General features: G+C 41.4%; 1 protein-coding gene and 4 long non-coding RNA genes across 13 annotated transcripts; 4 read left to right on the forward strand and 1 right to left on the reverse strand.

Annotated features, from left to right (window-relative positions):
- Nucleotides 1-7154: 7154 nt before the first annotated feature.
- Nucleotides 7155-19127, forward strand: LOC310766868. The gene is made up of 3 exons (XR_014550480.1): nucleotides 7155-7432; nucleotides 7785-7941; nucleotides 18853-19127. It is a non-coding gene; the product is annotated as an uncharacterized lncRNA (long non-coding RNA).
- On the reverse strand, nucleotides 16749-36806 carry PEX2 (peroxisomal biogenesis factor 2). Of its 6 annotated transcripts, none has more exons than XM_083623281.1 (3): nucleotides 36478-36806; nucleotides 25107-27338; nucleotides 17793-17931 (listed from the first exon to the last, which is right to left on the reverse strand). In XM_083623281.1, exon 2 carries the CDS (start codon nucleotides 27247-27249, stop codon nucleotides 25117-25119), a length of 2133 nt encoding a protein of 710 aa, XP_083479407.1. In that variant the 5' UTR covers nucleotides 27250-27338; nucleotides 36478-36806; the 3' UTR covers nucleotides 17793-17931; nucleotides 25107-25116. The 6 variants fall into 6 exon arrangements, 5 of the variants coding, with proteins under 5 accessions (XP_083479409.1, XP_083479410.1, XP_083479411.1 ...); XM_083623282.1 differs by lacking the exon at nucleotides 36478-36806 and adding an exon at nucleotides 27540-27860; XM_083623283.1 differs by lacking the exon at nucleotides 25107-27338 and having other exon boundaries at nucleotides 16749-17931; nucleotides 36478-36741.
- On the forward strand, nucleotides 27971-215857 carry LOC310766873. Its single transcript, XR_014550486.1, has 3 exons — nucleotides 27971-28042; nucleotides 28106-35011; nucleotides 215781-215857. It is a non-coding gene; the product is annotated as an uncharacterized lncRNA (long non-coding RNA).
- Nucleotides 52897-135662, forward strand: LOC310766874. Of its 2 annotated transcripts, none has more exons than XR_014550487.1 (3): nucleotides 52897-52926; nucleotides 132247-132369; nucleotides 135615-135662. It is a non-coding gene; the product is annotated as an uncharacterized lncRNA (long non-coding RNA). The 2 variants fall into 2 exon arrangements; XR_014550488.1 differs by lacking the exon at nucleotides 52897-52926 and adding an exon at nucleotides 131055-131148.
- Nucleotides 189787-213721, forward strand: LOC310766846. Of its 3 annotated transcripts, none has more exons than XR_014550451.1 (5): nucleotides 189787-189900; nucleotides 192874-193053; nucleotides 196541-196723; nucleotides 206518-206572; nucleotides 210785-213721. It is a non-coding gene; the product is annotated as an uncharacterized lncRNA (long non-coding RNA). The 3 variants fall into 3 exon arrangements; XR_014550452.1 differs by lacking the exon at nucleotides 189787-189900 and adding an exon at nucleotides 190340-190683; XR_014550453.1 differs by lacking the exon at nucleotides 189787-189900 and adding an exon at nucleotides 190700-190858.
- Nucleotides 215858-288358: the final 72501 nt, after the last annotated feature.

Genomic DNA, 288358 nt, shown 5'->3' on the forward strand with positions numbered 1-288358 from the left:
AGAATGTCCACACACAGCATAAACGTTAAGACGTAAATTGTCAGTACACAGAAATGGCCGTGTGCTGTTGCTAAGAAGAGGCAAATAGAAGTGATGAGAGCTGAGTTTCTGGTGTGTTTTCTGCTTCCTTGGGAGCACTCACTTCTTGGTACCTGGCCTTATTAGGGAATAACCAAACAGTGTTCCATTTAGGAAAGGCTTTCAATATATATGCATTTGTGACTTAGCTGCTAAGGGTATGGAGAAGTGTGGAAGCTGAATATGAAATAAACCTTTCTGAAAAGGTTGGCTAGCTTTTGCTTCTTATTTATTACTTTCATTACACTGCACCTGGAAGTATACTTGGTACTTTACAATAACAACGGGGGGGGGGGGGGAATGTCAGCCTCTGCCCAAAATAGCTTACAGTCTACAAATAAACAAGTAAAGTAATTGGAAAAGAATTAGCAACTAAGTATATACTCAAAATATGGAAATAGGAACCAATTCAACTGTATTTAATTAAATTGTGGATACAGATTTCAGGTGGAGATTGTACCATCTCAGTTTTCACACGAGGTGTCCACATTAAAATGGCAGCAGCCCCATGAAAATCTTAGCATGTTTGTGGGAAAGCCTTCTGCATATCCACATGCACCTACTTTTAAACAAGCAGGTCTGCATATCATAATTGAGTAACCGTTCAAACATTTAAAACCCTCTAGCATAGAAATTGCTGGACAACATTTCTGTATAACAATGTATTACATTTGGGTTCTATAAACTTAATAGCTGCTTACTATTACTATGTGGGTTGCCCATTTGAGAGGGAAGTCTGCAAACCAGGGGTGCACATTTCTGGTCCTGAAAGTGGCAAGGAGATGCTTCACACAATTAGGCCAATTTGTGCAGTAAACACTGATGGCAGTGTTCACTGATGGCATCCTCTAAGCAGGCCCATCAAAAACAATGAAGTTGGTCATGATTAAGCCCATTTACGTCAATGGTTTTACTGAGACTTAGGCCACGCTCACACCATGCATTTAAAGGCATTGTGATGCCACTTTAAACAGCCATGAATTCTGGGAGCTGTAGCTCATTCAGAGTTAGGAGATCCCTAGTCCCCTCCCAGAGACACAATTCCCAGAGTGGTTTAACCATCAACCGCTCTTCACATGGAACTCTGGTAAAGTGGTGAGATGTAGAATGAAAGAAGAGACACTCACAAACTTCCCACAGCCACCTCAAAAGTAAGAAGATTGAATTTAAAAACAAAGCAAAACAAACACACTGCACCCCTTCCATGAGAATTTTACAGAATTTTATCATTTTTGAATGAAATTTCTATTCTCATTAATTTAATGAGAATGGTAGATATAATGCATGAGACTAATGCAGAGTTCACAAAATTCTGCTTACCAGGCTTTACATGACCTGAAGTTTCCAAAACAGGTGCTGAGTGTAGCACTGATAACCCTGTCGCTAGCTAGTGCCCTTCTTCCCACATATTCACTGAATGAGGATATCTACCATAGATTCAGACACTGTAGCAAAACCTTTCAACATGCTGCTTGTAACATTTGCAAGTAGCAATTGCTGCATACAAAAATTGGATAGACAAAATTCCATACAAAAGTATGGAGAAATTTGCACTAAAATTGTGATAAATTTCCGAGAGGATTTCTCTCTCATACATATCTATCTATCTATCTATCTATCTATCTATCTGAAATGTGCAGAACTGACATTAAGATTAGAAAACTGAGAAACTCAGAAAAAACAAAATTAACAGATTCATACAACCCCAAGGCAGACATAGTTTGGAAAACACAATTGTACCATGGATTCCAGTTTGTGACTACATGTATGTAATGGAGTCACACTGGTTTCAGTGGAAGCAGCAGACCTGTGTGTACAAATGAGAGGCTGGCATAAGAGTCTGAATGCACATCAGAGTTCTGCACCTACAACATAACAGGATGATGGTGCATGTTTGGGAGACAGTCTGGATTACCTTCAGGACACCTTTGCAAGGACCATGGGTACTGCTTAAAATCCATTTTCACTTATTTATCTTCATCTACATATATCCAAAAGCAAAATGTTTTAAAAGAAAACAAACTATGGTTTGGCTATATTTATCTTTTTTACATTGCTTTCTTGATAAATGCCGTTTTAAGTGGTTACAAAAAATAAATAAAATAAAATATTTATCTATTGAACGCATAAGAGGAAAGATCAAGTACTTCTGCTCTAAGCAAAAGTAATTTGCAACAGTGAATTAATGAATTTTTTTATTGGTATTTGAAGTGAAGTTTGTTTTGTTTATTGTTTCAGGGGTATTTATTTATTTATTATCCCTGATTTTCTCATCCCTTGTGTCTTTTTCCAGCTGCCATTTTTCCTTCTTAATAAAGCTGAAAACAAATTTGCTTAAGAGACAGTACTGTGCTTTTGTGTGCTGCACAAATACAAGATGGGGAACACAAGGTTTGCCTGTAGTACATGTGAAAAGGATCTAGGGGTCTTAGTAGACCAGAAGCTTAACATGAGTCAGCAGGGTGATGCAGCAGCAAAAAAAGGCTCATGCTATTCTAGGCTGCATCAACAGAAGTATAGTGTCCAGAACAAGGGAAGTAATAGTGCCGCTCTATTCTGCCTTGGTCAGGCCACACCTGGAGTCCTGTGTCCAGTTATGGGCACCACAATTTAAAAAGGATTTTGGCGAACTGGAATATATGCAGAGGAGGGCAACCAAGATGATTGAGGATCTGTAAATAAAGCCTTATTAGACAAGGCTGAGGGAGCTGAGTTTGCTTAGCCTGAATAAGAACAGACTGAGAAATGATAGCCATCTTTAAATATCTAAAGGGTTGTCACATGGAAGATGGAACAAGCTTGTTTTCTCCTGCTCTGGAGGGTAGGAGCCAAACCAATAACTTCAAGTTACAAGAAAGGAGACTCCAACTAAACACCAGGAACAACTTTCTGACAGAGCCTCTCCTCCTCACAGAGGGGAGGTATTGTGAGCGGGAACCGTTCCCGCGGCTGCAGGGGGCGTGTTTGGCCCCCTGCGTCATCTCTCGGCTGCCACGTCACCCCCTTGGCTGGCCAGCCAATAGGGCTGGTCTGGGGGAGGGGCTTAGCCGCATTCAAGCAACTGTGGCAGCCTCTGCACCTCATTCAGCCCTTGGAAGACGACGGATCATCCGCCCACCCGCCCTTTAGGCTAGCTTCATGTTTTTGACCTTGCTATGGACTTTGGTTGGTCGCCCTGATTGCCCAGGGGGCCTGGTAGGAGCTTGTATCCATTTGGCTAATTGGCACCAGCCTCTTGGTTTTTCGCCAACTCGTAGCAATTCGTCACAACTTTTTCCGGTATTGGCTGTTAGGCATTGGAATACGTGTTGTGCACTGGTGGGTGGGGTTTGGCTACCACCTACCCCGCCCCTTGTAGGGTATTCCGTTAAAGGAATCTGGCAGTCATGGATCCTTCCCGATGCCCTGCTGGTGGCTAGGGCCATGGCACGACCCCCGGTGACATCAGGGGAAGCTTCCAGTTGTATTTGCATCAACAAGCTCCTCCCACTGTTTGTTAACCTTCAAAAGACCCCCTGCTGCCCGGGTGGGGTCATGTATAGGTTGTTTTATCCAATGCCTAAGCCAATACCACTCACATGCTGTAACCAATAAAAGTTGTGGCCTTTTTCAGCCCATTAACCTAAAATTCTTGCATCCTTGTTTCTTATTTACCATCATGCGGGTTCAGTTCCTCGACTCACAATAAGAGCTGTTGGACAGTGGCACAGACTCCCTCGGGAGGTTGTGGACTAACCTTCAATGGAGGATTTGAAGCAGATGTTGCGTGGCCATCTGCCATGGATGCTTTAGTTGTGATTCCTGCATTGCAGGGGGTTAGGACTAAATGACCCTTGGGGTCCCTTCCAACTCTACAATCCTATGATGCTACGATTATAGGAAGCACAAAAGGATTGGGAACTAATAGAGGAAAACAATGGAAGCAGGAGTGCTTGTCTGATGGTTAGGAGACCTGGGTAGAATCAAACATTTTAGTGTGGCTGACTGAAGCAGATTTTGTAAGCCAGGATTGCTGATGCTGCATTTCAGAACCAGCACTGCTTATTTATTTTATTTATTATTAGTACTCAAGAGCCTGTCCCCTCCTCCAAATGACTGCAGGGTGTGGGTTTCAGAAACACCATAATTAAAGTACATTGTGCATAAAACAAAACCGCAAGAACAACCCATTGAGTGCCTGCTTTTGTACGTTCCTGTGTCTGCAGCTCTGTAATATGTGCTCTGCAACCTGCCTGTATGTTGCACAAGCTGCGCAGGCTTGGATACTAAGATCTGTGCATGGAAGGAAACTGATTAAAATGTAAGTTTCCTGTGCCCCTTTTCCCTTAGACCCTCCCCACCCCTGAAAAGCCTCTCTGTAGGAACATTCCTGAACAATGTGGGATGGGGACTGGGGGAGCGGAGAGGGTTACTGCTAGGGGTTGATGAAATTACCCAAATCCAGATGAAGCTCTTTTCTGTGAGTAATGACTCTGCCAGATTTCAGGCAGTCCTCTTCTCTCCCAGCAGCCCTCCAGAGCCCTATCCCACTTTGTTCAGGAGTGCCCACTGCCTCCCCGCAAACAGAACCCCGTCAATTTTGATCACTCTGTTAAGGATAATCTAAGGGGGGATGGGGAGGAATTTTTTAAAAAAGTGTTTTCTTCCTATCACAGATTGCTGGCACTTCTACCACTAGAGGTTAACATATTGCCTGCCTGCTTTTAATAGAAACATTCTTCATGCATTCTAACAAATCACGTATCTCTGAATTCTGCATATAAAGTTGTAATTCCGTCAAGGGCTTGTAATGACATTGATAAATGATGTCACCAAAAACCCCTTGCTTGAAATACAGCTTTAATTATGGACACCTGGGTCCTTATTATTCCTTATATTATTTCTGTCATAGCACTATCTTGTCTTAGTAGCTGGGCCTCCATAGCAATTTGCTTTATCAGCAGCTCAAGTAATGCAGTGGAGCAGTGCAGCCCCTCTCCGTGTTAATACACTGTGCTCGGGGTAATATAGATTGGTAGGATTTTTAAAATAATGCAGAGCTGCAACAGTAAATATCACGTTTAAGTTATTCTAAGGGTGAAACGACACCTGATGATCCGTGGTGCTGTGCTTTCCCTTTGTGGTTTGCGCTTTGTTTTGTTTTTAAATGCAAAGCAGCCCTAGAGCGGAAACAGGGAAGAGGGGCAAAAGGCTGCTTAAAAGTTTCCCTTCCTGCCTTTTGCCTGCTCACAATCAACCCCCAAAGGTGTTTTACCACTGGGGGGGGGGGAGCTACACTCATCCAATAGCCTTACTTCCGTTCCTCAGAAAGCAGCTGGAGGCCGCAATTAGTTTTGCGCAAACAAAGGGTGGGAGGGAAAGGGCTAAGTAGCTTCTCCCCATGCCCTCCACTCAAGACTGCAGCCTTGACCACAGCAGCTTTTCATTTAAGGATAAAATAAAATAAAACAAAATGCAACAGTCACCCAACTGGCAACGTGGGTGCCAACTTGAATAAAATATTGAAGGACCCAAGCAAGTCCCACCCCACATAACTGATCGCAAGATGTGGTGCATGCATACCATTTGAATGGCAATGCCCATCAACTTGGAGGGCAACCCCCTCAAATATTTTATTGGGGGAAGTGAAGGGACCTCAGCCCTTGGGAGTTGGCTCCTCTGCTGAGCATTGCCTGTACACTGGCCCTGAATCTCAGATGGTTCAGGGTGCTGCAACAAGCTTCCATAGTGAAAGACCATAAATGACAGAAATCTTGTGGCTAGTGCAGCTTCAGACAAGCTCACCCAAGGACAGGGAACATTCAAGTTTGCAGTGGCCCTGAAGTTCCCTTTTCCTAATACTAAAATAAAGATATTCACTCCCCCCAGCACCACTAATCTGTAAAACGGGGAAGAGTGTAGTGGTAGGTCCAGGTTTCCTTCCAGGTAAAGAGGAGTGCGCTAGTCTTGCAAATGGACTGGGCTTGCATAAATCCACCACTTATATCAACCAGCATCTCCTTAATGTTGTGCACACCACAGCTTCCAAGCAGGGGAGGGATTTCAGAGATGCCTGCGCCTATCCAGAGTTTAGTTTCCTTGGAGTGAAGGTCAATGGATACTGAAGAGTCTTTAAGATATATGGTTTTATTTACACATATATACAACCTGATGGATGGGTTCACAGCATTAACAGGCCACAGATCCTGCCTCCCTATTTGGTTCCCAGAGAGATCCTCAAGCCATAGCACTGGGTTCAGGGCCGGATTTTGGTTTGATGAGGCTGTAAGCTACTGGAGGTAATGGGGCCCTTTATATGTCCAGCTGTCCTTTGTCAACAACAAATTGTCACTGTTTTTAGTGTTGAATATATGCTACATGGTAATTTATGGACCTAATAGGTATCTAAAGCCATTTGCACATAAAAAATAAGTATTTTATCAAAGTAATTGTTGAACTGAAATACAATTAAGAAGTATATTAATAGTGAAATAATTATTAAGCTCTAACTTAAAATGAGTTTTTATTCATAACAAACTTAATAATGCAAACACATTGGCATTTGGCAATAACAAAAGTTCCTTTAGAAGTGAGCAAACCAGTGATATTTTAGGGAGCAGGCTAGCAGGCGGGGCCTATTACTTACATCATAGCTGCCTACACAACACAAAACACTGTTGCTGTATGCAGGTTTTATTTGCTTTTTATCTTATATTTTGGAAATGTACATCCAGTTTTTTTTCTTTTAAATTTTTTGGGGGCCCGGCAAGAGAGTGGAGCCGTAAGCTATAGCTTGTTTAGCTTATACGTAAATCCGGCACTGACTGGGTTCAGCACAGAGCAAGACATGCCTCTGTGTCTCCAGCTTCCAGGCCTATTATTCTCCTTGTTGGGATGATGTGGCATCCAGCCAGGTGAGAAGTGGTGAGATAATGCCTATCCCACCACCTAAAAGTATGGCAATACACCTTTGCTTAGTGTTGTCACAATGGCAACACATCTCTTCTTAGCTAAGCCTTTATGATGCTGATGATAGTGACCAATGCCATTAGCTTACCAAAGGAACTGATTTGACCAGTTCACCAGGTATCCTCTTGCAGGTTCTAACTTCACAGACACAGAATCACAGGCATGGAAGGGACCCATGGAGCTAATTCAGACTGATCCCATCCCACCCCCATAACAAGATTTGTGCAGCTGCTCTGGTTTCAGCGATGGCAGCATCACATACCTGTATTGAGACTCCAGTCAAATGACTTTGATTAAACTAGAGTTGTGTGTGTGCATGTCTCTCTGAATTCAGTAAGGTTTCCTTCCTGATACATCTGTTCAGCATTGCGGAGTAAATAATTTCTAGGTGCTATTGGAGAAAATGGTAAGAAGAGAATACAGTATTTAACTGTGTATGCAAGAACTTCTGGCTGGCCGATAATTTCCTAATGGGAAATGACAGCTTAAATAGTTTATGAAAACAGCATTCCTCTAAAAGTTGCAGGCAGTAATTTGTATATGTAACGTGAAGAACAGAGGACAGTATTTTAAAGGAACGTTTCACAGGCTTCTTAGAACTATGAGAGCTATTTATTTAAAATTGCTTCAATTTTTTCTTGAAGAAGGAAACAGTTTGGAGATCAAAGTGAGCAGTACTGTTATTTCTGTCACTAAAATTGCAGATTAGGGTCTTTGTCAGTGTTGCTCTTTGGGTGGCCATGTGTCCTATTTTACAGAGGACAGCCCTCTACGTGAAGAGGGCTTGAAGAACTCATCTACTTGAAGTGCTGCCCAGACCAAGCCCAGCTCAAAGGCTAAGAACCACAAGACAGGAAAAGTTAGCACCTGAGCAGGCATCTGAATCAACCTGCTCACAGTCTCTTCCCTGCCGCGGTGAGTTGTCATTATTTCTAAATGTGAATCTATACAAGTAGCACACTTATGCAAATATATATCCTCCTTTTTGGTGGTGCAGTTCCTCTTTGGGTGATATTAAATCTTCATTCTCTAGGGCAGGGTCTGGATCTGGTGGCCTTCTAGATTTTGCTGGACTGCTACGGCTCCCTGAGCAGTGGTCATTTGGGCTGTGGCTAATGCTTCTAACTCTCCATGGTCTTAAGCGCAAGCTGTCCTGAGATTCCTCTGCATATAGCATCAGCATCTGAGGAACGTTCGCCTTGAATTAACATCATGATTAATTATTTCTGTCCCATTACCTTTGCGATTTCAAATATTTGTTGGAAGTATGGTTGGTGAGTGAGCCAGAAAGCTGACATGTTATTTGCTTATCAAACCGAGGTACAAACTCAAGGCTAAATATCAATGGGATCATGAAGGTTCCTATAGACTGTGGATTTATGGCCTTCCTCCAAAAATATCTTTGAGAAAGCACAATGCTTTTCTGAATACAAGTTGGGGCTGGCAGGAATGTCAGGTTTCCTCCACATGTCTAGAATGGGCGAGATGCCAATACCAGTTTCTACACTAGAGGTTACACTGCAAAATTATGCTCCACAGTTTTGTCACCCAAGATTAAAGATCTGGGAACTTGCTTCAGTTTCTGATTTGTTTGTGTGCTTAAAGGGTGGATGAGAGGTTGAAGCAAGCTGAGAAAGAAAAAGAGACTCCAGCATAGAACAGGGACTGTTGGCTGACCAATCCAGGGACAAGTGATCACATAAGCAATACTTGAGTTGCTAGCTTGGAAGGGCAAAATACACAGGGAAAGAGTCACTGGTGAGAAAGAGAGAGAGAGAGAGAGAGAGAGAGAGAGAGAGAGAGAGAGTGTCTCAGTGTGAAATGCCCCAGAAATCTCTATTTATTAATGTAGATGGGAGGGGTGGGTAGATTTATATGTGTGTGTAGAAAAACAACTCTGGGAGAACCCCTTCAATTCTACAGATGGGTTTCAACCTTCTGCAAGTCTTCAAAATATATGAAGTCAGTTTGATCAAAGACATTGGTGGAATTTTTCCAAAAAGGAGCATGTGTAACTTTAGGGGAGGCTGCAGACAGAAGGTGCATGTGGATCTGTTGTGTGAAGGGAGTCAGAGCGGGCTACGATGTGGCCAGAAGTTGTGCACCACAGAGGTGAGCCTGAATGTGCACAGAATATTGCTTTATAAGGATTGGGTTGGCAGCCTTGTCTGTGGGCAATTACAGCCTCCTTCAAACATCTGCAAAGCTGTTGCCTGTACACAGCTTAAGTTGTGCTAAGGATGCTCGGGTCACATTCAGGTCAAAGCTGGAATGGGAGTAGAGGAAGAGAAAGAGAGGGGAGCTTCAGAAAGATGGCTAGGCTGCATTCCCATGTGGGTAGGAGGCTTTGTGGGATATTTGAAAGTGTGCAAGTGCAACATAACTAGAAAAAAATGGGCAGAGTGAGATCACGTGAAATGTCTGGTGATTCTTCTAAAGTTCCCTCTCCCCTCAGGTAGGAATCTGAGGGGTGTCAAGCTAAAGCTTTCTTGTGCCTCCAGTAGTTCACTCAACTGCTGGCCTGAACAAATGGAGCTCGATTGCCACTTGCACGCCTGCAGAGACTAAAGGCAGAGTTTTTGCCCGACATAAAAAATGGCAGAGCAAGGCCATCAGGTAATTATTCAGCACTGCAATGAATCTGAAGAGATGTTAGGGAAAGTAGATAAATGCATTTAGATAAGGGTAATTAGTAAGATGTTCCAAACTCTGATTCAAAGCAAGCCTTAAAATTACTTAGGGGTTATCCTTGCACTTCTAGGTCACCAGTTCAAGTGTATATGGGGCGGGGGGGGGGGGACAGGAATGGAAAAGTGCCAGCTGTCACTCTACCATCAGAATAGCTTCCATTCCACATGTTTGCAGACATTTGCATACAACCAAAGCACATTGCAAAGAGTTCAACAGGCAGTTCCTTGCTGTAAAATGTGAGCAATGGTATGTTGAAGGACAATCCACTCCCACCAGTCTCAACCAGGCTGGATAAGGGGGGGGGGGCAACGTTTAAGCCTCGATTCCTCTTATGCAGTAGCAGTCATTTTTTTAAAAAAAGTTTATGCAATTGTCATCGAACCACGAGAATAATATGAAACAGAGTTGATAGTGAAAACTGTCAGAATGAACAACAGTAATAACGAATAACAATCGGAACATAACAGCCCGTTTTAATTCTGGATGAGATCACATGAAATGCCTGTTAATAAACGTAAAACTAAAAATCCATCCTTAAAATAAGTGAGAAGTCCAGAAGCAAAGCATGATGGCAACATGAAGGCAGTTGTTTTTCTGCAAGCAATTGGTATTCAAAGATAGTCTGCTTCTGAACGTGGAAGCTCCTCTTCAGATGGCTAATGGCTAGTGATAGCTTTATAATCTTCCATAAATTTGTCTAATCCTTTTTTACAGCTCATTGCCATCTTTAAACCTTGTGGCATGGAGTTACATAAAGATGTTACTTATAGATTTATTGAAATACTGACACGCCATGTACCTCCCTTCTGACAGTTCTGAACCTACCACCAATACATTTCAGTGGGTCAGCCAGACTTCTAGCATTATATGAGGAGATCTCTCTGTTTCCGATTCATAATTTTATCAGTCTCTGTTGTGTCCCTCCTTATTTATCCTTTTTCCATGATGCAAAATGCACGAAGCCAACAGAAAAGACTGAAAGGGAGTAATAAAAATCAAAACATAGGGGAGGGTGGGTCTTGGACGACAACCACAGTAATAGATATAGTATTATGGGCGAGGAAAAGAGAACTTATTTCCAGCTAAAATGGAAACACACACAACCACTAGATTTTTTTTTAGGGGAGGGAATACGCTGCTCTGTATTATTAGTATTATTAATCTGATTAATTAGAAGAATATTATGCTACCTCTATGTCATAAAAAGTGAGAGGTGCCCTGCCTGCTTTTCACCAGAAGTTCTGCCCCTTTCCCCAGATGTCTTGACTTTTAATATGAACTTTGTATCACTTGATGTAAAATTAATATGATTTTTTGGGGGGGGGATTGTTTTAGGGTTGTATGTGACCTATGTACATGACATCATCTCATTGCTGGCAATCTGACGGAGCAGTTTTCTAGTCCCCCTGACCTAAAGGTTTGGGGTGTTAACTCCTGTTATGTGGATGTACAGAGAGTTCCTTTGTAGGTGTAGTCCCTGTGACATCTGGGTTATTGGGTTCCATGCTCTTTGTCTGGAATAAAGCTGCGTGCAATTTTTATTTTAGCATTTTGCCAAATGTTCACACTGGTAAAAATGTGTCGGCTTTCAGTGTGTTCTTTTTTTTTTATTGATCTCTGTGTGTGGTGTGTGTGTTTTATAAAAATTGATTTTTGAAATTTCCTGGATGAGGAGCATGGCGTAAGCAAGCAAGCAAATAAATAAAGTACTTTATATGATATGTCATTAGACACCATACCTGCTGCCTCACACCCCATCTTCCTCAATCCCTTCTTGACTGGCTGCTGTTTTGAATCCTAATTGTCCTGCACCAAATTTGCACATTCAATCTCAGTTGGTCTAGTCCTCAAGGCATTCAATAAAGTCACATTTAGGCTAATGAATTTCCATTAACATCTGCAAGTAAAAATTAATGTTTTAAAGTGCAAATTAAATCCAGGCTCTTCTCATAAGGGTATGTTCAGCAGAAATGGCTGTGATCCAGCTGTGCAGACTGTGGAAGAATAAATTTACTCTCAACACACAAAGGAAGTGCAATGGATACTAAGAACTGAGCCTTCAAGGACCAAGCCCTCACTCACCTCCTTGCACACTCAGTCGCTAATTTTCAAGGGATTAGAACACCACCACCTCAACCTATCTTTCAGTTTCATTTCCCTGAATATCACCTGCACCTTGCACCAGTATGTCAAACCTGTCAAGATGAAGGTCAACAAGGAATCTTCTCTGTGGTGGGACAGGGATCAATGCAGTACAGTTGCACCTTGGTTTTCAAACAGCTTAGTTCCTGAATGTTTTGGCTCCTGAACGCCGCAAACCTGGAAGCAACTGTACCGGTTTGTGAACTATTTTTGGAAGCCGAACTCCTGACAGGGCTTCCGATTGGCTGCAGGAGCTTCCCGCAACCAATCAGAATCCACACTTTGGTTTCCAAACGTTTTGGAAGTCGAAAGGACTTCCGGAATGGATTCCGTTTGACTTCCAAGGTACGACTGTATCTATTTCATGCAGGGAAGTATGTATTTGGTCCAGCCCTTCATCATACATAGAAGATTCCTAGTTTGGCAACAATGGGGAACAGCTGTAAGAACTGGTATACACGAAAATCAATGGGTTGTATCCAACTAAGTCATAGAATCATAGAATTTTAATTGGAAAGGACCACAAGAGTAATTGGAAAGAAAATTGGAAATTTTAGTTGGAAAGGACCACAAGAGTCATCTAGTCCAACCTCCTGCAATGCAGAATCTTTTGCCCAACGTGGGGCTTGAATTTAAGAGTCTCATGCTTTACCGACTGAGCATAAGGACTTCCATCCACACAATGAAACTTCAACTCCCTCTCCTCTCCCTGCATGCCTCTTCCTGCACCCCTCAAAACCTGTTCTGGGATTTCCCCCAATCCTCTGGAGCAGACTTGTAGAGGGCATGGGGACAGGTTCCTGGGTGTAAGAGAGAAAGTTCTGTTGCGTAGGTGAAGGTCCTTCCACTAATGGGATGACTTTGCTGCCTACTACCCAAGACACTCACGACACTATCCCTGTATAGTTTCACTCTCTAGAAAAAGGGTTGCATGTGCAAATCTTGGCACAAGTCCTTTAGGCTGTGGTATGAAAGCATCCAGATTAATATCAACTGGTTGTGTTTTGCCTACTGCACAATTAAGTCACTTTCTGGGGCAGGAGTCAGATGTGGACACAGAACCTTTGTCACCAGGCTGGCTTGGGCTGGCAAAAGCTGTTGTCCAAATCATCTGGAGACAGGGCCGTGTTACCCATTAGGGTTAGTGGCGCCCTGCGCCACGGCGCGCGCCCAGTAGTGGGAGTCCGGGACCAACCGGGAACAGCTGCGAAGGCATGCTGGGTGGTGGCGGTGGCTCTTCCTATGGCCAGCTGCGCTCTCTCGTTTCCTGCCTGGGAGAGGAGGCAGTGGCGGTGGCGTACAAAGCTACGCGGCACCTTTCTCCCTCCTGCCCACCCCGTGGCAGTAGCGAGACTGCTGAGGAAGCCCACGCGGCAAGCGAGCCTTGAGCTGCCCAGTGCAGGGGGCAGGGAAGGGTGCCGAGAACGTTGCCCCCTGCCCCTTCTGTCGAGGAAAAAAGGTGGAGGAGAGATTCATTCAGAAGGATGTTTTAAGCACAGTGTGTGGACCCCAATTCCTTTGCTTTTCTGCCAGTTATTAACTGCACTCTTTCAACAGGGCAGAGCACAGAGGAAAATGATAGCCTGTATCCCAAAGGAAAGAATGGCAGACTGATTACTTTATGGTTATTTTGAAAAACTGATGAGACAGCAAATGATAGTCAATCCTATTAAAAAGATTAAGCGTACACACACACACACACACACACACACACACTCCTTCAAACACTCTATATAGCCTACATTGGGATTGGTTGATATGATTCTACAACTCAAGAAGAGTGGAAATTACAGAACATCTGCAATGAAATTGGTTTTCTGTGGAAAACTGATGAATCACTTACTGCCAATGACTGGAAGGAAAAATACTTGTTTATGCCCTTATGTAATGAATTTTTATGAGGTGAAGTTTGGTGTTTATTAAAAAAAGAAAAAAGAAAAAAAAAACCACTTTAAACCGCCAGAGATGTAAAATAATAGAATTCCAAATTCAAAGCAATGAATTACTGCAAAGACAATCACAAGTAGAATACTATCTGCTACCAAACACCCAAACAGACCCATTACTCTTATAATGACATTAAAATTTTTCATCCATCCAGTTAAGTGGGGCGGAAGGGGGGGTGGCATGAAAGGGGGCAGGCGTAGCAGTTCCAGTTCAAAGCAGAAAACACATCTGCATTCCTATTTTGAGTTCCAGAATGTTTTCTTTTTACTCCTCCTGGAAAAGGAGATGGGGGGAGGGGGAAGCGAAAGCATTTCTCAAGGATAAAATTACATTTCTCAGCGAGTCTTCAAAGAAACAAATCAAAGGTCCAAAAGCTTCCTGCAGTCCCAGGAATACAGATTGGAGACAGACTCCTCCCCCGTCCTATTTCCCAAAGTTCACACGGACTTCTTCAAAGTCCGGAACCGCATACATTGGTGCATAGGAGACGCTCTTACCCAAAACCTCCACTGAAGTCAATGGGGCTTGGCTGTAGAATAGGCATGGCTACAGGCTGGCCGTGTTAGCGGAAATCTACAAATATTTCCTCCTCGTAGCTAAGAAATTGCCTCACAGTATCAAAACTCTTTTAAGAGTTAAAACAACTGCATTCCCTCTGAAGACAACGGAACAACTTTTAAATAGGAGCGGAAATTAGCTGATCTTGCTTGTGGCTAAGGTGGGGAGACCGTAGCCCTGTGCCAAACTGACTGCTAAACTAATGATTACAACAACTTAATTACCCTCGGTGTGCTTAATATCAACCCCCCATGGATTCCTGTCAGCATGCAAACTGTAACTCTAGCCCTCATTTGGCAATTGCTTTGGGGGAAATTAGCTTGGCTTCAGTTGCAAGGCGTGTGTACAAGTGCAGAGTTCTGAGGCGATAGTTATCTTTCTAATAATCCTTTTTCTTCTTGCACTTTGGAATTATGCTTTTACATGGTTCTCCCACCCCCACACAGAAAACCACATTGGCGATAACAGCGAGGGAAAGAGCCAGGAGCAATATATCCACTTCCTAGCCTTTCTGCTCCAGTGCACAAGTATCAACCGAGTGGCCGGCAGTTAGCCACTCTCTTCAGAAATATGGCAAGTGTCACTTTGCGGGATTGGCCTGGTACAAAGGAACGCAGGGAGCTGCCTTCTATGGAGCCAAGCCATTGGCGCATCTAGCTCAGGGCATATCTAGCATCACTGACTGGCATCAGCTCTGACACTCCCAGCCCTTTTTGGAGATGGGACAATACCAGATGCACCACCACTGAGCTACGGCCCATGTCATGAACAGGAAGGAGGAAGAGGAATCTGGTGTGGGGTGTTGCTGTTACTGGGACACAGCAAGCTGGGGATGGAAGAGGAGAGGTTGGCACAGAAAGTACTCACGGGGTGATGAAGAATGGTGGTCAGTGTGCAGGAACCAGAGCAGCAGGGCCCATGACCAGAGTCAGAGGGAGCTCTGTCTCCCAAAATACAGCAGGCTGAGGCCTAAGGAGCAGTGGGAGGAATGTTCTAGGAGGCTGAGGCAGGTGAGGGCCCACAGCCCAACTCACTGGCTGGCCAGGTGGTGCTTGTTAGCTGGAGGAGCTGAGTGATTCCTCAGCTGGAAGAGGCTGGAAACAGGTGAGGGTCACCTGCCTCATCAAGCCCAATTGGCAGGCAAACCACAGTTTGGGTGTTCCAAGGAGCTCTCAGAAAGCTCAGTAAAGCCTCTGAACCTACTGGAGGCCAAACAGCACTGGAGGATGCAACCACAATAAGGTTTGTGGATTGGCCCTCAAGTATTTGCAAGTCAAGCCTAATTTGGTTGATTCGATTTACATCCTATGCCCTTTAAAAATGTTTTTTTTTTGGGGGGGCTACTGGGTTGTTGTTTTTTATTAGGTATTTTGTGGTCTCTTCTTCTTCTTCTGCAATCACTCGTAGCTGAGTAACATTGTCTTCCATAAACACGGTTTTAACAATGAGTCTGTAAGTGACTGTGGAGGCCAATTCTGGATCCACACGTCCTTCCACAGTGGGGACATTGGTTTCTGGGTGGGAGTTGGTCACGGTGTGGATTTGCCAAGCATGCCTTCCTCTCAGAATGTTTCTCCCTTGCGTCCTGAGTTCGAGTGTCTTCAAAGCCCATGACACCTTTGGTGAAGGCTGTTCTCCAATTGGAGTGCTTGCAGGCATGATTTTATTCTGTGAACCATCCTGAAACCCCTGGGTATAGGGTGGCATATAAATAATAAAATAATAATAATAATAGTAATAATTTGCAGGTGCAATTATCTCTATGCAACTAAATAATACTCAGGGTAGACTCACTGAAATTAATAAAACTGTTACACCTTTTTAAATATTATTACTTTTATTGGTCTACTCCCATACCATCCACAGAATACAACCCAGTGTGGTTCAACTGTATATAAAACTGAATGGGTCCAGCACAACTTGAGAAACAATAGTGTGAAATGGCTTCCCAGTTTGTGGCAGCTTTTAATGATGCCATCTCTTCTCTCCTTTTCTTGGCACCCATGTGATTATATTACATGTAACCTATTACAAGTGGCTGCACTTATGTTAAGGTTACCAGGTTTTTTCCAATGAATCTGGGGACACTTTTCAACTTCAATGGATTTTGTGTGGGGACTGATCTGTAAATCCAGGGACTGTCCCCGGGAAACGAGGACGTCTGGTAACCTTAACTTATTGATCATAGAATTGCAGAGCTGGAGGGACCACGAGGGTCATCTAGTCCAACCCCCTGCAATGCAGGAATCTTTTGCCCAATGTGGGGCTTCAACCAATGACCCTGAGATTAAGAGGCTAATGCTCTACCGACTGATTCAGTTACCTTAAAAAAAGGTTTTCTTTGAATACACTGACTTATGATGATATAAATAAAATGGACAGAGTTTAATCACTATTTTGTTCTTTATTTACAGTTCTACTGAGATTGCAATTCTTTGAAAACCACAATCTTTTTATAGCTGTTGTTTTACAATTAAGTAACAAAACCTACAAAGTAGCACAGAATAAGAGAATTCCAGTATTACAGAAAGGTTAAAATTACTGTAGGCTAAATTTAACTATCAGGATAGAATAGTCCCATAGAATCCACAAGTTATACATAATTATGGATTTGAGGAAAGCCTAAACAAGCTTAATGTGTATCTACCTCTTTCATTTCTAACTTATACTTTAATGGCTGCAGATCTTGCACCTCTGTGCCACATTTAGGACAAGTAAAATACAAATCAAATAAGTAGTTGCTTTTAATACAATAGTAACAAAAAACATGTGAACAGCCAATGGTGTGAGGCAGAGTGGGCCATTCTCCACACAGAGAACATTCCTTGCAACATGTTGCTGAACTATTTTCATTTCTGGTACCCCCTGAAATAGGTAGTGACCAAGAAGAGACTTTGAGTTTGAGCTTTTGCATGTTAATAAGTGGTAAAAGAAAAATAAGAAATTCAGCAAACCCATGCCACAGGAGTTCCCTGTTTGTGTATTCAAATCCAATCTGGCGGACACTCTGTGGCTGGCAGAACACTGACCTGATTCGTAAAATACGTTCAGTGAGTGTAGCAAACTTTCCCTTCTGAAGAAAAGCGAGGAAGTTCAGCAATTCACAAAACCTGATGAGCCCAAACACTATGTTAATAAAGTACTTTGTTTTCCGGAATGACTCCAATGGATGATTGCTAAATAAACCATAACACCTTTCTTCCAGCCATTTGCCACCGACGGTGCAAATAAGGTACCAATATTTCTGTTGTTTGCTCAACGCCTGGTATTTCTGCATCTGGGATAAGTCATTCTTGTACTGAATGTTCAGAATAGCTTGCCCCACGGTTGCATTCTTGGAGTAAACAGTGAATCTCCACAAAAAAAGCCACAAGGAGGCTTTAAGCTCTGGTTCAAAGCGAGCCAACAGTCCAGGTTTAAATCCCTGAAAACAGCGAGTAAACTGGGACCAAACCAGCTGTTCCAAGGCTTTGTTCAGTTCGAGGGCATCAAGCTGACTTATTCTGAGCACAGGAGTCACTTTCTTGCCATTGTCATCGCCAGATGCCATTGTCAACACGTGGCTTTCTATGATAAAAAAAGAGATTTAAAAATATATATTATTATGATCATCATCATATTAATTTAAATTACAATTTATTAGGCTTTAGAGGAAGTATTTCATGTTGATAACAACTTTGTGAGCTAGATCACCCAAGAAGTCAAAGCTGGGAAAGTGCAACTTACCCCAAGGTCATTCAATGGCAAGCAGAGGTTTGAAACCTGCGTTTGCTACCCTCTCCTATTAGTTCTCCAAGAACAAACACTGTATATACATACTCAGCGACAGTAATGCTCACATAATTTTCACCCTATATGGTTGGTATTAATCTTTCAACTGAAGCTTAGAATGTGCAATCAACAATTAAATTTATAATTAAATGTGAAGCATGGTGCAATAGGCTGAACACACAAACACCAATTACTTTTTTATTTTTAAATATTTTTCTCTCAACCCTCCATTCTTCCCCAGAAAGATAAGTATTTGGTTTTAGGAAAAAGGCAAAAGCTTATTCCAAACTCTCTTTTTTAAAGGCTATTTCATAGGTGCAAGTGTTCCCTAAGAAAATCACAGCACTTCCTATGGCTGAAGTTAATATCAAATATGAAAATTAAGAGGAACTTCTTAGGGGAGGAATTTTATTGCAGTTAAAATAGTTAACATGCCTTAAATGTGGAAGTTGGGTATATTAAGTAGACATATGGGTAAAATAATGAAGAAATCGTTGCTGTATAAGCACTTGCCATACAAAATGATATGGAAGAATATGAATGAAAAGCATGCATGAGAGAAGGTAAGCGTATCAAATTAATATGCATAACAGTGTAGCAGAGACTGTGACAAACTTTAGGTACTTAGAGAATTTTAGCTTCCTTTAAACTAAAACCAACATTCAGACGAAAGCTGCTTCCTTGCAAACATCAGGTGTTGCTTGTGGTTTTTTGCAGGGAGCATGCAGAGCACTGGCCAGATCTGCTGGATGCCACCATCAGCCAGCATGACCTGTGTACACGCTCCAAGATCCCTTGCAGCTAAGCACTGCAAGGGACAATGGGGTAATGATGGGAATGTCCTTTTGCAAGTGAGATGGAGGAATGCTTGCTGGTGCTGTTGGGATTCCCAGGGTTTTCTGCAACATACAATGAGGACCAAGGGATCTATAGCAGAAGAACTGCTAGGCTGTATTGTGCTAAACACTGGAATAGATTCTTTGAAATCTGGACAGTGTTCTGCACTCTACTGATTTCATGATGGTTCAAGCCTGTCAGTTGAGGTGGTATATTTATTTTTCATCTGGTGATGGGCAGCTGGTGACCTTGAAATACCTTGGTCTCAGGCTTTCAGCACTGTCTAGAGCAGGCGTCTCCAAACTCGACCCTCCAGATGTTTGGGGGGCTTCAATTCCCATCATCCCCGACCATTGGTCCTGTTAGCTAGGGATGATGGAAGTTGTAGTCCCAAAACACCTGGAGGGCTGAGTTTGGGGATGCCTAGACTAGAGGCTGTACATTTTAGGCAGTTGCCTTCTATTTTTCCATTCTATACAAGCACAACTTCCTGCTGTCAGTCGGCAATCAGTCTCATTAATTCCCTCGTGGTCTTAAATGGAACTGAACCAGTCAATTGCTTTTATGAAATGTGAAGATGGCTCAGAGATTCAAGACTTCTCCCAGAAACGGTGCTAGGTCCACATGTGGCAGATCAGTGTGCTTAACTTATATAAATTTTTGAACTGGTATGATTAAATTTTCTGCTCCAATTATTCACAGAGCACCATCACTATGCACAGCATGTTGCAGAGTACAAGAGAGGAAGTCCCTGCCTTGAGGAGGTTACAGTCTAAAATCTGGCAATGGGGAAACAATGAATCTATTCATGAGGAATTCCCTGGGTTCACTTCAATCTCAGACCAGCAGGCATAGCCAACACAATTTTATCTGCTTATTTTAATTTTGGACTAGATTGCTATAAATTACTTGGAGAAGGATACAAGGGCAGGAAAAGAAGGTGGAGTTCAAGCAGGGCAAGTTATCCTTAGGCAACCCTTGTCCACTGCACATCCCATAGAGTCCATCTATAGAGTCCAATAATCTAAACAGTGTTAAGTTATGTGTGTAATACAGCGCGCACAATTGAAGCCAACCTTTTTTCTGTGAGAGCATCCAAAGACAAAATCTAATACCCAACATACCAATGTTGTGTGAAGCATGATGGACTCCAAAATACAAGTGTGTATCTGCAGAAACTTACACAAGTATGGTCCCGCAACTCACAACATCATGTAACACCAAGACAACTTCATTCCAGTTGCTGTGTGGATCACAAACACAGACTTTTATTTTCAGTCTTGTGATCATAAACGAACATTCTTTCATTTATTCTTTCATACAGACAGTTCCCCGAGCTCTATAAAGATAGATGTAATGGAAATGAAAGCATATATACAAGCGTTGCTGGAAACACAAGGAAGCTTTAGCACAACAATAGAGAAGTGCAAGAAACTTGCAGATGAAGTTGATATAGAACTTAAAACACCTAGAGAAGCAACACAACAGCAAAACTGTGCCAATCAACCCAACCAATCCACAGAAGAGTTCTACCACTGGTCCATCTATATTCCCTACCTGGATTCACTTATTACCTGAGATATTGGGACACTTTTCTGTCACTAGGTTGCACTGCATAACCCATCATGAATAGCTTCACCAATAACCATGAACTAACCTGCTTAGAGTTTGCTAAAACAACTATGATCGCAGGTGTACAGCATTTGGGGGGGAAATGCTTTAGAACTCATGTCAGTTTCCTTCAGGATCTTTACAAACTGAAACTGTTGGGGATGAATCATTGTGTGAAATATGCAACATGAGTCTTTAAACTACTGAACCATACTAAACCATTCCTTGCTATTTTAATGGCCATCCATACAGCACTTTCCCTTCCAGTTATTACATGCAGTTATGACTGATCCTTTAGCACTCTGTGCAGGGTGAAGAAATGGCGATGTACGACAATGAGTGAAGATCGATCGTCTGGCTTGTGTTTGTAGAGTGACCATGGAGAAAAGTTGAAGACCTATCCCAAGGAGAAATTTATAAAAGAAATGATTGATTGTTTTGGCCAAGACTCTCAGAGGCTCCAGTTTTTGTTTGAACGATGATCCACTTTGTATTATATTTTCCTTTATGTTATGGACAGGCAAGCATTAACAACAACAAAAAAATTCTGACTAGTTTCAGACCTTATGTCTGTTGTTCACTACAGCCAAGGCAGATTCTGTGTAAAAGGTGTGAAATTCAGCCTTAGGGGTTTTTAATTTGGTTTAGAATCCTACAGTATTGTTGTTCAATGGAAAATTTGAAGCTGTGTGTCTTTCTCCTGCCTTAACTCTGTTATTGTTAAATGGACAAATAAAGCAGTTTGTTAGCAGTTAGTTTTGAAATGTGTAATCCCAAACAATACAGTACACCACCATGGTTTCTTGTTGCTTCTCTTCAGCACCATATAATGATGTGTGGTGTTCAGTCATATGAAGATTGATAATATTCCATTCAACAATTTGTAGTTACAAGTCATAGACCTTGCGCCTCTACATTTATTTCTGTGGATGCCCATGAAACAATGGCTGCCAATATATGTGACAAGGCTGCAGATTATTAAAAATGGTATACAGATGTGAAAGTTGTGACGTATCTATATCCCTAACTCAAACAACACATTGCATATCTTTTCTGACACTAACATGCCTTATGGTTATACAATTGCTTTTGCTATAAATATGCTATAGTTCTCTACGTGTGGCTAATTTTCCAGAAAAAAATGGAGTCTGTGCAACCTCTCAAAGTAAAGATTATGTAATAAAATAGGTTTTAAAGAGGGAGGGGAAATATAGTAAAAGGGGAATGTGACCAGAGAAAAAAAAGCAACCCATAACTCAATTCTAAGATTTCCTAGAGGAAGCATGATGGAAACATTTTGTCTATGCAGACATACCTCCCTGGTTCTGTTTATCAAAATTATTTATGTAATCTTTAAGTGAGTTGCTACTGTGAAGTATACAGAGACTATACACAATAAGCCCACAACTTGTGTGCATTCATCTTCACGCGCATGGCAATTTTCTTAAAAGAAGGGTGCAGAAAAGGGGTGGAGTTCCAGGAAAAACAATTGTGGCAATCCTACCTGCCACTGAACCCAATGGGTTGTGACTACAGTAGAACCTCTACTTACAACCGCCTCCACTTGCAGATGTTCCAAGTTGCGAACACAGCAAACCTGGAAGTAACAGGCGGGTTTGTGCCTGTGCAGGAGTGGCGATTGCCGTTTGCGCCTGTGCAGAAGCGGCAATCGCCTTTCGTGCCTGCGCAAAAGCAGGCAATCGCTACCCACTCCTGCGCACAACGGTGCCTCTCCCAGTGACCCATTTCACCATAAGAATGGTCCTCTAGAACGGATTTTGGTTGTGAGTAGAGGTTCCAATGTAAACACAATGTTGGCTTTAGCTGCGATCCCTAGAATGTAACCCCCACCTATGTTGCAGGCCTACTGTACTGAATTCTGATCAAAATGCTTCTAGAAAGGGGCTTGTCTATGTTCCAGGCATCCTCCCAGACAAGATCAGTTAAGATAGATAAATTTCGCTTAAAATCAGTTGGTCAACCATCACTAGACTTTTTAACAAGCTGAAGAGTTTTAGTGCCCTTAAAAAAACCCCACAACACTTATGTAATTGTATTTTTTTTAAAACTGTCTTGGAAGCTTTTTGGATGAAAAGTGGCATAAACATGCTTTAAATAAGATAAACAAATTGGCTGGCACTCCAAAGAACGGAGCGTAAGACTTGGAACCTTCCCCCAAATCTGCCCTGTAATACATTCCTTGGCAGGAATGTACATTCCTGGGTGAAGCAAGTTTAGAAACTCATTGTCCTAGAACATCTCAGGGCTTAAAGAGGAGATAGCAAAAAGTTAGATACAGTCAGTATATCTCCTCCACTGCCATGGGCTTGAGGCTAAGATAATAGAGAGGCTTGCTTAAGGTCAGCTAGTCCCAGAGTGTTTGTGGCAGAGATGAGATCTGAATCAGCAACTTCCTGACCCACAACTCACACTCTTACAAACAGCACCACACCAATTTTAATTATATTTTGCCCTATGAAGCTGAGAGATATTCTATGAAAGTACAAAGCCTCTAGAAACTCCTTTCCACCGTCTTAGTCAAATCACTGATAACTATAAGGCTCCAAATGGAAACCTTTAAGAATATTATCAATAGCAATGTTCTGTGAAGAGTGTGATCAAGCAAAGCAAATAAGAATTCTTGAGGGGGGAGAAATATTGCCAAATATCAGTGTATATACTTTTAAATGTATTTGAGATGTTTCTGACCAGCTTTTCCTTGTAACGTCACAAGGCTTTCCTTTCCAAAAGTAAACCGCATGTCATGTTTCTATATCTGTCCAGCAGCTCTTTTAAATAACGTAATATATTGCTCGTTTTTATTTAACTAAATTCAGGAATCCCTCTTGCAAAACATGCACTGTAAGAAAACAATTTGCTGTATATCACCAATAAAATAGGTATTTCTCCTGATATACTTTAGCATTGCTTACTGAGTATTGTACAAATTATGAATGAATATATTTTATTTAGAAATGCATTATTGACAGAAATCTATCAATAGTAAAGTGGGTATTGTCAAGGGCCTGTCAATATTAATGTAATTATGATTAAGGGGATAACATGGATTTTAGCTTTAATACCAAATAACATCTCCTACATTGCTGCTATCAATATAAGCATTATTATTGACCTGTTCTGAGGCTCAGAACTAGATGTATTACCATTAGGCATATTTGTCAATGCATTCTGCCTACAAAAATTCTACATTTAAATTTACAGGCCTGTAAACTTTGGCAGCAGAAATGTATGAGTTCAAGTAATCTCTAGGGTGCCATTCCCCCCTTCGCCCACTATTCTACTGTAATAAACTAATTTATGCCAATCCAATGTCACTGCCATCTCACTCCCACTCTATCTCATTTTTTAAGCATAATTAGCAGAAAACAAACAGCATTTTCATAATGGAAGGTCACACACATTCTGTTGCTTAATGTATGCTGGCCTTGCATATCTTCAGGATCCAAAGCTTAGGCAGAAAAGGAAAATAATGGGCTAAAACTCCTATTGTAAGAAGTTTGACTACTGAAATCCCTTAATTGTGTTGGCTGTGAATGCAGCAGCTTATTAGTGAACCTCTCAGTAAGTAATATTCCAATTGATTCAAACATCTTATTATCCAAGTGCCTTAGTTCCCAAGGCCATTTACATCAGTGAGGCATGCTGATAATCTGTTAGGCACTCATCACAGTGTAAAATGCATCTCCAGCTGCCAATCAATACCACATCTCTTGTGGGCTACATTGTCTTGCTGAAACATTTTGTGGGGTCTGGGCACAGTGCTTGGAGGGGTAAGGGAAAGGGCTGTAGTGACAGAGCATCTGCTTTGCATGCAGAAGGTCACAGCTTCAATTCCCCAACATCTCCAGGTAGCGCTGGGAATGTTCCCTGTCTAGAACCCTGGAAAGCTGCTGCCAGTCAGTGTAGGCAATGGTAAGTTAGATGGACCACTGATCTGACAATATAAGCTAGCTTCCTTTCTTCCTAAGGAGCAAAGTTACACAGGGATAGAAAACCTCTGCCCCTCCAAATGCTGGACGACTTCAGCCAAGCTGGCTAGGACTCAGAAATCGGAGTCCACCAACTCAGGAGGTCCACAGGTTTCATATCCCTGGTTTCCATCACGACCTATTCCTATGTCAACTCTGCTGGCATTAGTTGAAGACTTCATTTTGAAAGCTTTTTAAAAAGGTCACCATAAATTTAATATATGGAGTGTAACTCTAAAACATTTCCAAGCAGGACCCACCTCTGTAATGAACATTGCTACTGTTTCTGATGACAGAAAGGCAAACGGGACTTAAATAAAAAGAGGGAGAGGAAATCTGAAGTGTCGATTTTCCAGCAGAAGTGCATTTTGTGGAATAAGTTGTAAAATGTATGAATTGTTACAGGTGATGAAATTGAACTAAATCATGTCACCAAACTAGAACAAAAGCAGGCACAGAAAATCACGTGCAGTGTTCATCAGTGTGTTTTTTTTCCTTTTCTTTTTTTGGAGAAAAAACGATGCCGGTACTCACCATGAAGTTGTTAGAGTAAGTGCCACACTTTTGATACATCCTCCGATGTACCCTCATCTTCTCTAGATCGTTTCCTGCTTTTTGTATCAACTGCATGATGATGTCCTTGTAGCAGCCATGATTCAACATATTTCGTAGGATTGAACTGAGTAAGAGGTGGTCCTACCATCCTGATGAACATCAGAGAAGAAACTGTCCGAATAACCAGAGATGATCTTGATGAAGTTACTGTAAGATTCATCTGAGATAATCCTCTTTCACATTCAGCTGAAGATATTGCAATTGTGCTTAAAGCGTGCATTAGAGGAAGTAATTTGTCAGGGACTTCATTTTCTTCAAGATATTCATGAAAGCCAAGAATTGTTTCCTTTTCATTTAAGCAAAACTTTTGTGCTAGTTTTCTAATTTCAGTTTCACCAAAGGTTAATTGCTTTCCAGGATTTTCTGGCCAGTATTTGGAATCTAAGACCTTGGCACATTCAGGCAAATCAGCATCATCTCCTTCAAGTATACATTTTCTAACAGTTTCTTTCAGACTTTCATAGAAAGCAGATGAACTTATTGTAGGGGTAAGTTTTTCATTTTTGTGGAGCTCACTCCCTTTGAACTTCATAGTCTTCTGACTTTGAAGAGCAATATTATAGTATGGACCAGGATTTTCAATTCGTTCTTCAAAAAGTTGCACTGTGTTCTTTATCTTCCTGTCTGCTGTAAACAAATCAATATTTCGCTCTTGTAAATCCAAGCTTAGTTCACTGAGAACTTGGAGAGCATCACACATAAGACCCAAATCGAGAACAAATTCACATGATGTTATTGTCTGTAAAAGACCCTCATAAAGACAGCGATCTGTTTTGCTTCTTCTCCTGTCTTCTTTTGCCTCCTGAAAGTGATAAACCAGTGCTTCATAATCTTGCCAAACTGCAAAAACTGTGCAAAAGCTAGAAGCAACCCAGCGAGTGCTTAAAATCCTTCCAATTTTCAGAAGCTGAAGTTCTAGAGTTGCTGCACATTCCTCCAATTCCCTAGCATTCTCGGGTGAAGCGTGGTAAGTCACATAGAGTTTGTCCATAAAATTCTTAAAGTGATTAACTCCAACCACTTTGTTCACTGTGTCACTGACAGACAATTCCAGACGATGGTTAGCACAACGCCAGAAGATAACACTCGGAAATTTTTCTTTTATTAATCTTTTTACACCACCATGTGCACCAAACAACACTGCAGCACCATCACAAGTGACAGACAATAAATACTCCTTTAAATAATCTTCTGAGATTCCTAGGGACTCAAGATGACTGATTAATGAGCTTAAAATTCCTCTTGCTGTTGTATCTTGTAACTCAATCAAATCTAGGAAAAGACTTACTGGAGTCGAATGTTTGGGAAGAACTACGCGAATAACAACAATCAAAGTTATTTTGTTATTCACTGTTGTCGATTCATCAATAATTAAGGACATTTTGTTCTTAGAGTTCACTATGTTGCTTATTAATGTTTTTCTCATTTCATCTGCAGTATGGTTTAAAATATTAATGCAGGCATTTGTAGAGTGAAAGGTATATCCCATGTCTAGGCCATTAAGTTCCTGTAAATTTATTTCATCTTCAAAGTTGTTAAATGCTTGATTTTTCTTTGCAACTTTGTAAGCGGTTCGAAACACTTTTGTTGTGTTTAAGACGACTTTATCTAACTTTTCATTTTTAGACTCAGATTTTATCCTTTCTGCTGCTTTGTGAGCTCCACTTTCCTTGTGTTCAAAAATCTTCTTCCTTAAAGACATTAACTGCTGTTTTCGAGACTCTCCAAAATGACTAATTTTACAATTGGCCCACTCTACTGAAATTTTCATTCCCATCCGTTTTTCGACAGGAAGACTTCCGACATCTCGGCACACTTTGCAGCCCAACCTTTTATTGTTGACAAAGAGCCACTCATTTCTCTGACAGAAGTCATTTTTCTGCAATAGTGTCCAACATTCGGGCCAATCTTTGCCTGAACTTCCATCCTCTTGACCACATATATCTTCGGTGTTAGTTTTGCAATGTTTGAAAGGATCAGAAGTTGATTCAACAATTTCTACTGCTTCTTCAGCCTTCCTTTTTTGACTCAGTGGCACAAAGTAACTACTTAAGGTACTCATTATGAAAAATGATTGCACTGATTTAACTTGGATCACATGTACAACTGCCTCATCGTGCCTTCTGCAAAGTGGCTATACTGAGCATAGGTCTGAAAAAGAGAGAGAGGCTGGCGTTAGAGGAATTCCAGAGCAAAACTGGGAAAGACAATGGAGGGGGTCCCACAAGGAGGGCTTGTTTTAGCGCTGGCCATGGCACCAACTTCCCCGGCCTCACTGCAGGGAATTGGACTAGATGACCACTAGGGTCCCTTAAAGCCAGATGGCCTCCCTCCCTCCCATTCTCATATTACCTGGGACTCTTGCCGCACTGGCTCCGATGACTTTGGCGGCTCCGGCGCCCACCCTGCCACGATCATCGTGAATGCTGCCAGTGAGGCGACCAAGCCGCACATGGCCAACAGCAGAGTGCAGTGCGTTGCAGGGGAAGCACATCACACACTGTGCTGCCTGCTCTTGCGCTCCACAGGGAGCGGGACTCATGCACTCTGGAAAGCCACGCTGCTGCTGACAGGAAGCAGCAGCTGTTATCGGGCCCAGGAACAGCCCCCGGGGGGCAGCGGCAGCCGGGCCCTGGAGTGGCACTGCCCATGCCATGTCTCCTCATGCGGCCAAGCATCTCCAGGAAAAAGAAAGTGCTGGTATTAAGGATCACTGGGTACCGCCAGAAAAATAAGCACTGGTTTTCATCCAAGACCCAGTTTCTGGCTATAAGACCCTTTACCAACCTAGTACTCCCCATATGTTGTTGGGCTATAACTCTGACAATGTGCTGGCTGCAGCTGCTTGGCAGGGGGTTGGACTCGATGGCCCTTGTGGTCTCTTCCAACTCTATGATTCTATTCTATGAGAGTTATAGTCCTACAGCATCTGGAGCCTACCAGGTTGGCCTTGACCTTGAACATGGCCTGAAGGTATACAATGCAACACCCCTGCAGAAGCAGCAGGTTAAATTCTGGTCAGTGGCTGGACAGCAGATTACCTGGGAACCCTGTGTGCTGCAAGTTCCATCATGGAAGAGAGATGTCAATGTAATAAAGATAGACTATTTAACAACATGATAATTTCTTAGAGTAATTCCTACTGTGCGTGCTATTAAAAGACTTCTCAAAATCATTTGTATTGAGTCCATGCCAAGGAGCCTGAGGAGTATTGAGGAATACAGTTGCATGAGAATTCAGCTGCCAAGTAAGAAGACTTCTATCAAAGCTACAGTGTGCAAGACAAACTCATCGGTCTTTGTTTAAAAGGGACCACATTGGCTGTCTGTAGGCTGCCTCCACTCTACGGGTTTCCAACCCAAACCACAATAGAGAATCTCCTTAGAGATGCATACTGTACAATGTATTTTTCTATCTTCAGTCTCATCAAAGATAGGTACGTTACCTCAACAAAAGCCTCACTAGAAGCCCCGAGTATATTATCTCTTAATCACTGTAAAATTAGTTTGCCATTACTATGCCATTAGCTTAAATAACCTTAGAAAAGATTAATTTCATATTACATTTTAAATTTCTATACTCTTCAATTAAGTGCCTACTATCGTTTGAAAGAATAATAGAGACTTAGGTTCTCTAACCATTCTGCATAGCTAATAATACTTAACGTTTATATAACTTTCCATGTTTGAATCCCTGAAAATGTTAACTGATTATTTTCATGGTATTCCTGTGAGGCATTGAAGAATTATCTCTATTTTACATGTGGAAAAGAGGACTTCAGAACATATTGCATCAAAATTTGGGGGAAAGACTAGAAGGAGAAATCACATGATTTCCATGACTATATTCCTTTTCTTAAGTCACATAATCTTTTACTTAGAATTTTAGTCATTTAATTTATGGTTCTTTACTGGATATTGTAAAAAGGATAAATAACTATGGGAAATAGAAGGGAAATATCTAGGTTTGGGAATTTTATCTGCCTTGATACAGAGGACTGGACTGATAATACCCCTTTTAATTTTTCATGAAAATGCATTATGTTGCCTGGAGATACTCAACTTTCTGTACCATGCAAGAAGTATCTTACTATGCTAGACATCATTGATGGCTATGTCCACAATAATGCTTAGGCTGGAAATGGTAGTTTGGCAAAAATACTGAATTTGTAACACATTTCATTTTACTTATAGCTGAAAAGAAGCTATTATCGCTGCTACTACTACTGTTACTATGATTTTGCTCAATGGCAGTAGCATTGATACCTGTAAGACCAACAACTCAAGTAGTAAGATCTTGAGGAGGGGTCAGCAACCTTTTTCAGCCGTGGGCCGGTCCACCATCCCTCAGACCATGTGGTGGGCCGGACTATATTTTGAAAAAAGAAAATGAACGAATTCCTATGCCCCACAAATAACTCAGAGATGCATTTTAAATAAAAGCACACATTCTACTTACTCATGTAAAAACACACTGATTCCTGAGCCGTCTGCGGGCTGGATTTAGGTGATTGGGCCTCATCCAGCCTCCAGGCCTTAGGTTGCCTACCCCTGATCGTGAGTTTTACATAACTTTTATTCTGGCTAAATGTCCTTTCCTGCCTTACCCTACACCATCCTGTTGCCCCAAGAGAACTGGTAGCTTTGGTATATCAACTCAAGTCCTCTCTACTGGGCACAAAGTTACTTAAGGCAAATATTTTTTTTGAAATAGGTAAATGTAAGACAGTTGGGTGTCTGTTCTGCCTTTTACCAACAATCTTCATCTCTTCAACCCCGTCTTCTGATTAATATCTAGCGGGGTGCACCGTTCTGGGAAACATCAAAAGCGGCTTGGTCCTAACAAGGGTATTACATTGCTAATAGAAAGATGCACAGATAGTTGATCTAAACCAGGAGTTGGCAAGGTTTACCGGCCATGGGCCGGTTCACTCCCATGGAGATCACTCGTGGGCTGGACTGGAATAGCGCGATGCCGGATAGCGCATCTGCGCATGTCCACAGCGCCAGAAATTGCTTCTGCGCATGCCTAGACACCGAAAATCCCGTCTGCACAGAAGCGATTTTCGGCATCTGGACATGTGCAGACACGATTTCCAGTATCTGCGCATGCGCAGATGCAATTTCTGGCACCACTTGGCGAGTCCCCGCGTCGCGCTGGTTTAGCGCAGCACGCGGGGAACTTGCCCAGTAAAATGGTCTTCGTGGGCCGCACGTTGCCGACCCCTGATCTAATCAGAAATAGAAAACTCTTTCCTGTACACACACACACACACACACACACACACACACATAATGGAACCTCGAATTTCGAACATAATCCATTCCAGAAGACTGTTCGACTTCCAAAACGTTCAAAAACTCAATACGGAAGCCTCAATATCATAGGGAAACTCAAAACGGAAGCCGCATGGCACGTTTGGCTTCCGAAAATCGTCTGAGAACTGGAGGTTACTTCTGGGTTTTCGGCGTTTGAAAGACGAAATGTTCCGACTTCCGAGATTATCAAAAACTGAGGTTCCATTGTATATATCATTGTAATTTATGGGTGTGTATGATACAAGTAACCATTTGACATTCTTGGTCACTGAAACCTCCTGTGTTGGTTTTTTAAAAAATCAATTTTAAGTACATTTTTCTCCCAGAGTTTTAGTCGGTGGTCTTTGTACCGTGATACACAAACACACTGACTAAACCACTGTTTTCCAAGTACTTTTAAGACACAATCAGCCCTCCATTTGCGGGACGGCAGCAATGGCAGGACACAGAAGACGGTAAGAACACACAGTGGCACCTGGGCTAAAGCTAAAGAAGGTTGCACTTCTTATTCCCATAGATCTTCACAGCACTGATCTGCTGTAGTTCTCATTTCAGAACAAAGGCAAGGCTGACCTGACCATTGTTTAAAGCATCCACCACTGAAAGTAGGTTTTATGCGGGCATTTGAAATACATAGTCCAGACTGAATGATTCTAAACAAAGCACTGCTTTTGGCTCAGCTGTATCAAATGGTCGTATTCGTTTTGTTTTAAGGAGGTTTAATAACGTATCTGTGAGACCAAATTTTCATCTTGTGTTTTGGAATGAGTCTCTTAAGGGTGGTTGGAATTCACTTTTCAGATAACTGCTTTCTTCTTATTGCCAAATGTAATTAGTGTGTTATGACAGTATAATACTGACTATGGTTGGTTGTTTTGTTTTTTAAATTCCTAAACATGCCAATGAAGTACTGTTTAATTTATTTCACATTTTTCTCAGTATTCTCATAATTTCCATCTCACTGTCTCTTGGCAGTAAGATGGAGCAGTTTTCTGCTTCCTGCTTAGTTTGTTATCAATAAGAGATTATTTGGGGTGGATAAAAAAATTGTTACATTACATAATATTTATTAAATTGTGTTTAATACAAACATTCATAACTTGATTCTTTTTCAAATCTCAGGTCAGACCTGTTTTCAAACATACTATACTAAATCCTGTGGGGTTTTTTACATAAAAGATAAAATAGGGAAAATGTTTTGACTTCAATAGCCGAGCATTAAGAACATGATACAATAAATCATGCACTGTGTTCATACTTTCCTACAATCATAAATATTTATGACTATCAACCAAACAGCAAGGACATTTACTTTTTATCACATAGAAAAACACTGTTTTGCCCATTAATTGGAAGCCTGGCCTCTGAAAGTTCTAGATGCTGAGCTACAAGCTCTGCTGAGCCAACTCTACAATGGATTGTGGCCTTGTCTCCAAGTATATGATTTTGCTCAGTGTGCAAGGCAGATATAATTGTGTGGTGCAAATGGCACGTGGGTCTGCATCACCAATTATTTTATATTATGTTGCAAGGTTAGTACACAAGCTTTATTTAGTTGCAATCCAATACGCTGTAACTTGCAGTAGCTCTTGCACAGAAAATATATGAATTTTTAAAACCGCATTATTTAAATTGATCCACACGGTAAACTATTTAAAACAAAATATGGGGGACAAAGTGCTTTTCTTAATTTACAACAGATAAGTGATCATAACTTAGAACAGAGGGATATTTGAAAGGACTTCCACCATGTTATATACAGAAGTTCTTGAATGAATTATTATGGTGTTCAATAGGAAGACTTCTGAACATGCATTAACAGGATGCTGAAGTAGCTTTAGATATCTACAGCATTTCTATCTCAGGAAGTCCTGAATTATCACTGATAAATGTCTCAATAAACTTCCAAAGAAGTTCAGAACCTACTGCACCAAAAGTTAAATCTGAGTCTTCTGCTGTGAAAATCCACACAGATCTCACCAAGCTCAAGAACAAAGGATTTTTTATATATTAAAAAATAGCATTCTATGTTATATTCTAGTTAGCATCAATGGTAAAATCGCATTGTAGAAGACAGTAACCTGATGTTCCTGGTTCCTTCTATTAGTAATCTCACGAAATTCTGAAGTCTGATTAACCCCCACATAAAAATTTGTCTGCACAAAGCTAAATGGTAAATGCAGAAGGAATAAGCATTCATTAAACATATTTGCCCCAATCTGGGGGCCTCAGTGTGCACATTGAGTTATGTGCTCATTGAGACTTCAGTGATGGAGAATGCTATATAATCCCCCATCCCTTTCTTCACCATTTAAGTTAATGGGAGAGCTCCTGCTGACAGTGAATTCCACGTCCATATCAGCAGACCTGCAACTCCCATGAAATTTACTGCCTCTGAAAACCTAACGCTCTAATATTCTGTTTCCCGTATAAACAAACAATCCTATATTCCTAAGCAATCCAAATGAAAATCATCTTGGAAAGTAACTGATCACAGCAACAAATAATATAAATTGCTTAACCACCATCTTAAAAAAATAAAATTATGCATGCTTAGATTTGCACAAAATGAGTCAATTTCCATCAATGACAAAATGATAAGAATGATGTGCTTCTCCCCCCACCCCACCCCACTTTTTAATAAGGATAGCAAGGCTTAGAAGGGAGCTTATACGGTGCACTTTTTAGCTCACTCAAATCTTTATCTTAAGGAAATAATTTAAGGGAGGTACCATGGGCTTTGAAAGGAAATTAAAATGTGCCTGCTAATGTAGCATTAATTTCCTTATAGCAATTTTGCTTGGATCAAGTCTGTGCACTGTGCATGCTTTGAATATGTGATTTCAAACTGATATTTCCTTTCTCGCATATGTTACCACATTTAAGAGGTCTGAGATATTCCTTCCAAGGAATACATGACATGTGTGTGTAACATACACACATACGATATGAAAATTGACTCTTTGGGTACCATCAAGATTTTTTTTTTTTAGAGCACATCTTCATAATTGTTTCCACTCCTGTGCCAACGGTTTTAACACTGCCTTCAAAACCTTGAGTGGTAGTATTCACCACCTTGTTTTTCTCCGTGTTAGCTGAGCTGTGCAGCATGCATAGTAAATTCAGATTTTGAATAAGGTCATTGAAGGAAATAAGGTCAGCAAAGGCAATCTTGCTCCTGGTGGGACTGCTGCTCGCATGTTATTAAAAAGAAAGAAAAAATGGAATCCCACCTGAAAAATTTAATTAATCGTTTCAAAATTCCTCTAACTCTCCTGAACAAGATCCTCCAGATTCACTTTGATTTTGCTTTAGGCAAATTTCAGTGACAAGTCTATTTGAGAGCTCTTCCACAGGACTAATGAATACATGCATAGATACACACACTTATGCTCTTCCTCCCAACCCTGGATTCATTTGCTGGAAGGAAGTGGGTCGTGAAAGAAGTTCCTTAGATGGTCACACCATTGTTCAACCTACTTGTAGAATATTTGCTAAGGCACTCCCAAACCTGAAGTGGGCCTGTAAGGAGAATTCACACACACAAGACTTTGTTATGAGGTAACTGTGATTCTGTGTCTATTTTGGTGCCACCTGTGAATAAAAGGAGTGTGAGTGTGTTTGTATGTAGGGCACTGTAATTCTCTACAGTCTGGTACCTAAAACCTAGATACTGACTTGTATAGATGTGCAATTTTCTATTCTTGGTGTAATTACATAACTGTTAAAAGCACGTTTGTCTCAAGAGATATTATTTAGGTAACTAAACACTACACGCCAGATTTGTTCAAATTAACACACCTCTTCGCAAATGATTATGAATCGCTGAATGCAGAATAATTTGGGATTTGCAATATGCCAACTCTGGAATACTAGGGGTATGCAAGGAAGACACCTCAACAAGGTTACCTTAGGGTTTTTTCTCATTCTTTAATGTGTGAAGGAGGAAGCAAAGCATCTAAAAACAATGTTCACAGGAAAGGATCAATGGCATGGATTTCTCAATAGCACTCCACTGGACTCTTGCATCTTGAACAGCTGTTCAACTTCAAATACGGGCAACAAGTGGGAAGTGCAACTAAATGTTGGGGCAGGGAATGCTCTTTCTCATGACTGGTTGGCTGCTATCCAGCATTCTTCTGGAATGCCCCATTCCATTCCTACCCTCCTCCAATTACTTGGGCATACTCAGTGCTCAGAGGGCTGTTTTGCAGTCACTCCAGTGTGTGTGTGTGTGTGTGTGTGTGTGCGTGTTTACTTTTGCAAACTCTGGGATCCTTGCAATGCTGCTGCTACTTTCCAGGGCATGGCTGTTCCATCTATGTAAAGACCAACACAACAGATATTTATGTTCACTATTATTACAGCAGCCTTGGTGCCCTCCAGATGATGTTGGACTCCCATCATTTCCAACCAGCATGAACAGGAATGATGTGTGTTTCAGCCCACGACATCTGGAGGTCACCAGGCTGGATAAAGCTGATACACTGTACAGTGGAACCTCGAGTTAGACGCTTCAGGTTACAGACTCCACTAACCCAGAAATAGTATCTCAGGTTAAGAACTTTGCTTCAGTAGGAGAACAGAAATTGTGTGGCGGCGGCGCGAGGCTCCATTAGCTAAAGTGGTATCTCAGGTTAAGAACGGACCTCCAGAACGAATTAAGTTCTTAACCCAAGGTACCACTGTATATGATGGCAGGTGCTGATTTCTGTGTTTTTCATTCGTTTTCACTCATCATTACTTTAGGGACATGAAAAATGTAGGAGCAGGGCTTTGAAACTAACTGTAAATTAGTTTCAATTAGAGGTTTGTGGTTATTCATCAGTTGTTGTTTTAAAGCCACATGTAGCATGGCTAAGTCCCTCCCTCACCCACCCCCAGGAATCCGTCACAGGAATGTCAGTATGGTACAGTAGTGTTAAGACTACAATTGGCTGGATCCAGGTTCAAAACATCACTCAGCTGCGAAGAAGCTCACTGGGTGACTTTGGATTAGGCATTCTCTCATAGGAACATTAAGGAAAAACCTCTTGCTGAATCAGAACAAATCCAGCACTATGTTCCCACAAAGATGCCTCTAGGGAAGGCCACAAGCAGAACCCTAGGAACTAGCATTCAAGTCAAACCTAACTTGAATGCATGTTGCAAGGATAAAAAGTGGTGTTAGGAAGAAGGATCATCCATACAACCCTGGAAGGGCCACAGCTCAGTGGCAGAGCATCTGCACTTGCAAGCAAATTCAATCCCCGGCATCTCCAGGTAGAGTTGGGGGAGACCCCCTGCCTGAAATCCTGCAGAGTCACTGCCAGTCAGCATGTAGACAATACTGAGCAAGATGGGCCAATCGTCTGACTCTGTATATGACATCTTCCTATGTTCCTTGAGAAAAGGGGACAAAGAAATGTAAACAAGCAGATTCATGGCAGGCAGAAATTCAACTGGTAACTCTTTTTACAAAGCAGGCAGGGCTATATATATTTATATATAACAAAGAAACCTGGTTTAGGGATGCGTGCAGAGGGAGGTAACCCAACTTCCAAGGATTTTGCTCCCTTATTTATTTCATTAAGATTGTGAAGGGGGGCGGGGAACCAACCTCAAAGCGGTTTACAAAAATCCACAAAATTCAGTTTCAAACATACAAAAGTCAAAGCACTAAAACAGATTAAAAGTACCTCAAGTTTCTAAGCATCTGGGTTAGGCTTGCGAGAACACGAAGGCTTTCAGCAGGAGCTGGAAAAAGCGTACGGTGAGGCGGAGCCTGCTTGACGTCAATAGGCAGGGAGTTCCAGAGAACAGGCCTCTTCAGGCCTCTTGTGTCCCAGAATTAAGGATGGTCCTGAGCTCGCATTAAGCCCCATTTTGGGACCCCCACCCCACCTTGACGCCACGCAGCCCCTCTCCCCTCCCTCCTCACCGACTGCCAGTCTCCCCCCCCATCCATTCCCCCCCCTCCGTTACGGACTGACCTCTCTTTTCCTGAGGGAGGGGCTACTCCGCGAGACCCCGCCGCCCCGTTTCCCGCGCCGACCGAGGGGAAGAGACCATGCAGTTCGGTGACCCGGATTTCACTTCGGGCGTCGAGTTCTCCTTCGGGGATTCCTAGAGCAGCCGAGCTTGTTTCCACCACGCCGCCGCCTTTCCGCTCTCCTCATCTCTATGGTGCTCCTCCCGTCCTTTGCTTTCCTCAGCGTTGTAGGTAACGGCCGACGACAAAGCGCAGAGCGTCTCCCGAGCCGAAGCAAGAAATACTAATGAGACGCCCTTTACGTCTTTCCTAGAGCGGCTCCCCTCCCCCCCCCCCCGCAGCTTCGCGGTTCTTGTTCTCTGCTTTTGCCCATAGAGATATTAAAACAAAAAATAAATATAAGAGTGACACGTCGTCCAAATCTCTGGTTTGAAAAGACCTTTCTTTGAGAGCTCTCCGTACAAAAGAACACAGGAAAGAAACACAGGATTTTGTAATACGGGTGCGATTGGGCAATAGGCACACCTCGCCCCCGCCCTCAAAGTAATCTGTAGGAAATGCTGAACTCCATGCTCCAAGTAACGTCTTTCTTCGTATGAAGAATGTGGTCTTAGGGTTTGTTTTTCTTCTTCTAAGGATTTGTTGTCACGGATCTGCATGCAAGTCAGCAGAGCACAGGACTTCTGCATACAGCTGAGTGCTAGGTTGGGACTAGAAAGGGTCGGGGTGGAAATCGGTTGACTTTTGGTTAAACCAAACCAATTTTAAAATGAAAACCAAACCAGTCAACCTCAGCCCCACCAGCAACATAAATAGCTGACTACGGTGCTATTCTCTCAGCGTTTGCTCAACCTACATTCAGTGTCACTGGACTACGTTGCAGGGCTGTTGTAAACTTAAGCCTCAGGATGATCTCCAAAAAGCAGTGCAATTAACAATGTACTGTTGTAGTCACTCTCTTTCAACTGCCTACCCGCCCCCAAGCCAAGATATGGGGGATAGGAAGGCCTGGGTTAAAAAAAGAGAGAGTATGGATTCAGGCCTTTGCTACTCCCTTTTTGGGGTGGACATTCTGATGCCCAGGCACAGATTTGGTAAAAATGTAAATAAAATATAAAACACTTTGGTTCCCCCGTTATTTTCTCTCACTTCCGGAGAGGGAAAGGTTTAAAAATGGCTTCCAGAGTAAACCCAGAAGTTCGCTATCCAGATGGTGAGCTACTCTAACCTTAACTCTGTGGGCTCGCCAAGCTTCTCCGCGGAGAGCTCAGCCGATTACGGCGAAGAGGCCAGGCGGGTTCAGCTGCCTGATGGGCGGCCCTTGCATCCAATCACATGGAAGGAAAAGCCGCGGACGACGTGCTGCCCAATGAGAGATGATTGGAGAAATGGCATTCGGAATCATTGTGCTGTTTAAGGAGTCGAGGGATGGGCAACTCTTAAGAATTAAATAGCCTAGCACCCTGCTTGCAGCAGAGAGTAGCTTAATGCTCCACAAGCAAAGATTCCGTTTTGTTTGTATTGTAGCTGGTATTCAGAGGTATACTGCTTCTGAAACTGGAAGGTCTGTTTTAACAATATTTACTAATCTCTAGAAACCTGCCCAATATTTAATTTTTATTTAAAAGGCATCTAAGCCAGTGTTGGTTACTACGTCTGGCAGTGAGACCCACACACCAATTATTTCTATTGGCATTCAATTTGTCAGAGGGTAACCTCAAATAGAATGGGGAAGGGGGCAGTAGCCGTTCATAAATTGATAAAGCTCCTGTCATATTCCCCCATCCTCTTCATAAGAGGGCAGGGGTGTGTCATTTCTCTGGAACCTTGAAATTTACCCTTAAAAAGGAAAACAGCAAATTGGAAAGGATGTTTGGAGTTTCTTGTTATGCTCTCCTCTCTGCTTTTTTTCTTCCTTACAATGTGTGTGTGTGTTTTAAATCACATGGACAGGAAAAGTCCTACGCCATTTGGCACATTTCCCATTTGTTCATCTTTTTAATACCTTGTTTTTTTCCCTTTTAAAAATCTGTAGCCCATTTAAAAATGCACAATTAGCTGAGTTGGTAGAGCATGACACTCTTGGTCTCAGGGTTGTGGGTCTGAGCCCCATGTTGGGCAAAAGATTCCTGCATTGCAGGGGGTTGGACTAGATGACCCTTGTGGTTCCTTCCAACTCTACAATTCTATGATTCTATGAATTTGCATGTATTATTTATCCCTGTCATTTAAAACAAATCTAAGGATACTCTCTGTCACACACACACACACACACACACACACAGAGAGAGAGAGAGAGAGAGAGAGAGAGAGAGAGAGAGAGAGAGAGTTTGTTGAGTGGGCACTGTTGCAAGAGGGAAATGTTAATGTGTTAATGTAACAGTATTGCCAGCTTTGCAAGTAAATATGAAATGTTTGTACTGTTTGTGTGAGCTATTTGGTGGGTAGCCTATGACAGGAGTGCTTCCCCAACAAGCTGTGCCCCCAAACTCTGCACTGAGGTTTGATGTAGTTGTATGCCCTGCCTGTTGTTATTTCATAAGCATCCACTCTACCTGGTTACTGTACTTTCTACTTGTTTCCCCATTAAATGACCCTAGTAGGGGTAAAAGCTGTATCTTGGAAATGTGGTAGCTGAAGGCACAAAAGCTCAGCCAGAAAACAACAGCCAGCCAATCACCTCTGCTCCATTCTTTTGCCTTAAGAACTTGGTGAAATTGTTGAATCTTTGATATCTGCATTGTGTGGTGGTTACCTCAAAGAGTATTTTTTAAATTAGATTTTTTTAAAAAAACAGTTCTACCTTTTCCACCCTAAAAAAGTCTAGCTGTTGAATTTGGTGCAACACATTCATTTGTAGAAGAAGAAAAGAAAAGAAGGTGTGTGTATGGGATATGTTATTTTGTATGACTTATAACAACTGAACTTGCTTCTTCCATCCTAACATCTGAATAAGATACAAAATCATGCTTACTACCTATCAGATTCAGATCTTGCTAATTCACAGCTATTTTCTTTTTCTTCATGCGCCCCCCTGCAATATTTTTATTAAGAATTTTGGCATAGCAGTATCAAATACAAAGTAAAGAAACCATGACATTAAACAGGGGGAAAGGAAAATAAAAAGCCCAAGGAGAAACAAAGACAGAACATCTGGCAAAAATGAGAAGGTAAAGCAAACCACAATCAATTCTCTAACTATAAGAGGCTCGCCTTGTTTCTCTTTGTTATGTCTTTCCAGGTATGTTGAAAGGATGGCAGAAACAACCAGGCAAACAATGAGGAAATGCTGAGAAAGAGGAAAATGAAAGTCACATAATCCACAATTTCATACAGACTGGTGGCGGAGACCTTTGTGCTCTTTTAGACAGATGCAGTCGATAAAGTCAGACCACATGTTGCTACCTTCTGGACCTCTTGTGGAGGGGGCACATGAAGAAGGGCCTCAGATGATGATCACAAGCTCTGGGTTGGTTCATAAGAGGAGAGGTGGTCTGTAAGGTACTGGGGTCCTGAGCTGCATAAGACTTTATAGGACAAAACAAACCCTTTGAATTGAGCCTGGAAACTAACTGGTAGCCAGTGCAGTGGGGCCAGGATTGGCAATAGCCCTCTCCCACTGTTGTTCCCCACCACCTGGTATGCAGAGGCAGGCTGCCTCAGGTCCTGGATGAGTACCCACATTAATACAAACATAAATGCAGTGATTACAGTTCACTTGCACAGTTTTAACAATTGCCAGACCTATTCCTGGTGCCCAAATGGCAACTGTGCCTGAACAGTAACTCATTTTCATAAACAATTTTTGGACTACATGGCCTTGAGTATGACCCTGAAGATTAATATATGTGCTGTACTGCCTCTAATTGGCCTGTTTGCCTCTTGATACCCACACACGATTCACATTAAAGCTAATGGGGATTACGTGTGTGCCTAAAGGTTAGAAAATACTTTGGAAGGCTCTGTTACATTGTGTGGCGTTAATGATCTCCGAATTTCAGAGGTGCTTGGGAAAAGTAAAGGAAAATAAATTGGGGGTGGGATCGTGCTTGCATGAATACAGCAACATGCCCACCACACAAAATGCAACAAACCAAATCTGTCAGTAGTGGAACAAGATCAAATTGAGTCCAAAAGCTGCTTTGGTGACCCAGCTCTGAACCTCTGTTGCCTTTGAGGGTGTGTTCTTGTTGGGGATAACAAACTTATAACAAAGTACGGGATACATATGCATTTTAGATAATGTCCTGTGAACATGGATTGAAAACCCAGCACTGGAAATACAGAAAGCAGGAGTGTGAACATAACCTTCCAATTCGGCTGTGTTCACATTAGTGGCCTGAAATGTATTCCCCCGCCACACACACACACTGCTTTTCAAGCCATGTTTGCATAGAGATGCTCACATCAGAGAAGTTTCCATCCAGTTTTCTAATCAGATTGAAGCTGGCTTGAGAAGAATTGCATCAAACAGAAGTATTTGGCAGGAAATGACAGGGCCGATACAGATTTTGGCTAACGTGTGAATGCAGCTTCAAAAATTAGCGGTGGGGGTGCTCTGCATGCAGAGCAAGCGGTAACGTGAACAAACCCTCAGATGAGGCCAGCCAGGTTATATGGTGGGACAAACTTTTGTTGTTGCAAGTTGTAACCCCGCAGACAGCCCAATGAGAACTGAGCATGCTCAGTGGCTATGGGATACTCAATGATTCCTCCTCCCAGGGTGGTGTAGAAATTGAAAACCATGCGGAGAGGGAATGGAATGGAGCAGATGGAATCCTGATAAGCAACCCTCCATTGTGCAACACACAGTTATAAATCCTGCTTGTGTTTTCCTTCATTCTTATTTGGGATGAGAGGATTTCTCCTACTGAAACTTACATGAGTTTAGGTTTAGGTTTGAAGAGGTGGAACTGAAGAAAATACTTGGAGTTCACAGCCTCTCTGCATCATTTCCTCTCCGGCACCTGAAATCATATGGGGGCTGGATTCAGAAAGTCAGGGAAGAAGACCCATTGAACTCAAGATATGCATAGAGATTACACTGTATGGGAAGTTCATGGTAATTTGCCACCTGCGGTTAACAAAAGTATCATATAAATGTATCATGCAGTTCAGCTTTCCCCTTACTTTTCTTTTATGAGCTAAACTTTACATTCATGATCAATCATTTTAGTTAATGGAAAAGCTCTGTAGCCTCTCTGCTTTATTATTATTTTAAAAAATTACTCTTGTCTTTGTGTAGTTCGAGTCCTTTTGTTAATTATACCAAACCAGATTTCCACTGAGACTCCAGCGGTAGTGCTATCAGCATGTGATCTGTCAAGGCCCCATGAAACCTTCTTCAATGGCTTTTGTAAGTTTAGTACTTTTTCTGTGGACTCGCTTGTTGTACAAAAGGTGTGCTACTTGCACTGTTTTGATCAAAGTCGGGCTCATATGAGTCTTATCTTTTAATTTAGGCTAATTTCAATTCTGGGGTTTTTTTAAATAGATAATTCTCTACTCCCTTGCCCACAAAGGAAAGCAGTAGTTCTCCCTTGTGCTATAGCTCTGTGATCAGCCATTCAAGTATTCATCTTTCTTTTCCTTTAAGAAATGATAAGTCAAAGTTGATAAGTTACTTTGTTCTTTGCTTAAAACAAAGAATTTATGAAGTTATAAGCTGCACTTTCATTAAAAAAGGAGGAATACAACATATAAAAATGAAGGCTACATTCACATGACAGTTTATTCCATTTCCCTGATACTTCTTTGCTTTTGATTTCCACATAGTATTTGAGCTTTCCCACAAGGTAAAAGCCACTTCCAGAAAACTAATGGAATATAGAACATGTTTAGCACTCATTTCCATTTTATTGGAAAAATCTGTTTACTCTTGCTGTTTTCCAGGTTAAGATGGCTGCAAAGTGACAAAATTTGGGGTGGGGTACCAGCATTTAGTTATTTCCTGTTATTTTCATGGGGGAACATTCATGCATGGAAAGAGGTGGGGAGTAACAACGTTGTCCAGTAGCAGTTGTGTCATGCCACACCGACTTATGTGAATGAAATTTAGTGCAACAGGCTGGTATATTGGTCAAAAAGCCACAGTTCCCTAACACAGCAGGTACTGCAGTATGAAAGGAACATTAGCAAACAGGACAAAAGTCATATGTGATTATCAGCAAAACTAACACAATATTCCCCATGTCTGAATGCACCCTAAATGAACATAGTAAAATAACACCCTCATGCAATCTATACTGAAGCCCTTTTTGTATGGGAAGAATTGCTGTATTTGGTATTGCCACTTTGGGGGTGCGCGGGGGGGGGCGGCTGCAAAACACAGCATGGAATACAATGGTGGACCTCCTTTGTCGAGGTTACCTCCAGACTATGTGGGAGGGATTCAAATGAATAGAAGAAATGTGCGCTGTTGCCTTAGTTAGCACAACAAATCCACTTAGAACCAAACCAAAAACTAGACCTTTTGTAGTTAGGAAATTGACAGGGAAATGTATTGGAAATGGGGGGATGAATGAATGATTAACGAGAAGACACATAAACACCCCCAAGTAAATCGGAATGAATGCTCATTGCCATATAACATCCCTGCAAACAAATCAGAACAAATGCTCAGTAAAGAACAGATTTAATATAGTCTCTGTGTAAGCTTTCTTCCAGCAAAGCAGGATGAATGTTCAATAAACAGGTCAGCAGGAGGAGCCTTATAAGTGATGGGTTTTATTAGGTACGTGAGGGAATATAATTAACTATATTTTATCCCTTTATAGACCCACGTGTGTGGGTTAGCAGACAAAAGGATCAGCATCTCTAGACATAGCTGAGACAGGACACTCACCCCCCCCCCCCCAGCAAGGAGTCCATTGCCCCAAGGGTCCTTGATGCTGGGGGGGGGGGGGATATGAGGCTCTTCTTCCCCCCTATGCAAGCTAATGAAGGGATCACACTCTCAATTTGCCCAAAGTGAAAGAGGAGGCTGCACCACCAGAAATGGCTGCCGAGTGCATGTAGCTATCACCACAATCACATTCCTTCTTGATCACCAGTGTTCTGCCTCCTCAGTCCTCACCCTGTGAAAATATGCGAGGGAAAGCTTTTAAAGTTAAGCTCAGCTGTGCAGGTGTACATTGAGAAACATGTCCCTCCCCACCTCCTCAAAAACATCCACAGAGAGTACAATGAAGGATAAAACTCTTTCTCTCCCCCATTTGTTTCCACCCAATAAATTGTAACCAACCAAGGGGGTAAGGCCTAGCCTAAAAGGGTCTGTGTGTGAGTCTCGGAGGACTCGGCTGCCTAGAGGTGTGTGCATCTTGGCAAGTGTGGACTGGTCCCTCCCAGCTAGAGGTGATTCAAAAAGTCACGTGGTCTCCTCAGTACATTGTTGCTGCAGCAGCAATGTGTGACACTGGTACTGGAATTAACCAAGAGCAATTCAATGATTACAATTTCCATCTGTAGTCACTAAAATGTAGAGTCCCCCAGCTGGGGAATGTTACTTGGTGGTAGCCATGTTGCACTGATAATGTATGCATTGGGGTTTCTGTGTCTTTGTGACGAAGAAGAAGAAGAAGAAGAAGAAGAAGAGGAGGAGGAGGAGGAGGAGGAGGAGGAGGAGGAGGAGGAGGAGGAGGAGGAGGAGGAGGAGTTTGGATTTGATATCCTGCTTTATCACTACCCGAAGGAGTCTCAAAGCAGCTAACAATCTCCTTTCCCTTCCTCCCCCACAACAAACACTCTGTGAGGTGAGTGGGGCTGAGAGACTTCAGAGAAGTGTGACTAGCCCAAGGTCACCCAGCAGCTGCATGTGGAGGAGCGGAGACGCGAACCCGGTTTACCAGATTTCGAGTCCACCGCTCTTAACCACTACACCACCCTGGCTCTTTCTAGGTGGACAGATTGAGCTTTGGTCTCTGTCTGTCTGTCTGACACATGGAACAGTGTACTTATTGCAGACAGTCCTTTCCTCTTCCCTCCTAACTCGTATCACCCCTGTCTATGGCACTCTGCCCCAGAACTGACCATTTCTGTCACTTGAAAGGAAATGGGCCAGGGTGTGCTGGCAACATAAGGATTCTCTTCTTCCTCCATTAAATGCCATATGCCTGTAACCCTACAGGTGTTCTACTAGTCTATTTATAACCTTTGCTAATGCAAAAATATGTTTCTAATTGCAAGTAATTGATGCATGATTAAGACAAATGGTTGGAGCTATAGTGAGGGGTGGGGGAAGCTATCTTGTTATTCTGGCTTTGGCAGCAACTTGGATCAGATTGATACCACATCAGAACAATGTTTTATAGCCTCTGCCAATTTAATAATCGAATCAGATGCTGGATCTGTACAGAACTGCATCTCTGATTGACAGAAAAGGCTGTTTTAATATGGATGTGATGTGCTATTCATATATAATAGGGTCTTTGAATGACAGTTTAACAATGGTATAATTTCTACCTTATATACTGTAAATGATTCTCATTGTGGCGCTGGTAGCTCTGCGCAAGCTGTATTATGTATAGAACACCCTTTCCCCACCAAACAGTAATGCTCTAAAAAAACCCTATGGGTTGTGACAATTAATCCAATATTGCTAGGCAGTGTCAAGTACCACTATTGTTGCAAATCGTAGGATAAGAGTTCTTGGGTACTTAACATCCAGCGAAGGACAGCACATCTCTTTTGAGATATGTTGCACATAAAGGCAATGGGGAGAAATGGTTCCAAGCTTGCATTTGTCTACATCGCTTCTAATGTACACCCCCTGCAAATCCTCTTCTCCCCCACCCACAGTTTTTGCTCCAGAATCGTCTTAGGGAAAAACTGTCTAATGTAATAGAGTTACTTTGTCCATTAAATCACATAAGGGGAAATTTAAGAAGCCTCAAAGACCAAATAAAAAATAGAGAATCCCCTTGCAGATTCTGCAGTCTCTCGCTATCAAATATACAGTGGTACCTCGGGTTGCATACGCTTCAGGTTACATATGCTTCAGGTTACAGACTCCGCTAAACCAGAAATAGTACCTCGGGTTAAGAACTTTGCTTCAGGATGAGAACAGAAATCGCGCGGCGGCATGGCAGCAGCAGGAGGAGGCCCCATTAGCTAAAGTGGTGCTTCTGGTTAAGAGCAGACCTCAGGAACGAATTAAATACTTCACCAGAGGTACCACTGTAATTTGTAATTCTCCTTTATTGAATGTAATAGAGTCATGTGATTGTTGCCGACCAGCATAGCTGTGTGTAGGTGTGTGAGGGTCTGGTACAGTGCCTTTTCAGTGGCAGCACCCCAACTGAGGGACTCACAGGGAGGTAAGGTTCTTCTCCCCAGTTATTATTTAGATGCCAATTTAAAACATACTTGTCTGCTTGAGCATTTTGGCCACAAATTGGCTCTGGGATTCCAAAGTTCTCTTTCACTGCTTTGTTGTTCTGTTTTTGTTTTTTGTTAAATAAAACATCTAAACATTACAAGACTTATCCTTTGCATTTTTTTTTATGTTGTGCACATCCCCAGACTTCAGGAGGAAAGGCAATATATAAATAAAATGAAATACAATAAACAAAAGCAATAATATTTTGCACTTGGCTCCTGCAAGTGAATCTGGGAGTTCCGGTAAAAATTCAAAGCAAGCCTGCCTTGCCCCTGTCCTAGAGTCAAGGGCTCTAGACATTAACATTGCTGTGAGAAATGTCCTCTTAAGTGCTGATTGGCTCCTGCACCCAATCCTAAATGCTTATTTACCAGGGCAGTGACTCACAGGAATGGAACAGCAGAACGGAAAAATATTATTTAGAGTTATTCTGCCCCCCTGAGTTCTCAGTTCAGGCAAGACACTATTCTTTATGTTACTTTTTTCTGTGTTACTAATAACAGCGCTGTTAAACATAAAGCGCCTCCATACAAATATATATCTATAAGGAGTAGCCAGTGACCCACATTACAGTGGGGCTGAGAAAGATCAATGACACTGTACTCATAAGAGGCTTTTTAAGGTTGAGTGTGAATGTCGCCGCAGTCATTCATTTTGTCAGTGGACTTCCTCCTCTTGGTCAGGACCATACATCACGGCGCCGATTTCACACAATGCCTTGGCTCCTTCTTTGAATAGATTGTAGTCCTTTGGAAAGGACCTACATTCTTTTCCATAGCTTTGATACCAGTGTATTAGGACTGTTAGCGTTTTGAAGAGTTATTTTTAAAATTCCGCTCTCCTCTTTGTGCATTTCTTAGGATATTGTGACTCAAATGTAAAAGCTCATTCACCCACAACTGTGGCGACAAGGATAACTGGTCTCAGGTCAGTTTGACTCCTCTTGAGATTTCTATGGCGGCATGTTACAAAGTGCTATTTTACCACATGAAAACCTTACATTAATTTGGATACAAAGAGAATAAATAATATTTTTACTCCCACTCACATCTTTAAAACTATTCATTATTCTCCGCTTTGAAAGCTAGATATATGCTGTTTCCAATATTTTATTGGATAACAAAGGCTGCTATCCTAAACAAGCTTTTCTGGAAGTAGCTCTGTCGAACACGTAATTTTACTTCTGAGTCATGGATTATGCTGAAAGTCAGAAACAATGCAGCAGCTCTTAGAAGTGTTTTTTATGTGCTCAGCCCTTTCCTATCTACTGTCAATTTATTTCATATTCTCCAACATATCACAACTGAAAACAGAGACATTTCTAGGCATGAATGGATGAGTCTAGGTACAGAGTCCAGCAGCGTGGCCCAGCAAACAATGTCAGGCCAAGGAAATTCAGATTCAAACAGAAGCAGGAATCAACACAGGTGCAAGCAGATGACAAGTGCAACAAGTTAAGCCGCAGGCTGCACAGCAAGTCAGTTACGTGTAACATGCACACACATGCATTATGTTGTTAAGGAAATACGCATGTGCATAACCTGGAGGACGCTGGTTCCATTTTATAGCTGGGGAATACTGAAGCATAGCAATAAATAAGATCAGCCTGTGCCTCTATCGTGGAAACTGCTGAAAAACAGTTAAATTTATACTTAGTCGGACCATTGGTTCATCTAGAGCAGTACTGTATACAGAGACGGGCCATCGCTCTGCAGGATCTGAGACAGAATTTGTTCCCAGTCATACATGGTGGCTGAACCTGGGACCTTCTACAATGTGATTGTTGTTGCTCCACCCCTGGTTACTGACTAGTGATGTTGCTATGGCATGGAGAAGATCTTATTTCTGTCTATCCCTTCATGCATTGCTGTAGTATTTCATTATTATTTCCTGGTTCTTTGTTTAGGGATATAGATTATTAATCTTTTCTAATTTCTCTCTCTCTCTCTTTAAAAGATTACGTTGCTTTTAAGCCTGTGACTAATCCTTTTGATTTTAAGGTGTAAAATGAGTATTAGAACTGTAATGCCAGAAATATGACGATAGTTCTTTGTTTAGGGAAATAGATGGTTTATCTGTTCTAATTTCTGTGTTTTTGTTTTGTTTTGAAAAGAAGATTACATTGCTTTTAAGGTATAAGATTAATATTAGAAGTGTGATGTGAGATGTGATGTCAGAGATAGGTTTCCCGCTAAATAAACAGTAAAGAAAAAACTAAACAAATACCTCCCGATTGCCATTGTTTATTTTAACATGAAGCTACACTTATTCTTTGCAGTGACACCCCCCCCCCCCAGCAAAACCTTAAAAAGAAACAGATGAGGGTAATGGCAAAACTGAAGGTGAATACTGTTTCCTTTATATCTTCACAGCCTGTGGCCCCCGAATAGTCTCTGCAGTTCTCGTCAGCCCTTGAAGTAACTTCTTCCCAGTCCTTCAGCAGAACTTACCCCTAGCTGGTTCTCTCACTATCAGCAGACAGCTTATACATCAGACAACATGCATACAACTCCCCTTCCAGCTCTTTGTGTCGGCTCCTTATCTTTCCTCCTGTAACCCTTTCTGCCATCTTCTCTCAGAGGACAGGACTCTGTGACAGGACAACAGTGTCATACTACAATTTCCAGGATTCTTTGGGGCTTCACCTCCTTCTCAGAGTTTAACTGGTAGCAAAGACCACAAGAAAGGCCTTTGGCACTTTATTGCTGCCAATTTATCTTAGAGAAGACTCATAATTTATGACTAGATTTCTGGATAGTTTAGTTCAACACAGACTCTTCAGACAACAGCTGAAAGAGGGGGCTCATCCACACTTCCGCTTAACCTATATTTAGATTGTATTGTGTACCAATTAATTCCTCCGAGTCCAAGAGCTTTTCCACAGCTGTGCCTTGCAAAATTCTGATCTTGCCCCACTGAATTGAAAACTGGCTAAGCAAAATTTCTTCCCAGATTTTCCGCACTTCTGATAAGATCCAATTCATTGGGTAATGTCAGGGGACTGCCATCGGAACAGGGGAGGGAGGCGGGGGGGGGGGCATTGGGATACAGGGAGCCTCTGAAAATCCTGAGGAGCAGTTCCTCTTCCAGTGGTGGGGAAGAAGAAAAAGAAGAGCTTGGATTTGATATCCCGCTTTATCACTACCCAAAGGAGTCTCAAAGCGGCTAACATTCTCCTTTCCCTTCCTCCCCCACAACAAACACTCTGTGAGGTGAGTGGGGCTGAGAGACTTCAGAGAAGTGTGACTAGCCCAAGGTCACCCAGCAGCTGCATGTGGAGGAGCGGAGACACAAACCCGGTTCCCCAGATTACGAATCTACTGCTCTTAACCACTACACCACACTGGCTCTCACACCTCCAGTGGAAAGCCACACCTCCAGTGGAGAAGAGAGGGAAGGGGCCAGCCAAGTGAGGAAAGGGCTCGAGGATGCTGTGGAGAGCCCCAGCGCCTCACCTCACCAGGCTGGCCAGGAGGGATGCACGCCACTTCCGTCGCCCAGCTTGCACAGAGGGGTGAAACACAAGGAGGGGAGGAGGAGGCTTGGGGTGCCAAAGTTCTTATGTTGGGGGAGAAGCCGTAAGGGGCCACTTCCAGATTCTGCAAGTGACTAAGATGGACGTGAACTTTTTAGTTCTGCACTGTAAATAGTTTGCACAAAAAAACCCTGTAAAAGACAGGTCAGAGTCCTGCCTGGTTATTCACAAGCAACCACCACCAGCATCTGACAGGTAAGATCAGATTTTTGTGATGCACAGCCACAGAATAACAAGAAAAGCTCTTGGACCCATGGGAATTAGTTCGTACACGGCACAATCAAAATATGGGTCAAGCCAAGCAAAAGTGTGGAGGAGCCCAGATACCCACATTGAGACAAGGTTTAAATGAGTCCCAACAGACTGCTCAGATTGTTGTTACTGTTTAGGTGGTTTCTTACTCTTCACCATAAGATCCCAAGGAGGGTTGCAACAACGTAAAAACACACCATGAAAATCAGTTTAAACAATTTGCAATTAAAGGAACAAGGTGGGTTCTAAAACATCTCTCTCATGTGTCAATGGCCAGCTGAGGCAGCTCAGGAGACAGACTGAAGAGTGACAAGACCTTATTCCAGATAGTGGTTGTGTTGTGTACCAGACATTTAGGTTTGCACAGTTAAAGTGGATTGAAGCACTTTGTCACTCTGGTGCGACAAATCCACTTAAAAATCATCAGACTTTCTGTGGCTAGCAAAAAAAAGGTAAAGGTAAAGGTAAGGGTAAAGGACCCGTGGACGGTTAAGTCCAGTCAAAGGCGACTAGGGAGTTGTGGCACCCATCTCGCTTTCAGGCCAAACAAGCTGGCGTTTGTCCACAGACAGCTTTCTAGATCATAAGAATGACTTATGATCATTCTGGCGCAACGGAACACCGTGACGGAAACCAGAGTGCACGGAAACACTGTTTACCTTCCCGTCGCAGTGGTACCTATTTATCTACTTGCACTGGCATGCTTTTGAACTGCTAGGTTGGCAGGAGCTGGGACAGAGCAACGGGAGCTCACCCCGTCGCAGGGATTTGAACCACCGACCTTCTGATCGGCAAGCCCAAGAGGCTCAGTGGTTTAGACCACAGCGCCACCCACATCCCAGACTGTGGCTAGCATAGTGATGGAGAAGTGCACTCAAAAGTTTGGGATAAATTATTGAGCAACAGGAAGATGTATAACCTCTGGGAAAGCAAATTGGGATGAATGTTCATTGTTGTATAATCTCCCTGCAAACAAGTCATAATGGGTGCTCAAGAAAGACTGGTCAAGTAAGATTTGTGGAAGCAAATCAGGATGAATGCTCACTGAAGAGGTTGTCTGGAGAAGTCCCCAGTTCTGCATAGAAGGTCCAGCCATGGTGATCTGTCTGCTGGGTGAGTACTGTACAGGCAGCAACCATTTTAGTCACATCCAATTGATGTGCGACTGTCGACGTGTGGGTCCTTTTGGACCCGGAAGAGAGCAGAATGGGGGCAGGGGGACAGAATAAGGTGGGGCAGTCTTTAATCACCCGGAACTCAACCCCCCATGCAAATTGGGGGGGGGGTTACCTATAGTTACAGATGAGACTGTCTTTCAAATATAATTGAAATGCATGCTTTAAAAGGAAGATAAAAAACTGAAACAGTAATTAATATTATTTAATAATTGCAGGGTTTTGGTAAATCTCTGAAGCATCGCATTAAGCATATGGCCCCATAAAATGGAACATGTCTTACAGCCGAATACCCAATCCAGTTAAACCATAGTACTTTAGATAATTCTATGTGAAAATGGAACTACATTATATTTAAATATTTATTCTTTTTCTTGCTCATCCTTTCTAAGCTATCATTGCTCCCTTGCTGGGTGCTGATTTCTCCAAATAATTCCTGGAGCACAAAATAGCAGTGTGCTGTAATTGGGAATAAGTAATTTTAGAAAAGCAATATAGGAGCCCTGTTCTTTTGCTTTCCTGTGCTCTCCATAAGTGCTAATAAGAGCAAAGGTATATTAAGTCAAATCTTTGGGGATTTACATTGTATTCACTAGTAGTTTATGTGATGTTTGAATAAATGTTTACTTCTGCTATGCATCTTAGTGGATTATGGCTCTTTTGCATATTATGAAAGCTTTATAGAATTGCCTGATTTGCATTTTGTTTTAAGAGAAGCACAGGATTTGTGGTTAACAAATCTTTATCTCAGTCCTGCTGCCATTTGAAAGCAAGGTATACATGGAAGAAATAGTAGATATTCCCCTGGGAGATGTCTGTTATGCATAGCGTTTGAGTCTCCAAAGTTTTAAAATATTTAGATGCTAAAATGGTGTCTGCCTTTGTCATATTTTTGAGCAGGAAAAGTATCTTTATGGCACTGCTGTACTCAGCTGCCTATGTTGTATGTTTTTTTCATTATTCCATCATGGAACCAGACATGAACAGTTAGCTAATATTTGTCCAAGTTTGATTAGTGCTCTGCAAAAATTTTCTCCTGCATTTTTTTAGCCATTCTCTATCAATTAATGAGAAGAAGTTGCATTCAAAAATTATTAAAGGGAAAAGAACATTTCTGTGAAATTTTGAGTGCAGGGCTTTGGTTGCGCTTAGCTGACTTTGTGGCTGAGGGGTGTCTGTGCGTGTCCTTTCTGTCATTCTATAAATAATATCTCCAGCTTTCCTGAAGGTGTAGAAGGTAGGTGTCAGGAGTGAGCCAGCAGTAAAAGCACTAGAAGCCTTTTTCCCCCCTGAAATATGCTTGGAGTCCTGCCATGATTTCATGCTCTTTATTGCAGCTTGTAAAACAGTGACTGAATTGCCCCCCAAACCTCAGGCTTTTATATACATTATTTACACAACGAGTCCCGTCTGATTGGCTGATTCTGCTTCCCTCCTGCAGCCTGATTGGTCTTTTCCTGCAGGCCAATCAGTTGTTGCATTCTAGGATCCTACCAGCCTAATAGGCTGATTAACTTCCTCCTGGAGCCTGATTGGTCTCCTGCAAGCCAATCAGTTGTTGCATTGCAGGATCCTACCTGCCTATTGTTCTAGGATCCAAGCTTAGTACATAACACCCCCAATACCAACTAAACCAAAACCTACACTCCCATCCTGTACCCACTAACCTGGGTATGCCTGTTACAGTACAACTGTATACATATGTACTTGGAAGTAAGTAAGTTAACCATACAGTTATTTTTTAATGGGTGTCTGATCTTCAGTTCCTGAATAGCAGGAGGCACTCCTAAGCCTCCTTTCTAATTTTTCACATTCTCCATTTGGAGGAAGGGGACATACTTTAATATCTACCCACACTTAGTATTTGCAGAAAATAACTTCCAGGGACTTCCTGCTCTCAGACAAACCAACCACAGGAAAGATACAACCTGGTTGCTAGGGAACAAGGAAAGGCAAACTGCAACGATTCCGAAGACTATCAGGAAAAGTGCACTAAAGGAGAGAAGGAAACAGCAGCTCTTTAGGACCCCAGGGTTTCTGTTGCCAGGTGTCCATACAATTCACCCATCAATGGCAACTATGACTTAACCCACTGGTTAAAAGCATTGCCAGGTCAGTGCAGCCAGGCTGTCTCATTTTGCCTAGAATAGTACTTGCATATTTTGTTTCATAACTTTCCAGGAGAGCTAGAGACTTAAAAAAAGAAATAAACTCAGAGTGGGAGGCTGGGTCCTGCCTGAGGTTGTATGATAGGAATTTTGAGGCCTTAGATATATGGTAATGTTCATAAGTGTACCAACCAAGCACGTACATAGATCAGCACAGGAAGACTGACCTGGAACCATTTTGATTCCTAAACTGAGCAAATGTTTTCTCTGCAAGGTCAAAGTGGGAAACCTCCCATTGTCTCTTTCCTCACAAATCCTGTCTTAAGGGCACATTTAAGATATGAATAGGGTGTGAGCCTGTGACTTGGCCCAGGAACTAAGTATTTATCATTACAAAAGACTAGCCAGGCTCCTCAGGAAATCCAATCAAGTAACCTGCCAGACAGGAGATACCGGTAAACAACGACAGGAGAAAAACAACATTCAAATTTCTGTTTTAGACCCGCCTTTTCTGTGATGTAGGTATGAGGTATCTGGGGGGTGGTATTAGGTTACACCCCTTCTGTGATGCATGTATGATGTTTCTGGGGGTGGTCTTGATCTACAGGGGGGGCAATTTCAAAAGTCCATATAAGGCCTTGTGCGCCATTGTTCTGGGTTCCTCCTCTCTCCTGCGGGTGAGGGGAGCACCCTGTTGCAACAGATCAATAAAGATCAAGCTTACTAGCTGCTTTGCTTCTCAATATTCTCTGGTTGGCCTCTGTTATCTTCTCCTACCAATAGGGAACCTAGGTAAGGACTCTATATGGGCTCTTGGATACCCTATAAGGGAAAAGGGCAATTTTTGTTTACAACAGTTGTCAATGAAAGCTTTCATGGGTGCTGTAGCAGCCTCAGGCACTGCACTGGCTTCCCCTGTACAGTCGGTAGAGCACGAGACTCTCAGGGTCATGTGTTTGAGCCACACATTGGGCAAAAGAATTCCTGTATTGCTGGGGGATGGACTAGATGACCCTCATGGTTCCTTCCAGCTCTACGATTCTATGATTCTATGTGGGTTGGGCTGGTACGCTATAGTAAGATTGCATGCTTTATATGGGGAAAGTCCCTGGAATCTAGTGTGCAGACTGGGTCTCCTCTGTACATTTATGGGAAGTATTGTTTTCAGGGGCTGTTCCATATCTACCGGGACGCGGGTGGCGCTGTGGGTAAAACCTCAGCGCCTAGGACTTGCCGATCGCATGGTCGGTGGTTCAAATCGCCACGGCGGGGTGCGCTCCCATTGCTCGGTTCCAGCTCCTGCCCACCTAGCAGTTCGAAAGCACCCTTAAGTGCAAGTAGATAAATAGGTACAGCTTTATATAGCGGGAAGGTAAACGGTGTTCCGTGTGCTGCTCTGGTGCCGGTTCGCCAGAGCAGCTTCGTCACGCTGGCCACGTGACCCGGAAGTGTCTGTGGACAGCGCTGGCTCCCGGCCTCTAGAGTGAGATGAGCGCACAACCCTAGAGTCTGTCAAGACTGGCCCGTACGGGCAGGGGTACCTTTACTTTACCTTTACCATATCTACCATAACATTTGCTTCCAGCCTAAGATCAATGCCTGTGAGACATTTTCCTGGCCATTTAGTAGCAATCATAAAAATTTGTTTTCTAGAGAATCTTTTAGAAGTCTTGGTTCAGGTTTTCTTTGGATTGGCTTTCCATGCTTGTGGCTAAGTTCTGATGTTTGTGCTTTATTCTGATTTCAGTGGTTATTTTGTTGCTGCATTATTGCCCACTTCTAAGTTCTTAGAAAGGGGAAGTTTAAAGAAATAAATATTTGTCTCACTGCAATAAAGTCAAACTTGGATGGTGGGTACATCCTCCATAATCAATTTTAAAGGCATATTAAATTTTATTAAATAATTGAATATTACAATACTTCAGTCCTAATAGGAATATAATAATACAAATTATATGTTATGTTTGGGACAGTCATGTTTGGGATTTCTGCCAATCTGCTCGCTGCCCAAGTTTTGATATTAACATATAATGTCCTATACTGCTCAGGTCCCCGTTACCCGAGAGACTGTCTTATCTATTATATGCACAGTAGATCACTGAATTCTGCATAAGAGTTTCTCACTGAAACCTCTAAAACGTCAGAAGCCCACTCCACAGCAATTCAATGTGGCTGCCCCATTCTGTGGAACAATCTACAAAAATGCAAACGCAACACGCTGGCTAATAACTGTTAGTGAATATATAATCGGTTATGATGTCATTCAAAATATGAGCAGCTACACTATCCAGTGAGCACTGATCCACTAGCATGATCCCCACTAGATTGAATATTTCATTGATTTGCTGATGAAGACTTTATTCCAAAACAGTTGAACTATTCCGGATATACTGTCCTTTTGAAACTTCGGAGAGACGTCTTCCTTTGAGACTTTTGTGAGATGTCTTCCTCTGAGAGATGGCTTGGCGTTCCTCGCTATTCATTGATTTGTTTGATTCCTTGTTTGATACATATAACAACTTGTAGTTACTTCCATATTTTTTGAGATGTGTTGTATGACATATGCATCATTTTGAAGTGGCTTATTCATATATTTTGAATGACATCATAACCGATTATATATTCACTAACAGTTATTAGCCAGCGTGTTGCGTTTGCATTTTTTGTAGATTGTTACATTTTACAACAGAGGGGTTTGTGTTTGTTCAGACCATTCTGTGGAACAACATTTCTGATGAGATACGGGAGGTGTCCACTGTTTGTTCTTTCTGGAAATAATTGAGGACATTTTCTGACAAACTTTCCCAGCTAAATGGATTGGTCTTTGCCATAGGTGTCCATCTTGTATAAGCTTTAAACTCGTCTCCTATTATTTTTAGTACTGTTTGTAGCTTTTTAAATTTTTATTATATTTTAAAATTGCCTTGAGATAAATATTTGTCTGTGTGTTGGTGCCAGGGACATTAATAAACAAGAAGAAAAACAGCAGCAGTCTCCTGCACCCAGCATTTAGGAAAAGGCTGTGCCTGGACAAGTGTTTAGGCAAGAATTTCAGCATAAGGACTGAACTCACCATATTTGCTGCCCCCAAAAAACAACAACACCCTCCTGCTTTCCTCTTCCCTGCTTCCCTTAGTTTAGCCAATTCTCAAATCTAGTTTGTTATATTATTCCTAAGCAACTTACAAGCACAGTAGAAGAAAAAGCTAATTGTTTTTAAAATGTCCGTATTGGTATTTTATCAGTAAAACAAAGGAGTGGGGTGCGAAAGCCAGTAAGCATTTCCCTCCCCCAAATTTGTCTGGCCCTCAAACTTGTACTGCAGCTTCACCATACACTTTGGGCTTGGGATAAGCAGCCTATGGTAAAAGCATCTAATTTTCATTTAGCACCGAAGGCTTTTAGGAGGAAAGTTCAAAGGGAAAGAAACTGGCAAATGTTTTCGAAGAATAGATTTATGCCCATTTCTTTGCTTGCCACTTCTAATTACGGCTCTAATTTTAGAGCCACCATAACTCTTGTGGTGTTTAAAAATATAGGGCTAAATATACAACTTTAGTAGGCAGCACATTTATGATACCTACTCTGGGCTTCTGTTTTAGATGCTGTTGTATGCTAAGTGTACAACAAAGGGAGTGAAGAGGGAGACAGACAGAAATGTAATTGTTTTTCCTGAAAACTGGAACATTTTGAGGGTAGATTTTTCTCCAGGACTCTGACATACATGGGGGGGGGGGAATCTGGGAAAGGGTAAGTAGAGGGCATCTGTAAAGCTTCTTTCCAGCATCAATAGGTAAACACAGTTAGCCCCAGAGTGAGAAGGCCATTGTAGAAGTGGGTTTACAATATGCACAACTGGTTAGCTTGTAAAAAGTACCAAGCGCCACAAAACAGAGTCTGCAAAATCTTCCATTTCTGCAAAATGCCTGCAATGGAATTCTGACCAAATACTGCAAAATCCCTTCATTGCAATGAAGCTTGATTAATGAGCAATTTGTCTAAATTAAATGAAATATGTATCAGAACTCGAAAGTGGATTCTCAGAACATTTTCCAATAAGCATGCATTCAGATGTGAGAAACAAGCATATGAAAGCTATTGCGCCATAACACTGACTTTTTCTTTTTTTTTTTAAAAAAAATTTTTTTTATTAAATTTTCCATTTAACAATCCAATCATATCACATTAGTTATTCCAAATTATACCAATACATATCATTAAGTCCAAATATTTTGCCAAATTTTAAATTTTTGTTGGGGGTTCCCATGCTTTGAGTTCAGTAAGGGTCCAATCATCTCATATTCTGCTGCTTTTGGTGTTCACAAGTCCCATCTTCCGATCTTCTTGTTGTTATCATTTTTCTTCTTAATAACCTCTGAGTTGTTTCCACAGGCGAGTTAAAGCAAGCATTATTATGTTTCTGTGTGAACTTTGTAAGGCTCTCCCTTTCTTTTCTTTTTAAAGCTGGTAAGTCTTTTGTTTGCAGTAAATCATCACACGCTGATCCAGAAGTCCTGCGCGGGCGGCAGGCACCATTTTTGTCACTTCCGATGAAATAAATTCTAAGTGTCTGCTCATTAATTTTCCCAGACCAGTTATACCATAAATCAGTCTTTCCAGGGGAGATTTTGCCAAATCAAACTTACAATCCAAACATCAAAGCAGTGGCTCGCCTCCCCCTTTGACTGTTAATCTCGCAACATAGTCTGTCTCGTAATGGCGGATCCCGATTAAGAACTGCGTCACAGGAGAGCCTTTCATTTTTCTTTCCAGATCTTCCAAAAAACAAAGCCTTTAGTTATTATTTTTATTTCCACACAGTTTATTTCCACACAGTTTATTTTCCAATCTCACTTGCTATCAGTCATGCGACGGTTCTTCTAGGGGAGGGGTTGTTAGGTAATATCATAATAAAAAGAAGAAGCTTCCCCCCCTTCCGTTCCGTTTCAACATACCGGCATAGCTGTTATTCTTTGATGTTATCTTCTGTACAGTCCATTCCATCACTCTTAACTTCTCAGTGGCAGGCTTAATTAGCAGCTGATAAACCCTTTTCTTCGCTAGAAGCATGTGCAATTACTTTTATATCCAATATTTTATCTTAAGTAATGCAACTAGCGTTGCTCTCAGAAGCAGTGTCCGGGAGATCCAAAGCTCACTCAAGGGCTTTCCGTCCAGTGCCCTCACCCCCTCCTTCTTTCGAACTCGGGAACGAGGCTGCATCTTCCTTTCCCCGGGAAGAATTTTGGGAGGCTGATTTACTCTCATATCAGCCTCTTAATTACCTCGTGTGAGCTGGAGAGATGGTATTGTCGGCCATCTTCCAAGGCGCCCCTAACGGCCCCCCAACACTGACTTTTTCAGGGGCTTCCACAGAAGCATTTTAATGGCATCAATTTTTATTTTGCTCAGCAACTTGAGTGCCTCTTCCTTTGGGTCACGCAAGACTCTCTGGTATGGTGGTCATTTTATTGGCCAATGACTACTGTAGTGGGCTTGCTACTTTGTTCTGTACCTCTTGATGCCCCTTCTGATGTTAAATTTTTGGAATGAGACTATGCACAGCAGAGTTGGGGATCTCTCCATTCCCGGCTACATTCCTCTGGAAGAAAGTGCTAGGGGTCCACATGCTCCAAAATGGGTGGGAGCAAGCCCACCAAGTTCATATACCCACACAAACATATTAAAAAACACACACGCTATGCACCCCATTCACACACCTTATCAATGCAAACACAGTTACACACACACCCCTGTTCTCCATGGTAGCTGAAGACAGACTGAGCACTGCATGCACTGGAGGAGATAGAGCATTCCCAGGCTCCTCTGCTGTAGCTTCTGCTTGAAGCAGTGGTTCCATTTTGTGGCACTTTTATGGTCGAATTTAGACCACCACTGAGGAGAAATGAGCATAAGAGGCTGGTAGTCGTGTCCAAACAGCCATGCAGAGTGTATCTAGCCTGTGGGCTACTAGAGCCAGTGTGGTATAGTGGTTAAGAGCGGTAGACTCATAATCTGGTGAACCGGGTTCACGTCTCCGCCCCTCCACATGCAGCTGCTGGGTTACCTTGGGCTACTCACACTTCTCTGAAGTCTCTCAGCCCCACTCACCTCACAGAGTGTTTGTTGTGGGGAAGGGAAAGGAGAATGTTAGCCGCTTTGAGACTCCTTTGGGTAATGATAAAGCAGGATATCAAATCCAAACTCTTCTTCTTCTCCTGCACTGCAGCACGGTGGCTTCATACGTTGCAAAGGTAATGTCAGAAGCCCAAGGCACATAACATCAGTGTGGCTCCCTCACACGCCAGCATGGCACCAATTTCCTGACCTGTGGCTTCTGGTGTTACCTTCTTAATGTGGAAAGAAATCAAACTATGGCAGTTCTTCCACTATGAAGGTAACTTTGGAAGAGACCTGCGGGACGTGGCTTGGTGGTCTGATTGAGAACAGTATAGCACAGAAGGATTGAAATCATAGCCTAGTGAAATATATAATTAATTTCTCTCATTTTTGGGGACCGACCTGGCAGTAATAACCTGATCTCCAGTATATCACAGAAGGAGTTCCCAAAGGGACCCAAAACAAATCTCTCAGTTTTGCTTATACTGTATAAGGAATGTACAGCTTAGAGATGTACTTTAAGCAACTACCTGGGCTTCATTCCACACATTTGTAAAACATTAGTCTGTGGAATTAAAGCCCAAGTCCAAAACCATTATTGAGAGAACAATTTTACAGTCACTGTTTTTAACACTCAGTACGAAGAGTACTGTTTCAACAATCTTTTAGATGATTCTAAATTGGGCGAAATGTTCTTTGAAAAGTTGTACCAACCAATCTTTCCCTCCGTAGTTCAAAACTGTAATAATTAGAGGGTTATCTCCAGTGATGGACTTCTGCTTGTGCAAAGGGTATTTTCTTCTCTCTTCTCTCCTGCTATACTTCCCCACTAAAAAAAATAAATGCTCCCAGAAGAGATTTGGGGTAGTACTCATACGGAGGAGACAGAGAGGCAGTTCTGTTGTGCAAGCAGAAGTCTTTGTGTTAACTGGATGATTTTGTTGGCTACAACTGAGAAGCTTAGGACTTTAGAATAAAGTTGTATAACTGCACATCAGATAACTTTGTATTTAACAGAACTGAGCATGAGAATAAGATGAGAAATCAGGGGACTGGACCCTCCAGGTTTGCTAAATCTTTGCTTCTCATTGGGGCCCACTGGGCAAAATACACTCCTCAGTGGGCTTTCCTGGCAGTGGGGAGCAGCAGCATTTAACTTTTCCACAATATCATATGCACTGTGGTCAATTAAAATGGCCACATCCCATATCCCATTGGCCAGTGTAGCTCTGAGTGCCAGGCCAGAAAAGGGGGAACCAGGGCAAGCATTTGTAGGGAGCCTTTTGGGGTGCTAGGACACAGAAGTTGCCCAGAGGTGTTGAGTGCTGATGCTCACCCTTATTTGCCTTTTTGGTTGACCATATTTTAAAGCTTTTTACTGTTTTTTTATATTAAAAAAACACAATGTTCCAGAAATCCCATACATGTCAACTATAACTCATTCAAGCATGTGAGAAATCACTTCCACAACCCTCATGGGGCAACCTATCAACTTTAAGAGGATGTGTGTGTGTGTGTGTGTGTGTGTGTGTGTGTGCTTTGCATCTTTGGATAGGAAGATTTTCAAAATAATTCTAAAGCAGAATCTGTTTAGCTTCAATAAGAGCTTTAGCTCAGGGCCCTCATTAATAGCTCCTAATAAAGGAACTCATCAATAGCTATTGAGGTGGAAAGAACTAAGAGAGTGGTGGAAATCTTGGAAGATATTTTTTGGTAATGCAAACCAAATGGCTTTCAAATTATTCGCACTATAGAAACAATTAATTAAAACATTTTAAATTAGCTTTCTCACACTTCTAGCACAAAAAGTCAAATGCAAGTAGAGTCAGAAGAATAAAGCAAAGAATAGAAAATTATTGCTTTTTAAAAATGGCTGTAGCTAGAAATATTCTAGCAGGATGGACAGATTTTGTGTGTGTTTGTGTGTGTGTGTGTGGGGGGGGGAGACCTTTAAAATTTAGATTAGTAGGACATCTTTGTAGGAAAGTTGCCCTAGAATGTTACAGGAGAAGATAGAACTAAACATGCAATGGCCTCTTAAAAGCAGCAACCAAGTGTTGAATATAACAAATAGTTCCACTCCTAGGAAGAATGAAATAAACCATAAAATAAATTCCCATAATATGTCTGTGGGCTGGTTTGCATGCCACGTTAAATCACAGTTTAAACTATGCTTTAAAGGTGCAGCATAGTGGTGCAAAGAACTAAAATTGTGAGTGTTTCTCTTCTGCCTCAGTTCTGTTGCTACTGCACTGCTGGAAGCTAAGTTGTGGGTTAGCTTAACATTACACCTGAACCTAGGCCTGGCCCTATGATCCCTTTGTCGCTTCTTCTACCTTCTGGGAAATGAAATTTGTTAGCGAGGCAATGGATAATTTTTTTTGGACCTCATATCCTTGGAAAAATTTGAGTCCCAAATATTGGGGAAGTTGAAGTCTCCCATAACTATTATATTTCTCCTTTTTGAATGTTCGGTGATCTGGTCTGGATTACCAAATGCTTCTTTATAAATAGAATGCTTCTTTCCTTGGCAGAAATGGCCATTACTTGAGAAATTACAGTTTGTTATTTTATGTAATGTGAATTTTATGCCCTTAGTATCTGTATTCTGATTTGCTGCCTTATGTTTTTTATCAATTAAATAAATTTTTTTTTGAGGTGGTATTATTTGCGGGGGAAAGTTTGACTTCTCAAAACACGAATGACAAAAAGTACAACACTGCAGTAACGTTGATAGTGATGATTAACAATTTAAATTTCTAAAGGGGTATTGTCTCCTCAGTCATATATGATGCTACAAGCATGCTCTCATTTGATGACTAGCAAAATGGAAGTGTGCTCTGCTCTGGGCAAAGTGCCACATTAATGCTTGTTAGTCCCTCATTATCTCCCTGCTGCTGTGAGACATTCTGTAGTTACTCATAACTCCTAATGAAGTGGTAAAATATTTGCTGCAGAGAAATTGTGAAATTGCTGTGCTTCCGAGCATTGACACAATCTGTAGCTCCGCAGAAGCACAGGCATGATGGAGCGTTAAATGGACTCTCCTTCAACAGCGCATGTCTGCATTATATAGAGCTCCTGAGTTGGAGATCTTTACATGCGAATCTGTTAGTTGTTGTTGTTTATCTCATTACCTGTTGTTAAGGGCAGACAAAAGGAAGGACTTATTCACACAGCACTAGGGATGGGAAGGCCTGGGAAAAAGCCGGAAAAACTGGTTTCCCCCCATTTCCCCCCAAAGCTGTTTTTTCCAGAAAAATTGGGTGGAGGCGGAAGTGTGTGGAATATGTTCTTTTCCAATGATAATATATCTATGACATGGTATTCAAACTATATAACATGAAGACCTTAATGAAAGATTTCTGAGACTTTTTGTAAAGTCTTATATTATTGCAAGTTCTCTCAGCTGAAGACAACCAAATCCTGGAATAGAATTCAAGTAACACTATACGTCTCAATGCTGTTCTCAAACAGGAGAAATATGCATTTGTGCCACTAGGGGCACCACAGGGGAAAGCCTCCTGTTTAATTTCTTGTGTTCCTCAGACCTCCTACAGTTGAGTAATTGTTGGTAAATAGGTGGTGATAGTTAAGGCCTGAGAGGAGGACAGAAACTAACAGGTAAGAGGGTAAATTTGTTTGACTTTGTCAAAAATGTACAAGATATTGTTGGAATGGTGTACGAAGGACGAAGAAGTTAAATCAGTAATGATACACTGGGCTAGAGATTTTGGACACAATATTCAATTTGATGATTGGGAGAAACTATGGAAAGAAAATTTAAAATTCACTGCATGCATGGGATTGAAGGAAAATGTGATGAAAATGTTCTACAGATGGTATATCACACCGGTCAAGCTAGCCAAAATGTATAAAACGGATAATAAGTGTTGGAAATGCAAAGAAAGGGAGGGAACATTTTATCACATGTGGTGGGAATGCAAGAAGGTTAAGAACTTCTGGGAAGGGATATATAATGAACTAAAAAAAATGTTAAAGTATACTTTTGTCAAGAAACCAGAAGCCTTTCTTTTAGGTATCACAGGAAAAGAGATAAGAAGGAAAGACTTTAAGTTATTCCAGTATGCGGTTGTGGCAGCAAGAATTTTACTAGCCCAGATGTGGAAACAGGAAGAAACACCGACAATTCAAGAGTGGAGATCGAAATTAACAGATTATGTGGAGTTAGATAAACTGACTGGAAAAATAAGATATCTTAAAAATCAAAAGTTCATCGAACATTGGGGAAAGTTTGTAGATTATCTGAAAAACTTATGTGATTCACAAACAACGCTAGTGGGGTTTCAAGAAGCACTGTAAAGGCTAAGATGTACTGTTTGGAAAATAGATATTGGTAAAGGTGAAAGTTAAAAGGCAATGCAAAAAAGGAAATGCGTTATAGTTAAGAGTATATATGGATGATTACCAGAAAAATCGAAGGAAGTCTAAAAAGTATAATCTGTGAAAATTTGGTTAGAAATATATGCTCTTTGTTGTAAACTAATAAAAAGTATATTGAAAAAAAAAAAAATTTGTCTGACAAATTAGTTTCTCTTTTGTAACCCTTAAATGATTCCTATTAATGTTCACCATCACAGCATAATGTTTACCTTTAGTCTGGTCAGTAAATTGGTTTTTCTTTTCCCCCTCTCAGTAAAATGGTGAGAGCAACATCTAGAATTTGGAAACATTTCCACAGTGCAATTTCTGCTGAGAGAGAGCAAAGCTGCAATTTGCAAATATTGTGAGAAGAAATATTTTTTCCAAACACTACAAGAATGACAAAACACATTCTTGCATGCCAGAAGTGCCTTAAAGACATTAAAAAATACTTTGTGGAATGAAATGATGAGGACCAGAATTAAAGTGCAAGTAGCTTTTCCTTCCAGAGTTCTAATTCCAGAAACTCTATTTCTGCTTCTTCTGGATCATTACAAAGTGTTTCTTCACCACCAGCAACATCTTCAAGTAAAGAAGTGTTGCAAGCCACTGCCTCACAAAAATGCACCATACTTTCATTTTTAGATAAAATGACACCTGAATAACATGAGAAAATTGGTCACGCCCTTGCAAGAGCAATATATGCTTCTGGATCAGCATTGTCAAGAACTGAAAATGCATATTGGCAGGAAGCTTTTAAATTATTACGACCATCATATCATTTGCCAAGCAGACATTCCTTGAGCAAGCCTCTTTTGGAGTCAGAATATGAGCGTGTGATGGAATCTGTACAAGGAAAAATCAGTGAAGCACTATGTCTTGCAGTACTTACAGATGGATGAACAAATGTTTAGGGAGAAGGAATCATCAACTTTGTGATGATACGGAAGGAGGGGGGTATCTTCCCTCATCCTTCCGCCGGTCACCAGAGGGTCCGAGGCGATGACCTCGAGGGCACCCGATCTTACCTTGACCCCTCAGCCCCCACACCGTTACACAAGCAGCACACTCTACCCCAAGCCCATAAGCGAAATGCCTTTCCCCTTCTCCCTATATGGGCGAAATAAGCCCACCATTTCTTAAGCCTCCCTCTCGCTCCATCTTTATTGTGGGTAGACCGTATCGAACTGTATCCTCCATCCGCTACAATGGCCGCGTTTTAACCTATCAGAACCATGCATTCGTCTCGCAGAGCTAGCTCAGCGAGCTCCTGCATGCCTCATTTAACCTCTTGACAAGCTACTGACGGCCCCCCGCTGGGAGAACAATGGAACCGAAACTCATGAATTCCTAAAAGTGTCAAACCTTGCAACAATGTATCTATTTTGTTTCCGACTTCAATTATCAATATGGGAATGGACTGGAACGGACTAAAACTTCAGAAATTCGTATAAAATCAGCCATAGCACCGATTTCCTTGGTTCTGGTGCCGATCGACTCAGTTTCTTTAGGACTTCATGACACCTCCTCTACCTCCATAATCCCTTGAGCGAGGAGTCACGTACATAGGAAGACCCTAATCCGGTCAAATCACTCTGCCCAACCTTTCCTCCGGGCAATGCCAGGTGGTAGACTTTACATACTTGGACTATTGTCCTCCCATCACCGGTGCTCAGGAAGCACTTATCCGCGCATATCTTCAACTCTGCATAATTCCCCCTCCCTCCTCCGTATGTTAATCTGTGTAACCCAACCTCTCCCTAAAATATTCATGATGTAATCTGTGTAACCCAACCTCTCTTTAATGTATTCATGATGTAACTGGGATGTATTTTGCACTGTATTCTGGGACATGGAGGGAAGTTTCAAAAGTTTATGTCACCCCTTTCTTGCTGTTCAATCTCGCCTTGAACCTGTTGCGCAATAAACGTGGATCTTCTGCAGCTTGCTCCTGTCTCCGGCTGAGCTCATTTTCCTCCGCAGGGACCCGCGGACTTAGTCCGACAAGCTGGGTGGCAGAGCAGCCTCGCACCCAGATTTTACCGTAACAGTTGGCGCCCAACGTGGGGCGGGCGGTTCTCCCGCGTTGCTGACCGGGGCCCCCGAAATCTTCAGCCGGCTCTGGGCCATTTTGCCCGGGAAGACCCTTTTGGACCTCCGGCCATCTTCTGGGCGGTAATTGAACGCTCCAAGGGTTCAGCCGGGGAGCAAAGAGAGATCCAGCCGGCTTTTCATCAATCCCGGGATCATCGTAGAAGATGCGTGGGTATAGGCAAAGAAAAAAACCCAGTGCACTGGAGGGAAAGGGGTAGAAATCTCCTGGCAACTGAATTCTCTGCCCTCCTCTCTATTGCTCCTTCTTACCTTTCTCTTGGTCCGGTTAGTGAGAGAGACCATGGACCACCGCTCGACCCGAAAGGGGGGTTCTGAGCTCTATCTCTTTCTCTTAAAAAAAAAAACCTCCAGCCAGCCGCACCAATTGGGAGCCCGAAAGTAAGACGGAGAGAGCCGACTTGAAAGACAGCCGACTCTCCGCAACGGACATCTCAGTTGAAAGCAAGGGGTTGGAGTTCTTCTTCTGAACTTCCCTAGCGCCCGGCAAGGGGGCGGGAAGGGGTCTGGCTTTCTATCATCAATCCCAGCCACACCGGTTGGTGCCACGTAACACGTGTCTCGTGCGTGAGCCCGCTTCCGAAAGCAAGGGGGATTTTCGATTCAAACTCTATCCAGGGATCACCCGATCTGGCACCGCACGGCGCGAGCGTTCAGTAGGGCCCCTTTTCCTGAGATTGTGACGATAGGTAGGAGGTTGCCAGGAGGGATAGCCCATGAGGAATTGGGCGGGACCGGCAGAGTGGAAAGGGACCCCAGGTTATTGAATAGGAAAAGGAACCGAGTGGGTGGAGCTCGTTAAATAGGAAAGGAATAGGAAAAGGAACCGAGTGGGTGGAACTCGTTAAATCATTAGGAAGTTGCCAAGCAACCAGAGACCCCCTTTATTTTCTCTTCAAAACTTAAAACCCCTATACGTGTCACCTAAATCCTTACTGACCCTTCTGTTTCCCTTTCTCTCTATCCAGACACGTGTGAATCATAAAATGGGTACCCAGGCTTCCAAACATGAGCGGGCTCACTCTGGGAGGAAGGCTTCTAGAAAGCCATCCGAGTCCCAGAGGGATCCTGACTCCCCTCTTGAATTTGTCATCACCTATTGGAAGTCAGTTCCTGGCCATAAATTGTTGTCAAAGCAAAAACTAGAGGACCTCTGCACAGAGATCTGGCCCACCAGTACTGCCTCCACCAAGCCAGAACTACGCTGGCCAACAGGAGGCTCGTTTAGTGAAGATCGTCTGAAACACCTTAGAAAATATCTGATGGAAGAAAAACCCCGTCAGCTAGAGTATTTGGCCGCCTTTGAGACGGTCAAAGGACTGCTCCAAACCTCGAAGGGAGCACCATCTTATCAGCTGCCCATATTAAATCCCGGAAGGCAGCCTCTGCCCCCCCCTAAGAGGGACACCCCGGAGACGATTCTATAGAACAAGCCCTGATTCCCTTTTACTATAGAGAACCAACGCCACCCACCCCTAGCAACGACTCTGATAGTGACGAAGAAACAAGGGAAGAAGGGGCACGGGGGGGGGGGCAAGAGCAGGAATCAGAGACTCACACGATTACAAGCCAAAGTAAAAAAGAACTCCATTCCAGAGCACCGTAGTCCTGTAGAAAAGCCCATCGAAAACCCTAGAGAAACCCCGGGGACTTCTAGTCAAGCGAGTCCTACGGTGGTCCAGATGCCCCTGAGGGCTTTGCCGATTCCACCTCTCCAACCTGATGGACCCCCCCGGATGGTCTACACGCATCAACCCTTTTACACGGCTGACCTAGTAACCTGGTCAAATCAAATGCCCTCTCTAAGGGACGATCCAGATAAATGCCATCGCCAAGTCAGCACTATTTTTTCCACCCACAAACCTACTTGGCCAGATGTCCACGTTCTTTTGAACGCTCTCTTCAACGAAGCCGAAAAGGCGGACATTCTGGCAAAGGCTGGAGAGGCCATAGAATATCGGATTCCCTTTAACCTGTTCATCCATGAGCAAATGGGGGTAGCCTCAGGCGTTTTAACTCAAACCTTCCGAGATCAAGAAAGGCCAGTAGCCTATTACAGCTTACAGCTAGACAATACCGCAAAGGAGCAGTAAGTTGCCTCAGGGCTATTGCCGCCGCTGTGATCCTCCTCGAAAAGGCCCAAGAGACAGTGTTAGGACATGAGATTACCATCCATGTTCCTCACTCTGTCTCCACCCTCCTAACCCTGAGAGGCTGTCACCATTTTTCAAACTCCCGTCTAAACCGCTACGAAGCCCTTCTATTAACCCCATCTAACGTCACCATCAAACGGGTCAATTCCCTCAACCCTGCCACTTTGTTACCCCTCCCTGACAATGGCACTCCACACCATGACTGCGCCACAATAGTCCTCCAAGCAGAGAAACCCTGTGAGGACTTAGATCACCTCCACTTAGAAAACCCGGACTTAATACTCTATACTGACGGCAGCTCAAAGGTCATCGATGGGGAAAGAAAGACTGGATATGCCGTCGTCTCTGACTTTGAGGTCCTAGAATCCAATCCAATTAACCCACAGTATAGCGCCCAAGCCGTGGAGTTAATTGCACTTATACGCGCTTGTGAAATTAGCGAAGGAAAAAAGATCACCATTTATACAGACAGCAAATACTGCTTCGGGCTAGTCCACACGACCGGCCAAATATGGCTCCAAAGAGGCTTCTTGACTGCCGCCGGCTCCCAAATCTCACATGCTGCCCTGGTGGAGAGACTGCTAACAGCCATCCACTTACCCACCGCAATAGCCATCGTCCATTGTAAAGCGCACACTAAGGGAAGGGACCCAGTCTCAAGGGGTAATAGACGGGCTGATAAAGCAGCGCAGATGGCTGCACTTTGCCCCCCTAACAATGAATCAGAATTCCAAGCCTTACAGTTCCCTGCTGACGTAGACCCTACTCAAATATACAAATCCGCCTTAGAGGAAGAAAAAGCCATGTGGGTATCTATAGGCACTACTGAGCAAAATGGTATGTGGATCCTCCCCGATGGCAGAGCCGTCCTTCCAAAAGCCTGGACTCCAAAATTGGTAAGGATCCTTCACCAACAAACACACTGGGGAAAAGAGAGGTTAATAGAGCATGTTAAGAGGTCCTGGTACACTCCGGGGATGGTAGCCGTGGCCACAGCAGCCTCAAAGAACTGCATCACCTGTAATAACTTCAACCCCAAGCGTGAGCCCAAGAAACCACCAGGAGCTAGACCATGGGCCTTCGTCCCCTTTGAAAGTTTGCAGTTGGACTTCATCGATTTGCCCCAATGTCAGGGCTTCAAGCATGCTTTAATCATAATAGACCAACTCTCCTCCTGGGTGGAAGGATTTCCCTGTCAGAAAGCCACTGCCACAGTAGTTGCTAGGGCCCTCCTACAGGACATTATTCCCCGATTTGGGGTGCCCTGCCGCTTGGACAGCGACAGGGGAACCCACTTCACCGCCGACATAGTACAAATCGTGGCCAAAGCTCTCCAAATAAAATGGGATCTACATACTCCATACCATCCACAATCTTCCGGCCAAGTAGAACGCATGAACCAGGAGATAAAAATACAACTAGGAAAGCTTTGCAGGCTCACTGGGCTGAAATGGGTAAATGCGCTCCCACTGGTCCTCCATAACATACGCAGTGCCCCAACTGGACCCTTGAAGCTTTCCCCATTTGAACTCCTATTCGGGAGACCCCCTCCCATCTACAACACTTTATTTCCCCTCTCGGAACTCGAGGTGGGGGAAGCAGAACTCACTAACTATATTATTCAGCTCCAGACACAGCTCCAGCGTCTCCACCAATACGCAGCCATTGAAGGACAAAACCTGCCCATCGACTTCCAGGCCCACTCTTTCCATCCAGGTGACTGGATCCTCGTCAAGGTCTACCAGAAGCAACCTCTCCAGCCTGCCTGGGAAGGCCCCTACCAAGTGCTTCTGACCTCACCAACCGCTGTGAAAGTAGGAGAGAAAAATGCCTGGCTACATCACACGAGGTGCAAGACATCGCCACCACCCCAGGAGACGCTAGAGAGCTTCGGGGAAGATTATACCTTTGAAACCCCACCTCCCGTGCCAGCCTCCTACGTCGATGACGACGAGGAACAGACCGGACCAGATCGGGGCCAAGGTCGGGCTCAACAGACCGGACCAGACGCTGCAACGCCCAACTGGACTTCTGAGATCATCCCAGACGCCAACGCCATCAAATTACGCTTTAAATGAGTTTGACAGTTCGTTTGACAGCTCGTTTGACAGCTCCATAGACTGCCGTTTGTTTGACAGTTCGTTTGACAGCTCGTTTGACAGCTCCATAGACTGCCGTTTGTTTGACAGTTCGTTTGACAGTTCGTTTGACAGCTCCATAGACTGCCGTTGGTTTGGCAGTTTGTTTGACAGTTCATTTGACACCTCGCTGTGACAGCTTGTTTGACAGCTCGCCTTCGCAGCTCGTTTGACAGCTCGCTCTGACAGCTCACGATGATGGCTCGGCAGACTACCTCCTTCCCTTTCCAACCTCTCACGACTGTGAACTGCTAGTTAACTGATCATGAACTTGATCCTCGTCTTCCTCATCCTCATTGCCCGGGCGAGGATCACGACTCCCTCGCCCGACCATTGTGCAGGACTACAGACGAACTATCATTTCCTGGACTACTACAAGGTCGAGACCGGGGGAAAATCCAATCCCGACCAAATGTGAGATTTTGATTTCTGCCTTCCAGAATCCCGGACCCTACTGCGCCATTCGCTAGTACCCCGACTCACTGATAACGAATACTGGGAACTCTTCATCCGAGATCAGGACTTACACCGCATTGGGTCAGCTGCCTTCACGCTTGACCATTCCTTTTATCGGCTGAAGTGTCATAATGGGACCTATCTTCTCTACAACAACGGGGAAATCTCACGGCACCCAAATTGGACCGAGATCAAGGTAGGAGGGGCCTCGCCTACGTACACGGACTCCAACCATCCCTCCGAGAACCTGATCTTCGGGTTCCAATGCCTCCTCATGACCCCGGAACCCCGAAAGCCTCAACTCCAAGGACTCTGTCTAAGGCGGTTCTGCTGCCTGTGGAGCCTTGGGGTCACTCATGAATGGAAGGGGGCAGAGTACCTGGAAGGCTGGCACCACCCCGTGCACCCCTCACGCTCCGCCTCATGGGACAATGTTGGGCCTCTGAGGTGCGGTGGCATTGCCAAGGATAGGCGCCTCCTCAACACCACCGACCCACTCCACCCATTCGGTACTGCCCCCCGACAGCTGGGTACCGACCCCGCCCTCCCAGGGGAACATCTTCTCTCATCCTGGGAACAAAATTCCTACATCAAACTCCTCAGCCAGGTGGCAAAGGAGGCACCCTACCCAGATTGTTGGATCTGCGCCCACGTACCCAGCCACCTTCAACAGAGCCTTCCCCTTGTCCCAGTGCCAGTGACTTTGGAGCAATTTCGTTCCGGAGATGTTACCTCCTGGAACCTAACTGCATTAAACCTGACACATCAGTACCTATACCTCACTGGCCCCACAAAAGGACCCCTCTGCCGCAGCTTCACCGGAGAAGGGACCTTCATCGGATCCAGCTCCTGCAGTTCTGACCTAGAGATCTTAACCACTGGCCAAGTCACCGTCACCGACATAGCGGGTTCCCAGACTTTTCCGAACCTCACTATTGCCTGGGCCACTGTAGTCGGCCACCCCCCCCCAACTGGAAGCCACAGCCTACAGACTCTATGCTACTGCAAGCTTTTGCCTTGGGGAGAATGGAATCCTACCTTAGCGGCTTATTCTGGGTATGTGGGCACCGCGCATACACCTGGGTAAGCCCGCACATGTCTGGATCCTGTTTCGTAGGATACATTGTCCCTGGAATCAGGATAGTCCCACATCTACCCCCCGGGAGACAGAGAAATAAGAGAGAACAGAAGGAGCTGTCAGACCTCTCGGACGTTGTTGCGAATGGAGAGACTGTAGGCCGAGCCCTCTTCCCCGCCTATGGGGCCGGATCTAATCATGTAGACATCCTTCGACTCACTGACATCCTTCTCAAATTCATGCAAGAAGCAACCCAGATTACAGACTCCCTGATGTCGGAACTGTCTGAGGTAAGACAGCTGAGTTTACAGACCAGGATTGCGACGGACTTTCTACTGTCCAGTCAGGGAGGGACGTGTGCCTTAATAGGCACAGAGTGTTGCACATATGTGACTGATCAATCTTTAAATATCACTGGACATTTGAATAATATCCACGAGTTAGCAGGGAGACTAAATGAGATACAACACGAGGGACTATCTGATGTGGACTTGTGGGGTTGGTTGCCCAAGCTGGGGTGGCTCCGACAATTGCTCAAGGCTATCTTTCTTGCTGCTCTTATTGTTGTCCTTTGTATCTCAATCCTCTGTTGTACTATACACTGCATTACTCCTTGCTGCTCCCTCCTTCGCTGCCCTACTCAACCTGCCCCTCTTACCCTCTGAGCCTATTCCCGCTCACAAGGCACCTCTACTTTCCCAGAGTACATACAGATGAGACACTTGGGTGAAGGAGAATATGAGATCACTGAGATATAGGGTGCGGAGAAAGGATTTGCAAGTTCTTACAGAACTTTAATGCAAATCTATCTCCGAATGGGGGACTGATACGGAAGGAGGGGGGGTATCTTCCCTCATCCTTCCGCCGGTCACCAGAGGGTCCAAGGCGATGACCTCGAGGGCACCCGATCTTACCTTGACCCCTCAGCCCCCACACCGTTACACAAGCACCACACTCTACCCCAAGCCCATAAGCGAAATGCCTTTCCCCTTCTCCCTATATGGGCGAAATAAGCCCACCATTTCTTAAGCCTCCCTCTCACTCCATCTTTATTGTGGGTAGACCGTATCAAACTGTATCCTCCATCCGCTACAATGGCCGCGTTTTAACCTATCAGAACCATGCATTCGTCTCGCAGAGCTAGCTCAGCGAGCTCCTGCACGCCTCATTTAACCTCTTGACAAGCTACTGACGGCCCCCCGCTGGGAGAACAATGGAACCGAAACTCATGAATTCCTAAAAGTGTCAAACCTTGCAACAATGTATCTATTTTGTTTCCGACTTCAATTATCAATATGGGAATGGACTGGAACGGACTAAAACTTCAGAAATTCGTATAAAATCAGCCATAGCACCGATTTCCTTGGTTCTGGTGCCGATCGACTCAGTTTCTTTAGGACTTCATGACACCTCCTCTACCTCCATAATCCCTTGAGCGAGGAGTCACGTACATAGGAAGACCCTAATCCGGTCAAATCACTCTGCCCAACCTTTCCTCCGGGCAATGCCAGGTGGTAGACTTTACATACTTGGACTATTGTCCTCCCATCACCGGTGCTCAGGAAGCACTTATCCGCGCATATCTTCAACTCTGCATAATTCCCCCTCCCTCCTCCGTATGTTAATCTGTGTAACCCAACCTCTCCCTAAAATATTCATGATGTAATCTGTGTAACCCAACCTCTCTTTAATGTATTCATGATGTAACTGGGATGTATTTTGCACTGTATTCTGGGACATGGAGGGAAGTTTCAAAAGTTTATGTCACCCCTTTCTTGCTGTTCAATCTCGCCTTGAACCTGTTGCGCAATAAACGTGGATCTTCTGCAGCTTGCTCCTGTCTCCGGCTGAGCTCATTTTCCTTCGCTGGGACCCGCGGACTTAGTCCGACGAGCTGGGTGGCAGAGCAGCCTCGCTCCCAGATTTTACCGTAACAGTGATAACAACACCTTAACCAGTCTTTTTTAGAAGCATTGAAACTGGAGAGAACAGACACACTGCAGAGTATATCAGCAGTGAAATATGTGCTGTTTTAGAGAAATTTGAGAGTGGTAAAGTATTTGCTTTGCTGACTGACAATGCAGGTAATATGAAAGCTGCATGGGAAATCATAATGGATAAGTATCCACATATTACTGCAATAGGATGGACTACTTAGTCTCATGGACTAAACTTACTTCTTAGTGACTTCATGAAACTGGACACCCTTCAAAGGATTTATAGAAGAGCTAAAGAAGTTATCAAATATGTAAAAGCTACTCATGTTGTCACTGCAGTCTTCAAGAAGAAGCAAGCAGGGGGTGGGGAATGTACAGAATAAAATAGTGACACTGAAGCTCTGTAGTAAAACACGTTGGGGTGGAGTGGTGATCTCCTTTGAAAGTTTACTAAAAAAACAAAGAAAGCTCTTCAAGCAACAGTAATAACTGAGGATCTTAAAATTCCCAGAAATATAAGAAACTGTGCTTGATGAGGATGTGTTTTGGGTTCAGATGCAGAACTCTCTACAGATTTTAACACCATTTTTTTCAGCAATCCGTTCATCTGAATCAGACATTGCACTTTTGTCAGAAATTCCTAACCACATGGCTATGATAAAAACATCTGTTTTTTAAAACACCTAAGTGCATCTCCACTTACAACTGCTGAAAAAAGTAAAATTAAAGGTTTTGTTAAGAAACGGGAAGACTTTTGTTGCCATCCAATACATGCTGCTGCAAATCTACTCGATCCAAGATTCAAAGTAGTAGCGTGAGTGATGAGAATACAGCTACTGCATTTCACTGGATTGCGAAACAAGCTGCACATTTAGGACTTGATGTTGGAAAAGTACTTTCAAATGTTGGAGAATATAGAACATGTTCAGGGATTTGGGCCAAGAATGCATTCTGGGATTCTGAAAAACATATCCCCCCTGCAACATGGTGGCAAGGTCTGAAGATGAAACCTTAAGAGTCTTTTGCGTTCAGCAGGAAAAACTCCAGGACCGGACGGTTTGCCAGCAAGATATTATAAGACGTTGGAAGACTCTCTATCTCACCCTTTAAAGAAGTGATGAACAACATATTGAACACAGGAAAGGTACTTGAGTCATGGAAGGAAGCTTATATAACGTTAATACCGAAGCAGGAGACTGACATAATGTGGGTTCCAAACTACAGATCAGTCTCCTTACTGAACAACGATTACAAACTGTTTGCAGATATTCCTGCAGAAATACTCAACAAGAAAAACAAAAGAAGGGGGAAAAACAGGAACAGGGAGCAGATTTGACAAATACCAAAAACTACAGACCAATCTCACTATTAAATTCAGATTACAAAATTTTTACAGGAATATTAGCAAATAGATTTTTTTAAAAAGTGAATAGAATAGTGAATGATTGCCAGGGAGAATTCAGAGGAGCAAGTGATAGAAGAGGCGGAGCAGGGGCTCGGGGATGCTGTGGAGCCCTTCAACCACCCAGAGACAGAGGAAGTGGAAGAGCGGGGGGGGGGGGGAGGGAGATTAGCCAGGAGGAGTAAGGGCTCAGGGATGCTGCAGAGGCCTTTAACTGCCCAGAGGCTCGGGAAGGGATGGGGCTTTCAAATCAGCACAGACAAGGAGGGAAATGAAACTTAAGGATCAAAGACATCTGGCGTGGGAATCAAAGGAAGCCACTCCCTGAATCTGACTCAATGGGTTCAGACACATAATCCTGAACTGTACATGTTTCTTGTACATATGTAATTAATTTTATAATGAATGATTTTAGAGTGTTGTGTTGTACTATTGTACTGTTTTATTGTTGTTAGCCGCCCTAAGCCCGGCTTCGGCTGGGGAGGGCGGGATATAAATAAAATTTATTATTATTATTATTATTATTATTATTATTATTATTATTATTATTAATAAACACTGTAAATACCAAGCTGACTGTGCCGGGGTGTTAATGCAAAGGGGAGATACCACCTTTACAATGATGACCAGGCTGGCTTCCTTCCAGGAAGACAATTATATAATAATACAAGAAGAATAATCAATTTATTAGAATATTTGAAGATGAAATCAAATAAAAGAACTGCAATGCTGTTAGTGGACGCCGAACAGGCTTTTGATAATGTTTCATGGGATTTTTTAGGAAAACCACCAAGGTAATGAAATTAGGAAACAAAAATAATTGTGGTATCAAAGCAATATACAATAACCAGAAAGCTAAATTAATTATAAATAATGAAATAACAGAAGAATTCAATATTGAAAAAGGTACTAGACAAGGGTGCCCATTATCGCCACTTTTATTTATTACCATATTAGAAACATTATTAATAGCTATACGGAATGAACCAAAAATAAAAGGTATCAGTTTGAGCAATAAATATAAACTCAATGCCTTTACAGATGATATCATTATAACCACTGAAAACCCAACAGAGTATACTAGAAACACTATAAAGAATGAATGATTTTGGGAAAGTCTTAGGCTTTAAACTAAATAAAGACAAATCCAAATCAATAGTGAAAAACATGTGTGAAGAAGAAGAGAGGACTAGAAATTAAAACAGGATTAAAAATAATAAATGAAGTGAACTACCTGGGCATTTGGATTATGAATAAAAATATAAACTTATATAAATGGAAAGAAATATAAAAAGATTTGGAGGTATGGGGGAGACTGAATTTGTCATTGTGGGTAGGATGTCAAAAATTAAAATGACGTGCTACCAAAGATGTTATTCCTATTTCAAACCTTACCAATAATAAGTGGTGTCAAATGCTTAAAAAAAAAAATTAAACTATTAACAGAGATTAGAGACAGAGGAGGATTCACAGTCCCAGATCTCAAATTACACTACGATGCAACAAGCTTTGTACGGGTCAAAGAATGGATAACGCTAAAAACCCCAAAATACTTGACATAGAGGGGTGGGATAATGTTTTTGGATGGAATGGTTACTTAGGGCATAACAAAGTGAAGAATCACAGAGGGTTCCTCAACCATATAGTAAGGAAAGTCTTATACACAGAATGGGAACAATACAAAACACTATTGGAACCTAAAACTCCATGGTGGCTTTCACCAGTCAAGGCAATCTCCGTCCACAAGAAAAATATGGGAAACAATTGGCCAGTGTATAAAGTGGATATCTGGTTGGAGATTAATTTTAGTATAACTGTTCTGTTTTTGTTTTTTGTTGTTTTATTGGTTGTTATATAGTTTGTGTTTAGTTTTTAAGGGCCGACATGACCTTACAAGGGGCCGCTCGGAACTTCATGGAAAGCATGGCCTCCATGGGGATGTCCCTGAATAAGTTTGGCTCAACTCATATTCACGGACATGCCCTAGACCTGGTGTTCACCTCTAGTGACATGGGTGATCTGACACGAAGTAAAAGTGAAACAAAAGAAGTGCCATGGTCAGATCACTTCCTGGTGCAACTGGACTTCTCTGCGACCCTTCCCCTTCGCAGGGAGGTGGGACCAATTCAGATGGTCCACCCCCACCACTTAATGGATCCAAATGGTTTCCAGAGAGTGGCAGGGGATGCTTTATCCCATGTTGATGACATTTCAGCTGATTCCCTGGTGGCCCGCTGGAATGCGGAGTTAACCAGGGCTATCGACTGTCTGGCTCCGAAGCTCCCTCTCTGATTGCATGGAGCCCGGACATCCCCGTGGTTTTCTTCAGAGCTGAGGGTGAGGAAATAATCGCTGAGACGGCTAGAGAGTTGGTGGCAGAAAACTCATTCTGAATCGGACCGGACACAGGTTAGAGCTCAATGTTGAGCCTACCAAGTAGCGATAGTGACGGTGAAGAAGACTTTCTTCACCGCCTCTATTGCATCTGCAGAAAATAGTAGCAGGAGACTCTTTCAGGTGGTTCGCAATTTAACGGAACCACCTTTACCACCGGGGCCTTGTAAAGACCCCAAGATCTCCTGCAAAGATTTTGCAAAGTTTTTTGCAGATAAAGTCGCTCATATTCGGAAGGAGGTAGACACTACAGTGGGAGCAGGGCCAGGGTAGGAGCGTGCTAGAGCTCTGTCTAGTCAAGCTGCATGGAATCAATTTCAAACCGTTACCTCCGAGGATGTGGACAGGCTGCTTGGATGCATGAAACCAACTACCTGTCTCTTTGATCCTTGCCCATCCTGGCTAATAAAAGCAAGCCAGAAAGGGCTGGGCAATGGGCTCTGCGGGGTGATGAATGCTTCTCTCTGTGAGGGAGTATTCCCAGACCTGCTGAAAGAGGCGGTCATTAAACCACTTCTTTAAAAAACATCTTTAGAACTGGCCAGTGTGGCTAGTTATTGCCCAGTCTCAAATCTTCCATTCTTGGGCAAGGTGATTGAGCGAGTGGTTGAGGAACAACTCCAGGCACGCCTGGAGGATGTGGACCATTTGGATCCCTTCCAATTGGGATTCAGGCCTCTTCATGGGACTGAAACTGCCTTGGGGAAGGATAGCAGCTGTCAAGTTGAGTGTCTTACCTAAGATGCTTTTTTTATTCCAAACTATCCCAATTGTTACCGGATCAGTTCAATTTAATGAGTGGCAAAAAGAAAAAAGAAAAGAAAAAGATTTCTAGGTTTCTATGGCAGGGGAAGAAACCTAGAATAAAGTTTAAACTTCTGATGGATAAAAAGGAAAGAGGAGGCTTCTCATTACCGGATCTTAAAATATATTATGAAGCCGCTTGTATAACACGGTTAAAAGAATGGCTTAGTTTGAAGAACACAGACATATTAGATCTAGAGGGGTTTGGAAATAGATATGGGTGGCATGCATACCTTTGGTATGACAAGGTTGGAGTACACCAAGACTTTCTAAATCATATCATAAAAAGATCATTGTATGAAGCTTGGAAGAGATATAAAGAATGGTTTGAAAGGAAAACATCATGGTGGCTGTCGCCCCAAGAAGCCTTCTCAGTGAAAAAATCAAACATGAAAGGAGAATGGCTAACATGCAGAGACATATTGATAGAAGAAAATAATGTAATAAAGATCAGGCCCTATGAGGAATTAAAAGATAAATTATCAAGTTGGATGGAGTATCACCAAATGAATGACATCTTTTCAAAAGATAAAAAAGCAAGAGGTTTTGAATGTTTGCCATCACTGGTATAGGAGCTATATATTCAGAACAGAAAGCTAGATTAATAGTAAATAATGTATTAATGGATAACTTTGAAATTACAAAAGGGTGTCCGTTGTCACCATTATTGTTTATAATAGTCCTCGAAGTCCTGACAAGAAACATAAAAGCGACTGAAAATGTAAAAGGAATTAGAGTTGGATCTAAAGAATATAAATTGAAAGCCTTTGCTGACAATTTAGTAATAACAGTAGAAGAACCCCTATCCAGTGTACCCAAAGCACTGGATAGGATTGAAGAATTTGGACAAGTAGCCAGACGTAGACTTAACAAAAATGAAAATGTTAGTTAAAAAGTTTAAATGTGCATTTGAGTGAGGAATTGCAACACAATACAGGAATAATGGTAGTCAAAAAGATAAAGTACCTAGGTATATGATTAACTGCAAAAAATAGAAATTTGTTTAAAGACAATTACACACCTGTTTGGAAAGAGGTTAAGAGAGACTTAGAAGTGTGGGGAAGGATGAAATTATCTCTTTGGGGAAGAATATATTTTGTTAAAAAACCAGAAGCTTTTTTATTGGGTATAGTGGGTGAAGAGATACCAAGGGAAGATAAAAGACTGTTTATGTATGCAACAACTGCAGTAAGAATTCTTTTAGCTCCAAAATGGAAACAACAAGAAGTACCAATGAAAGAAGAGTGGCAGATAAAGATGCTGGACTTTGTAGAACTGGTGAAACTGACAGGAAAAATCCGAAACCAGCATGATCAAGTATTCCAAAAAGACTGGAGTAAATTTATACGATATCTGAAAGATTATTGTAAGCAATTAACATCGCTAGCAGGGTTGTTTGAAGACTTGTAATGAGAAATTTTCTACCTTCTATATTTATTTAAATTTTGAGTTATTGTATAATCTGTGTAATTAGATTTGGAAAATGTGCAAAATGAAATGATATAATTTTGAAAGCCATGAGGCGGGAGGGAAGGAAGTTGACAGGCTCTAAAGAGCCAGAAGCATAAAGTGGAGTGTTATGATGTGAACGTATATTATAAAATGGAACATAAATAAAAATTATTTTTTTAAAAAACTAGTAGAAGGTTGACAAGGTGATCAAAGAAAAAGAATGAAGCGGCAACATCAGGAATTTAATGGACATATGCTTGCAATGGGAGTGGGAAACCTAATTACTTTTGAAAAAATGTATTAAATTTATTTGGATGGATTTGTTAAAATTTGAAAACGAATTTTTTTTTAAAAAAACCAAGTGTGGCTGCCGTAAGCAAAATACATCCTGCACGGAGCATTACCGCTGTGAGCCCTCTGACTTGGTGAGCAACTCTTGGTTGCTGTACGCACGGGAAGCTTGAGGAGTTGTCAGGTGTAAGTGAATGGAAGGGGACACCCAACACATTGTGAAAATCCATAGGGATACCCCACCATCCAAGTGGTGTTCTTGTGGCCACATGGGTCACATTAAGGAGGGGAATAAACAAGCTCAGGATACAGGAAGGTGGAGAGATTTTGTCACGGCTAAAAAATGGCGGCTGTTTCTTTAATGCTGAAAGAACTAAGTCAGCATGAGTCAGCAGCCTACAATGACTCATGCAACTTTTCACCAAATTGTACCTGTATATATAGAGTGGTCAATGTTAGTGTTGGGTGTGGGTTGGTTGGTTGGAAGAAAGCTGGTTGCGTTTGGTGTGTGTAAAAATTGTCGGTCGTGGTTAGAGATAAAGACTTTTAAGAATAAAAGCAGCAATACTCTGCAAGAATACTCTTTCTCAAAGACTCTTTTGTGCCAACTAAGGTCTGAGGACTAGGCAAAGGTGTAAAAAGGAGGTCAGAACCTTTTCTTTTTCAAACACTGACAGATTTCACTCTTCAAGGATGAGAGAGTCTTGCTACCTCGGCTTCGGCTCCCAAATCCCTAAGTACACCCACCAGCAGCCCCGATTCAAATAGGGCAATGGCAATCACACCCCTTTGGACGATAGCGGGGGGTTGGCACTGGTCTTATTGGTTAAATGGAACAATGCCAACCCTGTACCAAAACCAGGTGACAATCTCTATATTAACCTAATGGAGGAAGTAGCATCCACCTTTAATTTGACCAATTGTTGGGCATGTGGGGGCACCCAGTCTACTTCCCTCAGGAGGAGTGCCCTCCCCCTAAGCCCCAAATGGATTATAAGTGCCTGTTCTATAATACATAATGGCCGTACCCCAAAACTAGCCCATGTACCAGTAGAAGTCTGGAAAAGTAAACCAATTGGCAATTGGTGGTTTAATCAGTTTGGAACTGGATGGATAGCAGGTTTAGGAAAAGGAGCAGCCATGTTCCTCCTGGCTGTCCTTGCTTTTATTTTATTTTATTTGTGCCTTGCCTTATTGACTTAATCTGACACTTGATTCCTAATATGAGTTCCACCATAGCCCACATGCAGTTACTTTTACAGCACCACCTATTACCTCAGGAGGGTCAAGTTAATGGTGATGAGTTCCTCACACCGTAAGCTTGAAGGTGAGGAATGAGGCACTGGGGAGGGGGCTGTTAGAGCCCCCTTTACATTGGGGTTCTGTTTGAAACCCCTTTGCTCACAAAATACACAAACAACTCAGTTGCTGGAGACACCAAAGATAAGATACAGCAGCAGTTGGGAGAGAATTAGGGAGTAAACTAGTTATGCTGGCTGAACCAAGGACAAAATGCTTTAGGAGACCCCTCTCCCTTTAATGTTGCAAGTAGGCATGCAGGCAAGATGCAGAACTTTATGTATTAGGCGTTGCCAGCGTTTTCTAAGAAGCAAGTAAGTAGATAAGGCCCCCAAGAGGCCCTTGTAAGGTTAGCACATTAAGGTGTACGCGTAGGCATTGTAGCAAAAATGGTATCCAATGAGCTTTCACCGAACAACACTCTGCAGATGTTTGGGGGCTTCTAATTGGATTCTGTATGTTTTCTTGGTGTGTAAACCCTGTAAAAAGTCCCTGTGGACAACACCCAGTGTTCAGCTTTTGGCAATTATCCCGCTGAATTAAGTGCTCTGCGCAGACCAATAAAACCTTGGACTCTCCTCTCATCTCCTCTGCCTGATTGGTGAGGTCCAACAAGGGCAGGGGTTTGCCTGCATCACTAGCATTTGTTAAGGATTGGAAGTTTCCTATGGACTTTTTGTGTGAAAGAGAAAATGAACTTTCAGTATATGAAATTGAAGATTGAACATAATAATAATAATGGTTTATAGAAGATAGAAAGTTAAAAAATGAATATCATAAGCAGCTGCAGAGACCCAGAAGTCCTTTTATTCTACTCTCTTTAGTTTTTTCTTTCTTTCCCTCTTCTCTTTCTCCTACTTTTGTTTTCTCTTTTTCTTGTATTTTCTTCCTTCTGACTTTGCTGTTTCTTAGATTAAGTAGTTGTTTTATCTCAGTATATTATAAAAATATATTTGTAATGGGTATTATTTCTAACTATCTTAGAATAAGTATCAATCAATCAATAAATAAAAACGTAAGAATGATTTTTACACCACAAACTCTTCCCCCAATGAATAAACCCTAGCATTTCCTTACAGTACCTCTAGCCCCACACCTCACCCTGTAGCCTGCCAGCCCCACAAATATCACTCCCAGCCAAGTTCTCTATGCCCCACCTCTTCCTTCTCTATAAGTACTCCAAAGCCTAATTTTCAACAGCTGTGTATTTCCTCAGTTGCTTATTACCTTGCAGATCTCCTCCACCTGCTGACTAGGGACCCAGTGTGGCATCTATGCAAGAGGGAAATGCAAGAGGCCAGACATCAGCACTCGCCATTGTATGATCTATGAGGGCAGAGGACCCCCAAAATTTTAAAGGAGGGGGTGGGCCCCTTTCCCTGGGACCATGAGATGTCAACACTTCTTATGGAGCGCTTGTGCCTTCTAGGGAGTCATGGGCTGAGGGACTCCCAAATTTTTCAAGGGGGGTGGGCCCCCTCAAAATTCCCTGGGCCATGTGATGTTAGCACACCACACGTGCCCATGCCATCTAGGGAGGCATGAGCTGAGGGCCCCTCCAAATTTTCAAGGGTCCCCCTCAAAATTCCCTGGGGGAACACAATGTCAGCACACCCCATGGTGTGCTTGTGCCATATAAAGGGCAGGGGGGCTGAGAGCCCCAAATTTTTCAAGGGGGTGGCCCCCAATTTATTTCCAAAGGGGCCCTCTCAGATTTCCCTGGGATCGGGCAATATGAGCACTCCTTGTGGTGTGCTTGCACTATCTAGGGGGTCATGGGCTGAGGGCCCCCAGAATTTAAGCCGCCCTCAAAATTCCCTGGGGCCGTATAAAATAAGCATGACCCACGGTGTGCCCCCCTTAAATGCCATTTAAGGAGCAGGAGCCAAGTGCCCCCCAAATTTTCTTTTTTTTAAAATTTCTTTTTATTGAGTTCTTTAAAGCAAAAAACATAAAAACATTGAGAAACAAAAAAAGAAAAATACAAACGAAGAAAACGAAGACAACACACATAGCAAATAAACAAACAAGTCAACTCTAAAACACTAATTGACTTCCCTCCATCTCGGTTTGGGCTATGCAAACACAATACCTTTCTGCAGTTTTATTTGACCAAATCTGTACGTCGCAGGTTTTATATTTCACCTACTGTGATTTTAATATTTCCTAGATTTGCTTCAATGTATGTTACAAATTTGTTCCAGTCATTAATAAACTTTATACTTTTTTGGTGCCTGATTTTCTGTGTCATCTTTGCTAATTCTATATACTCGAATAATTTAATTTGCCATTCTCTGACGGTTGGGATGTTAGGAGTTTTCCAGTTTTGCGCTAGCAGTATCCTGGCGGCTACCGTTGCGTACTGGAATAATGTTTGATCTTCTTTCTTGATCTCCTCTCCAATCATTCCCAAGAGAAAAGCTTCGGGTTTTTTGCGAAAGGTGTATTTCAATATTTTTTTTAAAATTCATCGTAAATAAATCCCCAAAACCTTTTCACTTCTTCACAGGTCCACCACATGTGGTGAAAGTTACCCTCTTTAGTTTTGCATTTCCAGCATGTTTTGTTTCCTGTCTTGTACATTTTTTCCAATTTCACAGGTGTGATGTACCATAGGTACATCATTTTTTCCATATTTTCTCGGAGTCCAACACATGCTGTAAATTTCATACCCTTGTTCCAAAGTTTCACCCAGCTGTCATACTCTAGATTGTATCCAAGATCTATAGCCCATTTAATCATGACCTCCTTTATTTCTTCGTCCTTAGTCTCCCAATCTAACAGTTGGTTATACATTTTGGATAAAAGTTTGGAGTTACTTTCTAAAATTTCCACCTGATATCTGGACTTTTTTACATTCATCCCCGTTTTTTTGTGTTCGTTCCATAGGGCGTTAATTTGGTGGAATTGTAACCATCCTGTTAATTTATCCTTTAACTCTTCATATGGTCTAATTTTCCACCCTTTTTCTGATCTTACCAGGAGGTCTTCATAAGTCCATCTTTCTCTTTCCATGTTTAGTTTTTTAATTGTTAGAATGTCAATTGGTGATAACCACCAGGGAGTGTCTTTTTCAATAAGTCTTTTGTTCCTATCCCATACTTCGAGCAACGAACCTCTATTGATGTGATTAGAGAAGCCCTTATGTACCCTCTCTTTATTGTGCCACAGATAGGCATGCCAACCGAATCTGATGTTAAATCCCTCTAAGTCTAACAAATCTGTGTTTTTCAAAATAATCCATTCTTTGATCCAGCAAAGGCACGCGGCTTCGTAGTATAATTTCAAAATCGGGACTGCGAACCCCTCTCTCTCTCTTTGATCTGTGAGTAGCTTAAATTTAATTCTTGCTCTTTTCCCTTGCCAAATAAATCTGGAAAGGGTTTTTTGCCAATCCTTAAAGTTTGCCGTTCCTCTGATCACCGGGATATTCTGGAATAAAAACAACAGTCTCGGAAGTATGCTCATCTTAATTGCGGCAGTTCTTCCTGACCAGGAGAGTTTTAACCTACTCCAGATGTCTAGATCTTTTTTAATCTCTCTCCAGATCTTTGTATAGTTATCTTCTACTAAGTTTATATTTTTCGAGGAGACCCATATTCCCAGATATTTCACCTTTTTCACCACCTTGATTCCTGTTTGTAACTCTAGCTGGTTTCTTAAGTCTTCGGCCATATTCTTTGTCAAATGTAAATGAGGTGGCATTCCCCTTCAAAATTCCCTGGGGCCATGTGACATCAGGATTCCCTGTTGTGTGCTTGTACTGTCTAGGGCAGGCACCCCCAAACTCCGCCCTCCAGCTGTTTTGGGACTACAACTCCCATCATCCCTAGCTAACAGGACCAGTGGTCAGGGATGATGGAAATTGTAGTCCCAAAACAGCTGGAGGGCCGAGTTTGGGGATGCCTGATCTACAGGGATGGGGACCAAGCACCCCAAGAAATGTTCAAGGAGTGGACGGGCCCCCTCAAAATCTCCCAGGGCTGTGCAACATTTTATAATAATAATAATAATTTATTATTTTTACCCCACCCATCTGGCTGGGTTTCCCCAGCTACTCTGGGCGGCTCCCAACAGAATATTAAAAACACGATAAAATATCAAATATTAAACACTTCCCTGAACAGGACTGATTTCAGATGTCTTCTAAAAGTCAGATAGTTTATTTCCTTGACATTTGATGTGAGGGCGTTCCACAGGGCGGGCACCACTACTGAGAAGGCCCTCTCTGCCTGGTTTCCTGTAACCTCGTAGTGAGGGAACTGCCAGAAGGCCCTTGGAGCTGGACCTCAGTGTCTGGGCTGAACGATGGGGGTGGAGACGCTCCTTCAGGTATACAGAACTGAGGCTGTTTAGGGCCTTAAGGGTCAGCACCAACACTTTGAATTGTGCTCGGAAACGTACTGGGAGCCAATGTAGGTCTTTCAGGACCAGTATTATATGGTCTTGATGGCCACTCCCAGTCACCAGTCCACAATCTGGATTAATTGTAGTTTCTGGGTCACCTTCAAAGGTAGTCCCATTAAGAACATGCAGTAGTCCAAGCGGGAGATAACCAGAGCATGCACCACTCTGGTGAGACAGTCTGCAGGCAGGTAGGGTTTCAGCCTGTGTACCTGATGGAGCTGGTAGACAGCTGCCCTGGACACAGAATTGACCTTCGCCTCCATGGACAGCTGTGAGTCCAAAATGACTCCCAGGCTGTGCACCTGGTCCTTCAGGGGCACAATTATCACATTCAGGACCAGGGAGTCCTCCCCACACCCTGTCCCCCCAAAATGGTACTTCTGTCTTGTCAGGATTCAAAATCAATCTGTTAGCCGCCATCCATCCTTCAACCGCTTCCAGACACACTCACACATCGTTTTTTCTTTACCAGTCTAGCTGAGTCCAGAAATGATGCACAAGTATTGCTGGCATTCTGTTCATGTATGTGAGGTATTCTTTTTAAAAATATAAATAAATAAGAGCATCAAATAAGTATGTGGAAATCTGGGGGGAGGGGGGCACCTTATTTAGCACCTATTCTCCTTTTTATTTCCTGTAAGAGTTCTTCTAATGTCTAGTCTAGAAGCCTGTGACTTAATCATTAGATTTATATTTCCTGTCTGTAGAGTGTTAAGAGGTCAGTGAAATCAGAAAACATTGCCTTTGGCCATCCATTATGAGTCACGGACCTGGCCTACTTTGTTGAAAGCAAGTATCTGGCTATCTAAGAGGTATTTCTTTAAAAGCTAGGGTGCTTACTTTGCTTCCCTTATAGTCAGTGGAAGAAAATCTCCCAAGAATTTGAAGCTTCTTAGCAATTTGCTGAAACAGCAAGTGATCTGACTGACCTTGGCCTTCTATTTTGCCAACTCTTTTGAAGACAAGCCGCTTTTTGTTCCAGCAGTGAATTTCAGGATAAAATACTGTAATTTTTTTTTAAAAAAATAAAATCTTCAAACCATTTTACTACTTTATCACTTTAAAGGAAGAAACGACACCCTTAACTAAGCAGAAGAAAAGCATTCCTTAGTGATGACATCAGTTAAAAGCTCATTTTGTAACAATGGATATTAATATATTGATCGCTTCTGCCCTTAAAAATTAAGTAATCAGCCATAAAGGAATATGGTTGGGGCCTACGCCTGGTTTGACATTTCCTTACTGGCATTCTGAGAAGACATGAATGGACGTCTGCACTGAATGTCTTTAATGGCAGAACAGCTGGACACAAGGTGTGTTATATCTCTTAAGCTTGATCCTGCCTGCTTTACCTATTGAAATTTATATATTTTGTGAACATTTCTTCTAACCTACTTTCTTGACCTGTGAGGCAAAGTGCACTTGGTTTGCAAGCTTCACAATCTGCACTGGTTTCCTGTCTATTTCCAAACCCAGCTCAAAGTTCTGGTTTTAACCTTCAAAGCCCTTAAATGGTGTGGGGCCATGATACCTGAGCTATTACCTTCTCCAATATGTACCTGCCTACTCCTTGAGATCTTCATTGTGTGTCCTTTTCCAGGTTCCCTTCCTAAGTCATACAGGTGACCACCAGGGAAAGAGCCTTTTCAGTGGTGGTGCCCCGTATATGAAATGCCTTCCCCAGAGAGGCTCACCTAGTGCCCATGCTTAAGGGCTTTCTTCACTGAGCATAGTATTATAGGTTGGTGCTTTATAATTTATTATACTAATTGAATTCAGCAATTAAGCGGAATGCTGGAAGATTCGGGACAGACAAAAGGAAATACTTCTTCACACAGTGCATAGTTAAGCGACAGAATTTGCTAGCAGAAGGTGTAATAATTTGGATGGCTTTAAAAGTGGTTTAGAAAAATTCATGGGAGGTAAGACCATCAGTGGTGTCCTGCCTTCAGTACTGGAGTGGAGGTGGTATGGCTCTGGATACCAGTTGCCCAAGCAGAGTACTGTTGGGCTCATGTCCTGCTTTGAGCACCCCTTGGACATCTGGTTGGCCTCAGAACAATACAGTGGTACCTCGCGTTAAGTACTTAATTCGTTCCGGAGGTCCGTACTTAACCTGAAACTGTTCTTAATCTGAAGCACCACTTTAGCTAATGGGGCCTCCTGCTGCTGCTGCGCCGCCAGAGCACGATTTCTGTTCTCATCCTAAAGCAAAGTTCTTAACCTGAAGCACTATTTCTGAGGTAGCGGAGTCTGTAACCTGAAGCGTATGTAACCCGAGGTACCACTGTATGCTGGACTAAATGGACCTTTGGTCTGAAGCAGCTGAGCTTTCTTACATGGAACTGGTGTGCTCAGCTTGGCTCTGTCTCTCCCTCATGTGATTCTAATCAAGTGGGAGATTTGAATACAGCCCAAATGTCTGGCCCCTAGATTCCCTTGATTTTAAATGGCCTAAATATGTCAAGCTGTGCCCAATATCTTGCAAATGGTTAAAAATCTACACACTATCACCTCCCTGGGCCTTTTGTGTTCCTGCCCTTGCTTTTTTTTTTAAACAAAAAAGCTTTGAAATAAAGAATATGTATGTTTAAACCTCAGGATCCCAGACAGTGCCATAGAATTTAACTCTAGGGCTTAACAGCTTCCTTTTAAAATGGATATATCTAATGAGAATTAAAGAGAGGGTAGATCTTGAAATAAAATTATCTGGATATAAAATTAGTATGCTTATGCAAATGGCCAATCCATGACTTCATAATTTGTAATGGCATTAGTCTTGGCAGTGTTTACACTTGTTAATGACTTCCTTTATGAGTGATAATTGATCTGACTCATTATCATATGAAATCCTTGATCATATGCCATTAGTTTGGAATGTAATGAATGGTCTGTTTGATTTTTGGCGTAATGAACTAATTAGACTAATTAAAATCAATATGTGTGCCAATATTAGGCTTTACATCCAAATGCTGCTGCTGTCTGTGCAAGTTAAAAATCAGCAACTCCGTAAAACAGGGGTCTAATGTTGATTTATGAGCACTTGATGAACGTGAGGCAGAATAAATTGTTTGCAGTGAAAGAGTCAGTATTAGTGAAGAACAAGATAGTAAGTGCATTGTAAGGTCAGCAACAAGGCCTTCCTTACACATGTAGTTGTGTGGTGCCTTGAACCTTTCGTAATAGATCAGGCCATTCTAAAAGAATGATTTAGCTTAAGTCTAAAGTAAAATATATTCCAATGGTTGCATGCAAATATTCTGTAAATATTTATATTCTTTAGTATGCTATTATGTGCAACTCTTAAATCATTTGGTCAGTTTATACATTTTCCAGCATGCCTTTGTTTCAGCTGCAACTTGTATAGATGCGTGCTTTGTCTCATATGTCCATGCAAGTGGGGCTTACAATGAAACTGTGCGGTGGAGTGCTTTTTCAGGACTTCAGCCTAGACATTTTATTATTCCTCCGCCTTGGTTTTCCATTTTCTTTATCCAAAGGTCAGTCAGTATTCCATGACCACTGAACACGCTCAGTCCTCAGTGGGCTTCTTGTGTTTGTGTGTGTGCATGCTCTAGGTCCTCTCCTCTCAGTTTTGTACTTCTCCTCCAAAGCAGCTAACACATCCCTCGTGTGTGTGTGTGTGTGTGTGTGTGTGTGTGTGTGTGTGTGTTGCTGTATTGGTTATATAATGCAATGGCACTCACAACCTCAGCATTGGAAATAGAAGGAATAACAGGAAACTAGCAGATTGGTCATTTTAGCAAATTTACATTAATGTTCATCCTGTTCCAGTAATTGGAGGCCATGGAACATATCCCCAGGATTTAATCCATTTTGTGGTCCCAAGTCAAGTCTACATTCTAAGGTAGTAGCATTCAAATGCACCTTACAGGAACTATCTAGTACCTCCTGTCCTCTCCTTCCTTGATGTGGTTTTGTTTCTGATGTGTTAGTGTTCAGCTACTGGACGCATCACTGATCATGCTTCAAATTAAGGTGTGCCACACCAGTATAGCTCTCTCTTTCTCTCTCTCTGGCTCATCCAGACTTCTGCTTTTCCCACCGCTTGCCCCCAGGAAAACCTGATCTTTACTGCTGAATTGGAGCAAATGTCCACCAGCAGTTGACAATTCAGCACTAAAGCAGGTATTCCTGGGAAAAGCGGTGGGGCAAACAGAAAACTCCAGTAGTGATGTATGGAAGGGAGAGCTGGACCATAAAGAAGGCTGATTACCGAAGAATTGATGCTTTTGAATTATGGTGCTGGAGGAGACTCTTGAGAGTCCCGTGGACTGCAAGAAGAACAAACCTATCCATTCTTAAGGAAATCAGCCCTGAGTGCTCACTGGAAGGACAGGTCGTGAAGCTGAGGCTCCAATACTTTGGCCACCTCATGAGAAGAGAAGACTCCCTGGAATAGACCCTGATGTTGGGAAAGATGGAGGGCACAAGGAGAAGGGGACGACAGAGGACGAGATGGTTGGACAGTGTTCTCGAAGCTACCAGCATGAGTTTGACCAAACTGCGGGAGGCAGTGGAAGACAGAAGTGCCCGGCGTGCTCTGGTCCATGGGGTCACGAAGAGTCAGACACGACTAAACAACTAAACAACAACAACAACAACAAACAAACAAACAGAAAACTGCTCGGACCCATGCCTAGCAAAAATAGGACAAGTAGAAAACTTCTTGGAGCCATGCTTTCTAGGCATGGAGCAAGTGGGTGTGTGAACGAGCCCTAAGAGAGAAAGACACTGACAGAAAGTAAGCAGAATAATGACCAAAGATAAAGGGTAAGGAACTGCAGAGAAAGACATGTCCTCTCTTCTACACATTATATATATTAGATTTCTATACTTTTTGAAGTCACGAGAGCACTGCTGGGTCCTCCTTTGAATCGAGTGGGGAAGGGAAGGCCGTATTTGCAGGGAGTTGAACCAGATGACCCTCAGGGTCCCTTCCAACTCTGATTCTATATTCTTTAAAAAATATAGGTCCTTTACTCTGGATTAAACTCAATCTGGAGTTTGAAGCTACTCCATTCTGTTGGCCAAGGAATGCAGGGGTTTCTACAGTACAGGAGACACAGATGTGACACTAAGGCTATATCCATTTTAAAAGGAAGCTGTTAAGCCCTAGAGTTATCATGGATCTTTTTGCTTCTCTGGCTGTGCCATTGGTGGCGCATGCATTACAGATGGCCACCCATTATTTAATCCATTCAAACTAGGGTCATTGGGATGCATAGCCTAATAAAGAGGAAAGTATCCTGGCTTTAGTCACAGTCAGCTTTACATTTTTGGGATTAGAAGAAATGGCTTTTCGTGCTTGATGCTTGAGACCAGGCAACTCTCAGGGCTCAAGCAACATCAACCTGTGCATTTTTCTTTGGGGGGGGGATTCAAAGATAATATATTTGTTTCCTGCCCCATCCTGAGTTTAAAGCAGCTCACAAGAAACACACAACTGTACAAATGTCTTGAATTCAGTATCTGCCACCTATTAGCTTTCCTTGGCAATCTAGAAATTTCTAGAAACAAAGGAAATGGAAGACCAGAAAAGAACCACCCCAAAAGGTGCTATATGCTTGTAAAATGCCTCCCCCTTTTTGTCAGTGAACCAAAAGTAATTGTTAGCCCAATCAAATCATAAATATGAAATGGGCTTGAGTGCTCAGGACCTTTTGTCAAATGCTCATATCTCCCTTTGAAGCCAAAGTGGACAATACATAAAATGTGTGTTTGCATTTTACGTATCTTTTTATTATTATTAAAGCAGCAGCTATAAGGTTCCAATGAAAATAACCTCCTTGAAGTCAATGGGTGGTATTCAGCTAGCTTTAACTCAGAGTAAAAGGTAAAGGGACACCTGACCATTAGGTCCAGTCGTGACCGACTCTGGGGTTGCGGTGCTTATCTCACTTTATTGGCCGAGGGAGCCGGTGTACAGCTTCCGAGTCATGTGGCCAGCATGACTAAGCCGCTTCTGGCAAACCAGAGCAGCGCACAGAAACGCCGTTTACCTTCCTGCCAGAGCGGTACCTATTTATACCAGTCTAGCTGCCATAAGAATAGAAGAAGACTCTGCTGGATAAGCAAATGGCCTATCTAGTCCAACATTCTGTTTTTACAATGGCCAACCAGTTGCCTATTGAAAACATGCAAGGAGGAGCCAAGCAGAAGAACACTCTCCCTTCTTGCAGCTTCCAGCAACTGCTGTTGAGATGCATTGTGCTTTCAAACTGCTAGGTTGGCAGGAGCAGGGACCAAGCAATGGGAGCTCACCCCGTCGTGGGGATTCGAACCGCCGACCTTCTGATCAGCAAGTCCTAGGCTCTGTGGTTTAACCCACAGCACCACCCGCGTCCCTTTAACTCAGAGTAGACTCATTGAAATTAATGGACATGTCTTAGGTAGGTCCATTAATTTATATAGGTCTACTCAGAGTAAAACATCAAATCCAGACTTTATGTGATTCCATCCCTTCTCACCATTTTGTATATTTTCTGGAATTACAAGTTAAACACCATCATTTTAAGCAGAAAAAATTATATAGAATGTTTTTTAAGTGCTCAAAGTCCTTCACATACCTAATTTCAGAAATCAATGCAACAATCTATAAATTAGGCCAGCCCATGTTATTCATATATTGCAGAAGAGGATTTTATTCTAAAAATCCTCAGGTGTGCAGTTGACTGTTCTAGTAAATCCCTTTGATATCTTATGTTTTCCCACACATTCTGCACCAGCATCACTGTGATCCTTTTTGCTTTGGTGGCCTGGCATGGGCTGGCTGGCATTGTGTTCAGATAAAACATTGGCTTTGAACATTTGCACAATTAACCACTCGATCATGATAATTAAGTGCCGCACATTGTTTTTTTAATTCAGAAAAACAGTAATTAACAGGGATTGCATGACTAATCTTCTATGACTGCTGCCACCAGGAGAATTACACCATGTTTGAATCTGTTTCTGTACAGTAACTTCCCTATTCATATGTAGTAATCTGTCTTCATACTGCAAAGTGCACACTTTGATCAGCAGCTTCCTTTTGGTGAAAGTCATGAATGCCAGCTTAGATGTAGTGAACACACATCGCAAAAACAGACTGTACTTCAGGGAGTTTATGTAGATTGACTGCTGTCCCAGAGAAAATACCTTGCTTTTGTGCCTGAAGCAGTATGCCCTGACAACATAAATGAGATTCTTTTTGTCTGAGATATATTCAGTATGCATATAATCAGCCCTATAATCCAAGACACATAACCAGTGTCCTTGATTCATATAGATGTATTGAATGCCCCAAGGATTAATATGGTCTTGAAACATCCTGCAGTTGTTTGTGAGGTGGCACCAGTTCAAGTATCTTAATTCAGGGAAAGAAAAATTTATTTCCTGTTAAAAATCAATTTATTCGTCCTTCAAAATAGAGACAGGAATGTGCTGTAAAGCAAGGGGGTTGTCTAATATTTATTATGTTTTAATACTTTCCTCAAGTATTAATTGTGATTTAGAGGTGTGTGTGTTTAGTTTACACAAAGTTGTCTTTAGGGTGGGATGAAATCTGATGGATTGGCAATTGGATTATTTGTGGAGGGGCTATTTTTATTTTTGTAAACAGTGTTGAAGGAAGGATCCAATCCCATTAAATAAATGGGCTTTAGACTGAATATATTCTTGTGATGCCCCAAATCAAATCATATCAAATATGATTTAGCATTGACTACATAAAATAAGAACATATCCAGGTTTCTACCTGTTTGAGGAATGTTCCATTATCTTTGCCCACAACCCTCAAAGCTCACCATGCTAGCAGAATTCGGTTCTGTTAGAAAAATGGGAAGGGGCTTATAAACAAAAACCACTAGCTGGAGAGCAGTTCTGTGAAGTTGTTATTAATAAGACGTAGCAATTATCAGTGCTATATTGCAAAAGGCTTTGAAGACTAAGCACCCAGATTCTGACAGCCTCATTCTTAGCAGGATAAATTATGGAGAACCATGAACAGATGCTCTAAGGTGAAAGTCCAGGCTGTCCAAGTCCTAAGGTCAAAAATGAGAAGGAATTGAATGTGAGGATTCCACTGTCAGAAAGAGTCTTAAGTGAGCACAGGACTTTTAATTTCACAGTTGTGGGTTCAAGCCCCACATTAGGCAAAAGATTCCTGTATAGCAGAAGATTGGACTAGATGACTCTCGTGGTCCCTTCCAACTCTACAATTCTATGATTCTGTTCCCTCTCAGAAGTGACTCCCACTGAGTTCAGTGGGGCTTCCTCCCCCTTTTATGACCTGCTGCTAGTATATTGTGTCCTCCCTAAAAGAGGGCACATGTTGCGGTGAGACCCGGAGACTGATCTCCTGGTTGTGGGTGGGTATATTGGACAGCCACAACACCCGATTGGTAGGTCCCTCGTTGCTGGGTTTAATCTGGCCAATGGGATGCAGTCTAAACAGACCAAGGGACCTATATATAAATCTATGCATGTGACCCAGAGCTTCCTCTTTCGGCTCGTGCATCAGAACACCCACTCACCTCTCCCTACTTTTTAGGGCATTTTGCGATTGAACTTGCTATGCTGTCGTGTGTTGTCTGTCGTTGGGACAGGGGCACGGCAGGAAATTTCCCCACTTGGCTGATGTGCTGTTGCCATTTGGGTTTTGCCTGCAGCATAGCAAATTGTCACAACTTGTAAGGTTGCAGATGGGCACTGGTTCAGGTGATAGGGTTGGGAGAACAGTTTCACCATCCCTATGTGAAGGGTATTCCATTAAAGGAATCCAGGGACTCAACTTGGTTCGGTCAACCCCCTAAAGGGGGCTGTGCCCATGCCTGAGTCCAGGGGAGCATCTGGGGAGTGAACAGAGTCTGTTCCCGGGCTTTTCACCTACCTCAGGTGTTCACTCTTGGCTGACCTCTGATGGAGCTCTGGGTCAGCGCTACATGCAAGGGTGCAGGGAGCTAGTCGAACCAGAGCCTATGCAACCACTTACTTTTCTGTAATCAATAAAGTTGTGGCCTAAATTCTGCCAAAACCAAAACTAAAATTTGAGTCAATTGTGTGTTTATTTAGGGGGAGGTCTCTGGGTCTGAACACACAACACTCATCTCTGAAGAAATCCCCTTTCTGAGTATTGAGTACTTATTGACCCAACTCAATACTCAGCCAGAATAACCTGGCTTTTGTGATTCAGTTCTCCCAGTTCTGTAGTCTAACCTCTGCAGGCTGTCCTCAGTTGTACCCTCAGAAGTACCACCTATGTCCAGTTCTTGAGATTACTGTCACTTGTTAGTTCTGTCGTCTCATATGCGTCTGCAGAGATTGTGGCATTGGTGGTTACTCTCTCTTGCCTACCAGGTGGCTGTGAAATGAATATTATCATCCTTTTAGGATTGTTACTCCAAATGTTCCAAAGTGTTGGCAATTTGGTGTTCTAGAATTGGTGGGAATGGGTAGTTTGCCTTTAAGTATATTACCAAGACTTTAGTCTAAGGTCTATAACCCTTGGCCCCTTAAGCAGAATGGGACTGATATGTGCAGATCTGCAGATTCAGGAAACACTGTTTGCAAATGGTACTCTGCTTTAATGCTTACAACAGAACTGTTATGGTTCTTGAAATGGTTTTGCCTGATAACGTATTGCTTTTGAAAAGGACAGTTTCCTTGATATTAAGTACTTTCCTTGATGAAGGAAATGAACAGATGGCTTTGAATGAACGCATAGCAAATTTCACAGTTGTTTTAATTCCTTTCCAACTGGTAGCAATATTTCCCTTTATCTCTTAAAAGCAATTCAATTCAGTTTAATAAAAGATCACTGATCTGCTCTTGAACTTTCCTTTTTAGAAGTCTGAATTCAAGTGAATTATCAAGTGATAATTATGATTCTATGTGTTCCAGAAACTGTGACAGCACTTTTTCTGTATTTCTGATGTATCTTGCTAATCTGCTTAATGTAGAATGTAATTACCAAAATGATAGGTGCCATATAAGACCATCGAACAGTTTACATTGCAAATTTTAAAAATGAGCATTTTATATCTTGGTCGGGGAACCTTGTTTTCAGACCAAAGGTGGAAGTCCTTCATAGGGAACATTCTGAGGGGCACACGGTGAGGCAAAAATATGACTCCTACTTTTCTGCAATAGGCTAGAGTCACACAAAAGTCTAAAGCTTTTACCCTCCCACACACCCACACACCATCGTCCATCCTCCATTCAGGTAAGCAAGAGGCATTATTGAAGGGCACCTTGGTAACGACAAACTCAGTGGACAAATTGTTTTGTTTTTAGATGTACCTAAAATATGTGATTTAGTCTAATAGTGCAGTCCTATGCATGCAATTATCATTGTGTTCAGTGGGACTTGCTTCCTGGAAAGTGTGCAGAGGATTGCAGACTAAAGATATCGCAGGTTCTTTGTTTTTGCTGAGACAGATTAATGTGGAGGGTGGACACCTATGTGTCATCCAAAAAGAGGAAAAAAGAGGAAACATTTGCATGTGTTAATTCATATGCGTAGATGCATATCTCGAAATAATTACTAAAATATACGTAAAAATACATCTCATTATAGTGGGGGAGATAGCGACCAGTTGACCTGTGTGCCTTCTCAGTCTACTGACCTGCTGCTGCTAACTTCAATGGTTCATTTATCATTAAACTGGACTTGGACAGCTTCTCAAAACAGACAACTCATTCAAACAGAAGGGGGGCACACAACTTCCCTGCTATGCAGGGTCCCTGCATAGACCCTGCTAAAGGTAAAGGTAAAGGACCCCTGACAGTTAAGTCTAGTTGCAGACAACTCTGGGGTTGCTGTCGTCATCTCACTTTACAGGCTGAGGGAGCAGGTGTTTGTCCGCAGACATTTTTTCCGGGTCATGTGGCCAGCATGACTAAGCCGCTTCTGGCGAAACCAGAGCAGTGCACGGAAATGCCGTTTACCTTCCCACTGGAGCGGTACCTATTTATCTACTTGCACTTTTTTGCATGCTTTCGAACTGCTAGGTTGGCAGGAGCAGGAACCAAGCAACGGGAGCTCACCCTGTCGCGGGGATTTGAACTGCTGACCTTCTGATTGGCAAGTGGTTTAGACCACAGTGCCACCTGTGTCCCATAGACCCTGCTAGCTAAGGTTAAAATGAACAGGACATGTGTGTATTTATTTTGTTTAAAACATTTATATGCCAGCTTTTGATTTCAAGGCGCTGTACATATGGTGTGCTTTATGTACTTGTAGCGTTCTCCATTATTCGTGAAAAATGTGTGTGTATTTACTGCGTGTGTTACAGAAGCGCAAGACTAATTGCAGCTCCTTACAGCATATGCATAGATTATGGGGTGCATGTGGCATGCAGATGTTCAATGCATCAAGCTGCAATGAATTTGTGTATGTTTTCTGCATAGTGGTCTGTCTAATGAATAATCAAAATAAGTATGATTCTTTTGTTAAAGATGTGCTGAGGTTTCCCACTCACAGAGATCCTGTGGAATTATGTGAGAGATGCACCATCATAGCTGGTAGATGTGCTTTTGGAACACACATATGCAGTTTAGAATTTGAAGTTTTAAGGGAAGAAATTACATCTGCCTGTGAGCTGGAAGAAAGAATGCTTCCCTTCCCCAAAAAACAAAGGTAGAAGGAATGCAGAAAAGAGAAGAGCAATTTTTGTCAGCTGAAATCCAAAGTGGTGTTTTTAAGCAACAGTAATTACATATATTGCATATGAGGTTTAGAGGATTCAGCTGTCTCATAACATTTATAGTGTGCTTTGAGGACTGTATAATAAATCCAAACGAAAACTTCCTACCGTGTAGCATGCACAAATACCAAGATGGGGGTTTTTGTGTGGCAGATACGATTTTTCTCTTAAAATGGGATTGCAAATTAGCCTAAAACAGCTAACAACATCTAGGATTAGAAGTGTTGGTTACTTTTGCTGGTGTTTTGCTTCATTTGTTACACTCCAGCAGAACTGCTGGCACGGTGTGTTTGTTTCAGTTCTGATGATTAGTGTCATTCTTTTTAATTTGCATCACGCTGCTTGTTAGACCTCTGTTTGACTGATACAGTATGACAACAGGTAATAGATAACAATGGTGATAAAACAGTAATCATCACTGCTGGGACATAAGGAAGCCCTTTTCCTTTTCCTTGTCCGCCTTTGCCTCTCTCTGTTCTTTCTCCCTCTTCACCCCCTCCCAAGCTTTCCTCAGCTGGAAAGTTCTGACATCTGCTGGTTTGGGACATGGCTGAACAGCTGTCAGCAGCAGTTGGTGGGATGGCAGGGTGCCAGCTTGTACCATCTGTGTGCCTGACATTTCATTCTAATTAACAGTAGGGTTAATTGTTCTGGCAGGCTCAAACGTAGTGTCTAACATTACCCAAGGGAAGCGCGTACAACTGCAGGAGTGGCAGGGAGCTGGGGGAGCATTGCTAACAAACCTATTGAGGGAGAATGGTTAACAACAACTAATGATTTTACTAGCTGGCCACATGCAAGAAAGGCTGAGGTATTTCCCTCCCTCCTTCCCTCCCTCTGATGAATTATGCGAAGCCTGTAATGATGTAGAAGGAATCAGGCACAGAAAGGCTGAGACGGCTGCCTTGGGGCAATTGTGAGGGAACAATCTGCATGTTATTACTGCATATTCATACCTAATTGTGTTAGGCTTTGTTAATAGAGCAGAATGACAGTATGAAAAATCGAGCAACTGCTTTATAGCCAACAAAGCTAGTGTGTTCCTCCCCCCTCCCCGCTATGAGTGCTGACTGATCATTTAGACATTTAGTTGCTCAATATGACAAGTCTACCATTTGTTAACTTGACATATTGTAGTTCATAAAGATGTATTCTAATTTTACTTTTAGTTTATTCTCAATTTTATACAATATTCATGATAGCAATTTGAATGGGGATATTCATGGCCATTGTTAGAAGCTATGATTCAAATGAAAGTATTTTCAGCATGAAGCATTGCCATTGTTTTATGATGTATTAATTTTAATGTTTAAATAGCTCTCTCATATGTTAATCCAACATAAACCAGGCATTGATGAGAAATCCTTATTAAAGTGAGGCCTGTGTGCACTGCTTTGGTTAATGCCTCTGCATTTTCATAATAAAACTCCTTTTTTAAAAAAAGAAGTATGGAATTTTGATTAAGCGAAACAGGGTCATATTTGAGCTGTGCTGAATTTGTGCCAAAATACCAGTTCATGCTACTGAAGTTCTGATGCATTTATACATGAAAAGAAATGCATTTCAAGTGTCTGTAGTTAGATCAGGGTACACTTACTTTATAAAGTTCTTCTGCACCAAAACCCTTTACAATATTTCCTTTCTTTTTAATTTGGGTTCACCCTCTCAGCCTTTCAATACTCAGCTTTGTTCATTTAATGATTCGTAGGAACTTTAAGTTCAGCAGTGGTAGAACAACTACTTTACATGCAGAATTCCCCAGGTTCAGTCCCAGGCAGGTTCCTAGCAATATCTGAAACCCTGAGACCAGGTGTAGAGCAGCCTTTGCTTCCCAGATGTTTTGGACTGGGACTGATGGTAGTTGCAATCCAAAATGTCTGGAGAGCACCATGTTGGTGTAGTCCATATTGAGCTAAATGGATTGATGGTCTGACTCAATATAAGACAGATCCCAATATTCCTATGCTGCCATCACCACAGCCAGTGTGGTAGTCTGCCAATACTTTTGAAGCCAATCCGTACTTAACAAATCCCTACTCTGTACTATCACTTGGCTTTCTGCATTTCTAGGTAGGGCAGCAATATATGCAGCCATCTCACACATATCTTTTTCAGGTTGGTGCTACCAGAATCACATGCTCTGACTCAAATTAACTTTGGCTCTCCTAGTTGATGATGTATTTCTAAGGTACCTCCACCCAGCACTAAACACTGTGGTCAGTCTTGATTCACAGCACATGACATATACTTTCCTTTTATACTGGATCAGCAAAAAAAAGTGTTTGTTCATTTATTTTGTTTATATGCAATTATAGCTAAAAACAAACGTGGTTGGTTAAGTAGTATACATTCTAAGCAGCTATTTTCAAACCAGTATTTAGATGTCCTATCCATGATATTATTTAAATGGTATCATTTGTGCAACTTAATTATGTAGTAAAATACTGGAGGATTATGGTCAGAGAGCATATGATATGGCTGCAGCACTCAGTTAATTTATGAGTCCTCTAAAATTGTGGATATTTGCGGGTAATTTTATGACTTCAGGCATAGAAATATGGTGCCAAACATAAGTTTTGTTCTTTTGTGGTTTGCAAAAAAAAATCAAAGTATATTTTAAAGACGTACGTTGAGCATCTGAAGTCTCAGCTTTCATCCAAGGATAACATGATTCACTTCTTTCCCCAATAACTTTAGGTCGCTCTGATTGCGGACATTTCAGTTTACATAGGGATGTGTGCTTTCAGAGACAAATGCCCTTCTCAGGAGTTTATTGTATGGAGAAGGCAAGTTGGTGAAAGCCACTAGGATGCACATTGGTCCTCAGTTGGCCCTCTTGAGATACTAACCATTTCGGGTCACCAGGGAACAGTTATCTGAGCTTGAAAGCCAACATTCCAACTCCAATTCTAAAATTTGCCTGGTCAGCTGCAGGTTTGACATTCACTACCCCGAAGTTGTGCACTTTTTGTCAATGCTGCTTTCTCGTGGTATAACTTCTGAAGTAGAGAGGCTGCTCTACGCATAAAGGCACTCTGAGCAAATTAGATACCATTGGCAGTCAGCTCTTCAAATTGCACAGGGAGCTTCCATGCAGAAGTTAACTCTCAATCTTGTAATTTGGGGGGGGGAGCAGTGGCAGGAAGACCACGGGGCAATGCGGGTGGGACTAAATGTGAACCCTTTTGCCCCTTTAAACACACTTGCCCTCATATTGAGAATAATACCTGAACAATCCTATGCCAATTTAATGGAAGTCTCACTAAAATCTATGGTATTTATTCCCAGGAATGTGTGCACAGAATTGCAGCCTTAGCCAAATTCAACCTGGACTATTTTCCAACACTCTTTCATATGCTATAGGGGAAGAAACACACATGAATTATTTTCAAAACAATATAAACAGGCCTGGAGCTAATGCAATTTCTTGCGCATGGAAGATGCTAAACATATTGGCCTGAAGCAAAAACTAATAACAAATCTTGATTAGGTTTAATGTAATTATTCTAAAAGTATTCCCACTTCTCATGATTTCTATTCTTTGGTATGCTTAATTGTAGAAACTTATGTTGCTCACTTACCAGCCAGTGAAGAAACATGCTAGTAGGTAAAGGTAGTGAAATTGTTCCTTGTTGCTTGGATGTTCTTTTGTACTGTGCTTTGTGCTCTAGTTAACTGGTATTCCTTTCACCCCGACTCTTCATGTTTTCTAGGTTAAAGAAAAAGTGAAAGCTTACCCAGATAAACCAATGACTATTTGTGCATTTGCTGTAGCAGTAAATGATAACAATACACATCAATTTCAATAGCATTGTTAAAGCGCTGGGTAGCCAGTGTGGTGTAGTGGTTAAGAGCGGTAATCTGGGGAACCAGGTTTGTGTCTCCGCTCCTCCACATGCAGCTGCTGGATGACCTTGGGCTAGTCACACTTCTCTGAAGTCTCTCAGCCCCACTCACCTCACAGAGTGTTTGTTGTGGGGAGGAAGGGAAAGGAGAATGTTAGCCGCTTTGAGACTCCTTCGGGTAGTGATAAAGCAGGATTTCAAATCCAAACTCCTCCTCCTCCTCCTCCTCCTCCTCCTCCTCCTCCTCCTGATGGCAACAGCACTGTGACTTTGTGCCCCAAGGCCCCCAAGCCCTTCCCCAAGTAAATAACTTCACACTGATACGTAATTTTGGTTTAAGTTAATGGGCAAAATTTAGGCCATAACTTTATTGATTACAGCAAAGTGAATGGTATTGGCTGAGGCATAGGCAACAGACTATAACTGACTCTTGCCTCTCAGGCTGGTAGTCTGAAAGGGTAAACACCAAACGAGGGAACAACATTGATGAAGGTCAACCGAAGCTCACCCCAGGGTTCCTGTGGTCCTGGCATGGCCCTAGCCCCTTAAGCAGACTTCGGACGAGATCCAGGACCCCCAGGTTCCTTTACTGGAATACCCTTATTTATGGAGGGGCAGGTTGATAGTGGAGCGTAATTATTTCAAAGTGTGAACATACCAATTCAAGCTGGTTAGGAAATAGTTTACAGAAGGGGTGGGAAACTGCAGGCCTGGATGTCAGAGTTTCTCTGGGGACTCTTCCCCAGGCCACACTCTTCACTGGCCCTGCTTTGCACCCTCCCTGAGAGCTTTTGCCTGGCTGGAATGTGCCTTTGAGCTCTGATAATGCCTCTTGCTTACCTGGATGGTGGCTAGAGAGTGAAATGTGAGTGTGTAGAAGCCAGCCTGCTGCACAATAAATGCACATTTCTTGCTCAACCCACTATTCTCACTGGCTCCACCTATGAATGATATGTGGCCCCCAGAAGGTTGCCTGCAAAGGAATACAGCCCTTGGGCTGGGAAAGTTTCCCCATTTCAATCAACACTGAATTTGGGCTATTTCTAAGCTACCTGAATAAATGAGACCAATTGGACTAACAGCATGAACTATGCTCATGTGGGTTCCTTACCATTTCTCCTACACACACCCACACACCCACACCCCAATGCTGGGCTCGGTCTGGTGACATCACATATGCGAACAGATATCTAGTTGCCCTCATTGTGTCAATGTGCATAGAAACTAGCAAAGGTAGCATGACCCCCTGGAAGTTTGCCCAATTGAGAATGTGGCCTTCAGGCTGCCAAAGATTCCTACCCAAGGTTTACACCCTTAGAAAGATAGTAAATAGACCAGAGGCTAAACTGAGTCTGGCCTGATTGGAAAGGAAACCATCCCACTTCTCCCCCCACCCCTTGAAGGCACCTCATGGGCCTCTGATGGAAAGACATATAAATGTTTAAATAAAGGAAAGAATAAGTGCCTTAATTGAACATTATGAACCTTTTAAAAGCATAGCTAGAGCTCATCTATTTCTCTATTCTAAGCTCTCCCCAGTTTGCTAGTCTCACCTAGAAGAGGATACAGTTACTGTCAGTTCAATGTTTCACGAAATAAGTCAGCTCCAACCTTTAGTGAATGGCACTTTGCTCTTTTTTTGAAAAGGCTTTTGGGCACAGTATTGAGGAACTGCCTGACTTCCTTTCTTTTTAAATCTCCCATCACTGAAAGAAGCAGTGCCAGAACTCATCATGAACCCTTGTTCTCTTAGAATGGCAATGGCACCCACCTGAGAGGTGTCAGAACTGAGTTCTGGTGAGTTCTGGTGGAAAAAAGCCCTAGAAAGAAGCCAACGAGAGCAAAGAAAAAACACAGGTCGGGAATGGTAATGTAATGGTTTAAGATATGGCCTTTTCTTCTGAAAGAACACTCAATGACCTCCTTCACCCAGTGCACTGAATGATATAGTGTTGCATGAGGTGTTGTGCTACATATACACAATATGCACAGTTCCTTTGCTACCTTGTGATTTCTGCTGATTCCCTTGCAGTTACAGCCCTCCGTGTCACACCCCATTCTGTATTGAGGGTCATTAAATGTAGTTGGGTCAGGAGATGGGGGAAGAGAAGCAGGAGGCTGCAGTTATGAACCAACTCATCGTACAGGGTTCTTTTTTTGGGTGGGTGGGTGTGCGGTGGGGTATGTGAAGCACTCAAGCCCAGATAGAAGTTTGCTACCTCAATGACCCTAAATCTATGTCCGGCACCAGTAACATAACACCAAATAGTGGTAGTGAAAAAGGACTAAAACAATACACTGTGAATATGTTTATCTTCAATATCTAATGCACATATCAGACAAATCTTTTTATGATGCCACATCAACAAGTAGAACGTAAGTAAAATAAGGGGATGGGGGAAAAAGAGTTGACTCCTTTTATAAGCTAAGATTTATAGATTTTTACAGATGTGAATGTTTGGCAAACTCTTTTAAACACCTCCTTATAAGCTAGAAATTGTGAAAAAAATGGTTTGGATAAGTTTTCTGAAATTGGAAAAAGAAGTTGATGTTGGCTCTCTTTTCCCCCTCCTGAATACACTTGGTCATTTGAACATAACAATTGGATGAACATTTGATATCAATAATTCTATATTTTATTGCTGTTGGATGTACATTGCAAAAATTAATATATCTTATCCAAGAACATTTATGCATTTCACTAGAAATCCTAAGAATCTTTAACTACCTTCCAAGATTATTGCCAACAAGCAGTTTTTCCAGGGCTCATTGTTAAGTATGAGCCCTTAATAATGACAGACTATAGTATTTACTGTCAAAGCTGTTGCCTTCTAATTCCCCAGTGTGTCCTGGCCTGGTGCCTCTTGTGCCTGTTGAGATGAAGAGCTATTGTGGTGGTTGAACAGAAACTGTAGGAAAGCATTCTGTTTTGGTTTGGGGGTTAGGAAAGAAGGCATTTGCCCGCACTTGGTACAGGAGTTCAACCAGACCTGCAGTGAAACAGACAGCAGCTGAGAACAAGAAACAGAGATGACCCAGATATCATACAAAGTTAAAAGGTGATCTCTTTCTATTCACTGTTCTCATTTTGTTTTTAAGTGAGGCAGAGAGTACTGTTCACCGGTACATGCCCTTACTATTTAGGAGACTCTGAAAGCAAGATGACCCAGCATTTGTTCAGTTTTAATTGAATGTTCATATAGGGCATTTCTGTCTGTTTGGATTGACTGTAAAAGAGGTTTGGGCTTTGTTTTGCTATTTGTCATGACCCTGGAACATTTGACTTGGTATGATTACTCGAGCTATTTGTTCCACAGTTGCCTCCGCTCTGCTTTGTAGCACAGTAAGTGTTTAGGTAGGATTGGGATGAAGGTGGTGATGGCTTGGGTGGCGGCCTTTCTCTGGGAGTTAGGGATGAGTTAAACGCTATAGTTCTATCCCCACAGGAAGGTTGATGCAAGAAGCTTTTGTCTAGCAGAGCTCCATGAAAATATTTTAGCTTTGCCCTTGTGGGCTCCATGATCCTGCATTGGTTTCCAGATGGCCATTTCCTTCCTTCATCTCTATACTCTGAGATCACTTTCTTAAGCATAGAGTCATGAAGAAGCCCCATAATATTTAATGCTGTATTGTTTTTAACACTCGATTGGGAGCCGCCCAGAGTGGCTGGGGAAACTCAGCCAGATGGGTGGGGTATAAATAATAAATTATTATTATTATTATTATTATTATTATTATTATTATTATTATTACCTAAAAGCCCACCACCCATTATTTTAGTTATCTAGGTCCACTGTATGTCCTCACATTACCCCGTTAATATATTCTTGCAGAACTAACTCACAAATGCTATCCAATTACTGATAGCATTTTGACCCAGATCTTGCTTTTCTTTCCCCATCTTTTCTTGTATTTCTATAGCAACCAAGGATTGGTTTTGTGTCTGTTTTTATGGGAAAGCAAACTTACCTAAGTAGGAACATTATTCGTAATGAACATTAATTATTGGAATAATTAAATATCATCACCATTAAAAAGTAGATAAGCCCCCATGTAATTTTTAGTATGTGTTAAAACAAATCACCTGAGTCTCCAGGTAGGTCTGGGAAAGATTCCCTGAAATACTGGAAACCCCTGCCAGTCAGTGTGGGCCATACTGAGCTAGATAGTCTAGTGGTCTGACTCAGTATAAGGCACCTTCCTATGTTCCTGTGAACCACGCCAAGTTCAATTCATTGTGTATTTTTGGCATTTATAGCACTTAATACACAAAGTGCTTCACATAGATTACGCAGGGTTGCTATACATCCAGTTACATCTGGAATACTGCAGCCGCAAGCAGTATCCAGGCAGAAATCACTGAAACGTCTGGGAAAATTCAGACGTATGGCAGCCCATGTCTGCAGTGTCTTTCTTGCCAGTTTTCCTCAGAAAGCTCAACAAAGCTCTGGCCAACAGGTTTTTTTTTTTTAAAGCAAAAAAGCTCAACAACTTTTCTGTCTAGCAACCCTAAGATTACCTCAGTATTACTTCCAATACCTGTGTTAGGTAAAGCATTTTTACTCTATGTTTCATATTGTTGTGTTTTTTAGCAGGACATTCTCTGGGATAAGCTAAGTATAGAAAGCTTTCTGATTTCTTTCAAATGTATTTTAGCGACAAGAATTAGCATTTATGTGATAGTTCCCGAGTGTTCATTAAGCTCTTTGACTTTCACAGGAAATTCTTTTGAAGCAGTTTTTAAAGAGCATTAGTCTATTGTCAAGATTTTAAAGCAAGAAGCTTTAAAATCTTTGACTTCATCATAAAAATAGTCTAGATTCAGCCTTAGTGGAGGGAACAAATACTTAAACTGACTGCTACTACTAGTAATAATAATAAAACACTGTCTATACACCAACCTTGGCCAACCTGGTGCCGTCCAGACTCACCCCCCTTTACTACAACGCTCATCAATCCCAACCAGCCAGTATGGCTAAAGGCCAGGAATTATGGGAATTGTAGCCCAACCATGTTTGAAGGGCACCAGGTTGGGGGCAGCTGCTGTAAGCAGTCCTTCTTACATATGTGTAACCGTTCGATTTACAACATATTTATCAGAGAAATGTTTTGGATGTATTCCGTGGCACGTTGCTGCCCCCTGAACATCCAGGAGCAGTGTTTGTAAATCCGAGAAAGACTTCAGAAAATGTACCTTCTGCTCTGCTGCAGTGTAACTGGAAGACAGACAATGTCCCAGATATCTGCTATCCTTGCATTTCTCCTGTTCTTGTGAGCACTGCAGGAATCCATCTTTTGGAGCAAAGGAAATGGATTGAGAAGGCAAATACCTTGATGTTACTTATGCTCTTGTTCAGCAGGGGAGCTCTGTTATAATGGTGTACCTGTATGCTCAGTAAGTTCTGAGTCTATTACTAGCAAGCTGTCCAACTTCTTTTCCAAGCAAGCATCCGGTATACAATGGCAAGAGTATAAGGCACGAGTGGTTCTTTGCAATTTGCCTTTCATAGTTCTGGTATGAAGGCCAGGCACCAATTCTCAGTAAATCCTGACAGAAGAGTGTTCTGATAGACCCCAGCAGTAGCCCTATGCTGGGAACTCTAGGGGTGCTAGCTCATTGTCATAGCGTCCAATCAATTCTAAGAAATGCTCTCAAATCTTGACACTTTTGAAATACCAATAATCCTCCACTTCAAATGCATTCTGTAGATTGAATAATTGTACCAGAACACCAACTGCAAATGCCACAGCCTGAGGTCCAAATGTGGCATTCTTTAACCCTTCCATTTACGAGAAGAAGAGCCTAGCTCATTGGCAGTTACTTGCAGCAGATAATAGATCTTTCTCAACCTGAGGGTTTTCAATTGACTCAAACCTCAGCTGTTGCGATTTTCTGGGCCTAATGAGGCTCTGCTGACTGTAACTCCACTTATGTTTTCTGATGTGGGCAGGAGTCAAAGTCAAGCTATCGCTTCATTTTTTCCTCCCAAGAAACTCAAAGCCTACCATGAAGTCTATATCTAAAAGCAACTTGACAGTCTGGTAAGTCTAGCGAATTTTAGAAAAAGAATGGAAAGACCAACAGATAATAAAAAATGAATATGATATGTTTTTATTGCTTGTCGATCTCTATACCTTTTACTAAGACCTGAAACTTAATAAATACCAAGATCCAGCTGTTCCTAATACAAGTGATTTAGACAACAATGAAATAAGAACAGGAGGAGCTTTTAAATGTCTATAAATGGGGGAATAAACAGAACTGAGTTAAAGTAGAAATTTATGGGCAGGATATCTCTCCTCTTGAATCTCAGGTAACTTAAATAATAACCAGTACTTTATCTTTCCTCATATTTTGCCTTATGGAACTTACATCAGATATATACGTAATTCTCTTCTAAATCCTTTTAACATTCTCTCTGAAGTATGGAATCCCAAGCTGATCAGAGTATTGCAAATTTGAAGTCGTTGTAAAAGCTAAAATAGTGTTGGCCTGTGGGAATACTCCAGTTTGACAGCCATGATAATACCTAACTGCCTGATCCCATTGGGTTTCGGGGAGACGGATCTGAACTGCACCTGAAGAAATCTCCCTTCACCCCCCAAAATGTAATCAACTACCAGTGGCGGACTTGGGGCCCTCAAATTTCAGTGGCGCTCTGAAATATATAGTTTATAATATATTCTCAGACATATTATAAAAATTCATTGTCTGTTACATTTAATTGCATATTTCCTCCCAATTCGTATTTATTTCGCAAATCCTAAGTAGAATTTTTAAACACTAACCTGTTTAGCATAACATCCTTAGCTCATGACTCATTCTTCCAACTTAAAGGTAGTAAAGATAGTATACCTTAGATACCTTCCAGTGGAATACTGACTACAGCCTAATACAATGCCACTATATAGCATTTTAAAAAGCTCTGCTTGACTCAGATGTAATAGTTTAACTGCAGAAATGTATCAATTTTAAGTATTCAAACTATGAAGGCCAGGGTTCGGGCATAAAATGAAAGAAATTAGACATTTAGGCATTTGTATGTGCCATTCAAGAAGTGCCTTCTCTTATGCTTTTTCACTAAATCCAGCTAGAAAATGCTGCTTTGGTATGGTGCATAAGATACCAAGACAACTGGCGACTGCATGAAAATTTAATCTAATTTAAGAAATTGAGATTCTTGGACATTTTGACCTACTTTGAAAAGGGCAAATTAGTGCTGGCACCTTTAGCTGCAGTTCTTAATGAGATCCATCTGCTATAAATGAGGAAAGTTGCCATAAACAGTACTGGACCGGAGAGAATGTATTGCAGCATAGCAATATATAGTAAACACTAGACCTTTCGAAAATGCAAAGATGGGAGATAATTTTCACAGACTTGTCGAAGAATAGCCTGGCGACCTGGAGCTGCGTGAGCCCCTAATGTGCACTGCATATGGAGCTGATCACAATTTTATTCCACGTTGGGCTAAAATTTTGAACACAACCTCCATCACATGCCGTCGCTCCTTCACAGGAGCTACTTGATCAGGGTGCAAGTATATCCAGTGTCAGATGTAGGTTTTGAGGGCCGTTGGGCAGGATATTTTCCAAGGATACCCTTCCTCAGTGAATCTTCCTCAATTCAGCAAACCCAGGGGCTTCTTGTCAGTGCCCCCCATTGGGGTGTTGCTCCTTGATAGATAGCCAACCACACGCTTGGCACCAGCCCTAAATATAACCATATACTCTCGTGCTTTTTTGGTGTAGCTTATGAGATTGATGGGAAACAATTTATGAAAGTAAGGTGGCATTTGAATGGTCATGAATGAAACTGATCTGGGAGCTAGTCTGTTTACCGGTCTGTCATAATTAAGAATTAACAACCTGAGCCTGATCAGTGTTGTTATGATGCACAGAGTTGCATAGGCCAGTGTTACCATAGCAGCATCCTGCAAGTGGTAGACAAACTGGTCCTTCCTGCTGTGCTACTGTTGTGGAGGGTGGGTTGATTAAAAGAATAAATAAAAAATCAATCCTCCTGTCAGATGGGAATATCCCCTCACCCACCCCATTTAGGATAGTCCACCATTCTTCAACAGAGTTTCTCTTCTTTTAGCAAAGTAAGCAGCCCACGTGTATGTCAAACAGAGCTTTAATAACAAAGAAAATTGTAACACAGTAACATACTATCTGAGAGAAACCAAAGCAACATCTTGAGGCAAAAAGCAAGAATGACAGTTGGTCTCTCTAACTGAACTTAACTGAACACCCGAAGGGAGGGGCCGATTCCATAGCACAACACAAAGCCCCGCCCACCAGATGCCAGACATTCTACAATTCAAATTAGGCCCCAGTGTTATTCTGACAGCTACTTGGTTTGCATCCAATGCAATGTGAGTGCAAGGGCCAAAGGCTTATCTAGCCCAGCATCTTGTTTCCCACAGTGGCCAACCAGATGCCTATGGGAACCCCACAGGAAGGATGCGAGAACAGTAGTTCTCTCCTAGTGTTGGTCCTCCAGTGACTAGTATTCAGAGACATCCTGCCTCTGTTCCAAGCATAGAAGGCAGCTCCTAGGGTGTGTGCTGCCCCCCCCCAGTTTGATGACCATTGCCATTTGAATGATGTGTGTGTGCCATGTCATGTGATTGATTATATAGATGGGGCTTACCTGGGCCCCCTAGCGTTTTATTCAAGTTGGCACCCCTGGTTTCAAGAGTTTGTATAGCCATCATGATTAGTAGACATTGGTAGCCTTATCTGCCCTTTTAAAATGTCTAATCCACTTTCAGAGCCATCCAAGCTGGTGGCCATGGCCACATCTTGTGGCATTAATTTTTGGGTGAGCAGTGTCAGGCTGCAGGGAAAGAGGGGAATTGGGGGAAATCAGAGGCAGTTTGCACAAGTAGAAGAGCCAGGGAACCATTGCTAAATAGGGCTGACTTTTGAGTAAACATTACTAAAAGATCTTATCTCTGGGGACAGGCATTGCTGGATAATATAGGAAGCTAACTTGCACGTGGAGCAACACATTTAATTCTGCTTCTAGGTGATTATGAAAAAACAGGGTCTCATTTGTATTAAAGTGCTACAGTATGGAAACAAATGAATTCTGACTAAATCAAAGTCCAATTCATACATTACATAAGCAGTGCATACCATCCAACATTTCTCCAGTAAAAATAGGGATGGCCTATTAAGTAACAATTAGTGATGTATGGAAGTGAGAGCTGGACCATAAAGAAGGCTGATCACCGAAGAATTGATGCTTTTGAATTATGGTGCTGGTGGAGACTCTTGAGAGTCCCATGGACTGCAAGAAGATCAAACCTATCCATTCTTAAGGAAATCAACCCTGAGTGCTCACTGGAAGGACAGATTCTGAAGCTGAGTCTCCAATACTTTGGCCACCTCATGAGAAGAGAAGACTCCCTGGAAAAGACCCTGATGTTGGGAAAGATTGAGGGCACAAGGAGAAGGGGACAACAGAGGACGAGATGGTTGGACAGTGTTCTTGAAGCTACCAGCATGAGTTTGACCAAACTGTGGGAGGCAGTGGAAGACAGGAGTGCTCTGGTCCATGGGGTCATGAAGAGTCGGACACGACTAAATGATCAAACAACAACAACAACATTAAGTAACAATAACAATAATACTATTATATCCCACCCATCTGACTGAGTTGCCCCAGCCATTCTGGATGACTTACAACACATATAAAAACATAATAAAAGATTAAACATTTAAAAACTTTCCAATACAGGGTTGCCTAAAGATGTCTTCTAAAGGTTGTATAGTTACTTATCTTCGTGGTTCGGGGGTTGCATAACTACATACCCTCCAACATTTCTCCGATGAAAATAGGGAAAAGTGAAACATTCTGGGATCAAATCAGAAACTAGGACACCTTCTGTAAATCCCAGACTGTCCCTGGAAAATAGATTCAGGTAGGTAACTGTGTTGGTTTGACGCAGTCAAAATAAATAAAAAATTGTCCAGTAGCACCTTAGAGATCAGCTAAGTTTGTTCTGGGTATGAGCTTTTGTGTGCATGCACACTTCTTCAGATACTATCTGAAGAAGTGTTGATGCACACGAAAGCTTATACCTGGAAAATAGGGACACTTGGAGGGTCTCTGTGTGGTTGTCATTTGTAAATCCACCCCCTCTACACACAGATAGTGGGAAATGATGATCAAGTGGCCTGCGTTAGCTGTAACCACACTAAGAAAGTCCTTGTCTGGTTAGAATGGACCTAAGGCACATGGTACCATTTCATAAAAGCAGCTAGTTGATTCCAGCATGTTTTCCCATGAAGACTGATCACCTATCTAGAATGAGCCTTATCTGTATGTACTTGCAGGGAGGCAGATGTATCACTAAATTTTTACCTTTCTGTTGATATGCAAATTCAATGCCAAAGCAAGCAATGAAAAGCAATTAAAAACTACAACAGACGCAGAGGGTAGTTAGGCCCAAATAAACCATATCATGAGTTTATATTTTAGTACATTTTTGGTATAAATACTAAGGATACTTGAAATCCACATTGATTACTGCTTGGCCTCACAAGATTAATTCTTAGTAGCAACATTCAATGGATTTGTTCTGTTCCATGACAATTTTATTACTGGTTATAAAATGAGATGGTAGCACAATCAACTCTTTGCCGATTGCTTTCTACCAAATTGTGACTCTTGCTTCTAATATAATGTCAGTTCCTGCTGTGGGCCTCCTCTGGCATTTTTTGCACTTGCATGTCTAACAGGATTTTGAAAAAGCGGGGAGGGGGGGTTAAAATCAGCTGCCTGCTTATTTGTTTCTGAGAGACAGGCCTCTGTCAGTGAAATCCCTGTAAAAGTATGTGCCCAGATGTGTTTTGAAAGTGCCTGTCTTAAGCTAGTATGTGGTCCCACATAATCATGTGTTAGAGGATCTGAAAAATATAAGTGTTTCTTCCCCCTAATGAAGTTCATGCTTAAGACTGTTACATACAGTTCCATCCATGCTCGTACATTATAGAGGTGGTTTAATCATCCGTAAGAAATTACTAGCTTCTCTGTTCGTGAAGCATGACATTTCAATTGCACAGCCAATAAAAGAATTACACAAGGAGAGCTGAAATGATTTACTGTATAGAAAGCCACAAGACCAAGGTTACCATGGTGAGCTTACCTTTCTGTGCAAACAAGGTCAAGTGAGAGTGACCCATCAGTGGACAACCTTCAGTTCTAACATAGTAATATATTGCTCCAACAATGGTTTGTTGGCTTCCTTTTTAAATAACTCGCAACATTTAACCATTTTGGGGGAAGTAGGGGAAATCACAAGTCTGCATTTTCAAGGTCTGGGCAGCTGTAAATAGAGTATATGCACTCCATTTATATTAGCAGTATTTGTAACAAGCAACTTCAGAGAGAAACCCTCCATTTCATAGATTTCTTTATGAACTATATTGCTTATGACGTGGTTTCTTGGGATCTGTTTTATGCTAATCGTAAGAAACAATTTATAGACACTTAAAGGTGTGTGTGCAATTGAAAATGAAGAGCCTTCTGAGATTTACTTCTTGTCCTTCATGGTACATTATAAAACTTCTTTCCATTGTATCTGGGATGAAGGGATCGTTGGTAATCATTTCTGTGCAGATCTTGCCAAAGGGCAGGGGGTGGGGTAGGGAAACACCAGATAAATTAAAATGTTTGAATAAAATAGTTCAGAAGAAACTGGAGAGTTTATCTAACGTGTCTCTGAAAAACATTTTGTTGATGCAGAAAATGAAGACTATACTAATAAATGTCTCTTGAATTTCATATGCTGTAAGAAAATGAAGCCCTTTGGGTTATGAATCTTGGATTTAAAGAGGAAGTCATCAAATATTTAAGGTGAAAATGCAGTAACACATGCTAGCTGTCATGTGTAAATTTGGTGAATGTTATGACAAGGTTTTTAAAACATTCATAGTTGGGAGTATTTTTATGAAAACATTCATTAATTCAAACCGACATTCATATTGGGCAACCTGCATTTCACACACACACACAAAAATTCTAGATGAGAGATCATTGTTAAGCCACAAAAATATGGTTGAAATATATAGCAGTCGTGTTTAAATTATACATTATAAGGCATACATATCGGTATGTTGTCATATTATGCATTAAATTTAGTGCATAAATCAGGCTGTTATAATTCTGATGTTGCCAAAAGGCAGAAAATATGACAAACACAACTAGGCATATAGATATTATCATACTCTATAATTCAACGAGCATTTGTTTTATGTAAATTAACTTCTGTTAATAAAAAATACATTCATTTATTACTCCAATTCTATGTGATAATTATAAAAGGTCTTTTCTTTCTGGAAAATATTGCAGAATGTGAATAATCCATTTGTTTAATATCTTTATAAACAACATCCTACCATAAGATTAGCCGTGGAAATGAAAGCGTTATTGATTTCTGTAATAATTTTATAATATTCCTACATTGCAATGCTGAAACAGCTAATCTAATTTTGCGGCAAACTGTGCATTTAAGGCTGTGCATGAACTTGCAAAAATGTGGAATATAAACAATATGTATTAGATGCCAGATGGCTACAGCTCATGTTTTGTCTGGGTTGAGGCAAACCATGAGCCTAGGTTCAGATGTAAGCTAAAGCCATACTATGGCTCTGAGTAGTGTGGCAGAAGCAAGACAGGAGGAGGAGTGAGGCGCACATGCGTTCTTGTCCATGCTTAACCATGGTTTGTCTTAAGTGTTGCCTGCAGACCAGGGCATACTGATACTTTAAAACAGTAACCAGTATAAACACCAAGCAGTTGTGAAAGCAAGTATTGTATATATGTAATGCATCAAAAGAAGACTTGGTCAGAGATTTCTATCCAGTGAGCATCATGCACAGGAGTGGAATATGTGCACAGAAGTGCTGTTTCAGGTTGGGGTAAAGAGGCAGGCAAAGTTCAGAGCAAGCTTCAGATTTCTTCTCCTGAAAATGTCAAATATTTAAATTGCAAAATACAGTGCATTTAGAGAACAACTTTTGTGACTGCTGCTCAACATCATAAGCACACCAGGGAGCTTTTCCGGACCAGGCCAAAGGCCTATCTGGTCTATCTTCCAGCCAATGGGAATCCCACTTGGAGGACCTGAGTGTGACATCACTCTTCACATTTGTGATGCATACTGCCCCTAGCCATACAGCCTGTTTCATCTTTCACGGTTGCCCAGAGTTATCAAGAAGAAGAGCAAACTCATTAAGGCTGGAGAGGGCACTTAGGAGACGTTGTATCAATAGTCTACTGTAATTTGTCATTCAACAGAGAGACTAGGCCTAGATAGACTCACTGGGTCTATTCACTGGAATATACCCTAGCGCATTCATGAATTCAACAAGAAACCATAAGTCTCTATGGGTGGAGTATCTTAATAGTTCCTCCACCCCCCCATGGGGATAGGAGTTGCCACTGTGAGACCAAACCTCACCAGGAAATGGTCTGACCCTGACAATAGTATTACCTGAACCACCACCCCTCCTCTTTTTTAGACTGTCTCCTTCATAACCTGGAGCACAAACTAAAAGGTATTCATTGTTTGATTATAAACTGAAACAACTCCATGGTTATCACGGAAGCCATGAGCTGGCCCACCCAAGACCATGTGAATTTTGATTCCCCAAAACCATAATTTTAGAGTGCACCTAAACTTGGTATAAGGGATGCTTCTGGACAGCAGAGGGTTAGGTACACACCAACCTGTCTCTTTAGCCTAGGAGGGGCAAATCCTCAAAGCTTGGCCCCAAGTGGAAAGGTCTCCTAGTGAGAGAGATAAGATCACTATGGGCAATTGCAACCTTCTCTCCAAATCCTCCAGATTGTGTTGATGCTGCACCAAGTACTCAGATGAGCACAACTGGGCCAGTTAACTCAGTTCTACATGTCAGGTCAGCTCTGTCATGCTACCTTCTCTCTGCATACTTGTTGTGCATGACAGTAATACATGTTGCTGCTTAACCTGAGTTGGTTTCTTGTTTATCTACAAACTTCATGTAGCAGTGCCTGGCACAACAAGCTGATAAATAAGCCCACAAAGCTTGCTTGGAACTGGCAGAGGAGTGACAAGAGTTCCATCCTCCTTGCAGCAACTCTTTCTGCTGGTCGCAGAAGTGGGGACTTCCATCCCCCTAGCAGCCCACTTGGTTTCTTCACTGTCCTGGTTCCACTCATGGACACAGTATTCAGACCCTTGGTTTGACTGTTCAGAAAATGGCCACACTGCTTCAATATACCAATTACATCAGGCATGTCCAAAATACAGCCCGGGGGCCACTTGTGGCCCCCGGGCTGGTTTCAAATGCCCCCCCAGGCAATTTTGAAAAAGCAATCTCTTGTGGCCCCCGAGTGCCTGCCCACCAAAGCCATTTCCTTTTTGCGGGCTCCTCATGAGCTCTCCCCTCTGTGGGGGGGGGGCATGGCTAGCCCCTGCACCATTAGGGAGTCCTTAGCTGCATCACTCCTTGGGCCGACCAATCTGGTCAGCCGGGGTGGGGGGCGTGTAGCTAAATAAATAAATAAATAAATACTACAGTACACGTTTGGGACGTTGATGCTGCAGCGATGACAGTGGCAGAGGGGTGGCCACCACCTTGACCCAGTGCTGGATTTATGTATAGGCTAAGTAGGCTGAAGCCTAGGGCCTCTAAATCTAGGGGGCCTTGCCAGCCTGCCCGCTCCCCAGCAGGCAGTGTCCCCTCTCCCAAAATTGTAAACCCAAGACTTCATGCAAGGGCAGGGCAATTCAAGCCCAGCAACTATGAGACTCAGGGCTAGCCAGTGGGGCCCAATTTGAAGCAGTGAAGCACAACTTGAATTTTTTTTTTTTTTTTGGTAGGACCCCAGTTCACAGCCAAAGTCTGTAAAATCTTATAGATATAAATAAAATCCATCTAGATTGCCCTGGTGCGGGGCCCCCAATTTGGCAAAATTGCTCCAATTGCCTTAAGGTCAACCCTGATGAGACTGTGCAGGGGTTGGACTGACAAGCCCTGCACCTTCTAGGTCCCTGGTGTCACTATTCCGAGTACAGACTCAAGGACCTGTTATGGAAATAAAGGGGGGCACTTATTGGAAATCAGTTTTGTCACCTCTTCCCCTCAAACCCTGAGACAATGAGCCTAGCCATCTTTTATTCATAGTCGCATAAGCGCTACACTATAGCATGGCCATAAACCTGTACATTCAACCACTGAAACATACACCCAATATGTAGCAATGGAGATTTATGTTACTGCTTTATGAATGAACACTGTGTTTTATGAATGGACTCTGTGTTTTGTGAATTACCTAAGAGCCACCAACAGGGAGCTCTAGAATCTGACAGCTAACCAATTGGGTACTACCAAACAGCGACCCCCTGTTGCTGAAAGCAGGTAACCAGCAGGGAATGCTTCAGCTCAGCCTTTGCACTGTGGACTGAATACCCCATGCTGTGCAGATAATGGAGAAAGCTCATAAATTGTATCCCTTCTGGCATCCTGGTCAACTCTATTACGCTGGTGTAAACCCTGGTGCACCAGAAGCCCAGAATAGCAGCAAATAAAATCCGCTCATACGTCAACGACTGATAAGACTTGCCAACCAGTTCTTCCAAAGTCTTCCTAAATTATAAAGCTCCAAAATACAGGTCAAAAGAGAGCAGGTCTGGGAAGAGCGAGGCATACAATGGGCACCACCAGTGAAAAGGCCCTGCTCTGTGTAGCTCCTGCCCTGTCATTTGATAGGGTGCCCACTTGCCCTTCTTGACATGGAATGCTCTCTATTGGAGTCTCCAGGTCCAGTACAAAGACCATAAGAAGGGAGAGCAGGGACCTTGAAGTTCCCAACAGCTGTTAAGCAAGCAAGCAAGCAAGCAAGCAAGCAAGCAAGCACACAGGTCACCTTTGTCACAGTCAGGGTGCCTATGTCCTGGCCACGCCTGCACCCATTCTTGTTTTTGTACAATCTTGTTTGTCCTCAGTAACCAAAATTATATTATAAACATATACAAGCAGAAAAGTTGTTCTCCTTTATTTGCAAGGAATCATACAACACAAAGTAGCAGTAATAAAGAAAAGTTCCAGGGTGGCAACAGAAAGCAAACTAAAAATGCTTTTGCAGTTCATCAAAACTATCCAGCAATATCAAGTTATAGGAAAACTGGTGCTATTAACAGTAATCCTTCTAGTTGGTTAATTGGTTCGGCAACTTCCATGCACATGATGTGTGATGCTAATTATTTCCCCCAAGAGTTAAATGATAACTAATCAGAGGCAGCTACAGTTGCAAATGGCAACAAAATATCTGTGAAAGGAAGAGGAGCAGGTTTGCTCAAGTGTGTTGCAGGTAGAAATACTGTTTGTAATGAAGTGAGAGCAGTAGTTTACTTGCTCAGATAAACAAATAAGAAAGTTATGAGAATTTAAATTCTAGATTAAAATTGATTACTTAATTGAAAAGGGGATTGTAACAAAAACAGTGGGGCCTAATTTGAATAGTAGAGTGCCTGGTATCTGGTGGGCAGACCAAAGCACTCGTCAGGAGAGCTATGAGATTCAGATGAGGGTCAGATGCCTTGTCAATCCCAGCAGGTATATAAAAGGAAAACCCGGCATACCTAGGTTGGCAGGATGAGAGGTTGACTCAGCTGGCTTTCCTCTTCTGGGTTGTCTGGCATTGGTGGAGAAGAGATGTCTCCTGATGGACTACTTGATCCCTCTCCAGCATTAAGCTAAATACTCTCATCCCATTCCCCTCCCCCTCCAACCAGTCCTGCCAAGAATCCTCCATAGGGCTGATGACAGAAGCAGAGTGCTCTGTCCCTCCACCATCCTGCTAACTTGCTTGCATGGAATTCCTTTTTGCCTATGGTAGCCATAGTATCACTTGAATACAAGGCCATGGGACAAAGAGTTCTTTAGGTTAGCAAACCATTGTGGGAGATGCTTGCATCCTAGAAACAGATGGAAAAGCATTTCCTGCTTGAACTGGTTTGCAGTGTATCCACCTGCAATGAAGCAACCTTTTGGTTCACCAATCTGCTATACCACCATTGTCTCAAGAACCATAACACCACCAACCTCAACTGTTGACATTACCACAAAAGACCATAGAATCATAGAAATGTAGACTTGAAAGGGACCCTCAGGGTAATCCAGTCCCCTGCAATGCAGAACTCTCAGCTAAAGCATCCATGTTGGATGGCCATCCAACCTCTGCTTAAAACTTCCAAGGAAGGAGAGTACACACTTTCCAAGGGAGTCTGTTCCACTGTCAAACAGCTGTTACCACCAGAAGGTTCTTCCTGATGTCCCCAGTTGCAGTTAAAGAAAGTGGCCCTCTAGATGCTAGACTCTCAGCTCCCATCAGCCCCAGCCAGAATAGCCTGTGATCAGGTAGGGGAGATTTGTAGTCTAACAACATCTGGAAGGCCACGTTTCCCACCCCTGTTTTGGTGTGAGCCTTATCTCTTGAGACTTGACACCTGCAAACCTAACACTGATTTATAGCAAATATGTTTCTAGTCAGCCAAAGACTTTGTGTGGCTGCATAACTATTTTGGCTACAGATATCCTTCTCTCTCTGTTAGTTTTGTTTTTTACTGAAAATATCTAGTATTGAGTTTAAAGATACTGTAGTGACTTTGGGATCATATTATTCAATTCTGCAATTCACAATCACCATATTTTTGGTGGCAGCTGTGCTTTTTAAAAATCTTGACACAATCCTCTGTGGATTGTTTATCAAATTAATATTTTGAAATTGTAAATAGCACCTGGCTGCTGCAGCAGTACGCATCATGCAAATTACTAAATAATCGTGTCGGGATTTTGTTCAGTACAATTCCTTTTGGCAGTGTAATTACTTCTGCTGCTTAAGTGGTTGCATGCTTGCGTAGGATGATTGAGCTAAAACAAACCACATAAACTGCCAATATTGCCTTTTCAGGTGAGAATTGACACAAATTCAGACAACTTAACGCAGACCAAAAGTTTTCTAAGTCATAGTAAAGTTCCTTAAGTCAGGAAAAAAATAACACTGAACCTTACTAAAGTTTAGAAGGCAAGGTATCCTTGACTGTTGATGTTCATTTTCATTCTAGGCAGATGAAAGAAGACAACAAAAAGGCAATAAAGGCACATTGGGCAGGGGGAGAGCCTTACAAAAAGGATTCTGGTCCATAAATCTCTGATAATTGTCAATCAACCCAACAACCATTGGTAACTTTTGAATTAATTCAGAGAAGATGGGGTGTATGGGTTGGTGATGCACTTTGTGGCCCAAATAAGACAAATGTGGCTGGGGGTGCTCTTCTCTGCTTTGTGCCATGGTCCTCCCCCCTCCATGCCTCCTTCTCCTCATCACCACCCAGCATCTCCTCTTCCCCTCATATGACTGGAGGAGGCAGAGTCACCAGCACAAAAGGTACAGGGTGCTGAGCAGCAAAGAAAGGGGTACTGACAGAGGCCCCCCCAGGGAAGCTAAGACCCTCTCCTCTCTGAGGGTTGCCAGCTCCAAGGGCACCTCATGCTTTCACCCCCCCAACCTCCAGGCCTACATCCATCTACTCCATCTGATCAGACATTGAAGAAGGTGAACTTTCCCCAGATTAAGAAGGGAAAGACAATTCCTCCAGGCTCTTTTTGGGGAGGTTATCAGACACAGAGAGCTGTGGGTCGTCCAGGGGCTTGAGGCACCCCCCACCAATGTTCAGGGGCCTCTGGTTTCTTCTCTCCATGTTCTCCCTTCTCTTACTCTTCAGTTCATACCAGGGTTTTCTTTTCTTCTATACATGGGCTACCATACAAGGGTCATTAGGGCCTCTTGGGACTAGCTTGTTTCTCCTAACAAGCTATGTTCCTCTTTCTTCCTGTTCTGTTAAGTTGATTCTTTTTTGGCTTAAGTACAAATTGAACTGGGGAGGGGTGTACCCTTTCCAAAGTTTGGCTTCCTGCCAGCGGAGAGCTGGGCAGTGACAACTAACACAGGATCCCCTTCCTTTCGCTTCTGCTCATATGATTAGAATAGCTGCATTAGGCTGCTATCCTAAAGGAGTTCACATCAATGGGACTAATTGCTATGTTTAGGATGGTTTGGCAGGACTGAAGCTTGGGAAATTGTGGGCTAAGGCCTTGTCAAGTAACAATCTTTCACTCTGCATATGCTTTCTTTGTGCGACGATGTCCTGAATTTTGCTCTCTTGTAATGTGTGACCTTTATATTTACATTAAAAAGAACACATAATCTCCCCCCCTTACAGAAAATAGAGGATAAATTAAATGCAGTTCAGACCTGCACTCTCTACTCTTTTTCAATGATCTGTTGAGTTGTAGTGTAAAGCTTTCTTACACTATTTACCAGGATTCACTATGGTATATAATATTTATAGGAATTAAAAACTGTTAATAGCCAAACATTGCAATTGATTAACCTCTGTATGTTTACAGCTCACTTTAATTGCTTAAAAACGCCATTTGTCAGCTTCATGTTCTATTGACAATGCTATCGATTTATCCGATTTGGGCTTTGTCTCATCTCTCGTACATAAAACTCACATATGCAGTTCAAATGGGAAATGACTGTATTGATTTCCTTAACTTGAGCCCAAATGCTAAAGATTTTTGGATAAGCTTTCTCATTACTTAAGCCAAAATCAATAAGAGAGAGCATCTTTTAATGAAAGAGCAGTTTGAGCAACGTACTTCAGAAATGGGGTCCTGTTCATCCTTTGCTTTGCGAATCGATCTCCTCGGTTCCTTAAGTGAGGTCCAATTGGTTGACATTGTGGTTTGTCTTTGTGTGTAAACTTGCAGCTTCAGAGAAGCGAAGACAAGCTATGGAGACAGCAAGAAGGAAGAGTTGTCTGCTGCAACGGAAAAAGGATGTTCTTCTTATCCAGGTCGCTCATTTTAAATGGCTGGGATTAAACTACACTAACAAGAATATTCTACATCATTTTGACCTGTGTTTTTGCAGCCACCTTTCAGGATGTGATGGCTGAAAATGGTGGGACTTCCCAATCTCATTTCAACATTTGTCCTAGACTTCTTCGGCATACCATGCTAAATGTCTGCAGCGCTGTTAGTTAAACGTTGTGCCATAGCAGGATATTATTTTGTTTTAAGGAGTATGCATAAAAAGAATGAAATGTGAGGTCAGTATTGTAGATTTTTAATTTAATTAGGCTTCCTTTTACCTTCAGCTTTGGCAGCATTTGATTTACTGGTTTCAGAATGAACAGCCCGACAAGAAGCTGTGTGTGAAAAATTAGGAGCTAAAGTCGAAGAGCAGCAGAATGGACTGGGAACATCCTGCAAGTTATATGGGCAGGCCAAACGTCAGGTACTGTACTAAGATATCATTAACTGCCCTGGACTACATAAATTAAGCTGATTACGCCTTCACTTAATTAACTGAGAATGACCTATTGATGTATAGGCAGAGTAAGATAGAGACTACATGCTGCTCTGTACTAAATTTATAGGTTTTCAATTAGTTCTACTATTGACTGCGACTCTGGTGAAAGAAAAACTTTGCTTATATGCTCAGTGACTCCTTGAAAAAAAAATAGCAATACATTTTGAGCTGCCATGTTCATATGTGTTGTGGGTTTGTTTGTTTTTAGTCTCATAAGTTTAACACAATGAACCCACAGTTCATTCTGATTTTGCTTTGTTTTTAATTTTGATTAATTTGCACTTGGTTGTTGCAATCTAAGGCTGCTATCTCGTATGCTGTCTTGCCACTTCATTCTCATTTACTTTGATGAGATTTAAGCAGTCTAACTGTGTTCAGGGATCACCACCTACAGCATAATTGGTTGTTGTATGAACTTGGACTAATAATTTCATCAGTAGGAATGTTTGATCATGTGGTTGAAATAATGCTGGGGATTAAAATTTAATTAACTGTTTTTGTGAGCAGGCAGCATTAAAGGTAAAATCCAGGAAATGTTTTGTAATATACTTTGCATAAACATTTTATTTACATCTTCCAGGAAATTCATGAATTAGGTTAGTGTCCTAATCTAATCATATAATACTATATCAGCTATTGATTTGATATAGTAAACCTTGAGCTTTTGAATGCCCTATATAAGAAGAACTTTAAACTCTACCAAAAGCCTCTTGTAGAGAAGGAATAAGGGTAATCTTTGGTGCAATTGGAAATCACCTTTTCAGGATCACCCTGCTTCTACAACTTTTGTTTTTAAGACAGTAATTAGAATCTCCAGTGAGATTCCTGGAAAGACCCTACAAAGTCACACCAGTGGTGTGATTTCAGAAGCAGCCTTATTGACAGACACTCTGACTGATTAGCTTTTGGAACTCCCAGGTCTTGGACCTCTGAACTCCATGTGATTCCAGCAGATAAGGATGAACTCAACCTGACTGCTCTGAGAGTTCTGGCTTTGAGTGCTCTTTTTCTCCACTTCCACTTGCAATAGATTCCTCCTAGTAAAGCCTTATTGTGAGGGGAAACCTCTTCTCTTTTTCCTGGATACTAAAGATTTCTTTGCTGTGTTTTGCAAGTAGCATAAGCTTTCAATTCCTACTACAATCTGCCTCCTCTGCTTCTCATCCAGAAGCCGAAACAATCCACCATGCTGCCTCCATGTCTAGCAGGCTTCTCACTTTTCATATCATTTTTCTCTATTGTATCTGGGACAGCCTTCAAAGGTTAACCATTACATTGCCATAAGACCCCATTTGTGGAAAAGCTGTGATATTTTCACTGTTTCTGTCTGGAGTCCCCTTACAAGGGCATTCCACTACCTTCTGAAGTTAAACTGCTCTTTGTATAATTTGGAAAACATTCTAGTGTCTGGCACGGGTCTACCAGCCTGTCCTCTGACAGAATAGAACTATAGGTGTATTGAGAAATAATTTCCGTTAGCGCATTTGAGTTGAATTTCCTTTCAGTAATTCATGTTTCAGAACAGCTCTTCCCCCTGAACATGACAATTAGTTGTAGATGTGTTCGAGCAAATGTGGTAACAATTGTTGTTGTTGTTGTTTAGTCGTTTAGTCGGGTCCGACTCTTCGTGACCCCATGGACCAGAGCACGCCAGGCACTCCTGTCTTCCACTGCCTCCCGCAGTTTGGTCAAACTCATGTTGGTAGCTTCGAGAACACTGTCCAACCATCTCATCTTCTGTCGTCCCCTTCTCCTTGTGCCCTCAATCTTTCCCAACATCAGGGTCTTTTCCAGGGAGTCTTCTCTTCTCATGAGGTGGCCAAAGTATTGGCGCCTCAGCTTCAGGATCTGTCCTTCCAATGAGCACTCAGGGCTGATTTCCTTAACAATGGAGAGGTTTGATCTTCTTGCAGTCCATGGGACTCTCAAGAGTCTCCTTCAGCACCATAATTCAAAAGCATCAATTCTTCAGCGATCAGCCTTCTTTATGGTCCGGCTCTCACTTCCATACATCACTACTGGGAAAACCATAGCTTTAACTATATGGGCCTTTGTTGGCAAGGCGATGTCTCTGCTTTTTAAGATGCTGTTTATCACCTTGGAACTTTGCAGTAGATTGGGCAGGGGTCCCAACCCTACCAGTACCTGCATTCTGCATTGTTAAATATATGTACATTAAAAAAAATAATTCTCCAAAGTTTGCTGTGAACCGAGCCATTACCTCTCCACCAAATGGACGAAGCTTGATTTCCAGGTGAACACATTAATCTATGTGCTTTCTTCACACTTCTTGACTTGGCTGTCTGTCTTCTGTTTAAGGCCTTGCAATTTAATGATGCCTGATTGCTTTATGCAATAACAGAATGGAACATTAAAGCTTGAAATGTTTCTATTACACTGGCATCTTAGTTTTCACTGCATCAAACACTAATCTGCATGCCTTCTTATCATGGCTACTGCACAGGTGTTGCTGCACCAGGGCTTAAGATTCTTACATTCAGTATCATACCAGTACTGTTGAAAATATGTTTAGAACCAGCTAGATTTCAATGCTGAAGATTTCTTAGCCTACGAATAACTCTAGACAAGTGCATTTAGCAGTAGTTATCATGGAAGGGAAAGATGGAGGGCACAAGGAGAAGGGGACGACAGAGGACGAGATGGTTGGATAGTGTTCTTGAAGCTACCAGCATGAGTTTGACCAAACTGCGGGAGGCAGTGGAAGACAGAAGTGCCTGGTGTGCTCTGGTCCATGGGGTCACAAAGAGTCAGACACGACTAAAAGACTAAACAACAACAAATCATGGAAGGTGCTTCTCATACAGAAGTATGAATCCACATACTTCAAGCATGAGGAGATACAGTGGTACCTTGGGTTACAAACGCTTCAGGTTACAAACACTTCGGGTTACAGACTCTGCTAACCCGGAAGTAGTACCTCGGGATAAGAACTTTACCTCAGGATGAGTACAGAAATTGTGTGGCGGTGGCAGTGGCACGGCGGCAGCAAGAGGCCCCATTAGCTAAAGTGGTACCTCAGGTTAAGAACGGACCTCCGGAACGAATTAAGTACATAACCAGAGGTACCACGGTAGCAATATAGCAAGCCTATAACTTGGCTCATGCCAAAGAAGTATTGGTTGTGAACGTTGGCATTCCCAGAGAGTAGCTGCCAGAAGGTTTGGCATGATTATGGATCCTGGTTGCTTATTCTTTGAAAGGTTGGTGGTTTGCTCATAGCCCAGAATGATCAGCTGAAATTTCATCAAAGGGTTCAAATGACAGGAGATGATTTCCTAAGCAATGGGAATGTCTTTCCATCTTTTGTATTGCAATACCCAGCAGCATTTTGAAAGGTCACAACCTCCAGCTAGCAGCGGGCAGCAGAGTAGCACTTTGGAGACAGTTTGAATTTAGAGAGAATGACTGGGTGGGGGGTTGGAAGAGAGCAAAGAACTTAGTGAAAACTGAAGTGCAATTTTCCTCTCTGGGGAACTTCTTCAGGGTTAGCAAGTTGTGCTGTCTGCTAGTACGAGTGCTTTTTCTTCCCCTATATAGTGCTTTCATATTTGCAAATAATCAAATATTACAAAAAAACCATTGGGTTTCAGTTCTCTCCCATACAAAGAAAGTTGTGCAGCATCAGAAAGTGGGAAGTGCATAACAGTATTTACCAGCTGTGTAGTTAGTTCAACAGAAGGTACTTACAGTGGTGCCTCGCAAGACGAAATTAATTCGTTCTGCGAGTTTTTTCGTCTAGCGAATTTTTCGTCTTGCGAAGCACGAAATCTCATAGGAATGCATTGAAATTCAATTAATGTGTTCCTATGGTCAAAAAAAGTCCAAACAAAGCCAAATTTGGTACAAAAAGAGTTTATTAACTGCTCTTTAAAGTCACACATACTGTAAAGAGCATTTCAAAAATTGAAGGAACAATAAATTAAGTTTCTAAACATGACAGAAAAACATTTAAAAATCAACAAAGTGTACAGTACATTTTCTAAGACTCTGGGGGACAACTCGAATAAGGTTCCTCTTCCACTCTTTGCTTCTTGCTGAAGAACCTGTCCATGGTCGCTGCTTCATCCGCCTTTTCAGCACCTCCCTGAAAGGCGACATGACCCTCGTATCAAAAGTGTTCACAAGGTCATGTGCCAGGTGCTTGTCAGGGTGGTGCAAAAATCCCTTTGGTGTTGCTTCCATAAACATTGTTTCAGCAAGTTCCAAGGTTCAGTAGATGTTTCTTTGTAGTTGGATTCTTAGTCTATTCAAATTCCACTTGTCCTAGACCTACTTCTGATATGTCCATTTCTCTGATAAATGATGTAGTAAAATCTGGGATATTCTAAACTGGGGCACTACATAACCTTAACTATAATACATTAAAGGCATATCACACTCTGGGGATATGATTACAGTATTTCTTGTGGTCATCTTTATGAAGCCTGGAAGAGAAGCCAGAGTATACAGCAAAATTTGGCATACACAGACTAACTTTGTCTGTCTTTCTATCTGTCTATCTTTGTTGTAGGGAGCGAACATCTCAAGCTGGTTCATCTGCAGTCGTTTACCTTGTCATTCTGTCATTCTGTTCTCAGGTGTGTTTTCACAATACTGTAGTGGCTGGATATCCAGATGGTTTTATATTATGTAACTATACAGGAGAATACAACCATTCCTTCTCAGGAGCAGAACTAATGGCACATCACACCCCCTGGGAATAATAATAATAATAATAATAATAATAATAATAATAATAAATTTATACCCCGCCCATCTGGCCAGGCTTCCGCATCCACTCTGGGCGGCTTCCAACAAAATATCAAAATACAATAGTCTGTTAAACATTAAAAGCTTCCCTAAACAGGGCTGCCTTCTGATGTCTTCTAAAAGTAAGGTTCAAAGGCGACTTCCTCCTAAGTTAGGTGATACCTTGGAAGGTTAGTCTGTTTCCTAGTTGTTGGGGCATGCATCTCCACACCATTTTGTGCTCCTGTCTCTTTTTCTGCTGTTTTACATGCGGCAATCGTTTTGCCATGGCAGCCATTTTGTGACTGGTGCCCACAGCAGTTTTTCAGCCTTCCGGATATGCCCAGTGACCCCCAAAGGCTGATGGCCTTTGTACGACAGCCATCAGTAAAAATATTAAAATTAAAGTTAAAGTCTTGAACTCTATCTAGGAATAGATACTTGAACTGTAGTTGTTGGCTGTCATCCATGGTTGTGTGCGTGTTCTGATGAACTAAATCTTAGGTGGTAGAAGCAATGCTGCCCGCATAGGGCTGCCTATATGTACAAAATGAAAAGTGGCCAATCATGTGTAAGGGTATAGTTGAGCATGTGCATTGCAGCCTATGCGCCTTTGGCACGTTGCCACGGCAGTCAGTTAAAACTACATTTGAGGTCAAGGAAACCCAACTGCTGGAAAAATCTAACATTGAAAAGGGAGAAAATAAAAACAATTCCCTTAATGCTACAGTGTTAGGCCGAGGAATAGGATATGCCCAAACATGTGCCAGGATCTGCCTTTTCCCAGCTGAAATATTATTCTAAAATATAATTTAGAAGACTGCCAGCAAATGTCAATTGGAGGAAATTGAGGAGTGCAGTACCCAACACAGAAATGCAAACAGCAAAAGTAATTTAACACTCTATTTAACACTATTACAATGGATTAAATATTAATAGATGAGAATAACAAGTGGGAAACCATTTTAAAACTTTGTTCTGGATCTATGCAGGCCATGAGGGCGGCAGCCTTTGCCTGCTATTCTCCACAACCAATTGGTATTCAGAGTCTTGTCATAAAAGTAGCGGTGGCTAACCTGTGGCACTCAAAAATATAAATATAAACAAACAAACAAATATGTTTTGTGCTGCCAGTTTGCTCTTTTGATTAGCCAGTCACTTTGAGGTTATCTGTAATTTTAAATTATTATTAATTTTTAAATTATATTTTATATTTTTGGCACTGCCCTGCTAATTTATGAAATGGCAGTAAAGAAATACAGTAAACAAACAAATAAATAAAAATTTAAATGTTGCGGAATTCAACAGTGGAACAGATTCCCAAGAGCGGTTGGAAGGCTATCTGTCATGCATGCTCTAGTTGTGATTCCTAAATTTTGCAGTGGGTTGGACTACATGACCCTTGGGGTCCCTTTCAACTCTATCGTTCTATGATTCTACACCTGTCACCACCTCTAACCACTGGCCATCAGATGTAGGTATAAAGTAGGGGTTGCCATTGTGGTTCTCTCCAGATGTTGTTGGACTACAGCTTTTGTAATCCTTGACCATTGACCATGCTGGCTGCGATAGATGGGAGTGGCAGTAACATCTGCCAAGTACATTGTTGACTATCCCCAGCCTGTATTTTGCCATTCTTGCCATTATTCATCACTTTTGTAGAGGTGCTAGGTCATCTGCATTTGTCCCAGGTTGCTTTCCTCATATGTCATAGTGACCCATCATCTTTCGAGTAGTTTTCTGAGTAAAGTAAAATGGAGACTGTGTTCCTCTCATGGACAATCATAATTGGTTCTTTTCCTTTTCTGGGTAAAAGGCCAGCTGTGAGACTGCATGAGGGTTTCTTGGATGTTCTTTTTTGCCCCAAAGATCAATACAACGTTGGCTGAAAGTGGTCTTGAAGCAACTTGAGAGAAAAGTGATCATGAAAGACTACAGGCAAAAAAAAAAAAAAAAAAAAAAAGGAAATGAGAGCAGTGCAAAATCAGCAGAACTCCAAAGAACGCTAAAGAACTCAGCAAACTTTTTCAGCAGGGGGCCGGATCACTGTCCCTCAGACCTTGTAGGGGGCCAGACTATATTTGGGGGGGGGGGGAATGAACAAATTCCTATGCCCCACAAATAACCCAGAAATGCGTTTTAAATAAAAGGACACATTCTACTCATGTAAAAACACACTGATTTCCGGACCGTCCGCGGACCAGATTTAGAAGGCGATTGGGCCGGATCCGGCCCCCAGGCCTTAGTTAGCCTACCCATGCCAAAGAGCAAATGCACCTATAGAATTAGTTTGGAACAGCTGTATGCAAGCATTTTATTGAATTTTCATTACTTCTGAATGTGTGTGTATGTATGATTATTGCATTTGCATTTCAAGCCAGGAAATATAAGATTAAGAGGTGAGATATCACTGACTTTCCTGCTTTGTATCTTAGTTCTAAAGTCCTTAGACAAACAGGGCAGGGATTTGACCCATTACAACAACAAATTGCTGCTGCTGCTGCTGGATGATATTGTTGAAAACAACCTCAACTGTTGGATCAAGAAATGGGCCAAGCACAAGATAGCATCCCATTCGCAAAGTTCCCCATCAGGTTAGGAATACCTGTACAGAAGCCTGCATCTTCATGTATTTGCCACATTCCCAGGTTGTGGAATTTGCCTTCTTAAGAATTTTAGGGGCCCAAGTAGACATGGTGCTAATGTTGTCACTGACAATCATGTCAGTAAAATGAAAGAAAATTTGTGGCAAATCATTTTGTCATCAGGAGCACAGTATGTGAGGAAACTGAGGCATCACATTTTCTTTCCTCATCTTGGTCCTGGGGAAAATAATGGGTGGGGATAGATACAGTATTTTGTGTTTCAGGTGAATTTGGATGAACACTTTTCGTATATTTGTATTGCTTTATTGATATCTCATTGTGTAACTTTGCATTTTACTTTTCTTCTAAATTGCTTTGGGAATCCTTTGGGTTGGGTGAAACAATAAACATATTTAATAAACTAAACTAACTAACTAAACACCCCCTCACCCATTTTACCCCCAGGAGGGAGGCCTCTATTGGCACCAATTTTCAGATTAGCACATCTAGGTATCGCCTGTGTTCTTTTATTTGAAGTGATTGCATCGCAATAACATTGTAAAGTTGTTTGCTTTCTTACCCATAATGTGGAGGAGGGGACTGTTCTTCAGTTTTTTCTTTCTTTCATCCTGACACTTTTTTTTCTCCCTCAAAGTTTATTGCTCTCCATTTAAACAAAAATATGTCTATGTGCATTTCTGAATAATCTTGTGCGGAAAGCCCACCAACAGAAGTATCTTCCGAAAAGGACCCAGTCTGAATCAACATAAAGGCAGTTCTATGAATTAGGGCTGGGATGGGGGCAGGGATGATTAAGGGGGCTCTATCTAGGGTAATGTCAGTAATTTAAGACAGCAGTGCTATTCACTGGAGTGAACCCAGTGGAACGCAGTGGGCCCTACTTCTGAATAAGCATGCTTCCTGTTTCCTTCCATGGTGTTTAGGTGTTGTGCCCAGGGCTTTTTTTTCCAGCCGAAACTCATCAGAACTCAGTCCTGGAACCTCTCCCTTTCCACCAACTTCCTTTCCCTTCTGCAGCCCCTTGTGTCATCTGAAAATCTGCTCCAGAGGGATGGGGACCCCTTGAAGGAACATGATTGGTAGTGTATGGGGCTCCTCTCCTGAATTTCAGTCCTATCCAAGCAGAAGTGAATTTAGGGCAGCAAGACTGGTTCCGCCTCACAATAACAATGTACTGAATTGAACAAAATGGAAGGCGAGAGGCAGTGGGTGGGTGGTGCCAAATTTTGGCCTCACACAGTGCACCACTGAAATCTGAAAGACCAAAGTCTGCCCCTGATCTGTGTACAGAAGGTGTCCTTCCATTCATGGGTACATAATGAAATCCAAGCCAACAAACTGAGGGAAACTTTGGGTAGCAAATGTGAACCTGAGAGTTGTGACCATCATGCAGTTTCTTTATGTACCCATAAATTATGCTCTGAAATAAATGGTCATATACGCTAGAGAATGATGAAGGAATTGTGACGTCTCTCAGCAGAGGCAGTTGTCCTCTAGGCTAGTCATTACTAAAAAGAGACAGTCAGCAAAATCAAAATGTTAAGTTTTTTTGTTTTGTTTTTAAGTAAGCCGTGGAAAAATAATGAATTATTTTCTTGGAAGCAATGCACAGATACAATTTGTGTTTGTAAAGTTTATACAGTAGCAGAGGTCTAGGAAAGTTTGTTTCTGAAGTTCTTGGCTTCAAATGGTTTGTATTGGATTATTTGGTCAGTATCTAAAATAGCATGTGAATGCTTTACACTGTGTGTTCTTTTTCTTGCTCTTATTTCATAGAATTGTAGAGTTCTATAACCCTGAGGGTCATCTAGTCCAACCGCTGGCAATGCAGGAATCCTGTCACTTTCAGTCTCACTAGCGCTCTTGGAATACTTGGTTGCATATTATTTTGTTGAAAATATGACATAGTAAAAAAGGCAATTTAAACCAGTCATTCCATAGGATTCATAATAGAGTGTACAGTGCTAATTAAAGCACAACTTTACTTGTTAAAACCTTTGACTAAAAGCAATAAGGTTTAAGGAAGAGTTAGTTCTTTCTAACTTCTACCAAAAAATAAAAGAAAATGGTGCTTGTGTTTCCTCATCTAAGCCATCAATAGCATAAATTTTCTGGATTTAGAATACATTACAACATATTTTCAGATTCTGCTGTATATAATGTGATTTGGATAAATATAAAGATGTGGCTTTATTAGACAATATCTCAACATTGATGTTACAGGCAAATTTAAAAATATAGGGCTATGAAGGACTATCTTATTAAATATTTGTCAAGTATTTCCTGGACAATAGCAAAATAAACTTATATATGTTGCAAGAAATGTGAAATGATAGTCTCTAATGTTATTATATCCCCTTTAAGCTCTCAGCCTCTGAAAATAATATATGTACTATTGAATCAAATGGCCTTAAACTGAAAACTGTGGTATGAATCAACAGTGGAATTTTAGGTAAATTATGCAAGATTTAACCATTTGTAAAAATAATGACTTACTACGTATTACTACTGCTGTTTCATTAAAGTATTTTAAAGGACCATTGTCCTAAGCGATGCTTCTCAGAGTATTTTGCCAGTATACAAGCATTTTCAAAATGCATTGATATATCTTTCTTTCCCCCCTCAGTTCATATTTTCCTTGCACAAAATCCGTCATTGTATCTTTTTCACTCTAGATACCATGCTTCCGATCATAGGTGAGCCTTGTTTCTTATCTGGCTTGTAAAAGAGTGTCTGGATTGCCTACTTTTCTCATGACAGATCCCAAACCATTATGGGAACACCTGAAGCAATTTATGTTTCACCCTAGATGGTGGATCTTACTGGACTAGGACATCTGATTTTTGTTACAGTGCCTCCTTACCAGAGGCAGCACCTTCCTTGCAATATTGTCTCAAAATTTATCACTTGGTATTACTGGTTGGAGGTGTCTGCTGATGAGCAGGTTAGTCAATCTGTCCATCAGTTAACCTATGCACTAAGCATTGGGAGGGTTATTAATTATATAATTGCAGTGATTTAATCAACTGTTTTCTGATCAGTCATTTATTCATTGAGGTCCAGCTCTGAGGGCCTTCTGGCGGTTCCCTCACTGTGAGAAGTGAGGTTACAGGGAACCAGGCAGAAGGCCTTCTCAATAGTGGTGCCCGCCCTGTGGAATACCATCCCATCAGATGTCAAGGAAATAAACAACTATCTGACTTTCAGAAGACATCTGAAGGTGGCCCTGTTTAATGTTTGAGGTTTTATTGTGCTTTTACTATTCTGTTGGGCGCCACCCAGAGTGGCTGGGGAAACCCAGCCAGATGGGCGGGGTATAAATAATAAATTGTTGTTGTTGTTATATTTTAAAATGCATGTCACCAACGTTTATTCATCTGAACCTTCTTAAGGCACCTCCAGAGCGATGGATTATAAAAATGAACAAATGTGCCTTCAAACTGCAGCTTAAACAATTAAAATTGGTTCCCATTTTCTAATTGGGGTGGAGCTATGCAAGGGAGGGCTGATGGGATTGTTTTCAAAGGCTGCATATTCTTGTCTCTCTCAGGTTAAAGAAGCTCTGGGCTTTTCCCAAGACAGGTGGATGGAGCTGACCAAGGGAGATCTAAGTCAAATAATCTGGAACTATTTCTGAAGGCTGTTGTCCTTTGGTAATATGTGCACCTGAGATGTGAGTGTTTGGTGAAAGCTGAAGACTAAGAGCCATAGGGTTCTTGTCCCATGAATCTTTGGCTGTGGGCTAGATCCTGTGGCCTCCAAGATCTGCATGGCCAACAAAAGGAGAACTACATAACTGGATCCCTTTGGTAATGCTGTTCATCGTGTGATATAAAAAATACTTTTGAAGAGACACAACCACTGATTAATCAGCTAAAGTTTGAGTTGATTACTCTAATTACCCTCAATGTACTATGTCAGGTAGGTGTTTGGATCATCTGTCTGTCTTGCTAAACACCTACATATCCCATTATTTGAGACAAGTAGTGGGCAGAGTCATCTGTCTGCTAGTAGATTTACTCAGGAATATGAATACTTGCCTAAGGCTACCCAGTGAGTTAATGACACCAGTGAGATTTGGACTGAGCACTTCCAGATTGATAGAATAGGTTGTAGTCCTGTACATGCTTACCTGGATAATCCATTGCAATCAATGGGACTTACTTTTGAGTAGACGTGTATAGATTTACACTATTAGACTATGCTATGACAGCTTTTAGATTAGGCCAACCAGCCAGAATAAAAATGTGACAGGAACGGGCAAGGGATAACTAGTAACTTAGGGACTATACTTAAGAATCTGCAATAAAAATCATTTGAAAGCAGATTGCACAAAGTAAGAACATTTATTTTCATCAAAAATGTGTGCTATTTTTTATTATTATTGAGAGAGACATTAAACATTGATACAGCCAACCTCTGATTGAACCTTCAGCATTGTCACATATCAGGGCAGCTGAAGATTTATTATGCAATATAAAATTAGTGTATACAATAAACCTGATAGTAAATGACCTTTGCAGACATTGAATAGTATCTTTGTGGCTGAATAGAAAGGGGTTTTGAAAAATATATTGAATAAAATATTCAAACTCATTCAACCATTCCCAAATTTAAAGAAAGGAAATTCTGAAGTTTTGTGTACCTTTTAAAAAACATTCTTTCAAGTGCAGAAGACACATGAAATAAGGCTAAAATTTTCTTGAAAAATAATTTATTTAACTTAAAATGAAATATTGCCAGAATGCAAGATTGTAATTTTTCCTAGTGTGGGTAAATCAATTAAGAAGTTAAATTACTGAATTAAAAATATTTCAAGCAATTTAAAAAGTACCCATGACTGATAAGGCAATGTATTTTTCATTGATTAGTTATGGCATAAGCTTTTGTGGACCAGAAAGCAGTCCATCAGATGCATTATTCTTGATTGGCTATTATAAATTTATGCTAAAAAGGTTCATTAATTTTTGTAGGTCTACTTTGAGTAAAACTTAGTTGCCTACCACCCTCAGTCCTGTTAAGTTCAGTGTGCTTAGTCCTAGATTAGTGTGTGTAGAATACAATCTTATACATACTTGGGTGTAAGCCCCCTAGTTTGTTTCTGAGTGGATATGTGTAGAACTGCACTGGAAGATTTCATAAAACCATGCTGTAAAAAACTGCTTAGGTTTTTGTTTTTTTTAAATGGCTACTGTCACCCGATTATTTTCAATTAAGGAAGCTTCTTTTAGTCCCAATTGGAATGAAGAAATGTTTTAGCGTACAAATGATTGGAAGTCTAGTAGAGTAGCAGAAGTAAATATCTATTGAAATGTGATGAGGTCTGCAGACTGATAGAAAGGTTAACGTCTTTCTACTGTATTAGATCACTGCTTTTTCTCACATATGACTTTTGTGTTGATTTAAATACTCAGCTGGAAGACCTTCTGTTGATTGTTCAGCAGGCTGGGCAGTCTTCGGTGGACAATCAAAAAGTGCCTACTGCAGAAGAATCCCACTGGCACGATGCCTTTGTGACTCTTAAATCTGATTTCACAGAACTTGAAAAGAAGTGCCCTGAAGCTTTAATGCAGCTCAGTCACAAAGTGGAAGTGACAAAAGACTGTAGCATAGAAAAATCAAAAGCAACATCCACGATATTTCAGAAATGATACTGTACATTTAGCCTTAAAAAAACCCTCTTGCTTTTATTTATGTTTAAATGTGAGAAAATCATGCTATGTGCCCCCCTCCCTATTTGTCTTAAATATAGTACAATCCTTACTTCTCTGAATAGCTCGAGGGAGCACAGAATTTGTATGCAGTAGAGAAAGACATAAAACAAACTGCTACATAGTAGAGGAGGCTAGAGAAAGGGAAATAAAGCTTCTTGATAATGATCCAGATGTGAAAGGTAAAGAGGAGGAGAAGAAAGTGTGTTATCAAAATATATATTCAAATAATTGGATAAGTTTATATGCATCCAATAACAGGGATGGGTAGATTTGTCAAATTTGGTTTCTCTCCCCCCCCCCAACTTAAACTCAGTTTACTCCATTTCCTGGTCAGTGTGTATTAAAAAAGAAATAAAAAATCCATGTGCAGTACTCCTAATATACACGAATTTTTGTACACTTTTTACACAATATATTTACTGCATTTTTGCATAGTATAATGCACTCCAATATGCACTCATTTGTACACACTTTTACATTGCAAAATTCAGAGAAGTTTGAATTTTGTAGGACAGCTGTAGTTTGGTTTGTGTATTTGTGAAGTGCAGTTAGGTAGGTTCACATTAAAATGCAAGCTAAACTAATTTCTCCCCCATTACTACCCAAAAAACGGCCACGATGAGTCAGTGTCAGTACAACAATTTGGGAATAAGGGATTTTGAAGATTTTAGCTTTAGTCATATTGACCCTCTCTTGATATTCTACAGATTTATTCTTCATAGAAAGATTCAGCTGCATGGGATCTTTTTCTGATTGGTACATTGAGGCTTCTGCAGCTGGTGAAAGAGTTCCCTCCACTCACTGAAGGAGTCAGTGTCTACATATGATTTCCTGTGCAGGATGACTCCCTTCTGGAAACATCTGGCCTCAACAGGAAGGATTAGGATTGAATGGCACCATGACTGGCCTTGGTTGTGTCCAAAGCCCATAAAACGCCAAATGGAATGTGGAGCACAAACATTTTCTAGATGATATATTATAGTCAAACTTTGTATTATGCCAAAGAAGCAGTGCTTCACCTCCCTGAATATTTAATGAAAATAAAAACAAATATTTGAGTGGCATAAGCCTCTCAGAGTTTAATGCGGGAATGTGAGAGAGTTTTAAGCCTGACTATAAACATGAATAATGTATACCAGTGAAAATGTGATGCTCGAAGTTGTTACAGGTACATAACAATCTGATCCTGATGTATTCCTTACAGGCTGACTGCAGAATCTGGACAGATCTGGAAGTGCCGAAGCAAACCCGAACATCTCTGCTGCATTTGGGCATGTGCTAGTGCAATGAATGGTATGAGAGACAGGCTTTCCTACTGGTTGTGCTGAGGTTGTAACAATTTCTCATAGTGTAGATATTGCCTCTTTTTTGACCTTCAAAATATGGCAGCCCTAAATATAACCACTCAAACCCTCTGACTCTCAGAGCCAGGAATCTGGGCTTGGGTTATAGCAGAAATCTTTCTAAATTTTGTGCTGTGGCATTGGAAACTACTGAGAGTAAAATGAGAAAAAGTAGCAATCTTATACTACACTTACAATATTGTGCAGTGCTAGATAATCTAGTAAAAGATTCAGGGAGCAATCTAAACCCTGGCCAGGCTGTAAAGAGACCTATGGAACTACTGCCACATCTACAACCCCAGTGCGGCAAAACGCTGGTGGAGCCCAGCACAGCTGGACAGAAGGCTATCTCCACCTCATCCAAACTCCCCCCTCCTGCCTAGTAGAACAGGGCTTTGGATCACTATGTTAGTAGAGCTGAAGACAGTACAAAGGGGGGGGGGAATACGGTGAGACATTTGAAATGTATGGGTCCCTCAAGAGACTTTTGCAAATGCAGTGCATTTTACAAGTTCCATCATCTACTACCCTTTGATTCCCCAGCCCAAGCTTCCAAGCTGCTCCTTAAGGTTATTTTTTTTTTTTTGCGGGGGGGGGGGGGGAGAGAGACTCTAGAATAGCTTTTGGCCAAAGTGAAATTTGGGGAAGTCCCTATATAAGGATGGAAGTTCTTGTGTGCATTAGTTGTTTTAGCTCAGGCATTCCCAACCTGCGGCCCTCCAGATGTTTTGGCCTACAACTCCCATGATCCCTAGCTAACAGGACCAGTGGTCAGAGATGATGGGAATTGTAGTCCAAAACATCTGGAGGGCCGGAGGTTGGGGATGCCTGCTTTAGCCCCTCAATTTGGACATGCTGATAAAAGAATTTGCCACTTGGGCTGCAATGTTAAATACAATTACAAGGGAGAGTAGGCCCAATGGGACTTACTTCTGACACTGTGTTAATCTTCTGTATTATTTGTGTTGCAATAATAGCAGTAACTTTCAAATGATTATTCAAATAAATATAAATACATATGCAATTGTTCACATTGGGTTTTATTAACTAAGTTTACTCAAGTAGACTCATTGTAACTAATGGACCCAACTTTGGGTCCACCCACTCTTCCATTTTCCTCTGTGATTTCAAGTCACAAGCCTGAGAAGTTTTTTATTTTGTCCTGCCACTTTCCCTGGGAAAACCCACTGTTTACTGCTGAATCAAACCAAATGTCAATCTGCAGAAAACCCAGCTGGCATTTGTTCTGATTCAGCCAGGAACAGTGGGTTTTCCCTGGGAAAGTGGACAGACCCAAAATTACCCCCTCTCAAACCCATGATTTGAAATCACGGGACAAAAGGAAATGTATATGTGCCCTTTTGTTGTTTAGTCGTTTAGTCGTGTCCGACTCTTTGTGACCCCATGGACCAGAGCACACCAGGCACTCCTGTCTTCCACTGCCTCCTGCAGCTTGGTCAAACTCATGCTGGTAGCTTCGAGAACACTGTCCAAACATCTTGTCCTCTGTTATCCCCTTCTCCTTGTGCCCTCCATCTTTCCCAACATCAGGGTCTTTTCCAGGGAGTCTTCTCTTCTCATGAGGTGGCCAAAGTATTGCAGCCTCAGCTTCAGGATCTGTCCTTCCAGTGAGCACTCAGGGCTGATTTCCTTAAGAATGGATCGGTTTGATCTTCTTGCAGTCCATGGGACTCTCAAGAGTCTCCTCCAGCACCATAATTCAAAAGCATCAATTCTTTGGCGATCAGCCTTCTTTATGGTCCAGCTCTCACTTCCATACATCACTACTGGGAAAACCATAGCTTTAACTAATTAATTTCAATGGATCTGCTTTCAATACAATTTATTTGAATCCCAACCATTGTTCTTAAGTTCATATGTACTTGGGAGAGACATAATTCAAAATGTACAAAAAAAAGAGAGGGCTAAAGATAGCAGATACTGTTTCGTAGGCTATTCATACCTCTGTCATGTTGGGAGCACATCTACTACATGTCCAGAGCCTTGGCAATGTTCATATTAGACACGTACTGTCAAGTGTGGATGTGTTTACACTTATTCGTTTCCCACAGCATTCAGAAGAGGCACAAATAGAAGCTAATTAATTTTGTAAGTCACTGATGACAGCCATAACAGTTGAACAAAACAGAGCAACAAGTCAATTACATGTTGTCACCTGTAACGGTGTAAAAATACCTTTTTAATTCTCCCTTATCTTTCCAGCGTCATCTTTTTATTTACAGTACAAAAGATTCTAATTTTATATATTGTACAAGTTGTGAAAATTGCATTGGATTCACTGCTTATTTTTGTTGAAAGCCTGCACCACTCTGTTGTGACTGTTTGAGGGTAGGGAGACTGTTTACTCTCAAGATGGAAACAGGTAGCAAGTTTGCATACCTTGAGAATAGCTCCCATATTAAGCATTCTTCCTAACTTTAAATGGGCAATCATTTTATTTTTTTTACTTAGCTAAATATAAAGTACACACACACACAATTCTGACTTGTATAACAGCCAGAAATGCATTTGTGCATATGTGGATATGGTATATATTTCTTTGCTCTATCAAGCTCTAGGGAGTTAGTGACATTCAAAGGCTAAGTAAGGTATAATTAAGTTTGTGATTAAACTGAGTATAATTACGTTAGTTACAGAGTGGGGACAGGAAGGTTAACTTAAGTAATGGTGCACTAGCCTTTTAACCTTTACCAACACAGTCCTATAAATGTCTACTCAGAAGTGAGCCCCATTGAGTTTAAAGGACTTGCTCCGAGGTAAGAGTGTATAAGATTGCAGCCTAGGTCTCCAGTATAACTATCCTATAAACTGTTTGGAAGACTGATTCCCTCCCCACACTTTGACTATGTTTCCTTAGTATCTAGTACATAAATGGTCATCTTTCCTGACCATATTTGAAACAGTAGTGGGATGAGGCTGGTGAAAAATCCACTATGTTGACAGTATGAGTAGTATTTCTATTCTGTAAATCAGGGATGACTAACCTGTAGCCCTCCAGCAGTGGGGACCTTGGGGACTCAAAATTTCAGCAGTGAGAGTTGGGTGTGGGTGTGATCTAACAAAGACAACCTGAGTATGTGTTTATAAATTACTGAATAAAAGGGTAGGATATAATAATTGTTTTGCAGCAAGTTGAGGTAAGAAGTGATGAGAAAAATTAGCTGGTGGTTAATTTTTTGGTCATTATTTTTAAAATAGAGCCTATTTTTTGCATTTTTTTTAGCCCTCCCCAAATTGGTGCCCTCCAGATGGACTCCAGCTCCTATCCACTTCAAACTGCATGGTCAGATGGCAGGTATGATGGGAACTGTAGACCAAGAACATCTGAAGGGCACCATGTATAGCTTCTAGGTGCCTTCCGCCCCTAGTCAGAGTAGAATATAAATTGAAATGATGTGAATAACAAAGTGAGTGTCACGAATTCTCCACAGCGCTTTAGCAGAAATGCTCAGAGTTCCAGGTTCTTCAATGCAGTGCAGTATATTTATTGTGGCACTGTGGCTTAAACCACTGTGGCTTGCCGATCAGAAGGTCGGCGGTTCGAATCTCCGCAATGGGGTGAGCTCCCATTGCTTGGTCCCTGCTCCTGCCAACCTAGCAGTTCGAAAGCAAGTCAAAGTGCAAGTAGATAAATAGGTACTGCTCCAGTGGGAAGGTAAACGGCATTTCCGTGCGCTGCTCTGGTTTGCCAGAAGCGGCTTAGTCATGCTGGCCACATGACCCGGAAGCTGTATGCCGGCTCCCTCGGCCAATAAAGCGAAATGAGTGCCGCAACCCCAGAGTCGGCTACGACTGGACCTAATGGTCAGGGGTCCCTTTACCTTTTTATATATACAAATATCTACAGGCTATAATACACGAGCAGTTCATACAGTCAAACAGAGTACCTGGCTGCACCTTAAGGGAAATACTAAGACCTCTAACTCTTTCTCTGTGACCACACTCCTCTACACCGCCCCCTTACTGCTGGACAGTTTTCCTTTTTAAACCGATGACAGCCAATCAACTGACAGCACATTACTGCTGAGTCATTCTGACCCAGCACTTCCATAGAAAGTATTGCAGGCTGATTGCATCAGCTAGCAAACTCAAGCCTGCAGACTTACTATCTCACACAGCATTCTGTGAATCCCAACAGTGAGGCCACCATGTTGATGCAGGTATGTCCTTTACATATGGACGGCATACCCACCAACATTTCTCTGATCATTCTATAATGATGATTTTACTATTTATACCCCACACATCTTACTGGGTTGCCACAGTCACTTTGGGCAGCTTCAAGCACATATAAAAAACATAATAAAATATTATACATTAAAAAAACTTCCCTATACAGGATTGCTTTCAGATGGCTCAGGGGTCGGATAAATTAATACCCTCCAGCATTTCTCCAATGAAAATAGGGACATCCTAAGGAAAAGTGGGACATTCAGGAATCAAATCAGAAACTGGGGTGGCTTCTCTAAATCAGGGATGTCCCTGGGAAACAGGAACACTTGGAGGGTCTGGTATGGAGTGTTTGCGGATTTCCATATAGTCATCGTCTCCTCCTGTTCTCCTCCTTCACAGGAATTTAAACGTCTTCAATAAGGGTGGATGTGTTCAGCCCTACTGCTAATTCTGCTAGTTGCATGCAAACATATAAAGAGGTGAGCCATTTAAAAACATTCTATAGAAACATTTTTATTGTAAAGGAACAGTACAGCTTTACAACAGTACAACAATCCAGCTAGTTCAAAACCAGCTAATTTTCGCACATTGAAAGTTGAACCTATTGAGTTTTGATTCAAACGCACAGTATTTAAATTTATCAAGGGAGAAACCAGCAAAAGAATATTGCATTGTAATCTCACCTCTTAATATGAATCTTCCTGTTCTGGGTTTCAAGCAGCCAACCCGTTCCTTCCCCGGAAGACCGTTCCATCCTGACCTCCTTTCTTCTGCTTTTTATTTCTAACTGACAGCCAGTATTCCAAGGCTACTCAACATCCTGAGTCCTCATTGGGCTGAATGTGTGAGAGAATTGGGTAAGGGATGTACAGCACCTAAGGATAATTATATGAAAATGATGTACAGATGGTTTTTAACACTGATTAAAGTATCAAAGTACCTGCCCACCTAGCAGTTCGAAAGCACCCTTAAGTGCAGGTAGATAAATAGGTACCGCTTTCTAGCGGGAAGGTAAACGGCGTTTCCGTGTGCTGCACTGGTGCTGGCTCGCCAGAGCAGCTTCGTCACGCTGGCCATGTGACCCGGAAGTGTCTTCGGACGGTGCCGGCTCCCGGCCTCTTGAGCGAGATGAGCGTGCAACCCTAGAGTCGGTCACAACTGGCACGTACGGGCAGGGGTACCTTTACCTTTACCTTTAAAGTATCAAAAATGTACAAAACAAAAGAAAGTAAGTGTTGGAAGTGTAAAGAGGCAAAAGGTACATTTTATCATATGTGGTGGCAATGTAAGGTAATAAAACGTTTTTGGGAAATGATCTATAATGAATTGAAAAAAATGATAAAAATAACCTTTGTTAAAAAACCCGGAAAGACTCTCCTCCCTGGAAGAGAGGGGAGTGGTTGTGGGCGGGAGCCCGAGCTCTGCCCCTAGTAGGGGGCGTTAGCCCCCTGCCTCCTCCTCTCACCTGGCTGGCGCCCACGCCCCTCGGCAGGCACCCAACCAGGTGCCTCCGAGGGGGCGTGTACAGCAGCCTTTTGCTGCGGCGCCAGCCTCTCCTCGGCCTCATTCTTCGCCGTCGTCTCGTACAGGTCAATTTGCTGGACCAAGTTTGAGGCCCGCCTCTTTTCCGCGGCGTACGCTATCGCCTTTTTTGGCGCTCTGATAGTTGGCGAAGTTGTGGTTGAAGTTAGCGCAGGAGGTTCAACGCGCGGCCTCCTTAGGGAGGACGTGCAGTTGTCTGAATCTACTTTGACGGTCCGGATACGTCAGTCCAAAACTGATCAGGCCGGTAGGGGGGTTCTAGTTAAGCTTACAGCGTCGGCGCAGCAGGGCCCATGCCCGGTAAAGGACACTAGGCGGTACCTCTACCTCAGACCACCCGGCCCTGGTCCGCTTCTGGTTCACGAAGATGGGTCACCCTTGTTGAGACACCAATTCACCAGGGTACTCCGCAAAGCTATTGAGGCTTGTGGTTTATCTTCCCGGGAGTATGCTGCGCACTCATTCAGGATTGGCGCCGCAACAACAGCCGCCCACTTGGGTCTGCCTGCGGATAAGATTAAAGAAATGGGCCGGTGGAAATCCAACGCTTATAAAAGTTATATTCGCTAGAATGCGTCCTGCTTTATCACCCCTACTTACCTGTTTTTTCTCTGTCCTTTCATCCTCAGCTGTGCTCAGGAGAAGCGTGTGGATTTGTGGCCACAGTATAGTCCATTGGGCCCGCGTTCGGGCGGTCAGCTGCGGCCTCGCGCCTAATCTTGGTTTACCACCTGGAGTTCGAGTTTCCTGGTTTTCGAGAAGAGGCATGCGTTGGGAAGAGCTTATGCCATTGCTGTGGGAGAAAGTAGCCACGCTCGGCCCTCCTGATATCCTTGTCATTCAATTAGGGGAGAATGACCTTGCTAACAAAAGGAGTGTGGACTTGTTATGGAACATAAAAAGAGACTTGGATGCGTTTGCTGCCTTATGTCCCAGAACGACGGTGTTCTGGTCCTCCTTCCTGAAGAGAATTTTTTGGCGCGGTGCGCAGAGCTGTATGGCCATTGAAAAAACCAGGAAACTCGTAAATTGGGCAGTGGCCCGTTGGGTGCGCTTCATGAATGGCCGAGTCATTTATCATGACCGTATCCGGATTGGCGACCAGGCCTTATACCGGAATGAGGGGGGGGGCATCTATCAGATCTGGGGAACGACATCTGGTTAGATAGTGTCATCAATAGCATTTGGGATTGGTTACAGCCGTGAGGGTATTGGCGGCGAGCCTTTTTCGGCTCGGGTGGCAGTTAGGCATTGGAATAATCTGCTGTGGTGTGTCGAAGGGCTAGGTGTGGCCATCGCCTATGCCTTCAATTTTTGGGTATTCCGTTAAAGGAATCTGGCGGTCGTGTATTCTGTCCAATGCCTGCTTGGCGGGAGGCCATGGCACGACCCTCGGTGACATCAGGGGAGAGCCTATAGTTGGATTAGCATCAACAGGCTCCACCTACTGGTGAATAAATCCCCCTTGATTTAGACATCCAATGCCTAAGCCAATACCTTTTCACTGCTGTAATCAATAAAGTTGTGGCCTATTCTTGCCCATTAACCTTATATCACATGTCCTTGTGTATTCATTTCACGTTGCGGGGGTCGGGTCCTCGAACCACAAGTTTTCTTAATAGGTATAACTGGAACGGATATACTGAAAGAATAGAAAAGTTTGTTTATGTATGCAACAACAGCCGAACAGACATTGATAGCCCAACACTGGAAAGAAGAAGGAGTCTCAGCTAAAGAAGATTGGCAACTTAAATTAATGGAATATGCTGAAATGGCTAAACTAACTGTAAGACTAAGAAATCAAGACAACAAATATATATAAAAAAATGGAAAATGTTTATTGCATATTTACAAAAGCGTTGTAATAAAGTAAATACAACATCAGGGTTATAAAAAACACTGGTAATATTAAGGACAATGTTTAAAATTGGAAATATTTAAAGATAAGAAAATTATAGACATGTACAATATAAGAAAATACAAAAGAACTGGGGGGAGGGAATGGAAGGAAGTCAAGGGATCTGAGGAATCCCAAAATATGGATTTAATATGGTATGAAAATGTTTTATTTTCTATTTTCTGTTTTAATTGCATCTGTTTATTATGTCATGTGAAGATAATGTTTGATTGTGAATAATAATAATAATAATAATAATAATAATAATAATAATAACAATAAAGAAGAATTGGGTAAGGGATTGTGTGTTTAGTTTATTATTTTTGTACTTTGTCACAACTCTGTGTTCCCCAGGGCATACAAATACCTCCTTTCCTCTTGCTTCTCAGTGAACCATTTGGGCTCCATTTCTGTCAGCTGTCACTCAACTGCGTTTGCTATTAGAGGGGTTAATATTTATGCCAGCACATTAATGCACGTACACAATTAATTTGTTTCTGGTATAAAATGTGCATGTATATTATGATACAGTTGTATATGGGATGACAATGGCTTCAACTTTATTTTATTTGTTATTTTGCTTAAATGATCCTTTTGACGAACTCTTAGGCTGCATCTCATATAAAGCATTTAAAATAAATTGATAGCTATTGTGTGTGTGTGTGTGTGTGTGTGTGTGTGTGTGAAGTATTGCCCCTCACCCGGAACATGGCTTACTATTCCCAAATAAATGATTGTATAGTATTTTAAGGCTTTAACAACTGTAGGATCAGTGGAAGTATGTTTGTGAGTTTTAACCATTCTATGTAAACCATTCCTTATCATCAGAGGGTTATCTTTTGACATTGCAGTGAGATAGAACTATACAGTAAATAATGGATTGTGAGATGCAGCCAGGCTTGCAGAAAATAACTATTTGAGGGATGGTGCATGAACAGAAAGCTGTAATTTTGACAGGTGGCAAGGTGTCGTGTCACCAAGCCCTCCTAAAGCCTCATATCTCATACCTATTGATTAATGGCTCTAATTAAGGAATGAAATCAAGCATGTGAAGACAGCGGATCGCTTTAGGTCCTTGTTTGGTAGTTTTCTCTTCCTGGCATACAACTCATCCATCTAAATATCACTGCTCTTTCATTTATTACAGCCGGATGATACCAAAAAGGAAGTTGAGGGGGTCCATGCTGAGCTTGTCATTCCAGAACTTGATTTGGTAAGAACTGAGGTAAGGAGATGTGTTAGAACATCATTGGAATGATTGTGGTATTATCGGTTTGCAAAACATCCTGGAAAAAAAAAAAAACAAATGAGAGAGAAGAAGAATGGTAACTGTTCTGCAATTCTGTTGCTTAAGGCCCAAATCCTGGTGCCAGGTACAGTTTGTTATGTGCATGACTTGGTCTTGAACGAAATGAATTCAGATTTATTCCAGTGTAATTGGGAGTGAAAAGCAACTGTTAAAGGTATACTCACACACCAAGTTTGAGATTTATTCAAATTTGATTATCTTAAATCTAGGGATTTTCCAGGAGGAGGGGGGGATCTGCTCAAAATGTTATATGTATATCTTTTGGGAAGAAAAATGAGAAAATGAGGTGAAATAGGAGGGCTTTGTTAGTAAGCCCAGCAAATCAGGTTATATTAATGAATCTTGAATACTATCTGCCTTGCTGCAAGTATGCACTCTGCTTACTAACAAGACCAAAAGTCTGACATTATGCTACACCGCTAAACAAGTCCCTAGGGGAGAAAGAAATGCTACTTCCCCCTGAATTATAATGCTAAAGCTTTGAATCCTTTGCAGGCTAGCTGGAGAGAGCCATCACCTGGAAACTCCAGAATACAAGGAGGGGGGGGGGCGACCCTCATATTATTTTTTTTTTAAAAAAACAAAACTGTGACTAAAAGTGGGGAGAATCTGATACACATGTAAAAATAAAGTTTGTTACTCAACAGTAGCTCAGAAAGGTGGAAGCTTCTATTTAACTTCAAGGAAGCATCCATTAGCATGGAATAGTTGTGTAAATATACTTCGTACCATCTTTTTAAAGCAAGCAAGCAAGGAAAATTAACGATGCACAGATTTTGTTGATACAAACTAATTAATTACATAATATAGAAGGTATATTGTTTCAGTCTATTAAGCACACTTAAGGTGAGGTAGGGTAAGGCTTGATTCTCCCGTGAGTGACAGCTGAAATCTACTCTGAGCACAATGATTGTAAGATACTAGACCCTTAATGTGACAATCCTATACTGGTTTTCTCGGAAATAAGTCCCAGGGAATAAGCATGTATAGGACTGTAGTGTTAGTTTGCAAAGAAGGCTGTGCAAAACAAAAGCCTAGTAAATATTTTATTGGCTATGCTTTTAATTTCTGCTTTGAGATTTTTTATGAGATCAAGACGGTGGGGTCCTTGTTGTGAATCAAAACTTGAGGTAAAAACTTAATGGATTTTAAATAATTTAATAAAAATGTTTAGCGTGTTGGAAAGTAGAAGCATTTCGTTTGGTGCCATAGACAAGGTTTTGTTTTAGCAAGTTGCATTTTGAAATTTTATCATTGCAAAGTAACAGCAGTAAAAAATAATTCGGTGTATTCCCCCTTTGTGTCATCTTATTTATATGTGTCGGTATACAGTGGTAAACCTGGGCTTTATCCCAAAAGTGTGGAATGGGTTTTAGACAAGTCATACATATCAAAGCTACTGGTAAAATATTAGGAGGATATGATAACACTGTGATTAATAGTAATGAATATCTAATACTAATGAATTGCAAACAGACCCTTTCCCAATGTTTAGATGTATAACAGTTTGTGTAAAATACTGACTATGAGGAAACCATTGGTAAATGTGGTATATATGTCTCCTTTTAGATATTGATTGCAAAGGTAATACATGACAAGAAAAGCTTCACACAGGATCAATTAAAACAGGACTGGTCGTGTAGTGTTTTATTAATTGAATAAAGCATCATGCATAAAGAAGCTCCAAGAAGCAAAGTTCCTTTCCATTTATTTGATCAGTTAAGCTTCCTCTATTGCTCTTTATAAATTAATTTTGCAGATTACCTCATCTTTTTATTTATTTTTAAGAGCCTCCGTTGAAAGATTAGAGATAACGATAAAATCATTGCTTACTGAAGCAAGCAGACTTTGAATCCAGCTATGCACATTAGAAAGATGTTACACACTGCATACTTTTAATAATGATCATTTAGAAGATAATTTTAGCATCCACACAAGAGAAAAATGGATTTTTGATGAGTTCTTATATGACCATATGTGGTATTAGTCAGTGTGAGGTATTGCTAGCAAGCTCATTGCTTTCAAAAATCAAAGTTAAATGGTTCATCTATCATCAGAATTTGTGTCTGAGCGACTTGTCTGAACATCAGTATGATTTATGGTTTGAATTGGAGGAGTCAACCATGCATGTTTCTTAGTTTATCGTTTTATGCTGTCTTCAATTAAATGTCTATAAACACAGTGATGGCTTTATGACACTGTCCATCAATAAAGACTATCAGATTTTGCATAGAATATGTAATTTTCTGGAAAATAATGACCTTTTGACTTCGAGGTGTCCTGTTGTACACATGATATATTTGGAAGAGATAGACTTTAATTTTTATCCTACCTGCTTTTATTCCTGTCCTGTAGACTAATTAAGGAAGTGACTGTATTTTGTTTCATCCATTTCACACAGAATTAATATACAGACTTTTTAATGAAATTATAAACATGGGATGCACTATGATGGTTACAGCTCTCAAAGGTATTTATGAAATCTTGATTTTTATTGAGATGTAAACAAATATACAATGAATTCTATGCATTTTATTGCATATTGATTTGGTGTTTGATTGTTTTATCATATAGAAGCCTTTACTAAGGGAAATAGCACATGCATTAAAATTAAATTAAACCATGCTGCAAAATGGATGAATGCAAGGAAAACACAGGCTTTCATTTTCTTCAGGGACAATGAATAATGGTATGTTCGCTCTTCATATTTATGAACTACTCTATTGCATTTGCAGGGGCAGCATATGGAGGCTGAGCCATCTTTTTGAGCAGCTGTGCCCTTATAGAATTGCCATCAGCTATGCATTAAAAATAGTATTCCAGATCTTAAGGCAGAACAGAAGATTTTAATGACTATATATTGCACATTTTTTTCATATAACATGAGGATGGGTAAAAATATCAAGCAGTTGCGGTGTGGTTCAGAAGGACTGTGAAGCACTAATTTGTAACTAAGCATTTTTATACACAGCTGGTGTTATTAGAAATATTTGTGCTCCCAACCTCCCTCTGGTATATTTAGACAGGTGAAAAACTGGAGATGAGAGAATTTATATGAAAGCTGGATCTGTATTCCGGCTTCCTGGTATTCTATGTCTGTGTGCGAGTATAAATGTTTCCATTCCGTTAAGCTGCATTTTCTTTTGCCCTTGGTGCTCGCTCCCTTGTGAATTACAAAGCGGCAATCACTGGACGGTCCTAAAGATTCTCTTTTCGCTTTCTTGGATGTACAGGTAGAGTCTGAATTGAATTATCCAACCACACAATCTTCCTCACCCCTTTAGATATCCAGAGGTATATTCCCCCCAACTCCCCATTTCTGGATTGCGGGCAGAAACTCTCTAAAGAAAACAAGGGATATGATCAAGGAATGTGATTGGAGTACATCCATCTCCTGGGGATAGAGAAAGCAAGTAGATAGCTGTCCCTTACATCTCACTTTTATGCATTTCCACCCTTTAGACATCATCGAATATAATTGACCAGCCCAACGATGGGAGTTTTCTTCAGGTGTGCAATTCCATTTAGATATTTTCATCTGCTAAAAAGTGTGGTTTATTCGTTAATAAAAGTGGGAAAATCCTTCCCTTCATAGGTGATGCTAGCAGGAGGTGCTAAGAAAAGCAATATCATGGCTGATCTGCAGAGGAGACAGAAACAGTCTCCCTCCATAGTATTGTTCTCCATACTAGTTTTAATTGACGTGACTTATGGGTGTGTTGCTTAAGGTCAAAATAATAATAAACACGAGTATTTGAACTCCTTCCATTGTTGTTGGTCTGGAGGCAGTGCTGGATTACCAAATAGGCAGACTAGGCACTGGTCTATGGGCCCCACACCTTTTAGGGGCCCCGTGACAATGGATCAAAATAATATTGATTGGATATTGAAAGAAAATTACAATCACTCTTTCTTGATTGTTATCCCACTAGAGTGCCCCCTCCCCTGAGATTTTGACTGCCTAGGGGCCTCCACAGGGTTTAATTCGGCGCTGGCTGCAGGTGTAATTTCCCCCAAACTGTACAGTCTCAATGATATTCAGTGTGGGGCTTTCTGAGACATTTATTTTGCTATGTTTAAGATTTGTGAAACAAGGGAGTAGCTTTATTGACGTTCCTTTCAATCATTTTCTTACATCTATATCCTGTGATTCTTTTGTCATGGGACCACCATTTGTCTGGTTGGCCACTGTGAGAGCAGGATGTTAGACTAGATGAGCCATTTGCCTGGTCTCTCCGTCTCTTATTATCTTTTTACATTCTTTTTTACATTTGTGAAGGTGGCATACAGGTAGTTCCCAGGCACTGACAGGACCCTGAGCTGCTTAGCTTCAGCAAAGTGGTGCTATCATGTGCCTTCAGACCATACACTGGGGCAGTTTGCCCTATATTTTCTCCTGGGATGAAACTCCATCACATGGGTAGTAGAGCCACCTGTCATATTGGCTTTGTCAAGTGAGCTCCCTGGGATTGCCTGGGTGTTTTCTTAAAGCAGGACTAGGGAACCTATGGACCTCCAGATGTTATTGAACTACAACTCCCATTATCTCTGTATATAGTCCATGCTGGCTGGATCTGATGGGAGTAGTAGCCCAACAAAATGCTTGGAGTGAACTAGTCCTGTTTAGTGAAGTTCATTGAAATATTTCAAAAATCCCTGAACTGCACCTGAAAATAGGTCACGTAATTGATGGGTGAACTAAACATGTACAGTCATACCTCGGGTTAAATATGCTTCAGGTTGAGCGTTTTCAGGTTACACTCCACGGTGACCCGGAAGTAACGGAATGCGTTACTTCTGGGTTTCGCCACTTGCGCATGTGCAGACGCTCAAAATGATGTCACGCTCATGCGCGGAAGCAGCGGATCGCAACCCGCGCATGCACAGACCCGGGTTGTGTTTGCTTCAGGATGCGAATGGGGCTCCGGAACGGATCCCGTTCGCATCCAGAGGTACCACTGTATTATGTTCACTTTTGGGCAGAACTTTGAATAATCTCTAGTTCATCTTCAAGTTTATTCTCTTACATATGTTTTAAATTGTTATTTATTAATTTATATACTGCTTATCCCTTCATGGATCACTGCCTTGCCGTGGCAAAGGTGCTTGAATAACTCAGAGAAGCTATGAGCTATGCCATGCAGGGCCACCCAAGATGGACAGGTCATAGTGGAGAGTTTTGACCAAATGTGATCCACCTGGAGCAGGAACCGGCAAGCCACCCCAGTATCCCTGCCAAGAAAACTCCATGGACAAAGACAACAGGAGTGCCTGGCGTGCTCTGCTCCATGGGGTCACGAAGAGTCGGACACGACTAAATGACTAAGCAACAACAAACATACTGCTTATTTGCCTCTTATACATCGTTTACTCTTCAGACTCTTTTGACCTCTGCACTTAAAGATTGTAATTTAATTAAACATTTCACATTCCGCTGAATGTGGATTTTGACAATTTGTTAGTCTTCTTATTCTTAAGTATATTTTACACTGAACATAAAATGAACTAGTTTCTTTTGTAAAGTGATGAATGTGGATGGGCATTTGTTCCCTTTTGGATATGTTGAACTTTAACGAGTTCATTTCAAAAATGAACATTCCGAGCTCTGACACAGCAACACCTAGAGAGTGATGAAACCTACCTTAGTGTGAAGCTTCTGGGTTGATAAGACTTTGGATAAATACTGGGAGACTGCGTCTCCATCCCTTGCCTGCTTGACAAAATAGTGTTTTCTGCCAGGTTCCAACTTCTCCAGAACTTGTAGCTGAAGCTTGCAGCTCCAGAAATTCATCCCAGGAATTGTGGACTGGACAATAATCTCCCAATTTATACCAGGTATGGCCATTCTCATGTCAGGTGTAATTTTTCTTTTTCATTTGTCAACCAAATATGGACATATCTCTTCAAAGGATACTTGTCAGCAGGCATTAGAGAGAATTTTCCAAGAAGCAACCATTATTACATTTGGTGACTTAGAAAGAGAATAGCTGTCTTTGTATATTATTCAGAGGGGCTTTAAGACACAATGCTATATGAAAACAATCCTCTGGATTAGGTTAAAGGTAGTTAACTAGAGAACAATTTAGACTGAGGATCCAGATTATCCATCTTCTCTTACACAGTTTTAGGAATGAATAAAAACCACAGCAAAGAAACAGTGACTGCTTCCAACAAAAGAGCATTGGGATTGGCAGGGTGAAAGAGCAATTAAAGTATAATCTGGAAAGTGGGTTATAGTCTCATAATTGAAGAATATCCATAGTGTGAGAAGAGCCAGGCAGAGTGTGTCAGTTGGCTAAGGAGATATGTAGGCACAGAGGAAAGCGTCTCAGTCATGATTGTGGAGATGAGTTGCTCAAGAGCCCCAGGGCAAGAGTTTGGGGAATTACATGGCAAGATCAAGCCCCATTGGCCTTTTGACAAACTGATGATGAGTCAACTGGGTGAGCCAGAGAGCAGGCGGCAGTATCTCCTCTGGCCAGCTGCATCAGTAGCATGCAAGAACAGATGTTTTGCTAACTTACACTGTGTACATTTAGAGCACATGACTTCACACAGAGAATCATGGGAACACTAGTTTGTTAAGGGTGCTGGGAATTGTTGCTCTTTGAGGGGTAAACCTAAGTTCCCAGGAGTCTTTGGGATAAGCAGGGTGCTTTAAATGCGCTTTAAATACATTGCATAGCTTTCTACATTTAATATAGATGCAAAGTTTTTAAATGGCTCATAAACCAACAGTTTGAAAATGCAGCATAAAAAAACTAAAGCAATGTTAACAAATTCTGAAACAAAATTAAAAGTAAATTTAAAACTGAGAGATTCAAGATGTGAAATGAAAGTTGTTTAAAAGGCCTGCATGAATAGAAAAACGTTCACTAAGCACCTAAATGTTTCCTTAATTTTATTATTTATTTCAGAATATATAAGTTCTAAATTCATAATACCAGTACTTTTTTCTGGGGGTACGCAGGGGTATGCATACCCCTAAACATTTTCTGAATCTAAGTCTGGCCTCATTGAGGGGCAGTATTTCAATATGAGGAGGAACATGAGAGTACCCCTAAACATTCTTTTAGAAAAAAAAGCACTGCATAGTACAGTCATACCTTAGTTGATGAACGCCTTGTGACTCAAACGTTTTGGCTCCCGAACGCCGCAAAGCTGGAAGTGAGTGTTCCGGTTTGCGAACGTTCTCTGGAACCCGAATGTCCAATGCAGCTTCCGTGGCTTCTGATTGGCTGCAGGAGCTTCCTGCAGCCAATTGGAAGCCGCGCCTTGGCTTCCAAACGTTTTGGAAGTTGAACAGACTTCCAGAACGGATTCCGTTTGACTTCCGAGGTACCACTGTATACCCATGCAGTGTCCAGAAACTGAATATGAAACCTAAGACAGATCATAAAAGTAGTCTTAAAACATAACACCAAGAAGAATTAAGTTTGTATCTCTGTCTTGGAAAAAAGGGGGGGATTATACAGGCAATGTTGATAAGATTACCAGAATGCCATCACCAGTCATCTGATTTTCCTTCTGAAACCTCCATCTGTTAAATTGGTTTAACTCAAAACCAAAATAGTCAACTCTACTAACTGGGACCTTAAAACCGAATCTAATTAAATCACCAGTACCCAATGGGCATGAAAAGCTTCAATCTCTGTCTCTTAATGCTTGATTGACCTCCTTAAATTACTGTTTTCACTTGAACATGCGGAGATTTAGATTTAACATAGACTAAGGCTACAATCCTGAACTAAGGGAGGGGAAAACCAAAAGGCAGTCAAATCACCTCCTCCTAAATCCCGTAAGTAGGGGCAGAAGTTAAGGAAGAAAAGCCTTCGTATGCTCCTCCATCCATTTAGTGCTCCCCTACCAATGCTATTTCATTCCCACTGAGGACAAATATCAAAACTCTCCGCAATGTGGGGGACATGTAATGGGACCAGTATGCCTTTGGGTCCAAGCTATTTCCCAATCATCTCCTGGCACATTGCTGAAGTGCCCTTACAGCTCCCGGTTTTTTTAGCTCTATGGACACAAGATCTCCAGTGTTGATAATGTCAGGGACACACACACACACATTGTGATGTTGAGGATACCACCACCATTTGGTAATTGGCAGGCTTATAGGATCATAGAATTGTCAAGTTGGAAGAGTCCTTGAAGATCATCTAGTCCAGCTCCCTGCAATTCAGCTGACCCATATGGGGATCAAACCTGCAACCTTGGCCTTATAAGCACCATGCTCTAACCCACTGAGCTATCCAGGCTGACGTGATGCAAAATGATGATTTCTGTGGAGAAATCAATTTTTAAAATGTATTTACCAAGACGGGGTTTCCTTTATATATTCAACATGTAAGAGCTTACTGTGCTTGTGGGGTTGTGGGCAGGGGGCAGTCTTAAATACTAAGCCATTGGTGGTTGGCAGTTGGCTGTTACTTAGTTTTGTAAATAAGAGCTGCAAATAGGATGTAGCTTCCCACCGTAGAGACGTGGTGGAGCATTTGGGCATTCTAACCAGTCTGATTGGGTCTTAAGGGTCCAGTGTAAGAACTTAGCTTGAACCTCTTAGGAAATGCAAACAAAGTGCTTACTTTAATTAGGGTGAAATATATTTGCTGGAGGGAAGCCATTACTTACAAAGGATAATTAATGGCTGAATTAGAGACGTTTCCTGCCTTAGATGGGGCACTGGGTTTGGAGGATTAATTAGGTATATGCAAACTTGCTCCTGCCGGTGGCTCTCATGCCTGCCGCTTACCATAGGATCAGAATTGACTTACGCTGCATCTTTAGATTGACCAAAATGACTTGCTCTCATCACACATATAACATTCCAACTGAACAGAGCTTGAGCTGCTGGTGGTTTATATATTTTACTGTTTTCGTTATTTTTAACAGAATAAAAAGCTCTTACGGTAAGTAGTTTACAAAGTACGAACAATAATTTCCAATTAAATTCCTCAATGCAAATTTTCAAAAATAAACCAAACTATATGTCACAGACAAAACTGAGCAGCTTACAGAGAATTAAAAATGTAAAGTCAGAATACAGGAAAGCTTGGGTAGATATGTTTTTGAAAGAGAAGTTTAAATGTCATTACTTTCTCCACCTAGCATAAGAAGAGCCCTGCTGAATCAGGCCAATGGCTTGTCTAGTCCTGCATCCTGTTCACACAGGGGCCAAGCAGATGCCTATGGGAGGCTCACCACCAGGAGCTGAGCGCAACAGTACTTCTCCCCATTTGTGATTTCCAGCAAGGTATTCAGAGGCATGGGACATGGGTGGCGCTGTGGTTTAAACCACAGAGCCTAGGACTTGCTGATCAGAAGGTTGGGGGTTCGAATCCCCATGACGGGGTGAGCTCCCGTTGATCGGTCCCTGCTCCTGCCAACCTAGCAGTTCGAAAGCACTCAAAAGTGCAAGTAGATAAATAGGTACCACTCTGGCGGGAAGGTAAACAGCGCTTCCGTGCGCTGCTCTGGTTCACCAGAAGTGGCTTGGTCATGCTGGCCACATGACCCTAAGCCAATAAAGCGAGATGAGTGCCGCAACCCCAGAGTCGGTCACGACTGGATCTAATAGTCAGGGGTCCCTTTACCTTTACCTATTCAGAGGCATACTGGGTGTAGCAGCGGAGACAGAGTCTTGCCATCGTGACTAGTATCCATTACTATCCTTATCCTCCAGGAATTTGTCTGATACTCCTTTAAAGCCATCAGAGGTTGTGGCTATCTCTACCTCTTGTTGGACCAAATCCCATAGTTAGCTAATTCAATAGTTATGTGCTGTGCAAATAAACACTCCCTTTTGACTGCTCTGAACCTTTCGGCTATGGGTTCCATTATTGTGAGAGATGGAGAAAAGTGTTTCTATACCTACTTTCTGCACACCATCTAGCATGCCTCTAGCATGGTTCCTTTTTTCTGAATTACAAAGCCTTGCCTTTCCTCTTAAGGGAATTGCTGCAGACCCTTGATCACTTTGCTTGCCCTCTCCTGAACCTTTTCCAGATCTACAATATACTTAATGAGGTCAGGTGACTAGATCTGTACACAATATTCCAAGTGCGGTCCCTTCACAGATTTGAATGATGGCATTTTGATATTGGCAATCCCTTCCTTAATGGCATTTGTCTTTTTCACAGGTGCTGTGCATGGGGTTGGCATTTGCATCCAGCTATCCACTGTGACCCCAAGGTCTTCTTCCTGGTCCATCACTGCCAATTCAGACCCATGAGCATATGTGTGAAATGGGGGAGGGGAGATGCCCCCAGTGTGCATCAATTTACACATGCTTATGTTGAATTGCAGGGACTCAGGTGGCGCTGTGGGTTAAACCACAGAGCCTAGGACTTGCTGATCAGAAGGTCGGCGGTTCGAATCCCCATGACTGGGTGAGCTCCCGTTGCTCAGTCCCTGCTCCTGTCAACCTAGCAGTTCAAAAGCACGTCAAAGTGTAAGTAGATAAATAGGTACTGCTCCATTGGGAAGATAAACGGCGTTTCCGTGCGCTGCTCTGGTTCGCCAGAAGCGGCTTAGTCATGCTGGCACATGACCCAGAAGCTGTACGCCGGCTCCCTTGGCCAATAAAGCGAGATGAGCGCCACAACCCCAGAGTCGGTCACGACTGGACCTAATGGTCAGGGGTCCCTTTACCTTTACCTTACGTTGAATTACATTTCCCTTGTACTGTCCATTAAGTTTTAGAGATATCTTTTTGTAACTCCTTGCAATCCCTTTTTGTTTTTAAGTATCATCACCAAGCTTGGCTCCCTGATTGTTAACCCCTAACTCTCTCGCTATATATTTTTGAACAAGTTAAAGAGTACAGTTCCCATTGATAATTTTGGGGGAACTCCACTTTCTACATCCTTCCATTGGGAGAACTGTCCTAGACCCAGGAACTGCCCACCCACAGGGTCTCTATTTCTCATGACTCAGTTGCAGCTCATTAGCCTCAGCTGGACCATGAGTGCATCAAGGCAGTGATGGAGCCATCAGTCTGACACAGAGCAAGCCATGGAACAAACCATGGGCCGTTTGTGTTCTGTTTCCCTTCCCTCACTTCAATGAGGTTTAGGAGAGTAGGACAAACATGGGCAGCTGTTTCTGAAGTATGCCTGCAAAGTGCATGCTTCATTTACTAGTACTTTTAATTTATCTATAAAAGGTATGCCATTTCTTTTGGTAGTGTTCTGATCCAAATATCCAGTAAATGACATTCTCAGAACTCAAGGGCAAAGGACTGTTTGGATGGCAAGAAATACATTTACCTATAAACATAATATTTTCCATTGAGTTATTCTCTATGATTCCACAGCAACTCCAGATGCCACTATGTAGAGCTGAGCTTTTCAGAGACTGTTTAAATGGATCAATACCTGCTGGTAATAAAAGGCTACCAAACTTCATATACCTAACTCTTCCACAATGCATTCGTCGGGGCTGGTCTCATGAGAAATGGTTCAAAAGTTTGAATTCCCTGGAATACTCCTGTGTCTTGTATACTGGTCTGTATCTCATAAATGTGGGCCTATGCAGCTGGAATAATGAGCATATTTATCTTCTGACTTCACACAATTGGTTCACTGAGCTTCTTTTGGTGGGGGGAGAGTTGAAAGCCCATGTAGCTCTTCAGATTCTGAGAGCAGGTTTGTGTACATTACACAGAAGTTGAGAAAGAAATGTGATGATGTGATTCTTTCTCAAGACCTGTCGTAATATGGGAAGTAGAACCAGAGTCTGCCACCTACCGTGAGGTCTATGAGCTGCAGAAGCCATATGGGAGTTTCAAATCTCACAGCCGGTGAGGTCCACGTCCCACTTTCCACCTTACACCTTACAGCAGAAATGTGGAATGAAGAGTGAGTCACTCACACATCTACTTTTCTCGCTTCTGTGTAATGCCCTTGTCAGCAACTCATATCCTGAGAGAGGGAGGGCCACTTTGAAGAGGGAATGTGGACTGGGTGGGCCGTCCTTTTCCTAGTGTAAACTGCCAACAAAACTGTTCCCCTGTACACATCTCTGATCTCTGGCTGTTGCTGCCGTTTCAGCTTGACGGAGGGTTCTTTAAAAGCACCATTTTCTCCATAAATAGAATTGAAGTGGCATACAAATTAAAAACAAAGTCCTCTGAAGTAACAGGCAATAAAAACACAACCAGCAAAACATAAAAACAGCAATAAAACAGCCACCTAACAGATGGCGAAATCCTACGCTTGGATATGGTTGAGGGATAGCCCTTCCTGGCAGCCACAAACACACATAAGATTCCCAGTGAATGTAGCTGATTGCAACACATCACCAGATGTAAGAACATAGGAAGTTGCCTTTATTCAGAGTCAGACCATTGAGCCATCTAACTCAGTATTGCCAGCCCTGACTAGGAGTGGTTTTCCAGGGTTCAGGCACAAGGGACTTTTGCACCCTTAGCTGGAGATTGAACCTGGGACCATTTGCATATAAAGTACCACTGAGCCATAGCTCTTCACAAATGTATTTGAGACCCACACTGGAAACTGAGATCTTATATACCAAGATGCATGGAATGGGTCTACACCTCTCTTGTTTTTAGAACTAGGAGTACATATGGGACATTTTGCAGACACACTTGGCACCCAATGACAAAAAAACTCAGTACAGTAATGTCATTACATAGTCAAGTCTGGTTGACTATTTAGTTTTGTGGTGTTGTCTTCTTCTCTGCATTATTCCTTATTTGTTAGGATCACCTACGTGGGCTGATGGCTGAGAGCGGTAAGATACTGTGGACGTCCTTTTCTGCCTTTCTGATGCAGAGGTTCTCGTTAATAGATGGGGATAAAAAATAAAGGGATAAGACTGGAAATTGTGTTAGATCTCATAAATATGCTCATAGGTTATTTGGAAGCAGTAGCATAGCATGGGTTGCCAGATCCCAGGGTAAGGCAAGTATCCTTGGCACAACTCGCCAATAGGCTGGAACAAAGGCGCAATAGCTCAGTGACCTTCCCAAGTGGCAGCTTGGGTACTCGAGCATGGTGGAGAGTGGGACGGGGGATTGGTTGGGAGCGGATATGCAGAGGGCGCCCTAGCAACCGGCCGTCACCCAAATCCATTCCTCTGTCCACCCACACAAACATTGGGAGATTTTCTGTGTGAGTGGGAGGGCATGCTAGTTTCTCTTTTGAAATTTTGCACCACTTTGAATTTTGCACCCAGGGCAACTTCCCCTGTGACCCCTCCCACACTCTGCCACTATTTGGAAGAGTTATAACAGAACATAGAATAAATTTATTGACAGCTGCACAGATTTTAACAGCACAGTATTGCAAGGGGGAAGCACAGCCTCTATAATTTTGTATAGGGTGCAATCCTATGCACATGTATCTATTTCAATAGGGTAAGTCCCATTGAACTCTATGGGCTTGCTTCTTTTAAAATTGCACTGTGTATATAGGATTGCATATGCACTATCACTTTGGAGATTGGATAAAATGTAAAATGGGTTATGTTACATATGTTTTCTTATAGCTCTGAATGGACAAAATCTGGGGGATGTGGGTGTGATGGTCATTTCTTTCCTAGTGTGGGATTGTGCCCTGGATTTGAACCAGAGACCACCAGCATGCAAGACACAAGCTGGTTCATAGTATATCCAAACTGCAAATTGATCTTGTGTATGTTTTCCTATGGTGCTGAATGGAAAAAAAACCCACCATTCACATAAATAAGTAGGGCAGAAGAGAAGGAATCTTGATGAAAACAAAAACTTTTTCTGGAGTTACACACGTGTGTATACACAATATTTATCTTTATAATTGCTTTCATCATAATGATGAGTATTCCACCATATCTTTATAAGGCTAATAAATTGTTAAACATAATGGGAAGAAGTACTTAGGGGGGAAAATATTCCATTAATAGACTGGCTATTAGCATGAGGAACCTATTAGGCTGAAGGTTTCAGTAGTTCTGAGTTCTAAGATTTGATTTTTAAATGATGAAACATCCAATAACCCAAATGACCCTGTGCAAACACATACATGGAATAAATAATTCCAAATGAAAGCACGAAAGTTATTTGTTCAGCTGCTTTTGTGGCTGGAAGGTTAGGAACAAAAGCTATTATTGTTCAGTGTATTTTTTCACAGGAAATAGACAGTGGCAAACATACAGTAGTTCAACACATGAGATCAGAGACATCGTTTTTATAGTAAACTAAAAACAGATGTTCGAAGGGCTCAAGACCTTTACAGAAATTATTAGTTATGTTTGCCTTTGAAAGCAGAGAAAGTTTACAGAGACTCATGTACCTGATTAAGAAAAAGACAGGTTATAAAAGCTATGAGAGCATTAACTCATTCAAGTAAAAATATTTGTCATACAGATCCTGACTATTTTATTTAATACAGCATCATCTAAAAAAAGTAGATCAATTGAACATTTGCCTAAGCATTCCTAAGACAGCCATTTCCTCCCCACCAAACCTTCTATCGTCCCAGGCCATCCATATAGAGTCTATTTAATGGCAATTGAACTGAGCCCTGCTTAATGATTTTTAATATTATTAATGAACCATACTCCTATTTGGAAGCCAATGCGCGAGTCAGAGCTGTCCCTCAGTAAAAAAGAGCTGCAAATAGGATGATTGCAATAAGTGAAATAATTACTTCAAGCTATCATTTTCATTTTGACAAATGAATGCCTCTGATTTGCATATGCTAAGTGAACCATCTGGATGTTTAAAAATATTATACACACAAATGCTAAACCTGATTAGGTGGCAATATTGTAGCTGTATGTGTCAGATGCTACATAATATTTCACTACTAGTGGGATGCCTATCAGATAATGTGATTTGGTATGTAAATGGAGCCATAAATAGAGGCAATTTAATTACTTATTTCTTATACTTCTAAGCCGCCCTTCATCCCATGGGAACCCAGGGCGGTGTACAGATAAAAAATGTGATTGGGTATGCAAAAAGGACTGCAAATTTAGGCCATTTTATTTATGTGTTTGTTTATACTACTACTAAGCCACCCTTCATTCCATGGGATGTTAGGGCTGTACACAAATAAAATGCACCACAACATACAATTAACTTAACAACTACAACTTGGAAAGCACCTAAAAGAGACAAACAATCATTAATGGACATAAAGACACTGTGTCTTGACTACACTGATGATGAGCAATTCTTTTATGCCAGGCCTTTGACTTTTAATTATCGTTGGCCTCCTTCAGTGTTTGGGAAGTTTTAGTCCTGTCTTGTAAAATCATGAATGAGTTTTACATTTAACTCTCTTTTAGTTTTATGCAGCTTTAATGTGTGGTCTATTATTTTTGTTGTTGTATGTTGCTTTGAGTATTTTTTTTTGTAAAGAAAAAACCAAAAACAGACAAATAAGTTTAATAGATAATAATGTAATTCATTAATTTTATTTATTTCACAAAATTTACTTGGCAGGAAGCTGTTCAGTGGTTTACAAAGAACATTCTAAAAGGCTCATTAAAAGTTACTGCTAAAAGCAAACTTTTTTTAAAAAAATCTCAGTTTTCTAAATCTGCAATTTTAAAACAATTATACATTGTAAAATGGCATGTAAGATATATATCAATACCAATACCAATATATACACACACATAGAGAGATAGACATATATGACATTAGAAGCAATATGCTAAGGTTTCATGTCTCTACCATTCAAGTATAAAAGTTACATTGGATTCAATTCACATGCTGTGTGTTTTAAATAAAATGCTATCAATTATAGCATTATAAAAATCAGTTATAAACACATTTATTTTGGTGGAGCCATAGAAATTCTGCTGGGGCCCATTGTAATGCACCTGCATAATTGTCAGGGTTCTGGTCAAACCTGAAGAGCCAGGGGAGCTGGACGTTTCAGGAGTTCTCCACATTGCCCACGGTTCTGAGAAGATCTGAACATTCCCATCCCAGGATGAGAAGCCTCCACACCTGGGTTCCTGGCCAGCTCTCATACTCCCCCACCTCTCCCTGGGGCACCGGAGCAGAGGAGGCAGGAAGGACCTTGCTAGCTGCCCATGAAGATGCTTGAGAGAAGGAGGAAGCACACTCAAAGCACATTGAAGCTTGAAGCTCCAGCCATCGTGCCCCAGGGAAAGAGATACCCAAGTGTGCTGCTACAATATACTTTGGAGTTTGTGTGCATAGTGCATATTTCTGCATTTTTTCTTTTTGTGTAATCACATATAATGTTGCTAGAGTCACCTTTCATAACATTTAGAAGCCTACGCAAAGTGACAGATAATCCTCACCACTGGGAATGTGGCAGAACTATGCAGAAGAATGTACATTGTAACCCACCCTGAGATGTGTTGGTGAAGGGCAGGTAATAACAATAGTATTCAAATTATTGTGGGTTGCATCTAATGTAATAGCAGTTTCCCTACCTTTCTTTCCTTGCAGTCTCCCATCTCAAGATCTGCTCCAGATGACTGGAGGACTAAGCACTCTAACATCCAGAGGAAAAACAAACAAACAGATGCACAAACCCAGTATGGAGGTCCCTGTTAAGAATGTCATATTGAGATTTCACTCAGATTGAAGCTTGAAGTTAAACAGAGCATTTTCAGGTTTCTCTTCTTCCCTCTAGGTACATGTGCGAATCCTTTGGTGCTGATCAGATTTAAAGTGTGATCTGTGTCCCTCCATCTTGAAGAGATATTAGCTGGTGATAAAAATGTAAAGGTTTAATTCTCATGAATGGCAACAACCAAGAAGTACTAATTTTCCCTATTTTTTTTAAAAGCAGGAAGTCTTTTTTCATTGGCAGGATGCTTTGTTCTTACAAGGCATCAGATAATCAGTGAAAAGTGAGCAACGATGTAAGAAGGCATCATTTTCTGTTCTGCCCTTGTATTCACCGCATGCAGCACTGTTTCCGTTGTGGTGCATTTTGTCTTCCACCCAAAACTATGCTATCCATCTTGCTGTTCACCGTGCTGATAAGTAGTCTTGATTTGTAGTGGTTGTTCTCTTGAGTGTGAAGGTCACACAGTCAATTTTCTGCAAGATGCAAAACTGGGGAAAAGGTGGAAACTCAGCAACAGGACTCTTGCTTTGCTTGTGAAAAGACCTAAAGTTCAATTCCAAGCAGCTCCAGGTAGGACCAGAAAAGATACCTGTCTTAAATCCAGGGCTCCCCGCCCAACTGGAACTCACCAGAACTCAGTTTCAACACCTGTCAGGTGGGCACCATTGCCATTCTAAGAGAACAAGGGAGGTGTTCATGGAGAGTTCCAGCACCTCTTTTTCTAGATAAATAGCACTGTAAATCTTTATTGGTGGATATGCAAATCCATTTTGGTGATAACAATATCAGCCTAGATGGACCACTGATGTGATTCCGTTTAAGGCAGTTTCATGTGTTGAGAGATTGGCAAGATCTGCTTTCTGAAGAAACTGAGTTTTCAGAGCCAGAATGAAAGTATACAGCTTAAACTAACAGCAGCCTTTCGTTCCTGTGGGGGGGACGACCCCTGAAGGGTTGTATGTAAGGACACACACATGGTAAAACAAACCTACACTCCTTACTTCTGATGCTGAGATGTTGGTTGAGACAATCCTGATCAGCGTGGAAGGAGTAGAAGACACTTTTTCATTCAACCTGTACAAAGATAAATTTGCAACTCCTTGGGGTGGGCATTTCTTGCCACATAACTCAAGAAATTGGAAAAGAATACCACTGCACACAGATGCCTACACATACAAGAGGAGAATGGTCCAACAATAGGCGGGCTGCACCATTTCAGACTGCAGGGGGAAGATCTCAGTTTTGAACACTCATCCACATTAAAAACACCCTCCAAATAGAAAACTAGTACAGTGGTACCTCGGGTTACATACGCTTCAGGTTACATACGCTTCAGGTTACAGACTCTACTAACCCAGAAATAGTACCTCGGGTTAAGAAATTTGCTTCAGGATGAGAATAGAAATTGTGCTCTGGCGGCGTGGCAGCTGCAGGAAGCCCCATTAGCTAAAGTGGTGCTTCAGGTTAAGAACAGTTTCAGGTTAAGAACGGACCTCCGGAACGAATTAAGTACTTAACCTGAGGTACCACTGTATAGTACGGAGAGTTAAAAATTTATTCCAGGCATTGGACACCTGTGCTGGTTTTCAGCTTGCTAGGAGTTTTGAAATGTAGGGGAGCATTCAGAAATGTGATCACCCACCTGCAGTTTCAGGTAATGCAGTTCATTCTGCCACTGTGGCACACTGCCACTATATTATTCTGCATCTGTAGACCAGGACGCAAGAAGTCAGATACGTACGATGGATGTCGTAGACTGGGGGGTTTGCAGTAAAGTCCAAGGACCTGGGCTTAGGGTTTTTTTTATCAGATTCTGAAAGAAAGTACCATCCATCATGTGTTTTTGTAAGCAAATAAAGAATTTTACTCTTTCGAGATACAAACACTGAAAGTATTTTCACCATGATATAGCACAACAAGAAAACTCCAGGTCCTTTTGCACCTACAGGGAGACATTTGGATAAAGTTGAGGGCCTGTTTGCTATGACTTGCTCGATGTCTTCTGTGTAAACTGGACAGGAGCCGGTAATTATGGAATCTTCCTATTAATAATATCTGAAGATAAGTTTGAGAACAGAATAGTTGTTAACATCTATTATATAGCAAAGTTCCATTTTGTTTCTGTAAATGCATATGAAAAGAAATTCTTTGTTATGAAACAGTGGATTTTCTCCAGGTTCTGCTTGATAATGGCACCTATTTAAACAGTCCTCAAAATGATTACAGTGTAGGGTTGACATGCTTGTTGACTGACATATTTGAAGAAGCATTTCTTACATAATGTTTTTTTCATAAATCAAAAGAAATAGAAATAAAGTGCACTTTGATAAACTATATATAAATATATAACATTATCAGGCCTTAAAATCATAAATTTGACAGTGTACAGATCTCTCAGGAGTTTATTGCAGTCTGTGAAAGTTATTAACTGTGATTTCATTGCCAATGGCAAAACATTTCAAGTATTCTTTAAATCAAAGCACTTGGCCACAGTTACAAAAAAACCAAGTAAAAAAGCCCATACATTAAAAACTTTCAATCCACCCTGCTTCCCCATTAACACATGCCGCATCAGGGTGTTCAATACGGAATTCAATTTTTTTGTTCTTTCCTCCTAAAGTCTAAGATTTATGGCAACCGCATAGGGATAATGATATATTTCCACAAATATGCTGCAAGACATTCAACAGGACAAAAGAAAAATTGAAATTTCTATTGCTATAATTGTGCAGGTTTTTTTTTAAAGGGGGTATTAATATTTTAAGTATTCAATGTTATTTTATTCAGTCAGCCTAAGCTTGGAAAAAAGGGTAGGATACAAAATGGCTAAATAAATAAATAAATGTGATACATAGGAAGCTCCCAAAATGGAGCATGATAGGTTGTTCTGGAGTCCTCTTATCCAAACCTGTACCCTCTGGATATACTCAACCTATCCCAGTGAACAGTAATATTCAACTTGAAATGTATTGGTTTGTTGTAAATTCTGGATAAATCAACATTTTAGCTGACTGTTCTTAAAGAAGGAAATAAAAAGGGGTAGACTAGGATTAAGGATAGGTTCTTGTTTGCTGAGTTTTGGTGAAGAGGGAAGTGAATTTATTCTACTACACTAGGTTTCCCCAACCTGATGCCCTTTGCATCCTTATTAGACTTTCCGGGAAGATATTTTAGCTCTTGTTTGCCAACATAATCATAGCAGCACAGGGCTACCCTGATTGTATGAATTGAAGGATGTGGGATGTGATGTGATTGGGACTCTCGAATATCCCTTTTCTAATGATGGCTCTTTGATCCATCAGTGGAACAGGGATTGAAGCAGCGCTAGCTCCTCTCTGCCTTTCAGCCCCCAAGTGACCTCCTACACAGAGTCTCCACAGGGTTCAGAGCAGATTTGGTAACACACTCGGGCTGTTTGGGATGTGGGGAGTGCTGAAGGTTGCCTTGATTCTCATCAGAAACAGCCATCCCATTTGGGTGGTACCATGGACCAATAGTTTCTGATTCTGGTGTGATTGTTGCTTATTTTAACAGTGGCAAGGTTGGGTTTGTATGGGTACATCCCTATGGGCAGGACTGTTGGATTGGCTCTGAGTGTGCCTGCCCTGCCTTTGTTTTCACCTGAGCCAGCCAAGAAAGAAGCAGCAGCCCTGGTATCGGGAGGGTGGCTCCATGGCATCGGCCCACCATGCTGGTCGCTTCTGATCCCTGTTCTGCTGCTGAATGATTCTCCTGCACCAAAGAGCCTTCCATCAGTTCTGGTACACTGGCTGGATAGGTGTCCATGTGCACACTGTAAAGACATGTTATTATTTATTAATTTTATAACCTACCCTTCTCCCAAAGGACCTCAGGGCAGCCAAAAAAGCACACACTATGAAAAATCTAAAAACAATTCTAATACAGATGCAGACTGGGAAAGATCTTACTTAAAAGTCTTCTTGGAAGTATGTTTCCACACAATCGTATGTGTGATGGGATTGCATGAAGGAAAAAAAACCCCACTTGTTAAAAAATCAAATGCACCAGAAAAAAATCAGGACAAACATATATAAGACCAACAGTATAATAAAATATATATCCTATTATTTCTGCAGGCCAATGGCTCCAATTATTATTTTTTTTGAACAATAATGCTCTCAGAAACTTTTAATTTTTTCACAGTTCTTCCATGTGTGAAATGAAATCTACTTTTCTTAAAGCTTTCCACACTTCCAGCAACTACAGCTGACATTTGGGTCTACACTTGCTAATGCCTGTGGAGCCAAGTACCAACAGTATATACTTTTGAAATAACTTTATTTTAAATGAACACATGAATTTGAAACTAGCCATTTTTTTGAATAGTCTGAATGGGCTCACAGTTCCATAAGCAGTGGAGCAGAGCGATGTATTCCAGTGTCACACCCATTGTGTTTTCCTGCTTCAGCTCATATACTTGGCGCTATGATTCCACTAGGGACGTGCGTAGCACTGTGGTCTAAACCACTGAGCCTCTCGGGCTTGCCGATCAGGAGGTCAGTGGTTCGAATCCCCGTGACGGGGTGAGCTCCTATTGCTTGGTCCCCCAGCTCCTGCCAACCTAGCAGTTCGAAAGCACCCCAAAAAGTGCAAGTAGATAAATAGGTTCCACTCCGGCGGGAAGGTAAACGGCATTTCCATGCACTGCTCTGGTTCACCAGAAGTGGCTTAGTCATGCTGGTCACATGACCCAGAAAAACTGTCTGTGGACAAACGCCGGCTCCCTCGGCTAATAAAGCGAGATGAGCGCTGCGACCCCAGAGTCATTCGCGACTAGACTTAACTGTCAGGGGTCCTTTACCTGTACCTTTTTTATAATTCCACTGGCTACTTACGTAGCTACTTGCAGCTCTGTCAACTTGTGTCATTGTTGTATGCATGGGTGCATGTGAGGAAGTGTGTTAACAACAAATCAGCCCCTCCCTGACTCTTCCCACCTTGCCTGTTTCCTTTGGGTATTTGCACAACATAAATACCTTGCAGTAGAACTTGTTTTACCTTTCCAGTCTTTCTTGGAGACTACATGGTTTGTTCAGGAGAAAAGAACTCTTGCATACAATAGATGTAGAATTTAATATTTATTGACCACCATCAAAATGAGCATAAATTGATAGTGGAGCAAAGTACATTGTTGTGTGACATTGTCTCATAAAATACCATGTACTGCATCTAACTGCTGTACTATGTAAGTTCAGATTTCTGGTTAGCTTCCTTAATCTGACAGCAAAGTCCTAACTATGTCTACTCAAAGTAAGTTCTGTTTAATTTAGTGAGGCTTATTCTCAAGTAACTGGAGTTTGGATTGTAGACTTACTTTGTTTGACTTAACCTTGCTTTTAGCTCATTAACTTTCTATGACAAGGACTGCAATCTTAGACACACTTACTTGGGGAAAAGTCCTATTAAACTTCAGTGGGACTTACTTACGAGTAGGCATGTCTAGGATTGCACCGTTAGAAAGTAGATGATAGATATGATCAATCCATGGAAAGATGGTAAGTGGTTATTAGACAATGAATGGGTAGCGTAATAATAAGATTGACTCATCTTCTTGATCGGATATGACATTTATATATGTATTCCTATCCTTTTCTGTCCTGTAAGGGGATCTTTTATTATTATTTTAAATGAGAAATGGAACCCTGAAGCTCTGTTTTTATTTTTGCTTCTACCAAGAGAAAGAAGAGGTGGGATCATGACGGGAGGAATTTTCAGTGAGTAATTTTTCCTTACTTTCAACTTATATGGCTGGCAGTATGTATTGCATTTCTTTCCAGTGAAGTGTTACATAATTGAAAAATGGTACAACGATCAATATACAATACACTGCTTGTTTCCCACAAGCCTTGTGAAAGTTTAACAATTGTTTTTAACATCTCAACTTAAGTTCTCTCCAGTTGTACTGTATGACAATTACACCAGTGGGCTGCTGCTGCTGCTGCTTCTTTCCCCTCAAGCACCTCACTGATTTTTATCATATGCATCCTTAACAGACAGTAATTAATTGGAAAAGAATTTGTGTGTTTGTAAGATTTGACCTTGACGTTGTTTGTGTAGGCCTCCAAAGCAATTATTCCAGAAAACTAAGATGGAAAACAATGGCAGGAGAGAAGATGAAAAAATGCTTGACAATTGTAGCTTAGCGGTATTAGATGGCAGGCTACTTTTAATGAGGGAAGACATACAGTAATTATATCCTGACATACAATTATGAAAAATATCAGGTAACCAGTCCACTATGCAATATAAAATAAGAAAAGACATTTTCTGAAAATTTGCCTGATGCTCTGTCATCTGAGACTGTTCTTTATGAGTGCAGGGTGAAGGTCAAGGAGGTATCTCAACTCCATCAATCCTTTGGACAGTTACAAATGACCTTTCACTTTCCATAAGACATTCAATATTCTGAATTGGAGGGCTGCATTTTTCTGTGTTTAGAAAATGGCAAAATTGAAACCTTTCATACTGCATAAGGTATCTTTATGTCTAAATCTTCTCAGTGCCTCACTCATTCCTGATGGGCATTAGAATGTAATATATCATTTACATGAAGGTAGTGATACCAAATTTCTTCGCCCAGAGGTGTTTTTTTGCCCATCCTCTCTATTTGCTTCTGTGAATCCACACATGTCAAATGCCAGATGCTGTGCAAAACACACACACACACACATTCATATTCATTAAAGTAGTTGTTATGCAGAAGGCCGCTTCCTTTTTTTCCTCCACAACCAAACACTTAAATTTGTAAAATCTCAGGTTTGTTAGCAGTGAAGTAGACCTAGCATAAGCTCCTCTCTGATGCCCAGCAACCGACTTAAGCTTGTATAGTGAACTGCCATGAGAAACAGGTATATTAGAACACTTACATCATGTATATTAGAACACTTCAAGTCACAAGACCTCTTATACTAATAAATAACTGAACAGAATGTGGCAGTGTTTATTGCTGCATCATTACCATCAATATTAATATTATCACCAAATATTATCAATATTCAAATATGACAATGCAGAACTAGTTTGCAAAACTATTGTGGATATATTCACCATTGCCCAAGGATGGAGAAATACATCCCCCCCTTCTGATTTGGTTTAAGAAGGCCTTACATATTGCAATTTCTGAAAAGCTACTCATTAGATGTGTGTTCCGTGATGCACCACCAAGGCAATGGATTATGCTGCAATGTGATGGTTTTCCCCCTTTCTTTTTTGGCAATAACATTTTTTATTTTCCAAAATAATAAAACTTTTAAGAACAATAACTGGGTACGTCTACTTATATAATACAATCTCCACAAAAGCATCACACCAAGTTTGTAGGGCCATTTCAAAAACAAAGCAGATTCTTAAGACATTAATGCTTAGCATAGCTTCTCCACAGACAACTTTGTGTAGTTGGTGGGGGAGAGTTGGTGGGTGGTTTTGACATACATTAAGGAACAAAGTCATGGCTGGAAAGTTCCCACCAAATTTGTTTTTATTTGGTACTGATTACATACCTATGGGTAAAACCACAGTGCCTAGGGCTTGCCGATCGTATGGTCGGCGGTTCGAATCCCCGCGGCGGGGTGAGCTCCCGTCTTTCGGTCCCAGCTCCTGCCCACCTAGCAGTTCGAAAGCACCCCTAAGTGCAAGTAGATAAATAGGTACCGCTTTATAGTGGGAAGGTAAACGGTATTTCCATGTGCTGCGCTGGTGCTGGCTCGCCAGAGCAGCTTCGTCACGCTGGCCACGTGACCCGGAAGTGTCTCCGGACAGCGCTGGCCCCCAGCCTCTTAAGTGAGATGGGCGCACAACCCTAGAGTCGGACACGACTGGCCTGTATGGGCAGGGGTACCTTTACCTTTACATACCAATATCTACTGCTACTAGCCCTCTTTGTGAGAACAATAATCCTATTTTCTTGTCTGACAATTGTTTGAACCACTTCATGTTCCAATGTCATATTGAACCATGTACTGTGGATCTATAGCAACAAATCACCACCTGATTCTTTGTTTTGCTCCACTGTAAAATATTCTGATGACGTAATAAAATTCAAAAAAATGGCATACAGTTTGTACATGCTAATTTATAGGTATAGTTGCAAGTTTAGAAATAGTTACTATAATTTAAATAGAAATACATCTTCATAGTTGGGAAGACTGTGATCAGATGATCTGGGTGCTTGCTCAGATTGCTGTCCAGGTACTAACTGTAGACCCTTCCTCTTCTTTCTTAGAGTTCTTTATCTTTAAACTGGACTTGGAACTGAGACCCATTTGGATAGAGAACTGAAGCTCTGATTCTTCATCCACTGATGAACCTCTTTCTGGGTCTTCTGCTCTTCTTCCTGATCACCTTCACCGACGACACTCTGAGCCGACTGTGCTACCGGCGTCGGCTGCAGCCTCCCTTTTAAAGGAGCGGACCAGAGTGAAGCCTGCACTTACATGGTCCGCTCCTTTAGCTCTGCCCCTCAGCCCACCGCAGACTGGCCAATTCAAAAACAGTGCAACCCCCGGAGGCGGAGCAATGGCGGGGCCATGGGAGTATGGTGGAGCCGTGCGCCAGGCTGCAAACATTGCCTGCCACAGGGATTCAGTGAGCAGCCAGTCTCCCTAAAGTAGGACATGCTGTCACCCTACTGGACCAGCATTTGTAGACAACAACTCTCACCACTTCTGAACATATATAACAATAGTTATATGTTTATATACCTGCAGCATATGTGTACTTATCTGCAACAGGGTAAGGAGTGGATTTGCTAGCATGTAGTGAATAATGGGACATTGAAATGCTGGATGGAAACAAATATGGGATTTATTTTCAGTGAACAAAATTTTCTAAGGAGATAAACTGCAGAAATCCTATACAATACCAACTCAGGCTGCAGTCCTAACCAGGTCTACTCAGAAGTAAATTTTAATGACCTCAGTAGGGCTTGCTTCCAGGTAAATGGGGTTAGATTTGCAGCCTAAATTTATTAACTGCACGAAGCTGTAATATGTCTAGTAGAACTGCACAGAAGTTAGACATGCCAGCTTAAGAAGCACTAATTAATTTTTCATTCTCTCAATGCCACTTTTACTATCTCACTTACTAAGCAAGGCCTTCAAATCAAAACTGGCATTTTAATGAAGTTACATGTGTTTCTGTGGGACCCATGCCAATAAGTAGAGTCAACAGGAGCATGGCCAAGATGGCTTACATACTGATCCCAGAACATTTATGTTGGCTATCCCTCCTTTCTCCCCACAGGGCAGTTGTTATTGCAATATGCTTATCATGTTGCAACTTGCTTCAGATGATAGATATTGCATTCATATAGAAATAATATATGCAACACACACACACACAAATATCCATCCTTACAATTAGATATTTGTTCATTTATTATTATATTTATGTCATATATATATATATATATATATATATATATATATATATTTAGAAGTCAGCATCCAGTGAATTTTAGTGACAGACACAGGACTGCCCCATTTTATCCTTACAACAATTCTGTGAAATTGTTAGGTTGAGAGTAGGGTTGCCAAAGTTGTTGAGCTTTCTTGGGAACATCACACACACAAAAATGAAATTTTAAAGCTATTTTTAAGGGAAATCACCAAAAACGACACTGCTGACATGGGTTATCATAGGTCTGGATTTTCTTGGACATTTGAGCTATTTCTGCCTGAACACTGTTCCCGATGGCCTAATCCTAGCTGGCAACTCTAGCTGAGAATCACTTGTCTAGGGGTGAGTACACATTTAACGCACATTACTTGCCCTAAATTATGCTGTAGTTTTCTTCTTACAGGGGTACAGTTCCCAGCCCCCTTCACAACCTATGGTTCCTAACATTCATTGAAGGAAGTTATGTGATTTAAAAATGCAAGGCCAGTAATCTGTGTGATAAGGAAAGCATTTTGCCTTCAAATGCTTATATACTTTGTTGCAATCTGAATATGAAGACACTATAAGCTTCAAGTGTCCTGATTTTCCCAGGATATTCCTGGCTTCTGTTTTGATCTCAGGATACCCTTTCCCCCTCCAGCACCACCACTGAGCTCAGGAAGGGAGATGAGCTGGTGCTTGCAGAAGGCACTTGTGCTCGCAGTGGAACTCTCATGAAGCAGAACCCTCATACGTGGGGGAGGTAGTTCCCCACTCAAACAGAGGCGGCGGATGCACGTGATGGTCTTGTGGGATGTGAAACACAAGAGTACAAAATCCCTAGAGTGGACATAAAAGGGGATGTCTGGACCAGCCAGTTGGAACTTCCTGTTTCTCCTAGGCCGGGACAGACTTCCTCTGAAAGTGACTAGAGGTGGGTGTGACCTCACCTGCCCAGGTAACAAAAGAGCAGGACTGGTCAGCCATCTCTCTCTGACCACATTCGTTGAAGCAGCAACATCTGCTTAGCCTACGATGCTCTCGAGAGGACAAAGGAGCTATCTCCTTATGGGATAGTTTCCAGGTGTATATTACTTTTGTAACTTAATGCTGCCTTCTGGGATCCATTTGTGAACAGAATGTGTGAGTAAACCCTTTTTATACTTTTATAGAAGACTGTGTCATGTCTATCTTTTTATGAGGGACTAAAGGGGAAATTACTAACGAAATTCCCAGAGTGTTTCTTTTTAACAAGCAGTCCCGCTTCGCAAGGAACTCTGGGAATTGTAGGTCTGGGAGGGGATACACATTGAAATAAACCGACTTACTCCGTAAACAACTTAGTTGGATACCCCCCATAATCTTTACTTCTTTTTATTTGTAATGCTTTGATAATGGAGAGAAATCAAGGATATCTGTACGTTATGTGTAGGATGTCAATCATGGCGAAAATCATAAAAAGTCATAAAAAAATGTTCTATTATCGGCAATGGGCCTTGTTTCCTAGCAAATCTCTATAGCAATGGCATGTTCCCATCCCAACTAATATAACTGACTTGTACTTCTATCAAATTGTTTCCTTCAATCAAAATATATGAAGTTGACTCTGTTTCAGATTTCTGCATATCATGACCCACCTAGGAGTTGATATGGAGATTGGGAAGGGCAGATTCAAGAGCTTAAGCAAAAACTTGCCTGTTTTTGATAGGTATTATATGAACCTTATTCTCATGATGGTGATATGGCATAGATTGATTGCTCTGTTTACTTATGATTTGGATGCTGCTGTACATAGGAATTCTGAACCACCCCAGCCTACCCTTGTTGGACATTCAAGTAGATAGAGGTATAAACCCTTCAGCTTGTTGTGTGGTTCCCACTTCATCAAGTGATGATAAGCAATGCTGCCCACTGTTCGGCTTCCTTTTGGAAAAGATGTTAGTGGGGACTTATGGTGTCTTTGTAAGATTTTGGTGTATATACAACTTGGGCAAAAATGAAAATAAATAGTTTAAGCACTACTAAGCATGGATGAATCTGCCAATTTTGATTTCTCTCGGTTCCTCATTTTTTCCCAGTCTTCAGTTTCCCACATTTTTGCACACATTTGTGATTTAAAAACAACGACAAACATTTGCATGAAAATTTATATGAACTCTTGTGTACAGATCTTCTAATATATGCATTTTCCCCATTTGCCTGGAATATGCATTTTTGTAAGCAATTTTCATAAAATTGATTGTGTGTGTGTGTGTTAGCATCACTAAGCATTTCTGTGCATGCTTTACATACAATTTTTGGTTGCATTGTTTGCTTGGAGAATGGCATCACAAAATTCAGAGAAGTATGAATTTTTGATGCATTTCTGTTGGCGTATTGGTAAAGTAAGTGTGAACTTAGGAGGTTTGCATTAAAATGTGAAGCAAACAAATGCACCCCCCATTCCTAAGCATGCCTAAAACCAGAATAGCTACAGCTTCACATCAGATACTACCCAAAAGGTGCCTCTCCCTCTCCCCCCTTCCCATTCTGCACTTTTCTGATTTTCTCTGTCTCCATCTCAAACTACAGTTTTCTTTTGTTCCCCTTCATAGTTTCACATGCCTTAAGAGCCACACTTAACCGGCCGGGGGGGGGGCAAGGGAGAAGATGAGTCACATTCCTCCAGTGGGTCTCAGATTCCAAGGATTCCAGAGTCGTCTCTATATCAAGAAACCATCTTTTATTAATCAACACCCATGAAAAGGTATTCACCGACCATTAAGGGACATCAGCCAGCCACTAACATTCTTTTGTCTGACAGAGAATATGGCCAGAGTGGCTGGCACAGCTTGGCCAGCTTTCACAACACTATGCTACATTTTCTTTTTAGTCACACAGCAGGACTCCTGTGAATGAAAGTCATGATGTGGAAAGTGGTTTCCAAAAGGACTCTTCTGCCGTCCCCAAACTGCTCTGTGAGCATCATCTTGCGCTCTCTGCCTACCTGTCTGTACTCTGTACACATCCTGAGACTTCAGTGGCCGAACATGTAAGACCATTTTTTTTCAACCTGCTCCTCTATTATCGTGTACATGGGGACACTATGTGGCATCCACTCAGGTAAGAAAGAAGCATTTAATCACTTCTTGCTTCTCTGGATTTCTGCTTAGGTAGGGATGTGCACTAAAAATTCTCCTCACCATGGGGGCAAAGCCTACTCAACCATGTGCTTACTCAAGTCCTGAAGAAAGGCTATCAATTCCTTTTTAAAGAAAATGCCATTTCCCTAAAAAGAAACATCCCCCTTGAAACTCCATGTACTTTGTAAGAAGGACTTTCCTCAATTTCATTGCTAACTAAGCAACTGGAAGAGGAGAAGAGGACAGAGGGTGAAGAAAGGTGAGTGGGGAGCAGCCCTTTCCCATCCTTTGGACACCCTGGGAAACTCAACAAACCTGCTGTACCTGGAACTGGGTGTGGAGAGTGCAGCTGAATAGGACACAGCTGTGGGCAACCTGAGGAAGTACCACCCACCTTGGGCCTCCTCATAAAAAGCAAGTCTAGAGTTAGACACTAGGGTGATATCTTCCCTTACCGGATCTCTTATCGTTGTGAGACTTTTGTGGGTCAGCTGAAAGTTTGATTTGACCCAGGGTGAGAACCCAGAGGGTGTGTCAGAAGGAAATGAATGAATATTGATTTATATGGATTGGTAACTTTATATTGATGTAACATTTGAATATGTAAATCTGTAATCATTTGTTTAAGTTGCCTGTTATGGCTTCAGTTTTTTGTACACTGTTTAGAGATACTGTAAATATTTTAAGTGGTATAGAAATTAAATAATCAGTCAGCCGACTAATCCTGTTTGAGTTTATGTTATTCACTTAGGGCCTAATGTTTTAAATCCACAATATAACTTAACATTTTTAGTTACTTTGTAACCTGGAACCCTTTTAATTTAACACACTCTGTTGAAAATATATAACTTTAAAACTGATCATAGGACGGTCTGGTCCTTATCGGTCAAAACAACCTATAGTGCCTTTTTTATATATATATATATATAGTTCTGATTGTTACGGAATCATGTCAACTATGCAACCATTTAAAAAAGTATTTTTTGAAAAAATCTCGGATGGAGAGTTCCACTTTATCTGTCTACCACACTCAAATCTGATTTCATTATGCAAAATCTCCAATAAAAACTAAGACCAGGGTCTACCAAGGGTTTCTCTACCTGTGGTGCCCAGTCACCTAATCTGACATCTTGCTGAAAGTAGTAGTAGTAGTAATATATCACTTATAGCCCGCCCATCTGGCTGGGCCTCCCCAGCCACTCTGGGTGGCTTCCAACTGGATATTAAAAATATCAAACATTAAAAACTTCCTTAAACAGGGCTGCCTTCAGGTGTCTTCTAACAGTCAGATAGTTGTTTATTTCCTTGACATCTGGTGGGCGGCTGCCGCTACCAAGAAGGCCCTCTGCCTGGTTCCCTGAAACCATCGGAGCTGGATCTCAGTGTCCGGGCTGAACAATGAGGGTGGAGACGCTCCTTGAGGTATACTGGGCCGAGGCCATTTAGGGCTTTAAAGGTCAGCACCAACACTTTGAATTGTGCTCGGAAATGTACTGGGAGCCAATGTAGGTCTTTCAGGACCAGTGTTATATGGTCTCGGTGGCCACTCCCAGTCACCAGTCTAGCTGCCGCATTCTGGATTAATTGTAGTTTCCGGAGCACCTTCAAAGGTAGCCCCATGTAGAGCACATTGCAGTAGTCCAAGTGGGAGAAAACTAGAGCATGCGCCACTCTGGTGAGACAGTCCGAATGAAACTGTATACCTTTGAGTCCTCTTTACAACATGAGACAAGCATATCTGTGCCAAAACACATCTCCCTAACAGTTATCAAATTGCTGCCAGCCCTGCTCTGTTTCCATTTCTTCATTTGAATGGGAAGATTTGACTCATGATATCTCAATGCTACTTTGAAAAATGATCCCAGCTCCCTACAACTGGACTGAATTGTATTCCAGTTCTAAAATATGAATGACCAGGACTTCTTTAGGCTTCATTGCTTGCACTCATCTGTTCTATGTGCAGCACTAAATTGGAGACCCACATGTTCTGGGCGTTGTGACCTCTTTCAATATCTAACCCAGTATGCCTATCCTTCTCATCAATGCTGCTTTGAGCTCTCAAGATCATCGGTCTTGCTCTTCAGGTACATGTACTTCTTTTCAGATGTTTTCATCCTAGGAGCAGTGCATCACATTCTGTCCAGAGATCATAAGATTTCTTTGTGGTTTAGACCCCTAATCCCTCATGGTCTTTTTCAACATGGAAGGATAATACTGAAAAGGAAAAAAGACAACAAAATTGAATGTAATGACAGCCAATCAGTCGGCAAACCACACTCTCTCTACTTACAATCAGAGCCAGCTGTAGTGCAATTAAACTCAGCAGGTGTTCACATGAATTCCTTTTACACCCTCCCCCCCTTCATTCATATATATATATATATATATATATATATATATATATAGGGAGAGAGAGGGAGAGAGAGAGATTCAGATATCTAACAACAGAAGCCCATTTAAAATGGCAGCAGAAAAGAACAGAGTGCTTTTTACGAGAATTCAAAATCTAATGTATTATTATTATTATTATTATTATTATTATTATTATTATTATTTTGTAGCTGGTCTTCACCTTGAGGTGTCAGGTTGGGTTCCAACAATGAAAACTTAAAGGTAAAGGTAAAGGTACCCCTGCCCGTACGGGCCAGTCGTGTCTGACTCTAGGGTTGTGCGCCCATCTCACTTAAGAGGCCGGGGGCCAGCGCTGTCCGGAGACACTTCCGGGTCACGTGGCCAGCGTGACGAAGCTGCTCTGGTGAGCCAGCACCAGTGCAGCACATGGAAACGCCGTTTACCTTCCCACTATAAAGCGGTACCTATTTATCTACTTGCACTTAAGAGTGCTTTTGAACTGCTAGGTGGGCAGCAGCTGGGACCGAACGATGGGAGCTCACCCCGCCGCGGGGATTCGAACCGCCAACCATGCGATCGGCAAGTCCTAGGCGCTGAGGTTTTACCCACAGCGCCACCCGCGTCCCTAATGAAAACTGAAGAACAGTTTAAAAACAACTTACAATCACAAAACAAGGTAGGTCCTAAAAATATACATTTTAGGTGTCAAAAGTCAGGGTGAAAAAGGTGTTTCTTCAGATTGTTTAACTAGAACACTGTACGTAAGAAGCTAAGAAGAACCTGCTGGATCAGGCCAATGGCCCATCTAGTCCAGCATCCTGTTTTCATAGTGGCTAACTAATTGCCTGTGGGAAACTCAGAAGCAGGGCCCAAATACAAGAGCACTCTCCCTTCCTGTGGCTTTGAGTAACTGGTTTCAGAAGTGTTACTGCCTCCAACCATTTTTCTTACTTCATGAACAATCTTTTAAACATTTCAAGAAACAGAAGAATAAAAAATCTTTGTAAATGATTTAATTTTTAAAAGGGTATAAACAAAAACAGGACTTTCACTCACAAAATTCTACTAGTCATGGCTACAATCATGATGGCTGTATACCACCTCTGGATTATTTCAGCGGACAACCACAGCATGAGAGGGCTATTTCTCATGTGCTGCTTGTGAGCTTCCCATAATCATCTGGTTGACCACTATGGACACATGATAAGTGCTGCATCATACTTTATGCTGGAGTGATGTTGGGGATTTGAGCATGAGCCTTCAACAAGGGATCCAGCAGAAGTGTGGATTCTGCAGAATATTGGACTATATATTTGTAGAAAGCCTAATTACTCTGCAGTGTTGACTTGGGTGGGATCTGAAGGAGCTGGCAGTAGTCTACTGAGTAATATGTTTTATTTTCATAATATCTGGAAAATGGTATTCCATAATACAATGTATTGCAGATTAGATTGGCCTTTGGTGTGATTCAGCAGAGATTTATGTAGTTGAAATACTACAATGTCCTTTAAAAAACAAAGGAAACAAAAATGTTGCTGGTCCCACATGTGCCAGTGTAATTTGTACAGATAAATTGATCTATACTATCTCTCTGTGTTTTTTCACCCTGTATAGATATTATAATTCACATAGTCCCAGCAGAAATTGGCTAGCAGCTGACTCAGAAGGCTCCTAATACTCAAACTTTTTTTTTTGTATACTGTTCAGTTTTATATATGTTATATAGGGTTTTTTTGTTTTCATTTAGCTTTTCAAAAAGTTTTATTTGGCTGCATTTTATTTATTTATTAGATTTATACCCCACTCTTCCTGCCGAAGGAGCTCATGCTGGTAAACACATCTATGATGAAACAACACTATATAAAATAAAGTAAAACCCTATTTAAAACATTTATAAAAAACATCAAAAGCACCTGTATAGTTTTTTTAAAAAACAATGTAACACGATAAAACATTAAAAGAAATTTTAACATCTCCAGGGAGCAAGCCTAGGCAGCATGTATGGAGGGCTGCCCAGGCTACAAGGCCTTGCTGATGTGGTCCAAAGTTTGGCACCAGCTTCAGGTTACATACGCTTCAGGTTAAAGACTCCACTAACCCAGAAATAGTGCTTCAGGTTAAGAACTTTGCTTCAGAATGAGAACAGAAATCGGGCTCCGGTGGCGTGGCGGCAGCAGGAGGCCCCATTAGCTAAAGTGGTGCTTCAGGTTAAGTACAGTTTCAGGTTAAGAACGGACTTCCGGAACGAATTAAGTACTTAACCTGAGGTACCACTGTAGCCACAAAGCAGCAGAGGTTCATGGTCTGAGTTTTTCTTCTTCTACATGGGCTACCTTCCCAGGTTGACGAGCCCCATGTGCCCCTCATTTTCCTCTACAGCATGTAATTACTTTCTGGACCATTAGATCCACTATTGGTCTTGTCTGCTCAGTGGGCCAGAGCCTGTCTTCACATGCAGGGATAGATATAAGCAAACCACGTGTTTTCACATTCCCGCTGCAATAGACAAGTTTTTGGCAGATACCTAAAACAGCATAGTGAAGCCTTTGCATTTTCAAATGAATGTATATTAAATCACCCTCCCCCCTATTCTATATAAACTGCTTAGAGATTCCTTTTTTTAATATTAAGTGATATATAAAGTTGTATGTATAAATAAATGTTAAGGTTGAGCCTCGCTGAAAACAAAGCCACTCATCCTATTTGGCCTTTAGCTCATTCTGCAGCAGCCATTAAGATATAATGTGTCCTACACCACTGAGCGATGGGGAGGGAGGGATATCAAGCATCATTTGACTAGTGGGCAGTGACTGGTAAGCAATTTTGAGGTAATGGAAATGGGGAGAGTAACAGTGATAATGCTACAAGGGATCCATGGCTTTCATGCATAAGAGGACGTGAAAATGAACTGCTTATTGGAGTTTGTAACTATGTAAGTCAAGCTCAAGTGTTAGTAAACATCCAGGAGGCTTTCAACATTTCATTCATGAGGACGAGAGAGCTGGGTGAACTCGGTTGTGACAGAGGCAGAGTTATGCTGGATTTGGAGCATCTTCTTCTTTGGTGATCACTCATAGCTGAGTAAGATTGTCTTCCATGAACACGGTTTAACAATGAGTCCATAAGTGACTGTGGAGGCCAATTCTGGATCCACATGTCCTTCCACAGTGGGGACATAGGTTTCTGGGTGGGAGTTGGTCACGGTGTGGATTTGCCAAGCATGCCTTCCTCTCAGAATGTTTCTCCCTTTCGTCCTGAGTTCAAGCGTCTTCAAAGCCCATGACACCTTTGGTAAAGGCTGTTCTCCAACTGGAGTGCTCACAGACCAGTGTTTCCCAGTTGTCAGTGTTTATACTACATTTTTAAAGATTTGCCTTGAGACAGTCTTTAAACCTCTTTTGTTGACCACCAGCATTACGCTTTCCATTTTAAAGTTTAGAATAGAGTAGTTGCTTTGGAAGACAATTGTCAGGCATCCGTACAACATGGAACATGACTGTATTGAGGCAGCATGGTCAGTTCCCTGTCTTGCCTGAGTGTTGGTCATGCTCCTATTATGTTCGGTAGGGAACACTGACATAAAGGCATGTTTCTTTGGATAGAGAAAGGGTTAAAAGTTAGGCAATGTAGACCATGTCAACCAACCTGATGCCTTCTTTACACGTTGCTGAACTAAAGCTCTCATCATCCTTGACCATTGACCATGCTGGTTGGGACTGATGGGACTTGTAGTCCAACACAGTCAGTGCCAGGGGGCACCCAGGTTGGGGAAACATCCAGGTTGTGGAAGGCTGACGTATACAGCTTTGTCACAAAGAGGTTTGTGTAGGAGAAAGGTGAAAGTTTGGGAGAAATTATCTACAGGTAAATTGAGTTCAGATTAATCATATGTGTTAATCAGTGGTACTGGAATAAATAATCTGTTGCTACAGAGTTTCATTAGAACCTGAAAATGTGCTACCTGTATCTTAGCATGTGATGCATATTAAAGTTTAACTTGAAAATTCAGGTAACTGTGGTAATTATACTTAACTAGAAAATGTATACTTAACTAGAGAAAGTCTGCAGAGTGTGGTGCATGAGCAGTGGGCATTAAGAAAAGAAAAGAAAGAAATAGGGGGGGAAGCATTGAGCAGAAAGATTGATGAAATCATGCTGAGAAAGTGAACCAGCAACTAGAGCATGAACAGAAGATTCATATAAAACAGGTATTATATACTTCAGTGGGGCGTCAAAGAGATTATTGTAATACTTTCTGCTCTGTTTACTTATCATAGCAAAAGATAGGGTGTCTATTTTTAAATCTGAAAGATCTCACCAAAATGTGAATGGGAGCCAAGGTCTTTTTTGAATTTAGGGGTTTTGTTTTGTTTTTTGTTTTTAAGCAAACTTTATTTTTCTCTTTTAAGCAAATCTTAAATACTAATGAGCAAAACTTTCCTTTTAACAAATAAAAAAATCCATGCTGCAGTTTAAACCATTGTTCAATGCAAAAGCACTAGCCATCTTCTTATGGTGGTCTGGCTTCTAAACCAGAGGTGAAAAACCTGAGATCTTCCAGATGGTGCAGGATTGCAACTTTCATCATCCCTAACCCTTGGCCATGCTGCTGGGACTGAAGAGATTTGGAGTCCAACAACATTTGATTTGGAGTCTAACAAAATCTGACCAGAAGTGGGAAACCTGTGGTCATCAGATGTTACTGGAGTACAACTCCCATCATTCCTAACCCTTGAGTATATTGTTCCATACTTGTGTGGCAACTTTAAACTGTGACTTCTAATTCTAGGTTGCAGGTAAACTATGGTTTGCTGCAAATCAGGACGATAGAGGAGATATGTGAATATCCAAAGGAATGAGGAGGTAGCAGTATGTTGAGGAGATTTCACCCCTCCCATATCCAAGAATCTCCTGATGATCTCTGCTGATTCTCCAGAGAGGAGGAGGCGTGTTCTGCTCTCTACTTATTCTGCTCCAGCACCACATCAATCAGTCAGTCAGTCAGTCAGTCAGTCAGTGTGTCGGAGAGAGAGAGACTGAGTGTTAGAGATCGTGTGTATAGATAAGGTTGCTGCTAAGAGCAGCTGCAGACACTCAGTGCAGTTCAACTTTTTCATTTAGCTCTGTATATAGTTGTATTATAGTTGTAGATAGAATAAAGAAGGTATTCTACAGAGCTGCTCTCCGAGTTGTTTATATACTCTGCTAGACTCTGCTATACTCTGCTGTGCGACGACTGTCTTCTTGTTGGAGTGAATCCAGTGCTCACAACTCTAAGCTGTGAGTCCACAGCACTTTGACCTGTTCCTGTGCAGAAGGTGGTCTCTGGAAGTGCTACCCAGCTTGCCTAGCCCAGTTGGGGCTGAAGTGGATGAGTCCAGTTGGTGGTACTGGCTCAAGGGCGATGCTGACATATGTGAGGCCATGAGTGAGCAAATAATGATTTGGCATTTTATGTGACTGTCACATTTAGATGGGAATTATTTTTTGTAACTGCAATGAAATTTTGTACTCAGGCATTGTTTGCCAGAACTTTAAGTGTTCCACAAACCACACATTTGTTTCTGGATATTTATGTGCAGAAGAAAACTGGAAATGGGCATCGGAAGGGATGGGAAAGGAGAAACACCAACTTGAGAGATTGACAGAACTGTGTCACCTTTACGTGTTTTAACCATAATTTATCCCACGTTTATGTTAATCTGTGATTTTAGAAAACTGTCAAAATACATATAAAATGTGCATTATTTTTCAAAATATGTATTTAAATCTGTATTTAAATATTTAAATGGCCAAGGACTGTTTAGTCTGAAATAAAATAGCTAAGTTATGATCCATACATTAGTCCTGAGTGATGTTGATCGGGTCATTTCACACAGAAATTCACAAATAATGACTTCCTCAAGCATCCCTATGTAACTAGCGTGGATACTCAGTGCTTTGATTGTTGTGCCAACTACACAGACTTTGCCAGGCCAATTCGACTAGTCATCACCATCATGTACATAGATACGGCTGCGTATGTCCTTCATGGGCACCTACCATCATCTGAAATTGACCACAAAATTGTTCTGGTAGGATTAAGAACTGGACTCCTACAACAGTACTTAGTGTATTGGAGCTGGTTGTGCTCCTATTGGATGCTGTGATGCCTTGTTGCATTACAAAAGCGATGAAGACTTCTTTGTATAATCTGCTTTAGCATATGCTTGGTGGTTCCCACCCCCCACCAACTAATAAATTCTAACTCCCTGTTGGATGTGTTTTGTATTTGATCCCTTGTAAGCAGCAGTTTCCAACTGTTTCAGAGACAACTACTCCTCAGTAACCACAATCACAGCATACATGTACAATTCACTACCAGATGCCTCCCCTGTGCATTTTTTGTCAGCCCCCAGATAACAATGCATATTGGATGGATTTACTGAGCTTAGCATCCCCTTGGAGCACACTCTTCCTATTGTGCTTGGCAACTTTCCATCCAGTCCTCTGCCATGCTTTTGGCTCCCTTGCAAAGCTTGTTATCACCTTGGAATACTCTACATGCAAGTAGCAACTGGTTATCATGCTCCTTACCATGCTTTTCTGAGGCTCACTTGGGTGTGTATGCCTGCATATCTAATCACTCATTTGTCCTGGCAGTGTTCAGTTTCTGTGTTTAGTAGACAATTTCACTGTCACCTGAATATTCGCCATCCACACTGTGGAAAGACTGACAGATTGCTTTAAGGCAACAGAGTTGTTTACAGAACTCTTGCATACATGCAGATGCTAGCTCTACATGTCTGCAGCACAAATGCACCTGAGTAACTATTTGGAATAATCTCAACAGATTGCAAGGCTTATGTTGCATGCATATTTATCTCTCTGAGAAGCGGGGAACTGGATCTGGCTGGCGGGCCAAGTATTGCTCTCCCCCTCCCTGCATGGGCCACTTTGACAGACAGGCAGGGCTACCCAGCTGAAAATCACCTGACACCATTATGACATCATATAACAAAGGGGCTTGTGTGCGCTGCTCACCAATAAGCAAGCAAGAGCACACTTTAAGCTCCAGACTGTCACTTTACAGCCCTGTCTTTACCTATGCCATAATTGATGTCACACATGATATCAGGTGCAGTTTAGAGAAAACAGCCTAGTGGGCCAAATAAGGATCCCTGCTCAGAAAAGGTTCTGGGCAAACAAAATGTTCAAGGGGATGGAGCAACTCCCTTAGGAGAAAATGTGGTATTCTTTGAGACATTTTACTTTAGAGATAAGGCAAGCAAGAGGTGGCACAACAGACATTTATAAAATTCAGTATGACATAGAGAAAGTGGATGAAGAAATGTTTTTCACCCTTTCTGCTGACAGTAGAACTTGTGGACATCTAGCAAAGCCAAATGTTGGGAAATCTGGGACCAACGCAAGGAAGTATTTCTTCACACAGCACATAGTTAAACTATGAAATTCACTCCCACAAGCGCCAATGATGACCACCAGCCAACTGTGCCATTGAAGGTATGGTTGTGATAACCATTTGCTGAGCTAGGACTTAAATACAGGGACTCAGCTACACTGGCAAAGAAAAAGTGCTTTATATGCGTTGCTTATGCCTTCTTACACTGACATCAGCTGGCGCTGTGGAGTTCCATTTTTGCCAACCCAATTTCTCATACAACAGCTTAAAACACGTTTAACTGAAACGCTTCTTTGATGTTTCCAGCCCAGGACAGCATTCCATTAGGCGTGCTGCCCTAAGTGGTGTGTTTATACCAGAAGGCAGGGTATAAACAAAACAGGGAAGAGGAAAAGAAAAATGGAGGCCCTCTGCTTTGGTAAGTATAACCAAGATTAGTTATGGACCCTGCACACAGCATACCTTCAAATCAGCACATTTGCTGTCTGGGCTACACAACACTGGCATAAGAATGCTGCAGACATTATACAATAAAAAAATTGATGGGAGAGATTCACATTAAATGTTGCATGTGGCAATTCAACCTTCACCACCCTGGTGTTCTCCAGATGTTTTGAACTACACATCCCATGACCCCCTTGGGCTCATGGTAGTTGTGAGTCAAAACATCTGGAGAGGACCAAATTGGCGAAGGCAGTGCTAATCAATATGGCTGGGTGGAAATGTGCAAACAATTTATGCACTTTAAATAGGAATAGTGGCACCAAGTAACCTGTGTGCTCAGTCTCCTGTCCAGGTTGCTAGCTGTGGATGGGCGATGTCAAGGTCTCAGCTTTTATGGTTTATCTTTAAACTGAATTGAAATCAACCAGGCCTTCAAACTAAGGACTCCTTCAAAAGAGAGGATTGTCCTGTGACAGCACTTTGAAAAAAGGATAGATGCACAGCCATCCTCCTGCTTTGTGGAGCACCACTATGATTATTTGCAAAGTAGGATGGGTTTTGCATGGCTCCTTTGCCACCCTGTTGCAGCTCCACCCCAGTTAAATAGGGTTCCAGGAGGCTTGAAGCAAGGAGAGTATCTGACAGCAGGGATGCTTTACTCTCTGTGCCACTGAGACAGCTATCAGTCTCTCTGCTTTGGGCTCAGCTTTTCAGGCTAGCGAATGCATTACTGAGAGCAGCCATATAGCTTCACCTTCCTCCCTTCCCTCTCTCCTTTCCCTCCCTCCGCTGGACTGTTGCTTTTTTCTTTTTCTTTGCAACCTGACCATCTGCCTGACCCGACTACATCTGCCTCTGGTCCTTCTAATCTTCATTTGATGCTCTGGAGCTAGACGTCTGCGAGGTCTATGTACTTGCCTCTGGCCCTTCCAGCTGACTGCTTGAAGGCTTGACCCTGCAGGGCCCTGACATGTATGAACTATGGCAATGACTTATCACCTTTTGAATGGAGTCCTTAGAGGGGCTGCGATAAGGAATCAGAGGAAGTTCCAGTGTTTGGCTCGAGAGCTTGATGGCGAAATGTGTAAGGTGAATGGATCGTAGTCCCAGAGTCAAGGTGTGAATCCAGTGCACATCCCCTTTGCTTCACCACTTCATTATCCCTTAGGGATTCCTGCAGCATCAGCATGAGTCCAGTGCAAAGCACATCACACCAGCTCCCAGGTGAGCATGAAGTGCTAACACAAAACACCCTGCTGATACCTGAATCAGACACATCCCTTTGATCCCAATTGGAGTTTACTATAAAGGTGGGGCCGTGTTTACTGTTAAAGGGGACTCTCCACAAAACTGTAGTGGCAGTGTTCCCTTTAAAGATCCACAGTGACTAAAAGACGACTCTGTCGGTAGATTGAACATCTTATCCTTTTATGGACCATCACTGTAAACCCTTTAAATATGGTTTAGAATTCCCACAGCTAATTACTTAGGTGCTTATGTGATAGATTTCATCATTAGAACAAGCGCCAAATGACCAGTTTCTGCTAATACAATAGCAAAATTTACATAGTAGTAAATTGTTTAATTGGCATTTTTACCCCCAAAGAATGCTTATTAGCTCCACAGGAGACTTTTTTTGCTTGGAGTATTCTCCCTTACATTGCAGTTCTGCTAATTAAGCTGTATTAATGTGGCTATTTTCCTGTAGATTGAACAATACAATGAAATTGTCAGAAAGCAGGGCTAGGATGTTGCAATTTGGGAGCAACTCAGAGTCCTTGAAGAAAGCATAAAATAAAGAGGGCGGTTGGGAATCAGGTATGGCTTCAGCCACTTGGATTTTAAAACAGAACTGTCCACCCAAAGAGCTATCCAGAAAACTGAGAACGGCGACTTATTGAGGTAGTAGTGTTGTGTCTCTAGAGGCAAGGGACAAATCTGGAAGAGTTAATTAGTTGTGAAACAACGAGGCTGATCCTCAACTAACTACACATTAAAAACAGGCTCTCTTATAACAGCTTTATGATTAGTAATGAGCATTAATTACATCTGTATACATTAGAAGCAAACAAACAAGACATGCAAGCACCGCATATTTTAAACCAGGGCTATTTAATTTCCTCTATGCACTTAGGAGTGTCTGAAGAACACTTGAAAGCACATTGGAAGTTTTCATGCAAAGATGGCCTAAAATTTTAGTGTTATTGTTATTACTTGTACGCAAATAATGAACTCGTTCTACAAGCGCCGGTCCTTAATGTAGCCAAAATAGCATCATCCACATGCAAGAGGGGGGTATCAACACGCTTAGGAGAGACACTAAGGTTAGAAACCTTGCTGGGGGAGGAAGTTAAATCTGCCCAATGAGGACTGACCATGCTCTTTTGCTGGAAATAGAATAATTTTCCTGTTCTCGCAGTAGCCAACCAGATGTGTATGGAAACTGCAAAGTAGGACCTCAGCATGTTAACACTCTCCCCACTTGTGATTCTCAGTGGAGAATCCTTAGAGAGCATCCTGTTGCAAAGGCGGATCTAGGGGAGTGTTACTGGTTCGGTCATGCCGGGTGGGGAGCTTCGGGGGTGCTTCAGCAGGCGTTGCAACTATTATGTCCACAGAAAGCGGGGGGGGGGGCAGATTCTGGCATCACACAGGGTGCCACTGAAAGCTGAGACTCCAAGGTCCACAACTGCCAGTTGGGTCACTTAAGGCCAGGCTGGCTGTTGGCTTCATATGTAGCACAGTGCTACGAGACTTTTAAGTATCTCCTGCGCTGCTGTATAAGAGCAGCACAGGAACATATGAACCAAAGTAGGCACTCAGAATCATGGTGCTTTTTGTCTGCAAAAAAAAAAAAGAGGGGGAAAAGAGATAAAGGAATTATTTAAGAGATTTTACCTAGAGAAATAGTTAAGTATTCAGGAGCATGCTAGTCGATGGGAGGGTTTCGTCCTGAAAGGTGGCACGTAAATCTTTGAAACAAATAAATCATATATATTATAGCAAAAATGAGCATCCCTGTTTCTGATACAAAGTAGATTATGGGGAAAGTATGAAAGGGCCAGCCAAAAATAAAATAAAATCCTGATATAAAAGCCACATTACAGAGTGCCCTTAAGAGAATTTAACATCTTTGGAAAGGGACTTGATTTTCACATTGATCTTTTTATTTACAGTGTCTTGAAGTCTTCCCCATACGCTTGTCTTTGGCTTGTTAACAAACCTTGTCAGAGGGCAGAAAATCCATTAATCTTTGCACACCAAGTAGGAACCCCCCCTTCTTTCCTTAGTCTGGCTTGCTTTTCCCTCTGAAAGAGAAATGGTGTTATTACCGTTTATCACCAAGTCAACTTTTCGGCATAGGAAAACCTGGAAAAAGAAAGCAAATAAGAGGTTCTGTCTTTTTGTTGTAATGTGCATGCGCGTGTACACACACACACACACACACACACACACACATCCCTTGTAAATAAGCACACGGAAATTGTTAGCCTGCAAACATTTTTTCCTACCCTGATCAAAAGCTAGTAGCCTGTCTCTGCATGCTGGCCTGAGGAGCAAAAGGTTAGGTAAATCAGGTGGACTGGTGCAGGAGGGATGGAGCAATCTGCTTCCTCCTCTGCCAGACTGCTACATTTCCATCCTGCTTGTGGAGAATGAGATTTCATTTCTCCTTAGGCAGCACAGTCAGCTGCCTCATACTGAGTCAGACCATTGGTCTATCTAGCTCAGTATTTGCAGCACTGATTGGTAGAGGTTTGCTGAGTTTTCGGAGAGGCTTCTGTCCCAGCCGTACCTTAAGATGCCAGGAATTCCATCTGGAGCCTTCTGCATGCAAAGCAGACACTGTACTACTGAGCTATGGTCCCTTTTCATGAAGGATTTTCCCTTCCACACAAACACACCTATGATTAAATTTTTTTTTTAGTCTTGAGCTTATACTCTGAATGTAATAGTCTTATGAGGGTCTTAATGTGCATTGTCTAACTTCGTAATGTGGCAAGCCAGTTCATTCAGCTGAATGGGGTGCCCCCGACTTCTGCATTGAAGGTACCACTGGGTAGTTTTGGGAGACTACAGTACAGCCAAGATGATGTATGGTGGAAGTGGCTTGGCAGAAGGGATTGGAATTGAAGCATGCCTGCTTCTTGAAGTCAGTAATCATCATAGCTTATAGCTACCCCATGAGGTAGGTTAGACTGAAGGACAATGCCTTACCATTTCTAGGATGTTGAAGGTATCCACTGTCCTTTGAGCAGGACATAATGCACAAGTTCTCCTTATTTGTTGAGATTCCAGAAGTAAGAAAAGAGGCTATTCAAGTCAACTTGTGCAAGAGGCTATTTCTGAATCCACCGAACTACCCCAAAACTTGAGCACTTCAACAAAAACAAAAGCGTTTGAATGGTTAATATATAGAGGTTTAAAAATGCATGTTTATAAAAAGGAATAAAAATGTGAAAACTATTCTCTTCTCTATTCTAGGATCCGTTGGTTTGTTCAGACCAAGCATTCATTCAGAAATGTTGATAGAGTATTTTCTGGATTGGTGATTTTTTTTCTCTGATTTAGTTACTTAGTTATGAATTGCTTCCCACAAAACATATTAAAGCAATGAGGAAAACAAATTAATTTGATCATTATTTTGTGCATCTGATTAAAAGAAGTGCAAACATGTTGGGTTTTGTTTTTTTTTAATGTCTCTGGGTGTCTGATGACTTAAGGTAGTGGGATAATTCAAAAGGACTTCAGAACACTGGAATGTTGACTTGCTTCCCTAGTTTTAATTATTGGAATGCACTGAAGAGATAGTTTTAACAAAGGCAGCAGCTAATCCACTTGCCCGCCATCATTAGCTGGTGTCATAATCTTATCCTTTCTATGACACCCTTCGTAGAAGCATTTGTATTCATTATTGTCATGTAAAGCAAAAAGCACGACCAGGCCTGCCCCTAATGAAGAAGAAAGTAATATAAAATTTTTGATTGGATGCTTACCATTCCAGATTGTGTATTGCTATGGCTATCAGCCAATAACCTCCTTACCTACCCATGTGGGAGCATAATGCACACTCAGTGTGCACATAAGTAAGAGCATAAAACATTTACATCGCAAAACTAGGTGTCTCTTGCTTCATCCTCCATGACCCTCATCTCCAAATGTGGTGTCACCTGGTAGTTGTAAGCTATTAGGTAGCTGAGCTGGTAGCCAGACCTGATGAAGATGATGTCTGAATTCAGAAAGGAACCAAAATGAACTGCAATTAACAAAAGTAGACAGTAGTAGCCAAGTGAGGAGAAGCTTCTTGATGAAAATACTGTACGTTCAACCCTGATCTCAACTGGATGCAGAAGAAAATTCTTTCCTAGCATTTTATTTTTTTGTATATATGGCTATCCAGGTTTACTAAGCATACAAAAATTAAAATTCATTGAGAAGGCACAAGGAAGGATCAAACACAAATTAACTATCCACACAGTAACTCAGTGAATACAGGTTGAGAGCAACCCACCTTACAAGGGATTTATTTATTTTTTTGGCTCACTTTCAAGCAGTTGTCACATTCCAATTTGGAGTAGCAACGTTGGCAAAGGGGTTCTTTAATTCTAGCTCTTGGTGCTGTTTCCTTCAACCCTGAAGCTCCTATTAGATATAGTCACACTCTGGGTTTGAAAGAAGACTCCAGATATGTGTGTGTGTTTGCGGATTTAGATTTGGGGGAAAGGGTTAAACTAACCACTCCACTAAATTGGAGCCCTCCCCCATGACTGCTTTAAAGTTGAAATATCACAGAACTTGAGCATCACATCTGAATTGACCTAGTGCTTTCTTTTCCAAGACAGATGGATTTTCTAGTGCCCTTTCCCAGGTCACTTCCTGATGACCTGTTCATTGAGGATTTATCCAAAATTGTGTGTGGGGAGGTAAGATGATGTTGGCTATTTATTAAGCATTCATTCGTATCTGATGCAAGTGTTATTCTGCACTTTCCGGTGCCTTTTCCTATCACTTTCCTTTTCGTAAAAAGCCTGATCTTTCAGGGAAGTGGGTTTGTTGATCATTAAGTCAACTTTAATTGGGCAACCTGAACTTCCCAGTATGCAATTGACTCCCCTGTCCAAAAAAACTCAGCAGAAGTGTCCCCTGCCCAGTATGCAAAGCCTATATATTTTTGGAATCAAAGTTGCAAGGAAGCAACTTTTTATGTGTGGAAAATTATGCCTCATGATAGGTAATGCTCGCTTGTTCAGCTTAATGAGATTCATTGCCAGTCATGTTTCTTATTTGACAGTTGACAAAATGGGGTATAATCCACTAGAGTTTCTGTACCTATAGATGCAAGGGGGGGTGGGGAGGGAGAGAGAGAGAGAGAGAGAGAGAGAGAGAGAGAGAGAGAGAGAGAGAGAGAGAGAGAGAGAAGTTGCTTGGGAGGAAAATAAATAAACTAAGTATACTGCTTCTCAAGTGGAAGAAGAGGAACCGGAATCTATAGGAACAAAACCCTGAAACTGCTAATATACCTCCCAACCAAAGGAAACCTGTTCTTGAGATAGGACATCTAGGAAATCCCTTTGCAGCTGTTGCATCTGAATGTAATAGCTTGCTAGCAGGAACACAAAATGGTACTTGCTCAGCTAGAACAGCAGATAACACAGCTTGAAAGGGACCTTGCAGATGCTTGGAAACTTTGTAGTCAGAAAGATCAGGTACGCTCTTGCGATGATAAAAATGAGCAAAACAGGTATCTCTTTTAAAAATCACATTGCAAAAGGGAGTGTGAGAAGCTGTGATGTGCAGCACTATATATGTGTGTTGGGGGGGGGGGGGAAGAGGTGAATTTCGAAAGGAGGAAAAAACCCACCCTGTTTTATCACAAATTTTGTAAGTACACATTTCTTTGGTGTTGGTCTTGAAACTTAAGATATGTTTGCATTTGTGATAACAATTCTATCCCTTCCAAAAAGCATGTTGATATGAAATAAAATGAATACAGCTGTATAAATGTCTGTAGAGATTTTAGAAACTGCATTTCCCATTTTCGCTGTGAATATGCTCAATATCAGAGACGGAGCTGGAGGCATTTTCCCTTCTATAAAAATGCACAGAGGCCTGGAGTTGTATTTTTTTTAATGCTATAGTCATGCGAAAGCTATCTGTATAACATACATGGGAGAGGGAAAGATAGGTGCATTACTTTGGATGGAGATCTGCATTATGGGGAGCGGGGATATCTCAGTGTTGAGGTTTCTGGAATATGCTGCAGAAAGATTTCATTATGTTAAGCAGGTGGGGGAATTTTGGGGCCCCTGCTATACATTTGTGTTTTGTTAAACTGAAGTGGCTATTCTAACAATGATTACAAAACTACAGTGACAAAGCTTATATGTTTGTAGATTGTGTGCAGAAATCTACCTCTATTTTATAGAAAGGCACAAGGTAAAGGAATATAATTTTGCCATTCCCTATATAAGAATGAAAATGGTTTTTAAAATCCAGGAGAAAATAAGTATTCCCCTTCTTAAAATAACATTTAGCTATTTTTTATTATTTAAAAAAATCACTGATGATGAGAAATTAAATGAAAGCATGACAGGATATTATGTACTGCCTAAAGTTTTACACACCTGAAAAAATACGTTAATACAAATAATTATTGTCATGTTAACATCACAGCCAAACATATCTGCAGGTTTTAAGCTGTCTAAAGCAATTTTACTTTCTCAATGAAGAATGTTTAACATTTGAACCAAAAACAGTACAGCACGAATAATTAAAGGCTTAAGTTAAATACATAGACAGTCATTTAAATTTAGATCTGCAATAACATTTACTATTATTCTCCAAGGCTTTGACTGTGCTTGACAGAAACAAAGTACTCTGGGATTAATTTCAAGAAGTGGTGCCAACTGTGTGCAATTTGCTGTAATTAAGACATGAAAGAGTACTAAATATTCAGATTAAAAGAAGCATGATGGAGCATGATAGAGAATCAAGGTGTGGCACTATGCCAAAGAAGCACAGATGCTTGTGGATTCCCAGTTCCGGGCAATACAAAAGTTGAACTTATTGGCTGAACTTCTGCATCATTCAGAACTGTTTATTCATTTGCACTTGGATATTCACAAGTAAATGGGAGATACACAAGTTGAGAATATATTTTAAAAATTGCAATTAAATTAAAGTTGAGGATTTTTTTAAAAAAAGCTATAACGAAACAAAAGTCAGTAAGTTAACTATATATATTTTTACACACATATATGAACAGTCTAAAACAATTACTTTGCATCTTGAAATAATGTTGACACTCAGATTTTTGTTGACAATTAGAGAAGCACTTTAATTAACCAGAAAGAGAGGGTGGTAGCATTTTGTCTGGGTTTTTTTTGTATCCTTGTGGTGTGGGGTTTTTTGTGTGTGTGTGTTTTGTTTTTGTTTTTTTTGCACATTCAGTTACCTTCCTACCAGCTGAATTGCAGTTGCTGGCTTCAAGCTGTTCATTTTCTTTTTATTCACCAAACCCTTAAAAAAAAAGAAAAGAAATCAAAAATCCTCTTATCTGACACATTTAGATCAAGTAACTGTTTTCTTGGCCCCCCCTCCAGAATTATGTGTAACATTTTCCTTTGAACAATTAATGAATTAATTTTAATAAAACCATTTGTCATTCCCCCCCTCCACCTATTTTTTTTAATACAATGCAAAGTGTGTATGACTTTTTGATCTTATAGGACATAGGAGAACGTGACCTCTTTGCTAATGAGAATATGTATGTGCGTGTGTATAGATATATATAATCTCCCTTTTCCTATAGCTTGAAAGAGCAGGATACAGTATTTTTGTTGCTAAAGTTCATTGTGAAAGGTGGTATTGAAATGTTTTTGTTTGTTTGTTTTCAGAGGCAATACGCAAAAGATTTCAGCTCTCCTGCAGGCAATGGGAGATATCAAAGCTGAAGTGGCTAAGGTGGAGCACTTTGACAGTCTGGTCAAGAAGCTGAAAGCAAGTGTCCAGAATGCAATGAAAGGAAGAATCTGAAGGCAAGAAACGCCATCATATTTAGGACTGGGATTCAGCAGGTAAATCACAAGCTGCAGGATGCTCAGGGAAGCAGTGCAGAGGGACGAGGTAATAATGTATAAAAATAGTGATATTACTGCACTGTGAATTTGGCACAGTCTAATAGAATAGAAATATCAATCATATGGACAAAAGATTGCTGTAATCAAATGAACACAAAAGGTTCCCTGTCCGGCTTTAGGGGGAATTTAGAGCTGGAGAGAGCAGCTTTATCAAACAGAAACAAACACAACCGAGTCCCTTTGTTTCTCTTCGCCATTGGAGAGTGTGAAAAATGTGTGTGGGGGAATCATTTCTGCATTAGGGAGCTTTGCACACTTGCTGATTATACACATTGTGAATTGGATAGAAGGCACACGCATGTATTTGAGATGTGTGCATGTGTACACACACACACACACACACACACACATATCCCCCCATACGCAGAGTACAATTAGGAGTCTTTATAAAGTCACACGATGAATTGCCAATGTAGAAATGGTACAGCGCAAAAAAGGATTGTTTGAATACCTTGAAGACAAAGGGCTGTTCTCACATGCATTGTAGCCAGTTCCCCCCCCTTCCTCCCCCCTGCACAATATTTCCCATTTCATTTTGTCAGGCATTCAAAGAGGCATTCAGGCTCAGCCAATAATTTCTATAGCTTTCGCCTAGTACCTGTATCCTTGGAATCCTGCTTATATGTTAGAAGGTGTTTTTCAGGAGATAGTCAATACCGAAAGGACACAGCCTTATTATCATCCTTTAACATTATGGATCCACCCCTATAGTAAAGTTTTTGAAAGATATGATTTTTTAGCAAATAAAATATTAATGAAGTCATTTGGAACGTAATGGACAGCTTGTGTCAAACCCTTAATTTTCCCCTTCCGCTATTCACAACATTGCCAGACACATGTTTCTGGATAAAACCCCCTAGAGGTTTGCTGCAAATTCTTTTTCAATACAACCAGATCATTGCAGATAATTGTATTACACAGGGTATTGATCCAAAATCGTTGGGCACCGGAAACATCTGAAAAAACATGATTATAGCTTTCTGTTTATTGTTTGTACATCATATAAGCAGGCTTTTCTGTGAATCACCTGTAAGAAAGGCAAGGTGGAAACATCAGAGAAATTACCTCTTTACAAGAATCTATTGATCACTTTAAATCAAAGAAGTATGTTTGACATAAGATTACCTGCCAGTTTGAACATTAGGTACACTATGTTATAGCCCGAGGCAGTTGTAAGTCTGACAAAGGGATTGTAAATAAAGCATGCAGCTGCTAGTGCCTCTGGCTTGGGATCAGCAGAGGCTCAAGTCCAAGGCATAGGTAAACTTAAAATAATTTAACCCTTTTCAACCAGCACATGGAGAATTAGAGTAGATTCTTAAGAGTATTGGGAAACATAAATGGACTTTTATCGGTTTGAACAGGCAGGTCCTTCAGAAAGCACACATACCTTGACGTTTATATTTACCAGTTCTGTGGGGAGAGAAGGAGTGGGCAGTGCTTCAAATGTTTATGCTTTATGTTGGGACAACTAATCAGCAGGCAGCGTACATAGGCTACTTTGGAAAAACTTTGCATTTCTTGTCTAGCCTGTCTGTATTTGCAGGTTTTCAGTACGATTGCGTATGAGCCTGTCTGCATTAAATCATGTGAATGGCATGTGTGATATATGTGTATGTGTGTTTCAAGTCTTCGAAATTTTTATATTTTGCACACAAAAACTTCAAAGCTAAAGCCAAGCTATGCTATGAAGTGATTGCATTTTCAGTCTTCTATGGCATGGGATATTTCTAGTGCTGAGACCGATCCCGCAAAATGATATAATAAATTGCTTACTATTACTGAACAATATAGTCAAGCTACCCTTTCTATAGGAGAATACTCGCCGGCTAGTTTTATTAGCTTTTTTGTGAACCAAAAAATATTCTATAAATGTATGTCCCTCTGTCCTTTTATTAAATACCAGTAACCAAATGCTTCCTGGAAATCTTGCTCTGCAGTCTGAAGAAATGCTTACGATTTGTAAAATAAATCTATAAATGTGTTCATCAGAACTTTGGCAATATATAGATGTTCAATACTCTCCCCACACTATACAAACATACAAGCTTAGACTCATGCTTGTTCAAACAAGACCATACGTGTGTGTGTGTGTGTGTGTGTGTGTGTGTGTGTGTGTGTGTGTAAAAAATTAGCATTTCATTTTTATTATGTAAGAGTTCCAGGTCAATAACAATGCTTGTGGTTTCTGTAAGTCTGCTAGGAAATATATTTGCTGAATGTCCCAAATGCTCATAATTTTTAAATGAAATACTTTTATTTAGATTCAGCTCATCAGGGCAACTAAGATTGATTTCAAATATGTAAGATAAATGTAGGCTATTTGAGAAGACTAATGTGCCAATTTTTGTTATGACAATATTGGTTTTATAAGGCTCCAGTCCCTTTGCTCTGAATTAATTGAAGCCTAATTTACACATCATTCTTCCAACATAAACCAGGGTTATTAAAAGGGAGAGGTTTGAAGAGCGTTGCCATCTATGCATATGTGACCTTCTTAATTTTGATTGTGATGCCTTCCCAGCAAGGCTCCTCTGCTTTCTTTCTTTTAAGGTTTGAATTGTGTGCACAACCTTCACTAACAGGCTTCAGTTTGGAAATAAAACACCCTTCAGTGATACATGTTTATTCTGAAATTTAATGCTGTACCTCATTAAACTTGGACTGCATTACTGAATAAACATTTGTATGTCTGCGGCTGTATATTTGCCAAAACCTTTTTTAAAAAACCCACGCCCAGCTATATATCTGTGCTAAAGGACAAATATTTAAATGAACACCTATATATGTATATTTCTTAGAATATGGTCAACAAAAGAACAAAGGAAAAATGTCTTTGTCTTAAAATGCCTATTTTTCTGAGGAAGCTTGAAACACACTGCCCTAGATTCTTTGGGCTAATGAAAGAGTGCCATCTCTTGGATGACCTTGGGAAAAGATTTTGTTTATATAGCCGAGTGGTACTCTACAATGGAAAGAATTTAGTGACGCAGAAGTTTTCAGTTTATACCTTAATTATATTAAAGATGTAGAGTGTTAATCTGTTGAAAAACGAGAGGCAGTTAATACCAAACAAAATTTCATTCTGAAAGTCTAAAACAAACTGTACCTGCTTTTGAAAATAATTTGCTACATAACAATGGATGTTAGCCCAGCTACAGAATATAAGAGCATTTAGCGACTGATGAAAGTATTACACATATTTAATATTTATCTGAAGATATATACAGGTTTTAAGAAACATCTCTCACTCCCTGTCTGTGTTTGTGTTTAATACTTGCAAGCAGAAATAGATTTTTTTCAGAAAAAACCACTCACATTCTCCAAGTTCATTTACAACAGGTTTAGTAAGTGTAAAATGAAACAACAACAAAAGTATGTCGCTGGCTTCTTTTGAAACTGTGATGCTTTTATTATCTTCCAGCCCAAGAATTTGCCAGCCAGGATGAAAAACTTCTAATGGAATCCAGCTTGAAAGCAAGTCAAGAGCAGCTAAGTGAGGAAAGAGCAGAACCAAGTTCGCCCCGACCAGTAGAAAATCACAGACAGAACTGAAGCCACTGAGCGAACGCATTATAGATTCTCATGAAGAAATTAGTGATTACAAGTGAGTTACTGTTTGTTTTGATGTTTCAGTAAGGGTTGAAGGCGAGCCAGAAGTCAGCAATAATTCTTTCAGCTCTCTGCTGTAGGGTTTGTTTTGCTCTGGTGGTGTGTTTTGTAAATGTCTTTGACTGATGTATTGATTGAATCAAGTATTAAGTAATTGATAAACTCCGTTTAAAACTAGCCTTTCAGTTTTTCATCCAAAATGTGTTAACCAGAAGTCTTTTTAATGCCCCCCTTTCCCCCCTCTGAAAACGTGAAAATCTGCTGTTGAGGGGAAAAATAGTTTTCTTTATTGTCTATCTGCCAGTGGCATTCTCATCTTCCTCTCTTTTTGGGGGTCTGAAGGTTACATATGGCTCTTATTGTCTGTCTTTTTTGGTTCAAGAAGCTGCCTCAAAGCAAGACGCTCCCAAATTAAAGCAAACTTAAGAGTTTGAGCTTCTAGTCTGAGTAACGAGTAACATATGAAGTTGCTAAAATGAACTCAAATCCTAATCCTAATAGGTCTCTCTCTTTCTCTCCCCCTTTAAGGGAAATGCTAAAACTTTCAAAGAGTTTTTTTCATGTTTATGAATCATAAATTGATTCATTGTTCAGTTTTCAAGCGAATGTTATGAAAGGTATTCATCTCAGCTAAATGCCTTTGTCTCTTTCACTATATGTAAATACTCTGAATAATGCATTCTTCTTGCTGAATTTGTTACATTGTGCATTCAATTTAGGTAGCTTTCTCAGGCTGGGTCTTTTTTTTCTTCGATATCACAAATTAAATGTGAACTTCAAAAGTTCTACGATACGTTTCCTGAAGTGATGGCTTAATCACAAAGAGGTTTTTATTAATACGAAAGTTGCAGCGAGGTTTGGAGCTTTCTCCCGAGATATCTACATCTCTGATTCCACCGCAATGTCAAATGATGAAACTTTGTCACACAGCTATTATGGAGTGCTATGCCTAGCAAAGTTATGATTGTTTGTTTGGAATTTACCTGTAGATGAGACTGGCAGGGGCCCTTAGAATCCCAAACAATTGCTTTGCCACACACTCTTCTACGTGCATAAGAAAAAGAAACATTTTTGTCACTTAATATAACAATGTTATGAGGAGATCCTGGAATCCTAAAGGGACCATGTCAGCCACATCTAAAGGTAAATTTGCAAGCATTAGAAGTATGTTTGGCAGGTATAACTTTGCAATAGTTGTGATGGCATTATTGTGGATTATTGGGGGCCCATAGGTCCACAACGCAAGACCACTTACATTGCCTGTTTCTTTTGCTTCTTATGTAAGGTGACTTTATATCCTTGCATCCTGTGTGAGAGAAGCTCAAAATATCCACACAATCCACTTGTACTTTTCTAATTCTATGTTATGAGTGGAAAACAAAGATACCCCTGAACTTGACAAAACAGGTAAATCTATCCACCACGTTACTCAAAGCTTCCATATCTGGGGAAAATGTTACTGGAAAGGTATAAGTTGTTCATTTACTGGAGAGGCATGTTGTTATGTACTGAGTTGAATAGGATCCAAACTGCAGCAGTCTGATTGGTCCTAAATCAATAGGATCCAAAAGGCAGCAGTCTGATTGGTCCTAGAACAATAGAATTCAGAATGCAGCAGTCTGATTGGTCCTAGAACAATGCAGCAGTATGATTGGTTGGCAGGAACCACCCAATCATGCTCCAGATAGAAGTGAATCCACAACCTGATTGGCTTACAGTAGAATTCCGGAATTAGCCAATCATGTGCAGCCCATTGTGTAAATAATGTATATAAAGCAGATACTTTGAGGGGACTTTCATTCATTCCTCCTCACCACTATGAGCTGAATAAAGAGCATGAAATCACTTTGTGACTCTGAGTATATTTCACATGTGAACAATTACTACCAAACCAGGCAGTGCATCCCACTTTTCTGCATGAACCTTCAGCTTAGTTCTGAGTTGTGGCATTGTTCCCTTTATGCCACATTGCTCTTTTCAGTTTCCCTTTAAGAAGACCAGTCTTCATTTGTGAAACTGAAGTTCCGAGTAGAACAAAACTTTATAATGTGACATTTCATATTAGAAGCACCCAGTTTAATCTAAAATAAACTAAACAATTAAACTGATTCATACCCATTTAAGAACTAAAGGTATCTATTTAGTCATAATTCTAAAGTTGCAAATGTGGACTTGATATTGAACTTTATTGGTCAGTCCTTCTCTTTGCCAAATTAAGAGGTTGTGTAGAGAGCTTGTTCAACTTTGGCTGAATTTCATTTGCATGTGTGTTTAGCAACACCTTGTTTCAGGCTTAAGCACTGGTGCAAAAACCCGGACTTTAGAAGCACTAGCGCATGGCTGCCTTATGCAGGCAGCAGTAATGCAGCTGGTGGGCTGTGGTCACACATAGTTCCCTTTGCCATGGCGAGTGGCTATAGACAAACATTGACTAAGTGGGAAATTGCCTTGGTGTTCAGGTAAACAGCTGGTAAGCTGGCCACAAGGACTACCCTGTAAATTGCTTCAGAGAATTCTACCACTCTTGCACTTCCACAGAAAAAAAATATATCTTCTGATTGGGCAGCATGTTACAGACAAACAACTTTCCACGTGTTTGTATGTACATCTTGGTAAGTAAATGCTTGCTTATATTCACCCAGTGAGTAGTCATTTCAAAAACTGTGGAAGCACTAATTTGGTTTCAGATCACATCCTGTGGTGGGCATAGGAAGCTGTCTTTTACTAAGCCAGATCACTGGTCCCTCTAGCTTACTATTGTCTGCACAGACCAACAGTGGCTCTCCAAGGTTTCAGGCAGGGGACATTCCCAGCCAGAGGATATTACTGGATATGCCAGGAAATGAACCTGAGACCTTCCACGTGAAAAGCAGATACTGTACCACTTTGCTATGGTCTTTCCACTGTTTAATGAGGCTGATTTAAAGCACTATAACCACCATGAAGACATTGCCTGAAACATTGGTTCAGATAGTATTTGCATAACCTAGAGCATTTGAAAGCTATTCACCAGATTGATCTTTCTAGTCATTTTGGAAGTTTCTACACCAGTACCTATGCAGCTTGAAATGCATGCTGTTGGCACATAGACACTCCATATGGCTAGCGCAAGCCATATGATGAATGAAAGCCAGGAGAATTTCTTGCATTACTATCAGCCTACTTGAGGCTGTTAAGGCTCTTAAGGCCAGAATATTTGAATTAAGGCTGAGAGCCAAAAAGAATTCTCACAAAAATAATTTTCTGTGAAATTTTTCATTTCTGAGCTCTTTCTGAACTGATGGTGAAATTCGTGCTTCTGCTAGAGAATAGTCAGGGACATGACCTCCCCAATTTTGCCATTCATGTAGATGCAGGTTTTATATTTATTGATATTTTGTTCTAGCAAGCAACTCCCTCTAGTCCTTTTAGCCTATTCCTTCCTTTATCCACCAATATGAGTTGAAAACTAATATTAAGTGAGCTTTTTCTCAGAAGAGAATTTTCTAAGAACTCTTGGAGATTTCTCTCTCTCTCTCACACACACACACACACATACACACACACGCACACACAGAGACAGTATGTAGCAAAATGACCTCCCAAATTGGAAGACACTTTTGTATTCACCCCTGATTTAAATTGACCCACTACATTGTAGCTGCAGCCACAAAGAGAAGGCTTTTCCCTATAGCAGCTAGTCATGAAGCAAAGCTCATGCTCCCACATTTCTCTCATCCCAAAGCTCTATGTATTTGCAGTGTCTATGGGAGTATCAGGTTCACTGTCTGAGCAACTGCTAGAGAGCAGCTATTCCCCATATCCATGCAGTGAGATTATAAAGGGCCATTTCTACAGCAGAAGAGGTGGGCACACCCTAGCTGGAAGAAAGCTTCCTCTCCAACCTGCCTCATTGCTAAGAAGATGTACAGAAGCCAAGGACATGCTATGAGCATGGATGGGGGATCCTTGCAAGTCAGGTTAAAGTCCTGGGAGAATGGTAACACTGGCTTTTCCAGCCCTAACTGCAGCAACTTAAATGAGCTTTGTGCCAACAATGAAACTCACTAAGAACTTGGTTTTCAGTATGGCGAGTGGGCAAGTGCAGGGAGGGTGGGGTCTGCAGAAAAAATATGGAGACTGCAGAGGACAGGTAGGTGAGAAGTTATTCCATTTTGTTTTCCGTTCAGCAATCTATTTCAAATTGTGTGGCATGTTTGTACATGTGTAAAACCAACATGTGCAAAGTTATCTCCTCTATTGTTACCACAATGCGAGTTCCTAACACGAGTACAAAGTAATGCTTTGCCTTATTTGATGCCGTATAAAATGAAGAAAACACCCAACAAGGCATAGGTAGGCCAGAAAGAAAATATTTAACAGCTGTAGAAAATTCACAGGCTTTAAGATTTTTATTACCACTTATTCTGGACGAGCTACATATAAAGTTTGAAGGGGGGGCCAAGCTCAGCTACAACAACCCCACTATGTAAGCCTGTTACACTTGAAAGATTTGTTCAGAATGTCCAGTGGGAACCTGGAAATCGTAATAATTTGTAGTATCGATTGTGTGAAGCTATGCAGCTGGGGCCCCTAGTGAATAGACAGGAATAGACATTTTATTGATTAACTTTTACAGTCATATTTTCAAGACTCTGCTGCAACATAATTTTCACTTCCCAGCTTTGTGCTGCTGCATCATGAAACTTGGATTCTTCTCTCTTAACATTTACCCACTTGAGGAATAAAGTATGGACTTTTCTCTTTCAGGGCTGGGCATGTAGTGATACGTACACTTTATGCAGAGCTTCCTGATACCCCCCCCCCAATTTTCTACATCTAAAGGGAAATATCAGATAAGGAACATATGATTTTTAGACACAACAATTTCATCAACTAACCAGTTTATTGTAGCTCCTATCTTGATCTGCGTATGGCTGCTTTTGGCTTCAATCAGTAACTGCAAGAGAAAAAGTTTTGCATAGAAAGTGAATTGCCCCACTAGAGTTTGGCTTTGTTCTTCATCACCTTTTATTATTATTATTATTTTTTAAAGGAGCTAGACATTGAAAAATGTAAAACGCGGCCTCTGGGGAAAGCTGTTTTCGATCTTTAGCAGCTATTTTTAACAGGTCTTTTATATGCCAAATTCTTTAATCCCCCATAACACTGGTTGTTCAGCTTTCAAGGAACTGAGTTTTGAAAAAATAAAAGCAAAAAAAAATCTTTATTATTTAGTATACTGTGTGATAGCTTTTGAAAATGTTCCTTATGTGCTGCACATAAAACCCCATTCCCTTTTTGTTGGTATTGCCTTAGTTAGCATATAATGAATTGTTATCGTTTTATGAGGGAGGGGGAACCAAACTCTCTTTCCTTTGCCATATTTAGGAATTAGCAGCAGCAAAATGTTAGAGAGTGAAGTAGAGCAGCTGCTGAAATTTCACAGAAGCAGCATTTGAGTTCCACACTGGAGCTACGAGGACAAGACAGGATCTTTCTCTAGTGGCCATAATGAAATCCATCATACTTTTATCAAATCAGCATGCAGCATTTTTTAAAAAAGTGTTTTCATGGTTACAATGTCATTATGCATTCTCCCAATATTTTTCATCCTTACGTCAATGAACATTATATATGCTCATGAAATCTGATTCTCCTGATATTGTCACCCTTTTGTCTCAAACTATCACCTGTAATCTTCTCCAGTATCACTTTGAACACCAACAGTCTAAAAAGCTTGAATTTATGCTCAGATCACATGCAATTGAAGAATTATAATCTCATGAGACAAATTGATATTTTGTGTAACAAATACATATATGAAGGAATGAATCTGCGAGAACTCACAGCAGATCCAAAAATACAAAGTCAATTCAATCTGTGGTTTGTGTTCAACACGTTTGAGGCAGAACCCATCTTAAATTAATTTCAGACAGCTTTTTTTTGTCATTTGGGTTACATAATGATATGGAGACCCCATCATTAAACAATACGAATCCCTTTAAACAGAGCTGTCTTAACTGATGCAGTCATGGAATCAGCTCCATGATTATAAATTATATACATATTAATTTGCATGCCTATATTTCCATCAGCAAAACTTTACTTTAGCATCTGTTCCCATTATATTTTGCTTAGAACGAGGAACAAGCTATAAGAATTACATCATGTGGTTACATCAATTAAATTACATCATGCACAATATACTTGGCTGACTTTGCCTTTTGCCTAACCTAATGTGGAATAAATGCTTTCCCTTTAAATTGCGGATAACACTGGGCAGTTTAAATATTAGCACTAGCACCAATAGAACAAGAGCAAAAACTGCAAGGATCAGAACAAGGTCAATCTGGTGAAGCCATCTGTTGTTACCAAGATGTATTTGGAAGCTTGGAAGTGAGAGCTGGACCATAAAGAAGGCTGATTGCCAAATAATTTATGCTTTTGAATTATGGTGCTGGAGGAGACTCTTGAGAGTCCCATGGACTGCAAGAAGATCAAAGCTCTCCATTCTTAAGGAAATCAGCCCTGAGTGCTCACTGGAAGGACAGATCCTGAAGCTGAGGCGCCAATACTTTGGCCACCTCATGAGAAGAGAAGAGTCCCTGGAAAAGACCCTGATGTTGGGAAAGATGGAGGGCACAAGGAGAAGGGGATGACAGAGGACAAGATGGTTGGACAGTGTTCTCGAAGCTACCAGCATGAGTTTGACCAAACTGCGGGAAGCAGTGGAAGACAGGAGTGCCTGGCATGCTCTGGTCCATGGGGTCACAAAGAGTCAGACACGACTAAACGACTAAACAACAACAATTTGGAAGGTTGGAGGGAAGCGTGATAAAGATGGGCAACTCCAGTTTATCCCCAGCACCTGAATAAAGAAAAGAATATCAGCTCTGAATATGAAAGTTTAATTTAACTACCATGGCACAGATTACTTAAAATAAGAATGCAATTTTTGTGAGCATGATAGTGATGGCTATGAAAAAAAATCACCTGCATAATCAAGATGCAGTCAATTAAACCAAAGAATGTTGGATTCCCCTATGGGGCCAACGTTTTTTGAATTTTGGGCAGTATGGCAGTATGCCCCCCTTCCTGGCATTTCCCCCTATGCTACATGGGCTATCTACTTCTGCCTAGAGAACAGGGCAGGAGTCATAAGATGTACCATGAGAGGTAGAACTGTCCATAGATCTGATTCCCTGCCCAGCTTCCCGGAAGTGAGCAAGGAATTTCTCTTATGCACACTGCTATGAAAATTCCATCTCATTCTTTTTTAAATAGCAGAGATGGGTTTTAGAAGTAGTGCACAGTTTCCCGGAATGGGAAGATACTCTTCCATGCACACCCTTTAAAATACAGTCCTGAAGGCGACATAAAGGTGTTGTTCCTTTCTCCCATCCTTAAAGGAAGAAAAAGAGCCTAGCTAACAATTTGTTAGGCGTGGCTATTTATTTGCAGCACTGGTTCTGTGACTCATTTTGTTTATCTCTGCATACTATGTTTGCACTAGATAGTCATCACACAACCCGCCCCCCCCCCCAGTGGAGGATCGGTAGCACCACATCACCATCGTGGATTTGGACGAAGTCAGAGTGCAGCCCCCATTGGATGTTTTGTACTCACACATCAGAATTCTGGATTTGTATTAAGTCAGCGTAGGGTAGGGTAGGGTAGCAAAAGAGCAAGTCCTACAGTGTCTGTGGCATAGGAGCAAGAAGCGAGAGACACCGAGAGGGAAATGACGGTGGCTTGAAGCAATGGGAGAGGTCTGAGTAGATTGGGAAAGGAAGAACACTGAGGGGTTTGAAAACAAAAGAGCTCTGAATATTAGTACAGCATGCAATCACATATTTGTGGAAAGTTACCAATCACATTTTGAATGTAATCTTTTTGTTTTGCATATATCACTGTGGACCAAAATAGACATGCAATTATTCATTGTCATTAATTGCATTATTTTTCCTAGAATAAATAACAGCTGTATGGGGTGTGTGTGTCTGAATTGGGATCATGGCATGGGTGGGGGCTACATCCCCTTGGACCCCCCCTCCCCCCTCTGCTACTTGCATTTATTTGCAGGAAAGGTCCCATTGCAAATAGAAGCTGGGCGATCTAAGTTGGAACCACACCAGGACAAAGGGTTAAAATCCCCCTTCCCACACACCATGGTCTCGATCCCCATGGCTGCTGTTTTCTTAACAGCATCACATCTGCGTTTGTTTGGGAAAGATGCCAAAGTACAGAGCTTTAATTGTAAATGATTGTACAACTACCATTTACAGTGATAAAACTCAGTAAAATCTTTACTATTTCTAAATGCTAGATTTCTGTTTAAAAAAACACTCCACTGTCCTGCAAAATACTTCCAGATGCAACAAAATGATAAAGTTGAAAGGAATCTTTGGAGTCTTTTAGTTCAGCTTGCAGTGGCAGCAGGAATCCCTTGACTTAGGCCATACCAACCAGATGCTCATCTTGTCTTATCTTAAAATCCTGTACAGGAAATGATTCCACAACTTTCCTGAAAGGCTTCTTCCATTGATACACTTACTACAAATCATAGTTCCTGGATTCCGTTGAGACCCAGGAATGTCTATTTGCAAAGACAGGTCCAAATTACTTAAGAAAGAAAGAAAGAAAAAGAAAATATAAAATTAACCTAGACAGATGGACTCGTAAGAGTGAAATACAAATAGCCCAAAACGGGATTGATTTCTGCATAATGTGGTGGAGGAATCCCTCATTATTGATCAACTTTTAAAGCTCATGCACAGCGCTTAAAAAGATAAAGTAAGCAAGGTCAGATAATCAAAGCATTTAAATAGTAAAAACAGCAACTGCCACTGTAGACTGCTAAAGTAAATCCATAATACAAATTGCTTTAGCAAAAAGTGGATGAGCAGCTGATCTTCCTATTGAACTTTTATACTGTTCAGTGACCACACAGGGAAAAGGATTGGGAGACATGGCTTAAAGATCGATATTGAGTGAGATGTAGTAGGGATTCATTCAGAACATGAAAGAATTACAAGTATTAGAGAGTTGAGGTATCTTTTGAGATGTCATCAAGAAAAGATTGTTTAGCTCAGTTTAGAACATCATATGTGTCATATGCACAGTAGGCATTAGTCAAATTTCTCTTTTGTTTTCATTGATCCAGTACGCTTCAGTAGGGTAGCCCAATCTGTCTCAAGGAAACTTTGAGAATGTGATGCTGCTCTATAGCTAAACAACAACTTTCATAAACAACAGGGAAACTGTTTACAGTATTATAATGAAATCAATATCATCTTTTTTACAAAAATCTTTTTTGAATGTCTAATTCAGTGTGAGCCTTTTGTGCAGAATGATATATGTTCTCTCCAGTTTACCAGACAGCTTTTGTGTGCTAAACTCTTAGATGTGTATTATTAGGCTTTTATTTCATCCTTATTTCTTTAGCCTTTCTCTTGTTTTGTTGCTATGGTACATTTGCAAGTTTGTACTGTGCCACATAGTTTGTACTGTTTTTTGGAGAGAAAACCTATGTATTATATTGTAGAAAGCTTCTCCTTGGTATATGAAGCAATACCTGCTTGATTCAATCAAAGCTCTGTTGCATTATTCCAGACTGCTCCCAGGCTAACTGCATGCAGAAAATTGCCTGTTAAATAGAAATGACCATTTAAAATAACATGCTGGTTACTTAATATTGCTGATTGAAATGTACGACAATTATAGTACAATCCACTTCTATGCAAATCAATCACAAAACTCTCATCGATTTTTTTAATCAATCACATTTGCATCCCTCTCTTTTACTAGGGAGCTTGGAGCACCATACATGGGCCTCATTGCATTCTCACAACAATCCTGTGAGGTAGGTTAAGCTGAGGAATGACTTGTCGAATGCTATCAAGCAGGGATTTGGGCTTGCCACTCAAGCCAGTACTGCAATCTGACTCTAAATGGAGGTGGAGAGCACTATTGGACTAGAATTTATGGGACTTTCTGCACTTACCATTTATAGTGGTATAGTTGCTGTTTGATTCAACCTTTTAAAGAGTGCATTTGTAGCTGATTGTCCATGTGTTTGGTCACAAATAGCTATTATTAAAGAGTGAGTTTTCCTTACCACACTAACAGCAGGTTGCGCCTAAACTGAGGACAGCTCCATAGCTGTAGTCATACCCTTTATGTACCCTCGTGTTCCTCCAGTTCATGAATATCAGAGTTATGAACATTTGCGTCTTTTTGTGTTCCATGCCTAGTGTTCCGGAATTCAAATCTTCTGGAAGTATAGAAGGTTAGAAGGGGAACTAGGTGTCTGACGCAGCTATGAAGAACCTTGTGATGAAATTTTCTCCGCAGCTAATGCTTGCTGCCATGGGCAGGAGTTTGAATCAGGGCCATCATCTCTGCCTGCCACATCTCTCCACTAAACTGAGCTTGCAAACGGACAGAGGGAAGTTGTTCAAAGCAGGTGTCTGCCAAGCCACAGTTGCCCATCCTTTCCCCTCTACACAGAAGCTAGGATGTTGCTTGTACACATGCCACCAGAATGAAAATATTGGGATCCATTCTGGATATTTCACAGAAGTCAGGGTTGTTGTTGTTTTTGCTGCAGACACAAAGTACATTATTCCAGAACACTAACTGAATAATGACATTTGGTATGTGGCAGGATGGCCAAAACTCGGGGGGGGGGGAGCAACAATTATATGACTATAAATGGAAAGTGTGGAAAGCCCCTATCTTAATAATAATAATAATAATAATAATAATAATAATAATAATAATAGTTTATTTATTTATACCCCGCCCATCTGGCTGGGTTTCCCCAGCCACTCTGGGCGGCTTCCAACAAAATATTAAAATACAATAGTCCTTCAGATATTAAAAGCTTCCCTAAACAGGGCTGCCTTCAGATGTCTCCTAAAAGTCTGGTGGTAGTTTTTTCCTTTGACATCTGGTGGGAGGGTGTTCCACAGGGTGGGCACCACTACCGAGAAGGCCCTATCAGAAGTGGCTGCAGCTGGTGAACCAGCTGGAACTGAAAAAGGGACTCTGCACCAATGAAGCCACTTGGGCCTCCAGTGACAAGGGTGAATCCAGTAGTAGCAGGAGTAAGACAGAGACCTGCTCCATCAAGAGGAGTACAACCGTATCTAGAACAGATTGGGCCCCTAAGTCCTGGATATGATAACCACCTATGCACAAATATCTGTGACTTTGTTGGGTTTCAGCTTCAGTTTATGGAACTTTCCCAAGCCCATTACCAAATCCAAGCGCCAGTCTTTCACCTAGATAGCCTCATTGATTCAGGTCACAAAGAGGGAAAAAAGTTGAGTGTCATCAGCATATTGATGACATCTATATGCCACTCATCAGTGGCTTCAGGTAGATGTTAAAGAGCATAAAGGACAATATGGATTGGCAGATCTTCATACTATAGATGCCATGGAGCCAAGCAGAAGTCCCCCATTGCTGCTGTCTAGTATTAGTTCGGTAGGCAGGAGTGGAGCCAGCATATCTCCAGGCCACCAGCTTCTACACCACAGAGCCAATCCTACAGAATACCATGGTTGATAGCACCAAAACATCCTCAGAAAAACCAAAACAAAACAGATGGGAAATATAGGGATGGCTATGCACAGCCCATTCTCTATCGTTCCATGGCTCATTCTGTTCCACATCCCAGTTCTTTTGAATCCTGGTTTAACTAGACCCCCTTCATGGATTAATCCTATGAAGGGGCTCCACATGATTAAGGAGGAAGCAGGGGTGCCAGCCTGTTGTTATGCCCACCTTCCTGGTCTCACCCCTTAATGACTTGAGTGAAGGACTGAAGGAAGAGCCAGCTGTAGAACATAGGAAGCTGCCTTCTGCCAAATCAGGTCATTGGTCCACCTAGTTCAGCACTGACAACATTGGCCAGTCGCAGAGTCTAGGGTTCAAGACATCAATCATTTCCCAGCCCTACCTGGAGAAGTTACGGCTTGAACCTGGGACCTTTTACATAGAAAGCAGATAGGCTGCCACTGAGATACAGCTTCTCCCTCTGCTGTGCAAAGGCTCCTCCATGTGGCTGGTTTAAATTGTAACAAAATGCTTTCCATCTCTCTTGAGTTAATAGGCATGTGAAGGTGGCCCTCAGAGTTATCTCAGTTGTGCACCCCTACTCCATGAAGTTTGGAACAGTTGAGGGGCAATTCACATCCTGCTTTGCTATAATGAATAGTTATTTAGAACTATTATTGGCTCCAGATTTGCAGCATGAGTTGCTGATTACAGCAATTTTAGTGGTAAAATTGTGAAACAATATTCATAGTTGTCAGAAAAAGGTCAGCTTATTTGCATTCATTAGGAACCTGGAGGACCATGTAGCGTGCTTTTTCCTTTGGGATGCTTACAATTATTGATTTGTATACAGCCGTAGGAAAAATTAATTAGAATTATATTTCACTTACTACCAGGGGCTGTATAATATAAAAGCCACACATTTTTTTTTTTTAAAAAAGCCAGAACCAGAAAATGGAAATACTATTGTTGTTTTTCTCGGAGTGTAACTTTTCTAGTACAGATCTTATTTACAACAGTCTACACTTGTGTGTGTTGAAACAAAACACATTAATTCCAGTGCTGTAAGAACTTTGGTTCCCTTTTTGGTTTGTATTCAAATCCACAAAACCCACTACAATTTATTGTAGCATAGACAGTGTATGTCCATCCACCATCCACCAAGGAGTCATTTCCTTTTCAGCATAGCATGCTTGGCTATTAGAGGGATCGATAGGTTGATGCATAACTGCTGGTTTGTCACTTTCGTCTGTAAAACTTGCACTTCTGCAAGTGCCACAAAATGTCTGTTCCACATTTGTTAGGAACCATTCCCTTAGTGTTCCTTTGGAACTCCCTGCCTATTGACATTAGGCATGTGCCATAATTTACATTACTGTACTCCTTTAGAGGAAGGGACGCGCATGGCACTGTGGGTTAAACCACAGAGTCTAGGACTTGCCGATCAGTAGGTTGGCGGTTCGAATCCTTGTGACAGAGTGAGCTCCCGTTGCTGGGTCCATGCTTCTGCCAACCTAGCAGTTCGAAAGCACGTCAAAGTGCAAGTAGATAAATAGGTACCACTCCCTTGGGAAGGTAAATGGCGTTTCTGTGCGCTGCTCTGGTTCACCAGAAGCGGCTTAGTCATGCTGGTCACATGACCTGGAAGCTGTACGCCGGCTCCCTCAGCCAATAAAGCGAGATGAGCGCCGCAACCCCAGAGTCGGCCACAACTGGACCTAATGGTCAGGGGTCCCTTTACCTTTTACTCCTTTAGATGCCTACCAAGCATTTTCCCATTTCAGCAGGCCTGTACAGAAACATTGGCCAGGTTCAACTAATGTGGCATGCTAGTGGAACCCAGTGCTAGGCATTCCTTTAGCACAACTGATGCCTCACCCAAATCCAGGGTCAGGAGAAGGCCTTGAAAAGTGCATGTGGGTGAGGAGAAGGGGAATCATTTTGTCTAGTGAGCAGAAATGCTTACACTAATGGAAGAATCAAAAGAGCACAATGCTGAATCCCCCCGTTGTTTGGTCACATCATTTATTTGTTTTATTAAATTTATATTCCACCCTACACCCGTAGATATCAAGGCGGTTCACAACATAAAATTACAATATATAAAAAAATACATAATACAAAGAAGAACAAAGGCAACCCAATAATCCCCCATTCCATAGCACATTTAAAGGGGCGTTGGATATCAATCAGCCAAAAGTCTGGTTGAAGACGAACTGGTTTTAATAGTATTTTTTTTAATTAAATAAATTGTTGCTGCCCTTAAAGGGAGGAAGATTGGATATAAATTTAACAGGTAAAAAAGAGAAAAATACCCCATGCTTAGTTGTCCCTCACATTAGCTCAGGTCTTTGCAGCAGCAGTGACAGTAAATTGGTTTGTGTAGAACAAAGGTGCAGATGAGAGAGGGCATTGCAAGTAAAACCAAGAAACCACAGCTTTGTGAGTATAGAGAATGACGCCTATATAGACCACTGTGCAGAGTGAATGGTCACTGTATGTGTTCTTATAGGTATTCACTGTGAGCTTTATGAAGGCTCGCCAAGAGCTGTTGCACGTGGAACTGAAACTACCGTGGAGCACGGAGAAGCAAGTCATGAGGCTGCAAAAAGCTAAGTGCAAACTTGGAAGCAAATGCACAGAGTCTTAAACGGAGGAAGAAGGACACTCAGATGGCCTCTATTGCTACCCTTGTGATCCAGCTTGCAATTGTGAAATGTGGCCCATGGTTATTGCATACTTCTGTGAACTTTTAACACTTTGAATGGATTAGAGTGTCTTATTTTGATTACATCCACATTGTTCGCTGTGATAAGATTAGGTTCTTTAGTCATTAAAAAGAAATGTTTGGCTTAAATCCATTGAATTCAGGCATGCAGTGAGTGGAAAAAATTAGACTGCAGCTCTTCATATTGTGCATATGTGACACATGTTAGCAATTAATCAAACTATAGTCACCTCTAATTAACAGCAATACTAAAGCCAAAATATGGCAGAAACAGATGACAAAAGAATTGAGCGGATAGAATACCGAGAGAGGAAAATATATTCCAGGAACACTGAAAGATTTTTAACTGTGCTGTGGTTCTCTTAATGGCTGTCAATATTTAAGCAGTTATTAGAGAGCTTTTCCTACATTGGTGCAACTTCTGAAAGATTTATTGGTTGTATAGATTTGCAGTGATGGTATATATGTAATAAGGTGATGACAGTAAACATTCACATACCTGTTTTGAGGCTTCAGAACATGGCAGACTGAGGGAAAGGCTTGAAAGTGGGGTTGGTGATTCTCTTTACAACAGCAACAGACTGTACAAAAAGTATAGTAATTTAATTCACTGAAATTGTAAATGCTTTCATACATTATTATGTGTTTGAATTTGATTGGTTGGTAACCAAATTCTAGAGAGTTCTCTAGCAGTTCTCATATGATTGGCTAATGTTGGTCACATAAGATATTTAGTGAAGGAGAGACTCCATTTATGTCAAAGTCTGGACATTGGTTTAATTTCCAAAGAAGGGTGTCAGTCATATACTTGATCTGAGGTTCTCAGCTGAGATTTTGCTACCCTTATTTCAACACGGTTACATCTGTATAGGACTACTACATACCACACATAGTTAAACAATGAAATTCTCTCCCACAAGAGGTAGTACAGTGGTACCTCTGGTTGCGAACGGGATCCATTTCGGAGGCCCGTTCACAAAATGAAAAGAGCGCAACCTGCAGCAGCACGTCTGTGCACACGCAGGTTGTGATTCGCTGCTTCTGCGCATGTGCATGACATAATTTTGCACGTCTGCGCATGCACGAGTGGCAAAACCTGGAAGTAACACTTTCTGGTACTTCTGGGTTGCCGCGGGACGTATCCTGAAAGAATGTAACATGAAGCAAACGTAACATGAGGTATGACTGTAATGGCCACCAACTTGGATGGCTAGCAACTGTAGATGGCTTTATCCTCCATGAATTTGTCATAATTCTGTCTTAAAGTCATTCAAGTTGGATGTCAGCTGTGTCCCGTTGCTGACAGAGGGGGAGAGCATGGAGAGACAGGAGGAGGTAATTAGGCAGGAATGCGGAATGAGGGAAGAGCAGCCTAGTTGCAGTAGAAGCCTGAGCTCTGAGAACAAGGAGAAGGAAGGGGGGAGTTCAAGGGAGAAGACACAGACTGACAGTTTAAGCTCGGACTCAGAGGGAGAGGCCACCGGAAATAGCCCATCCCATGATGTGTAGGTGTGCAAGAATTAATGAGAGGCATGAACAGGAAAGGAAGCGAAAGTGGGGCTTTAAATGTGGGAAGAGGAAGGGGAGGAACTCAGACTCGGCAACAGCTAATTTGGAAGCAGATGCTGAGTGACTGAGCCCCAGAGTGATTTGTGTGTTTTGAACAATAAACCTGAGTTGTCTCGCTTCTGTGGGAGAGACCCAACCATTACAATGGTGACCACCACATTTTCTCAGGGAAGTGTTGGCTTAGAAGGCTGCTGTTCAGGTGTCATCTGTGATAGACAACTTCAAGGCACCCTCCATTCTCCCTTCTTTATCTTTCAGCTGGACTTGGACCAATACCTGCTCAAACAGAGGACTATCCTCTGTAAAATAGGACACATGACCATGTTTCTATGGCTCTAAGTCCAGTCAAATAAATCAAAAGAGACTCCTTTCTTGCCACTTCCTTATTTTGTCTGTGTTCCTTTATGTTTGGTTCCGTTCCCAAGAAAACACGTCAAACCATTTTTTTGAGGTTCAAAGTTTCACAAGTTTCCAGTGTCAGTTTTATGAATACAATTTGTACATTTGTATTGCAAATGTCCATAGCCATCTGATTATTCTTCTGACTGCAAGAAATTCATATTTAACTGTCTAATGTTTTATGTATTTATTGCAGCAATGTCGCCTTGTTCCATTCCATGTGGGGCCTGATACATGGGAGGATTCTGGTTCACTGCACATTTTGGAGTTAACTGTCCCATTTTGCCTGCTTGCAACCATGTACAGATAGCAACAACCATTACATATGTATTAAGCATGTAATTAATTGACTGAACCACACATGGGTCTGAATTGTACTTTTGAGGTGGTCTGAGGGTTTATAAGGAAGGAGCTGGTTCTAAGAAGCCATTCCAATAATATCTCATTAAACCATGAGGAGTTTCCTCATTTGGGACATCTGTAATGTCACAACCCAATATACTGTATATTAATAAACTATTGATAATTTGTGCCATAATAAAAACTTTATGATCTGGAAGGAAAAATAGAGAAATTCCTTATGCTTTCCTTATTCATGCTACTTGAAGTAAATAACTGTCTTCTTTGCTTTAAACATACATATGTAGGAATGTTGTTGAGACTGGGCATGATCATATTTGTATCTTTGACATGTGATGAAACGTTTTCCAAAAGGCACATTTTTTTTTCACCTTAAGCCCTCTTGATACTTTCATGTCTTTGTGAGAGTTTGTCAACCATATTACAAAGACCAGCAAAATGGTCATCATAATGATAAGAAGATATAGGTGGTATCTATATATTGCAAGGAAAATGTTCTCACAGTGGGTGGAATCTATCAGAAGAACTTTTGATCTAGATGCAGAATCTGCTAACAGAAGAGGAGGGTGGACTAAACCCTCCTCCACGTGGTCTGCAGCAATCCCACAATCATCTCCAGAGAAGTTATTCTAGAACAAGTTAGAAGGTGTTGATGGTGGTGGGCTGAGGACTGAAGGAGGAAGCAGAAAATAAAATTGCTTCTCTCTACTTCCATTAACAGATACACCTGCAAAATCAAAAGGCTCCCCTGGAGTGTAAGAGCACGAAATGGATTCCACATGTACAGGAATCTTAAGAATTGTGGTGAAATATTAGGAATTATGGGGAAATAAATTGGGAGCTTTATTAATCCACTTAGACATTCTGGGGGTAGGGTGGGGTGGGGAATTGGTGCTATACTTGGAAGAATTGTTTTGCAAGAAGTGTGACTGTCCTGAGGAGAAATGTCAAGCAACGGGAGGTGATGGGAAAGTGCTACTCTGAGTATGCTTAGAAAAAACCCCACACAATTCTCTCTCACAACCCAATTTTCTGTGGCATTCTACTTAAAAAAAGAAGAATCCAAATAGGAAAATCAGTTTCTGTTCTGGAAAAGAATGGAGAATTGCAAGAGCCCTCATCTAACCTCCCTTCCACCCTACATGGCATTGGATAAAGTGGATACAGAGGTGGATTTTGGGCAGAGCAACCAGTTCCATCGCAGAGCCTAGGGGGTGCCACAGGGTGCTGCAACTATGACATAGTGAATTGAGCAGATTGGAGGGTGAGAGGTGGGGGTGGAGGTGAATTTTGGCCTTGCACAGAGTGCTGCTGAAATGTGAAAGACCAAAGTCTGTCCATGGTGAATAAAATGTTTTCCACCTCTCCCCAGCCTAGGTCTGTATCATTCGAGTTCCTGCAATTATTCTCTTCCCAATACAACAAATTTCTCCTCATCCAAAAGTTCCTCTCACAGCTGAACCACCCATTGTTTGAGAGGGGACAGATTTACAGCCTTGCGCAAACCTCATGCTTCCCTTTTCCCCACAGAAAGTAACGTTTATTAAGTTTATTTATTTTAGTAAGTAATTTATAGATCACCCTTTGCCAAAAGACCAAAGGGCAGTTTGCAACACAAAGATAACACAATGGCCATACAATGGAAGCATTTAAAAACAATTATTTCAATACAACTCATAATAAGAGCAGTAGCATTAAACTACAGTAAGCCCACATCTTATGTGAGGGTTACATCTGGGGATCGCTCTTGGAGCTAAAATAGCATATAGACAAAACCCATTGGGTTCAATGCTGGGTAGGAGAGCCAAAGTCATTTTTCCTGGAACCCTTCCCACCCAATTATTATTATTATTATTATTATTATTATTATTATTATTATTATCACACACATTATGCTGAATGAGCACAACTTAAATGTGCATGGGCTTGCTGCATTCATAAATGACTAGTCACCATACTTTTCATCCAAAAGCATGCTGGGAAGATGTGTGTGTTCATCTCAGCAGGAATAAGATTCCATAGGCCTGGAATCAGCACAAAAGGCTGATTCCATATATCACAGCACTGTGCGCTTCATGCACAAGAACCACCAATCTGATATCTTTAAGGTACAGTTTGATATGGGAGAAAGCATATAGGCCTGAGGCCATTCATGATGTTAAACATGAATATACCGGTAAGTACCTTGGAATTTTGCTCTGGGAAAGAATTGGCAACCAATGAAGTTGTTTTAAAATGAGAGTTAAATACCCTCAGCCTGCCACTCCCATAATGGCCCTGGATGTCACATTTCACACTAGTTGCCATTTCTGAACTATCTTTAAGGGCAGTCCCACACAGAGCACATTACAGTAGTCCAACTGGGAGGTTACCAGAGTGTGGACGACTATGACCAAGCTGTCCCTATCCAGGAAAGGCAATACAGTGGTTCCTCGGGTTACAGACGCTTCAGGTTACAGACGCTTCAGGTTACAGACTCTGCTAACCCAGAAATAGTACCTCTGGTTAATAACTTTGCTTCAGGATGAGAAAAGAAATCGCTTGGTGGCGGCGCGGTGGCAGCGGCAGGCCCCATTAGCTAAAGTGGTGTCTCAGGTTAAGAACAGTTTCAGGTTAAGAACAGACCTTCGGAATGAATTAAGTTCTTAAGCCGAGGTACCACTGTAGTTGGTACACCAGCTTGAGCTGGTCATAAGCATTCCTAGTCGCTGAAGACCTCAAGTAATGATGATGATGATGATAATAATTTTATTATTTATACCCCACCCATCTGCTGGGTTTTCCCAGCCACTCTGGGCGGCTCCCAACAGAACAATAAAAACAGAATAAAACTTCAAACATTAAAAACTTCCATAAACTGGGCTGCCTTCAGATAGTTGTTTATTTCCTTGACATCTGAAGGGAGCGCATTCCACAAGGCAGGCACCACTACCGAGAAGGCCCTCTGCCTGGTTCCCTGTAACCGCACTTCTCGCAGTGAGGGAACTGCCAGAAGTCTCTCGGCTCTGGACCTCAGTGTCTGGGCCGGACAATGGGGGTGGAGACACTCCTTCAGATATACTGGGCCAAGGCCGATTAGGGCTTTAAAGGTCAGCACCAATACTTTGAATTGTGCTCGGAAACGTACTGGGAGCCAATGTAGATCTTTAAGGACCAGTGTAATATGGTCTCGGTGGCCACTCCCAGTCAACAGTCTGGCTGCCACCTTCTGGATTAGTTGTAGTTTCTGGGTCACCTTCAAAAGTAGCTCCACGTAGAGCGCATTGCAGTAGTCCAAGCGAGAGATAACTAGAGCATGCATGCATGACTGTGGCGGGACAGTCTGTGGGCAGGTAGGGTCTCAGCCTGCATATCAGATGGAGCTGGTAGACAGCTGCCCTGGACACAGAATAATGATGGTTCAAGGAGCCATATTTACTCATAAGAGTAAATATAGGTGTAAAGAGTAAATATAAGGCTAAATAGTAACTGGCAACTATTTACTTACACAACACAGGACCATAGGAATCTGCCTTCTAGTGAGCCAAAGCATTGGTCCATCTAGCTCAGCATTGTCTACCCTGGCTGGTCGTTTCTGTCTAGGATTTCAGATGGGCTTCTTTCCCAGCCCTACCAGGAGATGCTAGGGATTGAATCTGCAAAGCAGATTCTCTACCCCTCCCTTCCTCAAAAGAATAGCAAAGAGGTGTACTTTGAAACATACGTTTGGGGTTCCAGTTAAAGGCTCTGTTCATCCCCCAATCATCTTGTTGCTTTCTGCCCATTTAACATACATCATAGGACTTAGTGGAAGCCATTTAGAAGAGTCCTGTGTATTATTATGAGAGTCCCTCTTTTCTCTATATCCAGAAAAATGAGTGAATAGATTCCTTATTGCAAGGACTGATAATGACTTCTGCATTTGGCTGCTAGTAGTGATTTGATTTTTTTTTCCAGAGGTTGAACTTTATGAAGAAACATGAGCAATACTGCAAAAAAAGGCCCAGAACAATCAAATGAAAAGTTCAAACAATGCACTAAAACTCTTCTGTCAGCGGAAAAAAAGAATATTCAGGCTTTGCAGCAAAAAATAACGCCAGTTTATTTGAAAGAAAAAGGGTTGCAATTTTGGAAGGCAAAGGGGCGACGACAGTAATCATAAGAGGCCTCAGCCATCTTAAGGGGGTTGACTTTGGTGAAAGTCCAGGTAATACAGAATACCCCTGTAATTCCTTTGGGGGTGGCAAGGCAGGGAAAACGGAAATCTTAGCTATCTCCTCTGACATGGACACATTCGAAGGCCTATGAGAGGGATGAACATGAAGAGACAACCAGGAATCAGACTCATTTTAGGCTCTGGGACAGCTCAGTCAGGAGGGCACGAGACTGTTAATATCAGGGTTTTTGTTTTGAGCCCCACCTTGGGTAAAAAAACCATTTCATTGCAGGTGGTTGGACTAGATGACCAGTACCGTCCCTTCCAACTTTACAATTCTATTATTCTATGATTCTGTGTCGAGGGAATACTGAGAGGCAAAGGGAAGTGGGTTAAGAATATAAGGAGAACCTGCTGGATGAGGTCAATGGCCTGTCTAGTCCAGCATCCTGTTCTCACAGCCAATCAGATGCCTCAAGGAGGATTTGAACACAAGAGCACTCTCCCCTCCCATCCAACAACTATGGAGACAGAGTACAGCCTGGGAATTGCTTCTAAGAGTCACCCCACTTTTTCCAAAGTAATCAACATGTGAAACTTCTCCTAGTTGCCAAGATAGAGGTGGACAGAGATGGATTTGATGTGGCCAGGTGAATTCAGTCTTGAAATTAAGGCCTGGATGGCAGATGCTAATTTTCACTTTTTAGTTACTTTGGAGGAAACAGTGGACATGCACCTGTCATAGTTCAGACAGATAGATATCAATATAGATCATCTTTATGTGACCTGCCTCCTCATTAGGAATGCTTGTCTCTTCTCACTTCTCTGAAAATGCAGGATGAAATTTTCAGTGTAAAAATAGCTGTCCGCATGATATAAAGCCATTACTCTACTTTTGATTTATGGTGAGGACATATTTTTTGTGTATTATCAGGGTGCTACCTTCACCGACTTTTCTAGGGCTCCTAGTCAGTGCGGAAGATTTTAAACACCTTCACTTGAATTGAGTTCACGATCCCCTTCAGACCTTCCTGCTGAACATGGGGAAATCGGCCTGGAGGGGGCCGGACTGGCACAGGTGGCTCCTCGCCCCTTCACCAATACAAATGGATGCCCGCCAGGTCTTGTGCTTGGTCTGATCCAGACCTTCACAAATAGCTCAGCTGGTAGAGCGTGAGACCCATGCTCTCAGGGTTGTGGGCTAGAGCCCCACATTGGGCAAAAGATTCCTGCACCGCAGGGGGTTGGACTAGAAGACCCTCATGGTTCCGTCCAACTCTATGATTCTATGAAAACAAGTCCCTGCAAGCAGAAGGCCAGGGTTGCAGTGGCCTTTATCAGTTAAGCACTTACCTGCACGAGGGGCAAGTACTTTCTCTCTCTGTGTGAGACAGACCCCACGCTTGGATTTTTTTGGGGGGGAAGTGTTAGAGCAAATGGTTCAAGCAAGAGACAATATGGAGGCAGTGATGGCAGCCATCATGAGTGGCTTTTAAAAGGAATTAGACAAATTCCTAGAACCTAGGGCTCTCGTTTGCTCCTAGCCATGATGTCTATGCTCTCCATGGTCGGAAGCAGTGATGTTTCTGAATAGCAGTTGTTGGAATTGCTGAAGGAGTGTGTGCTTGGGTTTCCCAAAGGCATCTAGCTGACAAGTGAGAGGAGATGATGCTGAACTACTGTAGATGGGCAATGGCCTAATCCAGTAGGCTTATGCTCTTACTATTTGCATGTGGCATAGGGGTCAGAGAGACATGGGGGACGGTTGCAACTATGCTACTTTGTAATGTGGTGCCCTCATGCTTCCTTTTGTGGGGCGATCTCTTCTGGCACCCACAGCTGTTGGGGTGGAGTGTATGAACTGATCTACTTATGTAGCTATAGACAGGCACATGTGTGCTTAAGGAGCTAATGCTTTGAGGATCTTTACTGGAGACAGTTGCGCACCACAGACTTTATTGCAACAAATACGATTACTCTGTAAATATCAATACTGCTTTGCTTATTTTGGGTGAAATTAGCCAAAACCACTGAATGTCAATATTGTTTTGTTTGCTGTGGGGAATTAGCAAGGACCACATGGTTTATTATGATTGGACTATTTATTTACAAAAAAACCCCTGGCAGACAGTAAATAAAACATCTTTGCAACTTGAAGTGCCAATATTAGTATTACAGGGCAGAAAAGGCAGTTAGTTCAATGCAAGGAAAAACTCAGAGGGTGGGATTAAATGATGGTTTCCTCAGAGTAGACCCACTGAACTAAATGATTATGGCTAAGCTATGTCCATTAATCGCAATGGGTCTCTTCTGGGTGCCTGGACTATAAATGCATGAAAGGTCTGATCACTGTTAGCCTCCCCCAAAATATGGGGAGCATGAAAGGGGAACAGTGTGTTTTGCGGTGGGGGTCAGTGCCCATCAAACTCAGTTTCCTTTAGATATTCAGATATTTCCTTTAAATATTCAGAGGAATTGGGATTGGGGAAGCTACTAGCATTGGGGCACTTGTTCCCCTTCACACACACCCTTCAGAGCTGCTTTCCATATGTTGCAACAGATTATGAGCCCAGTTTTGGAACTTCCTTCAAGCACTGAGGGTTTGGCTATAAGCCAGTGACGGCATCTGTAAAAATAACTGCAGCTCTAATTAGACATGTTCAACATTATGCAGAATGAGGTGGCAGACAATGAGGGTAGATCGCCTTCAATTCCTGGGGCAGTATTTGTGCATGTTCTCACACATAAAAAGCTCACTGTATATTGTAAATGAGCATATCTAGGCTATAGCTAGGCCAAACTTTCTCCCACGATGAAGAATTTACTGCCTGCAGAGTTGTTGTTTTTTTTTTCACAATATCCAAAAATATAACTTCTCGATGCATCTTGAAATGGTATGATACTACTTTAATCCACCACCTTTTTCTGTGTGATGTAACATGGCTCGAAGGATGCAGTTATTGAATTTACGTCATGGTGAATTTGTCTTTGTTCTGGCTACAGACAAGACTGGGTGTGTGAGTCCCCTACTCCCAAAGTCATAATTTTGTGCCTCAGTAACCCAGAGTATGAGCTAAGAGAGGCTAAATTCTGCAAGCTGTATAAATTATGCAACATTTAATATATTTTCATAGTTTGCATACATTCTGCAAACTCCTTTGCAAGGCTTTTACACACACACTTCTGATCCTATCTTGACTGCTGTTAAGGACTTATTTAAATGAATACGGAGGTTCTTAGGATGGAAAATAATTTGTCAACTTTTTTTATGTATGCCACAACAGCAGCAAGAATACTCATCGCAAAGTATTGGAAGACACAAGATCTACCCACCCGGGAAGAATGGCAGATGAAGGTGATGGAGTACATGGAACTGGCGGAAATGACTGGCAGAATCCGAGACCTGGGAGAAGAGTTGGTAGAAGAAGATTGGAAGAAATTTAAAGACTATCTACAGAAACACTGTAAAATTAAGGAATGTTAGAAGGATGCTGGAATGAAGTTATGTGGTTTTAGCAATAATGTTACAAAGGAGTATGTAAAAATGGATTGTTAACAGGTGAGAATGTAAAGTTATAATATATTAAGATAAATTATTAAGATAAAAGCAAAAATGGAAAGGATTTGCTGAAATAACTAATTGAACTGGAATACAAAAAAGGGAGGTGTGAGGAGGTCAGGGAAACAAGTAAATGAAAGACAAGACATGGAAAGATTGATTTGTTTTTAATTGTTTTTACTTTTCTGTATTTTGTATTTTTTGCTTCTTTTTTTCTTATATTTGTAACTTTTTTGAAACTTTAATAAATATTATTTAATAATAATAATAATAATAATTTGTCAACCCAAAAATTTGCACTAATGCAGAACTGTGAAGAAATCCACAAGAAGTGAAAGTAGCTGACTAGCTGTTATCTCATCCTGCTTTTAATACACTTATAATGCAGTTCTCTCAATAGTCACTTAGTATCACTATGCTTTACAAAGTATCACTATGCTTTACAAATACAAATCAAAAAGAAGTATCCATGTCAACTCCTAGGAATGTGATTTATTCACCTATGCATTCCAAAAAAGAAAAGAAAAGTATACTACTTTAAAAAGTAAACAATAATTATTCCTGAAGTGGTTTGTAAGCTGCTTTGGGAAGAACTTTGCTTGAAGGTGGTACACACATTTATTAAATGAATAAAAAAAATAGGTACCGGTACGTCACTTTCCTACAGGGCCAGCCAGGATGTTTTGCTGCCCTGGGCAAAACTAAAAATGCCTCCGCCATCTTGCAACCTGAGGTGGCTCAGGAAGAAAAAGGAGGTGTGCGACAGTGGCCAGCAGGCAGATTCATTGCCTAAATAGACTGCCTCGCCCTGCCTCAAGAGCCCTGCATTCTTAGAGAAGTTTCCCAACTTAATTAGCTTGCATTCCCATGCAATTCCCATCCCTTACCTGGGAGAAAGTTCCATTGAGTGAGACTTATATTTCTTAGAGGGCATGCACAGGATTGCTCTGTTACTCTAGGAGACCATAAAGCTTCTACTATGAAAATGGGAAATGAGAAGAAGAATCAACTTGGAATGACATGTTCTAGTTTAAGAACTGTATTGAACTCAACGTGGGCAGCTATCTTTTCCCTTGTGGAATGCTATTGCCAAAGGATATTCCATCTGAGGAATGCAGCTGGGCTGCAGAAGCAAGACTCACACATCCCCTGCCCCAAATAAAGGGGAAAAACCTGTTATTTAAAGGCCCCTCTGAAAATGCTTCACCTCCCAAAAGCTACTGAATTTCTGCCCACCTTTCTGGGGACAAATGACTCCATGAAAGGGAGGAGATATTTAACCTAGCTGTCCATCAAACCAGAGGCCTTCCAGATGTTTTTGTATTCCAATGCCCTGACCACTGGCCATGCTAGCTGGGGTTAATGGGAGATGCAGTCCAACAAGCTCTGGAGGGCCACAGGTACCACATCTCTGATTTAGAGGAAATCTCATAAAGCTAGGTCGAGTATCTCTTCAGTCCCACGTTCCCCATCCCCTTCCTTACTCACTTTACAAATATTGCTCATGCAAGGCCAGACTTCTACCCTTAACTCTCCCCATCCACCCATCTCTCCTACATATACAATGGTCATCGTTATTACCTACATTATTACCACGGTCATCATTATTATCTACTGCCATTAAGTATTTTTTCAAATTGCCAACTACTAATTATGCAAGGCTATTAGCTGGATATTAACTCGGTGGTTTGGCAAGATTTGATACAATAAGATTTGTGGGACCCTTTTTGCCTGGTAATTGCAGCGTTCCACTGTGCACAAGATACCAAGGCGTAGCTTCGTTTGATATATAGTGCACCTCTTTAAGCAGCACTTTATAGCTGCTGGCCTGTGTACACATTGCAGTTTCTGGCCTTTGAGATTATTAAAAAGCAATTCTTTGTCTGTAGAGACCTGCAAGCTCTCTGTGAGCACTGAACTGGAGGCAACTGAGTCCAAAATAAGGGGAAATCTTTTTTTAAAAAAGTATTATTTATGTGAATAGAAAGGATGCATAATAAATAAACAGGCAGTACACAGATGAACAATACATAGAAATGGGTAAGATAATAAAAATAAAAAAGAAGAAATACAGAAAAGACAAGGAGTCTCCAGGGTTCTTTGAGATCCCTTTGGCATAATGGTTAGAGAGTTGGGCTAGGACATTGGTAACCAACATTCAAATCTCCAATCAGCCACAGAGCTCCTGGGTGAGCTTGGCATAGCTGCCATCTCTCAGCTGAATGTACCACACAGGATTGTTTTAAGGGTAAAATGGAGGGCAGTGTAGGAATACTTTATAGGCCATCTTGAGCACCTTGGGAGAAAGGTGGGTTAGAAATGTTATGATTAACAACAATATGCATCTAACATGGGGAGAAGGTTAATGGCACAATAATATGCTTGACTTTTTTTTTTGCAGAGTGGGGAGTATACCCATTACAAATTTGGTCAGATGGTTCCAAAGATATTTGTCAGCTTTGCATGTTTGACTGGGAACTTTTTAGAATAATTAGGTCAATAACGTCCTTAGGAGGACAACCAAATTTAAGCACAAATTCGACCCACAGCTGTGAGGCATTCGCGAGCTTTTTTGCGGAGAAAGTCCTGTTGCTCCGCCGTGACCTCCCTGCCAATTTAGATACAGTGACTGAACTGGAGGCCCCTCGACTGACTTCAGGTCCAGTGTTGGACCATTTTGATCGGATACTCCCTACTGATGTGGATAGATTCCTCCAAGTTGGTAGACCCACCACCTGCCTCCTTTATCCGTGCCCGTCTTGGCTGATTAGGGAGTGTCCAGATGTTGCGCGGACCGCCCTGGTTGAAATTATCAATTTGTCCCTTGACACGGGGACATTCCCAGGGGAACTGAAGGAAGCAGTGGTGTGTCCACTCTTAAAAAAAACTTCATTAGATCCCTTAGACCTATCCAATTACCACCCAGTTTCAAATCTTCCATACCTGGGTAAGGTAATTGAGAGAGCGGTTGCTGAACAGCTTGGTAGGTTTCTGGAGAAAACATCGGCATTTGATCCATTTCAGTCCGGTTTCCGTCCTGGTTTTGGGACGGAGACGGCTCTGGTTGCCCTAACAGATGATCTCCGTAGACAACTGGATCGAGGCGGGTCAGGACTGCTGATCCTTTTAGATTTGCCAGCAGCCTTTGACATGGTCGATCATGATCTTCTGGACCACCGCCTCGCAGACGTGGGGATACAGGGCATAGCCCATAACTGGCTGTGCTCTTTTATCTCTGGTCGGGGACAGAGGGTGGCACTAGGGAGGGAAATGTCGTCGCGCCACTCCTTGGTGTGTGGAGTGCCGCAGGGCGCAATTCTCTCCCCGATGCTTTTTAACATCTTTATGCGCCCCCTTGCCCAGATTATCCGGAGCTTTGGGCTGGGCTGTCACCAATATGCTGATGACACTCAGCTCTATCTGCTGATGGATGGCCACACCGACTCGGCCCCAAACACACTGACCAGATGCTTGGAAGCTGTGGCTGGATGGTTTCGTGGGAGCCGATTGAAACTAAATCCTTCAAAGACAGAGGTCCTATGGCTAGGTCGGGATGGCATGGGGATGAGGGACCAACTCCCTTCTCTTGCGGGGGCCCAATTAGTGCCATTGCCTTCCGTTAAGAGTTTGGGTGTAATCCTTGATGCCTCCCTTTCCATGGAGGTGCAAGTTACAGCAACAGCCAAGGCGACATTTTTCCACCTTTGCAGCATCAAGCATTTGGTCCCTTCCCTTTCCCGCCCCGACCTGGCCACAGTGATCCATGCGACAGTCATCTCCAGGCTTGACTACTGTAATTCGCTCTACGCGGGGCTGCCCTTGAAGCTGTCCCAGAAACTCCAGCGGGTACAGAATGCTGCAGCGAGGCTCCTCACGGGGTCTCTGCCATGGGAGCATATTCACCCAGTGCTTTTCAAGCTGCACTGGCTCCCGGTGGAGTACAGGGTCAGATTTAAGGTGCTGCTTTTGACCTTTAAAGCCCTTCACGGCCTAGGACCCTCGTACCTACGGGACCGCCTCTCCTGGTATGCCCCACGGAGAGCCTCAAGGTCCATAAATAGCAACACTCTAGTGGTCCCAGGCCCTAAGGAAGTTAGATTGGCCTCAACCAGAGCCAGGGCCTTTTCAACTCTGGCTCCGGCCTGGTGGAACGCCCTGCCTCATGAGACCAGGGCCCTGCAGGATCTGATTTCTTTCTGCAGGGCCTGTAAGACAGAGTTGTTCCGCCTGGCCTTTGGCTTGGAGCCAATTTGATTCCCTCCCTCCCTCTCTTTCTTTTTTCTTTTCCTTCTCCTCCTGCGATGAGGCTACATTTTAATATTTTAATGTTCCATTATTTTAATGTTGTATTTTAATTTTGTTTTTAAGTTGTAATCATTCATCTTGTTTTTATTATTGCTTGTAAGCCACTCTGAGCCCGGCCTTGGCTGGGGAGGGCGGGGTATAAATAAAAAATTATTATTATTATTATTATTATTATTATTATTATTATTATTATCATCATCATATGTAAACCATGTGTGGAGAACCTGTGGCCCTCCAGATGTTGCTGGACAACAACTTCCCCCATCCCTGATCATTGGTTTGAAATAAAGAGAGATGCATTAGTGGTTCTCAACCTGTGGGTCCCCAGATGTTGTTGGACTACAACTCCATCATCCCTGAGCTCTGGCCTTGCTAGCTAGGGGTGATGGGAGTTGTAGTTCAACAACATCTGGGGACCCACAGCTTGAGAAAGGCTGAAAGTGATCTGTCAACCTTAATAGCTATAGTCTGCTGCAAGACTCAAGTCTTCAACGCACAAGTATCTCAAAGCATTTTAGTCCTGCATAATTACAATTTAGGGCTGCACAGCTCATGCCGTGATCACCACCACCGAAGCAGGCATATTTTCCAACCTACGTATGTGGTTACAGATGGTCATTTTGAACTTGCTCTTTAATATTCCTTTCTTCAATAAAAGAATACTTTTTGTACCAAGTAAATGTGTTTTAGCAGCAGAAGCAAATTCCTGTAGTCATGGTGGTGCCACAATGAGTGAAAGTGAGTTTAAAACATTAAACTCTGCACTTGCTTAGAGGGTCTTTCTTATTTTCCAAGAATGGTAATTTTTTTTTTTTTAGTTGCTCTAACATAACAGGAATATACGGTAAAGCATGTAATGGTGGGGTGTAATGCATGTCTTTTGAATGAAGTGAAATAATACTCATTACCGTTTAAAGGGGGGGCGCCCTGTAAGACCATTATGTTTGGAGTCTGAAATTACATAACTGCACCACTGCATAGAAATGATTTTGATGCAGCTTTACTTATACTGAAAATGTACCTATTAGTAGTTCCTCTTGTGGCTGCTTAGAAAGTGCATTTTCCATAACTCTCTTCTAACTCTTTCACAATCCTGTTCTTTTGTGCAGATTTCATTCATTGGTCCATTATGATGCTCACTGTGAGACAGCCTTACCAATGAGGGGAATTATGTCAATGTTCGGGTTCTGTAGGATCTGTCTGCAGAACCTGGGATAAGATATGGATGTAGTTGGACGGGAATACCTAAAACCTTATTATTCCAGAATGCAACTCCAATTGGTTTTGTGTGCCCAAATTACAATATTACAAAAGTGACCAAGATTGGCTTTCTCCCTCCGCACATACAGAGAAATTGCGGCCTTTTCCTTCTGGGTGTGAACCTTTCCTCTGTTACCTAGTTATCGCCTGTGATTAAACAATTGCAATGCATTCTGCAAAAGGCTATATTCTGCCTGCCTTCCAGGAGTGACATTGACACAGCATATAGCAATCCCCTCATTAAGCATATGCATTGCAGGGATTTCATTATGCCAGTGCCCTGGGATCTGCACTGCCTGCTATTTAGTCACATAGTGCAGTTTAAGATGTTGGTGTTTGACTCATAAATCCCCAAATAGTCTCTAACCTGTATTATTGAATCATTTCTCCCATCTGCAAAATGAGGATAATTATGTGCACCCAGGGCAATGCATGCGGGTACAAAATACCAGGCTTTGCTTATTGCAATATTAGAAAGACTTCTCCCCCATTCTAAACCTTTCTTTTGCCTTTTCCTGAATTGCATTACTCCATTCCTAACAAAAAAGCTTGCTTGGGACACAAACCATGTCACTGTTTGTAACACTAGGATAACAGAATTTGCTTTCTAACCCCCACTTTGTATGCAAGAAAAATTATGTTAATAGATTTAAAATCCAGCAGATATTCAATTGCCATAAAATGGTGAGCTTCTACAACAAATGCCTTTTCTTTCCAATACTGTTGTCCCTGACCTTTCTGGGGCCTATAAGACAGGTGCATATTGTCTTTTCCTACTGCTGGATCTCTCATAAGCCATTTCTTTGAAGCATCTGATATGGATATAGTGACTTAGAGGAATGCTCCAGCCCCACCTTTCTATGATGCTATTAATTCTGTGGAGAGAAGGGATCTCCCACATATCTTTTTATATGCAGTTTCTGTTAATCAATCAGAGACTTGAACGGGGCACAGAAAATCAGTAATAGGATTTGATTAGATTGCTCCCAGATAGTTAGCTTGTCAGCAACACTATTGACTTATTTTCACCATCATTTATTATGGGATAACAACTCCTTAACTCACTTCAACCTTGAATTTGTTTACATGCTACTCAGGGGGTTAAGCTCCTCTGAGTAAGCAAACAAATGTAGTAAGCTAAGCTAAAAAAAGAAAAGAAAGGGAAAGGGGAAAAAAGAGGGGAAAGCCCCAAGATAATCCAGGCCTCTTTTGATACCTCTGATTTTATACAAGGGTAAGTGACCATCAAAACAATACCAGTCATGGCTTGCGGAATACCAAGTTCAGAAAATTCACAATTCATTGCAAGAAGAAAATGTATTGAGGGAGAGAGGATATATAGTGAACACAGGTAGAAAATTGTGAGCTTTATTTATCCATTCAAAAACGCTTTGCATACATGAAGGCTCATGGGGATCATACTGCGGTTGTGATATTGTATTATGGAAATTGGCTGACTGATTTGTGTGTTGTTTTTAATAGATATATTTTTTGTGTTTTGAGTGTTGATTGAATTGTTGATGCTTTATCACACTGTGTTGTTCCTCCAAGGATAATATATAAATATACTTAATTAATGATATATAAATAAATAACCAGGTTAATTAAAACAAGATTTTAGGAGGCTTCCGGAACAGCGCGCTCAGCGTTGGGTCGGAGTTTGAGCTCTGAGCTGCTCGAGAAAGACTCAGCACCTGGAGAGGCGAAGTAGTAGCAACAGGAGGTGTAAGTTGCCCCTACTCGGGTGGATTTCCCAGGAGCAGAGGCTCAGCGGCATAGAGATATGCACCAAAAATGAATGCTCTGTCCATGGAGCTAAATGGCTTATCTAGACCAGAATACTGTTCTCACAGTGGTCAGCTACAAGCCTGTGGGGAAAACCCACAGGAAGAATCTGAGTGCGAGCACACTCTCCCCTCCTGTGTTTCCAGCGACTATGGGGACAGAGCCTATATATTCATTCTGGGGAAGTTCCCACTTTCAAAGTCAAATGTGCCCTTGTTCTTTTATCACACAACATTGCGTTAATTTGACCCAGAGCTTGTCTTACCAGGCAGCTGCTTCAGGAGGTGAAGGCTGGGGACGTGGGGTGGTGGTAGTACCCAGTCTCCCCTTCCCAAGAGCCCTCTACACTAGCCTGTCATGCGCCCCCTAAACTAGCCTGATGCCTCCATTGCAGTTGAAGATGCTGTTCTGTGATCACTGGTCTTGAACAAAGGTTCCACCTTCTCTCTGATCAGTTTGTATTTATAGGAAGTGGGTGGGTGGTGTCTTCTCCTTTGCCTCAGTCAGCCATGTATCTTGGGCTGGCCCTGTTCATCCTTCATTTCATTCGCTTCGGCAGCTTGAAGCCAAATGCTTGAGAGCCAGTGTGGTGTAGTGGTTAAGAGCGGCAGACTCGTAATCTGGTGAACTGGGTTCACGTCTCTGCTCCTCCACATGCAGCTGCTGGGCTAGTCACACTTCTTTGAAGTCTCTCAGCCTCACTCACCTCACAGAGTGTTTGTTGTGGGGGAGGAAGGGAAAGGAGATTGTTAGCCGCTTTGAGACTCCTTCGGGTAGTGATAAAGCAGGATATGAAATCCAAATTCCTCCTCCTCCTCCTCCTCTTCTTCTCCTCCTGTGCTATACACAGCTTGCCAATCAAGTGAAATAAACCAGTTAAACTAGCTACAAATCTAACCCCTTATCTGAGCAAGTAGTATAAATCCGGACACACACAAGCACTGAATGGCAAAGTACACAGACATAAATTCTGAATTACAAATTAGGAAATATCTCATGTTGAGTCAGAGATTCAAAGCAGGGTTGGATTGGAAATGCGAAGTTCAAAGGTCATGAATTTGCATTTGCAAATGTACACATTTAGGAATTTGTCCAGTTCAATCTTTGCTTTGAATTGCTGATTCTGGTAGAATACCATAAAACTTCTTTGATAATTTCTATTATCATTCCAGACTCATAGGAAAAATACAATTGGATATTGTAACTGCATTCATTAGAATTCCAATTTGCAGGACTTTCTCATCACCTAGCTAATTTCTAAATGGTATTCCTGCTGTGATGTGTGTGAGAGGAATTAAATGGTAATTATAGTAAAATCTGCAAGCAAGAGCCCATTATATTTCTAACTGGGAATACATCCCTTTTTTTGTGGCAGTTGAAAGAGATGTAGCCATTTTTTTTAAACCATCCTTTATTGTTCCTTATTTAATGCATCTTTTCCCTAGTTCAAGGAAGTCACTTATCAATTCCTTACAAAAGGAAATGGGATTTTAACATTGTCCTTTCCCTCCCAACTAACAGAGTGAAGCACTTATTATTGTTATTATTTCTAGAGCGGTTGTGTGTGTGTGTTCATGTATTGGGAATCTGCTCATTTTGCTTGCTAGTTTCCCAGTCTTCCTGTAAATGTAGCTGATAGTAATTTTGATCTGTTCTATAAGCAAAACGTCTTATTAATCTCACTATAGAATAAGATGCTTGCTTTTGTTAATAAAAAAAAAAGATCAAAGCAATATATTTCTGTTAACTAGACATTTCCACTAAAGGTAAGTCAGTATCTGCTCCCAGGAGAATTTCAGAGCATAATTTAGAAAGGAAAAATTTGAAATGTGCTCTTTGTTTGAACTAGAATAAGGATGCATCCAGTGTAAACACAATAGGAATTTTCTCCTGTGTTTTCTTAGATTTGCAGGATGGGCTTTGTCGAGTGATATGCGGAGCTCTCTGCATGATGTTATAATTGAAACATTGTTGTATGTTACAAGATTCAGGTTTTTTGATCTCCTCTTCATAATAGTCTCCCTCTAATCTTTTCTCTCTCTGTTGCCTCATTTTGCCTTCTCTGTGTATTACGCATGCTGAATACCATTATTGCTTTTGGTTATTAACTAGGGATGGATTTGGAAAAAGTAATTTTGTGCTGCTTGATGTAGCAGAATAAGCTGTCAAACATCATACCAGGTGACAGTGTGATGTCCTTCTATGGAACTGGCGCACAGTGTGTGTTATAGCTGGAAGGTTATAGGTAATCAGAGAGGATTACCAACGGCAGCTTTATTAAATATCTGTGGAGGTCTACTGTGGCTGTGACCAGATAATATGAGCTTCCTGTATGAAACAGGAAATTATTAATAAACTGGATTGACTGTTCAGAATGCCCTTGCAAAAGTTTATCTAATTTTATTTTCTAGGGAGATGAATGTCAAGTATTAGATTTATTATTACTTAAGGTGTAGGCCTTTTATGCTATGAAGTGATTACCTTTTAATTTGTTATATTTCCCTGGATGTTTGATGATATTAACATTGTTTAAACCAGAATGTTTCCATCCTCATTTTCAAGTAAGTAAATTTTGACAGTTCAGAATACACCAGTTTATGTTTTCTTTCTGAAAAGGTATAATAAAAGAGAGGCCAATTGGGAATCAGTCTGGAAGCTGTAGCGTGGCTCATTCCTGCCTTCAGTTCAGCTTCGTTTCTCCTCTGCTGCATTCCCCCCCCCCACCTCTCTTATGCAGTAAGAATACATAAATGCAATTAAGAAAGAAAATATGTGATCTGTAATAGAGTACAGTGGTACCTCGGTTTACAAACTTAATCCGTTCCGGAAGTCCGTTTTTAAACCGAAACCATTCTTAAACCGAGGTGCGCTTTCCCAAATGAGGCCTCCCGCCGCTGGTGCACTTCCACCGTTTGCATTCCATTCTTAGACCGAGGTAAAATTCTCAAACTGGGACACTATTTCCGGTTTTGCGGAGTTCATAAACCGAATCGTTCTGAAACAGGACTTTTCTTCAGCCAAGGTACCACTATACTGTAACACATCAATAAAAGGGGGGGGATAAAAGGGGTCAGATTTGCATAACATTCACATATATTGAGGTACACATTTAGAAATAATTACCAAAATTAAAACAGGAACACAGTACATCTCACTGTAAGGAAGACTTAGACCAGGTCTACTCAACCTGCTCAACAGCTGTTCATTGTTGACAAGCGACTTCAAGGCCCCTGCTCTTCTTTCCTATGGTTTTTCATCCTTAAACTGGGCTGGACAGGCTTTCAAATGCAGACTTGTCCCCTGTAAAATAAGTACACATATTACCTAGGACTTGGTTTTTGAAGCACATAACTCTGGTTTATATCCAGCTGTATTGATTACCAGCTCATTTGGGGACATGATACAAAGTGCTAGTTATTGCCAATAAAGCCCTAAATGGATCTGGGACCAGAATGTTTGAAGGATCACCTTCGATCACCATAGCCTAGCTACCAACCATGTTCTTCATCAGAGGCCTTGCTTCACATTCTGTTGCCATTAAGTCCAGAAAGGGGGCTCGCAGGACTGGACCTCTTCACTTGTAGTGCCAAGATTGTGGAATTCTTATCTCAGAAAACCCAGTTGCTTTCCTTTCTGACATTCCTTTAGGACCTTTCTTTTCTGCCATTGGCACTGCTCTACTGCTGCTGTGAGTTGCGCTTTCACTGGCTCTGCTTTTAGCTTTGTGTTTCATTTTAAACCTGGTTTGGGTTGTATTTTTTATTTGTGATGTTTGGATAATAAGATCAAGCCCACGTAGGCACCATGAGGTGGTCAACAAACAAAGCAGTATAAATGCAGGCCTGATCTGCCCTATACATTTAAATCAGTATCATACCACTTTAAACAGCCATAGCTTCCCCCAAAGAATCATGGGAAGTGTAGTTTCTTAAGGGTTGGTTAAGAGTTACAATTCTCAGAGTGATTTACGTAACTTCTCGGTGCAACCTGAGAACTGTAGCTCTATGAAGTGAATGGGACTCTCCTAGCACATACCTTTCAACATTTCTCTGATGAAAATAGGGGAGTCCCATTCCATAATGATAATTTTACTATTTATATCCTGCACATCTTACTGGGTTGCCCCACCAGCTTCAAACAAATATAAAAACATAAAAAACCTTCCCTATACAGGATTGCCTTCAGACGGTTCGGGGGTCGGATACCTCCATACCCTCCAACATTTCTCCAGTGAAAATAGAGACATCCTAAGTAAAAGTGGGACATTCCGGGATCAAATCAGAAACCAGGATGGCTTCTCTAGATCAGGGACGTCCCTGGAAAATTGGGACACTTGGCGGGTCTGCTAACAGCTCTCAGCACCCTTAATAAACCACCCTTCCCACGATTCTTTGGGAGGAAGTCATGACTGTTTAAAGTGGCATGCTACAATATATACTGCAGATGGGGTCCTAGACTAGATTTAATATACTGGCTGGGTGAATTCTTCCCATTTATTTCCACCCTGTCCTATTCCCAGGACCTGTTGCTTGATTCCTGCCTCGAATGGCTGAAAACAAAAAAAGGAGACGAGAGGTTTGGCCCAGCACTAATATAGACAATATCCAGCCTGTTCCTTAACTAACCTTCTTTTTAAGGTGGATATTGCTGGTTTATTTGTATTATTTCATGGAATAGTTACATAGGATTGTACATGAGTTGATAAGTACAAAGAAATCATATAGTCAGTTTGAGTACGCCTTTATCTCATCAGAAAGATTAAAAATGTAGCACCTTAGGTTTAGCACTGTGAAGTTTGACAAGCAGTGAAACAAAAAAGGAAGTGTAAATTTTACTAATCAAAACATCTGTACTATGCAGCCATTTACATTTTCCGATCAAGACATGAGAGAAATGTTAATTTTAGATGACTTTTTTATGACCTATAATTACTGTCATTAAGAAAGCTCTGGAGACTAACAGGGAGCTTTGACTGAAATACAGTTTGACATGTTCTATAATTAATGCCAAATTAACGTGCTATAGTATGTGTCTTGGAAGAAAAAGGTCCCCCCCCCCCACATTTCCTCCTCAAATAAAAGTACAAAAAAGTGTATTCTGGTAACGGTTGCTAGAACCACTTGACTATATAATGTCACTATTTCCTACATAAAACCATTTTTTCAAGAGTTTATCATTGAGTTATAAAAGCGAATGTTGGGTTCAAACACTGAGTACACAAGGCCTTTAACCCTTGGCCTCCACAATTCCCACCCTGCCAAATTTAATAAAGTGCATTGGCTTAGTGCTGTTTGGGTTAAAACACAATATGAACAAACCATGGATCTTTACAGCCTTGCAATTTTTGTTTGTAGTAAAAAAGACAACTATTTTTCTAAACAAATGTGTAGTTTCTTAGAACTTGAAAAGCTTGACCACTTTTTAATTCATCATGGGAAAGAGTTACCATATTGTTTCTTGCTATACATGCAGTTTCTATGCACGTCAAAACTTCTTACAGGAGTAATTGCTATGTAATTACATATATGTAACACTGCATATGGTTCCAAACTCTAATAACCCTGTTAAATAAACCTTGATTTCCCCTTGCTTGAAGAAGGTTTTCAGCACAGGCATACATTACATCCTTTCTACAACCATTCTTTAATACATAATCATTAATTGGCAGCCACTCAGAAAACTGGGTAGTAGCTCTCTATATCCATTTAAGTTAAAAGGTTCTGGTATGACAATTCTCTACCAATCAGCAACATCCTAGATTTATTGCCTTATGCTAATCCTGAAGCATACAAATAACCAATTGAAATGAATGGCTTTTCAATGCCCATTTATAAGACACAAGGCTGGGGCCAACTGTACATCTCTTGGGAAAGAGTTCCACAAATATGGAGCTACCACCAAAAAGACCATGGGCGCTATCCTGCTAAATAGTTCCACTAGCGCAAGGACTTTTGGCTGCACAATGGAATTCCCTTCCTCCATCTGCTTCCTGACCCCACCATCTGCTCCAGAGGGTTGGTGGAAAAGTCCAGAACATACTTAGGGGTGTGCAAAGAACACACAGGGAGATAAAGTTCTATTGCTCAGTTAACAGTGCTTGCACTATCAGAACAGTTTAGTAGGATACAGACGCCTGTCTCTGGTGTGTGCATGAGCTGGGCTTCTGAGGTACTTTTTAATGTCTGGACAGGTTTATATGGATCCAGGTTACCTGCCCCATTCCATTTATAGCTTTAAAAGTCAAAACCAGCACTTGAAATGGGTCTGGATATGCATAGGCCGCCAACACAACAGGTATACTATAAGTATGGGACGCGGGTGGCGCTGTGGTCTAAACCACTGAACCTCTTGGGCTTGCCGATCAGAAGGTCGGCGGTTCAAATGCATGCAAATCCCATTGCTCTGTCCCAGCTCCTGCCAACCTAACAGTTCGAAAGCATGCCAGTGTAAGTAGATGAATATGTACCGCTGTGGTGGGAAGGTCAACAGTGTTTCTGTGCACTCTGCTTTCTGTCACGGTGTTCCGTTGCACCAGAAGTGGTTTAGTCATGCTGGCCACATGACCCAGAAAGCTGTCTGTGGACAAACGCCGGCTCCCTCAGCCTGAAAGCGAGATGAGCGCCACAACACCACAGTCGCCTTTGACTGGACTTAACCATCCGGAGGTTCTTTACCTTTACCTTTTATACTACAGTAGTACCTCGGGTTAAGAACTTAATTCATTCTGGAGGTCCATTCTTAACCTGAAACTGTTCTTAACCTGAGGTACCACTTTAGCTAATGCGGCCTCCCGCTGCCGCCATACCGCTGCCATGCAATTTCTGTTCTCATCCTGAAGCAAAGTTCTTAACCCGAGGTACTATTTCTGGGTTACTGGAGTCTGTAACCTGAAGTGTCTGTAACCTGAAGCGTTTGTAACCCGAGGTACCACTGTATTTAAATAAACCACACCTGAGGCCACTTCTGTCCGGGAGACTGCATATCCCAGAGATACAGCCACCCAGTAGGTCTCTCATTTTTGTGGTTTCTCAGCCTTCTGCATTCTCATGTCTGCCTCTCCTTCCTGCTTAATGCCCTGTCTCCCAACTCAGATAAGGTGCAACTCCTTCTTGAATAGGCCTAATTTGGATTGAGATTTGGGCCTCAGCTATTCTTTTCTCCTAATATGCATTTTTTTTGCAAGCAATTTAGGGAGGCTTGCATTAAAATGTGAACCAAACCAAATTTCCCTCCCATCCCTAATCAAAACTCTATCCAAATTTTAAAAACTTGGGTTGTAATAAAAGGCTTGCCTGCAATTGCAATGACTTTTTACCTTCTTTTTAAATTTCATTTCATTAGATTATGTTCAAACAACCAAAGCTAAAGAAAGTGTCCACGGTGGAAAGGATATGTTTCCAGTCTATTCTTGCATTCCATTCTCGACGCAGCTTAACATCTTAACATTTTCCCCCCCTGACCCTCAGCTGCAGATGTTTTCATTGACTTCTCCATAGAGATATCCAGTTATTTTCCACTCAGGACTGTAGTTTCTATAGAACCCAACAATGTAAATGATTAGTTCAAACTAATCCTTACAGTATGCATTGTCTGGAATTTGTCCACATCAGATTTCATTCGCCAACCTGCTGTCCGGTTGCCTCCCTTCCCTGGGTTCCTCTGGTTTTCCTTGCAGTGTTTTCCAGTCTGGGTGTTCATAAATAATTTTGTGTCATTTGACACCTCACTGTTCACCCTTCCTCAAGATCATTAATAAATATATTAAATAATGCATGTGCTCGTATGGCTCTTTGGGGGCACCCCACTATTAACCTCCTTCCAGGTTGAAAATTGACCATTTATTCCTAATCTCTGCTACCTCTTAGCCGATTTCTAATCCTTGACAAAACTTCACCTCTCACCCCAGGACTACTTAGTTTCCTTAATAGCCTCTTGTGAGAGACTTTATCAAAGGCTTTTTGAAAGTCCAAATAAATTATATCCACTGGCCTTCTTTCATCTACTATTTTCTTCACTCTCCCAAAGAATACTAATAGGCCGCACAGGTAAAGTGTTTCCTTTGCAGAACCTAGACTATTTTGTCCTTATCATATCATGTTCATCTTCTTATAACTCTGACATTAATTTTGTTTCTCAAATAACCCTCCCTCCATTTCCAGGATTACCCCCAGAGCCTTCTCTAAAGACAAATACAGTATTGACTGCTTTCTAAGTCTGCTGTTGCACTGGATGATTTTCAGAAGAGATTACTGGAAATTTGTTTGGTTAGCGTTGATAGAGCAATGGGCTCTATAGATATATACAGGGAATACAATCAAAGAGATAATGTCTATGGGCTGTGCAATCCTGTGCAATTCTGAACACAGGGAATCTGAATCCCTTTGAAGTTGATGGCATTTAAGCAGCCTAACTGCAGGCAGGATTGAAGCCTGTGCCTCCATGTGAAAGATATGGTTATGGGGCAGAACTGCTGCCAGGTAGAGCTCCACAAAAAATGATTTCCAAGCCAACATGCAGAGAATGAGGTGGTTGGATTATTCAGAATGGAATAACAGCTTCTTGATGAGACCCCATTCAATTTTAGGTTCATTTTAATTTCACCTGTCACCAGTTGTTGAGTGAAATTCTGGGTCATTTTAAAATGTGCATGAGGGAGAAAATGTCCAGTTTGCTTTTCATGCATAAGGCAGTCACAGTAGCTTTTATTGCGAGATAAATGAAGCAAGGTAAGGAGGGCATTGCGGGTAGAAAGTATTGCAAGGCCTCCCCTTCTCCAAAGGTAAATGGTCTTTAAAATATTTGATGGCCACCTTTCTTTTGGAAAATCGCTATATTTTTCCCCTGATTACCCTTAGAAATTTCTTTCATTTTCAACCTCCAGTTGCTATTTGCTCAGCAGATCTGCCTCTAAGCAACCTTCAGTGTTCCCCGTGTTTAAATTTCTTTCGTAATCAATTTCAGAGAAGACTGTGTGTTGGGGACCAGTGCCTTCAAAAGGACATTATAAAATAATGTCCATCTATCTCAGCATGAAATCGAAATCCTCAAAACTCTCGCCAAAGCTGATTTTGCAAAAAATAAAAAATAAACAAGCCCTGAATAGAATAGACAGGGGGGAAAGGAAGGGCTACCTAAGGCTTTTTGCTCCATAAGGTTTCTGCAGTCTTTCTTTCATAAAAAAAAAGGTCTGACAAATCCTCTTAAATTAGCTATATTTTTATGAATCAGTCACTCAATCAAGAATGGCAAAATTGGAAGTAAACTGCCCCAGGATTTGGAATGTTTTGCTAAAGTCACTGCCCTCCCCACCCCACCCCACTCCCAAAACCACTGTCCTTTGTCGTCATTTCATATGACTTCACAGGGTCTTGCTCCAAATAGAGCAGAACTATTCTTGTGTGCGAACCTACTGCTGCTAATCACAGATGAACAAAGATGTGTCCAACCATATTAGTAGCAGAAGCAGGGATGTCCCAAAGCTCAGATAATGAATTTTAGTTCCGTCTAGAGGGAAAGTTTTCATGTCTACATTCTGGCAAATCTCCAAGGTTGAAAGGAGAAGAAGTAAATCCATATGTGTACTGAAAATAAGCCAGCAACAATCTAAATCAACCAAAAAAGAAAGACTTTCTTTTTCTTCCTTTCTGCCAAAATAATGCGAGGTGTGCATGTTGGAGCTCTCTAAAACATTTTATTTGCAAAACAAAACAATGGTAAACTATAAGTATTTCCTCTGCCCCTCGTCTCTGCAGCAGGGATGGGTAATGTGTGGCCCTACGGATGTTATTGGACTTCCCCAGCAGCCTTAGCCAATGTGATCAAGCTTCAGGAGTGTTCCAGCAACATTCAGAAAGCTACAGATTGCCCCATCCTTGCTATATAGTTTATGTGGCAGAAGTGGTCAATCGAAAGAGGAAACATCCAGTCTCTTTACACACTGGGCAGAGATACTGAATGTGGCCACAAGGAACTGCAGATACTAAGTAATATAATCACAGACCAATTGGTATTGGCAGTCTGACTAGCCTTGTAGTTCACTACAGCTCTTTAAAAATATTTGGATGCCATGTTGGTGCTCTAAATCAGCTTCTGAATCCTGGAACCCTGCTGTCTTTTCTGTATCATCAATCTGGGATCATGAGGGAAAGTATCAAAAATGAAAGTGCCACTCACTATTTTAACGTATTTAAATGATACCATGAAGTAACTACATTTGGAATAGTGTGCGCAATGCTCTGGCTGCTGCATCTCAAAAAGGATATTGTAGAGCCTGGAAAAGGTTAAAAAAGGGGGGAACCAAAATGATCAAGGGGCTGCAACATGAGGGATAGCTCAGTCGGAAGAGCATGAGTCTCTTCATCTCAGGGTCAAGGATTTGAGCCCCACATAGGGTGAAAGATTCCTGAATTACAGGAGGTTGGACTAGATGATTCTTGTGGTCCCTTCCATCTCTATGATTCAAGCTTCAAGCCGCATGTGAGAAAAGGTTATGATGTTTGGGGCTGTTTTTGTTTAGAAAAAAAGATGAATAAAAAGGAGGGATATGGTAGAGGTTTGCAAAATGGTTTATGGTCTAGAGAAAGTGGAAAGAGAAGAAGCTGCTTTAGTGAATTAGATCCTCAGTCCATCTTCTTCTTCTTCTTTGGAAATCACTCGTAGCCAAGTAAGATTGTCTTCCATAAACACAGTTTTAACAATGGGTCCGTAAGTGACTGTGGAGGCCAATTCTGGATCCACACTTCCTTCCACAGTGCGGACATTGGTTTCTGGGTGGGAGTTGATCACAGTGTGGATTTGCCAAGCGTGCCTTCCTCTTGGCACGTTTCTCCCTTGAATCCTGAGTTCAAGTGTCTTCAAATCCCATGACACCTTTGGTAAAGGCTGTTCTCCAACTGGAGCACTCGCAGGCCAGTGTTTCCCAGTTGTCAGTGTTTATACTACATTTTTAAAAATTTGCCTTGAGACAGACTTTAAACCTTTTGTTGACCACCAGCATTACACTTTCCATTTTTAAGTTCGGAATAGAATAGTTGCATTGGAAGACGATCATCAGGCATCCACACAACATGACCAGTCCAACGAAACTGATGTTGAAGAATCATTGCTTCAACACTGGTGATCTTGACTTCTTCCAGTACACTGGTATTAGTTCGCCTGTCTTTCCAAGTGATATGTAGAATTTTTCAGAGACACCGTTGAAGGAATCTTTCAAGGAGTTGGAGATGGCGTTTATAAGTGGTCCATGTTTCACAAGCATATAGTAAGGTTGGTAGTACAATAGCTTTGTAAACAAGCATTTTGGTTTCCCTGCGAATGCCCCTCAGTGTTGTCCAAACTAAGTGGAAGCTTCTGTGCAAGGTTTCAGAAAGGGAGCATTCCCAATCCTCTCTCTAGATGCTGCAGATTATACCTGGGACATTCTGCATGCAAGCAGCTCCTCTGCTGCTGAGCTACCACCCTTCTCCTAAATGCTAGAATCTGGGGTCATCTAATGCAGCTGAACAATTCAGGATAGACAAAATAAAGTACTTCTTCACAGAGCACACCATTAAAGTACAGAATTTATTGTCACAGCATGTGGTGATAGGACAAATTATCCATGATTGGATTTCCTGACTATTTCTCTGTATTTTACAACCATTACCAGGAGGGCTCCTAAAGTGGACCAGGGTTGCAATGGTGGGGGACGAGGGTTTAACCCATTCCCCTTGCTTAAATTTCCCAGTCAATAAAAGTGGAAGGGGAGATGTTGCATGAGAATGCTAGCTTTGTGTTCCTTTCAAATATGCAGAAAGTTCACCTGCATCATGCAGTTGCATACATGCAGGTTTTGGGGATGCAACGGCATTTTGAACTTTGAGGCTTTGAACAGCGGCAAGGCAGGACTTGCAATTCAGCTCTGTATTGATGTTATTTGTATTCTTCTGCTGGGGTTATCAAGTTCTTCTTCTTCTTCTTCTTCTTCTTTTTTTTTTTGCCTGTTGCGGCAAAAAGGATGTTAGAGACCTTATTTCTTCTTTCTCCTTCCTTCCTTTGTTAAAAAAAAAAGTATGTGGAGAAAAGAGAAAAACGAAACTAGGTTGGAATGGCTCAGATTAAATACTAGCCCTTGTTTCAGTGGGATGGTGTGTGCCTCTTTGTGTGTCAAGGATTGTGTGTGTGTGTGTATAATCGTCTGAACTCACCCATAACTGGGTTGAGGTTTTCCACATGACAGCTTCCCACTGGGGTAATGCCCTCCTTGCGGATCCCAGAAATTTGCCCACCTCTGGGTTACGGTCGTACTTCACCCTAGTGTCACCTTGGATGAAAGGTGCTTGAGGAGTTTTAAAAATAAATAAAAAGCAAACTAAGTTGCATCCAAGAGGCAAGCTGAAAACAATACTTCCAGAAACAAACTAAAGGCACGCTTGCATATATGGGTATAAACTTTTGCCCTTTTTTCCCTCTCTTTTGGATGCAGGTGTTTCCAATAACTCTAAGGGCCTTTTCCCCTCCAATGATTTGATATGTAATCTGTTCTGCTCATATATAGCTGTAGCTCTGCCAACCTTATATTGCTGTAACAAGAAAAAGACACATTATTTTTCTTTCATAAATGGCTTGCCCAGATTTTTGAAACTTTGTGGAAAAGGCTATAGTCAAATTCTTGAGAGGAAACCAGTAGCTTTATCTCCACCTTATCAGATGGAAAGGGCCTTGGTTAAGTGCCTGTTTGTTTACTGAATAGGAATGTTGATGGAAGTTACTTTTAAAGGCAAGCCCAGCTATACCACTGAGAAACATTGCATAAAACTAGCCTGTTCTTTCTTCAGTGCTTGCTATTACTGAGACCCAGAAGAACATACACTGGTGTGGTTGGCATACCTAGGCTTTGCAATTGTTTCAGGCAGTCCCTTCTCCCATCAAGTGTTCTGATTCTTTCCCTGTCTTCTGACTTTATAGCAAACCATCACTTGCCATTTCATCCAAAGCATGTACATGGAATGTGTATATGTGGTCAGGACTTTTTCCACTGAAATCTCCCAAGCCTGTATGAATTCTGTGCAACCTGAGGACAGATTCTGTGTATGTGTGATCTGGGAAACACGATCCAGGAGTCTCCTGATGTATTTAGGCCATACCTATCAAAGCAATTCACTGGGTTTTTAGCCTTCCTACCCCTGAGTATATGCACCTTTGATTCCAAGGCTGTACATGCAGGTCCCGATTACTGAACACCATGCATTTCCTGGAAATCATTTGTTGGGTGAGTGTTCACATAGCAAGTCCATGATTGCTATTATTTCCTATGGGAATATTTCTAATGTGGGATTTGTCTGACTGCTTTTTCCCCTCTCTCCATGGTTTCTTCCTGTCAAGCTCTTAGCCATGCCTCCCTTTTTCCATGAAAGACTTTGAAAGATGTAGATAGCTGTTAAGCTGCAAATATCATGCATCCATCATTTTCTGAGCTGAATGTTGGAAAATTCGGGATAGGCATAAAGAAACACTTTTTCACACTGTGCATAGTTGTATTACGGAATTCACTACCTCTGAAGGCCAGTTTCTAGGGCTACAGAGTTGGTGAAGGCTAATAGGACCGTGTACTTCTGACGGGCTTCCCATAAGTATCTGCTTAACCACTTTGAGAACAGAATTCTGGACTGGACATACCTGTGGTCTGATGCATTTGGTTCTTCTAGAACATCTGGTTCATACACAGAAGGTCTCAGGTTCAAGTCTTCACATCTTGAGGTTGAAACATCTCTGCTGGAGACCCTGGAAAGTCACTGCCAGTCAGGTCAGACAGGTGGACTAATGGTTTGATGCAATATGGATTTGAAGATCTTTTGATTCTGCAAGCATCATAGCTGTATTTCCCATCTCAAATTTAAACTCACAGTAGCATGCAGGCAGGAACTAAAGGACAGGGGGAAAATATGCTAGTTATTTAAAAAAAAATAAAAAAATAAAAGGAAGAGAATACTTTTCCTGTTGGAGATTGGAATGGATCTTACAGGGAAGGAATTTGAGAGGCGTTCCATGTCATGTGTCACTTGATAGCAGGCAAGTAGCAGCCCGAGCCCGTTGAGGCTGAATGCCGTATGATTATGAGTTTTATTTAAATAGATAAAATGGTATATTCTTTTATTCTTAAATATTTTATGATTCCTGGCATTTATATTTTAGAATCCTATTTCTGTGTCTTGTATAATATTAGATTTTCAACAGCTTTTATTTGTTTTAAGATGGAAGCAAATTACACCTTTAAACCCCAGCAGTGAGGGAAGAAAATTAAGGGGAAATGGAGGTGTGCAGTGTCTGCCTGAGAGAGCTTTGCCTATTTCATAAGAAGTGAAGCCATCGCCGAGTGTTCAAGGACTGAGAAATAATAAGTGGTCAGAAGGAAATGAAGGAGCTATTCCTTGCATCTCTCTTTTTAGTGTCTATAGTGCAGGGCAGCTCCAGGAAGAAGCAGAGGTGTTCCTTCATTCATTATTTAATGTGGCATATGTATTGGCATATTTTATTGCTGTTTTTAAGACATTTTTGCTAAGGGAAAGACCCGCAGAATCAGTTAACAATCCATTCACGGTGCGATTGCACTGATCCCAGACAGGTTTTCCTGCCATCCATTGCTACTGTCCACATGTGATAAAAAGACAATAGTATAGGCTGCATATAGCTGTACGTATGGAGGTTTTCTCACCACAGAAACAGTTTTCTCACTTGGGATGGGAGATGAGTTCTTGCATGTTTTTTTAAAAAATCATAAAATGATAAGATAATTTTCCAAGGCTATCCAAGGATTGGAAAATTGCTCCCTCGCTGCTAGATCTCCCCATCCACAAAACAACCTCGCCATCAGCCCAGAGCAGCTGGGAGAAACAACACAGGGAGGAAAGAAGTCTGTCTATTGCCTCTTGCCCTGGTGCTAGCAGTAAAAACAGCATGGTCAGTGACGTATTGAGATGAGAGGATGAAGCTCAGTCCATTCTCCACCTTTGTTACATGGTGCCCTTGGGTTTTGTAGTCTTTCCAAAGGCTACAAAAAACCCCAAACCCAATTCAAGGGCAATGTATCCTTCCTTCTCTTGAATTACAGGATGGGGTGAGTGGGAGGGGAGAAGGAACCGTAGAAATGAGATGTTACATGACCACCCCCAAAATGATGATTGGATAACTCTATGATTGCATAAATTGTCAAGGTTTTCCTTAATGTTACTTGCGTTCCATATTCTGGTTGAAAATATCTTTACCATAGACTTATTTCATGGCGCCGTTTCAAAATATGGGGAAGCTCTTCCCAACTACCTCTAAAGTCAAGAAGAACTTGGGTCATTTCCCCCAAGTCCAAGGTTGCTCTCTGCCTCGCCGGCTATCCTCTCTAAGCAGTTTACAGCATCAAAATATCTTAAGTAAATAAAAGAAAGAAAAGAAAAACCTCACATTTTAGAGTAGCAATAATTTGATAAGATATGCTCTGAAAACATCAGTAACAACTAGCATATGGGGACCATTGTAACTATTAGCAGACCGAAATCCAGCAGAGACAACCAGCCCCACTCAACAAAGACACAAGCACCCTCACTTCTGCTGTTCTCTCCCAAGGTTTTAAGATCACACTAATTACACAAAATTACAAACTTCCCACCCTTGGCACTCCCTGCTGTCACCAGGGATTGCTCCCCTGACCATCGCCATCCTCAGAAAAAAAACAAAACAAAAATGCTAACAACTAGAAGGGGTGATGTCCTTGGTGTAATTCAGAAGGGCAATCTGCCTCAGCATTGGCTATAAATCCAAGCATTGGGAATATTCCCAATAAACCCCAGGGGACTCCAACCATCTCCTCCAGATTCTGCCCAGGAGTGATAGGCCATAATCTATCAGCTACAATTCACAGGTCCCATAGATGAGTGTGCACAAGATTTCAACCTTGGTCTTCTTTGGGGTTTGCACATGATTTCTTCACAACTGATTGCTGCTAAAGCCATACAATCTAGTGACATGATCCCTTCGTCAGGCTCACAATTGGGCTTGGAAGATAAAACTCTTCCCCTACAAACAGGGTTATTCAGACACCAATTCTGAGAGAAATTGGACCTTGTTGTGCCTCCTGAAGACATCCTGTCCCAAGGTACATGTGAGTCTCCAAGCTTCCCTCACACCCATCCACCTATTTGCCTGCCCACCTTCCCCTCTCTCCATCTCATTCAGCTGCTTATCCTGCTTGCTGCTCTAATAGCAGCGGAATGAGGAGAGAAAGACCTAACAGCTCTTACCTTCCACTGAATCAGTAAGGAAGGTTAGAACGTGAATGAAATAAATTGGTAGTGGGTGGGAAGGAGGGAATTAGAATATAAATTGTAATTTTGGCCAGATTAAAATCTGTAGAATTTTAGTGCCCTTGTATGTGAGGTGGGCATTAACAAGCTTCCTAAGTTCTTGTTTCTGAGCCAGGAAACACAGATTTCATTGATATCAGTACTATAGTCCTGTGTATCTCAGTCATGCCTCTGCCATGAGTTGGGCCCCAGTTTGTCTCCAGGCTTCCCAATACTACCTGTTCTATTACAAAATCAAACTGTAAAGCAACCCAAAATCAATTGCTTCTTCTCACAATGAAGTCGCCCTTGGCCAAAGTTTTGTGTAACAGTTGACAAGTTGCTATTAGGTCAATCATTCCTTGCAGGGAAAAATTCGAACTGGTTTAGCATCAAGCAAATAACCAGAGAAGGCAAAGAAAGGAAGCATATGTGATAAAGTGTTCAAGTGTAGATGCTGGTTTCCACTTCAGATCAAATGTAATCTTCCAAGATACTAATCAGCAACTGGAGCCACAAAGTTGCTGTTCTGCTGTCTTAAAAAAAAAAGAGTCTTACTAACTTAACTTTTTCCATTACTCTTTCCAAGACTTCTGCTGGACATACATGCTGCACAGCACATTGATGAAGCTCATATAAGTACAGTAATACAAAATAACATCTTTTATTTTATGTTATTACAACCATCCATTGAAAAATTGTGTAGCATTTCTAATGGGATGCTATATGTAATACTTAATGAGAAGATAATGACTTTGAATTACTATTGATACCCTTTTTCTCTAAATGTGTGTATATTTCCTGGGAATATCGGCAAGGCCTGATTCTGACAATGAGATACACAACTGATACTGTACAAGACAGAAATCTGTATCTATAATCCTCCAATCATTTCTCCAGCCTGCTTCTTATTGGTTCTGCAGGAGCTAGCACAATGGTTCAAAAAGCAACAGTGGCAGGTAAGAGCTTTGGGAACTTACCCACACCCAGCTTTTACACCAAAATGTGCACCAGCTTACTCTAAAAGTGATCTCTAAAATCACCCTAAGTGGGGACTTCCGGGTTGGCGCCATCGCCGAATGGCGGACTCCCTCCGAGCTCCGGAGGGAGTCTGCTCGGCAGGGGCTGGGTTCTACCGCACCGGCGATGCGGGGACCCTTAGAAACCACGGCCACGGAGGCCGTGGACATGGAGACTCGGCTTGCACCGTTAGCGCCCTCCCGACTCGTGAAGGAGCCTTTTTAAAGGCTACGGATCGGGTGCCGGGGAGAAGCGTGGTGCCTTGAGTTTTCTGCTTCCCCTGCTGAGCGAAGCCGCATGCCATCCGGCGGAGAGCGCTGACTTCTTCCATTGAAAATTCGGACTTTTCAACAACAACCCGTGAGTAAATTTGGAAACCGGGCTCAAAAGGAGGAAAAAAAATTTTTTTTTTTTTTTTTTCGAATTGGATACGAGCGGGGGGGACCCAAAAAGGAAGTCAGTCCCCTCCCTATTGTAAACTTTCCAAAACAAGGACGGGGAAACCAAGACCCAAAAAGGCTTACATTGCTGATAAAAATCCAAAATTTCACGATGGGGAACTACAAGAACTGTGCTGGAGGAGGAACTGGAGAAGGGAAACGCAACCCCCCCCCCTGGGAACCGGGGCGACTGAAGAGAGAGCCTGGTGAAAGGAGTCGGAGATTTTGACAGCTGTCAAAATAGCTGTCAAAGTCGAAAAGCGGAGTGGATTTTATTATGAGAACTTGGCTGGTTAAATTTGATACAATTTGATACAACTTGTTAAAATTTGGATACAAAATGGCGAATATGGATAACAAATTGACTTTTGGATTAGAGGAAACAAAGTCACAACAATCCCCCTTGAGGAGCTTCGGGACATTACAAGGATTGGGAAAGTGGAAAAACACCAATGGAACTTTACAGGACTGGTTATCTTCTGGGAAAGCTGCAAAACGGAAATAACATCTCGTCTTCAGGGTGTTTTCTTTTTTGTTTTTTTAAAGGAGACAATAGATTTTTCTATTGAAGAAAGGAAGGGACTGAACGTAAGGTTTTGCCCCTGAATAACAACCATCCCTGCAGACTTACCAAACTTTCGAATTACAACGTTTTAGCAGCGGAACAAAGGGAAATTAGACTACAACCTGGAAAGAACAATGGAGGGAGTTCTATTACAGTTTTATTAAAGACTGAAGTTAAAGTTTTGAAAAATAATGATAATAATAATAATTTTGATTTTCAAAAAAATTTATTTTTAATTTTAAAAAGAAATAGCCAGCAAGGAGTTGGGGAAAAGTTGTGATTTATGGCCTTAAGAATTCCAGGCAGACACTAGGGGTTGATGGTCAGGGGGAAATTAAACCGGAGACAGGGGGGGGAGAACTAAAACTCCAAAGGCTTGCCAACTTTGTTATTTTTTGCTGAATTGGTCTATTATTCATTATATTTTTTTTATTTTCTACCTTTTCTGTTTCTATTATCTGGGGTGCTTCTTTTATTAAAAAATGGAAATTGTGGAATGACATGGGGTGGGTCTTGGGGAAAGAACACTGGGTTTTTTTCTTTTTTTTTTTTTATTATTATTAAGGGTAAAACAAATTAAGTTTCAATTTGAATGGGGAACTTGTTTGGCCAACAATATGAAAGGGGAATATGGTAGGGGTGGGGGAAGGGGGGAGTCCCGTAAAGTGATATTTTTTGTATTTTTGAAAAATTTTAATAAATATTATTTAAAAAAAAAAAAAATAAAATCACCCTAAGTGGGAGGAATTAGTAATTAGTCTTAGATCTGCAACACATTGTCTAAAGTCTGTTTATCTGTCTATCCATCTATCCATCCCTCTTATGTTTCCTTCCTTTTAATGGCGAATGAAAGCTTCACAAGGAAATACTTTCGTGCACAAAAGATAAAATAAAAAGGTGATGTGAGTGTGTTTCTTGGGGTGGGGTGTGTTTTGGGGAGATTTTTAAAATCTGCTACTGCGCATCTTTCTAAACATGTTGATGACGGCTATGATTGCATTTTTATTTCAGGTTAAGCAGGGCTGCTTTCAATGTGGTAAGTGTAAAATGTAGCCTGGTTTTTAATCTGTAGTTCTCAATGCAGTTTCTTAGCTCTAGGAGCCCTGATCTCAGTGACTGGGTTTAAGACTGATATTCATGATATTCCTTCATGCCTGAGCAGACATTTTTTGTCTTTATATTTTCAAATGTATATCCGAGTGCTGGTTGTTGGTTGAAGTATTTATGTATTTATGTTGAAGGATTCTTTGATTTAGAACTTTCTGACTCCAACTTCCTGATGATACTGTTGTGTAAAAAGTAGTGTTTTATTCCTCACTCCCTCCTCAGTGGCAAAGTACATCTATAACTCTTCAGAGTTTTGTTTTGTAACCAGAGCATGACTTTGCTGTGGCAGACTTTAAGTTGAGAGGATGAATCTAGTAATGCATTATGGATATGGTGAAATATGAATTAGAAATTGTGCTTTTCTTTGTAGACTTGACGGAAAAGGCTGAGCTTTATTAAAGACATGCAGGCAAATGGTGACTTTCTTTTCATCTCTGCTCCCCACAGCAATGCAGCAAAGAAAAACGTTATTGTTTAAAGAGGAAAAGAAATGCACAGTCTTGGCTCGCATGGGCAACGTAGTAAATCTTCTGCCACATATCTCTTCTCTTTCCCCAGGTTTTCAGCTGTCATTCATTTTTCCTGATATTAATTTTGCCCCTGCTTATTTGTTTCATTTGGCTAAACTTAGGGCCAAACTGCACTTTTTCATTTACCAGCAAGTTTAAGTGCGGTCTCCTCTAAAAATAAAAACAGCCACAAGAGGCCCAACCCAGATCAGGACTATGGCATGGTGAGAAAAAGGATTAAAACAATGCAGATCAGCCTTTTGTGGCCCGTGGGCACATTTGTAAACCAGAGAAATTGTGGGCACCACACACACACCACATCACAACCAACCACAATGCACAGTCTATTTTATTGGCTTTCATAAAATTTTTCTTTCAAATCCAATTTCTACAGGGAGAGGGGACCCTATGGGCACCAGGAAAGAAGAGGAAGAAGAGTTTGGATTTGATATCACTACCCGAAGGAGTCTCAAAGTGGCTAACAATCTCATTTTCCCTTCCTCCCCCACAACAAACACTCTGTGAGGTGAGTGGGGCTGAGAGAATTCAGAGAAGTGTGACTAGCCCAAGGTCACCCAGCAGCTGCATGTGGAGGAGCGGAGACGCGAACCCAGTTCACCAGAATACGAGACTCCCGCTCTTAACCACTACACCACACTGGATCTCACAGTGTGAAAAGACACAGTGTATGGATGTATGTGCACCCACAAGTGCCACACTGGTGACCTATGGTTTAACACTTTCCATCTCCCATATCCCTCCCAAACTTCCTGCTCAGAAGCTGCTATTTGGGCCTAAAGATGCCAGTGCTTACTGCAAATAGCAATTTGGGGGACAGGCAAAATTTTCAGTAGTAAAATGGCATAGGGAATGGAGTTAAACCTCTTACCTGTGGTCCCAATTCCTATCAGGGCATGCAAAGCCCCTGCCTGAATCAACACATCACCATTTTTTGAGGGCCATGCCCTAAAGGCTGTTCCACTTATGAGAAATTGAACTCCCTTAGAAGAACTTTTCTCAGAATGCTAACTGTTCCGTGCCTTACATAATTCCCTAAAATGATCAATCTGAACTAGTAAAAAGATTCTTTATTTTATTTTTTAAAAAGCGTCATTTCAGTCAGTTATGAATTACTAATTCCACAATTACTTTTACATGGCTCTGGTGATACATGGCTTGTGATTTAAAGTAAGTAATTACTACAGCTGAAAATTTCGTTATTAAATTATGTCATTCTTTACCAGTCATATTTTAATTTTTATGAGTGCCTCATAATAAAGTAATTCTACAAATGGTTATACATTTATCATTTGGAAAAGGAGGTTATTTTTTTCCTGGGTTTTTAATCAACTTTTTTAAAAACAAAAGATTTTGGAGGTTACTTTGAGCTGAAATTCTCTAATTATAGTTGCAATAATAATAATAATAATAATAATAATAATAATAATAATAATAATATGCTGAGTACCTTCCTAATTGCAACCTTTTAAAACAATCCTGAGCGGATCTCCTAAAACTGAAGCACTTCCTACCATGCTTTGAGTGAGTTATGATGAAGGCACACATGCCCTCCAAGTGTCCTTATTTTCCAGGGACAGCCCTGGAATTACAAAAGCCACCCCAGCTTCTGATTTGATCCCAGAACTTCCTTATTTCCCCTGCCAGTGCCACCATTATTGAGCTCAGGGAGGAGAATGAGCTGGCGCTCGCAGCTGCAGAGCAAGCCGATTGGGCAGCTGGGGCTGCACACATGCCCTGCACCCAGGGGCAGGGCCAGCCACCCACGGGGCGGGGTGAGCTGGGCGGGATGTTCTGTGGGACCTCCAAGGAGTCTGCCTGCCTCCTCTGACTCAGCCGCCCTATAGCTGAAGGAGAGGCAGCGGGTGGACCGTTTGAGGCAGCGCAGAGCCTTCGGGCGCCCAAGCCACCACGTCACTCCCAGGAGAGAAGTGTGGCTTGGGCACGCTGCAGGCCCCATGGTGAGTGCCACCTGGCATTTTGTCGCCCCCCTCATTGGTGACATCCGGGTCAGACCACCCCCACCACACACCCCTTCCTCCATCCCGGGCACTTGTCCTGAGTGACTTTGGGGGTCGCAGTGGCATCTGCGAAGGTGTATCCCATTTCCTCTTCATAGCTTCTCCATGGCTACTGCTGTGAGGCTCCTGTTAGAATTCCTGCTCCATGATTGCAGTCATGGGATTGTTGTCTATCGCATGACGGTATATGTTTTGACTCCACAGAGTAGGAAGTGACGAAAACAGGATGTTGTGTTACTGTGTTCTGTGAAGTGGGACTATTGTCCTTTGTTCTTTTTCTCTTTGCTGTCTGATGCTAGAAAGAGAAGGAGCCATGTTGCAGGGCTCCATGTGTGTTTATATGTAAATAAAGTAGATTAGCCAAAATGCTGAGTTGCTGGCATCTGTTACGCCAGTTGCGCAAACTCTGCGGATCCCTAAGTGTGCCGGTGTTGGTTGGCATCGGTTGCTGTGATGCTTGGGCAGAAGAAAGCTTTTGAAGCTCCCGAACGAAAGACCAGGAGGGAGAGAACATGCCAGTCGGGCATGTGTCTCTGCCAGGGTCCTACTCGAGTGTAGGCTGAGCTCCCGACAGCTCCTTCTTCACTTGCTCCATGAAAAGAAAAGAAAAGCAGGGGAGAAGTGGCTGCTGAGAGCCTGCTGAGCCACACCCCCTTGCAACATGAGCTCTGGGCTCAGGTGAACTTGGTTCTTGCATTGTGCAGAATAGACCGCCTAATACAATGGTATGTACAGGAGACCCACACCCCCAGAGTGCAGTAATCAGCTAAATACAGAAGGACTGAAATGATATTTCATGTATCCTGGTCCCGAGCTACAGAGGGATTTATACTCCAAAACCAGCACCTTGCATTTAGCCTTGTAGCTAATTGGTAGCTGCAGCGCAAGGCACTCAAAATGTTCCGTTCCATTCCCTCTCCCACCTGGCTTTCTGTCCTCCCGCCCCCAACAGCCAGTCAACGTAATGGAGCCACTGTGTATGCTAAGTCTTCATCAGTCTGTTTGGGGAGATTCTCTCCCCGTTAAGATTTTTGTACCCCCCCTTGTACTTCTGGAAAAGCTTGTGTGCCCCCCCCCAATACCATGCCTGCTTATACATCCTTCTGGTGTTTCGATGGTACCATTTTGGCTTCATAAGAGCCAAAATTCAGGAGACATGAGATCACTATTCAGAGATGTGATTAATAATATAGCAAACAGTGCTCCTCTAAGGCATTACTTTATCTATGAAATATTAAACCATCCTGGTGTTGAATTTTAGTGCAGGCCTCAAGCCCACTTCCATTACATTTCTCATATAAAGCCAACGTTCTGCACCTTCCATTTGAATTGAGCCGAGTAACAACTTTTGAGACAAAAATGCTTCACCTGTTAAAGTAGCAATTTCCAGACCTTGCGATCATTGTATTTGTGTCAACAGTGATGGGGCATATTTTATCTCCTTTGTTCAGTGCATCAGGTAATCATAACTTGACAGATGCTAAGCCCTCTTTTTTAATTTCACATAATTATGAAAGCAACTAGAAATAAATTGTGTCTGGTTTAATAATACATGGTAATGTTTTAAAGATACTTCAGAAAAAAGTAAATTGCTTTTACAGCATTAGTATAATCTATTATATAACATTAATATGCATAACAGATGGCTCTCAGAAGAGTAAAGAGGGTATTATTTTGATTTGATTTTAATTAGATATATATTGTCTCTTTCAATATATATTACTCACACTAATACTGTAAGAGGCTTTATGCATAATATTAAGAGATTTATTGCACTCCAAACTTTTAGATGTCACTGGTGTCATGCCAAAAGTTTTGAACAACACTGAAAAAAATTAGTTTCCTGGAGATTTTCGGGGGGTTTTCTTCCTATATGGTAAAAAGTCATTTCTTTTTCCAAGAAGCCATTGTTTTAAGAACATGCTATCACTGCAGTGGGTGAGTGGGAGTTTATATTCTTAGCATTCAACACACAGCTAGGGAACTCTAATTATTGCTTTTATTTTCATATATGGATATTAGCTCCCTCTATAAAGAGCTTACGAGTATCATTGGTATATTTATCACATTTTAGCTTCATCATAACCTTCCAAAGGTAAGTTGGCCATCCATCCATTCATTTTTATACCTTACATACCACTTACCAACAGCTGTTCACAGACCTGTATGCAATATTAAAAACTGTAACTATAAACAATCATCTGGTTTTCTGGGGTGAGAAACTTATCCGAGGTGCACTTTTCATTTTGCAATTTATACATCAATAGACCTGCAGAGTAGTCCTTTTTTTGACATTGTCACCTGGACAACACCCCCAAAGTTCAACCAGTGGTCATTTACCATTTCCCTTCTGGAAACAAAGAGGCAACAATATATGGGCCACAAAATACCACAAAAATGCACTAAATTTCACTACTGGTGTGTGCCCCAACCCACGTTACTGAATTGGGGCACTAGATGGGTATTTACCCCATCTTTTTCCATAGAAAAATGGCCAGGGAAAGGTTAAGAAACTGAGGCCAGGGGTGCCAATAGGTTGGCACAAACCATATTAAGTGGTTTAGGGACCAAGGACAGTTATCTTGCCTTTTTGGGCATTTGTCGGATAACGTAAGGAATATAATTGACATTTTGGAAAAGCTGGAAGTGAATATAAACACTAAGGCTGTTTTGATATTTGTGGATGCCGAGAAAGCCTTTGACAACATTTCTTGGAGTTTTATGTTGAAGAACCTCCGGGGGATGGGGGTAGGCCAAGGGTTTGAGAATGGTATAGGTGCAATATACTCTGAACAGAAGGCGAAACTAATTGTAAATAATGTGGTTACAGAAGAGTTCAAGATTGAAAAAGGGACACGTCAGGGGTGCCCTATCTCCCCACTACTTTTTATATCGGTCCTGGAGGTTTTGCTTAATATGATTAGGAGGGACCAGTTGGTTAAAGGGATTCAGGTCGGAGCTAAACAATATAAACTGAGAGCATTTGCAGATGATTTAGTACTTACATTGCAAGAGCCAGAAGCTAGCACGAAAAGAGTTTTGGAAATAATTCAAGAGTTTGGTCAAATGGCAGGATTTAAATTGAATAAGTCTAAGACAAAGGTTTTGGAGAAAAATTTGACACAGATAGAAAAAGAAAGGTTTCAGAACGAGACAGGGTTGACTGTGGTTAAAAAAGTGAAATATTTGGGTATAAATATGACAGCTAAAAATGTGAATTTGTTTAAAGATAATTATGAAAAAACTTGGAGAGAAGTGAAAAAAGATTTGGAGATTTGGTCTAACTTAAAGCTTTCCTTGTTAGGCCGTATTGCAGTTATAAAAATGAATGTATTGCCAAGAATGTTGTTTTTGTTCCAAGCATTGCAAATAATTGATAAAATGGATTGTTTCAAGAAGTGGCAAAAAGACATATCTAAATTTGTCTGGCAGGGCAAAAAGCCCAGAATTAAATTTAAGATATTAACGGATTCAAAGGAAAGAGGGGGGTTTGCCCTGCCAGACTTTAAATTGTACTATGAAGCGGCAGTTTTCTGCTGGCTGAAAGAATGGCTGCTTCTTGAAAACACAGACATTTTGGATTTGGAAGGTTTTAACAATATTTTTGGGTGGCATGCATATTTGTGGTATGACAAGGTTAAAGCACATGAAAGTTTTAAAAATCATATTGTCAGAAAAGCACTATTAAATGTCTGGGTTAGATATAAAGACTTGCTGGAAAATAAAACTCCAAGGTGGCTGTCGCCAATGGAAGCTAAGGCAGTTAAAAAGTTAAATATGGAGTCCAAGTGGCCAAGATACTGGGAAATTTTGGAAAAGGAAGGGGACAAACTGAGATTGCAGAGTTTTGAGAAATTAAAAGGGAAGGTGAGAGACTGGTTGCACTATCACCAAATAAATGAAGCGTTTAAACTGGACAGTAAAATTGGCTTCCAGGTGGAAAAATCAAAATTGGAGACAGAACTGTTAGAACCCAGTACTAAGAATTTGTCAAAAATGTACAATTTGCTGCTGAAATGGAATACACAAGATGAAACGGTTAAATCGGCCATGATTAAATGGGCTCAGGACATTGGTCATAATATTTTGTTTGCTGATTGGGAAAAGTTGTGGACCACCGGGATGAAATTTACGGCATGTAATGCCTTAAGAGAAAACATTATGAAAATGATATATAGGTGGTATACAACCCCAGTCAAGCTTGCAAAGATTTACCATTTGCCTGACAATAAATGTTGGAAATGTAAAGAAATTGAAGGTACATTTTTTCATCTTTGGTGGACTTGCCCGAAGATTAAGGTATTCTGGGAAATGATCTATAATGAACTTAAAAAGGTATTTAAATATACTTTCCCCAAGAAACCAGAGGCCTTTCTCTTGGGTATTGTCGGCCAAGGGGTGTTAAAGACGGATATAACTTTCTTTATGTATGCTACAACAGCAGCTAGAATACTCATTGCGAAGTACTGGAAGACGCAAGAGCTACCCACACTGGAAGAATGGCAGATGAAGGTGATAGACTACATGGGTTTGGCAGAAATGACGAGCAGAATCCGAAACCAGGGAAGAGAAGCAGCGCAAGAAGAATGGAAAAAATTTAAAGACTATTTAAAGAAATATTACAAAATTAATGAAAGTTAGAATGATGCTGGACTGGAAAGTAAATGGTTACTATTAGCTATGGTTAAGACAAGGAGAATAAGGAAGACTAGTCTAAATTTAAATTAAAATAAGGGAAGATTTGCTGAACAATCGATAAGAATTTGGAATACAGAAAAGGGAGGCATGAGGAAGTCGGGGAAGAAAGGTATAAGAAACTAGGATATGAAATGATACATGTTTTTTGTTCTGTTTTTGTCTTTGTATGTTTATGTATGTTGTGTTTATATGGAAAAAATAAAAATATTATAAAAAAAAAAAACAAGGACAGTTATCTTGCAGGTTTCTTAAGGGGGCAATAAACCATTACGTAATGTTAATTTTCAGACAAAATACAGTTGTTGTTTTTTCTAGACAGTTTACAATACCTGATATATTAAAAACATTTTTACTTTTTTGTAATTGTACCTGAAAATTAAAAAGTCATAGCTTATTAAAGGAACAGAAATATCATTGCTTACTCAATATGCAGGGGTGGGGCAAACTGTTTACTGCACAAGGCAATTCTGTCTCCTCTGAATAAGCATTTTCTGGTTCTGGGTTTTGTCAATCACACTTTATCTGACACCACAGATACAAAATATGTTCTGCAGTCTGAGAACTGTGTCAATGCATGTTGGAAAACTCATTGGGGTGCTAAAACACCCCCCAAAACTGTTAGGGTATGGTTTTTTGTTTGCTTGTCAGTATTGGATGAATGTGATTTCAATCACTAAGTGAAGATCTGAACTCGGGACTCTCTGATCCAAGTCTATCACTTTATCTCAGTGATATTATCTTATGTCTTATTAGTGAGGCAGCCAATTGGGTGGTGCCATCCCTTACTGTTTCCCACTAGTAATGTGAAATGTAATCCATGTACCTATTAGTCTATTATTGCAACTAGTAATATGTTCATGTGCCAGGGTAAATCTCATGTTCCCAATAAAGGCACCAAAGCATAATAGTTGTAATCATTGGGTAGCTGAATGTTAACTCCAATCACCAGGCCTTCCATTCTCCATACTGAAGAATAACAATTGTGATTTCTTGCAGGCAAAGTGGCTCTGTAATGCTTGTGTCAAGTTTCTCCATTCATAAGGGGGTTCCTGTTCACTTCAATGGAAGCAACAGCTCTACACTTGTATTCCCCTCCCCCCATTTTTTGACTCTCCCTCTGTTGCACTCCTGAGAAAGGGTGCAGAGATACTCTGTCTGTGAATTTGAGAATGCGTTGCAGAGATAGTGTATTAGGTCATGATGTGGTAAGAACACACTTTAGCAATTATCTGATTGAAGATGTATAATTGAAATAAAAGAGAAACAACATCAGCTCATACTAACAATAAAAATGCTCCATCATTCTGTATGTGTGTGTAGGCAATCCATATGTCCAAACAGATAATAATAATAATATTGTGTTGAAATGTAGAAAGGGCAGTAAGATTTTCAAATCCTTGGACGTTTATCCTTCCAACCTCAAAGTGTCTTTCCAACAATGCTTAAAAATGTTGAATGCATCAAAACTTTGGAAATGAAAGGAAAAGCATTGCAAATCCTATCCCTTGCCAATCAGCTGACCCAGCAGTCCTTTTAGATCTCCTGAAACCTAGCTGGACTTCTTAAAGAACTCTGAGGGCGAGAAGAGTGTGACAAGATTAGAAGATTCCTTTAGCAGTCTAGAATGCTGCTTGTGTACCAGGAAGCTTTGGGGATTCCAGAGGGAGTCTCCAGTTGTTCCGCAAGCGATCAGAAGTAGCTGGGTATCCTCCAGCAACGTGAATGGGATCTGCAGAAGGCTGTTGATCTGGAGTGCCCCATCTCCCAATCTGCCTGTGATTTGTCGTGGTTTCAACTTGTCCTATAATGCTCCTGTTCTTTGTGTACTAAATGCACTGAACCGTGAGCACAAAACTCACCTCCAAATTCAGTAATCCAATAGTATATTAGAAATAAAAAAGAATACAGCATTGGAACAGAAAAAGTATATATATATATATATATATATATATATATATATATATAACCTGATTTCAATTAAAACAACCTCTGGAGGTAGACGAATGTATAGTATAATAAACGGGTAAATGTAAGGCGTGGGAAAAGTTCAGACATTCCTTGCAGCATATTGAATCAATTAATAGCATGTACAAGGAAACCCTGATTATTTGAAAGAGTGGAGAAAAATGACTTGATTCTTTACAAGTAGTACAGACTATTATTAGTATTCCAGATAGACTGTGTTCTAGGGAGTCCATCATAAGCTTTGATCTGACTGCATCCACAGCTGGAAACTTTGCGCCAGGCTCTGGAAGCAGCACGAAGTGACAACAGTCGCCTCAATCAGAAAAGTGAGTTAGTGCTTGCAAATGTTAATCGTGGATCAAAGAACAAAAGTGAGTGAGATTGGGGCCTCCCCCCTCTCTCCCAATCTGATTTCATTTCCTTTGGCCCCTAAACAATTAAAGCATTCATAAGAACACTCTTCTCAGCTTACTTCTGTATCTTTTATCTGAAGCTGTGTGCTGGGGTATATATATATATATATATATATATATATATATATATATATATGGGTATATATATATATATATATATATATATATATATATATCCTGACTCCTGCTTTTAACATAATTAATGTGTGCAGTTAAAGGGGAGGGGGGCACCCAACGCATATCAAACTCCAAGAATATTGAGTGTGAGGACATGTCAGAAAACCAGTGATAATGCTGAGAAGTCTATGGACATGGTACATGTACAAGAGCAAAATCTGCAATATTGTGAGTATATTAGAATGTCTAAAATTCATATTTTTATTCACTGACAGCAGAATCCTATGTGTGGCTACTCATAACGCACCGAGATCAGTGTGGCTTACTTCCAGATAGGGCTGACCTAAGGTAGTTTGCTGCCTGAAGTTATACATAGAAGTTATACCTCTGAAGATGGTTTGGAAACTTCACTTAGAGCAGAATTCAGTGGCCAGGTTGCTCAAGGGGGCAAGACAGTTTGAGCATATTACACCAATCCTGGTCTGACTGCACTGGCTACCAATTAGTTTCTGGGCCCACTTCAAAGTGCTGGTTTTGACCTATAAAGCCTTAAATGGCTTGGGACTGCAATACCTCTTTCCCTATAAACCTATGTGGATCCTGAGATTATCTTCTGAGGCCCTTCTTTGTGTGCCTCCTCCATGGAAGGTCTGGAGAGGGCAACATGAGAACGGGACTTTTCTGCAGTAGCTCCCCATTTGTGGAATGCTCTCCCCAGGGAGGTTAACCTGGCACCTTCATTATACACCTTTAGGCACCAGGCAAAAATGTTTCTTTTTAGCCAGGTCTTTGGTTGACTGACATTCACTGCCCTCCCTTTTAAAAATTGTTGGGGTGGGTGGGTTATTGGGTTGTTCCTGTTTTCATTTTGATTATTATGTACTCTGTGTTTTTATATCATGATTTTATCCTGTGAACTGCCCTGAGACCTGCGGGTATAGGGCGGTATGCAAATTTAATGAATAAATAAAGGACTGGATGTTAAGGGATGCAGGTGGCACTGTGGGTTAAACCACTGAGCCTTGGGCTTGCCAATCGGAAGGATGGCAGTTCGAAACCCCACAACGGGGTGAGCTCCCGTTGCTCGGTCCCTGCTCCTGCCAAGCTAGCAGTTCGAAAGCACGTCAAAGTGCAAGTAGATAAATAGGTACCACTCTGGCGGGAAGGTAAACGGTGTTTCTGTGCGCTGCTCTGGTTTGCCACAAGCGGCTTAGTCATGCTGGCCACATGACCCGGAGGCCGGCTCCCTCGGCCAATAAAGTGAGATGAGCACCGCAACTCCAGAGTCAGCCACGTCTGGACCTAATGGTTAAGAGTCCCTTTACTTTACCTTTTAAAGGACTGGATGGTGATCCTCCACCTTTGGAACTTGAATGGATCAGCAGGTTGCCTCACTCTGCCTAACAATGGGGCTGGCCATGGTTGCATGCAGGTGTGCAAAGAATTGCATTAGGGAAGGTATGCTGGTTTCTTCTATTTTGTATGTCATAAATAACAATTCCAGAACAAGGAAGACCAAAATCAGCATCTTTACCATGCAAATAAATTTTAACATTTTTTTTATTGGACTCATCCTATCCATGACCAGCTTTTTACATTTTTGTTCTCTCACATTTCTATATTATTCTTGTGGGCTAAGGCACCCAAGCCGCAACATTCCCAGGAGAACAATAAAACACACAGACACAAAGTATTTGGGCTTATGTAGGCCACAACTTTATTGGTTACAGATGTGAGTGGTTTGGCTTAGGCATTGGGGTGAAGCCAGGCTATATCTTGACTCCTGCCCCCAATAGGGGGTTCTCTATGACTTACATCAAATAAGGGCACACTGAGGGGTCTCCGTAGGGCTGTGTCATGGCCCTAGTCCATGTCCAGGCTTTGGACAGGATTAACACCCTGGATCCCTTTAACAGGATGCCCTTACTGAGGAGGGGCAGGTGAAAGCTATAACCTCCCCTCCATCCAAACAAAGGCTTACCCAGTGCCTAACCTCACAAAAGTTGTGACAATTGCTACTAGGTAGGTGAATACTAAATGGCTGGTGCCAATTTGCCAAGTGGAAAAATTCCTACCCAGCCCCAACAATATGGCGACCAACAAGTGTCCATAGCAAGGTTATATATGAGCAAAGCATGGAAAGAGGGTGGGTGGGTTGACCAGCTTTTTACATTTTTGTTCTCTCACATTTCTATATTATTCTGATCAATTGCTTATAAAGCACCCACATTTTTCTAGGTACCATGCTGAACAGATTAAAAAGCAGACAGACTCTGCTCGTGGGACTACAACACAAACGGAAAAAGGGATGAAGTGGAAAGAGTTAAAGAAGCAAACCCAGAGTCAAACTATAGCATCTGAGTGAATATATGATTTTGATTAACTTTCACTATTCCGCCATCATCTGCCCAATTCTACCCAGTTTTCCCACTCCACCTTTATACTGGTGGAGTATAAAGGTACCATTAGTAGCTCCCACTGGTGAAATGGTGTTGCTATACTGACATAGTGGTGCCCCTCCCACCTCACTTCTTGAGGATTGGGGAGTAATCGTACCCCATTCAACTTGTATAAATTGGAAATAGGATTGACCTGTTACTCACTTGATATAATGATGAATATTGCAGATGGCAATAGTTATCATTGCCACTTCCAGTGTGTGAACTAATCTACCTAAGAATGCACCCACATATGGTTTATCTATTCTTTTTTATTGAAGAAACAATGGGATTTACTTTTCAGTATTCTGTAGGCTATGATGAGCCAGGGCAGGGTAACCCTTGAACTCTAAATTTCCAAATGAAGAGCTGTAAATTCCAAAATATGTATGTGTTTGGGAAAATAGAATACAATGATGCCTAGCGTTGTCCATAGATTACATTGTTTTAAAGTGACAGAGATTCCTGAAAGTGAAATAAAGCTGTCAGATATGTTATTTTCTATTCACACCATCCCCATTTACCTGAAATGAAGCACCTGTCTCAAGGAGATTGTTGAAGCTGGCTTTGCACCATTTCCCTATGCCTGCCCTACGGTTCTTCATAGATGCAGGAACCTTGGTAGGCAATGACTCCTATTCTCATTCATCCACACTTTGTGATATGTTGTCATATGTTTCTTGATTTATGATACTTTCTACACTAGTGTTCTTAAAGTAAGTTTTCAACAACAAAAAGTAAAATAATATCAGCATAAAAACATAAAGACTAAATAATAATAATAATAATAATAATAATAATAATAATAATAAAACAATAGCTACCAACTATTTAAAAAGCCTGACTCCTGAAAGTCTGATGTAATTAAGATCAATCCACCAAACAACCCTAAATGGAATTGGTTGCTGTTCCTTCTTTAACAAATTTCCCCACCTATCACTAGAAATGTTCTCTGAGTGGGAATGATAATAGCAGAATACATGGTTCTTCTTGATTAGTGTTTCTGGGATGTGTTTGCAGATAAAAGTGCAAGTAAAAGTCAGAGACTTTAAAACATTTAATATAGTAAAATGTTTTTAAATGCCTGGGTGAATAAAAATGGTTTTGGCATTTTTATTTTATTTATTTATTTAAAGGATGTCAACAGGCCACTGTGGAGAAAGACCTCTACCTTAGATGGAAGTAGCATCTGAAGAATCACATCAGATGATGACCCAGATTTGTGGGTAGTTTGGCATGGGATGAGGTGTCACTTTGGGTACATTGCAGAGGAAATGAAATACACTTTGTAGTGTCATTGAGAACTCTACACACCTAATCCCTGCTTTAATCTCTCCAAGGAAGGAGAGTCTACTACCTCTTGTGGAAGTCTGTTCCAAAGTCAAACAGCTCTGTAAGAAAGTTCTTCCTGATGTTTAGTCATACTTGAACCATGATCTCCCTCTGTAGTGAACGTTGTTTCCCAAGCTTTGTCTATACTTGTGGAGTATCTTGACCTTGTAGCCACAAAATTGGCACAACCCACAGTGCCATTCTATGAGAAAGACTAACTTGATCAACCCCACCCATATTTAAACATTTTACTTCCATAGGGAGCTTTTTGTGGAGAAGTGGCTTCTATCTAGCAGGAAGAAAGCCCATAGAGCAAAGTCGTCCTGTTGTTTAATATTGTGGGAACAAGGGCAAAGGGGCAGCCATTTTGGATTTACCATTGAAAGCAATGAGGACAATTTTTTTCCACTTAGGCTATGCTTTTATTATCTGAATGAGCATAAGTTTCTTACTAAGTTCAGCATCTCTCTTGTCATGCTACCAACTCTTGTTGATTGAAACACGCTACTTCCATTGGTGGTGTTTTGGTCCTGCTGGATATGCCTGTATTGTGTTACCCCTGGTGCTAATGCGAGACCACTGTAAATTCATGGTGCTGGTGTAATGTGTTTTACTGCACAGTTAAATTTGGTAGTGCTCCTATCCCCAACCGACATATGCAATTTGACAACAGGATTGCACTGTAAGGATTGCACTGTAAGGAATATTCGCAAAACTATACATGCCAGACAAGCAGCTAATGTGCATCTTTAGACATACTTGCTTATTGTCATTTAAAAAGAGGAAGCACTCATGAGGTGAACACCATTTCCAAATATCCCCAACTGCTGAACTGAACACTGACACTGCTGGAATGACAAAAGAGGCATCTGCTTAAATATGCAAGGATGAATCTTTATCGGCTTGCTAATAGCCTGAATCACAAAATCAATTTCTGTCTATATAAAGGAATGATAATTCTTCTGCATTAACTACTGTGGAACATCTTCATGCAACTGCTGACAAATTGGTAGTTATTCTCTTTTCTGCAGTGTAATTGTTGATTTTACCACAATTGCTTCCTATCTCTGATAAGAATACATATAAAATCTAGAATCCCTTTGACTCCAATCTTAAAACCTCCAATCACAAGATCAGATAATTTAAGAAATGATTTAAATTTTTGAATGGCACCTGCATTATTATTAATTAAGACCTGTGATGCTTAATCTAACATGTTTAAATGATCAGACACATATTCAGTTCTCTAGATATCTGCAATGTTTTCACTTAAAGCAATAATAGAGACCAAAATTGCTAGTCAAAAGGTTAATGAGGGTTAAATCTCAGAGAGCAAAAATGAAATTAAGATAAAATTCTATAGGTGAGAAATGTATTATGTATGTGACCATCTTAGCAGAAAGTTAAATTGTATGGGAAAATCCAAAACATCCTCTAAATTGGTCTTCAACCAAATAAAAAGAGAAAGTTCACATCTTCAAATTGAGACTCAAGAAGAAAAGCCCAGATTTGCCAATCATTCATAACTGACCACCATTATAATTGATGGTAATAGATGCTTTGAGCAGGTATGCCACAACAATTATTCACTCAGTTCAGTTTCTATCCCATAATTTACCATGGGATAGGGATGGCTTTCAACAGAGAAAAATAAAACACCTCTCTCCCTCACAATCCAAAGAACACAACCCTTTAGTTTGGGGCACTGAATGCTAGTCAAAAAAATAAACATTTTACACCTCTTTCAAAAAGTATAAAGCTCACACTTTTATGTACTTCTGGACTAAGTAGCTAATTTTAATACCGTATTGTATATTGCTGTAACCTGCCCTGGGATCTTTTGCTGAAGGGTGGGTAAGAAATCCAATAAAACAACCATAAAGTTGTTGTTGTTGTTGTTGTTGTTGTTGTTGTTGTTGTTGTTGTTGTTGTTGTTGTTGTAACTCCTTACATACGAGGGCCATTCATCTTATGTGAATACTCACAAAGACTTCAGGGCAGTTGCAAACCTCCCATTGCTACCAATTTCTCCAAAGTCTATAAGTGTCTCTTGGGGCAGAAGGATGCAGTAGTGGAACAATCAAGCACCCCAAAATTGTAAATGAGCCAGTGCTCCTTTGCAGATGTTGTGCTGAATGCATGTCCATCAAAGAGGCAAGGGCAACAGTGCACTTTACACCAGGGGAGGGGCCTATGATGCAACCTCACTCCCTCTTTCTCCACACTTGAATCCTACTCAGGCAGGTGGTCTGAATAGGACTTAGGCTAATCTATAAAATGATCTAGAATGAACATGCTCACCTTGGAGACTTGAGACAATAAAGCAGGAGGTCTGAGGACACTCCCCCCCCCCTTTCCTCACATTTAATAAAAGCGCCTGGAAAGGAAAATCCTTTCATTCTATCCACTTCTGCAGAACAGGTCCAAGGAGTCAAATCTTGGGGGGAAACTCTGGAGAATGAATCACCATTCCCTAACCAACCACTTCATACAACAATATGCAGGTGTAGTGAGTCATTTTTTGTCCTGAGCAGGAAAATAGCTTGACCTAGACCTGCCTTCACTGATTCAATTTTCTGCATGTTGGGCTACTGTTTAAATCACAGGAACAGATAACTTGGCAAGCCATAAGAGAGAAGATTCTACAGAACAGGTCTGGGCTCAACTGGCTTTTTGCTTACTGGTACTAGCGAATTGGGGATAGCTGCTTGAAATCTTCCCATGATGCTGTTTATTTGCTGTAAATATCACTCCTAAAACTGTATTTTTTGTTATGTGCTAGCATTGCATGAAGTCAAAGTAAATTTATTTCAGGGAAAATGTTCATGCTCTTATGTTGAATAGATTCTCCCTTACTAATAGATATGCACAACAGAAGGAATGCTCTGTGCTTCTGACCTTATCTGACATGTATAGATATTTTATTCATTTCATTACACCATCAATATCTGGAACAGCAGAAAAGGTGGGGAGAAATAGCAGTGACAAAACATATCATGCAGGCATTGGTAATTGTTTGAATAGCTAGCAATGCACACAATACTGTTGCTCCGTTCAAGACAACAGAACGCTTTCCATTGTTGTCACTGAAGGAGAGACTCAAAAGATTGTGTCAAAGCGGTGAAATGAACAAAGGTATATAAGAATGCAGGTATATAAGATTAGAATAGCTCTTGAGATATGTGAGCCATTCTTTCCAAACACAACTGTGGAAAAACATGTTTGATTCAATAATAATAATAATAATAAGTTAAGCACAAACAGTCTAATAGTGGTCTTTGTTTCAAACAATGAGAGTTGAAACAATGCTTAGGTAGGGTTTCCATACACCTGGAATTTCCCAGACATATCTGGAATACCACAGTCGGCAGCAGTGTCTGCGTGGAAATCAGCAAAATGTCCAGGAAAATCCGGGCATATGCCAACCCATAGCTTAAAAATATCATTTTGGTCAACAACTTTTCACTGTTTGAAATATGGCAACACTAGAGTGGTATCAATCAATCCCTCTTCACTGGGAACTCTACTAATTTTAGCCATGTGAGAGGAGTAGGGGTCTCCTGACAAATCTCAGCACCTTTAACAAGCTATATTTTCCAGGATGTTTTTGGGGAAGCCATGACCGTTTAACATGGTATCATAGCGCTTTCAATGTGTGGTGTGAGTTGGGCCTTCAGAATCTCCTTCCTCTCTACCCACTGTCCCATCACCTTAATGCAAACTCCTAAAGGTCAAAAAGGCCTGTACTTCAAGCATCCCAAAGAGCATCTACCCAGTACAGTGGTACCTCGGGTTACACACCCCTCGGGTTACAAATGCTTTGGGGTTACAAACTCTGCTAACCTAGAAGTAGTACCTCATTACAAACTTTGCCCCAGGATGAGAACGGAAATCACGTGCTGGTGGCGTGGCGGCAGCGGGAGGCCCCATTAGCGAAAGTGCGCCTCAGGTTAAGAATGGTTTCTGGTTAAGAACGGACCTCCGAAACGAATTAAGTTTGTAACCCGAGATACCACTGTACAGCGTTATAGAGATATTTAGGAAATGTGATGGATGATAATTGCTTTGTGGTTCCAAACTTCAGAGAAGTCAAGTGGGGAAATTATTCTCCATTGGGACTGTCCTATTGCTTATTCTAGTGCTCAGTTAGGAAGCTAGTTTAGCTGAGCCCTCTAGTTTCACCCATGCAATGATACATTGGTGAAGAACATAAAGAGAGATCAGATTAAGTACCATGAGAATAATTCCCCTCATTATAAACTCTGATGTGTCAAAAAAGGGAGAAACATACCCTCCAAGTTTCAAATGGCCTTGCATCTCTTTTGGATATATTGATATATTTGAATCTTCAGCCAACTCTTACAGTATTCCTGGGCTTTAAAGTGAAACCTGTAAAATCCTGCTTTATGGGAAACATCTAGACTACAGAATCCCAAAGCACCCTGGCATAAACAGTGTAAATCAGAAGGTGATAGAAAGTAATGGAAGCCACTAAGATGGATTTGGTAGGTCTCTGATGGCTATTTAAATATTCCTTCCAGCTTCTTTTCAGAAATGAATAGACAAGGAGTGAGGGAAAGTAATATTATCCTATATCTGAATACAGAGGAAGGATACAATCCATTTCCTTCTGAAAACAAGAGCTCAATTCCATGATGGTTAATGAGGCTGGATTGTTCCAGAAAGCTTGCTGCATGAACCAGCGATACATTTATTTTACTCACTGAATCATCTGTAAAACATCAAATTCAAAACGGACTTAAAATTGCACAGAGACGACAAACTTGTATGTACCCCATTTACATGTTATTTTGCCTGTATAACATGTAGGTGTTCTGTGTTCAGGGCAGCCTACAAAATCCAGCCAAAGTCAGGTATTTTATGTCTCCAGTTTAAGTACTTGCATAACTCACACAAAATAAAAAGTTCTGGGATGCGGCTGGATTGTGCTTGGGGGAATAACAATGAGTGCAACATTTGCTGCTGTAGAAATGGGAGCAGCTAATGTGACCCATGGGAATCTGGCAAAGATTTTCAAATATGGTTCTTCATCTCCTCCCATTCTTCTGCCCTACAATATTCTGTCAGTTTTGGTTTCTTCCCGTTTTCTTTTGTCTCAAGCACAGTCTGCAACATGTTTGCATCAGTTTGTGATTTGCCTTCATGGAAATTTGTCAACATTATATTGTACATTTATTTCTTCTTATACAAATGCTTTGCAAGTAATTTCCCTAATACAATTTTCACTAATATGTGGAGTTTCATGTTCACTTTCCCCAAATACATTTTGTACACCTTCTTTTGGTTGGAAAACTGCATCATAACAATTCAGAGAACTGCACATTTTGAAGTTTATCAGCATTTTGGTTCAGGAAGTGCAAAGTAGGTAGATTCACATTAAAATGCAAAATGAACTGAATTTCCCCCTCATCCTTGTATGGATGGGAATACATCCATGTAACTGGGAATAATGTCTAAGCAAACTTGCGACTTATGTACAGTATATATTTCAATTAGATGTAATGTAAGATTTTGTCACAGGAGAACAACAACGACTTTTCTCTTTGCACTTTAATGGCTTTATACAAACAGCAGTTGTTTGCTAAGATTTGTTTATGACTGTATATGATTCCTACAGAAAATCTAAGGGAAGAGGTTGATAGTGTGTACAGTACTGAAAATATTTTCGGTATGTGTGAACAAATTAAAATAGAATTTGTTGCTGTCCTCTTCCCCACTCTCTTGGGGGGGGGGGGTACTAACTGGCTGTAACAAGATGGACATTTCATTTTTATGAGTATTTTGTGATCCTTATCAATATGCTTATTGGCATCCTCAAGAATGCCAGGAGATTTATGAGGAATGATGTTTCTTTACCAGAGTCATATTGATGTTTTGATTCTTAACGATGCGTTGTCATTATCAATTATTGCAGTGCAGAAAAAGGAAGTATTCAAATCCATATACTAGTGGAACTTACAAAGGAAAACATTCATGACTGCAAGTTGGCGGCTATGGTGGAAGCATGTTTTGAGAAAATGAGTATGCTCTGTGAAATGAAAAAATAAGAACAGATACAGTTTATTTGAAAGGGCTAAAAATGGTTCTGTAAGAGGATCTTTTTTCTCATGGCAGGGTCTCTTCTGTTGTGGCATCCAGGTTGTGGAAGTCTCTTCACAGAGGGGTTTATTTAACACTCCCCTCTTTTCAGAGCTTCAGTTTATCTTACTGAGTGTTTAGTGCGGGTTACATCTCTCTCCCTCCCTCCCTCTCTCTCTCTCATTGTAAACTGATTTGTTTTTATCCTGGTCTTAAAGTATGAAATCGATGAACTAGAACTTTTAAAAAATATAATTTGTTGCTTTATTGAGTTTTATGTATGAGTTTTTTTCTAAACCACTTTCAGTTTATTTTATTAAAAAAAATGAGGTCAACATGATTAAATCAATCAGTCACTATTTTGTTCTCCAGTAAGGAGAACAGAAAGCTGCCTTGTAATGAGTCAGACCATTGGTCCATCTTCCTCAGTTTTGCCTATACAGTGGTACCTTGGGTTACATACACTTCAGGTTACATACGCTTCAGGTTACACACTCCGCTAACCCAGAAATAGTGCTTCGGGTTAAGAACTTTGCTTCAGGATAAGAACAGAAATCGTGCTCCGGCGGCACGGCGGTAGCAGGAGGCCCCATTAGCTAAAGTGGTGCTTCAGGTTAAGATCAGTTTCAGGTTAAGAACGGACCTCCAGAACAAATTAAGTTCTTAACCCGAGGTACCACTGTACTAACTAGCAGTGCCTCTCCAGGGTTTTAGATGGGGGGGGGGGTACTCCTAGTCCTACTTAGAAATGTCAATGTTTTCCTGATATCCACCTGACCAGCTATCAGTTGGGCATCCATGTAGCTATCCACCATACTGCCACATGTGAAAAGGATCCGAGTCTTAGTTGGTTACAAGCTGAACAGGGGCTGCTAAATGCAGCTGCAGAAAAAGCTGGTGCAGTCTTAGGCTTCATTAATAGAAGTAATCTGGAGAAAATAAATTTAAGTGGAGACATGATGGTAGCCTTTAAATATTCAGAGAGCTATGACGCAGACTTGTTTTCTGTTGCTTCAGAGAGCAGGCTTAGAAGAAATCGGTGGAAATTGCAAGGATGCAGATTTGGGCTAAACATTAGGAGATACTTCCTAACAGAACTCTATGGCAGTGGAAGGCGGCAGTAGACTTTCCTTCGCTAGAGTAATTTAAGCAGAGATTGGACATCCACCTGTCAGTCAGTGATGCTGCAGCTGCATCCTACTGTTGCAGCTCTTGCATTGAGCAGATGGATAAACCTGATTAACTGCAAAGTCCACTCTGACATCCACCGTGAGCTGCTGTTAAGATGAATGAGATAAGAACAGGCTTCTTCCAGCCCTGAACATTAGGGACAGAATAGGCAATTGAGATCCGAAGCATAATGAACCTCGAGGCAAAGAAGTAAACAGTAACCATCCAAAGTGAAATGTCCGAGAACCATCAGCACTTTTATTTGCCCAGTTGATGCTTTTGTAGACTGAAGAAAAATATACTGTGACTGAATGACTCGGGGAACTGATAATGGGAAACAGACCCTTTCACCCTTAGGTCACTGGTTCAATTAAGTTTCAGGTTGCCGGTGACTGAAATCTGCTACAGCTGATAACTGTTTGATAGTCTTTTGTGAGCTGAGCCATGAACACTCAAGGCAAGCTTCCAGTGCAAAAGTATCCAAGGAACATCCCCCCCTCCCTGAACTCACAGTAAGAAAAGACTGCAGTCAGTATGCAAATTGAATCCTTTGAGTCAAGATCCTTGCTACTGCAGCATGATCCTGAGATGATGGAGGAAGATCTTTCCATTATCCAAGGATGGTGAATATGCTAGTGTGTTAGTATGTGCCATAGACTCCTCTACTGGAATAGCAAAACAAACCTTTTGTCCAATACAGCCACCAAGCTGGAAGTATCCTGCATTTGCTAAGCTACTCCCTCATGAAAATAATGGCTTTGAAGGAGGACACCAGTGGTCCTTTCATTTAAGAACTACAATAATGTATCATGAACCATTAACAAGAAGCCCTCCATTCCTTCAGTTTTGAGTATGCCAGCCATGCTAAATGCCATATAAAAAATGCACAGTTTGAAAATCTAGCCATTTTCTGTGTTGTGGGAGAGGATCAGCAAAAGGTTTGATGGAGCTCTCTTTCCTCCCCCCTATCTCTAGTCACACATGAACTGAAAGGTATTAATTGCAAGAGAAAGCCAGACTACACTCCAAATTCCCATCTAGGCAGGTATCCCTCTCTATCACAGCGCCCCAGTTTGGAGTGGATGTATATTTTTTGCCACTGCCCCTTGCTTAAATACTTATTTTATCCCTTATTTCATTTATGTATTTCTAAATGAGTGTATATACCACCCACCCACCCACATAAAATACCAAGGTGGGGCACAACATAAAAGTTGTGTTACATTTCCTTTAATTGTTTCCTCCTGGTCACTGTGCCTGTGTTTCAAATGAACATCAACTATAGGCTTTTCACAAAATACTGCACAATGCAAAAATCTGCTCTGAAATATGAGATTTTATTTACTTATTTAGGGAATTATTTATACACAGGCAACCCCCGTTTTAGGCACAACCAATATGTGCAAAATCGTGCACACATGCACAGCGCCAAACCCAGAAGTGACCCAGAAACAGCATAAAGACGTCACTGAAATGTCACTAAAAGGGCAGGAGTGGGGCACAAGCATGAGGAGCTGTCAGTACCACTGTTTCATAGAAAAATATCAAAGCAGTTTACTATAGCACACAATCATGGGCATCTTTCCTTATCTCATGACAATGGACAAGTGCACCCTTGGGGTTTTTATGCAGCTGGGACAGATGGCAGGGTCTGGTTTTGCTGGTCCAGATGCATTATGGCATTTCTTCTCTCTGCGCTCCTCCCAGTGGTCATTTCTTCTCCGGTCATTGAGATAGATACAAGACCTGTTTGTCTCCAGGCACTGCAGTTGTCTGCAATGGATACCCACATGGCAGGGTTACTGTTGCGAGCCTTCATGTCATGTGTAGGCATCTTTGTAATGCATAGTTGGTCTGCCAACTGGCCTGGTACCTGAGGCCAACACCCCATAAAGTACATCTTTGAGGATCCTGCCATTTTCCATTCTGTGTACATGAACTGCGGTCATTATTCTTTACTACTACTACTACTACTACTACTAATAATAATAATAATTTATGTATATGCCACCCATTGGACTGGGTTACCCAACCACTCTGGGCAGCTTCCAACAAATTAAAACAAAATGCAACATCAAACATTAAAAACCTCCCTGTACAGGGATGCCTTCAGATGTCTTCTAAAAGTCAGATAGTTGTTTTTTTTAATTTCCTTGACATCTGATGGGGGGGGGGAGAATTCCACAGGGCAGGCACCACTACCAAGAAGGTGCTCTGCCTGGTTCCCTGTAACTTCACTTCTCTCAGTGAGAGAACCGCCAGAAGGCCCTCGGACCTAGAGCTCAGTGTCCAGGCTGAATGATGGGGGTGGAGACGCTCCTTCAGATATACAGGGCTAAAGCCGTTTAGACAAAGTGAACTCCTGGCCTAATATAGTTGTTTTGTTGTTGCTATGGTTAAACAACAGGCAGCCAGGAAGCCTTGCAGATCTATAGCAAGTCACCCAGAGATCTACCAGTAGTAGGATTGCCATATTTCAAACAGTGAAAATCTGGAGCTTTTTAAATTTATTTGGCCAAAGTTGTTGAGCTGTTTTTGAGCTAGTTTTATGGAAAATCAGCAGAAAAGGCACTGCCAGCATGGGCTGCCATACGTCCAGATTTCCCCAGACATTTTGGGAGTTTTTGCCAAATTCTGCCAGGACACTGCTGCCGACTGTAGTTTTCTGTATGGCAACCCTAACCAGTAGAGCTTGATCTGTCTTCTGCTCCCCCCCCCCCGCCCAGTTCTGATAGAGAGCCAGTTATCTATTGCCTTCTGCCAGCTGGTGAAACAATGATTACTGCATTTCCCCCTACTGCTTGTCTATCTAGGTTAACAGGCAGTAAACTCCATGTGGTTAGAGACACCACAAATTTGTAGCAGACAACTAGCAAATGTTGATTTGAAACCACCCTTTACTGTACAGAGCTGTATTGGCATGCTCTGTTTTCAAATCACAGTTTATAAAGGGCCCTTAAGCACTTTGGCTAGAATCCTTAAGCAATGGCTACTTCTACTGCTAGCAACCACTAGCATCTCTGTGCATGCGCATGACATTGCTTCTGCTCTGAGAGAGCTGAGGTGGTTGCTACTAACAAAGGTTGGGGGACACACACACAATTCTCAGGTCGGTGGTATTGATTTAATGCAATCAAGATAAATGCAATATGAAGCCTTTTTAAAATTCTGTACCTTGAATAAATGAATAATTTAATACAGCAGCAATTCTGGTAATTTTGACAGGGTAGTTACAGTCCCCATATGTTCTTGAGATCTCCTGAATATTTTAAATAAACATTTAATTACTGCTCAGTGACTCCGAGATTTGTTATTAGAAGTCATGACAAAAGTAGAGATAAATCATGGCAGCAGTGAAGCCACTGACAGAGGAGCCAAGACTCAGAGGCCACCATTCCTTTTGAAGTTGGGGCTTCCTGATGTAAGGTAGACAATGAGCTGTCAGGACTCATACCCCTTGGATAGGATATGAGAAAGAGTAGGCACCATTTGGGGAGTTATTCCTCATTGACCAGGAGCATTGTCCTTCTGGAACAGAACATCGCATACCCACCAGATGTTCAAGGACTGTTTAAGGTAGGAATAGGGAGCCTTTTTCAACCCAAGGGCCACAGTCCCTTCTGAGGGCCACATGCCAGTGGTAGGCATGGCCAGAGGCAAAATTAGGTGGAGCAACAGAGATGAGTCTTACTTTTGTACAGTTGGTTAGTTTTTACACACACAAACAACTGTCCCTATTCTTCAAGCAGACAAGAAGCATTAGAGTTCAAGGACATATCTCAGTACTTGGGGTAGGAAACAAGGTCAGAAAAAGAGGCCTGGAGAGCACTCCTCCAGGCTGAATGCTTCATTCTAGATGCTATTTTTCACTTGGGCAGGATATTCAATTATACAATATATGCACTTGAATCAGCACAATGAAAATTGCTTATACTGTATATTTAGGGTGGATACAATGCTATATAGGGACGCGGGTGGCGCTGTGGGTTAAACCACAGAGCCTAGGACTTGCTGATCATAAGGTTGGCGGTTCGAAACCCCATGACGGGGTGAGCTCCCGTTGCTCGGTCCCAGCTCCTGCCAACCTAGCAGTTCGAAAGCACCTCAAAGTGCAAGTAGATAAATAGGTACCACTCTGGTGGGAAGGTAATTGGCGTTTCCATGCGCTGCTCTGGTTCACCAGAAGTGGCTTAGTCATGCTGGCCACATGACCCGGAAGCTGTACACTGGCTCCCTCGGCCAATAAAGCGAGATGAGCGCCCCAACCCCAGAGTCGGTCACGACTGGACCTAATGGTCAGGGGTCCCTTTACCTTTACCGTTACAATGCTATATGAGCAGGCTTCCACTTGTGCAATGGAACTTCATTGTTCTCTTCTCATTCAGTGCACTTCCAACATCTGATTTAGAGGGTCCCCCATGCCTCCACTGTAGATTATGAGGGGATTACAAGGGAGAGGAGAGAGCAGTGAGGTCTTCTTCTATCAGGCCTGTGCAGAAGGGGGGAGGGCGGTTGGGTACACTTGTCCCAGGCCTTGGAGGGCTAAGCCAGCAAGGGCACCCTGTTAGGGAGCTGCCAGACTTCTGCTGTCATGCCAAGAGTACCCCAGGCCTCCCAGCTGCCCCAGGTCTCAGACAAGCTCTGCATAGCCTGTCTTCTATGATCTGAAGCCCACTCAGGTCACTAACAAACAACACCGGCTACAATCCTTGGACACCAGTCATGTTAAAAATGCATGTGAACATGACCAAGGTCCCAGAACACTGTCTGAAGGCATATTCAGTGGCGTAGCGTGGGGGGTGCAGGGGGGGCCGGCCGCACCGGGCGCAACATCTGGGGTTAGGGCAAATCCATTGGTTAGGGGGCGCAAATCCACGGGTTAGGGGGCGCAAATCCACGGGTTAGGGGGCGCAAATTACTTGCCTTGCCCTGGGTGCTGACAACCCACGCTACGCCACTGGGCATATGACATACCCACTTTGCTGAATCCAAGGTTCTGGTGTGATCAAAGCCTAAAGTGGCTCCTATGCATGCTCCCATGATTTATATGGAGAGACAGGATAGAAATGCAACAGTAGCAACAATCAGTACCCAATCCAACTAGTGTGTGTTCATTCTTGTTCATCTTGCCCAAGTACAAAACAATACTTCTCAAGTGAAGCAGCCTTGAGTCGCCATCTGAACACCAAACATTTCGCAGCAAGCCAGTCTTTGAATCAGCCTCTCTTTTTTACTCCGCAAAGCATAAAAAGGGGGGAAAGAGCTTTGTTTGCAGCACCTTCACATCTAGGTGTGCTATAAACCTTGTGGTCATATTTTGTTTGTTTGTTTGCTTAAAGGAGAATGCTGAGATTTGGGGGAAGCTGAATTCTATGTCCAGTTCCACAATGTATCCCCCCCCCCCGTGCCCTTTCAGCATCACATCATCCTTGAGCCAAAGGTGGAAGGGATTTAGGAAGGAAGACAGGAGTTCTACGGAAAGCAAACTATTTCTGGAGTAGCTAAACCAGGATCAGAAATGGTGCAACTGGCATTGCATATTATTCGCAGCCTAGCACTTCTAATTGGAAAGTTAATATACCCTTTCTCTGAACTAGTTCACGCACCTTATTTCTGCTGATGAAATTTGTCCCCCTCCATCTTTATATGCCGCATTCTCCTGCAGCAATGGCAGCCATCAGCAGCAACAAAGTAATTACGTTGGTTATGGTCTCTAGTTAATGATGTTGTTTAGATGCAGGCCTGCATCTTTATAGGCTTTCTAATTAGTTGTGTAATTACTATTTAATTGCTTTCATGTGCTTGGGCTAGGGACCTGTTATTAAGAGAATCTGTCTGTTTTGGAAAAAGTATGGGCCTGGTAGCAGGGAACAACTCTGCGTACATTGAAACCTACTTACAGTGAACTCAGATATAGTGAAAAATCAATTACTCTTCATTTCTCTTCAACAAGAGTGACATTTATTCAATTTATATGAGCAGAGTAAAGACACTGGGCTCTGTTCCTCCACTGGAAGACAGGCAGAGCTCCCTGGTTTTATATATAGGTTTTGTGATCTATATGCTACATGACATGGCTCAGCAAATTTTCACGCTCATTATTTGTTTCTTTAGCTTGTCCTAAACCATAGCTTACTGTTTGCTATGTACAGACACTTGTAAAATCAGCACTACATTAGCTATTAAATAAAACTATAGATCCACATTAACTATTGAAGATAACCTTCTGGTCCTGGCTTTGTGGGATGGTTTTTCTGAACTCTAGCCTCTACAAAATTCCATACAAAATTAGAACTATAATTCCTTCTTGGCCCAACTTGGTGCAGGCCAAGTTTGAATGTTTCCCTAAGCCATTCAGAATAATGAGGTTGTACTGAATCTCAAACAGTACAATAATATTGAATTAAGTTGCATTGTCATTATATGCATACATGTAAGCAGATTAACATTGCAACAGTTTTGTGATATGATTTTATGTTCATGAACATTCAGTGCACTATTTCTGTGCCTCATCTATACCGTTATAGAGAGTTTTCTATCTGGCCACCACAACTACCAGTTGGTGCTTGAGGGAGTTTAAAAATAATACAATAGCATGCCTTTTAACAAGAACAGTAACAACAACCAATTATTGTATCTGTTCAGATTCAGAGTCTATCTCAACTTTTGGAATCATACTCCTTTCCTCTGATTGAGTTATTATTCTTTATTCACCAGTATCAGCAATGGTCTTAGAAAAGGGGGATTAACTATAAAAATTGACCAAATGTCACCTGCCTAGAAGCTACTTTAAAAATACAACACACACACTTTTTAAAAAGAAACCTAAATATGCCTTGAGTCATAGGGAAATTTGTGAACTAGACAACACTTTTGTCAGAATGCCTTTTTTAAACCACAAGAGTATCGCATATAATATTCCTCAACACCATTGGCATATACCTTTGACTACTATATAATCTCACCAAATTTGGCATCTATTATGGAAAAAAGAGAATCATCAGTAATTCCTATTATCAATATAGAAACAAAGACACATTTGCTACAGATAAATTTCCACTTTGAAGCTCTATTTGGCTTGAAATTACTGTTCAGTCTCTTGCAGAACAATTACAATCACAATGCAGTTGTTCTCTCAACTGCGTGTTGTCGTAAATCTCCAGCTACCTGAGCTAAACAAATACAGCTGAGAGCTGTTAGATGTGTTTTCCCAGAGCTTTTCAAACATCAAAGAGGAAAACATCTGTATATTGAATCAAACTTCTTTTTTATTTTACTCGAGAAATAAAAAATGCATGAAGTTTCCTCCAGAGAGTTCCCACTTTAGGAGTGCGCTCAAATTTCACATCCATTTAAAGCACTTAACCCTCTGAGAGAACTGCATCCCACAATGTGCTCGTACAGACTCTGCACCGAGAATTATGTTAAATCAAGGCACGCACCATCTTTTCCCTCATTTCTTTGTCCTGTCAACAGAATTTAGAAACTGGGGTCTCTGATCAGCTGTCACTTTCCTCAAAATGCTACCACTTGTCACATCATTTCTTTGAAATGTGCAAACATTTTAGTGTAGTTTCCCTTAAACTTTTGGGCTCCAACCCTCAAACAGCTTAATGTGCTTTGGGGCAGATCCACTGGTTTTAGCAAGACTTGTCCAGACCAAGTCGTTTCCATGGCTTTGTTTGTAAAATGCACAGCAAATAGATTCTAATCTTCCTTTAAAAGTACTCTGACCATGAAGTCCTGTCTCCTGGTTCTAAATAGGTGTTGACTGGCTGTGGTTATCAAGTAATAAGACCAATGATCAGAAACAACCTACATTCTTGGTGACCTGCATATGTGGGATATAGACAAAAGTCTTGACTCTTAGCCATTCACCATGTGGGATAATATTAAAAACAGCCTCCAAGACTGGGCCTTGGGGAGCCCCATCAAAAATTCTTTCTCATTTCAGTACCATACCCTGCTTGTTTGTACGTGAGTTAGGCTATTTCATTGTTACTTGGTTCTTCTTATAGGATCTGTTTTGTTCCATAACCAGGGAAAGATCCTGCAAATGGTGGCCTTGACACACCGAGGGGCTTCCTATTTATACATCCAAGACTCTTGGTGATGAGTAGGAGGAACCTCAAGTTCCACCGAATGCTTCCCAATATGCTGGTAAATCCATCCTTAGAATTTGTTCCTAAGTACCATTTTTGGATGTTGCAATTTTATTGTCTTCTATTTTACAGTGAATTTCTTTTGCTGAGAGGTCACTAAGGTCATTTCCCATGCTATTTCAGAAGACACAGATGGCATGTAACACGAGAAGTGCGAGGCACATCTTTCTCTGAGAGCTGCTGAGTGTAGGGTGAACTTCTGAAAGTGTGTCTGTCTGGAGGTCATCTGTCTGCTCTTGGGAAAAGGCATAAGAACATATGATTTGCCATGCTGGGTCAAAACAATGGTCCATATCACTCAGCATTCTGTCTACAGTCAGTAGCCAACCAGATGCCTCTGGGAAGTTCATAAGCAGGGTAGGAGATGATATCCATTCCCTTTAATCCCCTGCATCTGGTGTAGAGGCATGTATTACACTTCCCAGATTCCATTTTCGTGTGTTTTAAGCCACAGATGGGTCTTCTAAAAGTAATGTGGGACATAGCCCTGTATATAGAATGAAAATCCCCACCTAGATAAATGTCTTTTTGCTTGAGCACATGACATAAGGCTTGGCTCCTTAGCCACGAAATATCTTAACAGCATAAGGTTTGTGGATTTAAGTGCAGCTTTTTAGACTAGGCTCCAAACAGAAAAATGTGGGTTACCCCCCAAAGTAATACACACAGTTCATTGTAGGCGATGGATAGTTGGCCTTTACTGAAGGCATTGGGGATACTTCTGAAATAAGGAAGGATGCAGCCTATAGCTTCTTCCCTGAATAGCTTTACAAGGCAAACATGCAACTGGGAACCCTGAATTTGGTCCATAATGGGAAATCCTTTGGAAAACCAAATGCCTTGTGTAATATGAAATGCTATCCTAGAGTTCTCTGCTTAGGATTGTAAGATTTAAATGGTATATTCTTATTCAGATGTATATGTTCTTCAAATACTGAGCACGGCAAGTGCACCCCCAATGTTCCCTTGTGTGCTTGCTCCACTTGGGACAATTTTTGGGTGGTGGTGGTGGTGAATGTGAATGACATCCATCTGAATAAACATAGAAACCTCACTGCAATCAGGAAACCTGTGTTTTAAGAGTTCCTGATATATACACCAGACTTGCTTAGATTCCTCCTCCAGAATCCAGGAAAGTCTGCAATGAAGTTGGTGCATGTGGGGATACTGGGGGCAGGGCTAACCCCTCCCCACAGGAAGTCCCCACAGGTTTGCCCCAAACATATGAATGGATCTACAATGTCGCAAATGCAACCAATTCATAATCTTCAACCAGATACTATTACATAACTGGCTAGCATGGAAGTTGTGCATGTACACATCATTCTGGTTCTGGACTGAGTATATGTCCCTCTCCTGATTTCTTCTTAATGAGAGCTATAGAGAGGCTTTCACAAGAACATACATGCTTCTGTGCTGAACATCTGGCACATCCCATGTGTATTTAATATTCATACCAGAATACAAATAGCTTGTATAAAGTCACAGCGGGGAGGATAGGTGAATCCAGTCCTTTTTGTATGTTTTTGCCCATAAGTCAGTTCTACCCTACTTCAGCATTAATTTGCATTATTTTTATCCCCCCCAAAAAAAACCTGTATAAAAATTCACATTAATTTTTCTCTTAAAGCAAGCATTTCTAAAAAGCATTGAGTGTCTAACCATGTTTTGATGCTTTTTTAAAAAAAAAAAAGCTGAGCAGTGTGCAGGAACAAGTGCAAAACACACAGAAGATAGCTAAATTCCAGTCTGTCCAAGATATGCTGATCTGGTCAGTCTATATCAGAATTCACAATGATTAAGCTTCCCTAGAAGTATCTCATAGTTGGGGCAACTGGGGTGCCAAAGCAGCCAAATTTGTCTACCATGCTCTGTACATAAAGAAATATGGGTCCTTCAGTTTGGATCCAGGCTGCAATACCATCTCTTTTTATCTGGGAGTAAGCCCCATTGAATGAAATAGGTTTTGCTTTTCAGTAGACATGGTTTAGGATTCTGCTCTGGGTCCTGATCGGAGCAGAACTTAGTCATGAGTCACTTTCATTTCAATAGGTCTATTCTAAGCCTGTAAGTTTGGATCCTGATCCAGCTTCTGCTAATAAAAGGCTTACAGGCCTTTCACTTTCAACAACGTAGGCTTGCTTTACAGTTGACAGATTTTCAGCCAATCAGAAATCAATCTTGGTTAGACACATGATTCAGTTTCTTTCATTTTTTATAATTCCATGTTGAAGTATCCCTTCCTCTCCCTGCATAATTTTTGGTGCACATCAGTCATTTTATATGCTGTAAATAAGAGACCAATATTTTCCATTGCGGGGTTCTCCCCCACCACCACCCAAAAGGAAGATGCTGTTTCTTTATTTTTAAGGGCAAGGGACTAGCAAACCTATGAGTGAACCATTCCCAGCCACATAAATTTAAATAATTTGGGACTCACCCCATTAGTTGGCTCAAAGACAGACCACTGGAGCGAGTTGACTCTATGGCATGCTTCACACATCGTGCCAGCGCAACCCTCGCATGTTCAGCTATCAAAGTCTGATTCATGCTTTCAGCTTATTATGCACTTCGGTGAATAAAAATGGTCAGTGAGCACAACTCCAGATGCGGAAGTATATCATCTCACTTAGGTTTTATTAAATGACTTCAAAACAACATCCTGCCCATCCCAATTCGTTCTGTTCCATTTCACTAGGTGTTAAACTATAAACAGAATAATGGTTTCTTAAGAAGTGACACTTTTGATTTTGCCATGCCAAGAATCAAAGTTCTTCGATGAGAACAAAAAAACCATGAATTCAGCAAGAATGAAATATATTATGCCAATACCACAAAGGATGGCAATTGTTCAGCTATCATTAGGCTGTAGGTAGGCCAGAAATTCCCAGCATCTGGCATGCTCTGAGAAACTGAGCAGGAAAGTATTACCCCATTTCCTCTACATCTCAGGGCTTATGTGTTCCAGTACAAAAAAGGCACTGCAGAAACTCAAGACCAAAAAAAGGGTGTGTGTGTGTTGTTTTAGAGACTCAGAGCTAAGATCATTGTGCAATCTGGTTTATTCTCTTTCTGCAGTATACCATTTAAGATCGCAAGTGGAGCACATAGAAAATTAGCAGGTCAGTTTTCTAGCTTCTGGTGTACTAGCTTCTTCTCTGTAGGACCACCAGTTGCAGCTTATTAGACAGCTCGGTGGAAGACAGCCATTGCTGAGTGGTGATCAAGGGACAGGCATCCCTGATCTGATGACCTAAAACCGTTACTGCATGGTGTCATGATGTAACAAAAGCATGGAGAGTCTCCTAACTGGCTTGCATGACCCATTTTGGGTTGTTGATTCTGTCCATGGCAATGCAATACCCAGCTAGCCATTAAGGAACCTTGCACTTGCATGGCGCTAACATAGTGTGTACCTGCCTTTGCTGACATCTCACATGCCCTCCAGGAAATGCCTTGTGACTCCCTCAGTTGCTGTTCCATTACAGGTCCCAAGTGGTTTCTCATTGTGTCCTGGTGTTTTTACTAGGGTGGGATGGCATGAAAACAACCCAATATCTTTGCTTAGGATGCAATTCTGGGTCCTGCATTTTTGGCAGCTTCTTATTTATTTTTTTAAATGCCATTATCTTTCAGGTGAAAGGAAAGATGGTTTGAAACACTGCAGAAGGATAGCTTATTTTTCACCTGTCTGTAGGGTCCTTAGTCTTTCTGAATCCTGATACTCAATTAGGGATGGATGAATGTTTTATTTTCAGCTGCTCTCAGTTTCTCCTTTTTCCAACCTTATCCCACTTTTACATCAGATTGCATTTATTTTTCTAAAACGTCTGCATGGAAATTTGTACACATTTTCCTCCTTTTTCTCCAAATAGATGTATTTTTGTATGTACGTTTGCCTAATTTTTTCAAGCACTTTCCCCAAATATAATGCATTTTGTACATTTCCCCCCACCGATATGTGAACTCTGCACATATTTTCCCCACAGTGTACACTTCTTTAAAATACACATTTTTCGGTTGAAAAACTGCATCACAAAACCTGTAAAAGTGCAAATTTCAAAAAATAGAAACGTTTTCATTCAAGTATTGGTCCAGGAAATGCAAATTAGAGAGTTTGCATTAACATGAAAACCAAACAGATTCCCCATCACCCCCACCGCTGGCATCCTTGTGTTCAGTGCAGCTAGAAGAAAGTGGCAAAAAATTCCTTGGCTTCCAACCATGTAAAACAGAAGAGGTAAGTTATTCTTGTAGGATACTTGTATTAAAGGTTTCCATTTAAGACAAAAACTTGTATAAATTAAAGAGATTATTTAGTGAGATTCACTCAATATTAGCCTTCCCTATATGAATCTTGCAAGCTAGCTAAATTATTCTCAGGTCTTGAAACTTGAGAAATTTCACTTCATCCCTATTTGGTAGCCTGCAAGATTACTCTCTGATGTAGATTAAAGTGCATTAGGTACAGTTTCTAGTGGTATGAAACAGTGTGTTTGTTGTGAAGTCAAGGACTGCTTTATCATACATATACATTAGCAGGCACATTTAAAATCGTATGTGCAGCAACAGCCTCAGAGCTATAGCAGCTATATGTTGAAATTTACACTTTAAGGAGAATGCAAATCCTATTTTACACTGCCTGCCCTTCCTTTAAGTAACACCCATGGGATGCAGAAGCACAGCTGCTGCCCAGAGGTGTAAATTTAAAATGTCCCGTGACAATCTAATGAATTTGGTCATCTATGTGTAGATGTCACAGCCAGCAATGCTTTTGCAATATGTTTGTGCATACATCGTCAGCGCAGTATATTGATCCATAAATATTTCCAAGCATCACAACGGCTCATTAGGCATACAGCAAGGCTCTGTGAAGCCTTCACTGTGCTTTTTGTTCACCTTTTCTACATTTTTGATAGTAGCAGAAATGAAGAAAATGGCTTACAGATTTAGCTGTGTATATAGTTTGAAAGTAACAACTGAAAAATGATGTTCATAATCTGAATTGCAATGAAACCAATTATCTGTGCTGTGGTGTTTCACTTGGGAATACTCCTAAAGGTTTAGTATTTCTTAAAAGAAATTAAAAACAGCTGTAACAATACTATAAAACAAAAATAGCAGCTGCAAAAGAGATTAACATTCCTAAATTTCATTTGAACTTGATATGCTGTTTTTCCAAAAGCAACCTATACACACACACACACACTCTCACACACACACATTCATACACACTCCTATAGACTGAATTTTTTAAATTTATTCTTTATGAAATTATGCCTTCTAAAGGGGAAAAAAAACCTAAATATATTTTTGATATTGCAAGTGTTTGATACTGCACATGAATTTTGCGACATTCCCCTCCCACTCCACCCTGCAGGATTTTTTGTAAGAATTTTTCCTCTAGTTATTATCAAGGATAAACTATGAACATAGAACATAAAAGAATTATTTGAATAAAACTTATTAAGAATTAAAGATCTACATAATAAACAATTTATAGCAGTTCCTGGACCTCTGTTGCTTTCAGCTGTCAAATGATTTTCCAACCAATCCCTGTTCACTGCATACATCTCTTAAAATTTTATATAGTGCCTGTTTTCCAATTAGGCAGCCAGTCATAGATGAATGAAGCATTCCCTAATCTTTTTCATACTTATAATAAAATGGAATGTAATTTATAAAACAGAACTGGAGGTGGTGACAGTATAAAACCCTTTGTTTTGCTACGTTGGTCAAAACATATGGCAGAAACTTTCCAGCCAGATGGTAGCCTCCTAATCAATTTTGCCTGTTGGGTGCTGTATTTTAATTCCCGGCAAAGCTTTTCCTTCTAATCAGTTTCTAACTAACATAATGGACATACATCCAGCCAAATTTAAGCACTCTCTGTCCAACTGATTCCACTGGAGAGATGCAAGCACATTCTTCAGTATCTCCATTGAAATCAATGGGACTTCGGAGTCTGCTTTGATGGAAGAAGGGTGACTTTTATCTTTTCACCAGGCAACTTGCTGCAAAACAGCTACCTTTTCTTTCTTTTTGGATCAGTTCGCTACCAAAAGTGAATTTAGAAACATTAAATCAGAAAAGAAAGCAAAACATATATATCCTACGTATTAAGAATTTGGGCTTTTCTGGGAAGAAGGGCAGGATAGTAATTTCGTAAATAATGATAATATATGGAATTCCAGAAAATGTATTTTAAAAATATTAAAATTTGCAAAGCCAGGATTACTCTCACCTAAATGGTAAATTTATTCATTTTAGCTATTGACTAGTCAATATATAAATAGAAGAGGCTGTAACCAATAGCCAATGCTTACTGGTTCAGTGTTCACCATACTTGATAAATGCATCACAACATTTGATCTTGCGTGCTAACTTTCTCTAAATGATGCAACAGTGCTCTTAAGAGTCTCTATCCAATCTGTTGTTAACAATAATATTTAGAGTTCCTATGATCTTATTCCGAAGGGATGCACGTGGTGCTGTGGTCTAAACCACAGAGCCTAGGACTTGCCGATCAGAAGGCTGACGGTTCAAATCCCCGCGATGGGGTGAGCTCCCGTTGCTCGGTCCCTGCTCCTGCCAACTTAGGAGTTCGAAAGCATGTCAAAGTGCAAGTAGATAAATAGGTACCGCTCTAGCGGGAAGGTAAACGGCATTTCTGTGCGCTGCTCTGGTTCGCCAGAAGCGGCTTAGTCATGCTGGCCACATGACCCAGAAGCTGTACGCCAGCTCCCTTGGCCAGTAAAGCAAGATGAGTGCCGCAATCCCAGAGTCGTTCACGACTGGACCTAATGGTCAGGGGTCCCTTTACCTTTATGACCTTATTCCAGAAATCCTTCCGCACAAATAACCCAACATCTGGACATATTCATCACAACGATGCAGGCATTGCGGTTTTATGCAGCACTAGTTCTAGGCTTCGGGAGATCATGGGCATAATATCCCCTGCTGGGCTCCCTATGACACTGGGAGGTTATCCGGTTGTGGGGCATGTGCATGTGACCTATGGTGCCAGGAGATACATATTCAGCCATTTCAGATTAAACCTATGCATGTTTACTCATGAGAAAGTATTTAGTGCAGCTTCGACATTTCCACTTTTCTGGGATTAAGCCCCATTGATCTCAGTAGGATTTAGGACTCCTTAGTCTGTTTAGAATTGCCTGAAAATAGCATCTTTGTAGCAAACATATCCAGAGTGAAATTACACATAACTACATACTTTAAAAGAGTAGAGAAGAAGCATGGTTCCTTTTCAGTACCTGAATAAAGTAGGGTCCTGATAAATATCGCAAACTCTTAACTACTGTATAATAATGCTAGTGTGTGGAGCCTCTATCTCTTGTTAAAAAGTGATGCCATTGTTATTATTTTTAATCTTGTACATTGTATGCTCAGTAAATGTTGCACAAAAGGCGGTTTTCATACTTCTCTCTGAAAGCAATTTTTATTTTGATCGCATGAGATTCCTTTGCTGCCCCATAAATAATGAGGTATGAATTTTTGATATGACTCAACACATTAACTAACTGGGAACAAAGTCATTACATTCAACAAAACACATTTCAGCCAACACAGTTTTAAAATTCTATTTTATCAATATGTTAATAGAAATATTTCATGTTTCCATAAAAAGTATATTTTGAAAAGTTTGTGAATTATTAGGAAAGACATGGCTTTCGGAGCTTTGTGTTTTTCCTTATGGGTATTGTCTGTTTATTACCCAGATCATTTGAACCTCTAAACTAAAATAAGATGTATGAGGAGCAGAAATCAAAGTATCCTATCCCAAGAGAAACAGGCAATCCTTTTGGAAAACCTAGCATTTAGAGTCAGCCAGCAGGTAACATATTTACAACTTACAACACAAGAATTGTTAGATAGATGCTGAAACAAAATATCAGCTAGATCTGTTCTTTTCAGTCTGTTTATTTAATATCTTTACTGAAATAACAAATCCAGGAATAAGAGTCACATAAAACCATCTTAATGTGTATATGTGTCTTTTGTATTCTAGGACCTTTGAAAAAAGAGCTGCAGAGTTTGAAACACATTCCATTATTTCCTGGAAACTAAACTCATCTTTTGACACAGGATCTTTAGATATTTTCCTCTCTCTTTTGCCCCTTTCAAAACACACCTATTTCCTTAGTCCTAGTGTAACAGATGAAATAGATTGCTCCCCCCCCATAGCAACCCACTTCCTCCAAATATAAGACCAAAAATCTGTATTTCATACCCCCTCCCAACCCGCTCAATCCAACAAGGGCAAGTGACAGCCTTACCTGATGGCTGCTGTCTTTTATAGCACAGCTGTGACATATTTTATGCATCACAAAGAATGATCAAAGATGTGTCTGGAGTCTGTGTGTCATGGAATGTGGCCCTATGCTTAAATGCACATATTTAAACCAGGCAGCAACGCACACTGCATGACTGAAACTGAACTCCTTAGCCCTCTAACTTGAGGGTTCCATTAAAACCAGTGGATCATTAAGGTGGAAGCCTTATGTACCTGCTTAAGTATCCGGCTTTTTCAAAAGCAAGGATTTCTGTCTTCATTCAGTTGTGTATATATATATTTCTCTCTCTTACATGCACAATCATACACCAGCTTCACAAATAACTACACCCCCAAGTCAGAGAACTGTGAGATCACCTGAAGGCTTTGGAGTATTTGCAGAGCTTCTGTATCCCATGAGATAATAGTGTTGTCAGAGGTATTGCTAATGATGTGTGGACCTGGTGAACTTTAGCAAGGAAATAGGGATTCCAGGATTAAATCTAGCACCTGATGACCTCCAACAGGTGTTTGGTGCTCTTAGATATTAGACTGGAATCCAGTTTGAATATATGCCACTTTGTGTTTAAAAGTGGCATATTTTGTGTTCCAAAATATATGTCTTTGTACTGTATAGTGTTTAGCAACTCAAAGGAAAGTGCCCTGTGCCAGGTTAGATTATCCAGTCAGTGTCACCTGGTACTGCACATCTGATCTTACCTCGTACCTACAGGACCGCCTCTCCCAGTATGCCCCACAGAGGACCTTAAGGTCCATAAATAGCAACACCCTAGAGGTCCTGGGCCCTAAGGAAGTCAGATTAGCCTCAACCAGAGCCAGGGCTTTTTCAATACTTTCTCTTCCTGTGATGGAACTCCCATTTGGGGACTTCCCTGGCTTTTTTCTGGTCCATGTAGGACCAGTCTGGAAAGTTAGCCTTGGTGAAGATTTGACGTTTTCATCCTGCTAAAAAGTTTTTGATTTGAGTTTCCATTGAAATGAGGCTGTATTTTAATGTTTTAATGTTGTATTTTAATCTTGTTTTTAAGTTGCATTTCAATCAATTTGTTTTTATATTGGGTGTTAGCCACCCTGAGCCCTGTCTTGGCTGGGGAGGGCGGGGTATAAATAATAATAATAATAATAATAATAATAATAATAATAATAATCTTAGCCAAAAGGTTGAGAGGTGCCAGTATTATCCATCACTGGTCCCATTGGTTTTTATTGTATGGAGGTTGTACAGTTGTTGTGAACTGCTCTAATTTTCTTTTATAAATTAGTGGTATATACCTGATGCTTGAGGTGCCAAGGATTGCAATGACGATGATATTCTCAGTTACAGCAATTTACAATCTGAAGAATAGGGTGGGGATAGACATATATGCCAGGTGTCAAAGGCCAAGGTAGAAGTGTGTCTTCAACATGAACTGAAAGCTACACAATGAAGGTGCACCTCTGTGAGGAGGGAATTTCACCTCTTACGGGCTGCTGCAGAGAATGCCCTCTTCCAGGCTGCCACCTGCGTCCACACCCAAATTCTGAGGCTGGTGGAACTACCAAGAGGGTCTGTATTTCAGATATTTGGGGTCTAAGTCATCTAGAGCTTTATACCATCCAGCTCAGAGTTGCGTACACCAGGGATAGCCATATGTTTTGGACTACAGTTCCCAGTAGCCATAGCCAGCATTGTCAATGGTAGATGGGATGATAGGATGAGGATGGGAGTTGGCCATCAAAACATCTAGAAGGCACCACATCCGCTACTCCTGCCCTAAACCGGCTGGTAGTGGCTCTCCAGGTTTTGAGGCAGCCCTACTTGGAGATGTCAGTGATTCTATGGTCCTTCCCCAAAGAAACGTTTGGCCCCAGCATACTACCACACTCTGAAAACTCACAGAGGTCTTCATCCATGGCTTTGTGATCTGTAAAACAATCCCAAGTGTGTGTGTGTCTGTGTGTGTGTGACACACACAAGATATCTAAGCATTGCTTTTTAAAAAAACAAAATTAATCATCCACTCAGTCTTCAACTAGATATACTTACATCTTTTTATTAGTATTACATCTTATTTTTAATGTGGCAATTTTCTCACATAACCTGAGCAATCTGCCTTTCTTGGCATGGTATAGAATGTGCTATCTAGTGTGTACGCGATCTTATTATAGAGATGTCAGGTTTAGTTTGAAACATAAACATAGTTTTACTTATACATTAGAACTTATAGTGATCAATGGCAGTATATGTAGTACATTATAATTTGTTTTTGATCAGCACAAAGCAATTATTCATAAAACTCAAAACAGAAAGCAAAGTTGTGTGAAAAAAGGAGAAGAATTATGGCTTTCTTACAGGGAAGGTAATTTTAATATAGACGAGATTGGTCCAAGCTCTGCAGTTTGGATTGATAGATTATCTTGCAGAACTATCATTTCAATAATCTCAATGACAGTATAGAAGTGGATACTTGCTACAATATTATAAATTAAACTTACTGCAAATGTCATTGCAGAGAATACGGGAAAATATCCCGCATTTCTGTTTGCTCAATTTAGGAGATGAAATTTAAAAAAGATTCTTTGATACAAGGAATGGCAGTAACGATTTATGTGACATGCCTATATGCCACCAATTATCTATCCCCCCCCCTTTCTTCATTACTACTTCATTAGAGTACAAGAATTGCCAATAAAATTTGTTATACTGGCAAAGGGTATGGTTTGTAGGTAGAGAGGCATTTATGGTACAAAATAGTATATGGAATTTCAAGGCAGTTCCAAGAGGGGTGTGAAATAGCAGCAACAAATTAGCAGCCATTTTTAATTGCTCTTGGAAATTAAAGGTAAAGGTAAAGGTACCCCTGCCCGTATGGGCCAGTCGTGTCCGACTCTAGGGTTGTGCGCCCATCTCACTTAAGAGGCCGGGGCCAGTGCTGTCCGGAGACACTTCCGGGTCACGTGGCCAGCGTGACAAAGCTGCTCTGGCGAGCCAGCACCAGCGCAGCACACAGAAACGCCGTTTACCTTCCCGCTATAAAGCGGTACCTATTTATCTACTTGCACTTCGGGGTGCTTTCGAACTGCTAGGTGGGCAGGAGCTGGGACCGAAACACGGGAGCTCACCCCGCCGCGGGGATTCGAACCGCCGACCATACGATCGGCAAGTCCTAGGCACTGAGGTTTTACCCACAGCGCCACCCGCGTCCCCCGCTCTTGGAAATTAGCTGGTACTTAATCTGAGTTACATTGAAAGACTAGCAATTTGTTAGTAAAACTAGAAGGGTGAGAAGGGAGTGGATGGGGGTAACA

This window comes from Podarcis filfolensis (genome assembly GCF_964270895.1).
Source record: "Podarcis filfolensis genome assembly, chromosome: 7".
In the NCBI taxonomy this organism is placed as follows: domain Eukaryota; kingdom Metazoa; phylum Chordata; class Lepidosauria; order Squamata; family Lacertidae; genus Podarcis; species Podarcis filfolensis.

Excerpts from the sequence above, each read along its gene's own strand:
- PEX2 (XM_083623281.1), bottom strand. The coding sequence starts at position 27,249 with ATGAGTACCTTAAGTAGTTACTTTGTGCCACTGAGTCAAAAAAGGAAG.